The sequence below is a fragment of the Capra hircus genome, chromosome 21, assembly GCF_001704415.2.
Source record: "Capra hircus breed San Clemente chromosome 21, ASM170441v1, whole genome shotgun sequence".
Taxonomy (NCBI): domain Eukaryota; kingdom Metazoa; phylum Chordata; class Mammalia; order Artiodactyla; family Bovidae; genus Capra; species Capra hircus.
The window spans coordinates 56021051-56276138 of NC_030828.1; the positions used below are offsets into that span (position 1 = coordinate 56021051).

At 42.2% G+C, this 255088-nt stretch overlaps 3 protein-coding genes and 1 long non-coding RNA gene across 8 annotated transcripts; 1 reads left to right on the forward strand and 3 right to left on the reverse strand.

The window, feature by feature from the left end:
- Positions 21253-113840, reverse strand: FBLN5 (fibulin 5). 2 transcript variants are annotated; one of them, XM_018066211.1, is made up of 12 exons: positions 113727-113840; positions 113342-113564; positions 109407-109461; positions 107035-107086; positions 102924-103178; positions 56811-56933; positions 52267-52383; positions 48033-48152; positions 42022-42144; positions 40848-40974; positions 36885-37080; positions 21253-26660 (listed from the first exon to the last, which is right to left on the reverse strand). In XM_018066211.1, exons 2-12 carry the CDS (start codon positions 113356-113358, stop codon positions 26499-26501), a joined length of 1347 nt encoding a protein of 448 aa, XP_017921700.1. In that variant the 5' UTR covers positions 113359-113564; positions 113727-113840; the 3' UTR covers positions 21253-26498. The 2 variants fall into 2 exon arrangements, with proteins under 2 accessions (XP_017921700.1, XP_005695376.1); XM_005695319.3 differs by lacking the exons at positions 113342-113564; positions 113727-113840 and adding an exon at positions 112798-113097.
- Positions 39199-47445, forward strand: LOC108638511. Its single transcript, XR_001919871.1, has 2 exons — positions 39199-39839; positions 46253-47445. It is a non-coding gene; the product is annotated as an uncharacterized LOC108638511 (long non-coding RNA).
- Positions 129561-198187, reverse strand: TRIP11 (thyroid hormone receptor interactor 11). 2 transcript variants are annotated; one of them, XM_005695321.3, is made up of 21 exons: positions 197659-198187; positions 193447-193508; positions 187164-187274; positions 183490-183768; positions 181125-181193; positions 179210-179375; positions 177124-177483; positions 173613-173653; positions 172997-173083; positions 168836-169048; positions 165189-168206; positions 162227-162367; positions 161457-161650; positions 157990-158153; positions 155295-155398; positions 150483-150582; positions 138807-138888; positions 137866-137980; positions 137258-137374; positions 136116-136260; positions 129561-132938 (listed from the first exon to the last, which is right to left on the reverse strand). In XM_005695321.3, exons 1-21 carry the CDS (start codon positions 197795-197797, stop codon positions 132718-132720), a joined length of 5928 nt encoding a protein of 1975 aa, XP_005695378.2. In that variant the 5' UTR covers positions 197798-198187; the 3' UTR covers positions 129561-132717. The 2 variants fall into 2 exon arrangements, with proteins under 2 accessions (XP_005695378.2, XP_005695379.2); XM_005695322.3 differs by having other exon boundaries at positions 132718-132938; positions 193447-193505; positions 197659-197797.
- Positions 207938-245618, reverse strand: ATXN3 (ataxin 3). 3 transcript variants are annotated; one of them, XM_018066394.1, is made up of 11 exons: positions 245579-245618; positions 240007-240171; positions 239734-239778; positions 238151-238236; positions 237663-237729; positions 235439-235526; positions 227609-227741; positions 227100-227266; positions 225395-225490; positions 217392-217499; positions 207938-212186 (listed from the first exon to the last, which is right to left on the reverse strand). In XM_018066394.1, the coding sequence occupies exons 1-11, from the start codon at positions 245600-245602 to the stop codon at positions 212092-212094; spliced, it is 1074 nt and encodes a 357-aa protein (XP_017921883.1). In that variant the 5' UTR covers positions 245603-245618; the 3' UTR covers positions 207938-212091. The 3 variants fall into 3 exon arrangements, with proteins under 3 accessions (XP_017921883.1, XP_017921882.1, XP_017921884.1); XM_018066393.1 differs by having other exon boundaries at positions 217392-217507; positions 225394-225490; XM_018066395.1 differs by lacking the exons at positions 207938-212186; positions 217392-217499 and adding an exon at positions 221615-221753 and having other exon boundaries at positions 225394-225490.

Sequence of the window (255088 nt, forward strand, 5' to 3'; positions counted from 1 at the left end):
TGTGTATCACTGGTAAGTTCAGGTTCATTCAGTATCACTTCTTCTGGAAGATGAAACTCCACAAAACCCATCTGAGAGTGCATTAGGTGCCCTTCCTCAACATTTCCCTCATAATCCATTCATATCTGTATCCTGGCACCTACTCAATAACTGTGATTATTGGCTTTCCCCCTTTTTTTCCTATCAAACTCATTCTATGTGAGTTACCAATAAACAGGAATTATAACCCACCTCCTTCTTGAGCATACTCATAGCTCCTCACATAGCAGCACTCAAATATTCATTGAATGAATGAAAAACAAATCTTTAAAAGAATGTGAATCCCTAGAGTACTTGTAAAATAATTTCACAAATATAAACGGTCATAGGAACACAGTGGGGGTGGCATACAGATTTCTGCTTCCCTCCAAATTATTTCCTTCTCATGTTCTGCCTTAGAAAAACATAACAGCAGAAACCTATACATATTCATTCTTTCGTTTATTCACTTGTTCAACAAACTTTCTTGAGTGCTTGAAGTATATCAAGTACAACCCTAAGCATTTGCTTCAGGGAGAAAGTGGCATTTCAACAGAGTCACGGATGGTCATCAAACCTAAATTCCTTCTGTGGCCTCAGAGCTAAACTTCATTGTCCATTCCCCTTGCATCTAGGTAAAGTCGTATGACCAGTCCTCATCAATGGGATTTGGAATTTCACTTCTGGATCTACACAATTAAAAGCCGGGAGTCTCTCTCCTTTCCATCCCTTGACCACCTTGGACCCCTGTTAAACCGTTACTAACCATGGCATCACTGATTCAATGGACATGAGTTTGAGCAAACTCCAAGAGCTAGTGAAGGACAGGGAAGCCTGGCGTGCTGCAGTCCATGTCCACAAAGAGTCAGACATGACGGAACAACTGAATAGCAACAACCATCACTAAAGCTAATAATACAACTAGATGGAAGAGGTCCTGGGTTCTGATTGACTCCATGGAACAAAGCTCCACCCACCTCTCACTGATCTTGATTGGATTGTGATATGAATGAAAAACAAACTTTTTTGTGTAAACTACTATTTAAGGCATTTTTTTTCCAGCTAGCTTTATCTACCCTGATTAACATTGCCATACATGACAATATGAAGATTACATAAAACACTAGAAAATGTCTTATCCTACTCTAGGCCTTGATTGAAAATGAAAGTGTTAGTCGCTCAGTCGTGTCCGACTCTTTGCATCTCCATGGACTATATTCTGACAGGCTCCTCTGTTCATGGAATTCTCCAGGCAAGAATACTGGAGTGGGTAGCCATTCCCTTCTCCAGAGGATCTTCCCAACCCAGGGATTGAACCCAGGTTTCCTGCATTGCAGGCAGATTCTTTACTGTCTGAGCCACCAAAAGGCCTTGTGTAGGAAACATGAAAATTGATCAAAGAAAGCATTGTCCCAAATGGATAGTGAAAAATCCTTATGGATACACAGATCTTTTTTTCTCTCTCTCCGATGGTCACCTAATCCAAATGCTGACATCTTGACCTGAAAAGAAGCATGGCACCACCATTACATCATATTCATCCTCTCTATCAGCCCTTGTCAGTCTCTTTCATGCACTTTGAAGGGTTTCTAGTGAGGCTCAGGAAGTTCAGTGCTGCTCAAAGTAGAGTATGTACTAAAGAGTGATGGAAGATAGGAATAAAAAGATAGGCTCTGAAGGCTCTTGAATATCTTACCAAGGAGATTGTGTATTAATCTATAGGACATATAGTTGAATAAACTATGTCCTGTTTGTGGTGGGATGAGTTTTTTTTTTCCCTCTCCCTTGCCCATCGTCTTCTTTCCCAGGTAACTGGTACTCACTTAAAGCTAAGGTAACGGTGGGAAAATCACAGATGCTCCACCAAGAAGTATAATCATGATGAAGGCCTCTTTTCTCAGTGCCCTCGTCCACAGCCCTTCCCTCCTCCAAACCCATTAGTTAATGAAACTTCATAGCACCAAAAGGCTGAGAGTTTCACGGAGGCCAAAATGAAAAATATTCAGCTCCTAAGATGGAAGGCAATTGTACTGGTAGAATCAGTGGATGATTATAAAGGAGGAAAGAAAAAAAAGAGAGGACCCAGGAAAAATAAAAAGAGGGCTTCCTACCAACCACAAGGCCAACTTGCCCGACCAAGCTGAGATGCTGGTCCAAAGAGGATGAGAGACGCTTGGAGCATGTCATGTGACATTGCCCCAGGATTCCAGAACAAAGGCCCCCAGACTCACTGAATAAAACAAACATTTAAATCCCTACTTCCTATGAATTCTGTATGGAATGGAAAAAGTGATTCACACCCCAAGTTAATGACTGCATTCTTTCAGACTCTCTGCACAAAGGTTTAAACTGTGTCAGTTTGTTTAAGCCAAAGCTACTTTTCCCAAAATCTCTTTCCCTCTATTGTTCTCTGCTAGATTGGCCAAAAAGAAGAAGTGGGGTAGAGTTTGCAAACTCGAAGCAAAATAGCTCTTACTCTCTGAAGATCCTCGTGATAATAGACAGGGGCAGACAAACAGATATGCTGGCAGGTTCTAGCTTGTCCTTGCTCCCCAGGTCTAAGCTTCTCCCCCTAAACACCAGCCCTACTGACCACCAGAGTCCCAGGTCCTCCTCCAGGCCTTGGCTGAAGACCAGCAGAGCTCACAGAAGTCCACAGACTTTCTCATGGCACTCCTTCTGGATACTACTCCTGCAGTTACATGCTCCTGGCTTCCTGGATTCATTGCAAGTTCTGGCCCTTCAGGTCCACCTGCACCGGGGGTTCATGGGGCTGATTAGTGACTTTTCACTGATCCTTCAGTCCCATGCTACAGACCTTTACTTCCCTTGCTTCTCCCACAAATCTGTGAGATCTTATTCATATATCACTAATACCTAGTGGTTCTCTGCCTTGATTGAAGCCCTCTGGTTCACCATGCATGAACTTGGCTGCCCAACAGGAAGATTATGTTAATTGCACTTTCTTCCCTTCCATTATTAAAGGCAGTGTGCTGGGGTTTGTATATAGGAACTACAGAAATCTGGGTAAAAAAATTATACCATGGTAGAGATCTCCCCAAGGGTTAGTTGCCCACTGGTTTCCCAGTGTGAATTTATCATAGTATGGAAACTGACTTTCAGCTTTTCTAGCTCAGAAACTTGTTTCTCTTCCCCTGTAGCTTACTAAGTTAAATTCTGGTAAATTAGAAGACTTGGTCAGGCTCACTAGAGGTTGAACTAGACAATAAGGCCTGTTAATATTAATAGGGCCATCTATTAAAATAAAATAAGAAATATAATAATTGCAGGTCCCAGACATTTGTATCTAAAGGTGAAAACACTACACCCTGCAGAAATAGCCTTATAAGAAGCTAAATGAAAATCAGAAGGTTGTCTGGGGAGGGATGTGAAACTAAAATTAGAAGCGTTGGGAGGAATATTGATTGATGAATAGCATCAACTTATAATTACTATCATCAATACCACAGATAAGCTGTGTGATTCCTTTATGAAGTATACAGAGTCATAGGCCTTCTTCTCCTTAGTAGATTACAGGACTGGCTTGAGCCCTCTTTGAATCCTACCCTTTGTCATGACTTTGAAGTTCCTTCCACTCATTTCCCCACCTCTTGATTTTGGGTTTAGTCATGTGCTTACTTTGGCCAACAGAACGAGAAGGAAGTAACAGTGTTCAAGTTCTGAGGCTAGACCTGAGGAGATTTCATGTGTTACTGTTTGCCCACTTGTATCTTGCCATTCCCATGAGAAAATTTTGCCTGGGCCAGCCAGCTGGTCCAAGAAGGATGAGGGACATAGATCATCCTAGACATGTCCAGATGAGAGGGACTAATCAGAACTGACCAGCAGATTGTCGTTTTACATCATGGTATTTGGGGACTGGTTGTCACACAGCAATAATTACCTGACATACTCTTCAATCATGATGTTCTGTGTTGGGATAGAGAAGGTGCTTTTACCCCATTGTGGCCCCAGAGTTCCAGACCAGTGTGCCCAGGATTCCCCTCCCAAATCACTAGAGGTCACCTTGGACAAATAGTAAGTCAGGGGATTCAGCTTCCCATCTTCAGTAAAATCCTGTTTGATTTTTTTTTTCCTGTCCTTTCAGTTAGATGTAAAATCTAAACATGTGTCAACGCGGAGGAGAGAGATTTTTAAGCTCTTCTGAAGGCTACTGCTGAATATTAATGGTTGTTTACAAATGCAACTCAAAAAAATAATTTGAAATAAAACTGAAATCCGATCACTTGTAATTTGTGCTTTCACCAGAGTTTTAGGAAAACTCATACGCCCAGCAAAAATCCCCAGACAGCTTAGGATGCCAAGACGTTCTTCCCCTCTCTTTTAAATCTGCTCCAAGTCCATAAGGAGAATTCATGAATAAATGTGGTTGGCGGAGGAACTAAAATGCAAAGACATATTTTTTATGACAATTGCATCTTCATTTGTTAGTTTGAAATATGCATTGGTCTTTATATGAATTAGAAGCGTGGCAGGGTGGGGGGTCTCAAAACACTTTCCAATCCCATTTTTATTCAGACATTCCTTCTTTCCCCTCCACTCCCTGCCTGTCACTAGCCTCCCCCACCCTGCTAGTTTATGAAGGGACTGAAAATGTTGGGATATTTTTTGAAGAAATGTGGGAGGTCTGCAATCCATTTCCTACTTGGTGTGGGTTTCATTTACCAGAAGAAGAAACAAAAACAACAACAACAACAACGATGCAAACACACTTCCAGGACAGCTGGATAACAGCTCCACGCACTGGCTTTTAAACAGCTATCCTATCACCCCATGAGGCGACAGCACTCAGGGGACGGGATGGGGTCTGTGAAGGACAGCGAGGCATGCCCTTCCATTCCTAAAAACATCCTCGCAGGAAACAGCTTGGCGTTTCCTGCAAAACATGAACTTGCTTGGCTGTGGGAGCAACTCATCACCCCTGTTCATCTCATACTGCCTGTCTGATTAATAACAATAACTAGTCCAAGAACAGAGTGACTACAACTTCAATAGGAAAGAGGGCCACGGGAGATAAACAATGCCCTCACCAAAGGGAAAAAACAAAATGTGTGTATGCACACAGGCACACACCCTTCCTTTAAAAAATGTTGAGGGACTTCCCTGACAGTCCAGTGGTTAAGTCTCCACACTTTCAATGCAGGGAGTGTGGGTTTGATACCTGGCTGGGGAACTAAGATCCCACATGTTGCATGGCGTGGCCAAGAAAATATATATATTTTTTTAATGTTGAGAAGTACAAACTGCCTCAATCAAAACCACTTTATGTTACTGGAAACAAGGTTGAAAATTACTACCCTTCTCCCATTCAGATATGTTTGGAATGCTAACAGCTGCCATTCTTCATTGACCACCATAAAACAATCATGGTGTTAACGGTTCATATCCATACACTTATTTTAATTCTTGCAAAAACCCTGCAGAGGAGATATCTTAACTTTACAGATAAGTAACCTTTCCAAGATTACAAAAAAGTGATCAAGGAGCCAGGATTTTAAACCAAGGCTATGTGTGACGCCAAAAGCCAGGCTTGTTTTATGAAATCGCAGGCTTGGTTGATAAACTGTGAAACCCAAACATAGGAGTTGTTTTTATTAATACATAAACCTAAGTCATTCCTCAAGGCCCAGGGATATAGCCATCTCATCTGTAAACTTTTGATTTGTTCTAGACAAAGCTTTTGATGGTTACCAGTAACAGAAACCCACCCAGATTTATTCAAGTGAAAGAGAATGGAATCCTAGTCCCAGCCCTGTGCGGGAACAATGGGAACATGGAGGAACTTAGGATCTGAACAAGCGGGACTCAGAAAGGACAAGACCTGAGGCAGCCCAGCTACCCTTAGCCCCTCACCTCAAGGAGACTGCTTGTCTCTCACACCCACACATCCTTTACACTTCTCTGAGTCTCCAGCCCCTTGGAGTTGTAGTCTGCATACAATTCCACAATGATTTCCTGGATGGCTAATCTACTAGGTCTTTGAGCTCAGGGTCTACCACCTCAGACAAGTAACTACTTCTTCTTTTCTGGATTCCTGGGAGAGGAATCTGATGGGCTCAGCTGGTATTTTCCAGCCAGTTTCCACATAAGGCACAATTTGTTGGCTGGTCTCTTGTTCAGCGCCCCTGGGTCAAATGTTCACCCTGGTCCAGTGAGAGGTGGCCGGGGAGAGAGGATGAGTGACCTGGGGCTGCGCCTTCTGGGTAGGGAAGCACCCTGAAGTCCAGAAAATGCTTGGCTCGTTTTCACTCACTATTTCTTTCTAAGGCTGGTTTATGCACCTGGTTTAGCACTTAATTTTAAGTAGCCTGCTGATGCTCTCCAATTGCCTTCTATTGCCCTCTATTAATTGTCTAGGTTTCTAGAGAACCACATCTTATTATCATTATGTCTGCAACACCTAGCAGAATGCTAAGAACACAGTGAACACTTAAAAGTGCTTTGTTTTATTAAAGTTCACTGTGGGGCAGAACAATGCAGATGATCAAGAAGAATTTATTCCCTCTTTGCCCACAAAAAGACCACTGGAACTAAAAAGAGAGTATGAAATGTGATCCTGAGTCTTTATCCTCACTAGCTTAGCTGTTACATATGCAGAGAAGGAAATAAATTTGAACTTTAAGTTCACAAACTCCAAATCTCTTCCAAATCTTCCTAAAAGAGGCATCCAGGCCAATAGATCTCAACCTGGAGTAATACTCCCGTGAACCATTTTCTTGCTCTGATTCCATCCTCTTATCATCCATTCCAAGAAGCCTGTTGTTGCTGTTTGGTCGCTGTCATGTCCGACTCTTTGCGACCTCATGAACTGAAGCATGCCAGGCTTCCTGGTCCTTCACTATCTCCCAGAGTTTGCTCAAACTCATGTCCGTTGAGTCAATGATGCCATCCAACCATCTTAACCTTTGCCTGTCCCTTCTCTTTCCCTCAGTCTTTCCGAGCATCAGGGTCTTTTCCAATGAGATGACCCTTTGCATCAGGTGGCTGAAGTATTAAAGCTTCAGCATCAGTCCTTCCAATGAATATTCAGGGTTGATTTCCTTTAGGATTGACTAGTTTGATCTCCTTGCTATGCAAGGGACTCTCAAGAGTCTTCTCCAGCAGCACAGTTCAAAAGCATCAGTTCTTTTTTTTTTTTTTTTTACTTTATTTTACTTTACAATACTGTATTGGTTTTGCCATACATTGACATGAATCCGCCACGAGTGTACATGAGTTCCCAAACATGAACCCCCCTCCCACCTCCCACCCCATATCATCTCTCTGGATCATCCCCATGCACCAGCCCCAAGCATCCTGTATCCTGCATCGAACATAGACTGGCAAATCATTTCTTACATGATAGTATATATGTTTCAATGCCATTCTCCCAAATCATCCCACCCTCAGCCTCTCCCTCAGAGTCCAAAAGTCTGCTCTACCCATCTGTGTCTCTTTTGCTGTCTCACATACAGGGTCATCATTACCATCTTTCTAAATTCCACATATATGTGTTAGCATACTGTATTGGTGTTTCTCTTTCTGGCTCACTTCACTCTGTATAACTGGCTCCAGTTACATCCATCTCATTAGAACTGATTCAAATGTATTCTTTTTCATGGCTGAGTAATACTCCATTGTGTATATGTACCACAGAAGAGCATCAGTTCTTCAATGCTCAGCCTTCTTTATAGTCCAACTCTCACATCTGTACATGACTACTGGAAAAACCATAACTTTAACTATATGGACCTCTTACACTATTATAGTGGTGAGCTTGATTACTCTTTGACTTGCAAAAAAAAAAAAAAAGTTTCAAAACCCAGGTATTAAATTAGTTAGTTAGTTAGTTCAGTCGCTCAGTCATGTCTGACTCTTTGCAACCCCATGAATCACAGCACGCCAGGCCTCCCTGTCCATCACCAACTCCCAGAGTTCACTCAGACTCACTTCCATCGAGTCGGTGATGCCATCCAGCCATCTCATCCTCTGTTGTCCCCTTCTCCTCCTGCCCCCAATCCCTCCCAGCATCAGAGTCTTTTCCAATGAGTCAACTCTTCACATGAGTTGGCCAAAGTACTGGAGTTTCAGCTTTAGCATCATTCCTTCCAAAGAAATCCCAGGGTTGATCTCCTTTAGAATGGACTGCTTGGATCTCTTTGCAGTCCAAGGGACTCTCAAGAGTCTTCTCCAACACCACAGTTCAAAAGCATCAATTCTTTGGCGCTCAGCCTTCTTCACAGTCCAACTCTCACATCCATACATGACCACAGGAAAAACCATAGCCTTGACTAGACGGACCTTAGTCGGCAAAGTAATGTCTCTGCTTTTGAATATACTATCTAGGTTGGTCATAGCTTTTCTTCCAAGGAGTAAGCATCTTTTAATTTCATGGCTGCAATCACCATCTGCAGTGATTTTGGAGCCCCAAAAAATAAAGTCTGACACGGTTTCCACTGTTTCTCCATCTATTTCCCATGAAGTGATGGGACCAGATGCCATGATCTTCATTCTCTGAATGTTGAGCTTTAAGCCAACTAGTATTAAATTACTAGTAACTAATTACTAGTAAACATTTTACAATTGGTATTGTGATTGAGAGTGATTAATATAAGACATTCTCCTGTCCATAGCTGTGCATGCATGCATGCCAAGTTGCTTTGGTCAAGTCTGACTCTTTGCAACACTATGGACCATAGCCCACCAGGCTCCTCTATCCATAGGATTCTCCAGTCAAGAATACTACTACAATGGGTTGCTATGCCCTCCTCCAGGGAATCTTCCCTACCCAGGGATTGAACCCCCATCTCTTGCATCTCCTTCATTGGCAGGTGGGCTCTTTACCACTAGCACCACGTGGGAACCCCCATGCCCGCCACACACACACAGCTGAGATGACACTAATTCTAAAAATAAGAATGTTTTCTGCTATTAATAACAGAAAACCCAAATTGAACAGTCATAAACTTCAGGAAATGTATTGGCTGATGTCACGGCTTAAATCATGTTTGTAATTCTTTGAAATTCCTCCTATCAAGGTTGGGATCCATGTCCTGTCCCTGTATCAAGGGTAACCATAGTGACTAATTGACCAAGAGAGTACTGTGGAAATGACAGAAAGTGGAAATAACGGAGTGAGTGATTACAAATTAGAGAGTCAATGTCAGGATTAGAAAATGAATTTTTTTAAAGCATTTTTGCATAAATCAACCAAAATGAACTGGAATTGAATCAAGCCTAAAGTGTTCATTCTCCCCCTTATTGAAGTGTCTAATTGGATTTCTTTTAAAAATTACATACACACACACAATCTGTGTTTGAAATGGTTGTTGAATTGTTGCCATTGCCCAGAATCCAGCCTGACCTTGCAGCACTCCTAGATATTAAAAATCCTTTCCATAGTCTTACATTTTTTGGTTTAACAAGCACAAGAGGCCATGAACTCCAATATCTGAAGCAAACGTGTTAAACATCTGGGACCTGGCACAAGTTTCTCCTGTGGGATGCTTTGTTTGTGCAAACTTTTATTGAATTAAAAAAAAGTTAGGACTGAATTTCAAAATATTCGTGTAACCTAGTAAGATTATTTCTCTGAAGCTCAAGTCAAAATACAGAGTTCTTCAAACCAATTAATGAGCTTAATTTAAAATCAGGCTAGAAATCTGGTCTTAAAAACACAGAGCAGTGTCTAAAAGGAATCAAACTGACATATCCAGAGCTCTCATTCCAACAAGAAAATGGCTAGGGCTTCCCTAGTGGCTCAGATGGTAAAGAATCTGCCTACAATGCAGGAGACTTAGGATCGTTCCCTGGGTCAGGAAGATCCCCTGAAAAAGGTCATGGCAACTCACTTCAGCATTCTTGCCTGGAGAATTCCATGGACAGAGGAGCCTGGCAGGCTTCAGCCCATGGAGTTGCAAAGAGTCGGACACGACTGAGTGGCTAACACATACACAGTCTAAATTAGGTGGATTTTTCCAGGCTAAGGCTCCAGTTCACAACCACTTGAAGAAAGGCCATGACATTGGCAGGAAGGGCACTGGTCTGTGGTTTTGGGCAAGTTCTGTCACTTAAACACAGATGATCTTAGGCAATTTACTTTACTTCTAGGCTTGATTTTCCTTATATCCTATAAAAAATGAAGAGAACCACCACCCCACGGGTCTTAGAAATTTACAAGCATTAAAAAAAAATAGAATAATAAGGGCGACAGAACATGTAAAAGCACTATTCCTATAGAAACATGGGAGAAGAGGAAATACATAGAGAGAGGAGGAGGAAATAGAATGCAAGATTATCATTAGAAGATGGGAGAGATCGAACAAGTTGAACAAAGCTTTTAAAGAAGAAAAGCCAAGCTTGGTCTTCCAGATTATTCTTCAGGGTGGGCTTGAATTCTTTTAGCATTTCCCCAAAGTGCCCAGGGCTTCCCTGGTGGCTTAGACAGTAAAGAATCCGCCTGCAATGCAGGAGATCTGGGTTCAATTACTGGGTTGGGAAGATCCCCTGGAGGAGGGTATGGCAACCCACTCTAGTATTCTGGCCTGGAGAATCTCCATGGAAGAGGAGCCTGGTGGGCTATAATCCATGGGGTCGCAAAGAGTCGGACACTACTGAGCAACTTAGCACAAACTGCCAAGGGCAGCAGCCACTGATGATAGATGTAACCATCCCTCTCAACGTTCATAGTCCATGAAGTGAAGTGAAGTGAAGTGAAGTTGCTCAGTCGTGTCCGCCTCTTTGCAACCCCGTGGACTGTCCATGGGATTCTCCAGGCAAGAATACTGGAGTTGGTTACCATTTCCTTCTCCAGGGTATCTTCCCAACCCAGGGATCGAACCTGGGTCTCCCACATCGGAGGCAGACGCTTCCACCTCTGAGCCACCAGGGAAGCCCATTCACAGTCCATACTCTGAGCATACTAAACGGTGGGGTGAGGGTTAAGGCTGACAGGCTTAACCACCGGGTCTAACAGGCTGAAGGACAGGAAGTAAAGAAGAAACATGTCTTCTTAAAGGGGCACAGAAATCATTTTCAAAATCCACCTCTTTCTTCTAAGAGGGGCCAGTAGTCCCTACAAAGTGCTTTGTGCTGCTGAGCATTTGGAGGGGTTTCAGCCTAAATGGTGGGCTGGGAACTGAGCTTGAGAGTAAGCGTTCTATATCTTAGAGCAAGATGAATTTGGAAATTGTGGACTTTTTGGGAAGGAGGGACAAGGAACAAGTTGAACAGAAGAGAAAGAAGGCAGAGCGGGTGGGGTGGGGATGGGGGATGGCAGAGGAGCTTGTGAAACAGCAGAAATGGAGAACTGAAATGTAAATTACTCTCTGTCCTACCCTCTATTCTCAGATCCTCAGTAAAATTGACTACCTACCCAGTCACCACAAACTGGGTGGGTTAAAACAACAGAAATTTGTTCTCTCCCATTCTGGAGGATAGAATTCCCAAGCAAGGTGTCAGCAGGACCGTGAGCCCTCTGTGGCTCTGGGAAAGTAGCCTTCCTTGCCTTCACCCAGCTTCTGGAGGCTCCTGGAGTAGTACGATCTCAGCTTGATCGATTATATGTGCGAAGACCCTATTTCCAAAGAAGGTGAACTCAGATGTTCTGGGCAGATATGAATTTGGAGGGACACTATTCAATCCACTACCATGTTGTTTCATCTTTTTTTGTGTGTGAAAATCAAGTGCAAAGCAGTTTTATGTCAGAATCAACTGGCAAGGGACTGAGGGTTGCGGCGGGGGGAGGGGGGGGCATGTTGGTGGTCAAATGGCCTATGCACCAAGTGAATTAATTCAGAAAAATTCAGAGTTTGAAGTTGGAGGTGACCACCTCCCACAAGAACATTCAGAAATCTAGAAAGACTTTGGAATTTTATAGGACATGAAATGAGGAGTTCCAGCCAATATTACCTAGACCTCATGGGCCAGGAGACCACAGCTAACTTCTCTGCTTTAGTCTTTCAGTCATGTCCGACTCTTTGTGACCCCATGGACTGTAGCCCGCCAGGCTCCTCTGTCCATGGGGTTTCTTCAGGCAACAGTCCTGGAGTGGGTTGCCATGCACTCCTCCAGGGCCCTTCCCAACCCAGAGATTGAACTCAAGTCTTCTGCATTGCAGGCAGATTCTTTACCATCTGAGCCACCAGGGAAGCCCAAGAATTCTGGAGTGCGTAGCCTATCCCTTCTCCAGCAGATCTTCCCAACCCAGGAATCAAACCGAGGTCTTGTGCATTACAGGTGGATTATTTATCAGCTGAGCTACCAGGGAAGCCCTCTGATTATCAATAAAAGAAAAAGGTTTGGAGCAGGGGAAGACAGAGAGGTAAAGAAGAAGAACAAAAGAAAAAAGGTGGGGAGATGAATAAGAAAGACGTATGAGTTTTTAAAGGGAGACCAAGGAAAAAGAAAGCAGGGTTAAGAATCTAAGGCAAGACCTGGCATATTTAAAGTGCCTAAGAGAAGTTTAGAGAAGAAAGAGAGGGAGGGAAGGAGAGGTGTGTGGGTAGCCTATCCTCTTCCTTATGTAATGTCACCAAAAGTTGCCTCCACAGTTACCCAGAGCTGTCCATACCACGGCGATGTGCTCATAACCTTGATCAGTTTCAAAGACCAGAGTGACATGTGGAAACCCTAGTTAGTTGCTTCTCTGTCTGTATCCGTGTTCTGTGGACTAAAGAGGCCAAAGTCCATTTTCCACCCAAGGCCCCTGACATCTTTTCTTTTCTGATGATGTATATTCCATTTCAACTCTAGTTTGAGGTACTGCATACTTCTTGTCTCTTTGTGGTTTTTGCTGTCCCTCACTGTGCCAGAGTTTATCTTACTGAATTCATGAAAGGACATACCACTGCTGCTGCTGCTAAGATGCTTCAGTCATGTCTGACTCTGTGTGACCCCATAGATGGCAGCCCACTAGGTTCCCCTGTCCCTGGGATTCTCCAGGCAAGAATACTGGAGTGGGTTGCCATTTCCTTCTCCAATGTGTGAAAGTGAAGTCACTTAGTCATGTCTGACTCCCAGCGACCCCATGGACTGCAGCCTACCAGGCTCCTCCATCCATGGGATTTTCCAGGCAAGAGTATGACAATGGTCTAAATTAGTGAATGTCTTTCAGCACAGAAGGGCAAGGAGAACCCTTGTGGATTAAGCAAATAGCTTTCAGATCACTTGAAACACAGTTGAAATAGTTCAGGACAACAAAGATTCTGTGATTTGGGGAAAAGAGAACTACTAGACCCGGAATCAGGAGACCTCTATGCCAATATACCACCAGGTTACCTGAAGCAAGTAAATCCCCTATTCCTAGCCTTGGGTTCCTCATTAATGTCATGGCATGATTTCTAGATCCTTTTGGCTGTCATTGTTTGTGTAGAGGCATTATTAATAAATTTCAGTTAAAATGACCTCCCTAGGACATCCATGGTGTATTGGGAGAATGAAAATGTTGCTAGAAACCACATTCCCACTTGTAGAAAGTGAAGATGAAATGGACCTGATTTCAAGTCATGGAGTGAAATGAAATGCAATGGAATGAGGAGGAGACTGCTGAGCATATGCCGAGGGAAGTGAGGGCACTTCTGTCCTTCAAGTTCCGGGAACTGTTTATGAAATGAGTTATCACTTGAGTAAATGACTTGGATATTTGGAATATCTGAGGTGAAGAAAGTCAAGGGGCAGTTGCTTTTCTGCTAGGACAGTAGAGAAGAAAATCAGCAAGAATTTCTGCACACATCATCTTGTTTCTCAAAACAAGGAGGTGTCATTATCTCCATTTCATAGATGAGGAAACTAAGACTCAAAGAACCTAGGCAACTTATTCCAGGTTACAAACTGTAAGTGGCAGAATAGGACCCAAATCCAGGTCCATTCAACTCCAATCCCAGTGTTCCCTCTGCCTCCCCAGATGGATGCTATTATACCCAGTTGTCTGAGTCAAAAAAAAAAAAAATCCTATAAAGAAACTGAGGGGTGCATATTTCCCTTTTTCATCCTGTAGCATAAAGAACTGGAGAAGGCGATGGCACCCCACTCCAGTCCTCTTGCCTGGAAAATTCCATGGATGGAGGAGCCTGGTGGGCTGCAGTCCATGGGTTCACAAAGAGTCAGACACGACTGAGCAACTTCACTTTCACTTTTCACTTTCATGCATTGGAGAAGGAAATGGCAACCCACTCCAGTGTTCTTGCCTGGAGAATCCGAGGGACGAGGAGCCTGGTGGGCTGCAGTCTATGGGGTCTCACAGAGTCGGACACGACTGAAGCAACTTAGCAGCAGCAGCAGCAGCATAAAGAACATAGGCATGCTTTCAAATTGAGAGTGATGGCTAGCAGGTCAAAGCCAAGAACAAAGTAGAAACTTGAAAAATGTTTGTTGAGTTAAGTGAACACTGAGTTCAGAGTTAACCTTTTTTGCAGGTTACAAGAAAAATCTGAGATTCAGAGAGGCCAAGTGTCTTGCCTTAGGTCAAGAGACCTAGAAAAGTTCTCTTTTTCCAGAGAGAGCTGAGAAAGGAACCAAAGATGTCTAGACTTCCAGACTCAAGATATGCCTACCATATCACCATAACTCCTAAGGCCAATAGAATTTTTCTTACACATTTAATTAAATACAGTATACTTTAGGAGGAAATGAATGCTAACCTCCAATCAAGAATATTTACTTGCCTAATGGGTTAATAAGAAAATGACTCTGCTGTTTCAGAAGCTAATAGATGGTATGGTTAGTATAATTTTCAGTTTTGATATGGGCTATGAGTCATCTTTGTTTTATCTTAGCATTTTTTCCTCAGGTGTGGTATGTACTGACCATAATTACTGGAAATAGGAGGCCTGTCACTCACTCAGGAAGCAATTGACAGACTTGCAGTGAGTGGATGACTGTTTTCATGAGTGTGTTTGGTCATTTAAGTCAAAAACTGGGTCCTTGGGGGATTTTGCTAGTCAGGTGGTTGACTGCACTTTCACTGCAGGGGATGCGGGTTCGACCCCTGGTTGGGGAACTAAGATTCCACATGCCACTAGCCAAAAAAGGAGGGGGGCAGTTCTCCAGAGTTTCTCCAATGAGCCACTTCATCTGCATCCCCAAGACCACATTGCAAAGGACCCCCAGAACTCAATCTCTAGGATGAAACTCTGTCCAACACACACTTCTGAGCATCTTCAGAAGACCTGCACCTGGATGTGTCATAGACACCTCAAATTCAGCAGAGTCTACCTGTCCAAGGGTATCTAACTGTGGAATTAAGATATAGGCACTTCCCTGTATGTAAATTGTATGCCACAGAGAAATAAAAATAAAGAAGCAAGTTTAAAATGGAGTTCATCTTCCCCCATTCCCCAAACTCTCCTCCTGAGGTATTCCTTGACTTGGGTCAGGATGTGCCTTAGTTCCATAAGCCTCCACACCCAGTAAGTCACCAAGACCTATTGATTCCATCTACTACAGAGAACAAGCCTTCCCTTGTGGCTCAGCTGGTAAAGAATCTGCCCACAATGCAGGAGACCTGGGTTCGATCCCTGGGTTGGGAAGATCCCCTGGAGAAGGAAAAGGCTACCCACTCCAGTATTCTGGCCTGGAGAATTCCATGGACAGTATAGTCCATGGGTTCGCAAAGAGTTGGGCACAACTGAGCGACTTTCACTTCACTTCACTACAGTTCTCTATACTCTTTCCCCTCCTCTCCATTTTCTCTTGTCAATTCCCATCATCATATTCACCTGAATGACCCTGACCCCCTACTTTGGGCCAGACAGACGCTATGCTAGCCCTTATGTCTATAATGACAAGCAACATGCATATCGTGTCTTGAAGGAGTTTGCATTTTAGAACTCCATGTGGGAATCACAACCACAGAAACACAGATAACACAGAATTCAGATTCCCAAATCTATTAAGCAGGTGATCTCTTCAGTCTTGGAGCTCTATTGGCATCTCCATGGACTGGTGTTCTGTGAAATTCTGGCCTCTACATAAAGTCTAAATTTATTTAGATGAGCAAGGCCATCAATGATGTAAAAAATTTCATAGATGTCTGCCATACTGACACCCCTGAATCCTCTGCCCCAGCCACATTGGTCTTTTCAGTGTCCTTTCCTTCCTATGCTTGGGGATTTCTTGGTCATCCTTTATGCTGTTGTTCAGCCCCTGAGTCACGTCTGGCTCTTTGCAATCCCCTAAACCACAACATGCCAGACTCCTCTGTCCTCCACAATCTGGAGTTTGCTCAAATTCATGTTGATTGAGTCAGTGATGCTAATCTAACCATCTCATCCTCTGCTGCTCCCTTCTCCTTTGGCCTTCAATCTTTCCTAGCATCAAGGTCTTTTCCAGTGAGTCAGATCTTTGCATGAGATGGCCAAAGTATTGAAGCTTCAACTTCAGCATCAATCCTTCCAATGAATATTCAGGGTTGATTTCCTTTAGGACTGACTGGTTTGATCTCCTTGTAGTCCAAGGGATTCTCAAGGGTCTTCTCCAGCAACACAATTTGTAAACATCAATTCTTCAGCGCTCAGTCTTCTTTAGGGTCCAACTCTCACATCCATACATGACTACTGGAAAAACTATAATTTGATTATACAGACCTTTGTCAACAAAGTGATGTCTCTGCTTTTTTAATATATTGTCAAGGTTTGTCAGAGCTTTCCTTGCAAGGAGTAAGTGTCTTTTAATTTCATGGCTGCAGTCACCATCCACAGTGATTTTGGAACCTAAGAAAAGAAAATCTGTCACTGCTTCCACTTTTCCCCCTTCTATTTACCATGAAGTGATGGGACCAGATGCCATGATCTTAGTTTTTTTTAACTTGAATTTCAAGCCAGCTTTTTCGCTCTTGTCATTCACCCTAATCAAGAGGCTCTTTAGTTCCTCTTCATTTTCTGCCATTAGAGTGATATTATCTGCATGTCTGAGGTTGTTGGTATTTCTCCTGGAAATCTTAATTCTAGCTTGTGATTCATCCAGCCCAGCATTTCACACGATGTACTTAGTATAGAAGTTAAATAAGCAGGTGAAAACATTCAGCCTTGATGTTACTTCTTTCCCAATTTTGAACCAGTCTGTTGTTCCATGCCCGGACTAGTTCTGACTGTTGCTTCTTGACCTGCATACAGGTTTCTCAGGAGACAGGTAAAGTAATCTGGTACTTCCATCTCTTAAGAATTTTCCACAGTTTGTTGTGATCCACACAGTCAAAGGCTTTAGCATAGTCAATGAAGCAGATGCTTTTCTGGAACTTCCCTTGCTTTCTCTATGATACAATGAACGTTGGCAATTTGATCTCTGGTTCCTCTGCCTTTTCTAAACCCAGTTTGTACATCTGGAAGTTCTTGGTTTGCATGCTGCTGTAGCCTAGCTTGAAGGATTTTGACCATAACCTTGCTAGCATGTAAAATGAATGCAATCGGATGGCAGTTTGAACATTCTTTGGCATTGCCCTTCTTTAGGATTGCAATGAAAAACTGACCTTTTCCAGTTCTGTGGCCACTGCTGAGTTTTGCAAATTTGCCAACACATTGAGTGCAACACTTAAACAGCATTATCTTTTAGGATTTGAAATAGCTCAGATAGAATTCTGTCACCTCCACTAGCTTTGTTCATAGTAATGCTTCCTAAGGTCAGGCTCTAGGTGAGTGACCATACTATCATAGTTATCCAGGTCATTAAGATACTTTTTGCATAGTTCTTTTATGTATTCCTGCCACCTTATTCTCTTCTGCTTCTGTTAGGTCCTTGACATTTCTGTCCTTTATTGTGCGCATCCTTGCATGAAATGTTCCCTTGATGTCTCCAGTTTTCTTGAAGAGATCTCTAGTCTTTCCCATTCTATTTTCCTCTATTTCTTTGCATTGTTCATTTAACAAGGCCATCTTATCTCTCCTTGCCATTCTCTGGAACTCTGCATTCAGTTGGATATATCTTTCCCTTTCTCCCTTGCTTTTTGCTTCTCTTCTTTACTCAGTTATTTGTAAAGCCTCTTCAGACAACCATTTTTCTTTCTTGCATTTCTTTTTCTTTGGAATGGTTTTGGTTACTGCCTCCTGTACAATGTTACAAACCTCCATCCATAGTTCTTTCAGCACTCTATCAGATCTAATCCCTTGAATCTATTTGTCACTTTCACTGTATAATCATAAGGGATTTGATTTAGGTCATACCTAAATAGTCTAGTGGTTTCCCCTACTTTCTTCAACTTAAGCCTGAATTTTGCAACAAGGAGTTCATGATCTGGGCCACAGTCAGCTCCTGGTCTTGTTTTTGCTGACTGTATAGAGCTTCTCCATCTTCAGCTGCAAAGAACATAATCAATATGATTTTGGTATTGACCATCTGGTGATGTCCACGTGTAGAGTGGTCTCTCGGATTGTTGGGAAAGGGTATTTGCTATGACCAGCATGTTTTCCCAATAAAACTTCCCATTTTGTATGCCAAGGACAAACTTGCTTGTTATTCTGGGTATCTCTTGACTTCCTATTTTTGCATTCCAGTCCTCTATGGTGAAAAGGACATTTTTTGTAAGTGTTAGTTCTAGAAGGTGTTGTGTGTCTTCGTGTGTGTGTGTTAGTCATCCAGTTGTGTCTGACTCTTTGTGACCCCATGGACTGTAGCTCATCAGGCTCCTCTGTCCACAGAATTCTCCAGGCAAGAATACTGGAATGAGTACCCATTCTCTTCTCCAGGAGATCTTCCCAACCCAGGGGTTGAACCCAGGTCTCTCGCATTGCAGGCAGATTCTTCACCATATGAGCCATTAGCGAAGTCCTGTAGGTCTTTGTAGAACCAGTCTTCTTTGGCATCGATGGCTTGGGTGTAGACTTGGATTACTGTGATGCTGAATGGTTTGCCTTGGAAGCAAGCCGAGATCATTTTGTCATTTTTGAGGTTGCACCAAGTACTGCATTTCAGACTCTTTTGTTGACTATGAGGGCTACTCCATTTCTTCCAAGGGATTCTTGCCCACAGTAGTAGATATAATGGTCATCTGAATTAAATTCACCCATTCCCTTCCATTTTAGTTTACTGATTCCTAAGATGTCAGTGTTCACTCTTGTCATCTCCTGGGTGACTGTATCGAACTTACCTCGATTCATGGATCCAGCGTTCTTGGTTCTGATGCAGTATTGTTTTTTATAGCACTGGAGTTTACTTTTACCACCAGACACATCCACAGCTGAGAGTTCTTTCCACTTTGACCCAGATACTTCATTCTTTCTGGAGCTATTAGTAATTGCCCCCTGCTCATACTCAGTGACGTACTGGACACCTTCCATTCTGGGGGACTCATCTTTCAGCTTCATATCTTTTTGCCTTTTCATACTTTTCATGGGGTTCTCACAGCAAGAATACTGGAGTGTGTTGCCATTTCCTCTTCCAGTGGACCAGATTTGTCAGAACTCTTCGCTATGACCCATCCATCTTGGGTGGCCCTGCATGGCATGGCTCATAGCTTCATTGAGTTACACAAGCCCCTTCGCCATGACAAGGCTGTGATCCATGAAGGGGGTCCTCCTTTAAATCGCAGCTAAGTCTCAACTCCACTGTGAAAAGGGGGTGTATGAGAAAAGTTTGCTAAGATATAGGTGGATCTGAGTAAAGGTTAGTGTCCATAAAACCGCAGTATGTTCTTTATGAGAATAGTTTGGACGAATAATTCTATAAATTGTGAATCTATGAAAAGTGCTAAACTACATTTTACAAAGAATGTTGAGTTATTTGTTATGGGCGAAGAAACTCTGGTCTTTAGAGACAGTGCATTGTCCCGTGTTTAAACAGACTCCAGTTTTTCCCAGCCTCTGCTCCTGACTACATGAAGAATATAGGCACCATGACAAGATGGACTAGGGACAAAGAGAGTGCTGGAAAGATTTTTTTAAGTGAATTTCTGGGAATGAGTAGGGGTAGCCTGGCTCCTGACCAAGGGGTGTTGTTGGAATGAAGGAAGTCGAGCCTGGAAGGGAGAAACTGGAGGTCAGAAAAAATCCTGAGAATGACTCCTCATGAAGAACATCCACAGGGAAGACCCAGAATCAAATCACTGGATAAAAATTCTTTCTATTTTGAGCAGGGAAGACAGGAGAAAAGCAAAGGGAAATCGTGGCTTTGCTCAGGAAAGGATGTTCCAGAGACTGGAGAGAGGTTCTGTGTGCTTGGGAGAGAAAAGGAAGGGAGGTGGACAGAGAAGACGTCAAACTATATCCGTCATTTTATACTTTGCCGCTCGGACCCAGCTCTGCTTTCACTGGACAGGACCCTACCACCAACTTCCAACTTTGGTATGGAGATCAAGGGGTGGGAGTTAGGGGACAGTGTGGAAAAAGAAAGAACAGAGGGAAGAGAATAAAGAGAAGAAATGAGAGGAGACGGAGGAGGGGAATGAAGGATTCTCCCAACCCCAAGCCCATAACCTTACTCAGAACTAAAACGAAGAAACGGAGTTCTTATTTGGGAGGAGGAACAAGAGAAGCCCCATCCTTGTCTCCATCCTTGCCCTCTTCTTCCCATCTCCCAGCCTTCAGCAGGTTGTTGAGGAATCAACAAAGGGGTGGAGCAGAGCTGAGTGAAATCTGGTGAAAGTTACAAACCAGAGCAGCCTTGAGGCAATCTCCCAAGATGGAAGCTTGCAGCTGGAGGGAGTGAGTATGACGAGCAGAGTATTTATTAGCTGAGTATTAGCAGTATGCTGGCTCGGGATTAGCTGGAAGAAGGAACTTCCTTCCCTTCCAGAGCCTACCCCATCTCTCCAGCTGCTCCAGAGGAGCAAACCACTGCTTTTCCACGTGCCTATGGTCACAAATTCTTGCAGCACACCTGCAAGCTCTTCACCACTTACTTGAGAAAAGTCCTGGCTTTTTATGATGGAAAATGATGCCATGAATCTTTAAAAGTGGTACTGAGGGCTCTGAGAAGGTTATACATTCCAAATTTCCAACAGGAAAAAAGCAGGAAGCAAGACGGGCTAACTCTCCCCACTCTGGCTAGATTCTGAGCTGAAAGGATCCTCTGGACTAACTGGGGTTTTACTGAAAAATGCCCATTATGATTTCAATAGTGCCTTTGCACATAAAAACGCTGCCTTTGCTGCAGCGTTACTGGCCCACAGCTCTGCTTTTCAGAAAGACTGGGAGGATGCTCTGTGGAAATGCCAAGCTTGGAGACACTTCTGTGGGGTCTCTTTCAATGTGGAACTAGAAGGAAACGAGACAAAGTAAGACAACAGAAAAATGTAAGGCTACAGGATCACTGTAAAGAGCTAATTTATTTGCAAATACCACAGCTTGGTTTAAATGATGGGTACTTTCTTGGTAAAAATTGTTAAGAGCAGAGAATGAAGACTGTAAGAGCGATCTGTGCTCCTCTTTACCACAGGGGGTTCAACCTGGTGTGGCGCTCTGTGACAACCTAGGGGGTGGGGTGGGGTGGGGTCAGGCAGGAGGGAGGCTCGCAGGGGCGGGGATATACGTATAATTATGACTGTTTTGCGTTGTTGTACAGCAGAAACCAACACAACATTATAAAGCACTTATCCTCCAATGAAAAATAAACTTAAAAAAGAAAGGGGCAATCCAAAATAGGGTAAGTTATAAACGGTTTGTACATTAAAGCTCAGAACTCAAGGCACGTGTTTGAAAGTATAGTAGCTATCTTGTGATAGAAGCCAGTTCTGCGACATCAAATGTATTCTCAGTAGAGAGTAGGAGAGCAAGAATTAGAAAAAAGGCTCGGTTGAAACCAAAACAACCCTCCCCAAACAAAAATTACTTTAAAATGACATTCAGCAATCCAGTGACTCTCTGGTGGTCTTAAATCAGATTAATAAATTACCAACTTAAATCTTGATAGATATCATAAGGATCTTAATATTTGCATCTATGCACAATTTACACCTACATTCACCTTACATTATTGCTCAATATTTCAAATTCCTGGAAAAAAAGGACTGCTAGTCACCCCCTGTCAACATGTCTTTCCCTCTTTGAGAGGACACCAACAACAAAATAATAGATCATTCCTGCGTTGACACCTGTTTTCTCACCTCAACGATCAATTTCACTGATGGAAGCTGGCAAAAGCTCCTCACCAGGAATCATTAGCAAATCAAAGATTCTAACTAGATGCTGTCATTCCCCCACCCAGGGCCAAAAAAAAGAACAAAACACTACTAAAGTAATAAATCTTGTCTCAGTGCACTCCCTTTTGTCCTGAAGCTTCTTGGTTATTATTATTATTTTTTTCTTACAAAACTTCTTTTAGTTATTTATGTCAGGGATTGTAATGAAGCTATCAGTGATCTGTTAAGTAAAGGCACTAAGAAATTTGAGAACAAAAACATCAACAAGAAGGAACAATCTGTATATCTGTGACGGGTGATGGGTATTGGCCAATTTCAAAACAATGAAGAGCTTTACTAAAAGTCTGCTTTTTTTCCCCTAGAGATGAAAACATTGCATTTCAAAGTGAACACCCACAGTATGTACCTCATATCCTAGAGAGAGAAAAAATCCAGCCTCAGTATCCTAGAGAGAGAAAAATTTCTGCTAACATTAATTTTGTGTTTCCTTTCAGTGTATTTAGTAACTCCTAAGCAGAGGCTTTTGAACTGTGGTGTTGGAGAAGACCCTTGAGAGTCCCTTGGACTGCAAGGAGATCCAACCAGTCCATCCTAAAGGAGATCAGTCCTGGGTATTCATTGGAAGGACTCATGCTGAGGCTGAAACTCCAATACTTTGGCCACCTCATGCAAAGAGTTGGCTCATTGGAAAAGACCCTGATGCTGGGAGGGATTGGGGGCAGGAAGAGAAGGGGATGACAGAGGATGAGATGGCTGGATGGCATCACCGACTCGATGGACATGAGTTTGGGTAAACTCCGGGAGTTGGTGATGGACAGGGAGGCCTGGTGTGCTGTGATTCATGGGGTCGCAAAGAGTCGGACACAACTGAGTGACTGAACTGAAGCAGAGGCATCTTAGTCTAAATTTTAAACACGTGCCTGAGGATGTTCGTAAGAATTTTTGTTGTATGAAACAGGTATGTCTTAATAATTATGAAAATCTAATCCAAATCATTTTGTTCACACTGCTAAACTGCATCCACCACGATGTATTTCAGTTAGTTTTGTCTTGGAGGCTGCATCAATCCTTAGATATTCATAAATTTCTTATCAGGACCTCTATCTATCTTATTCATCTCTCTGAATCCAGAAACTGGCCCAACTCAAGTGGACTGGGTGGATGCTTAACCAAACTGTGTTCTCCTCTTACAATGAAGACTTCTTACAAACAAGATTTCATGTGTTGAGAGGGGGAAAAAGAATAATTGCTCTTCAGTCATGTCATCTCTTTCTGGGGGACCCTCAGACCACCCTCTTGGGTTACACAGATGAAGAGTTTGTACATATTACAGTAAACAATCAGTACACAAAAATATATTGAAACCACCAAATAAACGAAGTAATCAGACCAGCTGAAAAATTTTCACCATCTGGGAAAATAACACCCCAAGCACCAAGACAGTTACCTAAGAAAATTTCTAAGTACGTTACTCAGGCCTGAGAGGCAACAGGTAGGTGGATTCCATGCCAATTAGAAAGTGTTATGATTGGCAAACCGCTGTAAAACTCTAAAACTGCAGTTTAATGGAAACACTGGCTGTCATCCCCAAAGTACATTTCAAGGAATCACAGAACTTTAGAATTAAAGGCAGCTGAATGGAAGTTTTCATCCATATTGAACCCAGAAGATCAGGTGGTAACACAAGAACTTTTGCAGGTATCCCAATTCTTAATCTGGCATTTCTTCCACCACATAACCCTTCATTCTTCTGACAGAGCAGGGTTCATGTGCCAAGCTACCAGCCCAGCTGAGATGGGGTAGAGCTGATGGGGTGGAGGGTGGGGGGAACAGGCATGGAATGCCCTGATACCTCAAGGTCCAAGGGAACAGCTAGCCCCTGCAAACTCGAGCAGGGGGGGCACAGTGCTGAGATTCGAAGAGCAGACTTAACTCCTGGTCTTGTGAAAACAGTAACACCCAACTATTCTCAAAGGGTGGCCGAAACCAACAGCTTTTTGGGTTCTGGGAGCCTCTGAAACTGCTTCCCAAATGTTTGGGGTTTAGCCCTACAGTACATACACGCTTTGCCCCAAGGCATCTTTCCCTTAATTTTTAGGCCCCAGTGTATTTTAAGGTAAATTGATCCCACATGCTTCTGATTCATTTACACTGAACTCATCAGGCTATGTTTGGAAAGAGCAATCTGAAGGCCAAGAAGCCCTTTGAGACTGCTTTTATGTGCCTTTTTTCTTAGAAACAGGAAGCCACATCTTGACATGAACAAATAGAATGCAAGCCCTTGAGACTCAGATCTGGTTCCAAAGGTGGCCCCTCTGAAACGCAAGGGTCCTCAAATCATCAAGACAAGACTGCCCCTCCTATTTTTCAGAAGTTAAAGGAAACCTTACCCTCGTGGTGTTATGAGCCTGAATCAGTCCATTCGGAGTGGCTTGGCGCAGAGCTCACATAAGTCTTTGGCATTCTAACTCCACACCCATTCCTGACACCTAGGACTCCAACATGCAAGGGGAGCCCCAGACCCAGGGCCACCTCCTCTCTCTGCTCTGCGGAGCTGGGCCTGCAACCTGGCAAGTCGATAGGAAATTGCTCTTTTTATCTGAGCTGCAAAACTGGGCCGTTAGTTGTTGATTGGTTGCTGGCGTTACTGTTAACATCACTTGAACCTGACAGAAGGGGCACAGTAGGAAATGGTTCGGAAAGGGTTCCTTTTAAGGAGGAAGGAATTAACATATCCCCTCCAGCGGCTGACCAGAACCAGGAAATGTTTGACTTTGCTTCCTCTCCTTTTAGTATATAAGAAGCCTGAGGTCTAAGTCAGGCAAGATGGGTTTTGGGATACCTGTCAAAAGTCTCGGCCTGCAGACTTTTGAACAAAGCCGTCGTTCTTTGCCCCAACAATTGGTCTCTCAATTTACTGACCTGTAGTGAGGCCAGCAGTGTGAGCTTGGACTCGGTAACAAGTTTGACCTCTGGGATGGGACACAAAGGCAGCTGTCCCAGTCCGTTCTCCCATCTGTGACCTGCTCTGTTGACTCCCTTTAATCCTGCCTGGGGTTCCAAGACTGAAAGGAATCCAGGTCACTGACTAGGAAAAAGACAACAAACTGTACAAGTAACTGAAAAGATGTTGAAGATAAAGTGGCCAGAGCTTCGTCCCATTTGTCTCCCTCTCTTTATACAATGCACTCTCAACTCCACCTACTCATGAAGTTTTTAAAATTCTTAGGCCCTACCTAAGAACAAGTAAATCAGAATCTCTGGGGGTAAGGCCCAGGAAGTCAAGTTTTTGTCTTGAAAACCCCACTGGTTATCCTACTACGCCATCAGGGGTGAGGGCCACCGATTTAAAGCAACTTGAATACTTTCCTGTTCTGGAAAAGTACCTGGAAATAATCCAGATCACAGAGGGTTTGATCATTGTCTTCTAATGAAATGGACTAGGATTTGGGGTGGATGCTCTCCTCTCCCTCACTCCCATTTTGTTTTTAATGATGATCATGCTCTCTGGAGAGCTTTTCAAGCCAGTACCCAATAAACTAAAGAGAACTAGAACCAACCCCAAAGGCTGAATCATCTCTCATGTCAAAATGAACCAAACACAAGATCTCTTCAAATATTTAATCAGTTTGGAGACCTCTGCCTTCCAACCCAGTTGGGTAAAAATTCAAAAGAAAGCATGATGAAGGGGTCTTCAAAGAAAACACTGGACTAAAATGGAGAGGAAGCTGGGTTTGGGAAGACAGAATATAACATGTGCCTTATGACCTTTTGAAGGCATTCTACCATGGATTAAAAATACTAATCATCATCAAAATGAACAAGAAAGGATTAAACAGTTATACAAATTTAAGGACAACTAAAACTTCTCTTATGGCTGAAAATACCAGACATGGCTTTGAAATAGACTCTTTAAAAACCTTTAGATCATTCTGTGGTTTCTTTCTATAGCCTTCTGTACATGCAAGAAGCAAGCTAGCTACACCTAGCATCCCCGGGAGCTTTGGGGGGCCTTGGCAAAGAAACAATCAGAGAGAGATAGAGAGAAGGCCTGGAGGAAGTGAGAGGAAGTGGTTCACAGTTTTTGAACGTGGACTCAGACCCCGCAAACCTAATCTATTTTCTTTGAAAACTATGGAAATAAACTGAAGGCCTTGAAAAACACCGTCGATCTCAGGTCAGTGTGCCAATGATAATGCTTTTCGATAACTGTGTCGTAGAAACTGGGGAAGTATGTCCTTCAAAGTGATGGGTCTGTAATAATAGAGGCATGGTTGGGACTCATGCTGACTCCTCAGGAGACGTTCAGCCAAAAAGGCCTCCCATCTGTCTCACTCTTGAGCTCTCTCTGGTTTCTCCGCTTCTCTGTCCCTCGGTGCAGTTGGAGGCAGTGTCAGAGGCTGCGGCCCGGTGCTCAGAATGGGTACTGGGACACATATATCCGCAGTCGGATCACAGAGCTGCCTCTGAAGTTGATGACGGTGTTGACCGTGATCATTTCCAAGTCCAGTTGTATGTCCCGGGGCCCTTTGATGGGGCGAGTCATCACCAGGGTGGCACTGATGGGGCCCGTTTGCTGTGGATGGAACCGGGTATACTAGTTAGAGAAGGTCTGACTGGCTGAAGGAGCCAAGGGTAAGCTTGACTCTGGAAGCTATCAAACAGCAGCAAATGGTACAGATAAGCCTGTTTGCAGGAACAGAAATAGAGACGCAGAGGGTGGACACAGAGCGGGGAAGGGAGCTTGGGAGAAGTACTGATATATATATAGTATCATGCGTAGAATAGATAGCGAGAGGCTACTGTATCGCACAGGGAACTCAGCTCGGTGCTCTGTGATGAACACCAAGGGTGCTCATGCGGGTGGTGGGAGGGAGGCTTGAGAGGGAGGGGATATATGTATACATAAAGCTGAATCATGTTGTACAGCAGAAACTAACACATTGTAAAGCAATTATATGCCAATAATAAAATTTTTAGAAAAAGAAAACAAATAATGGTAGAGTGAGGAAAGCCTTCAGGTGACATGGCCTCTGGGACAGTCACCAAAGCCAAAGATCACCTCCTCAGAGGAGCTTCTCTGCTCTTCCCATATTAATTCAGGTCCCTGTGACCCTCTGCCAGTGCACCCCCTACTTTACCAAGGAAGAAGAGTGTTCATTATCACACGTCATCATCCACGCTGTTTACCAGGTCCATGTCTGATGTCTAGGTCCATGCTAGTCTGGGGGTGGGTTTTCCACCGCTGAGCCCTCCAGAACCCAAATAATGCCTGGCACGTGGTAAATGTTCAGTGACTATGTCTTGAATGAAAGAACAAACAGTTGCCCGAACTATGTGACTCCAGGCTGTCATTTCACCTCTCTGGACCTCCTCTCTAAAAGGAGAGTTTGTATCAGATCAGTAGTTGCCAAGTAAACAGCTCCATAGCACCTGGGACACTTTTTAAACTAACAATTCCAGGGGCCCATTCCAAGATTTTGTGCTGTAGTGGATTTTTTTTGATGCTGCCTGGGGAAGTGTGACTTGTTTACCAGCCTCCAGGTGGTTCCGAGTGCAGCCTCTGCTGGAGCTTCTGGCTGTACACACCACAGCCCCTGCCCTGCAGCTTCATCACTCTGTGAATCTATCTCTGTCATCCTGATAACTTCATGTGAGCTTTTTTCCTCCACTGAATCTTTTCCTAAAGTTTTGAAGGTGGTGAGGAGAGAAGACTGACATAAATGAACTTCTGCTATGTGTGAGCACTCTTCTGGCCACTTTTATGTACATATTCTGATTTAATCACTATAAAAGCTCTGAAAGGCCTGGCTACTCAAAGTGTGGTCCTTGGACTAGCAGTATCAGCATCACCAAGGCACTTATGACCTCAGCACCCGCCTAAGGCATACTAAGCCAGAATCTGTATCTTAATACAATCTGCAGGTGATCCATGGGCACATCAACAATTAAGGGGTGATCATCTAAAAGCACAGGACCCAGTCTAGGGACCCTAGCTGTCATACTAAAGGTATGTCTCGTTATCCTCTTGTTTTGTTGTTCCTTGTGAACTGAGTCTCCGTAAGTTAAGTCACTGCTTAGGGTCACTAGACCACTTACGGGCAGGGACATGGGGTTGCATTCCAATGCTTTTGACCACAAACTCGAGGCCTTTTTCACTGTACAACAATCATCAGAAAAGACTGATATGTGTTTTATTTCTCCCTAGCACTGCCCTAAAGGACAAATACTCAGAGGGCCAGTGCAATGGCCAGAGAGTAGGTCCCTGGAAAGGAAATAGCACAAGGGAACAGCACATGCTGGACAATCCCTTCCTACATGTTCCAGAGCCCAGCGCTATGTCCAGAAACAAAGCAACAAGCTCTGCAAAATCAAGAAATTTGGCTTGTTTAAAGCCACACCGGACATTTTATCTGTCTCCATGAAGGGAGAGCTCCCCATAAAGTTCTGGACGTCCCCAAGAGCTGCCACAGGTATGACAAGGGCAGGGCAGGCAGACAGGTGCCACTCAGGTAGTGGGACCTCCCCTGTCCTCTGGGCTATCAGCAGCCTGACACCACACAACTTCCTCTTGGCATCAGCTCCCTCTGTTCCCATCAGCATCCATGCAATTGGCACCCTCTCATACAGAGGATCGTTCCGACTTCCTTGTCAACTCTTGCAAAACCTTGGAGCCCTGGGCTAGGGCTTCAGAGGGTACAGCCATACAGGGAAATGCCCAGGGCATTTACAGATCTAAATATCTCACCAGCTTTCACTGTTTGCACAAACAAAGGCCAGGGGTTGAGGACCCTGAGCTGTGGGCAGGCTTGGGCAAGCTGCAGAGAGTTGCAGAGCCAGGGACAGGGAGTGGGACAGCTGGAAACTTCCCAGTTGTTCCTTTGGACTGTCCTTGTAAATGTCTCCAGAGTGTGAGAGCATCACTGCCTCTTCTATTTGGAAGTAGTCTTAGAGGTCAACCAGGCTGATCCCCAGCAGGGTCAGATCTGCAGTAGCCTGAGAAAGGCCCGCCCATAAGCATACGGAGGACTCAAGTGCCTGCCAAGTTTGCTGAGGACAGATATCACCACTCCTCACTAGGCTTTTAGGGCAGACCCAGGGCATTCATGAAATGGGCCCCCTTGAGAGGCTCTGGTCATTAGTGGACTTGGTGATCACTTGGTACAAAATGATGATGGTGATGGTGGTCATGGTTGATATTCAGCATTTGGCTAAGACTTGGGCTTCCCCGGTGGCTCAGATGGTAAAGACTCTGCCTGCAATGTGGGAGACTCAGGTTTGATCTCTGGGTCAGGAAGATTCCTTGGAGAGGGGAAGGCTACCCATGTCAGCATTCTTGCCTGGAGAATCCCCTGGACAGAGGAGCCTGGTGAGCTACAGTCCGTGGGATCGCAAAGAGTCAGACATGACTGAGTGACTGACACTTTCCCTTTCTTTTGCATACATCTCCTTTTTAATCTTTATAACCCTACAAAGTAAGTAGGTTAAGTACATTAGCACATGGTACTAGAGCATCTGACTCCAAAAATCAAGCTTCTAGCCATTAAACTCAGATAAGTTCTCAGTATCTCTCCATTTCCAGACCATCCCAGGCACTTAGTCTACTTGAGAATCACTCCTTTGAATTGTAAATGTTTGCCTGGTTGTTTTTCCCTCCCCTCATAATGTGGATTCCTTAGGGCAGAAGCCAAGTGTTCCTAAACTCTCAGAGCTGCTTATGTAGTGGAGCTGAATTAACGTCAGTGACAGAAGGTGGAGCGAGTCGCGATGCCAGTGAAGGGACCCGCAGGGGAGTAGCTTGCAAACAGCCCACCTGACCGTGTGTCTTCTTGGGCCTATCCCCACACAGGCTCAGGTTTGTCCTGAGTCAGCCAGCAAGGTGGCATTGTCTGATGCAGGGCAAGCAGCCAGGCCACAGCAAGTCAGCTTCCCCTGGTCCCGTCACCTGATCTCCACGCCCTTTGGCACAGTTTGTGCCCCGTGACCATGCTCCTTCTTCCTGTCCTAACTGTCCCTAAGTCGCCTGGCCAAAGCCAGTCACCAGTTGTCTGTCCAGGTCTCAGTGGGAGACAGAGTGCCAACGGGGGCTCATGAAAGGGATGTGTGTGTACGTGTGTGTGTGTGTGTACGTGTGTGTGTGCATGTGTGGATGTACCTGTGCACATGAGCAACTGTGTGTGTTCATGTGTATGTACAGGCATGTGCACATGTGTGTGTACATTTGTGGGTATGTATGTGTGTGGCTTGCCTGCTGTGTGAAATGAAGCTCTCCTTAGGAGACTGTAACACCATCAGTGACACTCAGGGTGGCAGAGCCTGAACAGCCATCAACACCCACCCCCGACAAGATGCTGCAGTCCCTTGGGCATCTCCAGCATCTCCAACCTCGCCAGGGCCCAGCAGCCCACAACCTCCTAACAATAGTAGCAGCAGCTGCAGAAATGACTCTACCAATACAATCATAATCAGTGCTTATTGGACACTTTCTATTGTGATTAGACATTAAAGGAGAGTTATTTGTTATCTCAATTTTGGCTGAGACCCCAAAGCTAGACAAGTACTCCGCATCCTAAAGAGAAATGTGAGAGTATGTATAGATACTAGTGGCACACTGTCTGGGTTCTAATCCTGCACTGGGATTTCCTAAGCTGTAAGATCTGGGGCAAGCTCCTTCACCTCTCAGTGTCTCAGTGCTCTCTGTAAAGTCAGGGAGAGCAAGCAAGCTCTAGCAGCGGTCCCCAACCTTCTGGGCACCAGGGACCGGTTTTGTGGAAGACCAGAAGGTGGGGGATGGTTTCAGGATGATTCAAGTGCATTACATTTACTGTGCACTTTATTTCTACTCTTAGGACATCAGCTCCACCTCAGATCAGGCAGTAGATCCCGGAGGCTGGGACCCCTGCCCTAGAGAACAGGGCTGTGAAGATGAGAGCAGTGATATATGGAAAATACTTGGCATATGTCCCGCACCATACAGGATCAGCTGCCACTGCTCTTTGTTAGTTGCTCCTGCTGTTGTCATTCAGGACTTGAAGGCCATGGCCCAGCGCCAGATCTGTTTCTCTCTGGCACCTCCAGCCTGTGTAAGTGTATCAGACACACTTACCAGCCCCCAAATCAAGCTTTCAATGTGGCTCCTCTGAAGTTAAGGGTGCAGAGAGTGCACTGGACTTTCCTGGAGAAGAGAGCCCAGAGAGGCTGTGCACCACGCGGGGGGCAGGGGGCTGTGGGGAAGCTGGCTGTTGGTGTCCTGAAGGCCCAGTGCAAGGTCTGCCTGCCAGGGTGAGGCAACACCCACACATGCAAACTTTCTGAGAGAGCGGTTTGGGGTGGCAAGCAGCCAACCAGAGGCCCTTGCCCACACCTGGGAATGGTCAGTGCAAAGTCCTCAGGGAAGTCTTCAAAGAACCGACAAAGCATCCCATGAAAGCAAGAGCATTTGGGTCCCAGAAGAGAGCACCAGGTCCTGCCTACAATGGCAACAAGGGAGTAAGACCCTAGCCCCCCTCACCGCCTCCCTTCCACCATCTGTACCCCCAAAACCCCAGAGGAGGAGCAAGGTCAGCACCATCAGTGAGGAAAGGGGAAGAGGAAGGCAGGAAAGAGGCCAAGCTGGCGGGGAGGGCGGGGGGAGGCGGGGACTTTACACTGAGAGACTCCGTGGTTGGCTTCTACCTAAAGCAGCTGGGACTTCTGATATGGGGGAGAGAGACAATTCAATAGTAACTGAGAGCATCTGTGAATCCGATGGGCTCCGGATGAGAGCTCGCCCAGGTGTGTGCAGGTTCAAGATAGCCAGAGGAGAAATAGAAAGCCATTGAAAGTTTCATCCTGCTTGTTTGATAAAAAAAAAAAAAAAACAGCTGCTCTGTGCTCCAGGCACTGGGTTAAGTAGATGATCTCATCCAATCCCAGAGAAGATACTATCATTATCCCCTCTATACAGAAAACGATGGCTTCCCAGGTGGCACTAGGGGTACAGGACCTGCCTGCCAATGCAGGAGACATAAGACGTGTGTTCAATCCCTGGGTTGGGAAGATCCCCTGGAGAAGGAAATGGCAACCCACTCCAGTATTCTTGCGTGGAGAATCCCACGGTCAGAGGAGCCTGGCAGACTACAGACCATAGGGTTGCAAAGAGTCGGACACGACTGAAGTGACTTAGCATGCACAGATGAGGAAACTGAGGCTCAGAGAGGTTAGAGTGTGTGTCCAAGGCCATAGGGTTGGTGAGTTGTAGAAGGAAATGAGGTGGGTCGGCCTGGCTCCACTGCCCACAACTGCGTGGCCTCCTGAGGCGGGCACTGCTGCTTTGCACAGCGTGGGGAGGGAAACCCTACCTCCTCCTGCAGGGAGGCTGCCTGGCCTCACAGAGCCCCTATACCGGGCCTGTCTTCTCTTCCCAAGAGCAGCCTTTAGGACCTTTCCAACCAGGATCCAGCTTCCCATCCCTAAGTTACTTCAGCCATTCCCAGGGCAGGTCTATGTGCCCTCATCCCCTTTGTGTCATGGCAAAAGGTCAGTTTTCATTCCAATTCCAAAGAAAGGCAATGCCAAAGAATGCTCAAACTACTGCACAATTGCACTCATCTCACATGCTAGTAAAGTAATGCTCAAAATTCTCCAAGCCAGGCTTCAGCAATACGTGAACCGTGAACTCCCTGATGTTCAAGCTGGTTTCAGAAAAGGCAGCAGAACCAGAGATCAAATTGCCAACATCCGCTGGATCATGGAAAAAGCAAAAGAGTTCCAGAAAAACATCTATTTCTGCTTTGTTGACTATGCCAAAGCCTTTGACTGTGTGGATCACAATACACTGTGGAAAATTCTGAGAGAGATGGGAATACCAGACCACCTGGCCTGCCTCTTGAGAAATCTGTATGCAGGTCATGAAGCAACAGTTAGAACTGGACATGGAACAACAGACTGGTTCCAAATAGGAAAAGGAGGACGTCAAGGCTGTATATTGTCACCCTGCTTATTTAACTTCTATGCAGAGTACATCATGAGAAACGCTGGGCTGGAGGAAACACAAGCTGGAATCAAGATTGCCGGGAGAAATATCAATCACCTCAGATATGCAGATGACACCACCCTTATGGCAGAAAGTGAAGAGGAGCTAAAAAGCCTCTTGATGAAAGTGAAAAAGGAGAGTGAAAAAGTTGGCTTAAAGCTCAACATTCAGAAAACGAAGATCATGGCATCTGGTCCCATCACTTCATGGGAAATAGATGGGGAAACAGTGGAAACAGTGTCAGACTTTATTTTTTTGGGCTCCAAGGTCACTGCAGATGGTGACTGCAGCCATGAAATTAAAAGACACTTACTCCTTGGAAGAAAAGTTATGACCAACCTAGATAGCATATTCAAAAGCAGAGACATTACTTTGCCAACTAAGGTCTGTCTAGTCAAGGCTATGGTTTTTCCTGTGGTCATGTATGGATGTGAGAGTTGGACTGTGAGGAAGGCTGAGCACCAAAGAATTGCTGCTTTTGAACTGTGGTGTTGGAGAAGACTCTTGAGAGTCCCTTAGACTGCAAGGAGATCCAACCAGTCCATTCTGAAGGAGATCAACCCTGGGATTTCTTTGGAAGGAATGATGCTAAAGCTGAAACTCCAGTCCTTTGGCCACCTCATGCGAAGAGTTGACTCATTGGAAAAGACTCTGATGCTGGGAGGGATTGGGGGCAGGAGGAGAAGGGGACAACCAAGGATGAGATGTCTGGATGGCATCATGGACTCAATGGACGTGAGTCTGAGTGAACTCCGGGAGTTGGTGATGGACAGGGAGGCCTGGCGTGCTGCGATTCGTGGCGTTGCAAAGAGTTGGACACAACTGAAAGACTGAACTGAACTGATCCTCAGTTGAATAAATGCTAACAAATTAGGGGCCTTCTCCATGTTCTCCAGAGAGAGAGAGCAACCCACATACAGCTCAAAGTTTTGTGAGTTTCAAGGGTCCCCTTGTTGCAGTAACAATCCAGGCACTAGAGGAAGCTCGCAGGAAGGGGCCCCCCTCCTGGTCACTCACCTGCAGAAGACGACTTTCCTCCCCCACCATCACGAGGCAACTCTTACAAGTCAGCTACACAGGGAACATTTGGATCAAGGGGATTTCAGTAGGTGGTGACCTGGCCAAGACAAGGCCACTTCCTACAGAGCTTCTATTCTGCTGGGGTGAAAACTAAAGCAGCTGATATAGGTGATGGTATTTTAAATCCATGAGAGGGGCATCTTTGTACCCTATGATTGGGGCCTGCTGTGTCTGTACAGACGACAGAGGCCAGATTGGAGAGTGATGGCAGGCTGGGCTTATGTTCAAGGGGGCAGCAAGCCCACAGGGGCGGGCAGAGGTGGGTTCTGCTGGATGTTCATGGCTGATGGGAACGCAGGAAGGACTGACAGAGACGCAGCTCCATCTGTTTCATCTTGAGAAGTTCCTCTACCCTCAACTCATTCCGTCTTTTTACAAAGCCCATGACCCCACTAATCTGTTCTACAGATGCTGGGTCCACAGGTGCGTTATCACATGTGACCTGGCCCTGTTAGAGTCTTGCCAAAAACATATTAGTGAGGAAAAAGACATGATACTCGCTCCTGAGGCCTTTGCTAATCTGTTCTAATCCTGCTTCTGAAACCTCTCTGTTTTCAGATGGTCCCAGCCCCAGAGGCAAAGACTGGAAGACAGGGGCTTGGGAGAGGACGAGGAGAGCTCAGACTCTTGGTTCTTTCACCAGCCCACAGGCTGAAGCTGTGAACTTCTGAGTCCCCCACACAGACCCTGGAGGATCACATACTGTGTTCATTAGAAATGCAGATTCCCAAGGTGAATCATGGCCCCCAAGGGTATCAAGTCCTAATCTCTATACCCTATAAATATTACCTTATATGGAAACAGGATCTTTGCAGATGGGATTAAGTTAAGGATCTCAACACAGGGGGATTATCCTGGATTATCTGGGTAGGCCCTAAATACAATGACAAGTGACATTCTAAGAGACAGGGGGAGATTTGATACACACAGAAGAGGAGGAGGGACTGTGACAGCAGATGCAGAGGCTGGAGTGGTGTGGTCACAAATCAAGAAAGACTGGCAGCGCCAGAAGCTGGAAGAGACGAGGAACGGATTCTCCTCTGTAGCCTCTGGAGGGAGCACGGCCCTGCTGACATCTTGATTTCAGCGCGTGCGTGGGTGTGCTAAGTCACTTCAGTTGTGTCTGACTCTTTGACCCCGTGGACTATAGCCTGCCAGGCTGCTCTGTCCAGGGGATTCTCTAGGCAAGAATACTGGAGTGGGTTGCCATGCCCTCCTCCAGGGGATCTTCCCAACCCACGGATGGGACCCGCATCTCTTACATCTCCTGCATTGGCAGGCAGGTTCTTTACCACGAGCGCCACCTCGGAAGCCCAGAGCAGTGGGTGGATTCTAGCACAGTGACAATGATTTCAGACTTCTGGCTTCCAGAAAAAATTCCTGTTGTCCTAAGCCACCAAGCTGGTGACAATTTGTTACAGCAGCCATCAGAAACCGATACGCTAGGTCTTAGCCCCCATCTTCTGAAATAAATTCTCTAGAGAGGAAGTTCTGGGATTCACTTTTTCAACAAGCATCCAAATTCATGCTGAAATGTGAAAAACATAGCTGTAAGACAGTGGGCTTCAAAGACATGTGATCACTCCAGGGAAATGAAGCTCAATAATAGAAATGGTACAGTATCACATGTGTGTAATTTACAAATAGGCAAATACATTTAGGATGTGTGCTCTAAAATCTGTTCCTGATAAATCCACATCAATTTATCTTGATATGGCTAAATCGATGCTAGCCAACCAAACTTTCTACAGTGACAGAAATGTTCTATATCCAAGCTAATACAGCAGCCACACGTTGCTACTGAGCCCCTGAAATATGGTTAGAGCAATGAAAGAACCTAATTTTTCATTTTGCTTATTTTACTTCATTTTCATTAGCTTAAATTTAAAGAACCATATGGCTACTGTATTGGACAACACAGGTGGAGCCCACTTCTTTGAGGAATGCCTTTAAGTTCACAGCTATGTAAGTGCCATGAAGGCAGGGATTCGGGACCGTTTTGTTCATTGCTGTAGTCAGTTTCCAGAAGCAAATAGTAGGGACTTGATGCATGTGTGAGTGTATGCTCAGTTGCTTCAGCCGCATTGGACTCTTTTGTGACCCCATGGGCTGTAGCCTGCCAGGGTCCTCTGTCCATGGAATTTTCCAGACAAGAATACTGGAGTGGGTTTCCTCCTCCAGGGGATCTTCCTGTCCCAGGGATCGAACCTGTCTCCCCTACAGCTCCTGCATTAGTAGACAGATTCTTTACCACTGAGTCACCTGGGAAGCCCAGGGACTTGAAAGAATATACATATATAGATATAGATATAGATATGTCTATATCTGTAAATATAACTGAATCACTTTGCTGTACACCTGAAACTAACACAACATTGTAAATTGTCTATACTTCAATTTTTAAAAAATGGTTAAAAAAATACAAAGAATTGCAGGAAGAAAGAGACCTACCATTGCATCTTGGCCTAATTTCTCATTGCATAGGTAAGGATCCTGAGGCTCACAGAGGGGGAGCAACTTTCTCAAGGCCACGCAGAAAGTGAGAGGAACCAGGACAGTGGAGCCCTGACTCCCATCCACTTTCCCCTCCTGCCTCCACACCCACCCCTCCAAACTGCACTCTGGCCTGTTTCTAGAAGCATACTCCAGGCTAGACAAGAGAACACCTTGCGGAAGATGGTGACCACCACTCAGACCCCCTCTTACCCGCATATAGAATTCTCTGCCCTCATTCCCAGACTTGATCTGGAAAATGTAATAAGCCCCAGGGTAGCGGGTCGTTGCTTGCATTTGGAAGATGTCAGCGGGAACAGAGCGTCCTGACACCACGTCCATATCCCGGTACAAGATGGTGAAGGGCTGGTCTCTGCAGCCAGGATTCTCCGCAGGACACATACAGCGGCTGTCAGGAAGGGAAATCATGTGAGAAGGTGGCAGATCCTTTCCAGATGCTGGTTGTACCTACCTCTGTGCTTGAAACATGGGAAAGGAGGACACCCCATTTCTACCATCCAAATGCTGTGACTGTGGGGGCCCTCTCCTTCTGTCTCTGGTCTAAAAACTCTCCAGCGTGTAGGTGAGCCCTCTGTTTCCTAGTGAACGGCCTGTTCTGGCCAATCAGATAGTCCTGCTACTAAAGCATAAACCTGAGTTGTCTGGTTTTCAGAACACTGGGACATCCTGAAATGTACTTCATGTTGGTCACATACTTAGTTGGCAAAAGTGTGCTGCGTAGCCCTTCACTTCCCAACCATCCATACTCATTAAGAAGCTTTAAAAGTGAGAAATCACAATAGATTGCTGGGTCTTGAGTGGTCTTTTTCACATTTTCTATTGTACTTACCCCAGTCTGTGTGGAATAGAATTGGGTATTTCCTTTCTCTAAACAAAGCATCAGAACTCACTATATACAAGACACATTAGGACAGGACTTTCAGATGTTAGGATACTTATTGCAATGATAAATTTAATGATCTTAAGTTCACTCTTTAATAGGAGAAATAAATCATAGATGCAAATATGTCTGATACAACACATCTCATTTGAAACACTAGTAATAGCATAGTCTAACTATGTATATACTTAACATAGTATAACATAGTACAAAGTTGACTCATTACCAAGGTATGCATTTTACAGACACCCCTGGATTTATCCTGAATCACCGCCCCCCCATCTCTCCCCTCATTCCTGAGATTCCCCCTAGGGGTCCAAGTGCATAACAGGATGAAGATATCTGTTGATCCATGCACTGGAGAAGGAAATGGCAACCCACTCCGGTGTTCTTGCCTGGAGAATCCCAGGGATGGGGGAGCCTGTGGGGCTGCCATCTATGGGGTCGCACAGAGTTGGACACAACTAAAGTGACTTAGCAGCAGCAGTATGCCTTGGTGGCCAAAACTGGGAGTAAGTTTTGCTGTTTCTGTCTCTCTCCCCTGACTTCTAATCCATCTTCAAAATCTATCCATTCTATTTCTAAAATGTAGTCCAAAGCCCGCTACTCCATCTCCGCTGTCCGTGCCCCGCCTCGCTGTCTCACCTGGACCTTGTGACAGCCTCCTTGATGGAACGGAAGGCTCTCCCACTCCAACCCATTACACCGCAGGCAGAGTGCCCTTCATCAAACATAGATCAGATTATGTCTGTATCCTGCTTCAAAGGTTCTACAGTGGCACCCATTGCAACTTGGATAAAAACCAAACACATACTCTAGCCTCTAAATCCTCATGGGGTCTGGTCTCTGTTAGTCTCTCTAACTTCCTCCCAGGTCACTGTCCATGTCATTGATGAGGCTGCCGCTTCTCCCTGTCCCTGAAGCCATCAAGGTCGCTCTTGTCTGATAGTCTTAAACACGCTGTTCCCTCTGCTCTTCTGCTTTGTTAACACCGACTCACCTTTCCATTCCAGCTCAAGGGTCATTTACTCAGAGGGGCTTTTAGACTCCCCAGACTAGACCAAGTCCAGCCTACTCTTTCACTTTGTAAATTTCCATTCTTCCTGCTCACAGCCCCTACTACCATCGAGGATCATGGATTCATTATGTGACCATTTGTTCATTGTCTTTCTCCTCCACCAGCGTAAGAACAAACACCACAGCACCTGGCACTGGGCACAGACCAGGAGTTCGACTAACACTTAATAAGTGAGTGTATAAAAAGAATTTTTAGGGCCTTCCCTGGTGGCTCAGTGGTAAAGAATCTGCCTGCAGGAGAGGTTGGATCCACATACAGGAAGTACAGGTTCTATCCCTCGTCTGGGAAGATCCCATATGCCAAAGAGCAATTAAGCCCATGTGCCAAGAGAAGCCACCACAATGAGAAACCCTCGTACTGCAAAGGAAGAGTAGCCCCTGCTAACCGCAGCTAAAGCAGAGCCCGAGAAGCAATGAAGACCCAGCACAGCCAAAAATAAACAAATACATATAATTACTTTTTAAAAAGGAATTTTTAAAGTTTTGGTTTTTTTTAAGGCTCCATCCAAACAGCCAAGTCAAGATGTTTGGGGTGCCAAAATAGCCGCATTAAAATGTCACGTGTCACACAGAAACTAATCGCTTTCTAAAAGAGATTTGGAGGAGGGAGAGATGGCTCCCAGCTGAAGAGGATCACAAACAGCTGGGAGGTGGCATTGGCAGCCAGATCTGAAAGACGGGGCAGTTCTGTCCCTGTGGCAATGGCAGGAAAGCCTTCCATGTGCAGAAGATGTGTGCACAGAAGCCGGGAGGCGGGACATTCTGGGGTGTGGGTGAAGGTGAGAGCAGGTCACACTCAGGTTGGCAGGAATACAAGACACCTGAACAAGGAAATGAGCTGGATAAGGGCGGCTGGAGTGAAACTGGAATGGGGCCTGGAGGCAGGGTGCAGGAGTCTCCCAGGGCTCTCAGCGGCTCATCAGGGCCCCGCCAGTAACACCGGCTCAGGGCAGGTCCCCACAACAGACAACTGAGACCTGGAGAAACCCAGGGACAACCAGGAATGGGAGTCGGTGAGGGCGGAGCTCTGCTCTGCCACAGAGGGCCTTGGAACCAGAAATCAAAGAACGCTGTTCCACAGGGCTACTGAGAAGCACAGCGCTTAGCAGCCAGCAAAGGCTCCTTTAGGACCTGTCTGTTCCTGCTTTGTCCTCTTCTGCCAGCTTTTGATCAGAGCGGGAAGCACACTGGTAAGGCGTGAATTCCTCTTAGGAGCTGTGTCCTTAGAGGGTATGCACGATGGACGTGTCCATTCATCCCTGTATCCCAGGTGGGAGGGCTGGGAGCTGTGGGGGTGGTAAACAGGTGACTGGAAGGGAGGAGGGCAGAAGATCCGTGTGTGTGTGTGTTTGTGTGTGTGTGTGCACGCGTGCATGTGCACCTGTTACAATGCACGCAGACTACAGTGGAAGTAAGACAGTTAAATAGGAACCGAATAGTAAGAAGAGGAATTCCTAGTACACGGGGGCAGAAAACCACTGTTCTAGTGTGTTCACTCTGTAGAGGTTGTCTTCACTTCAGTTCTCACCTCAACTAAATATTTGCCATCTGGTGATTTCATTCAATCACTATTGTGACATCAAAAACTTGATTAGAGCAAGCTAGGTACCCTAAGTTAACGAGAACTCTCTAGTGACCTGTCCAGCCCCTCGCTACTCCCAACAAGGTCCGGGAAGACTGGATGCATCCATTTCACCTGGCGGCTTGTCTGCAAGGCTGAGTCTCACACCAGAGCAGGCCCACGGAATCAGAACTGGGCCACTAACAAGATCCCTAGGTGGTTTCTATGCACGTGATCGTTGAGAAGCCCAGCTCTAAAGACCCTGTATATCCACCAAAACAGCAACAACATCCAGGACAAAGTCATTAAAGGGAAAAGGAGATTCATGAACCCCACCTCTCCTCTTGATTAGCTGTCTAGAGAATCTCCATATCTGGCATGAGCGGGGGAACGGTAGAGAAGTGTGGCGGGGGAGGGGGGCACGCATGTGTTGTGTTCAGTTCAGTCGCTCAGTGGTGTCCAACTCTTTGCAACCCCGTGGACTGCAGCACGCCAGGCTTCCCTTGTTGTGTAGGAGACAGTGGACCACATCTCCCATGACCCTGGCAGGTACTCTCTCCTTGACTCCACACTGGCTGATTTCTGAAACAGGCTCCTCGTCCACATCCCCATCTCCCCAGGGGAAGCCGTGACTTACTTATCACTGATCCGCAGATAAGGCTCCTCACAGCGGATGGGGTCAATGCACTTGAAGCCCCCTTGCAAATTGTAACAGGTCTGCTGCAGGATGCACGTGTGGTTTCTGTGCTCACACTCGTTAATGTCTGAAATGCATGATAGACAAGAGGCTGAAGCCAGGCAGCACTTCCGAGGTGACGGTCCCGGGGCCAGAAGGGTGGGAGTGGGGGTGGAGGCTGCCTGGGTCTTTCTATAGAGCTACATTAGCCAGTATGGCAGCCTCTGGCCACACATGACCACTGAGCACTTGAAATGTGACTAGTCTAAACTGAGATGTGGAAAATACAGATCAGAGTCCAACAACTTAGTAAAGCCAAAGAATGTAAAACATCTTTAATTTTTATATTGAGTACATGGTAGACTGGTAATATTTTAGATATAGCTCTAAATAAAATATGCTCTAAAATTAATTTTACCTGTTTCTTTCTATTGTTTTAATGTGACTACTAGGACATTTTTAATTACATATGTGGCTCACATTTATAGCTCACAATATATTTCTACTGCTTGGCACTGTTGTGTGGAGAATTCTTGCTTGGTGTTGGGATAAGGCAGGTCCAAGGAGCTGAAAATGAATCTGTTGCCCAGCTACCAGCCTCCTCCATCCGCCCCAGTAGGTGAGCATGGGCAGGAAATCATCTTGAGCAGCCAATCTTGGGGAGACACCACCCCCTTCACAACTGGGGGTCACAACCCTTTGAGGCAGGTGTCCCTCCACCTGTGTCCATTCTCTAGGAAGTCGGTAAAGAAAGGCTGACCAGGCTGCAGTCCAGGGACCATGAGAAAACCAGCTCATGGACCACGACCCGGCCATCAGAGGTCCTGGTGGGGTCTGGAGCCTTCCTCAGAGGGGCTACAGAGACCTGCCTGGGGAGGCAGGACCAGCTGTGTGTATCTGCAGAGGGCATTCCAGCAAGGAGACTGACCTTGTCCTTTCTGAAGCCAAAGGATGGGATTGCAGGGCAGGAAGGTACCAGCCCAGGCATCCTGCCCAGAGCCTGCCGCACTGGGAGTCACCAGCACCCATTCATACCCTCACCCCTGCCACCTTCCCCAGGCAAAGACATCCAGGTGGCCCCCTGAGCCAGCCCCATCTCACACCTCCCCTAGCTGGGTCCCTCTAGCAGCCTCACCCTGGCAGCTCCGGTTGTCATCCAGCAGGATGTAGCCGGCTGGGCAGGAGCAGAAGTACGTGCCTGGCTGGTTCACACACTCATGTTGGCAGAGGAACTCAGAGAAGCTGCATTCATCCATATCTGGGGGAGACAAGTTACACACGCCATTTATAATCATAGCTACCTGGGCATGGGAACTTAGTGCTATTCTAGCTTAATTTATCCCAGCCTGCACACTCTCCTTGGTCAGCAAGAAGATCAAATCAATCAATCCTAAAGGAAATCAATCCTGAATATTTGTTGGAAGGACTAATGCTGAAGCTGAGGCTCCAATACTTTGGCCATCTGAAGCAAAGAGCCGACTCACTGGAAAAGACCCTGATGCTGGGAAATATTGAGGCAGGAGAAGAAGAGGATGAGAGAGGATGAAATGGTTGGATAGCATCACTGACTCAATGGACATGAGTCTGAGCATGACGAAGAGAGACAGGGAAGGACAGGGAAAAGTCTGGCGTGCTGCAGTCCATGGAGTCGCAAAAAGTCAGACATGACTTAGCAACTGAACAAGAGTAACCACACTCTCCTGACACATAGGATAGCTTCTCTGCCAAGAAGTTTTCCAATTCATTTTTGAACAATTCTGGTGATGGGGAGCTCACTACCTACCAAGGAAGCCCACTGATAATTAGGCAGCTCTAATTGGTAGAAAATTCTCTCCTTCATGAAGCTAAACTCTGTCTCCACCAAGCTTCCAACACCATTTTGCCTCTGGCTCAGCTACATCACCTACTCATCACTGTCTCATTTTGCCCTGTAGGTGAATCTACCCTCTACATCTGGAGGTGAGATTTGTCTGCTGGAGTTTTCTGGGTGCAGAGCTCTTCCCCAGACCTAAAAAACATTCAGCGGACCTAGTCTTCTGGAAGGGCAACTTTACCAGTGCCTTGTGGTTATTTAGTCACTGAGGCATGTCTGACTCTTTGCAACCCCACGGACTGCAGCAGGCCAGACTCCTCTGTCCATGGGATTCTCTAGGCAAGAATACCGGAGTGGGTTGCCATGCCCTCCTCCAGGGGATTTTCCTGACCCAGGGATCAAACCCGCATCTCTTCTGTCTCCTGCATTGGCAGACAGGTTCTTTACCACTATTGCTTCCTGGGAAGCCCCAGTTACCAGTGCTAACTCCCCTCTAATCACCCACAAGTTGAGAACCAATATTATTCCTAAAATCACAGCTAAAAGGGACATCTCCAGAAGGCCAGAGGGTGCGAATTTTATTAAAACGTCATTGTGTCCAAAAACCTCCCTGAGGGACTTCCCTGGTGGTCCAGTGGCTAACACTCTGTCCTCCCAATGCAGGAGGCCCAGGTTCCATCACTGGTCCAGGAACTAGATCTCACATGTTGCAACTAAAGATGTCACATGCTGCAATGAAGACAGAAGAGTCTATGCGCTGCAACTAAGCCCTGGCACAGCCAAATAAACACATAAATATTGAAAAAAAAAAAACTTCCTTGAAAGTGAAAACTCTGTGTGGCATGGGGTGGCCTGCCTGCCTCGGGTGGTCTGGGATGTGGGACCTGGCACTGGGCCACTCTCCAGCCACAGAGGTGGGGACCTGAAGAGGGAGCCGTTGAACTCGTAGACTGTGGCCAGGGATACAAAAGCAGGCGCTCCAGAAAAGCCAACTCTTCATCACACACAGCGTTTGGCAAGAGAACCCCCATCTGAGCCTCACGCGATAAGCACGCCAAAGAAAACATGTTTTTCTTTCATTTGTTGTGTTCCCGAAAACTTGCTTTCACTGGCTTCCCCATGTGACATGTCCTCGGATTGCTCTCTGGAATCACCCAGAGAGGGTGTCCGCACATGGGAGGCTGCTCCTCCACTATGCGATAATTTCTGTGTTACATGCCTGCTGTCTCTCACATTCGAGAAGGGAAAACTCCTTTCCTTCTCTCCCAGGGGCCTCCGGGCGATGGGTTATGAGCCAGCAGAACTGAGATGCTGCTTTGAAAAGTTAAAGCACGCTCAGTGAGTCAGATCTGCTCTGTCCTGCCCACTCCCGCTCCCTGGGGAGCCTTGTAGAGTCTGGTCTTGGCCCCAGCCGTCCTAACAGAGTATCCTGTTTATTTCTGTTAAGTGTGTAGATTCCATTCATACCTTTAGTAGAAGGCAGTGGTAAAACCTGTCATTTCCTGAGAGCTCGCTGTGTATCAAGCCCTGGGTTACATGCGCTACACACCTCATCTTATTCAATCCTCACCTCAGCCCTAGAAAGGGGTGCTATTACTAACCATACTTGACAGAGGGGAGATTGAGGCTCACAGAGATTAAGTAACTTTTTTTTTTTTTTTTACTTTTTGGCCACGCCATGCGGTATGTGGGATCTTAATTCCCCAACAAGGGATCAAATCTGCCCCCTGCATTGGAAGCACAGTCTTAATCACTGGACCACCAGGGAAGTCCCAAGGTTAGGGACTTTGACTATATTTACAGATAACAAGTAAGCAGTAGAGCTGGGATTTGAACCTGGCCAGCCAGACTCTGGATTCTATACTCATCAACACAATGCCATAATGTCTCTCTGAGTAAATCCTGCCTGAATCGGACTCCAGATTGGTGGATCTGGGGAGTCCTGGGCTTGGGAAGTTCCCTGGCTGGGGCTCGCCCCACTGCAGATGGAGAGATGGCAACCACCTCCACCTAACAGACCCCTCTGCTTATGTTAGAGTCATAACCCCAGACTTTACTAAGGATTGTGGCTCCATCCTCCACAAGCAGAAATACAGTGGACCTAGAGAAAAAAGTTATGACAAACCTAGACTGCATATTAAAAAGCAGAGATATTACTTTGCCAATAAAGTTCCATCTAGTCAAAGCTATGGTTTTTCCAGTAGTCATATGGATGTGAGAGTTGGATTGTAAAGAAGGCTGAGCGCCAAAGAATTAATGCTTTTGAACTGCAGTGTTGGAGAAGATGCTTGAGAGTCCCTTGGACTGCAAGGAGATCAAACCAATCCATCCTAAAGGAAATCAGTCCTGAATATTCATTGGAAGGACTGATGCTGAAGCTGAAGCTCCAGTACTTTGGCCACCTGATGTGATGTGATATGATGTGAAGAGCCAACTCATTGGAAAAAACCCTGATGCTGGGAAAGACTGAGGGCAGGAGAGGGGGACAGCAGAGAACGAGATGGGTAGATGGCATTCAATCCTTACCTCAGCCCTAGAAAGAGGTGCTATTACTAACCATACTCAACAGAGGGGAGATTGAGGCTCACAGAGGTTACCGATTCAATGGACATGAGTTTGAGCAAACTCAGGGAGATAGTGAAGGACAGGGAAGCCTGGTGTGCTACAGTCCATGGGTTCGCAGAGTCGGACACTACTGAGCAACTGAACAACAACAAATAAATAAGTGAAGTAAGTCAGAAAGAAATATCATATGTTAATGCATCTATGTGGAATCTGGAAAAATGGTATGAATGATCTTATTTGGAGAGCAGAAATGGAGACACAGACATAGAGAACAAATGTATGGATACCAAGGGAGGAAGATAGGGATGGGAAGAATTGGGAGACTGGGATTAATGTATATACACTACTATGTATAAAGTAAATAGCTTACGAGAACAGACTAGATAGCACAGGGAACTCTACCCAGTGCTCTGTGGTGGACCTAAATGGAAGGGAAGTCCAAAAGAGAGGGGATGTGTGTATACATATAGCTGGTTCACTTTGCCATACGGCAGAAATGAACACAACATTGTAAAGCAACTAGACGCCAATAAAAATTACTATGAAAGATTGAAGCAGGAATAAAAAAGAAATACAGGCCAGCTTCTGGCAAGGAGCACAGTTTCAAGCATCCACATGAGAATCCATTGTGGTTTCCTGGGTCAGCTCACTTAGCAAATCTCTGAGGGACATTGGGCTGCACGGAGGGGCCACAGCAGCTGGAACAACACAGCGAAGGTCACAGTTCCCGGCCGGGAAACAAGCACAGAAAGGGAACAAGTAGGAAGGGACAGACAACAAGCTCCCGGCAAACATCCCCGCGAATCCTGTCTGACTCTCTGCGACCCCATGGACTGTAGCCCACCAGGCTCCTCAATAGAGGGGAGATTTGTCCTGTCCATGGGATTTTTCAGGTAAGAATATTGGAGTGGGTTGCCATTTTCCTCCTCCAGGGGATCTTCCTGACCCAGGGATCAAACCTGTGTCTCCTGTGTCTTGTGTTTTGCAGGCAGATTCTTTACCTGCTGAGCCATCAGGGAAGCCCAGGCCCACAGTGAACAAGGGTTACCTAAAGATTTCAGAATCTTGCAGAAGATTGCATCATCACGAATATGGAGAAAACAATGACCATTTTGGTTAAAGTGAGTCAACTGAAAATCTTTGCCAAAACACCAAGGATGGCTTCTTGAAAAACCAAAAGTTTCTTACACTTAGGCTTAGAGAAAGTAAGTTGACACAAATGACACTTAGGTCCCCCAGCTCATCTCATCTTTATGACTGCTGGTGAAGGTGTTTGTTAGTTGGTTTGTTTTTTTAAGAAATGAGGAAACAGGCTCAGGAAGTGACTTGGCCACGGAAAGTACTGAACAGGAGAGCGAGAATTTGCAATTGGCTCCGTCTGACTCTTCAGTCACTCTCTCACACCTTCTCTGCAGGTGGCCACATCTGTGGATGTGCAGACAATTCTCCAAAAATGAAGGACCCCATCCTGTAATGCTAAACTTTTTACCTCTTAGGTCCTTAGCCCAGATTCCCCAAAGTAGTGCCACAGGAGGTGGGGAGAGACAGGGATTGAAATCTAGGAAGAAAGTAGCTTTTTATGCCTGAGTATATTTTACGGCTATTTCTGGGACTGACATTTAATCGGCCTAAGGCTCTCTGTAACTGCCTACTTGTGGCTGTGTCTTTCCTGGCCCTGGGGAGAAGAGCTCCTTTGTTTCAGAGAATTCCGTCCCCAAAACGCTCTATTTCTACCTGAAGCTATCCCACAAGTTCCATTCATGGCCTGGGTCAGTTCCTGTTACAGTGAAATCCAGGATTAGGAAACTTTCTATTCTGGAGGATGAAAAGATTTTCACACTCTAGGATATGGCCCACTTGTTTTGAAAAATACAGTGAAGCATCATTAATTTGGACTGTGCTCCTTCACAATTGCTGATGATGCTAAAACTGAATAGAATGGAGTTTAAGTCAACATTAAGAAAAAAAAAAAACAGGAAAAGAAAAAAGAGAAGGAGAAATGGAGCAAAGAATGAACTATACATGGCCCTCTGCAGAATGCTACAGGAACAGATGGGAGTAAGAAGCTACTCCTATTCTCAAGGAGTTTACTGGAGTTTACAAGTTTCTAAGATAATTATAATAGAGTCCACAAGCTAGCATGAGCAAAGAGTCATAGCTTCCTGGGCTTGGAAAGAATTTACAAAAGGTCAACTGAGCCATCTGTGTTCTCACAATAAATTAAGATTTTATTCATTCAACATCCAATCTTTCATTAGTTGATCTGAAAACTAGTTACTGCATGTTCATGATGGGCCAGGTCTAAAGTTAGGCACTGATTATAGAGATTTTAATAGTTTACATACATAATCTCATTCATTCAACACTCCCCCTCCCAACCCTACCCTGCGAGACTTGCTTTTATTCCTGCTATTATTCTATTAGCACTATCTGCCCTATTCCCATGACTTGACTCAGTGCTGGGTGAAGACAGATAATTCAAACCAGCATGCAAAATTAGGCAATTCCTCTTCCTCTTCAACCCCATGTCAGATCCTAACAGTTAGCTCCGCTGATTTTTGCATTAAGGGTCAAATAACTAGGGACGTGCAGTTGCGTGCCACCTTTGGGAAGTGACTCATCTCTGTTTTGTGTGGTTGTAACCCCGCTGCACTGGAAAATGTCCCAAACTGGAAATCTGTCTGGGAAATAAGTGGAAACACCTGTGAAGAAACCCCTGTCCCAGTGCCCCTAGGACAAGTGGAAGTCTCCAAAGCCAAGCTCATTACCACTGCAATGAACGCCATCATCCTCAAGTTCATATCCTGGGTCACAGCGGCAGATGAAAGAGCCATAGGTGTTGACACAGGTTTGTACACAGGGATTCTCAGTTGCACACTCATTCACATCTGTAAAAAAAAAAAGCATATCACTAACCATTCCCACAAGAGAACTTTGTATTCACTCAGCAGAAGAATGCACCAGCAGCAAAATCCACTACCACCAGGAGACCAGACCCACAGATACCAAGGATCTCCATCTAGGACCTGTCAGATGGAGAGCTCAGACCCCAAAGAGCTCACTGAAGAAGCACGGACTCCATCCATACATCCCCTCTGGGGCTGCAAGTTAGGAAGGGTGGAAACGGCGTGTATACATTTCATATACGTGTGTAGACATGTACACGTTTACACCTCCAAGGAAGTCTACTCTCCAAGGCTCGCCAACGGGAATTTCTAGGCTACATCTGCTCCTTCCCATCCCCAGTTAGCTCTTACCTCACCCCCACTGACTTTGAAGTTTCAGATAAAGAGGTAAATAAGCATGATTATTTACAAAAAAATAACTATTCACTATCGCTGTGGACTGAACTGTGTCCCCTCCAAAATTCATATGTTGAAACCCTCATCCCCACATGTGATGATATCTGGAGATGGGGCCTTTGGGAGGTAATTAAGGTTAAATGAACTCATAAAGGTGGGGCCCTTATGAAAAGAAGCACTAGAGCGCTTGCTCTTGCTCTTTCTGTTGTGTGAGAACAGGGAGAAGGTGGCCACCTACAAGCCAAGAGGCACCCAGGCAGCCAATCATGCTGGCAACTTCACCTTGGACTTTCAGCCTCCACAACTGACAGAAAGTAAATTTATGTTGTCTAAGCCACCACGGTCTATGGTATAACATTTTATCATGGCAGCCTGAGCCAACTACGATAGATGGACATAAATAATGTCACTGATAATTACAGAAGGATCTCGTACTCACCGAATCCTTACAGCCTGGGCTCAGGACCATCACCCCATGTTACAAGTTCAGTAGGTTAAGGAGAGAACCACAAAAGGGCCCAAGGAAACTTTAAGGAGTGATGGGATATTCATTGGGCTTCCCAGGTGGCACTAATGGGAAAGAACTCACCTGCCAATGCAGGAGACATAAGAGATGAGGGTTTGATCCCAGGATCTGGAAGATTCCCTGGAGGAGGGCATGGCAACCCACTCCAGTATTTTCCCCTGGAGAAGCCCATGGACAGAGAAGCCTGACAGGCTACTGTCCATAGGGTTGCAAAAAGTCGGACACAACCGAAGCGACTTAGCACACACGCACGCGATATTCACTATCTTGAGGTGGCGATGGTTTCGTGGGGATATATGTATGTCAAAGTGCATGAAATCGTGTGCCTTTAACAGTGCAGTTCATCTTATGTCACTTATACATCAACAAAGATGTTTATCTTGGTTTTGAAGTTGACAGATGTGCCCAAGTCCCCAAGCTAGCAAGGGCACAGTTGAAAATGGGACGTGAGTCAGGGGTCTTTCCACAATATACAGGGTTCATTCTGCAGAGCTCAGAGAAGGGGAGGCAAGAAGGGAGCCACTGGTACGACAGCACTGGCTGACCCATTTTAAACTCCTCTCCCCCCCCCCCCCCGATGCTCCACATGACAATGGCCAAAGTGCCAGCTGAGAAAATGTCTATCCCTTTCAAAGTCCAGGTAAACCTCTTCAGACTTTTAATTTGAATGCTTTCAGAATTAAAAGGGAAGTGGCTCACTGAAGAAGCACGGACTCCATCCATACATCCCCTCTGGGGTTGCAAGTTAGGAAGGGTGGAAACGGCGTGTAAGAAGTTTTTCTTACAGAAGAGGGCAAGCCCATATCCACATAGCTCCCACTTCCTGGCATCTTTGAAACTTTCAGAGGGGCAAAAAAAAAAAAAAAAATAGATGGCCATGCAGGGCAAGTCCAGGGAGATGCCAGTCTCCACCGGTGCAAAGGAAGTCTAGAGGCTGTCCACCCAGGAGGCCAGGAAAATGTGATGCCAGGCTGTCCAGGCAGGACAGCACCAAGGAGAAGGAGGGCTCGAGTCCTCGGCTTCCAGCCAGAGGCTGGCTGTGCAAGGAGAGCAAGCCCAAGACCCGCCCTCTTACAGTTTCAGCTACTTGCACTTCTGCCCCCAGGACCCTGGCAGCCCTCTCTGGCCAGCCCTGCCCTCCACACCTGCCCAAGGGCCCTTCTGAATGCTGTGGGAGCGGACCCGCTCCCCACTCCAACCTGCTGGACAGGACGACTGGACTCTTGGGCTTTACGCTCCTTTCTGCCACCACCTAGCTGCATGACTCTGGCCAAATTGCTTAACCTCTTTGAAGCCTGATTTCCTCATCTGCCCTGCCTACCTCACAAGGCTATTGTTGGGGCTCAGTGAAACGAACAAACGTGACAATCCTTTGACGAGGGCAAAGCCCTCTACCTTGCTTGAGGTGTTAGGAATACAAAAGCTTGCTGGAGTCAGTCACATCCTGTGTCGCCGTGGACCCTGCTGATGCGATATCCCAGTGGCCGAGTGCCTGCGTCCAGGCCTGGGTGCTGTGTCTGTCGCTTTATCACACTGCTGGACCCAGAGCCAGGTATGTTAACTGCTCCTTGTCAGAGGATGCTCTCCACGGGACACAACGGCCTTTGGGCTTCTCTGTGCGTGGCTGTGCCTTAGGAGGGGCTGGCATCTCGAACCTCCAGCCCTGGCACGGAGAAGCCTGCATCTGCGCTAAGCCACTTATCACAGCAGCAAAGGAGCCAGGCGCCTGCTCCCCTGCCCAATCAGCTCCCTCAACCTCCCAGGCCAGCCTCTGCTCTCAGGAGAAAATGACCTCTCCTGGCATGAGGAACACAGTCGAGACTTCTTGGAACAACAGCAGAACCAGCTTTGGAAGAGAGACTGACAAAGAATCCAGGATCCAGCTCTTTAACGCTGATGCGTTCCTGTTTACTCAATGACTTAGATACGATTAAACTAATGGAGACATAATATCCTCCAACTAGCTGGCCAGGAGCCTGCCAGCCAGACCGCGAGTACTGTGACAAGGAAATGGATCCTGCAAAAGCTGGTGGCAGGCTCCAAACAAAGACCTCATTCTGAGTCTCTGGCGCTGTCTCCACCCTGGATGGGGCAGCTGCCAGGGACTGGCGGCCCCGGGCTGCGGGCTGGGGGTGGAGAGCTGGGGGCCAGGCAGGACTTGCGCTAATTCTTTGGGTCTTAAGTCCCCTGTTCACTTCCTGAGCAGAAGATACCTTCAGCTGGAAAGTGCCATAAGCCTGGAACTTGTTTTTCTTACTTATCAGTATGTGACACGATCATGTCAAAGTCAGAAAATGCCTTTGTTTCATTCTGCTACTGCGGGGAATGTCGGGTTGTAAGGGAAGTTACCACTATCACCATCCTATTACTCTTTAAAATAACAGGCCCTCCTAGCATGGACAAGGGAAAGCTATAATGACAGGCATCAAAGTTGCCTGTGGGGCTTCCCCTGGTGGCTCTGGGGTAAAGAATCTGCCTGCCAATGCAGGAGACAAGGGTTCCATCCCTGATCCAGGAAGATCCCTCTAAGCAACTCAGCCCATGTGCCATAACTACTGAAACCCCCAAGCCCTAGAGCACGCCCTCTGTATCAAGAGAAGCCACCACAGTGAGAAGCCCATGCAGAGAATAGCTCCTGCTTGCTGCAACTAGAGAAAGCCCATGCAGCAATGAAGACCCTGCACAGCCAAAAGTAAAATAAATAAAGAAAATTATTATTTTTTAAAAGTTGCCTGTGAAACCCTTGCATAAAATGTATGTGAATATCTCGCATTTCATCAGGAATCAGGAGCCCTCTCTCTTTATCCCTCTTTGGGCCTTGGGAATTGAACTCAGGCTAAGAGGACATATGAGAAAGCTTCTGACTGATCAAAAATGTTGGCAAGGCTACTTGCGGACAGCGGATACACAGAGAGAAGCAAAATCCATGAAATCGTAAGCTCCCAGCTGGTGGATGATGCGGTTCTAATCTCAGTAAATGCGCAGAGTACATCCTGACATGTTTCACATAAGCTCAGTTAGGATCTCAGGTTTCTGTAAGCAACGGCATGAGCGGGCAGTGAGTGGAAATACACTTTAACAACGGCGTTTCCCACCGACATAAGCTGTCAGACTCTGAAGAAGACAGCATCTAGGGTTTCACACTGTGTTCAAGCTATCATTCACGTCACATACCTTGGCAAGACCTTCCATCCTCGTTGAGGGTAAAACCAGGGTTGCATGTACAGGAATAAGAGCCGGGAACATTCGCGCACAGCTGCTGGCAGTAGCCATAACGACATTCATCAATGTCTGGAAACAGAATCGCAAGCAAGGTAAGATATTTCTTCTCCATCACCGGTGCCACCCCCAGCATCATTACGGCCCGTCTCTTCTGGAACAGCATCACAAAGGGAAGCGAAAGGGGAGCTAATGCAAAGACAGCACCGACTAAGCCTCAGGGAAAGTGACAACCCTCTGGATTCCAGGCTCAATCTCCCCACCATCCTCCCTGACCTGTCTCAGTCTTGTGAACACCTGAACCTATCTTGAAAGCTGCAGAAAAAATTTTTTTGCTTAGAGAGGAACGTTGGTCCAGGTGACCTCTAGGATTTCATCCAAATCTAAGACTTAACACTAAGACGGATCCAACCCTGACAGTCGCTCTAAGATTCTATGGGAGCGTGTCATTGCCCTGGGAATGGACAAGTTAAAGTGTAAAAGGATTCCATAGCGTGGTTCCTGTAGGCTCTTTGCCAGCTCCACTAATAATGAATATGGGGACCTTCCTGGTGATTCAGCGGTTAAGAATCTACCTGGTAATGCAGGGAACATGAGTTCAATCCCTGATCAGGGAACTAAGACCCCAAACATCATGGGGCAATTCAATGCGCGCACCACAACTAGAGAAGTCACCACTTGCCACAACCAGAAGGCCTGCCTGCTTCAACGAAAGGCCCTGCATGATGCAACTAAGACCTGACACAGCCAAATAAATAATAATTTCTTTAAAAATAATAATAAACAATGAATATGTCTGGCTGTTGGGAACAAGACTGAGTACAGGCTAGGCCAAGCTGGGGAGCACCGCAGTCTGGAGACCTGTGAACCCAGGAGCACAAGGATGCTGGAGTTCACCTTGAATCTCCTCTTTGTAGCACAGCAGCCATAAAACTCTGGATAAACACACCTTTTTCAAACTACAACCAGTTTCTTGAGCAAGCAGCTATGTGGGTGAATGGTTCTTTTTAGCAGAGCCAGGCTGACATGTACCAGTCAATGGGGAGTCTGAGGTTATGGGAAAGCACTTCCCAACACCCCAGGCTGATGGGCTGGAGAAATCACTCCTGCAAGATAGGATGTTTTCAATGAAGCCTCCAGGTGGGGACTAAGCTCTCACTTGACTTATAGCTATAACGGGTCCCTATTTCATGCTCAACTCCTCCTAAATGTTCCCCCTCTGGTATCCCAGTTCCTTTGGAACCAGGGTCCATTCAGCATTTTGAAGACCAGCTTAGAACTTTTCTCTGTGCCTGGCTTCTACCACCTACTGCCAGAAAGCAGTAGCCCCTCATTGGAAGAACTGATGCTGAAGCTCCAGTACTTTGATGCTGATGAGAAGAGCTGACTCATCGGAAAAGACTCTGATGCTGGGAAAGATTGAGGGCAGGAAGAGAAGGCGGTGACAGAGGATGAAATGGTTGGATGGCATCACCATCTCAATTGACATAAGTCTGAGCAAACTCCAGGAAAGAGTAAAGGATGGGAAAACCTGGTGAGCTGAAGTCCATAGGGTCACAAAGAATTGGACAAGACTGAATGACTGAACAACTGCCAGAAGGGACCCCACCTCCACATTACTCATTATTCAGCCCCCCTCAGAAGCTGTGCCCTGCCCTTGTGATTCCGTTTTATCTCTGAGTGGCAGCTACTTTTAACCCAGCTCACCCCACTGCTGAGAGGCATGCAGCTCCCACGTGGAAAGCACATTGGCTTGTGCAGTTGCTGGTCCTGACTCTTATGTGGGTGCAGTTGGGTGTGTCCCCAAGCCCAGAGAGACAGCAGGGGAAAAGAGGGCATCTTCTGCCTTAGGGATGGCTTGGAGGAAAGGCAATCCCCTGGCCCTTCTTTTTCTGCAAAGGCAGTGCCTCCAAAGTCATGCAGAAAGGGTGGTGGATGGCTGTGGAATTTGCACCTTGAAAGCAAAAGAAGAGTTTGGCCAGGAGAAGGCACAAGTTTAGCCATATTGGGGAAAGGTCCTCACTTTGGATGTCAATTATAAGCAGACTGTGCGTACAGCACCAATTAGGCCTCCAGAAGCATCCTTCCTAAAGCTTCATGCTCTGTGAATAAGAACAACCCTCCTGGGGGAGGAATGTCCCAGTTACTGTCCCCACTCAGATGGGGAGGGGTTTCCTGGCCCCAAGGTCTCTGCAATCTGGCCTGCATGTCCCGGTCACCTGGTCTTCTCTAGCACCCCCTTGTGGAGGAAAAAACTGGACTGAAAAACAGGCCGCAGATTTTAGACCCAACTAACTGTCCAGCATGTCCCTCCTCTATGAGTCTCAGTTTCCAACTCTATAAAAGGTGGATGACATAATATATAACATCCCTTCCAGCTCTGAAATGCTACACATTGAGTTCCCATACAAATAACTCACACTGATCTGCTTATGTTCAAATCAGTGGCCTCAGATTTTCCATAATAGCTGAGGTTGGTTAAAATGCAAAGCAATCATCATATTCACATATGCCCATGTGCAGCCAGCTCTTCGGTGCCTGGAAAGGAGAACCAAGTGAGGTCCAAGCTGGCTTGTCAGGCCTCTTTGGGCAGGGCTCTACAGGAGACCTCAACACAGTCTCAATCAAGAGAAAATGGGAAAAAAGAATCTTTTTGTCTGTTTGTTTCCATGATGTTGTTTGGATTTATTTCTTAGCACCTCCAGGACTGACTTTCAGGCAACAGAACAGTGTCTTGAGACTTTAAACTAGAAGGGCTTTTCCAAGAAACAGGAAAGAAATCACACCCTAGGAAGAGAAATTGCAATGACAACTAGAGATTGCTATGAATGCATTCACTTGGCTAAACCAAAGACTAGAGGGGAAGAAAGGAAAATAGCCCTCCAGAAAAAATAAACAGAGGGATCATACAGCTGATGCCAACTGCAAGGGAGAAAATTCTCAATAGGTGCTGACTGACTTCTTAAAAAAGACCAGAGCTAGAGGGGTGGGCATAGGGTGGGGGATTTGGTGGGGTATTGGAAGGAGATGATGTTAGATCTGAATCCCCTGATTCACATTTGAGACCTGGGACATTTCTGTGACAAAGCGAGCACTCCCTTCTCTCGGTAGGATTTCTAATTAGGGACAGAAGGCAATGGCACCCCACTCCAGTCCTCTTGCCCGGAAAATCCCATGGGCGGAGGAGCCTGGTAGGCTGCAGTCCATGGGGTCACGAAGAGTTGGACACGACTGAGTGACTTCCCTTTCATTTTTCACTTTCATGCATTGGAGGAGGAAATGGCAACCCACTCCAGTGTTCTTGCCTGGAGAATCCCAGGGACTGGGGAGCCTGGTGGGCTGCCGTCTATGGGGTCACACAGAGTCAGACACAACTGAAGCGACTTAGCAGCAGCAGCAACCCACACCTCTACCACTTCCTGCCTCTGTTATAAATTTCCAAAGGCAGAAAGAAGGTCTAGGTAAGACCAAATATGAACCTTTAAAAATTACATTAAAAAATTCTGATGATGGAGAGGCAGTGGCGAAGGCCTGAAAAGCACCTTCCTATCCTGGCAGAGTCTTTATTAGACTCTATATAAACAGGGCAGCGAAAGGGAGGAAGACCTCAAGGCTCAGGGCCTGAAAAGCAGGGTAAGCAGCTGCAGCCATGATGGATTAATCCCAACTGTCAACAGCAGGGAGCCAGGCTTCTGCAAGCTTGTCTGCATTTGGGACTGGACAAAAACATGTTTTAGTGGTTCAGTGGTAAAGAATCTACCTACAGTGGAGGAGATGCAGATCTGATCTGTGGGTTGGGAAGATCCCCTGGAGAAGGAAATGGCAACCCACTCCAATATTCTTGCCTGGGAAATCCCATGAACCTACAGGAACCTAGAAGGCCACAGTCCATTGGGTTGCAAGAGATACAACTTAGTGAGTAAACCACCACCACTGTCATAATAAAAATAAGAGAATGTGAAAGTGGCTCAGTCATCTCCGACTCTTTGCGACCCCATGGACTGTACAGTCCATAGAATTCTCCAGGCCAGAGTACTGGAGTGAGTAGCCTTTCCCTTCTCTAGGGGATCTTCCCAACCCAGGGATCTAACCCAGGTCTCCCGCATTGCAGGCAGACTTTTTACCAGCTTAGCCATGAGGGAATACTGGATTGGGTAGATCCAAGAATACTGGAGTGGGTAGCCTATCCCTTCTCCAGTGGATCTTCCTGACCCAGGAATCAAACTGGAGTCTCCTGCATTGTAGGCAGATTCTTTACCAACTGAGCAATCAGAGAAAGCCAAAAATAAGAAAGTGGGGGAAAGAAATCCCTGCTGGTGACATGCCGTGATGTGGTGATGGTGACAAGTGATCTTAAAGGGTGGTGCTCCATGTAAGCTCAACAGTCTTCTGCCACCCCCAGCCCCAAAGAAAAGCCCATTGCCCTTAGGCCACCCAGCCATGACCACAATTCACAATACCCCCAGGCAATCATTCACTTTCAAGAGTTTCTCTATTACCTAAGCACTGGCCTTCGAGCAGCCAGTAGCCATCCGTGCAGGAACAGGTGTAGCCTCCTTCGGTGTTGATGCAAATCTGGGTAGGGTTACACTGGTGGGAATCCGTTGCACACTCGTCCACATCTGTAACACAGACATATTCCAAAGAATGTCACCTACATCTGTTTAGAGCCCTTGGAGCCACCAGAGGTGCTAACTGCTTGCTTGTCTGGCTGGGAGGCAGTTGATTATGCCCCTGGATTGCATCACCTCCCTAACAGGTACCACTAGGAGACCCTGGCTTTTCTGGAGGGGGCAGAGCTAATCTGCTCCCTGGAAAATCTACAAGGGAAATGGCCAAAAAGAAAACACATCCTTAAGCACTGTTCCACCATCCTGTCCAACATTCTCTGAAAGCAAGTTCCCCTTGATGACAACCATTACTTGATTTAGAAATGTATTAGGCTTATCCATTCACATATAAACAGGTCTGTTGTGTACCTTCTGGGTGCACAGAGCCATGATAAACAATTCTGAGAACAATAACGGAAGGAAGAGAAACATCCCTCGCTAGAGGAAGACTGCGAGTCACTTGACGGCATCCACATATGAAAATCTTTTAATTTGGGGCCCCTGCATCTTCAGGAAGCTTCTAGGAGCCCTCCAGCCTTCCCTCCTCCACTCCAGAGCTCTGGGGCTCACCTCCTGCTGCCCTCTGCTCAGATTGGGTTTCCCCATGCTGTCGTTACACATGCCCATCTGTTTGCTGCCGGGCAGGTACTTGTGCCAAGTCAGTCCCTTCTCCTTCATTGGGGCCGTCAAAGCGCAGAGACCAAGCTGCATTATGGCCGCGTTTCTCATCTGGTGTACACAGTACTCAAAACTGTTTCAGCTGAAACGAATCCTACTTTCTTTTCTCCCCACCCTGCACCTTAGGGAGTCCTGTAATGGGTGCTCCTGACACCACGCCCTCACTTTGACGAAACTCCACAGGGATTCACCTGGCGCCCTTAATTCATCTGGCCTGGCCCTGCCTCTCCCCTTCACTCCCACTTTCACCTGCCTGCACCCTTAGGGCTCCTGCCTTTTGCCCTCTCATTAGGGTTTGCTCATCTACGCCCTATCCCTCCAGAATGGACCATTGCACCATCAGGAATATCAAGTTGACAGAGAGTTTGTTAGGGTTTTGCCATAACAGCTTCCGAAAAACCCAAACAAACATTTTGGCCAACCCAGAAGCATTGAAAGCTGCACTTCACTGAGACTGAGCGGTGCACCTGGCTCTTCATTTTCCTCTCACAGTCGCCCCATGCAGTGGGCTAGTGATTCCCATTTTACAGATGGGAAAATGGTGCCGAACATGCTGTAGCATCGAGCCCAGAGTGGAGCCCAGGCCTCCCTGCCTCCCAGGCCCCTCTGTCCAGGGATGACAGGGCTCATGCTGCCGGGCCCTGGCAGGTCAAGCAGAGGAGAGGGAGCTGAGCTTTTGCTGCCTTTTCCTGCCCCACCAGGGAAACTGTCTGCCTCTTAACATTGTAGATGGCAGACTGGGGGCAGGGGGCAGCGTTGGGGGCCCCGAGGACTCCAAAGTGTTAGCTCCATAGGTAACTCAGGAAGCGAGCACAACTGATCCAGTGAAACAAACATTCAGCCCGGTAAGTGACGGTCTCCTGGGTCCAAGGACAACACCCACCAAATCCACCACCATGTGCCTCATCAGTCGACACCAAGGACGCTGGTCAGTTCCCACCCCAGCCCCGGTGACCAGAGTCTGGAACCAGGCTCCAGCCTTCTCAACATGGACAACCTCCAAGAACCTACTTCCAGGGTGGCAGCCACCTCTGCTGCACCCCAACGATGTACAGCCTTGATGGCAAAGACCCAGGGCCGTTCTCAGCTGCAAGAGTTCCTGCCTTTGCCCTGGGCATCGCCTCCAGCCCCAGCTCTGCCCACCCAGCAGAGCCTCCCAGGGGAACCCGCAAATAATGCTTGGCCGGCAGCCGCTCCTGCTCAAATCTGTATCGAAGTCTAGGATAATAAATAACGCCACTATCAGCCAGCACATATTTACATCTTCCGGCAGGAAGTGATGGATGACAATTGTACCCTGGGAACAACTCTGCCTTAGGAATGTGTGCCCTTTATCCTGCTTCGAGGGGAACGGAGGGTGAAGGAGCAGCAGAGCAGTCAGAGAGCCCTGGCGACAGCAAGTTCCCAGGGCTCTATGCTGTGTAACCTGCATGGAGACGACATGCCCCCAGTAGCCTGAGAGAGAGCCACCAAACTGGGAGAGGCCCAGACTGGGCTCAGAGGAGCGCAGGAGGCCTCAATGTGTAGGCACGTACGAACAATTCAAATCATCCAGAAACAAAATCTCTAAGGTTTATTTTTTTTAATCCACCATTTTTACTCAGTTAAAGTAACTCAGTTATACTGCATATCTATTGATGGACATTCAAAAAACTACGTGAATTGACTGATTGGATGACTTGCACGGCTTGAATTCATTGTCAATTGATTGACGTTGAACAGATGGTCAATCTAAATATGTTCTGAGAACTCAGTAAGTCTGGGAGTCTCTGGGGGGAAGTATGTCCCATCTTTATATCCTCAAAATATACCTGGTTTAACTTGGGTCTACGCATGTGTTGAATCGTGTCTGATTCTTTGTGACCCCGTGGACTGTAGCCCACCAGGCTCCTCTTGTCCATTGGTTTTCCAGGCAAGAATACTGGAGTGGGTTGCCATTTCCTCCTCCAAGGGATCTTCCCTCCAGGGGATCTTCCTCCTCCAAGGAAATCTTCCCACCAGGGGATCCTCCTCCTCCAAGGGATCATCCCTCCAGGGGATCTTCCTCCTCCAAGGGATCATCCCACAGGATGGAACCCATGTCTCCAGCTTGCATCTCCTGCATTGGCAGGCGGGTTCTTTATCACTTAAGCCACCTGGGAAGTCCCCACCTCGGGTCCATATAAATGTTCAGTGAATGAATGAATGAACACATGGGCAACACACATTAAGGCCTTTGAGTCCCCAGACAAGTTTTTCCAGCTGACAAGTGTGTAGACTTTAAAAACAACCACCCCCACCGAAAACCCCCATCAGCTTGCACACCTGAGGGGCTGCAACTGAGAGTGTTCACGCCTTGGGTTCCGCATGAGATGAAAAGACTCATCACACATTCCAGCTCACAGCTGAATTGCTTACATTAAATACCTTTAACTTAAATAACAGAAGGGAAAAAATATGTCAAACCACTCCCAAGAACATTCTTTGGCAAAGGGGCCTTTTCTGCACCAGTGGAGAAGCACAAGTTAGGGCAACCGACGTAAGTGCCATTATCCTCAGATGTAAATTGTGCTGGATACACCTTTCCTTTTCTGTGTAATGTTTAGGGAACATCCCTTTAGAGAAGAGGGTGCTGGGTTCATTCAATCATTCATGCCCTCACTCATCTACTAATCCTTTCTGTTCTACTGTGGCTGTCTCTGTGTGTGTGTGTGTGTCCTCCCAAATCTCCAGGCTGCTAAGAGAGCCAGTGGGGAGCACAGTCCCTCCAACCATGTGACTCCCACAGTGTCCCTCCTGGGGCTGTAGTCCTGGGAAGCTGCCTGGGCCCTTTGAGGACTCCAGCACAGCAGCTGTGGCTCATCTCTCCTCCACCAGGACAACACCTACCCACTGTCCAGGCGACCAGCACCCCGGTAACTGGAGGACAGAGCTCCCTGACACCTCCAGAACCAGGTCACAGCCCAGCACTGCACCTGCCCAGGGAGAAATCATTCTCCGTGTTGAGCAGCACAACCCTGCTGCCCATTGCAGCTCTGAGCTGTCATCCTTTCCTGCAGACCTCCCCAGGGTGGCCTTTAATTACAACATTCTCGGGACTTCTGTGGTCCCGTGGCTAAGACTGCACTCCCATTACAGGGGGCCCTGGTTCAATCCCTAGCCAGGAAACTAGATCCCACATGCTGTAGCTAAGAATCCACCTGCCAGGACTAAAAGATCTCACATGCGGCAACTAAAAAGAAAATCTTATGCCTCACCAAAGACTGAAGATCCTGTGTGCTGCAACTAAGACCTGGCACCCAATAAATAATAAAATAAATAAATACACGTGCATGCGTGTTAAGTCACTTCAGTCGTGTCTGACTCTTTGTGACCTTATTGTCCATAGCCCCCCTGCCAGGCTCCTCTGTCCCTGGGATTCTAAAGGCAACGAAACTGGAGTGGGTTGCCATGCCCTCCTCTAGGGGATCTTCCAGACCCAGGATTCGAACCCATGTCACTTACACCTCCTGCATTGGCAGACAGGTTCTTTACCACCAGTAGCACCTGCTGCTAAATGCATATTAAAATGATTTCAAAAGTACAGCAATCTCAAACAACAACTGCTCACTTACAAAAGTTCTCAAAGCAGTCAACCTCATCTCCTTGACCTGCTTCCAGGAGGCAGAAGTGAGCTCCCGGCCTTGGTACAGTGGCCCACATGTTAGACATACTCAGTCAGGAGGTCATATCCATAGCTGTGTCCCATGTCCCCAGCTGGTGCACTAAGGCAGCAAGATCTCACAGGGGCACCAGATGGAGAAATTGGCCTCAAGACATCAGAATACATCTGCCCAATAAACCAGGACAATAAAAGAACAGAATCTTCCAGGATGAGACCTTAATAAACATTTTGAACAGAACATACAAGTGGCCATTAGGCACATGAAAAGATGCTCAACATCACAATTATTAGAGAAATGAAAATTAAAACTGCAATGAGGTACCACCTCATACCAATCAGAATGGGCATCATTAAAGTCTACAAATAAATGCTGGAGAGGGTGTGGAGAAAAAGGGACCCTCCTACACTGCTGGTGGGAAGGTAAGTTGGTGAAGCCATTATGGAAAGCAGTGCGGAGTTCCTCAGAAAACTAAAAATAGGATTACCATATAATCCAGCAATCTCACTCTGGAGCATATACCTGGACAAAACTATAATTTGAAAAGATCATGCACCCCTAGTTCATAGCAGCACTATTCACAATAGTCAAGACATGGAAACAACATAAATGTCCACTGACCGACGAACGGATAAAGAAGATGTGATACTTAACATACGATGGAACACTACTTGGCCATAAAAAGAATGGAATAATGCCATTTGCAGTAACATGGATGGACCTAGCGATTATCGTATTTAGTACTAAGCAAAATAAGTTCAGAAAGAGAAAGACAAATGCCATAGGATATCACTTACGTGTGGAATCTAAAGTATGACACAGATGATCTTATCTATGAAATAGAAAGAAGATCAAGGACACATGGAACAGACTGCTGGTTGCCAATGGGGATGGGAAATGGGGGAAGGATGGAGGGGGAGGTTGGGGTTAGCAGGTGTAAACTATTTTATACAGAATGGATGGACAACAAGGTTCTACTCTACAGCACAGGGCACTATGCTGGCAAACCATAGCAGAAAAGAACATGGATAAAGAATGTCTCTATGTGCACAGCTGAGTCACTTGGCTGAACAGCAGAGATTGGCACAGCATTGTAAATCAACTATACTTCAATAAAAAATATAAAATTAGAATCTCCCAGGCAGACTCAAGGGACAGCATGGGAAAAGGGCACAGTCTACAAAGCTGCTGGAAGTTTTAGCCCTTGGAGCTGGAGTCTGTGATAGAAGCAAGTAGCAATAGACAGGTCCCCCCGCCTTGTCAGATGGAGTTCTCACAGGGCGTCTCAACTACCATGCTGTGGCTTTATGCCTCTTATACGTCCTTCCCTGGGAGTGAGTGAGTTCTCAGCATACAACCCACTTTCCCATTCCCTATAAAACTAACGGTTCCAAGTATAATCATCTTAGGGTTAACTCACAGTTTATTATATAAAAATCTCTACAGGTAGGTAAAATGGACAACATACCCCTATAAACATGCATAAACGTGTGTGTGCTTAGTTGCTCAGTCGTGTCCGACTCTTTGCAACTCCATGGACTGTAGCCCAGCAGGCATCTCTGTCCATGGGGTTCTCCAGGCAAGAATACTGGAGTGGGTTGCCATTTCCTCCTCCGGGGATCTTCCCAACCCAGGGATCAAACCTGTGTCTCCTGTATTGTAGGCAGATTCTTTCTATCTGAGGCACCAGGGAAGCCCATGCATAAGCATGTTTGAATACAAATAATATGCATACATAAGCCAGGTATTATTATATTTGAATGTCCATATTATACACCTACACTTCCCTGGTGGTGCAGATGGTAAAGCATCTGCCTACAATGCGGGAGACCTGGGTTCGATCCCTGGGTCGGAAAGATCTCCCGGAGAAGGAAATGGCAACCCACTCCAGTACTTTTGCCTGGAAAATCCCATGGACAGAGGAGCATGGTAGGCTACAGTTCATGGGGTTGCAAAGAGTTGGACACGACTGAGCAACTTCACTATTTACATTTCAGCATTTATTCCTAAAAGTTCAAGAGAAAATAGCTAAACTGTTCTCACAACACAAATTCTCATTGAAATAAGTGTCCCTTGAAAACCATAAAACAAAGCAAACCAAAACAAAAACTAATGGTTCCCCCATGCCCACAGGGAAAAGATTTCCTAAGTCGTGCTGCCCGTACCAAAGCTGAAGAGGAAAAAAAGACCAAAGGTCTGAGACCTCCCCAGAAAGGGCTACTGGGTTAAAAAAAAAAATGTTGAGGGCAGGCAGAGCTGGGTGTGAATCCAGTTCTTGCACTTAAGAACTGAATATTACCGACAAGTTGATTAATCTGAGGGATGCTCAGATGCTCTGCAAAACAGAGCTGCAACAGCCTGCCTCCTCAGCTGCTAGGAGAGTTCACAAATAATTTTGTTTGCAGGTGCTATTGCCGCTACCTGGCACACAGGAGGTACTTGGGAAGTTTTAGTTTCCTTCCTTAGTGAGCTGCTGTTTCTAAGAGTTGTGAAAGATGGAGGAAGCTTGTCTTCTGCCGGCTGCAGGCTCTGTCCTGGGATTCAGAAGGCACGATGATGACAGCACTCGGTGGGCTGTGAGACACAGTTAGCTGATGGTTCAATCAACCACAGCCGCCAACCGTCCACGATTCTGTAACTGAGGATGTCCGAAAGCCTAAGGGCACGTGCATCTTACCGAAGTCCACAGCCAAATACCTTAACACCATGATTCTTCCCTCTTGCTGTGTTTTCTCTTCTCCAGTACTGTGATTAAGGCAGGGCTGACTTTGTGAGGCTGAGTACACACCCTCAGTTGAGTGTCTCGGTTCTTGTGTGAGAATGGCCATCAGCCAAAGGGAAACATTCTCACTGGGTGACACCAGGAGAAAGTGTCCAACGTTTGGAAGACTGCACCTTTCCAGAGGCCTCCACGAGTCCTTTTTTGGACACAGCCAAATCATTTCCTTGGTAGTAAATTTTTACCCAGTGAAACAACATGTTTTCCCAGCCCGTTTTTGTTCCTTCCTTGCTCAAGCTAATGGGGCTTGATAAGAAAGAAGAAAATAAAAATGGCACATTCCAATGCCTCCAATTGAAGCCAGTTTCAGGCCTGCTGCTGGGCTGGATCGGGGCCATTTTTCAGCGAGACAAGCTCAGCCAAGGCTGGAAGCTACACAGGACCGACTTCCCAAACACCTGCTTAATTAAAGATCTCAGCGTTTGAGAACTCTCTTGTTGAATTCCCAGGACATCTGCATTCCATGTGTCTTATGGGTCTGGGGCAGTCATCAGAAGCCAGCTCTTTTTGTGTTTACAGCACTTTTCCCAAAGCTTGATATTAAGCTTAGAACACAAAGCCTGCTCGTTTCGTGCCTCTAATTAAGCAACAAATATGTGGTCCATTTTCCAAACAACAAAAAATCCTCTTGGATGAAACCAGCTGGGCTGAAGCTTCCAACTTGTCCGTGGATTCTATTTTTCTATCCATAAAGCAAGAGCATGGAGGAGAGCTCTAAAAGGCCTTCTAGCCCTGACCTTCTACAGAAACAAACTATGCAACTAATGGGGATCACATTGTTTGGTTCTTGGCTAATTTTTTTCATCCAGAGTGCTTAGTAAACATCAGCTGACTTTAGCTGCTCTCAAACTGGGCAGTGAATTGGCTAAGCTCATTCAAGTTTTGACAACGTGTGAATGATCACTGTAGGTTCAGGCATGGGGGTGGGAGTGAGGAAGGGACACATATGTTCCTTCTTGAGTATCACCCACCAATTGTCCTGAGAGCTCTCTTCACTGTAGAGTTAATTACTTAATGTATTTATTAATAATGACTTTAAAGTATTTTGTAGAAATATACTGTAAGATTCTTTATGATAACATTATCATTAGCATTCTTCAGATTTACGTTCTCTAAGAATCTAGGTATTCCCCAAATCATTAACTACCTGAAGATTTAAAAAAATTATAAACTTACAGCAATGAAAAATATTTCATACTTGGGAGCACATTATACAAAATAATGTGAATAAATTTATTTTACTAGACTTAAAAATTGTCCTGAGAGTAAAGGGACAAGGCTGCTTATTGACAATGTAGACAACGGTATTTTTCAAAAGGGCACAAGACTTTAGCTATTATTGTGATTATAAAGCAAACAAACGTGGAGCTCAAACTAGATTTCCGTTTGCCAAAATTCTTGCCATTTGTCCATCAACAGAGAAGGATTCTTGCAACCGTACAAGTCAGTGGTTCGCAAACCTAGCTGCCCAAGAGAATTACCAGGCTAACACAGAAAGTCTGGGGTGGAGGCTTGAAAAACTTTTTAGAGTGACCTAAATGATTCCAGCGTAAAACCATATCTGGAGCTTGCCGTGCCAGACTAAAACTTCTTAAACTTTAATGTGCACATGAGTCAGTGAGGATCTTGTTGAAACGCAGGCTCCAATTTGCTCGACTCTGCATTTCTAATAAGCTCCCAGGTGATGCCAGCGCTGCTGCTCCAGGACCTCACTCCACGAGGCAAGGTGCTGGATTATTGAGAGTGGTGTTTGGTTCTGTATCCACGCAACCTGCTCAGAGTTTAAGAAGCTGTTCAAAAAGAGTCTGGGAGGGAATTAAGTGTTCAAAAATCAAACTGGCAATCCCTAGCCAGATTCTTCTCTAAGATCAAACCTGTTAGTTATAACAGTATTGTGATTTTTAGAGCCTTATTTTAAAAGTTCTCAACACAGTCAAAACCACAGTCTAAAAATGCTTTCCTGGGGGTACAAACAACAGCTATTACCACATCCACCTGCAGTGGTTGTGAGCACTGTGTACCTACAAAAGGTTCTCCTCCTTTCAATTTGCTGGTGGTGGTTTGATTTCCTAAGAGTTAACTCAGTTCCCTGAATCTTAACTAAGTTCTTAGAAATACTGCCCCCAAAGTGATGACAAAAAGTGCAAAAGATTTCAATTAGGAGAAAAGACAGGATTTTTCCTTCAGTGCAGACCATCCCTTGTTCAGGAACACAGTCTATAAATACTTCAGCTCTTAAACTGTGTCATCTCTACTGCATCTCCCCTAGGCTCCATCTCCCAGTTCCTTCTGAGCTATTCCTCCCCCACACCCTCAGCTCAACGTCATCCACAGTGCCCCAGGCTTCCCAGCCTTATCCCAGCTTCTCCTTATCCCTGATCCCCACACCCTCCTCTCTGTTTTGCAGAACCCCAGGCTAAAAAGCTCATACTTCCTTAAATCCTTTCCCCCACCGAGGACTCTCACACCGTTCTCCTTCTGGAAATCTTCAAATTCTTTCTTACCATCCCTTATACCCTAAAATTCCAAGGCCTCACTGTCTTTTCTCTCAATGACTGGAATAACTCCATACTAGTCTGCAGGCCTCCAGCCTCTCCCCCTGAAAGCAAGCAAAACACAACCTCCAGAACCATCCAAGACCCAGGAATGTGTGGCCCCTACTACGCAACACTGTATATCGCCTCCTTAGAAACCGCACAGCTTTCTTTTTACATCTTGGCAAAGCACACGATGTGATGTGATGTAATTAGGCACATCAGGTTTTACAGCATCTTACACCATATTATATAATTAGCTGTGGAGGGCTCCATCTCCTTCCACTAAACTGTGAGTTTCTTGAAAACAAAAAGTGGGTCTTATTCACATTTGTGTCCTAAGCAGATAGAGGACATCTGGGGACTGTGCTTGCCCAGCAGACCTCAGGCCCCCGCCTGAGATGTGTCCTAACCCTTGTCCAGTCTTCACCGAGGGCTGATTTGAAAGTGTCTACTTTCAAATTGCGGTACTAGAGAAGACTCTTGACAGTCCCTTGAACTTCAAGGAGACCAAACCAGTCAATCCTAAAGAAAATCAGCTCTGAACACTCATTAGAAGGACTGATGCTGAAACTCTGATATTTTGGTCACCTGATGCAAAGAGCTGACTCATTGGAAAAGACCCTGTTGCTGGGAAAGACTGAAGGCAGGAGGAGAAGGGGTTGACAGAGGATGAGATGGTTGAATGGCATCACCAACTCGATGGACATGAGTTTGAGCATACTCTGGAAGATAGTGAAGGACAGGGAAGCCTGGAATGCTGCAGTCCATGGAGTCGCAGAGTCGGACATGACTTAGTGACTGAACAACCAACTTCCAAAGGCTTTGACACACCATGTGCTTGGCTCGATGGAGTGAGTTATATTTCCTCTTTCCTCCTAAAGAGCCAGACAACCTAGACAAGCAAAAAGTTCATGCTCAACATTCACAGGAGGGAGGGACATCAGAGGAGAGAAAAGATACACCTTCCCCTGGCCTAAAAATGGGCACCACCAGGAACTTGTAGGGCACAACCAGGAAACCCAATCCACTTTGCAGACCCTCAGTCTGGTGCCGGCTGTGAGAATACCCAGGTGTGCAAATTCACCCCAAGAAATCAATCATCCTGTTGTCAGGATCAAACACTCCCTGCCAATCCCTCCCAGAGCACAAGAAAGGAATCTGCATAGGCCTCCCCACACAGGGGGTCAGAAACTCTGCTACCACCTCTGACTCCATCACTAACTAACCAGCTTGCCCGTATGTAGGCCATTGGCCTGCCTGTGCTTCCCTGTCTTGGAAATGGGGCCTCAGCGGACCTGTAGGTCAGTGGGGAAGACAGGTGGTGAACGGAAATGAGGAGTGCACTGAGGAAGGCTATGGGAGCACACAACAGTGAGTGTCCCACACCTGGGAGGGGAGGGCAGGCTTTGACCCGGACAGCGACACAGGGGAATGCTTCCTCCATATACACCCATTCCCGGAGCCCTAAGACAAGGGAGGGGAGAGACAGATGGCTCTTTCGACGTAAGTTACAAGCAGCAGGCCAGTAGGTGATTAAGGATATAGATATTCCATCCTGAGACTTCCCTGGTGATTCAGAAGGTAAAGAATCTGCCTGCAATGCGGGAGACCTGGGTTCAATCGCTGGGTCAAGAAGATCCCCTGGAGGAAGGCATGGTAACCCACTCCAGTATTCTTGCCTGGAGAATCCCATGGACAGAGGAGCCTGACGGGCTACAGCTCATGGGGTAACGTAACAGTCAGACATGACTGCGGAGAAGGCGATGGCACCCCACTCCAGTACTCTTGCCTGGAAAATCCCATGGACAGAGGAGCCTGGGTAGGCTGCGGTCCACGGGCTCTCAAAGAGTTGGACATGACTGAGCGACTTCACTTTCACTTTTCACTTTCATGCATTGGAGAAGGAAATGGCAACCCACTCCAGGGTTCTTGCCTGGAGAATCCCAGGGACAGGGGAGCCTGGTGGGCTGCCGTCTATGGTGTCACACAGAGTTGGACACTGCTGAAGTGACTTAGCAGCAGCAGCAGCAGCAGCAGCAGACATGACTGAGGGACTGACACTTTCACTTTTCTTTCATCCTGAGATCACCCCTCTGATGGTCTCCTCTCCTGCCCCCCACCCCCTACTCTGCTGTGGTCCAAAGTCCCCTGTTCCTCACCTCCAGCCGATGACCTCAGCACATCAGAGAGTAACTGTTGAGGCTACAACCCAAGAGGAGGTGAAACCCCATAGCATGGGAGGAAGAGGTCAAAGGCACAGAGGGACTCTGAGGTTAGGGGAGAGGATGCCAGAAAGAGAAAGAGTCTGTCTGGTGACTGAGGGGTTGCTTGTCCTGAGGGTCTCGAAGGGAGAGCCCCACCCCAAACGGCACAGGACTGCAACAGCCACACCTGCTCCACACAACCCTTTGGACTTGGTAAGCCTTGGATTGTATCACTTAAACCCAAAATAAATATTTGAACTGATTAAATACTTCCCAGGATTGTGTGTTTACCTAGCTGATGGAGTAGGGGCTGCTCTCTTCCATTCCCCCTCTGGGGTCACTAGCAGATGTCTGGATTTCTCTTCTTCAGAAGGCAGGGAGGTGAAGGAGCAATATTTGAGGGCAATCAAGTAGGTGACCTGCCAACCAGTCTAGCCCTCCCTCCAACCATCAACAGCACAGCACCAAAGACCCAGGGCCTGTAATACAGCTATTCAGGATTCATTTATGCAACCGACATTCACTGTGAGCCAACAATGCTGTAGGTACTAGGGAGTCAAAGATAAATGACACATGGGCCATGTCTGTTTACAGTCTAGCAGGCAACGGATAAGAGACCAGATAATCCCAATTCAATATGGTAAGCGCCGTGCTGGAGAAGAGAACATGGGCACTTCCGGGAGGAAGAGATGTCTTGGAATAGGGGATGGATTCCTGGAATAGGACATTGGGGTGAATCTAGACGGATGATGTGGAAGAGGCTACCCCAATTGGACATAGTCTTCCGATACCCATTCTACCAACTAAAGACTGCATTTTTCATTTTCCTTCACAGTGATATGTGGCTATGTGATGAAACTCTGGCCACAGGGATATAAGTAAAAATAATATATAACAACTTCTGGGTCATGCTTTAAAAGAACAAATGTGTGGTTCCCTTGTCACCTCTCTCCTCCCTCTGGCTGAGATGAAGGTGTGATGGCAAGAGCTGGAGCAACTATTTTGGATCCAGAGGTGAAAGTCACACATTGAGCTTGGTCTAGCCAGCCTCTAGCCCTGAACTGCATGCCTCTGGACTGTACTATGAGAGAGAATTTTAATTCTCTCCTATCTAAACCAGTTGTGTTGAAAGTCTCTTTGTTATTGTAACTTAACTTGTTTCTCGAGTAAGCCAAAAGAATGGCATGTGCAAAGGCACTGAGGCATAAGAGCCACAGAACATTTAGACAGCCAAGAGCAGTTAACACAAGCAAACACATATGGGTGAGTGCAGGGGAGGGAAGGGAAGATAGGAGCCCATTTGTAAAATGACTGTGTACCAAGCTAAGGATGCTGGAGAAGGGGGAAGAGAAGACAAGCAGAAAGAACAGGAAAGGAGAAAATAAAATGAAAAAATGAAGAAATGATAAGGAGGGCAAAGGAGGAGTGAGAGGAAGGATTAAAAAAAAAGCCATAGTCATCCTTTCTTGCATGTGGGAACTTCCATTGGTTCTCAGTTAACACCACCAAAGTCCTAGCCCTTTGTGGTTCTGCAACAATTAGCATTAAGCTTCATGTTTTAATGAGCTCTCTGAGTCAGCCTCAATCAGAAAATTTTGACATAAATTTTTTAAATAACACAGTAAGATGAACCCTCCAAAATGTAGTTACTGATTCTAAATGGATGGGTTAACAGTATGCTCAGTTGAGTTTGTAATAAATGCTGTTTTGATTAATAGTAGCAGTAGTGAAGGAAATGGTAACAAAAACACACGATCCAATGTAACTCCCCTGTGACCACCGAATTTCTCTGGGTCCCTCTGCCACAGTCTTCCTGGAAGTAACTGTCTACAGTCACTGCTCTGCCTTCCCACCTCCCACTCTCTCTAACCTGATACAATCAGACTTCCATCTTTTTGATTTTACTATAGCCTTTCTCTTCAAGGTCACAAATGACTTCCACAAGATCAAGAATGATTTTCACAAGATCACATCCAAAGACTTAGTCTTTATCCTTCACTACTTCCCTTCAGCATTTGGCACAGTCATCCTTTCCTTTCTTCTCTCAGGACTTTCTCCGTTAGACTTTCATGATCCCACCTTTCTCTGGTTTGGGTTCTCTCCTAAGGGTACTCTGGTAGTCAGTACGGGTGGGTCAGGACATATTATGGGTAGTCAGCATGGGTGGATTGTTACAGCATTAATCACAATAGCCAAGAAATGGAAGCAACCCTACTATCCATCGATGGATGAATGAATAAACAAAATGTGGTCTATACATACAGTGGAATATTATTTGGCATTTAAAAGAAAGGAATTTCTGACATGCAACAGCATGAAAGAACCCAGTGAGACATTATACTAAGTGAAATAAGCCAGTCACAAAAAGACTAATATTATTGATTCCACTTATATGAAGTATCTAAAAGTAGCCAAATCATAGAAAACATAAAGTAGAATGGTGCTTACCAGGGGTTGAGGGGAAGGGTAAAAAGGGAGTGACTCTTCGATGGGTACAGAGTTCTAGATTTGCAAGATGACAAAGTTCTGGAGATCTATTTCACAATAATGTGAATGTCCTTAACAGTATTCAACTCTACTCTTAGAAATGGTCCAGATGGTAAATATCATGTTATGTGTTTTTTCCCCCAATAAAGTTAGTATCTGTAAATCAAAACACATTCATTGACTTTGACTCTACATTTTATCGATTATTCCTACTGGAAGACATAATTGACCTGTGACCTGAAATAAAATCCCAGAGAAGAGGCAGACAGTAGCATCTTGTGCTTCTGATGAGCTTACCTCCCTGCCTATCTCCTTCACAGCTTACCTCCCTGCCTATCTCCTTCACAGCTCCCTTCTCCACAAAGGAATCAAGACTTGAGTATCCTTGGATGGGAGCAGAGAATCAGGAAAACAAGGATGGAGGGGGAGAATGATGAAGACATAGAAGGGAGGGGAATGGAACAGGAGCAGAGAGCTGAGCTAGGGCATGGGCCATCTCACCCTTCTGCACACTAGGTTCAAAGGACAACAGAGGTCACTGGGAATACAGGCTCTGAAGTCAGACCTGTTTCAAATCCTATGGCTATGTGATTTTAAGCACGTCTTTTCTTGTTTTTTGCTGATTTGTTTTAGCCCCTAAAAGCCTTGGTTTTCCTCATTTGCAAAAGGAGTTGGCGACGATACACAACTCCTGGTGTTTTGTGAGGATCCCATATAAGTAAAGCCTGTAAATCAGTGCCCAACACAGAAATGGCCCTCAGCCAAGGTTGATTATTCCAGCTTCATGTCAAAAAGTAGGAGGAAGAAGGGGAGGAAAGGGATGGGAGGGAAGCTCACCTTCTAAAAGAAGAGAAAAAACAAGGGACTGAAAGCCAGATCCTAGTCCAGAACCTTCCACTAGCTCAATGGTGGCCCCAGGCAAGTCTTTCCCAGCCTTTCCTCCTCTGAAAAACGAGATCTGGGGTCTCCTTCATCTGGAAAGTTTGATACATCTGAATCCTCTCTGCTCCAGAGGAGTTTCCTACTCTCATCACACACTTTACACCTCTTACCTAGGCAGGGCTAAGGAGGCCCTCTAGAGGACACAAGCGGAAAAGACATAAACATGGCTGGGGGCTCACAATTTGACTCTGCATACAAAGAAAGGACAGGATCTTGTAGAACAGACTATTACAAGGTTGGGGGAAGACACAGGATAAGAGAGAGACCTAAATGGGGAAGGGCTTCTTACCTGATACTCTTGGGGAGCACAACTAAGTTAACTTCTACTTTCGGTTGGCTCCATGTCAAGTGTCTATTACAATATATAAACATTGTTATCAGGTATGACTCTGCCAAAGCCTCTGACTGTGTGGATCACAATGAACTGTGGAAAATTCTGAAAGAGATGGGAATACCAGACCACCCAACCTGCCTCATGAGAACCTGTATACAGGTCAGGAAGCAACAGTTAGAACTGGACATGGAACAACAGACTGGTTCCAAATTGGAAAAGGAGTACATCAAGGCTGTATATTGTCACCCTGCTTATTTAACTTCTATGCAGAGTACATCATGAGAAACGCTGAGCTGGAAGAAGCACAAGCTGGAATCAAGATTGCTGGGAGAAATATCAATAACCTCAGATATGCAGATGACACCACCCTTATGGCAGAAAATGAAGAGGAACTAAAAAGCCTCTTGATGAAAGTGAAAGAGGAGAGAGTAAAAAAGTTGGCTTAAAGCTCAACATTCAGAAAACGAAGATCATGGCATCCGGTCCCATCACTTCATGGCAAATAGATGGGGAAACAGTGGAAACAGTGGCAGTCTTTATTTTGGGGGCCACCAAAATCACTGCAGATGGTGATTGCAGCCATGAAATTAAAAGACACTCCTTGGAAGAAAAGTTATGACCAACCTAGACAGCAGATTAAAAAGCAGAGACATTACTTTGCCAACAAAAGTCCATCTTGTCAAGGCTATGGTTTTTCCAGTGGTCATGTATGGATGTGAGAGTTGGACTGCAAAGAAAGCTGAGTGCCAAAGAATTGATGCTTTTGAACCGTGGTGTTGGAGAAGACTCCTGAGAGTCCCTTGGACTGCAAGGAGATCCAACCAGTCCATCCTGAAGGAGATCAGTCCTGGGTGTTCATTGGAAGGACTGATGTTGAAGCTGAAACTCCAATACTTTGGCCACCTCATATGAAGAGTTGACTCATTGGAAAAAACCCTGATGCTGGGAGAGGTTGGGGGCGGGAGAAGGGGACGACAGAGGATGAGATGGCTGGATGGCATCACCGACTCGATGGACATGAGTTTGGGTAAACTCCGGGAATTGGTGATGGACAGGGAGGTCTGGCGTGCTGCGATTCATGGGGTCGCAAAGAGTCGGACACGACAGAGCGACTGAACTGAACTGAACTGATGACCATTGTTACAGTATATGGACATTATCATAATATGATGCAAGTATTGTTACAATATATGAGTCCTGTTTTGATGTATAAACATTGCCGTCTTCCCTGAGATACATTCTGAAAGAAGAATGGTCTCATATTTCCCTCTGGAACTCTTTTAAGACCTGTTGAATAGGCATTTTCAGAAGGCCCTTCTCAGGGGCTTAGGAAAAGACAGAGAAGCTTCTAATTAATTAGTTTCTCCTTTATATTCCAGCTTCACACTCGCTAGGTTTATGTCAGTGTTTCTGTTTTTTAAATGGGTGTATCATGCCTAACTACTTTCAGGGATTCAGTGAAATACGAGTTTCCTTTGGAAGAAATGCCAACTCATACATATTTTAGAGACTATTAGCATTATAGAGGGAATATTTTTCTCCAGAAATAAGTGTAAAGCAGTTATCTAATTCTATTACATTGAAGACCGGGTCTGACGGTCTCATACTATCAGTCTTGCAAGCAACCTCTCACCCACCCACTCAGTGTCTATTTCTCAGGCCAAAGGAGGAAGGGTGTGAACAGGAGAGGAGACAGCTTTGGCGGGCCATTATATTCCTAGTGCGCGTTTGCAAGGGTATTTTGGAATAAGATGTAGCTGGCAGGATTGGACAACTTGGCTGAGTAGACAGAGCTAATTCCTCTAAAGCCTGGTCACTAGACATTCATTCATCTGTCATTCATTAGATCAGAAAACATTTACCAAACAACTTCCACATTCTTGGCATTAGGCTAGGCACTGTGGAAACAAAGTGAGTAAATCATGTTCCAAGCAAATCTCACAGTATCACACAAATCAGATTCCCTGATGACAGTGCAATTAAGTGGAAATCAATAACAAAAAAAGATAACCCCCATAAATACATAAAATTTAAAAACTCATCACTAAGTAAATCATAGACCACAAGAAGTAGTCACAATAAATCAGAAAATCCCTAGAACTTAATGGCAATTAAAATACTACATATCCAAATTTGTACAACACAAAGAAAAAATATATAGTCTTAAATATTAGGAAAGAAAGAAGGTTTAAAATTAATGAGCTAAGTATCCAGCAAAAGAAATTAGAAGGAGAACAAAGAAATATTTTAAAAATTAGAAAGAAGATACTAAGGATAAGAGCAGAAAAATAATGAAATAGAAAGCAAAAAGTAAAAAAAAATCCACAAAGCCGAAAACTGTTTCTTCGAAAATGACTAATATAATAGATATGACTTTAGCATATTTTTAAAAGAGCACTAAAATCCTGGGAATGAAAAATAGCAACAGAACTACAGAATAGCAACAGATTCAGCAGAGATTTAAAAGAAAATAGAAAGAATGCTATGCAAAAGCTCATGCAAATTACTTTGAAAACTTAAAATAGACAAATTCTTAGAAAAACGTAACTTTGCAAAACTGACTTAAGAAAGAGTAAAAAGTCCAAAGTTCTATAACTGTTAAAGAAATTATATCAGTAGCTAAAAATCCTCACACACACATAAAATCAGACCTCAATGATCTTATAGAAAAATTCCAATAACTTTCCATGAATCATTCTAGCCTTCCAGAGAAAAGAAAAGAGAGAGTATCACACTATCAAGATATCAAACACAGCAAGAGTAATTTTTGAAAAGAAATACAAGTCATTTTAATACATAGACAGTAATGAAAAAAGTCTAAACCAAATATGAGCCAAACAAATTCAGCAGTTTATTTGAAACAAATTATACTGTATCATGAAAAAGTTGGTTATACTAAGAATGAATGAAAGGTGGATTAATAAGAAAATCTGTCATTGCGATTTCCCACAAAAGCAGATTTCAAAAGCATATAATTATCTCATAGTTGTAGAAAAAGCACTTGATAAAATTCAATAACCATTAATTATTTAAAAGAAAAGAAAACATTCTTTATGAGGAAAAACAATAGACACAGTCCTTTTACCATCAGAAAGGCACAAGAATTCCACTGTCAACACCTATGTCCAATATTATTCTAAAGGTGGTACCGTAAGACATAAAAACAAAGAAAAGGTATTAAAAATTAGAGAAGAAACAAAATTCTCATTTTTCATAGATAGTGCAGTTGTCAAAATCACCCAAAAGATTCTACAAAGTATTGGAAAGAATATGAGAATTTCACAAGCTATCTAGATATAAGATCAATATTTTAAAATAAACTGTTTCTATACACTAACAACAAAAGAAACACGGAATTTTTTAAGATATCATAAATATAACAACAAAAATATGTATTATATATACACAGACACATATATATATGTGTACACTTCCAAGAAATCAATCTAGACAAAAGATGTGCAAAAAGGGAAGAGATTTAACGTATACAGATAAAGAGATACAGTAAAATGAAGACGGCAGTTTCTTCAAATGCATCTAGAAACTCACTGAATTACAACCACAATCTCAAAAAGCTTTTTTTAAGGCACTTGACCTAAGAATATCCCAGACACTCCTGAAAAAGGAGCCTGCCTTATTAGATAGTAAGACTTATTATGAGCTATAATAATTACCACTGAGAGGTACTGGTGCAAAAGCTGACAGCAGAGGAGAGTGACAAGAACAGAGAAAGAACACTAGTGTAGATACTTGACAGGCAAGTGGGGGGCACCCCAGAGCAACGGGGAGGGGAGGCGCTCCTCAGTAACAGGTGATGGGGTAGTCAGTGATCGTCCACGTGGAGAAAAGTGAAGCTGGGTCTATACCGTTCACCATATACACTAGTAGGTTCCAAATGGATTGAAGGTTTACATGTGAAAAGCAAAGCTTTAAAACTTTCAGAAGATAATATAAGAAAACATATTTATGATCTTAGGGTTGGGAAAGATTTTTCAGGCAAGCCTCCACAAAAACATTGGACTACATTAAAATTGGGAATGTCTGTTCTTCAAAATACTCCATGAAGATACTGAAGAGATAAGCCATAAATTGGGAGAAGTCAATTGCAACTCATATAATTTAAAAAGGTAAGTAACTAGATATATAGATTCATACAAATCACAAGTACCAAAAGGAAAAGAAATCCAATAGGAAGACAGGCAAAATATACGATCAGACAATTACACAAAATAAGAAATACAAATGGCCAACAAATATATTAAAATATGATTAAGCACATGAGCAACCTAGGAAATGCAATTTAGAACACAAAAAATACCATTTTACAACTACTAGAGTGGTAAAAAGTTAGGAAGTATATCATACCAAATGTTGGTGAGATTGAAGATCAACAGAAAATCTTTATCACTGCTAATTAGTATGTAAACTGGTCTAACTATCTTAGAAAACAATAAAGCATTGCTTTGTAAAATTGAAATTTCTATACCTTCATGGATATGTGTCTTAAGACACATATTCAAAGTCACACAGCTAGTGAGATCTGGGGTCAGGGCCAAATATCCTGGCCCTGGCTCTAAGGTCTTCCTATAGATGCTTCTCCATTAAATACTTGGAGGGAATATTCTAGTCTACTTCTGACATCTCAGGGCTATGCCCTGAGCATAACTCAGGTCCTTTTCCAGAAAAGCAGTATTCAATTGCTTCAGATTTTCCTTCTCAGTCATGGGGCAGTGGTGTATCCCTGGACCATCATTCCAGTTCAAAAGCTCTTAGAAGCTATCCTTACTCTGTAAGTGATCAATGGGGCTTTTCTTTAGGACAGAAGTTAATTACTCTAATGAAACAAGTCTTAGGGAATATATGGCTACCTAGAGCTATGCTTCTTACTTATTCTAACATCACATACTTTGTATACATTCTTTTATCCTCACAGAAAAACATAAGATAGGCATTATCCTTATTTTATAGTTAAGAAAACCAAGGCCATTCCCAAGATTTACCATGATAAGGGGCCAGGAGATAAAGAAGAATCAAAAACTCTGTCCATGTGAGTAGAGGCAATTAACGTACACAAACAACGTATCAGCGCTAGTGAATGCTAAGTCTCTTCAAACATGTCAGACTCTTTGTGACTCTATGGACTATAGCTCACCAGGCGCCTCTGTCCATGGGATTCTCCAGGCAAGAACACTGGAGTGGGTTGCCATGCCCTTCTCCAGGGGATCTTCCCAAACCAGGGATCAAACCCATGTCTCTTGGGTCTCCTGCATTGGCAGGTGGATTCTTTACCACTAGTGCCACCTGGGAAGCCCAGAATTAATGTATCACCACCATTAAAATAAAAATGGAATCAGAGACACACAGGTTCCTTGATGTGCTATGGTGATGATAACGGTTATACTCAGTACTAATCTGCCATACCTGTTTTTTTATTTTTTGTTTTTCTTAAGCGCAGGATAAGAAAGAGCAGCACAAATGATTTGAGCAAGACAACAGGCATTTCTCCTTGACTCAGAAAATTGTAACAGCCTGGTATTTCTATAAAGAGGACTTGTACTATTATCTCCCTGGCAATTTTTAATGACTAAGAGCATTAATTGTCTTCGAGGGGCAGTGTGGATACCTGGCTACATGAGGCATCTGGACAGTTCCAGGCCCCTTCTTTCTTTCTTTACTGGCGACCACCCCTCCATGTCACAGAAGGTACATGTACAATGGACACTGAATTAGCTGGGGAGCACATTCTCCTTAATCTATCATGTTGACTCAGAACAAACTACGGTCCTTCTGTTTCCTCTGTTTCCATGTGGAAGACAGAATCTGCCCTGAAAATCAAGAAGCCTTTATAGTGGAGACAGGAGATCCTAGGTACAGCTCTTGCCCACTCAACATCCAAACTCCTTTCACAAGGTAACAGCATTCTAAATTTCCTTTGAGAAACCATCTTTCCTCACCTTTAGTGCAGTGTTCCAGACAGCTTTACAACCCAGTACTGGCTCCAGCATTGGGCTGGTGATGTAGGCTCAGTAAATCACAGCCCAAATCATTGCTGGTCACAGTAATAGGCTCAGGACTGGGCATGTGACCCAAACTAGCTAATAAAATCCTACTACATCCTTTTACCAGAGTTCCAAAGATGGAAGCAATCTCTCTCATGTTGGTAACCCGGTAAGAGAAAAGCCTGCAGCTGCTAGGGGCCACCTCTTAGGAGAGCCTGCCCCGAGAATGAAGAAGCCTTTGTATTGGAGACAGGAGACCAGGAGAGAAAAAAAACCAAGTCCATATGATACCACATGAGCCCTTGGATCTAGCCATCTCTGGGGCTAATTCTGCTCATGGACTTCTCAGTTATGAAAAACCATAGCCTTGGTTATACAGACCTGTGTTAGCAAAGTGATCTCTCTGCTTTCTAATATGCTGTCTAGGTTTGCCATAGCTTTCCTTCCAAGGAGCAAGCATCTTTTAATTTCATGGCTGCAGTCACTGTTCACAGTGATTTTGGAGCCCAAGAAAATAATATCTGTGACTGCTTCTACTGTTTCCCCTTCTATTGATGGGACCAGATGCCATGATCTTGGTTTTTCAATACTGAGTTTCAAGCCAACTTTTTCAGTCTCCTCTTTCACACTCATCAAGAGCCTCTTTAGTTCCTCTTAATGTTCTGCCATTGGGGTGGTACCATCTGTATGTCTGAGATTGTTGATATTTCTCCCAGCAATCTTGATTCCAGCTTGTGATTCATCCAACCTGGTATTTCACATGATGTATTCTGCATATAAGTTAAATAAGCATGGTGACAATATATACAGCCTTGTCGTACTCCTTTTCCCAATTTTGAACCAGTCCATTGTTCCATTTCCAGTTTTAACTGTTGCTTCTTGACCTGCATACAGGTTTCTCAGGAGACAGGTAAGGTGGCCTGGTATTCCCATCATTTTAAGAATCTTCCACAATTTGTTGTGATCCATACAGTCAAAAGCTTTAGCATAGTCAATGAAGCAGAAGTAGATGTTTTTCTGGAACTCCCTTGTTTTCTCCATGATTCAACACATGTTGGCAGTTTGATCCTGGTTCCTCTACCACTTCAAAATTCAGTTTGTATAACTGGAAGTTCTCTGTCCATGTACCGCTGAAGCCTAGCTCAAAGGTTTCTGAGCATAACCTTGTTGTTAATAGCATATGAAATAAGCACAATTGTACAAGTTTGAACTTTCTTTGGCATTGCACTTCTTTGGGATTGAATGAAAACTGACCTTTTCCAGTCCTGTGGCCACTGATGAGTTTTCCAAATTTACTGACGTATTGAGTGCAGCACTTTAACAGCATCATCTTTTAGGATTTTCAATAGCTCATCTGGAACTCCATCATCTCCACTAATTTGTTCATAGTAATGCTTCCTAAGACTCAATTGACTTCAAACTCCAGGCTGTCTGGCTCTAGGTGAGTGACCACACCATTGTGGTTATCTGGGTCATTAAGACCTTTCTGTATATTAATACACTGAACGTAATCAAATTGTCCTACAACTTTAATGAACCATAGAGTCCTAATGTTGGCTTTCACTTTGTCCAAAGTCAGAGCACCAAAAGTAATCAGTGAATGTATTTCACTTTAAAAGGTAAATACTGGGAAACCTGCTCAGTGATCCTAGACATCTCTGCAGAAGACATCAGTCTAAAGCAGTCCTCACCAACCTTTTCCATTTGGAGGCATACGTAGAAAATTCTAAAAGTGTATAAGGCACAATGGAGAGAACCAAGGCAACTGGTCCAAGGACTCAAAGCATCCCAAAGCCCTGGAAACCATCCCAGCAGCTGAAGGGATCGATATCCAGGTATACCTACCCTCTGGGAACCAGATAGGAAGCTTTATTAGAAGAAATTAGAGGAAGGAGGGGAGGGGACGTGTTTCAGAGCAAGTCCTCCAAGGAGTCTTCTCTTAACAAGACGGGTGACCTCCCTTATCTAATAGAACATTCCTCATCCTCTGTACACCATTCTGAAATAGTGATTTTAAATTATCAGCATTGTTTTTCAGAATCAGCCTGCCAAAACCCAGCTGTTTTTTGCACAGTCAAGCTTTCTGGGCTATGTGGCTCTGGGTCCGTGGGAAGGACCCTCACTCTCCCGAAACTGCCTCTGCTCTCAACAGCAGACCCAGACGCTCAGCCAAGAAACAAGGGGACAGAAGGTCACAGGACTGGGGGCGGAGGGAGGAGCATCCACAGAGTCAGGCCAAATGAATGCCATTATTCAAGCCATGATTGAAGCGCTTCTTCAAGAACGGCCAGAGGAGTCATTCTCTTTGAACTCTGGGGGTTTAAGAATGCTGAGAACCCAGATGGCAGACTTCTCTGTTGACCCTTGTGGTCAAACAAGGATAGAAGGGTGGAAAGAGCTTCTTTTTTTGATAAACCCAGGAGCTCAACTTTGTCCATGAGTGCAAAGACTCTGAGGAAAGGCATGTTCCTGTAGCTGTTTTATTAATAGCTGCATCTTCCTGTTTATCCAGCACTTATTACCCAACTTCCTTGGACAGCCGGACCATCAACAAGCCAACAAATATTACCAAACCTGCTCCATATGCAAGGAGGTGGTGGGCTATGAGAGAGACACAAAGATGCCGAAGACATGAGGCTTCAGTAAATCAGAAGCACAGACACATTTCTAATGAAGTCTAAGGGAGATGATGATGAATGGCTCAACAGAGGTACCAGCTAAGTGTCTGAGGAACTCAAGGGACGGTGGGGAGGGAATCCAATGGGCTTGGGATGGAGCGGTAAAGATCTAAGAAGGCTTCCTGGGGGAAATCACCTAACAGCTGGGTCATTAAGGATAAGACCAAAAACCGGCTATCCCAGTGGCCTTTGATGTCACAAGGATCCCCAACCGTCCCCCCTCCCCCGCGCCGCCAACCCTGGGAGAAAAAGGACTGTGTCCTGTGTTTCAGGCTGAATTGTGCTCCCCCCAAAATTCATATGTTGAAGTCAAACTGTGTCTCTTGAAATTCATTTGTTGAAGTTCTGAGCCCTGGGACCTCAGAATGTGACTGTATTTGAAGGTAGGGTTTTTAAAGAAGGGATTAATTAAAATGAGGTCATTAGGGTGGATCTTAGTCCAGTGTGACTGGAGTCCTCACAAGATGGGGGAATTTAGACACAGAGATGTACACAGAAGGAAGATGATGTGAAGATGACTTTTTGCAAGCCAAGGAGAGAAGTCTAGAACAGACCCCTCCCTTCAGGCGCTTAGAGGAATCTGGCTCTGCTGGAACCTTGACCTTGGACTTCCAGCCTTCAAAACTGTGAGAAAACAAATGTTGTCCTAGCCCTCTAGTCTGTGGTGCTTGTTACAGCAGCCCAAGTGCCCTCGGACCTTCTGCGTGCTTCCTCGTGGCCCCAAACACCTCCCTCCCTGGAGCCTGTCCCCAGACTCCCAGAGGGACGCGACGGCTCACCCTCCCTTCTCCTCCGCCTGGTCTCAGGGTTCTTACTGTGCGTGTGGCTCACTGGACTCGACTCGAACCCCCCACACACTTCCTCAAGGCCAGTAGGCTGCCCTGGAATGCGATCCTGGCAAGCCTGCCCTCCTCATGAGAGCTAAAAGCCAAGTCACACTATCTCCTGCTGTCTTATAATCGCTCTCTATTTTATTAACTCTTTTGTGACTCGTTTGCTTCTGAAGTACCAGGGTCTCCTGCCACCTTTTATATTTTCTTTCTTTTTTTTCATCTTCAGAGGGAGATCATGCTAACAGTCAAATTTATTCCATTTACAACACTCTTTTCCACATTGGATTTTTTAAAACTGCTTATTTGGTTTTTGTTGTTGCTGTTGTTCTTCACGCTCTTCTGCTTGTGGGACGTTAGTTCCCCAACCGGGGATTGAACCCACGCCCCCTGCATCGGCAGTGCAGAGCCTTGACTACTGGACCTTCAGGGAAGTCCCCCATTTATAACTCTTTATGGAGCTTGAACATGGAAAGAACAGAGCTGTATGACTCACAAAGAAGATTCAGCTCAGCCTGTCCATGCAGCTGGGTTGGGGCAGAATTCCCGTGAAACCAGACTCTAGTGAAAGCAACTGTGGCCAACGCAATGAGTCTGCTTTAGAAAGACAGTTGTGTTTATGCCCTGACTCACCTTATCCTGACAAACACTAGCTTGCCCAAACCGCTTAGAATATAAAAGTTAACACGGGCGCAGAACCAGAGCTCCCTGGTCTGTCCATCTGAGATCGTATGATGTTCATCTCTTATCCCCACAGGGAGTGAGGGCCTAAACTAACCCTACAGATCACTGTCCTCTGTGAGGCCCACAGACAAGAAGGGACTTGTTCAAGGTCACTCAGCTTCAAATCCAGTCTCTTTCCACAGTACCACATGGTTTTCTGGAATCAGGAATCCAGTGAGTTTAGGCTCTCTCCCTCCTCTGCAAATGACAGGTAAGGTGACTTTGGGCAAATTATGTCTCACCCCTGGTCTCCAGGTTCCCATCTAAACTATGCCTGTCCCTTCTCTGGGTAGACTTCTTGAGTCTCTTGGGCAGAGGTAGTTGCCCCTGTAATGTGTATTCCAGAGCAGCCATGTGGTTTGCAAACCCATCCCTACTTGTGCAGGCATAGGTACACACACCCACTCTCTCTCTCTATTTCCCAGGGGTCCTTGAAGGAGTCCTGCCCACAACTGGAGGATGAAGCGTGGGCCATCTTGGCCCCAACCTCCACTCAGCACTCCATAAACATCTCAGACCTCATCTTCCACTCCACTTTGACCAGGAAAATCAAATTTTACCTTTAAAACCCAACTCCAGTCTGGCAAAATCTCAACTTTTTTCTCTTGAAACCACAGGGTAGGAGAGGCCTCAGACACTTGAGGTTCTGAAAGTACCACGCTGGGAATTAGAAGTGTCCCATGCAAGCCAGTCCTAAAATTCGAATTCACTCACCCAGAAAGTTCCCAAGAGGTTTAGAGCTGATATCTGGGCTGGGTCCTAGTTTGTTTGAACAAAATGCTGACAAGCCCAAGGTGAAGGTTTATTCCTGTAATTTCAATCTGCTCATCACAGAGGAAAACCCGGAGCCATGACCTCAGCCTGCACGCCCCCAATCCATCACAACCGCAGCTGGCTTGCCGGTCATTTGTCCCAAGTGGGAAGAGTGAGGATGTGTGCACTCTTCCCTGTGGACAGGTGAGGTGAGGTGAGTATCAAAGTTTAAGTACAGCACAGAGACGTGGCAGACTCAGGGAACCACACTTGACTGGATATCCTGGTTGGACTTTGGACAGCCCTCCTTCAACCCAGATAGCCTCATTCATTCATCTGGAATGTCATTAAAACTGTCCATGAAAACTATATACCAATTTAATAATAACCCTTAGAACAACAAACTAGTGAATTCAACAAAAAAAGAAGCAGACTCACAGATATAGAGAACAAAACAGCAGTTACCAGTGGGGAGAGGAAGCGGGGAGGGGCAAGATAGAGATAGGGGATCAAGAGGTACAAACTATTGTGCGTAAAATAAGCTATAAGGATACAATGCACAGTACAGGGAATATAGCCAATATTTTATAATAGCTATAAATGGAATATAACCTTTCAAATGGTGAGTCACTATGTGGTACACGTAAAAACATATATTTTTGCATATCATCTATAATTCAATTATAGTAATAATAACCCTCAGAAAAAGCTTAAGAGTGAAAAAGTGAAAGAAAAAGGTAACAGGGAGAAGAGATCAGACCAAATAACTCCATGTTTCTGTCAATATTCCACCTTCCTTCTTAGGTGTGGGATGACGCCAAAATAAAAGAGTTCATCTCGGTCTTCAGTCAACACTCATTTGACAAATACTTATCAGGCACCAATGATGGACCAGGCATAAACAAGGATACAGCAAAAACAAGACAAGAGATTGAAGAGACAATAAGCAAACAAGCACTGCCAAGATATGGAAACAACTCACATGTCCATCAGTGGATGAATGGATAAGGAAATCCGCCATAAAAAGGGAAATCTTGCTGCTTGCTACAACATGGAAGGGCCATGAAGGCATTATGCTAAATGAAATAAGCCAGAGAAAGACAAATTCCTTAGATCTCACTTACACATGGAATCAAGGGAAAAAAAAGCTCCCATATACAAGAATAGACTGGTGGTTGCCAGAGTCAGCACTGGGAGGGCGGACAAAATTGTTGAAGGGAGTCAAATAGTACAAATACCCAGTTCTAAAACAAATAAGTCATAGGGATGTAATACAACTCATGGTGACTAGAGTTAATAATACTGTATTGCATGTTTGAAAGTTGTTGAGTGTATATCTTAAAAGTCCTCATCATAAGAAAAAACATTTTTTTAAATTGTGTGTGGTGATGGATGTTAACTAAACTCACTGTGGGGATGCAATAGATTTTGATACTGCGCTTGAAGTCCTCCAGGTGATTTTAAACCTGCTCCATTTCAAGACAAACAGCATGGACCTAACAGAAGCAGAAGATATTAAGAAGAGGTGGCAAGAATATACAAAAGAACTATACAAAAAAGATCTGAATGACCCAGATAACCACAATGCTATGATCACTCACCTAGAACCAGACATCCTGGAGTGTGAAGTCAAGTGGGCCTTAGGAAGCATCACTACAAACAAAGTTAGCGGAGGTGATGGAATTCCAGCTGAGCTATTTCAAATCCTAAAAGATGATGTTGTTAAAGTGTTCCACTTAATATGTCAGCAAATGTGGAAAATTCATCAGTGGCCACAGGACTGGAAAAGGTCAGTTTTCATTCCAGTCACAAAGAAGGTCAATGCCAAAGAATATTCAAACTACTGCACAATTGCACTCATTTCACATGCTAGCAAAGTAATGCTCAAAATTCTCCAAGCCAGGCTTCAACAGTATGTCAACCAAGAACTTCCAGATGTACAAGCTGCATTTAGAAAGTGTAGAGAAACCAGAGGTCAAATTGCCAACATCCACTGGATCAAGGAAAAAGCAAGAGAATTCCAGAAAAACATCTACTTCTGCTTCATTGACTATGCTAAAGCCTTTGATTGTGTGGATCACAACAAAGTGTGGAAAACTCTTAAAAAGATGGGAATACCAGACTACCTTACCTGCCTTCTTAGTAATCTGTATGCAGTTCAAGAAGCAACAGTTAGAACTGGACACAGAACAACTGGTTTCTAAGGAAAGGAGGATGACAAGGCTGCATGTTGTCACCCTGCTTATTTAACTGTTACGCAGAGCACATCATGCAAAATGCCAGGATGGATGAACCACAAGCTGGAATCAAGATTGCCAAGAGAAATATCAATAACCTCAGATATGCAGAAGACACCACCCTTATGGCAGAAAGTGAAGAATAATTAAAGAGCCTCTGAAAGAGGAGAGTGAAAAAGCTGGCTTAAAACTCAAAAAATGAAGATCATGGCATCCAGTCTTATCACTTCATGGCAAGCAGATGGAAAAACAGTGGAAACAGTGAGAAACTTGTTTTCTTGGGCTCAAAAATCATGAGGACAGTGACTGCAGCCATGAAATTAAAAGATGCTTGCTCCTTGGAAGAAAAGCTATGACAAACCTAGACAGCATATTAAAAAAGCAGAGATATTACTTTGCCTACAAAGGTCTGTATAATCAAAGCTCTGGTTTTCCAGCAGTCATGTATGGATGTGAGAGCTGGACAATAACAAAGGCTGAGCACTGAAGAATTGATGCTTTTGAACTGCACTGCTGGAAAAGACTCTTGAGAGTCCCTTGGTCTGCACGGAGACCCCAAAGGAATAAAGGAAATCAACCCTGAATATTCATAGGAAGGACTGATGCTGAAGCTGAAGCTCTAATACTTTGGCTACCTGATGTGAAGAGCTGACTCACTGGAAAAGACCCTGATGCTGGGAAAGATTGAAGACAGGAGGAGAACAGGAAGACAGAGGATGAGATGGTTGGATGGCATCACCAACTCAGTGGACATGAATTTGAGCAAAATCCAGGAAATGGTGAAGGACAGGGAAGCCTGGCATGCTGCAGTCCACAGGGTCACAAAGAGTTGGACACGACTGAGCAACTGAAGAGCAACACAATGGCAAGTTCAGAGCAAATAATGATAAGAATTGTTTCAGAGAATGACAGCAGGGTGACTTCGGAAAGGGTGGAGAGGAACGGGCTCGTTAAGAAGACATCTACTGAGCTGAAGCCTGGAAAGGGGGAATGAGCCAGGGAGCGTTCCAAACAGAAGGATTTGCAAATGTAAAGGCCCTGAGGTAGGAAAGAGCCTGCTCTGTTTGAGAAGACAAAGGAAGCCAATGCAGTGAGCATATGTCTCACGTAGTGAGCATATATCTTACAGGAGGAGCTGGGTCTGAAGATCAGCAAGCCTACACTCTGGTTGGCCTCTCCCACAGACAAACTGTGAGATGTTGCTACAGTCATGCAGCCCTTCAAGTCATCCTTCTGAAATGGGGACGTGATTCTGAGGCTGCCTACTGGTCTGTTTGAAAATTCAGTGAGTTATTGGATGTGAAAGCACTTAGAAAATGGAGAGGCAGTGTTCAAGTGGGAATTATTACAATGAAGGGAGTCACTTAAGGATGTAACCACAGGATTGAGCTTCCCACAGTGAGTGGCCATCAGACCACAGGCCAGCACCACCTGGTCCTTGGCCAACTCCTGCTCTCTGCAGCTGAATGAGATTGAGATGATCCTTTAAAAGGGTCTGTTTAGAAGAACTGAGTGGGGGTGGGGATTTCCCTGAAAGACGGGATTGTAGAACTCTTACATTCTTAGCCCGTTGGTCAATCTCAGAAGAGTCTTGGCTCTGTAAGGAATCTGTGTTTTGCTCTAGCTGCTTGTAGACTCTCCCCAGGTGTTATAAAGGCAATGCCAGATTTATTACAGAACTAGGCCATGTGCTATCATCACAGTCAAAGCCAATTTCATCACCATCCACTGATGGCCTTTTCCTGGAGGTACTCAAAAAGGACTCATCTCTGCCTCAAGCTTAAAAGAAGGCTCCACAATATCACTGATGAACATAGATGCAAAAATCCTCAACAAAATTCTAGCATACAGAATGCAACAACATATTAAAAAGATCATACATCATGACCAAGTGAAATACAGTGAAAGTGAGTATACTACCCAAAGCAATCTATAGATTCAATGCAATCCCTATCAAGCTACCAACGGTATTTTTCACAGAGCTAGAACAAATAATTTCATAATTTGTATGAAAATACAAAAAACCTCGAATAGCCAAAGCAATCTTGAGAAAGAAGAATGGAACTGGAGGAATCAACCTGCCTGACTTCAGACTATATTACAAAGCTACAGTCATCAAGACACAAAGACAGAAATATAGCTCAATGGAACAAAATAGAAAGCCCAAAGATAAATCCACACACCTACGGACACCTCATCTTTGGCAAAGGAGGCAAGAACATACAATGGAGAAAAGATAATCTCTTTAACAAGTGGTGCTAGGAAAACTGGTCAACCACCTGTAAAAGAATGAGACTAGAACACTTTCTAACACCATACACAAAAATAAACTCAAAATGGATTAAAGATCTAAACATAAGACAAGAAACTATAAAACTCCTAGAGGAAAACATATGCAAAACACTCTCCGACATACATCACAGCAGGATCCTTTATAACTCACCTCCCAGAGGAATGGAAATAAAAGCAAAAATAAACAAATGGGACCTAATTAAACTTAAAAGCTTTTGCAGAACAAAGGACAAGGTGAAAAGACAGCCTTCAGAATGGGAGAAAATAATAGCAAACAAAGCAACTGACAAAGAATTAGTCTCAAAAATATACCAGCAGCTCATGCAGCTCAATACCAGAAAAATAAATAACCCAATCAAAAAAATGGGCCAAAGAACTAAACAGACATTTCTCCAAAGAAGACATACAGATGGCTAATAACACATGAAAAGATGCTCAACATCACTCATTATCAGGGAAATGCAAATCAAAACCACAATGAAGTACAATCTCATGCTGGTCAGAATGGCTGCTATCGAAGTCTACAAGCAATAAATGCTGGAGAGGGTGTGGAGAAAAGGGAACCCTCTTACACTGTCAATGGGAATGCAAACTAGTATAGCCACTATGAAAAACAGTGTGAAGAGTCCTTAAAAAACTGGAAATAGAACTGCCATATGACCCAGCAATCCCGCTGCTGGGCATACACACCGAGGAAACCAGAACTGAAATTGTACTCCAGTTGAAGGGTACTCCAATGTTCATCGCAGCACTGTAACAGCTAGGACATGGAAGCAACCTAGATGTCCGTTGGTAGACAAATGGATAAGAAAGCTGTGGTACATATACACAGTGGGTTATTACTCAGCTAGTAAAAAGAAGGCATTTGAATCAGTTCTAATGCGCCTCTAATGAGGTGGATGAAACTGGAGCCTATTATACAGAGTGAACTAAGTCAGAAAGAAAAATATCAATACAGTATATTAACGCATGCATATGGAATTTAGAAAGATGGTAATGATGACCCTATATGTGAGACAGCAAAAGAGACACAGATATAAAGAACAGACTTTTGGACCCTGTGGGAGAAGGTGAGGGTGGGATGATTTGAGAGAATAGCGAAACATGTATATTGCCATATGTGAAAAAAATCACCAGCCCAGGTTCAATGCATGAAACAGCACACTCAAAGCCGGTGCACTGGGACAACCCTGAGGGATGGGATGGGGAGGGAGGTGGGAGGGGGGTTCAGGATGGCATACACATGTACACCCATGGCTGATTCATGTCAATGTATGGCAAAACCACTACAATACTGTAAAGTAATTAGCCTCCCATCAAAATAAATTAATTAATTTTAAAAAAAGAAGGCTCCAACCAGGACTCTGTGGAGCATGGAGGTGATATCATTGGAGGTGGTCCGATAATTAACCCCCAGAGTTTAGAGTCACTGCAAAATCACTGCCTCCAATAAAAAGATACCACCTCTAAGTCTACCTCCCCCCAGAAGCTAGTTTCCACTTAGTTGTCACAATCATGTCCACATCCCGAGCAGTCAGGGCTGGAGGGAGCCTTGGAGACTGTGGTCCAGCCCCATTGTATAGACAGGGAAATGGAGCCTAGAAAGAGAAGGTTTAGGAGCCACGACACCTTCTATCCTGAGCTTGTGCAGTAATGGGATTAAAACAAGACTCCAGTCCACTGGGTTCCTAAGCCAGGAATCTTCAAATGGATATCAAGACACTACTCCTCCACTTAAAAATCAGTGTTCATAGAACAAAGCCCAAGAGATTATCATGGCATACATAATATTTCCTGCCAAATTGCTTAGCCTCGTCTGTCACTCTGTGCCTGTTCCCCTGCCCCAGCTCATTTCCACACAGCAGCCATGTACTGGGTCTCACAAATGGGCAAGTGACCAATGGGCTCATGACCACGGCTGGCCCTCACCAGTATTCTTCAACATGTCAAGAAGTTTCTTGCCTCCATATCTTTGTCCAGGCTGTTCCCTCAACTCAGAAAGCCCTTCCCCGTCTCCACATGAAAATCCTACTCAAGCCTCCAAAGATGGACTCAAATGCCATCGTATTCATTGCCAGGGGCTTCCCAGGTGGCTCAGTAATGAAGAATCCACCTGCCAAGCAGGAGATATGGGTTCACTTCCTTGGTCCAGGAAGATATCCTGGAGAAGGAAATGGCACTCACTCCAGCATTCTTGCCTGGAAACTCCCATGGACAGAGGAGCCTGGCGGGCTACACTCCATGGGATCACAGAAGAGTTGGACACGACTACACAACAACAATCCATTGCCAGAGCAGAATCCCTATTCCTTGTGGGCACTCCTACAGCACTTGGTCATACTGCGCTCGCCGCCTCCCACATGCAAGCTCACAGAAAGACTCTGATGGGTTATATGCATCCACCCCTCCCCAGCTCCCACTCACATCTGCTCAGCTGTGAGATCCTGAGGGCAGGGATGAGTCTTATTCATCTTTAGATCCCCTCTTAGATCCCCTCTCAGAACTTGGCAATATCTAACACAGAGACATACTCAGTGAATATCTGTTTAATCAAATGAATATGCAGATGTGTAACACCTGTCCTTGTGGAAGGATGCTGCAACCACTCCAGCCAGGGCCAACAGAGAATCTCATACCTGCTTTGACTGCTGTCCCATTTCCTTGAGCTGTAATTGTGTATGTGTTGGGTTCCCTACCTCCTACCAACCTACCCCAACTCCTGGCAAGAGAACAGACCTCTCCAGAGCAGCGATGATGCCTGATTCACCTTTCTGTGCACAGCACAGCTCCCAGCACGAAAATGATACATAAATAAAGTCCATTAATGATAATAAGTTAACCCATGTGGTTAATTTTTTATTGAGAAGTAATCAATTTCTCTGGCTCATTTGACTCTATAAATACAATTCACCTCTATACCTATTAGTAAATACAATTCACCTCTATACATAATTCTGCTTATTAAACAAATATCTTGTTGCTGTTGTTTAGTCACTAAGTTGTGTCTGACTCTTTGAGACCCCATGGACTGCAGCATGCCAGGTTCTTCTGTCCTTCACTATATCCTGGAATTTGCTCAAATTAATGTTCATTGAGTTGTGATGCTATCTAACCCTCTCATCCTCTGGTGCCCTCTTCTCCTTCTGCCTTCAATCTTTCCCAGCATCAGGGTCTTTTCCAATGAGTTGGCTCTTTGCATCAGGTGCCCAAGTATTGCAGCTTCAGCTTCAACATCAATCCTCCCAATGAATATTCAGGGTTGATCTCCCTTAGGGATGACTGGTTTGATCTCCTTGCAGTCCAAGAAACTCTCAAGAGTCTTCTCCAGTACCACAATTCAAAAGCACCAGTTCTTCATTGCTCAGCCTTCGTTATGGTCCAGCTCTCACATCTATACATGATTACCAGAAAAACCATAGTTTTGACTACAAGGACCTTTGTAAGTAATGTGATGCTTTTAGTTTTTAAAACGTTATCTAGGTTTGTCACAGCTTTCCTTCCAAGGAGCAAGCGTCATTTAATTTCATGACTGCAGTCACCATTCCACAGTGATTTTGGAGCCTAAGAAAATAAAATCAGTCACTGCTTCTACTTTTTTCCCTTCTATTTGCCGTGAAGTGATGGGACCAGACGCCACAATCTTAGTTTTTTGAATGTTGAGTTTTAAGCAAATATTTATCAAGCACTAAAAATACAAGGTGAACAGGACAGAAAGTTCCTGCTGGACATAGAGATGTTAAATACATAATCACAAATATCTATTTATCACAGTTATGGAGCACGCGCCAGACACAGTGCGGGAGGCTGTGGTCACTGTGGCTGGCACTGAGTTCATCGTCTGCCGTGGTGCTGGCATCCCATCATGCTTCACTTTGCTCACAGTGGCCCCGGCAGAGGTGGCCACCCCTCACCCAGCTCAGATGCAGAAAACAGATGATTGTCTTTCTCCCCAGTGGGAATGAAGCTGAGTCTGGGATTTTTGTGCCTTTGCAATATTAATATAATCTCCCTTAAATTATTATCCCCTGCTTCCCACGGGAACTGTTGAAGATGCCAATTTCATACTGATTCCGGATGCAAAGTCTGTTCTGTCTGACCTCATTGATTCCTGGGGGATGTGTTAAGATCTGTGAAATATGTGGGACTCATAAATCAACTCTGGCTGGGTTTCTGCAAACGTTTTAGTTTGAAGGAAAGTCAGTTCACACTGACAAGTCCCCCACGCCTCACCGTCTCCCAGCCTCGACCCACCCGCCGTCCCCTGGAGCCTGTCGATGCTGGCTGCCTGGGGCAGGGCCCAGCACTGGCTGTCCCCATCTCCCCTCTGGCCCAGCTCCGACAAGCCGAGGGGAATGGGAGGTCAGTCCTTAACATCCAGTCTGATGTCTGAGGCCCTCTGGAGGGAAGGAATCCTGTGAATGTCCTTTCCCTGCCAGCCCCCAAGGAGATGGCCCGGGGACCCTTCCCCAAGCATGCACCTCTGTTTCCAAGACAAATAGGAGCCTCCCGTTGCTTGTTGGGCTCCAGAGGATGCCAATGGCAGGGCCACACAACTGAATGGCGCCCCTTGGAGTTGTGCGAGGAGCTGATTCTGGCTAGAAGTGGATCCCTGAAAGCCAGTCCCTCCCAGGGCAGAGAAACAAAGCCCTGGCTCCAAGGAGAGCACAGCTTATCACAGATTTTTCCTAGCATAGCCCAGGGAAGAAAGGATGGTAGAGGTAAGCTCTCTTGGTAAGTCAATCTGAGCAGATGATTCTTCACAAGATCTTTTCCCATCAGCCCCTCAGCTACAGTGCAAATTCAATTCAGTTCAATGCTTGCCAAGTGCCAGTGGTCCAGTGAAGCATGCTGGGTGGGGGCACACGCCGTGAACACGGTGCTGGCACTCAAGGGACAGAGACGCTTGGTCATCCTGGTCCCCCTTTGGCATCCAGCACAGTGGGAGTCATTTAAGGGGCGTGCTTTGAGGGGGTGATGAGAGACCAAATGTGGAAGTGAGTGAAGGTCCCCCCAGTCACCTGGGTTGAACGGTGCCCACGCTTTCCTTCTATTCATCCCGTCACTCATCCATTCACTAGTTGCCAATAGCTTGCTGAGAGAGGAGGGCATGGCAACCCACTCCAGTGCTCTTGCCTAGAGAATCCCCATGGACAGAAGAGCCTGGCGGGCTACAGTCCATGAGGTCGCAAAGGGTCAGACATGACTGAGTGACTAAGCACAGCACAGCTTGTTGAGAATTCACACTGCCAGATGCTGAGGGTAAACAGTGGATGCTGGTGCAGCGGCTGTATCCAAGGAAGCCCCAACACTGTCTCAACTTCCAACACCCACGTCCTGGTGAGAGCACGTGGACTCCTGCCTGCCCTCTGTCGCATATCTGGAGGCTGCCAGGAAGCCTAGCCTTTCTGCCCTAAAGCAGGAGACCACCCAGCCTGCTCGAAGATCATCTGACTCAGGGGTCTGTAGGTGATGGGTCAGCCCAGCCCACCAGCACTGCCTAGCCACCGCCTCCCGGGGCAGTGTGGTCTGGAGTCTGTCTTTCTGTCAGCGTGTCCACGTGTCCAGAGAGGCTGGCAGCCGAAGAAAGAGAACGAGTATGCCCATCTGGCCCCTCGGCACCCCCAGAGGTAAGAGAGCCCCAGAGAATGACTCAAGGGCAGACTCTTTGGCTGAGCAGGGATCAGAGTGGAGCTGGGAAGAAGCATCAGCACATGGTTACAAATGCAAAGGCGGTTTCCCTCCCTTTCTCTCCTGACAGCTGCCCACCTGGGATAAGCCACCAGTGAGCAGGAGCCACTTGCCTGTCCATGTGCTGGGCAGGGATTGGCTAGAGGTGATGCGACAGACGGGCTGCTCCTCTGTGGAGAGGGTGGTGGGAGTTACAGACAGCAGCAATTGTTTGGGGGGGCGTAGACAGCACATCCTTTGCTAAAACCAACTCCACAGGGTAAGCACTCCCGTCCCATCAGGAGGAGAGGTCTCTCAAAGGGTTTATAGCTCGGAGCCAGGCACCTGCACTGGGGGTGGCATTTGAACCCCAGCATCTCTGAATCGAAAGCCCACACTTTCCCCACACATCACACTGCCCTCCACCACTCCCCAGCCTGTCACCCAGTCCCTCCAGGCCTCTGAGAACACAAAGATCCCCTTTCTTGGCATAACAGCAGATATAACTTGGGCCTATCAGACGGTATTTACATGAGGATGCTGCTGTCGGCAGCATTAAACGTGATTCCTCCCTTATGGCTTGAATCAGTTTCCTTGTACACATGCATACACTCTCTACAACACGAATTCTTTGCTTTCATATGGCATTTTCCCTTCTTTATTTCATCTGATCCGTTCCTAACAGCACAAAGAGTTCCCAGCTCGCTGTTTCTTGCATCACACTGGGTGTCGGAGCCGCACACATGCCCTGTGGACCCCGCCCACACACGCAGATCAGAGCCACACAGAGCTCCGGCAGAAGCTGCGAGGCGAGCAGAGAACCTCTGCGAGCAGCTCTGCTCCCGGGTGTCCAGTGGTGTGCTCACCCCACTTCATCAGAGGCATCTTTGCAAAGAAATCTATAACCTGCCTCGACGACGAAAGAGGAGGTACAATCATCTTTCTACATATCGGGAACCGCTGAACTTCTTTGAGAACCACAGTACCAGGCACCTCCTACTAATTTCAAACACATGTGGCTAAACAGGCTGCAATGGTCCACTCGGCCCTGGCCCCAGAAGGTGACTGCAACCTCGTGCCCTCCTGCCCTGCAGCAGGGCTCGCTGGAGACCTGGCCTTACACTCGCTTTCGCCAGAAACAGCCACAGCGGGGCTGGAGCTGCTGCGGCTCAGAGCTTCTCCATCCTCCTGCAACACCGCCTGCCCTTCACACACAACTGGCTAATCCCAGAATGGAACATGATGAAAAGGAACAGGACCAGACCAAGGAACATAAGGTGAGAGCCAAGAAAAAGTTGTGGTTCATTGAGAAAATGGCCATGCTAGGCAGCAGGGAAGTGCCTACCACACACACAAAGGCCCGGAGAGTTCCCGTCCAGCCCCGAGGCCAGCCGCTGCCCTGACCTCACTGCGGTCAGGGTGAGGTCCCCTAGGCCTCACCTAGGCCAGTCCCTGCAGCCAGCTCCAGCTGTGGGTAGGTCGGGCTTCCTCACAAATGGAGGACTGGCACGGTCCCAGCAGAAGATGTCACTGAGTACGTGGGCTGGTTGAAACATACAAGTAGAGAAGGACCGCGTTACAAGCAATCCAGGTGGGAACGAGTTAACAGAAAACCCAGGCTGTCTGGACATAACCATCATCTTCCCTAAGGACCAGGAATTGAAGAAATCATCTGGTCTAGGACATGTGTTTTGCAGACCAGTGAAGCCATGGACCCGTTTCTCAGAGTAATGCTTTTAATTGCATAAATTATATTCATAGGATTATGAAAGAAACCAATAATACTAAAAGTTATCAAAATATTTTTTAAACAAATGTATAATATATCTTAGAAATGACAAGGTGGGCAGTAGGTCTAGTATCTCCCACAATTTTGCAGTGATGGCAAGTGGGACTATTTCAAAATACATCAAGATCTTCAAAGTGTGTCAGAATAACTGGTACAGCTCTAATGTGATGTATAAATATCTGTGTTTCTCTTGTCAGTACTGCCACAGGTATTGTTAAGTGTTCTGTGGTTTATTGCCTATATAAAGGCAGAAAATGTTAAATTTCATTAGAAGTTAGTAGGGAAAAAAAAAGATAAAACCGATCTGCTAAATTCTATCCACAGATCCCATAGTAAGACCCCTAATCCCTGCTTTTTACAGATAATAAACCTTAGGTCAGAGAAGCCAAGTGACTTTCTTAATATCACACAGCTAATACATAGCTGATCTGGGATCAGAGAACATTTCTTACCGATGTCCTAACTTTACCGCTACAACATGATGCTTCAATTTAGGCTTTAAAAACATTTCTTTGGGGCTTTTTGTTTTTGTTTTTCAACAAAAATAAAACATTCTTCTAACAAATTCGAATATGGGAATTACATTAAAAATAAAGTTTCTACCTTTCTTTAAATGCAGGCCTATCTAAGGGTAGACAGATGGATGGTAGCTTCCCTGGACCAGCAGCATCTCATCATCCAGGAGTTTCTGCAAAATGTGGGGCCTCAGGCCCCACAGTAGACCCTGCCACGTCAGATTTTCCCCATAGGTGACTCTGGGGCACATTTGTATGCGAGAAGAGCTGTTCTGGACACCCTCCTGGAGTCCCATCTCTGCTGAATTCCCCTTGGAAGCACAAGTAATGCCAATTCCTGCCACCGAAAGTGGAAGAATTCAACCCTTCATGCTCTAAAAGACCTGTACTCTTTCCTTGCTGTCGCTGTTTCTGCTGCATAACGAAGTGAACCCGCTCTGCATATACACATGGCCCTTCCCTCTTGAGCCTCCCTTCCACCACCACTCTCCCCATCTCACCCCTCTAGGTCCTCACAGAGCACCAAGCTGACCTCTCTGTGCTATACGACAGCTCCCCACTAGCTATATATTTTCTGCATGGTAGGGTATAAATGTCAACACTACTCTCCCAGTTCATCCCACCCTTTCCTTCCCCTACTGTTCACATGCCCATTTCTCTACACCGGCATCTCTATTCCTGCTTGTAAGTCTAACTCCCAGAGGAAAGAATAAACAATAGCAGAATAACAAGACTAGGAATATGGAGTAGCAGAATTCATCACAGAATGATAAGATCTGACGCACCCAAAACAGTATAACAACTGTTATTAACCTTTACAGAAAGCCAGCCTCCATGCTAGACAAGTTATGTGAACTATCTCAGTGAAATCTCACAAATATCCTCTACTAATAATTGATACTGTCATCCCAGTTTACAGATGGAAAAACAGGTTCAGAGAGGTGACAATGCTTGCTCACTACCCCAGCCAGTGACTAGGAAAGATTTGAAGCAAGACGGGACAACCTGAGTGCAGGGGCTGCACATGAACAGGCTTCCTAAGGCCCAGTTCACAGGGACATCTGAACAAATCTGTGTCCTGCTTCCATCTGGGTCCCCTCCTCCCTGGGCCTGCCTGGTCTGGTCCCAATCCAGCAGCTAAAGAGCCCAGTGGTCTCAGCTTCCTGTGCTCCCCTCCTGGTCTCATCCTGAGGACTTGGTTTCAAACCTGTATTTTTGAAAATATGAAGAAAAGCATGCAGGAGCTGCCCCATCCAAGCACTCCTGCCCTTGTCTTATCAGCTGGGTAGTTTGTTTTGTTTCACAATTAAATAAATTCAGGGTTCACCAGCATCTCAAAGCACAATCTGACTGAAGTCTCATAAAGTGCTAAACTGGGCAAAGCCCAACAAAGTCTGCAAGGTGAGTGAGTACCAAGCTCAGTTTTAAGTCATTTTAAAGGTTTTCAAGAATTAGGACCTTGGGTCTTCCCTGGTGGTCCAGTGGTTAAGACTTCTCCTTTAACCACTGAGTACAGATTCAATCCCTGATCGGGGAACTAAGATCCTGCATGCCACACACAGCCTGGCCTAAGACATTAAATAAATTAAGTTATAAAGATTAAAGCTTCCTTGCAAAAGAAAAAAGAAGACCAGATATCAATTAAAAAAAAAAATTAAGGCACTTAATACATTTTCAGACTTGATGACTCTCTATAAGTTATCATCTCAAGACCTGAGAATCTTTCTTTTCTCAATTAACATTTACCGAGTGATACTCTATGCAGACACTGGGTGAGATATTTTCACATGTTATCTGTGAAATAGGCATTGTTGTACCCATTTTACAGATGAAGAAACTGAGGCCCCAGTCTCATAGCTAGGAAGTAGCCAAACCAAGGTGAGTATCAAGGCCTGAATGGCTTCCAAGTCCCAGCCCTCTCCACTCCAGGAAACAGAGCCTTTTCCTGTCTCTGCCTTATCTTCGAAAAATCTCAGGAACCTATCAGAGGCCGCCAAGTATTTCAGCTGCTTTTTCCGTGACTAATCTCCCTTCCTTCATGCTAAGCTCTGAAGACAGTCCCATGGCTGTGCCCAGACTCCCTGCCCCCCTCAGCGCCTAAGCCAGAGCCTGGCACCGAAGAGGTGTTCTATAAACAGGGATTGACTACATGTTGGCTGACTTTCAGGAAAAATAACTCAAGAGAACGCTTCAGGCCAACGCCATTCATCTTCCCAAAGGATCCATATGTGTTCCTCTCTGCCTGCTCAGGCGCTTTGATCAATGAGAAAACCCTGGGCCAGAAGGAAGAATAAAGATATTGCTTGTAACTCCACAAATGACCAGAGGAATTCCTGTAGTCCCTGGGGCAGTGTGGGTCTAGTAAAAGGCTGCTTTCTCAATTGCGAAATGTCTCATGAGCATTAGTTATTGGTGGAGCCCCTAGTTTGGCCACAGAGCCAAGTTGATTAGCAAAGCCAGAATGAAGAATGTCCACCCAGAGAGGTGACAAGTTAAGCCTCAAAGGAAACAGATACGCCTAAAAGAGTGGCATCAACATGAGGGACCTTAGCCAAAAGTCCTATTCTCAGGGGCAGCGTGATGGTTCCTGAGTAGGGGTTCATATTCTGGGTGCCCCAACCACTCAGCTTAGCTCACCCCTCCCTGAGTCCTCAGCATCAACCCTGTTAGCCCCACAGCATCCTGCCTTTCATGCACCAGTTCCATCCTCCTTGCCGATTAACCAAGTCCGTCTGGTTCTCCAATCTCTGAGATGCTGACCATCATCTCCCCCAAGGGGCCAGGATCCAAGGGACACACTTTAACCAGCCACGGGTCCCACTACCCTCATACAGGCTGCCCTGGTGCTGAGTATCCCGAAGCCAAGATGCCGGTTTTCTGGATGACACAACACTTTCTTGGTTCATGTAATTCTTGTGTCACTGTTCACTCAGCCTGCAAAGGCCCTGAGTGATCCAGGTTTACATCTAGGGGCCTGCTGACTCAAACCTGAGGCCAAACTTTGTTCCAGAAGGAGCAGGGTCTAGGGATCTCCCAAGTAGAACAGAAAACAGAGGGGTCAAGAAGGCAACTCAGAGGCTCAGGGGACCTGGGCTCCGAGCCTGGCCCTGCCCAGCCTGCAGAGACAGAGGACAAGGAGGGAAATCGCTGTCTTGGAAGTGGGTCCAAAACCCAGAAGGAGCAAACCTCAGTGAAAGTGTCCACTTGCTTCTTTAAGCTGGACTCACTTACAGTTTATGTGCAGAAACCTGGACATGGAAAGAAGAGCAAGGACAGTACCTAGAAAACAACTGGCCCAAAATTTAAACTTAAATTGGATCAAGCCTCTAGGTCTAACTATTACCAGTTTACAGAAAAATAGACAGGATGAAGAAATATGCTAAATACCACTCCAAGAACACAACAAGCAAGATCTCAAATGCAGGAAATTCTACAGGACAGACGACTCAGCCTCTTCAACAAATAAGTGCGAAAGAGACAAAAAAGATTAAGAAGCCGTTAAGAGAGTTGTTCATCAAATGTAATTTGTAGACCTTACTTGGATCTGATTCTAAAAAAAAAGAAAAAAAGGACATTTATGAAAGAATCACAAAAATATGAACTCTATCTGGATATTAAATGATAAAAAGGAATTATTGTTAATTTCTGTAGGTTTACAATGGTATTGTGGCTATTATTTTTTAAAGAAGCTTTACCTCTTAGAGATAGATACATTCTGAAGTATTTAAGGATAGAACGATTTGATACCTGATATTTGCTTTAAATTGATCCACTTGGTCAGGGTAAAGAAGAAACAAGAGTGGGTCTATATTGACAATTCCCAAACTGAGTGACAAGTAGGTGAGTGTTCACTATGTTTTCTCTGCTTTTGTCTAGGTTCAAAGTTTTACAGAACAAAAATTTATTTACCAAAAAAAAAAAAAAAAAGGCAAGAAAAAGTCCTAGTTTTTCATCAGGGCTCCAGGACTGACTCCTTTGAGGCTTGAACCTTGACCTTGTTCAGCCTCAGTTTCCTCATCCAGAGCCTGAATGGATTCAAACCCTGGGTCAGCCCCCACCTGCTGTATGACCTTAGACAGATTCTTAACCTCTCTGAGCATCAGGGCCACGAGAATAACAACAGTCCTGCTGTACAGGGTTGTGGTGAGGATTCAACATGTTCATTCTGGTAAGGATCCTAGCACACAGCATCGTGTGCTTGCTATTATTACTACTGCTGCTGCTGTTACTGTTGTTGAGCATTTTCTGCGTTGAGGAGGAGGAGGAGAGGCCCCTTGGAGATGTGGTCCTCCTCTCCCACAACATCCAAGTTTGAAAAGCAATAGATACATACACACCTGAAACTATCACAACACGGCTAATCAACTACAATCCAATATCAAAGCTAAAAAAAAAAAAGAGGGATTCCTTGGTGGTCCAGTGGCTAAGACTCTGCTCCCAATGTAGGGGGACCAAGTTCCATTCCTGGTCAAGGAACTAGATGCCACGCGTCACAGCTAAGAGTTTGCATGCCGCAGCTTAACGTCCGTGCTTGCTGCAATTAAGACCCTGCTAAGCCAAAGAAATAAATACATTAAAAAAAAAAAAAAGAATACCCAAGTTTCAGAAACACTTTCCAATTCTCCACATCACAGGCCACTCACTCTAGCTTCCTCCTCAGGATCAGACCTACATTCACCCCCTCACCTCCTCTTTTCCCAGCAATACCCACTCTGGGTTCCTTCGGTTCCTTCCCACCCACCCCCACCCCGCCCCCGCCCCCGCCCCTCCCCCGCCCCGCCCCGCCCCCGCCCCCGCCCCCGCCCCAGCCAAGCTGCTTCCCTGTGGCCTGTTCCCAGGCCCCGCCTCTCTCATCCCTCCTGGGGCCTCCTCCCTCTGACGTCCCCTCTCACAATGCCCAGAAGAACCAGTGTAAACCAGGAAAGGCGGGGTGGGGTGAAGGGAGGCGGGGAGGAACCTGGGACTTATGAATACATAAGGCTGAACTTCTGGACGTGGACGGCCCTGTGCCAGTCCTCGCTAGGGTTCCTGGATTGTATTCTCCTTACAAAAGGGCCATTATGAGGCTCCGCATCTCCCGTGAGACAGGTTGGAGGCCGTAAAAGTGCCTGACGTCACAGGGACCGGGAGATGAATAGGGTTCCCAGCCGCGTGCTTACTCTCCAGTGCTGGGATCCTGGGAAGAGGGCTGTGAGGGGAGGGGGCGCATTGGAGTTCCCAGCTGTTCCCCTGAAGGGGTCTGCGGGACTGCCACCCGAGACCTGCCCCGCCCTGAAATCCTGGAGTGACTCACAGGGTCCTGACAACCCCTTCCTCACTTCAAGATGTGCACGTGGTCCCGCGGCTTCTCCAGCCCCACAGGACATCCTGAAGAGCAGCTCCCCGCCCCTCAACTCTCTTTCTCTGCCTTTTCTTCCAGATCATTCCTCTTCTACCAAATGAGAGCAGTCACCTAGGCGAGTGAGGAAAATGTAGGCTGGCCGTCAGCAGAGTAGGACCTCCATGCTACCTTTGTAATTACCTCTCTTGGTGGAGTCCACATCCTCATTTTTATAGAATGAAGAGGCTGTGGGTAAAGATTGTTAAAGTCCCTTTCAGTTACAATCGTCTATTGTCCTAGTAGTCATAAGGAAGTACATTACTATCTTCCCCACCAGTGCTTCAGTCTGTGACTTGATTGGGTCCTGTGTTCTTTTTCCTTAACACTCATCTACATTCAGCGTGACCATCAGTCAGCTGCTTGTCCCTCTCTCTCTCTCACACACACATACACATCTTGAGATCAGTAAGAATAGAGAAGTCTGGACAAGGCATATCCAATTTTCCCTTTGGCTCTGAAAGACACTTTGTTTGCATATTATTTCCATGTAGTCAAATGAAAATGCACACTCATTTGCATGGTCATATAGAAGACACGACAAAATCACCAACACAACCTCCCCGGCAGTAGGTTACACCACCACCTTCAGAGCCCTGGAATGGGACCAACATCAATCTCATTAAGTATCCTGATGGTCTCGCAAACTTTCAGGGCACAGGAAGGAAATATTAGAATTTCAATTCATATTTTATTTTGATCACATTCTTTAAAATTTTCTACGTTTCACATATGCTTTACACTCCTCAAACCATATGACACTAACAGGATGTGTATGTAAGTTATAAACATGCATGTAATAAGGGTCCAGGTTCAAAAAGATTTTGCAGATGGAGCATATGATTAAAAAACTTTGGAGCGATCATCACTCTAGACCCACCTTCCAATGCTGGAAACAGTTGCAAAGTTTTGGTCCAACCAAAGCTTAAGCGATGAGTGGGGATACTGGGTAACCCTCCACGAAAGCCACACTGGCCCACAGAGCTCCAGCACTCCCCCAGGCACCATCACAACACTTGCCAACAGCCTGGGGACCTCATGGCATATAGCATCTTCTTCCCCAGGATCCACTCACACTATGAGCTCCCATCTACAAGGTTCCGGTTGGTCAAAAGACTGGTCCCCACCCAAGGAACCCACTTTCTTTCCAGAACAATTGGCCTTGTCCCTCAAGGCTTCTTTTCTTTCAGGAGCAAACATTCCATTCAATGGTGTGTGATGCCGAAGGCTCTAGAAAGCTGGTCCTTTTTAGATCTTTAGATCCTCTCTCTGGGATTCACTCAGTATGTTTGACCGAATATATTTGTTATTGAACAGAGAAAAAACATGAGCTTGGTCTTCAAATAGATGGATGTTAGATACAATTGAAAGACAGATAAATAATAAATATGTAGATGATAGATAAGATAGATAGGTGAATACATAGATGAACATAAAGCAAAGACAAAGTGGCTTTCTGGAGACGACCTTGGGCTGGACTTGCTGGACAGGAACGTGGCTTTGCCAGCGTAGAGGAAGCCTAGGAAGCTCGGCTACTCACCCACACACTGGTTGCTTTCATCCATCTGGTATCCAAAGCGGCATATAAGAGGCCTGGAGATGGTGGGGTAGTTTGGAGCTGACAGCGGGGGTGCAGCTGCTGGGTAAGAAGCTGAGTAGGGGTTTGAGTAGGGGTTGGAGTAGGGCCCTCGGTACACGGGGTTCGTTCGGGGGATGCACAAATACCCGCCGTTTTGGTTGACACACATCATGTCTCCTCGGCAGGCCTCAGGGATGGTCCGGCACTCGTCAACATCTGCAAGGCCACAGAAAGGACAGGCGTTAGCAGCCCCTCAGCCACATGGTGCAAACTGAAGCAGAGCTCTGTACTGACAGCACCAGGAAGGACCCCAACCATGATTTACCAGCATCTGCTCCCAAATACGTAGGGCAGTGCCTGGCTCATCACCATCAGGTACTACCCAAATATTAGCTGAATTGAATCAAATTGACAAGTCATCAAATACCCCCTTCACGATGTCTGGGCTATAGCTACCAGCCTGGACTGTCACATACTTGATCCAGTTAACCAATCCATCATGTGTTCAGTCCTGTCCAACTCTTTGCAACCCCATGGACTATAAACCGCCAGGCTCCTCCGTCCGCGAGATGTTCCAGGCAAGAACACCAGAGTGGGTTACCATTTCCTCCTCCAGGGGATCTTCCTGACTCAGGGATCGAACCCACATCTCCTGCGTCTTCTGCACTGCAGGCAGATTCTTACTGAGTCATCAGGGAAGCCCCACATGCTTAACACTTTTCTCTAAATGAATCCACATTGTAAACCCAAGGGAGCATATTTTTTTCATCTTTACATGATGACAGCAAATGGAAAAAAACACTATCAATTATGAAAAATAGAAGGTAAGAATAAAAATAAAATATAAAACTATTAAAATAAAGAGTGTTTTTCTGTGGATGTATCACCCAAAAGCATCTCAGGTACTCTGGTGTGTCCATACGACACTCAGGAAACACTAGGATGGGCCTCATCATTGTACTCAATTCTCCTCCAAATAACAGCTAGGCAGGGAGAATGAGGCCCTTGCGTCCAGAAAGACAAGGCTTGGCCAAGAGTGAGTTACTTGTTAGGAAAGTGGAGACCTACTTGAGAGTCAGCTCACGCAGTGCCAGCAAACAGGGCCCGTTTCCAGCCAGGCTGGTGCTGTGTTTGTTGTGTCTGGAGTTGGGGGTGGGGTTTGGGGCGGGGGTAGGTTCTCTAGAAAATCAGCCTTGCTGGGCCGGGGACAGAGGAGGCCTGGACTGGGTTCCCAGCAGGAGCAGCTGACCTGACCCCACACACTGGGGCTTCTCACCAACCTTGGGGAGTCTGTTCTCCGTGGGACCAGAGGCTGTGGGGGAGGGCCCTGAATCCTGACAGCTCACCCCTGCCACCTCCTCTGAGAGACTCATGCCAACTACCCCCTCAGGAAAGGGAAACATGGAGCTCCATTTTCTAGCTGTAAGCCTGAAGTCACCATTAAAACCGGGGGGCCAGGGAAGACGGCTGTCATCCTGCTCTGCATCCATTGGTGCATCCTCACGCCCCTTCACTTTAAGTCAAAGTGGGAGCCTGGAGCTTGCAAGTTATGGTTTTGTTCCTCACCACCCATCATTCTTTTCAACCCTAAGCTCAGAGATTACAAATGATTTGGCCTAAAGCAAATATAATTTAAAAGGTAAATATCCCCCCAAGGTGGGAGCCGTGTTCTTTTTCTATACGCTATGCTTCGTCCACAGCATGCTGTTCTATGCTCTGACTGTCTCCCTGGTCTTTGCTGATGCTGTTCCTACCACTTGGGATGCTATTTCTCGGGATCTTGTTCATCCTTCAACACCCGACTCAAATGTGACCTCCATGAAGGCTTTCTTTATTGGCCGCAGACAGAAGGCATCACTCTCTCCCCTACTTCTGCAGAGATCACCTCATCTTGGCAATGACTTTATTCCACTCTGTACAGTTCACTCTGCCTAGGTCGACCACCCCCACTAGATGGCGTGCAAGGAGAAGAGCCCTAAATTGTCCTCCTTGGAACCTGTGTCCCTGCTGTTGGCTCAGCTGGTAAAGAATCCGCCCGCAATGCAGGAGACCTGGGTTTGATCCCTGGGTTGGGAAGATCCCCTGGAGAAGGGAAAGGCTACCCACTCCAGTATTCTGGTCTAGAGAATTCCATGGACTGTATAGTCCATGGGGTTGCAAAGAGTCAGACACAACTGAGCGACTTTCACTCACTCACTTGGAACCTGTGACTACATTAGGTTACAGGACAAAGAGGAATTAGGCATGGATGGAGTGAATTTAAGGGTTTCCAGGTGGCTCAATGGTAAAAGAATCTGCCTGTTAATGCAGGAGACTCAGAAGATGTGGGTTCAATCCCTGGTTCGTAAGGATCTCCTGGAGGAGGAAATGGCAATCCACTCCAGTACTCTTGGCTGGAAAATTCCATGGATAGAGGAGCCTGGAGGGCTATAGTCCACAGAGCTGCAATTCCAAGGAGTCAGACACAACTGAGTGACTGAGCATGCATGCACTCACAGAACGGATTTAAAGCTAATCAGAAGACCTTGAGATGAGAGGATTATCTGGGATTATCTGGGTGGGCCCAGGGAAATCATACAAATCCTTAAAAGTGGAAGAAGAGGAAGAAGGATTGGTCAGTGAGATGAGGCAACAGAAAGAGATGTGATTAGAAACATGTGAGGGACTTAACTTGTTGGCGAAGAGGCCAAGGCAGAAGGTGGCCTCTAGAAACTGAGAGAGGCCTTCAGCTGACAGCCAGCAAGGAAACGGGGCCATCAGTCCTACAGCCGCAAGAAATGGAATTCTGCGGAATGTAAATCAGTGCAGCCACTGTGGAATACAGTGTGGAGGTCCCTCCAAAAATTAGAACTAGAAATACCATACAATCCAGCAATTCCAACTTTGGGTATATATCCAAAGGAAATGAAAATAGAATCTTAAAGAGATATCTGTACTGCTATGTTGATTGAAGCATTTATTCAGGATAGCCAAATTATGGAAACACCCAAAACGTGCACATCAATAGATAAAGTTCATAACAGACAGATGTGTTATTATTATTGTCAATTAATATTATCATCATATGAATAATATAATATTAATAATAATCATATGAATATTATTCAGTCATGAGGAAGAAGGAAAAGCTGCCATTTGCCACAACATGGATGGACTTTGAGGACATTATGCTACATGAATTTAGGCAAACAGAGAAAGACAAATGCTACAAGATATCACTTATATGTAGAATCCAGAAAAGCCAAACTTACAGAAACAGAGAGTAGAATGGTTGTCATCAGGGGCTTGGGGGTGGGAGAGATGAGATGTAAATGGTACAAACTGCCAGCTAGAAGATCAGTTCTAAGGAACTAATGCACAGTATTGTATTATGAACAATACCATATTGTATACTCGAAAAATGCTGAAAATAAATCCTGAATGTTCTCACCACAGAAAAAAAGAGGTAATTATGTGACAGGAGGGAGGTGTGAGCTCTAAGCTAATGATGGTCATCACACTGGAATACATAAGTGGATCGAGTCAACACACCGTACACCTTAAACTTGGACGCTATCGTATGTCAATTATATCGTAATCAAAATAAAAGAAAAAAGAAACTGGATTCTGCCAGCACCATGCATGAGCAGGAAATGGATTCTTCCCTCAAGTCTCCAGAAAGGAACAAGGCCCTGAAAACACTTCAGTGTTAGCCTGGTAGAAGCCCCCATCAGGCTTTTGACCTGCACATCTGTAAGATCATATAGTTGTACTGTGTAAGCCCCTAAGTTTGTGGCAATTTGTAAAGGCAGTCCGGGGAAACTGACACAGATCGAGAGCTCCCTGAGGACAGCAGTCAAGTCTTCCTCATCTTCGCCCTGTCGCACAGGGCTTACCAGTGCTGGGCACAAAGAAGGTGACCAGCGGAAGACGGTCATTGATTTCAACCATCCCGTGGCACTGTTTCTGCCCATTTCTGTGGGCAAGGCTGATACAGACTTGCCAATACTGAACAACAGCTGAGAGAGAAACGGCCCTGCGCTGGAGCTGCGGCTGCACCCCCACCCGGCGAAGGACCTGCAGGGCCTCATACCTAAACACTGTCCTGACGAGCGGTCCAGGTCAAAGCCATTCGTGCATTGTTGCTGCGGGAAGGAAGAGAAAAAGGGCAGGTCATTTCACTTTCTTTTTTTTTTTTTTTAACTATAGAAGTATTCTAACTGTATCACAGAAAGTACAGGAAATGGGTAAAGAAACAAGGCATTTGTAATACCAACATCTGTGTTATAACCGCTTTTTGTCCCTTTTTAGGTATTCTTTTTTAATAATCATTTTACACCTAGCCTCACTTTTTAAGCTCCTGCATCATTGTGTCAAAATGCCCATTTTTAGCAAATGGTTATTGGGGCTTTTTCCTGCTCTAGTTAATGAAGAGCAATACTAATCACATCTGATGTGCCCAGCGAGGCTTGCCCTGTACTCACCCCTTCCTGGGAGAGAATATTATTGCTTTAAGGGCAACTACTCTCTTTCTTTGGGGGCTATTTAACTCCTTTCCAGTGCCCAGCATGAGTTTTTTGGCCCCTCTGGAATCTTGTACCTGATTACAGGGTCTGTGTATAAAATAAATCTATACAGTGATGTAGTCAGTTTTCTAAGAGAAACAGAATTGGGGAAATTCTTCCATTTTAACCTCAGGAAGACAATTACACAAAGAAGCTTCCAGAGATAGCCAGGTCTCAACAGCCCCCGAGGGTTGCAGGCTTCACATACAACTTGAGTTACAACTTCATCCATTTAGAAAAATCTCATGGGCTCAACAATCAGCCTTTAGAGCTGACATGTTACAGGAATAAGTCAAGGAGGTGTGGTTTTGCCTATGAGGGCTTCTTCCCTGGCCTTCCCTATGGTTTGGGGGGAGTTAAACTTCCCTGAGCTATGGGTTGATGTGTGAAGATGACAGATTCAGCTGCATTCCTGGGAGTGGGTTCAGGTGTCTTAGGGCCTTGGGGCAAAAGAAATGCAATGAATGAGCCAGGAGGCTGTGCCATAAAGTTAAGTCTCAACCCTCGTTTGCTAAGTGCAGGTATGGGTTCGAGTCTACTGACTGGCTTCCAAGTTTCACTCCAGCCCCTACTCACTGCATAACTTTTCTATGCCTCAGTTTTCTCATCTGTAAAATGGGGATGATAGTACTTACATCTGAGTGGTTGTAAAGACTAAATTGTTAATGTGCCTAACGTGCCTATAATTCAACAAACACTATATTATAAACACGGCCCTCTCTGGATCTAGATGTCAACTGTCACCACAGAGCTATACTGGAGATTGCCAAGGCCTTTCCAAGGCCTGAAAGTCTTTGGTGGGACTTCCCTGGTGGTCCAGTGGTTGGGGCCTTGCCTTCCAAGACAGGCCGTGTGGGTTTATTTCCTGGTCAGGGAGCCAAGTTCCCATATGCCTTGTGGCCGAAAAAAATGAAACATAAAACAGAAACAATACTGTAACAAATCCAATAAAGACTTTTAAAAAATGGCCCACATCAAAAAATTAAATCTTTGCTACTTTTCTCAAGATTCTTTCCACCACCAATGAAATCTATTTCAAAATTCTTAATTTTGAAAAAACATTTAAAGGATGTGATCAAAACAAATGTGAATTGAAATTCTAAGATCTCCTTTCTAGACCCTGAAAGTCTGGGAGAGCATCCGTCTGCTCAGTGAGAGTTTGGTTGGTCCCGTTTCAGGGCTCTGGTGTACACAGCTGTAACCAACAGTTAGAGGGGCTGTGTTGGTGATTTTGTCCTGTCTTCTATATGTTCGTGCACATGCATGTGCATTTCCACTTGACTACGTGGCCCCTCAGGCCTGCTCAGAGGTAGGGCTTCTCTCATTTCTGAGCTGGAGATGCAGAAAGGCTGCCCTGAGCTCCTTAGGAGGGATCTGCCCACATTTCTCAAGGGCTGACACAAACATCACTTTGTAAAGTCAGGGATGGTGCAGACTTCTCCACATAGCCCCCCCACAAGCTTAAGATCCCCTTCACACTCTTCCCAGGGGTCTGGGCCAGAGCCGGGTCTTCACTGGTTGGGAGCTGAGTCACCCTTCCTCTGCCCACCACGGGCAACACGGGGAGAATAGAGAAGCACCACTGCCCAGAAACACTAGAACATGCTTGAGTTTTTAGCACTTGCAATAACTCAAGACCCCCCAGCGAACACAAATGAGGCAGCATGATCTGATTATAAGAGTCTTGGATGGAAAATCAGGACACCAAGGTCCCAGCCCTGCCACTTATAAACTGCACCAGCTGCCCCAAGTCTCAGCTTCCCTGAGCCCCAGCCTTAACCTCTGTACAATGAAGAGCTTGGTTCAGGTAAACGACAAGATCCTAGGATTCTAAAATGCATGGCTGGACACCCTCAGCCTGCTTTTTAACATACTTCATGACAAGTAATAAAAATCTTACCTGTGCATTCCCAGGACTTGGAAGACAGAGAGCCAGAATGGTCACGGTGAGTATCCTGTGGGAAGTAAGAAGCTGACGTAAATGCCTGAGACACTTTCAGCATCCGGGTCTGGGGTTATATATGCACGTTGTGCTGCCTGTGTGTTTACAATGGCGACTTCACCTTGTGCTTGTATCTGGAGGGTGAGGGGCGTGCTTCAGAGTAGCCAGGGACATGCCAGAGGTCCCAACCATCCCGAAGAGAACCGCGCCCCTTCCACTGGTTTCATATCAACATATCAACACAACATAATGTGTTAGGTGGCATTTTTTAAACAACTGAAAACAATTTTAATGACATGACTGATTTACAACATTGTGTTAATTTCTGCAGTATAGCAAAGTGATTCAATTATACATATTCATATTCTTTTCGATTATAGTTTATCACCAGATATTGAATATAGCTCCCTGTGCTATATTGGGGTTTTTTGTTTGTTTGCCATGGTGTATGACTTCACGTGGCATTAAAAAAAAAAATCAGGGCTTCCCTGATAGCTCAGTTGGTAAAGAATTCACCTGTAATGCAGGAGACCCCGGTTTGATACATGGGTCAGGAAGATCTGCTGGAGAAGGAATAGGCTACCCACTCCAGTATTCTTGGGCTTCCCTTGTGGCTCAGCTGGTAAAGAATCCACCTGCAATGTGGAAGACCTGGGTTCGATCCCTGGGTTGGGAAGACCCCCTGGAGAAGGGAAAGGCTACCCACTCCAGTATTCTGGCCTGGAGAATTCCATGGACTATAGTCCATGGGGTTGCAAAGAGTCAGACACAACTGAGCAACTCTCACTTCACTTTAAAAATAAACAGTTTGACTGCTTCAAAGAACAAATCTAAAACCCACCACTGTGATATTAATAATGTATTCACCACTGCTTGACCTTCACTCCTGACCCAAGGGGACTTGCCTGAGTTTTGAACATCTTCACTCTGAAATGACTGCAGCATGAAGGAGCCGTTGTGCCCCCGGATGATGAAAGTACAAACGTGAAGCATGTGAGTTCCACGGAATGGAGGTGTCACAGGGAACACACATGCTCCCAGAGTGCACCTCACACAGACCCAGATGGAGGACAGGACATGGGGACCCAGGCAGCCCCAAGAAAAAGGAACACAGTGGACACTTAGAAGGAGGTGCCAAGAAACTGTGTATCCACTTTATATCCATCAGGTGGCTATAACCAAAAAAGCTCAAAGCTAGTAAGGCTGTGGAGAAACTAGAGCACTTGGGCACTGTTGCTGGGAAGGTATGCTGATGCAACCACTAGGAAAGCAGTCTAGAGGTTCCTCAAAAAATCAAAAATGGAACACTATATGATCCAGGAATCCCACGTCTGGGTATACATACAAAAGAACTGAAAACAGAATCTCAAAGAGACTTTTGTACACCCCTGTTCACAGCAGCGTTATTCACAATAGCCAAAAGGTGGAAGCAACCCAAGTGTCCATCACCAGATGAATAAACAATGTGTTACACACATAAATGGAATACTATCAGCCTTAAGAAGGAAAGGAATTCTGACAAGTGCAACAATATAGATGAATCTCAAGGATCTTATGCTAGGTGAAGCAAGCCAATCACAGAAAGACAAATACTGTTTGATTCCATTTATATGAGGGACCGAGAGCAATCAAAATCACAGACAGAAAGCAGAATGGTGGGCGTCAGGGGCTGGAGGGAGGAAGGATTAGGGAGTTGTTTGTTGTTTGTGGGTACAGAATTTCAGTTTTGCAAGATGGAAAGAGTTCTGGAGATTGATTGCACAACAGTGTGAATGTACTTAATACTATTGAACTGGACACTTAAAAACTGTTAAGATGGTTTTTAAAATAATCTATGCAAATACAGAGCTTTATTTGGTGCTATTATTACTGAGTTCAATAGAGGGTTTATCTGAGCAACTACTACTTGCAGGCAGAAAAACCACTATGACACAGACGCTGCTCTGGAAAGCGGGTTGAGGGGCCACCTGAAACAATAACGTCTAGACACTTTGGTTAGGGCATGGATAGAAACACCCAATGAGCACCAGGAGAGCCAGGCTGGGGCTAGAGAAGGTCAGGGAAGACTTCCTGGAAGAGGGGACCTCAAAGGCTTCTTCAGTAAAGCAGTGGACCTGGGACCTGCTTGAATTTAGTGACCTGTTACTATCAATATACACCTTCACTTTACAATCCCTCCCTTTAGAAAAAGAGAGTTCAAAAGACTACAAAGTTCACTCAATCCATGACACAAGGTTCATAGGAACCAGCAACGCTGGGCTACTTGGAGAGCCCCAGAATTAAGGTGAGGTTCAGAGGAAACAGGACCCTGATATGGTGCTAGGAGAGGCAAGCCCACTCCCTTCATCTAATCCTCAGTCTGAAGAATAATGACCCTAAGAGTCCACAAGCTTTCGTTTCATCTGAAAGCCTGCACGAGACAGGTTCTAGAACGCTGGAGACAGCTCTGACCTTATAAAGCGCAGAGCCAAATCCCAGGGCTTTTTGATATTTGCAAAGGCCAGATTTATATCTGGAAGGAATGAAAGAACAATAACAAATTTATTTTCCAGGCTGTATATTATGAATTTCAATGTTTTCCTGTTTCTTCACATGAAGTTTCCTTTCGGTTGGCTATAAAACCCTGTCTCATTTTTGTTGGAGACTGAACAGGCTGACTTCACATAGTGGACTTCAAGACCTAGTAGAAAAGGCATGCTAACCCCATGTCTCCCCTACCCCTGACTTCCCTGTTCCCTTTGGCCAGAGGGCAGTCCCAGGACAGGTCTCCCCTGAGAGATCCCGCCCCAAGCCCAGCCTCCTGGAAGAGCCCCAGCTGGGGCCTGGGGGCCAAGTAAGCTCCAGGCTAATTGAGACAGTTTTCCAAAAATGAAATAACATCCAAGCATCCCTGCTCTGACAGTGTCACAAACAGTTATGTTTGTCATGAAAAACTCCAGAAAACTCCAAGATAAATTAACTACAGGAAACCTGGGGATCCTCTGATGCTCATAACGGGTCCTGGGACTTTCAAAAACAGGTGGGTCTGCCTATTTTGTGTTCCATCCTCAACTGGGAGGAAAGCCAAGAGGGACCAACCGAATCTCAAATCTCAGGACTGTCTGTCAGAGAAGTTCTGGTCCCCGATCCAGGATGACAGGATTACAGTTCCATTTTCAGCATGCACACACACACACAGACACAGACACACACACAGACACACACACACACACACTGTCTAAAGCAGGTACGTTCTCAAGAGTTCCCTGGATAAAAACTGCAGATGTAATCCAGATAAAGTTCTTCAAGGTTGAAGGATCACTTGACTAGAACAGCAATTTCCTTAAAGAATATAAAAATGTTTGCTTACATGCGTTTCTGTCTGCAGTCCCCACTTTTCATTGGCTCGAGACTTCTGGGTCGCATGCCCTTTGTGAATCCCACACCGACATAGAGCAAATCCAGCCCTGGGAGGTGCAGCTAGCTTGTTCGCTGGTCCAACAGCCGATGCAGCAAAATAATCGCTAGTGAACTAGTAAGTGATCTCTCAAATTAAGAAAAAAATTTTTTTCTTTTTTAAATTAAAAAAAGAAAAAAAAAAAAAGGCACGCAAATCTGCGGCCCTTTCAGAAAAGAAAGAGGAAAATCAAGCTCTGAGATTTTTGCTGTCCTCTGTCTGATGCTGGCTTCTGAAACTGTCTTATAAAATACCCACTCCCAAAAGAAGACTTCAAGATGGAAATTACAGAGGCGCAGCTTTTTATAATTAACAATATCATTGCATCACTAGCTAATGCCTTTTCCAATATCCTGACACAGCCTGAATCACGGCCATAGCCATTTTCCACCCATCGGGTTTTGAGTAAAGTTTCCAGACCCTGGAGGAAAAAAAAAGTCCGGAGCAGAGAACCTACCTTTTGAATCCTGGCATGTCCAAGATGCGTGGGCAGGAGAAGCAGCTGGTGGGGAAAAAGAGGAAGAGCTCTCAGCGCCCCCGGGACCCCCGGAGGAGCAGTTCCTGAACTTCGGCCTCCTCTGGGCCTGTGGGGCTCGCCGAGACTTTTATTCCAGGGGGGCCGAGCCGAGGCGTGGAGAGGAACAAGGGGAGAGCCTGGGTCCTCCGAGCCACTGGAGAGCCTACAGAGAAAGCACCTGGTTTTGCTTAGCCCTCTTCAGTAATTCAGCATTAAACCAATTGGAGGAGGAATGTTAAAAATGAACACTTCATTTTCTAAGTATGTTAAACAATGCAAATGGGGCCTCAGTCTGGACACAGCTGGTTCAGATTACAGCGCTCACCAACTGGCTAGACTCCTCACAACAATCTTGGGGCGTCTGCCAGGACCAAGTGCTCAGCGCTGGGAGGAGAGCCCTTTCCCGGCGGAGCAGTCGCCCTCGCTTGGGCTCCCAGCATCTCTGTGGAGGCGATTGGCGGGCAAGTGCAGGAGGGTGGGGTGCCGGGGGGTAGGTGGGCGGGTGGCTGGGAGGGCCCGTTGACCCTTTACTTCCCACCGGGGAGGAGGTCCCCGGGGCTAGGCTGTCGTGGGCCGAGGCGAGGGCGGGATCCAGAGCATCAGCACTTCGCCGAGCCTTTGGGACACCCGGGAAAGTGACTCCCTCCCTGGGAGAGGACTAACTCGAACTCGTGACAAACAGCGACAGGGACTAGAGTCTTTCGATTTATTGGGAAACCAGACCCAACGAAGCACAGGCTTGGGGTAAGCGGCTGGAGACTCAACGATTTTCCAGAAGAAGGGGTGGGGAGCTTGAGGGAGTGGGAGAAAGGAGGAGGACGGAAACTGGCTGACACTAACTCCAGACGTCAGCTTGTGCAATGCAGACCTCGGGGAGGACACGCTCAGGCCCGGCCTCATCCTGGGATTCTCAGGGCCATGTTCTTGCTTGAATCAAAATTTGTCCCTGTACCAAATCAATGATTTGTACACCTTAAAGGTACACAGTGTTGTATGTCAATTACATCTCAGTAAATCTGGGAAACCATTTTTAATTGAAAGAAGGTGTCCCTTGGCTTGAAAGTGATTTTAACAAGTAACCAGGTAATTTGAAGAGAAAGTCAGGGTAAAGCAGAATGATGGCTAATAAAAATAATAAAAGCACTACTCTGAGTCCTTTACATTGATTACATTGGTGGTTTCATACTATTTCTTTTTCTTTCTTTTCCTTTGTTTTCTTATGCATTGTCTGTGGATCTGTGCCCTCAGTCATGTCCGACTCTTTTTCTACCCCGTACACGGTGCCCTGCCAGGCTCCTCTCTCCATGAGATCTCCCAGGCAAGGATTCTGGAGTGGGTTGCCGTTTCTTCCTCCAGGGCATCTTCACGACCCAGGGATCGAACTGCATGTCCTACATCTCCTGCACTGGCAGGCGGGTTCTTTACCAACTGTGCCACCTGGGAATTCCTTTTGAAGCATTAGATCCTTTTTTATCAAATGAAATTTTACTCAAGACCGTATTCTTTTCTTTCCTGTCTTTTGGCTGCACCACATGGCATGTGGGATCTTAGTTCCCCAATCAGGGATAGAATTTGAATCCCCTGCCTTGGTAGCATGGAGTCTCAACCACGGGACCACCAGGGAAGTCTCAGTCTCTATTCTTTACAAGATGAAAATGGATTGGTAGTAGTCCAAGCCCTCCCTCCCCACCTGCCTCTTCCCTTGGGCCCCTCAACACAGCCCTACCTCCAGCTGAGAAAGCACTGATGAGGTCCTTTTTTCTCTTTATAAGTCTGTGCATAGGCACTATTATCTCCACTGTATTGGCTGAGTGCCGAAGAATTGATGCTTTTGAACTGTGGTGTTGGAGAAGACTCTTGAGAGTCCCTTGGACTGCAAGGAGATCCAACAAGTCCATTCTGAAGGAGATCAACCCTGGGATTTCTTTGGAAGGAATGATGCTAAAGCTGAAACTCCAGTACTTTGGCCACCTCATGCGAAGAGTTGACTCACTGGAAAAGACTTTGATGCTGGGAGGGATTGGGGGCAGGAGGAGAAGGGGACGACAGAGGATGAGATGGCTGGATGGCATCATGGACTCGATGGACGTGAGTCAGTGGACTCCGGGAGTTGGTGATGGACAGGGAGGCCTGGCGTGCTGCAATTGATGGGGTCGCAAAGAGTCGGATATGACTGAGCGACTGAACTGAACTGAACTGAAGAGAGGTTAGTTTACTTCCCTATAACACAGCTATTGATACCACTGAGACTCCAAAGACTGCATTTTTAATCTTTTTAAAGGGCTTTTTTTTTTGGTTAGTAAATGGAGTCCTCCTCATGAAAATACATTTGACAAGAAAGGCAAAATTATGATGGTTGTTGAAGCTGAGTGTCCATTATACTATTCTATTTACTTTATATGTGTTGGACATTTCCCATAGTAAAGTATTTTTTAAATATATTTACAAGGTTATTCATTGCTCTCATTGCTTGGAATAGCAAAAAGTATAAAGAAACATATCATCAATCAATTAGGTATCAATAGGGTTAAATAATGTGCAACCAATAGAAAAAATAGAAACCAATAGAGAAGAGTGGACATATAAGAGTACATACTGGATGACAACTTTAACATGGAATTCAAAATGAGGTAGTAACTGGGAGCGGGCACAAGGGAACTACTCCACGCTGGTAATATTTTAATTAGTCGTCTAGATGCTGGCTCCACAGGAGTGGGTACACTTAAGATTTGTGAAATCTTTGATTTGTGAAGTTCATTAATATTAAAAAAGAAAAGAAAAAAAGATTTGTGAAGTCTTATGTATGTTGCACTTTATTTTAAAGAAGAAAAAGACTGAAACAGTTCCTTATGGAACTGTTAGTCATTAGTCATTACGGACTAATAATGAAAGGTTTCCAATAAATTTTGTAGATCAAAATGGAAGAATATCAGTAATTTCACATAGATCAAACTAATATATTAATAAGTATATCAATACGTTGTAGAACTGTGTGTAAAGCATGTCACCATTTGATAAAAATGTATATACACAAGTTCTTGCTTGTATATGTATAGAAAAGACTACTTTAAAAGGATATAGGAAGAATTGTTAGCGTTTTTTGTCTCCTAGGAAGGAAATTGTGTAGGCAGCTGGGAAGGAGATGGAAAAATTAGCCCTTTCCTGCTCACCTTTTGCTATAATTTGAATTGTGTACCATGTACCATATTTTGTACCTATTTAAAATAGGCTAATTTAATAGTATATGGTATTTGTGTAGAGCTCTTTGGTGGGGTAGAAAGAGGTTTAAATGACTTAGTCCATTACCTCAGTTATACTGTCAATACTTCTGAAGGATAAGGAGAGAGAGGGAATCAGTATGACTGCTTTCTACATGAGCAAAAGGAGTCTTGAAGGCAAAACCGCACAGAGATCCATCTTGGACCAGAGATCGTTCCCGCCTTAAAACTGTAAGATTGGAAGAAGGGCGAGAATAAGCATTCCAATAAAAGTCTGTCTTGATTTTTGCCGATTATCTGATGGGTGACCTTGGACAAGTCACTTAACATCTCGGTTTCCTCATCTGTAAAACGGAGATACTATTTATGTCTCAGGGTGGCTGTGGGAATGAAAGAAAGTGTTAGTCATTCAATTGTGCCTGACTCTTTGTGACCCCATGGACTGCAGCCCACAAGGTTCCTCTGTCCATGGGATTCTCCAGGCAAGAATACTGGAGTGGGTTGCCATTTCCTTCTCCAGGGGATCCTCCCAACCCAGGGATCGAACCTGGGTCTCCTTCACTGCAGGCAGATTCTTTACGGACTAAGTGAGAAGGGAAGCCCTTTACCCTCATGATGTTCACTGTATCTAAATTCCCACCCATACACACTGCTCTACAGTTATCTTTAATAACTAGTAAGTTATCCACTTCCATGAGGGAAACAGCCCCACTCACTATTGACCAGGTCAAATTGCTAGAAAGTTCTATCTTGCATTGAATCCAAGTCTGGAAAAGACCCTGATGCTGAGAAAGAGCAAGGAGAAAAGGGGGTGACAGAGGGCAAGATGGTTGGATGGCATCACCAACTCAATGGACATGAGTCTGAGCAAACTCCAGGAGACAGTGAAGGACAGGGAAGCCTGGTGTGCTGCAGTTCAGGGTTGCAAAGAGTCAAGAGACTGAACAACAGCAATGAGTTACTATTTTCCATGGATTCTATTAATAATTCTCCCCTCTGCAGCCATGGGCTATTCCCTCTTCTATGTAACCCACTTCCTTTTCCTGAAAACAATTCCCCCCCTTGCCCCTACTGGTATCCTCTTCCCCAGGCTGAACGACACCCTCCCCACCAACCCCTGCCCCGTGTCATGACCCTGCAGCAGCTGAGTCTTTCTCCTCCCTGCTCTGCATCGCCCCTTGGTTTGCACTGAACTTGCACCAGTGAAACAACCTGCGGTCCACAGACTGTTCAACACTGTCTCCTCCATCCCACACTTGCTAATTTTTTTAAGGAAGACAAGCTCTGCACGCATCTCTATTAAGTTTTCATCCATTGTTCAGGATCTTTTTTCAAAATGACTTCTCCTGTCTGAAGTATTAAGTATCACTCTCAGCTTTAACAACTATAGATACGTTGATCTTGACTGTCGTGACTTTATCAGCATTATCAATAAAAAATTGACTGGGACAGGCGCTGGAGTGAAGCCCTCAGTCCAGGTTGGCACAGGTCCACTTATTTTGTCAACATTTTGGGGCCACTGCTGATTGTCTAATTTGGGGTGCCACCAACTCCTCTCACTCAGCTTACATTTCTGCAACCTGTCCACAGACACAGGGTGAGAGACTTTGTCAGATGTCCTGCTAAGATCAAAATTCACTTTTTTTTATCACATTTCCTGATTTAGCAATTTTATTTTAAAAAAGAAAATGAGATTTGTTGAACATGAACTGCCAAGTGATTGTGGTTGGTTTCTCAGAACTTCCTTTCCTGAGAGTTCTATGTTTGTTTTTGGTTTTTCATTACAAAATAAGGATCTGAACCTCTGCCCCACCTCCCATCATCAGAATCAAATACATCACAACTACAGGACAACATACAACATGTAAACTGTAGTATGAATGTAAATGGTTATCACCTGCTGAATGGAACTTTCCTGGCTCCAATGGAGCTCAGTTTGTTCACAAGGCCATGGGTTGGAAGACAGATGGATTTTTTTTCTTTTTTAAGATAATACTTTAGGACTTTCCTGGCAGTCCAGTGGTTAAGGCTTCACCTTCCAATGCAGGGGGTGCAAGTTCGATCCCTGGTCAGGGAGAGAAGATCCCACATGCCTCATGGCCACAAAATGTAAAACAGAAACAACATATTGTAACAAATTCAATATAGACTTTAAAAACAGTCCACATCAAAAAAAGCTTTTTTTTTTTTTTTTTTAAAAAAAGATAATGCTTCAAATTGGTGATGGGGGATTCACAAAATTAGACATTCAATGATAGATTTTGGTGATTAATACTAAATTGTTCATTGTTTCACTGTCAAAAAATAACTACATTGCAATGTCTTTCTAGGAACAAATTCAAAGTGGGGAAGGGAGTAATGTTAAATGCCCACAGTTGTGCTGGGCTCTCCACACACCCTCTCCTTTGACCCCCACAATAACTCTGTCAAATAGGAAAACTCTTCTTTTTGCAGAAGGAAAAACAAACCCAGAGAGATCAGAGCCACACAGGTAATAAAGAGTCCAGATTCAAGCCAAAATCGAGCCAGGTGGTTCTAGAACCAACATTGCCTCCGGCCGACCAAGCCTTGCTTCCCCTGACTTTGCCCTCATACGGCTGGCTCCTACCCTTCGCCCTAGCTCCTCAGGAACACCCCGGAACTCCCTGGGCTCTTCTGTCATTACCATCTGTTTCTATTTTCTTAGCACCAATATAGTCTTTTGCTTTTTATGTTGTCCAAACTTGGTCCCAAACAACACAAAAACTAAAATGACAGCCAGTGTTGCAGAATGGCATCGGGCGGCAGCCCACTCCACAGGTCCTGCTACTCTGGGCGGCGGGAAGGTGTTGCCCTGATGCCCCCGTGGCTTCCGCTCTCCTCCTCCCTCCAGCAGACTTCTCAGCCGGTCACCTCCTCACCAGCTAGTCCCGACTTCACCCTCTGAAACCTCACCATGTCCCACCAGTTCTCCCAAGTGGTGCTCCCTAAGTCTCCTAGAGATCTCACGGCCAAAACAGTGACCTTTACTCCATTCTAATATTCCTTTGTCTCTTTTGTTGCAGGAAAGAGAATGGGGCGTGAGAGAACGGCTGCTTCCCAGGTTGCGTCTGAGTCCCTGGGACTGCCACCAGGTGTGGGTTCTTGGCTTCTTGAAGGAAAGAGTTCAAGAAAGAGCCACAGTGAAGCAGAAGAAGGTCTACTCAGGGAGGAAACACACTCTGTGGGGCATCTCAGAGGGTAAGGGTAGCAGCAGGGTATGGGGTTGTCAGGTTTTATAGGGATGGGTAATTACATAGGCTAATGAGTGGGATGAGTATTCCAGCTGTTTTGGGGGATGGGGTGGGGACTTCCAGGAATTTTATTAGTTCATGGGAGTGAACTTTTTGACCTCTACAGTCTGAGTGCCTGTGGGTGTGTCATTAAGCACGCTGATGTGTTACAGTGAGCAAATAATGAGGCTCAAAGTCTAGTGAAAGACAACTCGCCCGCCATCTTGGACCTAGTTGGCTTTAATCAGTTTATGTCATGTCCTTGGGCTATGCCATTCTTTTAAAGGATGTGCCCCTTTCCTGTCTCACTTTGAAGTGTTTGACGGTTGATGACCCATTTTCTAAGTTACCCTGGTTTTCCTCATGTGACCCTGACTACACGTTCTCCAGACACAGCCCCTTTTATCTCCTCCTCCCTAATAAGCAAAGAGTTCCACAAAGTTAGATCCAGCCTCTGTACTCTTTGGTATTACCGTCTTGTCCTGGGATCACAGTTCCCATAGCTATTATAGGACCTAGGTCTCACAAACTGCCAGCATTTCACACACAACTGTAAATAAATACCTCTCGCATCCCTGACTTGTCTCTTGCTCTGCAGGCCCAAATGTTCAACTACTTGTGGAGTATTTCCCCCAATCCATTTCTACTCCTGACTTGGTGGACACGTCTCCTGTCTTATCAGACACATATTAGTTTACTCCCATGAACTAATAAAAAAATCAAAATGATTCCACCCTACTGGTGGTTTTTGGTTTGGGGGGAATGGCTACCCACTCCAGCACTCTGGCCTGGAAAATTCCATGGGGTCACAAAGAGTCGGACATGACTAAACAACTTTCACTTCACTTTGAAGGGTGGTGGTTTGTGTTTTCTTTTCTTTTCTTAATAGAAATAGCTCAATATTATGTTTGCTGGTAAAATGACACATGTTCTCATATTATGCTCTATAAGTTGTAGTGCAAATATTTTCCTCAGTTTGTCTTTTGCCTTTTAATCTTCTTTATGATATTTTTGCAAACATGGTTTGCATTTTTAAGTATTTAGATGACTTCATCCCATCCTTCATGGTTTCTGTCCTCCTTGTCATGCTTATGTTAAACATACAATGACCTTTAAAAGTATTGCTTCTGTTTCTCTGGAGAGGCTGGACAAATACAGGACTCTAAGCTAAAGTTTTTAACCTTGCTGAGCTTCAGGTTCTCAGCTGTAAATGGGTCCAGTGGTTAAGATCCAACACTTCCAAAGCAGGGTGCATGGGCGATTCCCTGGTTGTGAACTCAGATCCCACCTGCCTCATAGGGCAGTGAAAAAAAGGGGCGGGGAGCAAAAACATATCACGGTATTGTAAAGGAGATAGTGTTCATAAAGCACCTAGCAGATGCCAAGGCACAGTAGGCCCTTGGAAAAGGTTAGTTCTTTCTCTCTCTCCTTCTCTCTCCCTCTTTCTCTTTCCCATGAGGCACTGATTGGTCAACAGTGCAAGTACTGACCCCCACCAGTCTTGAGAATGTTAAAAAAGAACATTGCCTTGAGGAGGCGACCAAGTCCTGAACCTTATAACTCGTTTACTCTAGTCAAGGCTACGGTTTTTCCTGTGGTCATGTATGCATGTGAGAGTTGGACTGTGAAGAAGGCTGAGCACCGAAGAATTGATGCTTTTGAACTGTGGTGTTGGAGAAGACTCTTGAGAGTCCCTTGGACTGCAAGGAGATCCAACCAGTCCATTCTGAAGGAGATCAACCCTGGGATTTCTTTGGAAGGAATGATGCTAAAGCTGAAGCTCCAGTACTTTGGCCACCTCATGAGAAGAGTTGACTCATTGGAAAAGACTCTGATGCTGGGAGAGATTGGGGGCAGGAGGAGAAGGGGACGACCCAGGATGAGATGGCTGGATGGCATCACGGACTCGATGGACGTGAGTCTGAGTGAAGTCCGGGAGATGGTGATGGACAGGGAGGCCTGGCGTGCTGCAATTCATGGGGTCGCAAAGAGTCGGACATGACTGAGTGACTGAACTGAACTGAACTGAACTGTAACCCCCTAATTTTAAAAATGTGAAAACTAAGGCCCAGAGAGACGAATTGATCCAATTTTACCCAAGTTCATATCATTAGAAGCAGAATAGGGACTGGAACACAGGTTTCTGAACTTTTGCTCCAAGATTTCTTCTCCTGATACGTGTGGTCTCATGTGTACTTTAATGTAACCAACTTTTCGAGGATGTCAGGATTTTTTGCACATACTTGGAATTCTCAGGAAATTCAGCAAATCGTGAAAATACTTGGACTTTTCTCATGAATTGTTTTAGCTGATTGTGGTTTTAACATATAACCAAGTATAAAATATGAGATCTTTACAAAAAGATTTTAGGTAAGCACACTCTTTGCCATGGGGCCCCACCAGAGCAACACACAAAAAATATAGCTAATAGCATTCTTTTAAGTTGTTATCTCTGTTTCCTTTTGGCCTGTTTGCTTCCCGACACATAATGGATTGAGGTTTGGGGCAAACTTAATATTTTAAATATAACTTTATAATAGAATGATGTCCAAATTATCTCATTTCCTATTTACGGTCTACACAAAAAAAGTGCCTCTCAGATTCTGGAATTTACCAGACCAGTAAAATCAACCCCTTCCCAGATTAGAATATTATTTTGCTTTCAGCTTTTAACTGCTAAATAAAATAAAAAATGTATACAACTATCATATGTCATGTCACCATGTTACACAAAAGAATGGACTTTTAACACCAAAAGTAGGAGAGACTGTGGAAACTTCTCTATGGATGCAGATGGGATGTCAAATTTTAACAAGACTCCCAGAGAATTCTAGAACAGGAGAGGCATACATTATTTGACCATCTCTATTGTTCTGCTAAAAGAAGCAAGACTGGCTCTGTAGTTATTACAGTTTTAAGACACGGTATGTGAAAATGCTTTCCAACTGAAAAAGGGAAGTAAGTGAAATGAGAGTTGAAAGTCAATCTTGCGTTGATAATCATTGAAGCTGGTAAAGGGTACACAGGTTCATTCTGCTTCTCTCTCTACTTTTGTGTCTACATCCAAAATGTTAATAAAAAGTTTTAAAAATTCTTTAGAAAATATGGCATAATGTTAAGATTTGATAAAGCTGGGTAATAAGTATACAAGTATTTACTCTGTATCCTTTAAACGCTTTCCTTTAATTTTTGCATTTACAATCTCTGCTTTGAAGTTTTTGTGGGCTAAATTCAAAACCTAGACCCATGCAGTTTCTCCTAACTGCCTTTTTCCTATGTATGGGTCACACTTTCTTCTTTGCTTCACTCCTAATTTTGGGCTGAAATCTGGACAATTTAGATTATACTTGTAGCACTAATGATTCTGCTATTTTTCTGATTTTTAAAAACTTGATTGGATTTAAGCTGAGAAATCTGTGTCCCTCAGGAGAGATTGCAACTGCCGATGGCTCTGCTGTTTTTATATTATTTTTATCTTTTGGGGGAGCTTCCCTGGTGATACAGTGGTTAAGACTCTGTGCTCCCAATGTACGGGGCAAGGGTTCAATCCCTGATTGAGGAACTAAGATCCCACGTGCCACAGAGCATGGCGCCCGAAAAAGCACTGCTGTTTTCATCTTTTTTCACTCTGGCTTCCCAGAGGGTGCCCCGCATGGCTTAGTGGTCAGTAGAGGCTGTGCTCGTTAAACTCCTCGAGCCCAAATTCTTTCCGTCCATGGCAGTGGATCTGCGTGTGGACTGAGACATTCACAAAGGCCAGTCTCACGATGCCTTCAGGCTTTCTTCCCACCAGGCTCTCTTGGTTCCCATCAGCCAGGGCCTTCCCATGGCTTCCTCAGTTCCAGGACTCCCCGTTAAATTCATACTGGTGGGCCACTTTGCCCTGTGTAAAGGGAAGCCTCAGGCTAGCAACACCGGCTTTTGGCCATGTTTCCTTCCCCGTTCACCACCGGTGAATGACAGTCATGTGCTTTTGCAGCCTCCACCCGCACCCCTGGCCCCCGTCATTGAGTTCCCCCCCTTGGGTCACCAGTTTCCATAGCTGATTGGTACTAGAGACACTGGGAGGTCTGGTGAGTGGGGAAGCTGCAGGCAGGAAAGCTACAGATGTCAGTGTTCTTAACCTGTAGCTCTAGAGGTTTCTCAAATATCAATATTTTTCAATCTCTTGTCTGCCGTTGGTTGATTACCAGAGCCCCCAGATGGTTGTTTCTGACCATTTCAGTTTTATACTTGTTTTTTGTAGGGAGGATTGGCTGACATCTTCACACTGCCCTGCCCAGACGTCCCTCCTAATATCCTTGTTGTCTCTTCTTAAATGTTTAGAATATTTCACACGTACACAGATACAAATTAAAGGATGACAGCTGGGGTAAAATTACTTTTGACCATGTAAAACTAGTGTCTGAAGAGAAAAAAACAAAAGTGAAAAGACTTCTAAAAATGGAAGTATTAATTTCTTCAAGTAGCAATTCTGTGGAGAATTGATGTTTACCATTATCAATATTTTTCAACACAGGAGCTACAGTTGGCAAATGCGGTCCTAAAGGGAACTACAGTTTGAATGCCTGTATCCAGACTATTCTAGTAGTAAATTTGCATGAGGCCCTGCAAATGCCTTAGAGAAATGACTTTGAAATGCTTCCAACATTTTTCAAAGACTATACATTCCATATGAGTTTTCAAAAATAAAAAATTACCTCATTAGTCTGCAACTTGTAACTTTATCACCACTATCCCCATTTTATTCACAGAGTGCCTGAAAATTCTTTTATAAAGGGATTAATGTGTTAACTCCTAGATGACATGGTGGTTCTTTAAATACAGCTAAACGGAAGGAGCTATGCATAGGAAACCCAAGCAAATTCTTTTACTGTCTTTCCAACTTTTTTCTTTCTTTTTTAATATTTACTTTATGTATTTGGCTGCACCAGTGAGATCCTTTAGTTTGGCATATGGGATCCTTTTTAGTTGGGGCATACAAACTCCTGGTTGTGGCATGTGGGATTTAGTTCCCTGACCAGGGATCAAACCCGGGCCCCTGCGTTGGGAGTGTGGCGTCTTAGCCAGCGGACCCCCTAGGAAGTCCCTCAACTCTTTTCTTTTCTTTAAATGAAATCATATTTCCCTGCAACACCTGGGATGCTCCTTGCTCTGGGACATGAATGCCCTTTAAATATATCCATTTACCCATGGGTCCAGAGGGCTTGAGACTGATTCACCATTGTTAGAGGGAACTTTCTCACAATATAATGTCCTTCAACATCAAAAATGCCTCATAATTTACAAAATAATATAATGTGTCTCACATTTTTAACAGTCCAAGTATATCTAGAAAACAACTTTACCAAACTCTTAAGTTACATTAAGTTCATAAGTATTTTCAATCAGAGATTTAATTCTTGAGGGTCAAAAACAGTTCACTGAAGTCTAAGAAAATCAGAGGTGAAAAGGAGAGTACGTTTGTAAAAAAAAAAAAAAAAGTCACAGCTGAAAATGATCACAGTCAAAATATCATTATAGTGCAAAGTATTAATTTCTCAACCCAAGAAGGGCTAAAAGGCAGATACACAGCAATAGCCAAGGCAGAAAACCATCTAAGGGTTCAAATATTTGCCTTAAGGGGGATGCATTTATGAACATTCTTGAGTTTTTCTCTATCTCCAAAACAAATATCGTTGTAATTATAATGGACTAATAATTTACTGCATGTATTAAATTATAATAACAACATGCCATAAAACTCTCAGATATATGATATATGTTCACATGACCTAAATCCCAAGAATAGGAAAACAAGGTTCAAGTTAGTAATAACTGGTATTCCAATAGAATGGGTTTGGGCAAGAACTGTTTTTTATCTATGTGTCCTTCCCAAAAGCACTGACAGATGTTCAAATCTCCCAGCTAACAACTGCCTCCACCCTACTTTCCTCTCCCATGATCCCCTTTCGTAACCTGATTTCTCAGAAGAGTTGCCTATAAACACCATCATCACTTGCTCAGCACATACTCAACGTGCTTAACATGGCTTTTGTTCCCTCCGTTCCACCATCACTTCTCCAAGTCAAAACCAACAGCTTCCTGAGCCAGTTCCTAAATCTGAGAGCTTCTTCTTACAACGTATCCCATCAGAGCAACAAGCACTTCATGCTTTTTACCTCTCCTTACCTTCTAGAAACAACACTTGGATTCAGTAACACCCCCATCCCTGACATTCTTATCCACTTTTGGGCAGTGATTATCACAACTTCTGACATCTGTGTAGAACTACAGACTTTAGTAGGCATTTCCACTAGTGGTACATTTATTCATTTAATAAATATGATGAATGAACATGCTGGATTGTGAAGTCAAGTGGGCCTTAGGAAGCATTACTATGAACAAAGCTAGTGGAGGTCACGGAATTCCTGTTGAGCTATTTAAAATCTTACAAGATGAAGCTGTTAAAGTACTGTAATTTTGTGAAATATAGCATCTCAGTTTGTTTCCAAGGCAAACCACTCAACATCACAGTAATCCAAGTCTGTGCCCCAACCACTGATGCTGAAGAAGCTTAAGCTGACCAGTTCTATGAAGACCTATAAGACCTTCCAGAACTAACGCCAAAAAAAGACGTCCTTTTCATCACAGGGGATTGGAATACAAAAGTGGGAAATCAAGATACCTGGAGTAACAGGCAAGATTGGCCTTGGGAATATAAAACGAACCAGGGCAAAGGCTAACAGAGTTTTGACAAGAGAACACACTGGTCACAGCACACACCCTCTTCCAACAACACAACTCTACACATACACATCCCCAGATGGTCGATACCAAAATTAGACTGATTGTATTCTTTGTAGCCAAAGGTGAAGAAGTTCTATAGAGTCAGCAAAAACAAGACCTGGCATTGATTGTGGCTCAGATCATGAGCTCCTTATTGCAAAATTCAGACTTAAATTGAAGAAAATAGGGAAAACCACTAGGCCATTCAGGTATGACCTAAATCAAATCCCTTGATTATACAGTAGAAGTGACGAATAGATTCAAGGGATTAGATCTGGTAGACAGAGTGCCTGAAGAACTAGACAGAGATTCATAGCACTTTACAGGAGGCAGTGACCTCACCATCCCAAAGAAAAAGAAATGCCAGAAGGCAAAGTGGTTAAGGAGGCCTTACAAATAGCTAAGTAAAGAGAGGTGAAGGGCAAGGAAGAAAGGGAAAGATACCAAACTGAATGCCAACTTCCAAAGAATAGTGAGGGGAAATAAGAAACCCTTTTTAAATGAACAATGCAAAGAAATAGAGGAAAACAACAGAATGGGAAAGACTAGAGATCACTTCAATGGGAGATATCAAGGGAACATTTCATGCAAGGATGGGCAGGATAAAAGACAGAAACGGTAAGGATGTAACAGAAGCAGAAGAGATTAAAAAGAGGTGGCAGGAATACATAGAAGAACTACACAAAAAATGTCTTAATGACCCAAGCAACCATGATGGTGTGGTCACTCACCTAGAGCCAGACATCCTGGAGTATGAAGTCAAGTGGGCCTTAGGAAGCATCATTACGAAAACTAGTGGAGGTGATGGAATTCCAGCTGAGCTATTTCACATCCTAAAAGGATGATGCTGTGAAAGTGCTGCACTCAATATGCCAGCAAATTTGGAAAACTCAGCAGTGGCCATAGGACTGGAAAAGGTCAGTTTTCATTCCAATCCCAGAGAAGGGCAATACCAAAGAATATTCAAACTACCATAGAATTGGGCTTATTTCACATGCTAGTAAGGTTATGCTCAAAATCCTTCAAACTAGGCTTCAGCAGTAAATGAAGGGAGAACTTCCAGATGTACAAGCTGGGTTTCAAAGAGGCAGGGGAACCAGAAATCAAATTGTGAACATCCGTTGGATCAGAGAAAAAGCAAGGGAATTCCAGAAAAACATCTATGTCTGCTTTATGGACTACAATAAAGCCTTTTAGTGTATGGGTCACAATAAACTGGATAATTTTTAAAGATATGGGAGTCCAGACCACCTTACCTGTCTCCTGAGAAATCTGTACACAGGTCAAGAAGCAACAGATAGAACGACTCGTTCCCAGCTGGGAAAGGAGTACGACAAGGCTGTATATTCCACCCTCCTTAACTTACATGCACAGCACATCATGTGAAATGCCAGGCTGGATGAATCACAAGCTGGAATCAAGATTACTGGGAGAAATATCAACAACTTCAGATATGCAGATGATACCACTCTAATGGCAGAAAGTGAAGAGGAACTAAAGAACCTCTTGATGAAGGTAAAAGAGGGGACTGAGAAAGTTGGCTTGAAACTCAACATTAAAAAAAAAAAAAAAAAAAAAACACTAAGATCATAGCATCTGGTCCTGTCACTTCATGGTAAATAGAAGGGGGAAAAGTGGAAGCAGTGACGTATTTTCTTTTCTTGGGCTCCAAAATCACAGTGGATGGTAACTGAAGCCACGAAATTAAGATGCCTGCTCCTTGGAAGAAAAGCTATGACAAAACCTAGGCATCATATTGAAAAGCACAGACATCACTTTGCCAACAAAGATCTGTATACTCAAAGCTATGGTTTTTTTCAGTAGTTAGGTACAGATGCAAGAGTTGGACCATAAAGATGGCTGAGCTCCAAAGAACTGATGCTTTCAAACTGTGGTGCTGGAGAAGACTCTTGAGAGTTCCTCGGACTGCAAAGAGATCAAACCAGTCAATCCTAAAGGAAATCAACCCAGAATATTCATTGGAAGGACTACTGCTGGACCTCCACTACTTCGGCCACCTGATGCCAAGAGTCGACTCATTGGAAAAGACTCTGATGCTGGGAAAGATTGAAGGCAAAAGGAGGGGGAGGCAGGGGATGAGTTTGTTAGATAACTCAATTATTGTCTGACTGACTCAATGGGCGTGAATTTGAGCAAACTCTGAGAGACAGTGAAGGACACAGGAACCTGGTATGCTGTAGTCTATAGGGTCGCAGAGTCAGACATGACTTGGGGACTGAACAACAAGAAATGAATGAACAGGTCATTTGATCCTTATAACCCCTTAAGCTTAATAGGTGGGCATTATTTTAGAGATAAGAAAAATCAGTTACACAGTGAATGGATTTTGTTAAAGGTCACACAGACAGGTTCAGAATCTGTACTCCAATCCATCTCTCAACTTTAAAACTCATGTTCCTTCCAATCCTACCACAATGAATAGTTAAAAATATACAAGTTCTGGGACTTCCCTGGGAGAAATATCCCTGGTGGTCTAACGGTTAAGACTCCAAAGGGGCAGAAGGGGCAGGGATTCAATCCCTGGTCAAGGAACTAGGATCCCACATGTTACAAAGTGCAGCCAAAAAACCAAATGAACAACAACAAAAAAAAACAAGTTCCACATCTAAGAAAAACTGAGTACATAGCCGATCATTCTGCAGAAAAACCAAGAGCCCACGGATGCATACTATCACCTCTGGGAAAAAAAGGCCTGGCTAAAACCTCTCAGATCCTCTTTGCACACATAACCTTGAACATCTATTAAACTGTTCATAGTTAACATTTCCAAAGCTCAAACACTATCCTAACACCAGACATCCGGTGAACACTTGAAGATATTAGCGTCAGTAGTTCATCAACTGCTGCTATAAACAACATGTGTAAGTCATTTCTCCCCCTTCTAAAGAAAAAGTCAGCAGCTGTTTGCTAAAAAAGTTTTTTTTTTATTGTGGATGAAGACATTGCCAGTTTACATATATCATTTTTATTTGGACTAGTTTTTCTGCTTTGCAGTGCTCCTGAGAAATTCAGAAATGCACTGCTTTAGTTCCATAAAATACAACCCAGTATTAAGGTTGGACTGTAAATATTCCATAAGATATTTCCCTAAAAGTCAAAAGACAACTTATCAGTTTTAACTCAAGAAACCTTAATAAGTTAGACAGTAAAGACTGGCAAATAATCACAAATGTCAGATCATTAAAAGTACCATTATTTTTTCCACAAAAGTGAAAGTTTTTTCCCATAGGAATATATAAATGTTAGACTTGATGTTTACAAAATTAAAGATTAATTTTTATTAACAGAAGATGTTTTAAATACTTTGATATATGAAAAACTTCATTAGTCTTAAAAATAAAATTAATATGCCCTAAGTATGATACATAATAGTGCTTTATTAACAATTCTTATTTCTCTCTTGTTCCTGAAGCATTGTTGTTTTGTTTCCCATCTACTGATTGGAAAAGTATTTTGACTTTTTCCTCCTTTCAACTGTCCATTAAAAGGTTAAAATAAATTAGAGGCTTTATTTGAGGGGGATAGTTAATATTTAATTGGATGGTTTTAAGAAAGTCAATCCTTTTCCCCCAGGTTTTTGTTGTTTAGTTTTTAACTCAATAATGGCAGGAACTAAAAAATAACCATGAAATATAGTATTATACTAAAATCAAATCCAATGGCTGGATGAATTTTCTACTACAATAAAGCAGTTGAAAACCATTAGGAATGTTGTAGAAAACTGTGGCAGCGATGGTAAAATTCAACCACAAATTTTAGTAAGTTTCTAGAGGAATAAACAGTAAAATTACTGTAGTTAAAGTTCTGCAATAAAATTAGCATTAGCAATATCCAACTGCCAACATCAGAATTATATGCTTCATCACTATATGATTACTAAGATTCCTTGAGCAGATGGTTCGTCTCTGACACAACTTAATTCAGAAAAGTAGATGAGTTGTGTCTGGTTTGGATCAACAACACTCAGTATGTATACCAGTGAGCTATAGTTTCGATGATGATACAATTGAAGCATTAGGTACTGCAGCATTAGGACAAGGTCACATACTTTTAAAACAGCAGCCATGTAAGGTCATGTTGGGATGTTTAGATATGCAATCCACCCACAACAGCTTTCCAGCTTCTGTTAAGCTATGGGGTGAGCGGGGATAGGCTGTTTGGAAGCAAGAAAGGAAATACTGAAAATATCATAAAAGGCATTTAAAATATGATGACATGCTACTTATACCCACCATGCATCTCCTTTCCAAATTAAAAGAGGAAATTTTTTTCTGTTATTATATGCCTTCAAAATAAAGGATCACGTTGTCTTTTCATTTTTTTAAACTGAGAAACTTTTATTTCAGATGCTCCACACTGAAATGAAAATTCAATGGCAAGCAGCAAATAATTTAGGATGGTCAGTGAAAGTGTCTTTGAAAGGACCTTATAAAACCTACGAGTAATCATTTCATAGAGAAACAATAGTGGACAAAACGGACAGGAGGCAGTTTGATAGTTCTAATATAGAACTGGTATGACAACTTCCTTTAAAGTATACTCAATAAAGAATGGCAATATAAATAAGTTAGCCAAGGAGACAGGGGACGTTCTGAAGCAGCAATGTCTAAGTTACTAGATTTTCCAGAAAAACAAGCTTTATCTAGCAGCACGTGGCGACTTCCAATCCTCTAAATACAGTACAAAGTATACAGTAATCACAGCAAAGTTTACAAACAGCCAAATCTGGCCCTGGCCAGAGCCAGGCCTATTTACATATTTGGATTAGTATCATTTTCATCTTTCCTTATTATACAGATGTTTCTATTTTAAAGGCATATCGAAATTTACAAAATTTGCAAAGAAATGTCTTTAAATGTACAACTTCAACAACTAATACAAACATGAACATCCTGATATAATTAAATTCCAAGTCAGGATTTTTATGAGGGGTTTATAAAAGAATTAAAGGGATACTCCCTCACCGTTACTTTCCAAACACCCGGTGCTGGTGCTGCCCAAGTGATCTCACTGCCCTTGTGACTGTGAAGATGACAGGCGACCCCTGGGTGGCCGTCCCTCTCACGTCAACACCTCAGACAGAGGCAGGAGATGGTGTATCTAGGGATCTTGCTGATTATAGTTCTGTAAATGCAGCTGTACAATGTAACACTTAGATCAAAGTTGTGAGTAGGGGTGTGGAGACATTTTAAGATGGTATCTTTAAAGAGACACTTTAGCTCTTAAAGCGAAACCATACAGTGACAATATGTACTTAACAGTGAAAAGGAAGCATCTGATAGGTTCAGCAATGTAGAAGGATCTCAGGGAATTATGGTGAGTGAAAAAAGGCCATCTCAAAAGGTTACATTGTACGATTCCAGTGAATGGCACTCTTGAAATGACAAAATTATACAGGAGCATTGCGAGGGGCTGCCAGAAGGTAAGGAGCCGGGAAGGAAGAGGTGGCTATGACTGTGAACGGGGGGCGGGCGGGGGCCCTGGATGAAACCGTGCTGTCTCTCTGCTCAGTCTACAGAGAGCCAAACAGCACGCCTTCTACCTCAGGACACCTGTCGCCTCCCAGGGACAACCTTGCTCTTGGCCTAAAGATAAATAATATGCTTTAGATCAATTTTTACACTATGTGGATAAGCCACTACTATTTTCTGCCCCCCCCCCTCCTTTTTTTTGGTAAATGTACTGATTATCTTTAAAAGTTAACTATACGTCTCTAGTTTAAATGAGCTTGAAAAGGAAAGAACTGATATATAGCTACTAGTATTTTTGTCTTTTTATTTTTCTTACTTTTGTAGATTAAAATTAAAAAGAATGTTTCTAGCTTAAGTTAGGTCAAATGAGACGGGGGGAAAAAAGGAGATAAGATAGCAAACACTTCTCCTTTAACTCTCGCAATTTCTAAAAGCATTAAGAATATTAGTATTAAATTTAGAGAAAGTATAACTGCAAACAAATACATGACTTTTTCCAAAAGGCCACTTTGTGACAAAGTATGTACATAGTGTTCACGGTTTTTTCTTTAAAGTGCTATATGTGTCATCTCTGGCTTGAGAATAATCTATTGCTTTAAAAGGTCTTTCAGCACAACTCCAGCACTGTTGTCAGGCGATACTGGCAAAGGCGTAAATGTGGGCAGAACGTCTGAGATGGGTTTCAAAAGGAGATGCCCAGGTCCGCCGGGTCCAAGTCCAGCTGGGTTAATGAGAGGCACAGCTGCAGAGCGGGGAGCCAAGAATGGATTCACATCTGTTCTTCTACCAGCCCTGGATTCCGCTGTATCTAGATGACAAAACAAGGATGATTTAGTCTCCCACGTATTATCTGGTCACTGGTATACATGTGTTTTAGCTTGAGATTTGGCCCCCAAATAAATGTAACTTATACGCTGCTAGGTTCTGGATCTGATAAGCTGGGTGTCTATCAAACATAGAAGGTGAAAGAAGCAATAAATAAGAGAAAGGAATGGGAGAGAGAAATATTTGCATGCAGAGCTAATATTATTAAGCACATCAGCATCGCTGTCTTATACTTAATACCAGTTATGTGTGTTGCACCGTGTGCTGAAAGGGGTGATTGCTCAGTCGTGTCTGATTCTTTGTGATCCCACAGACTTAGCCCACCAGGCTCCTCTGTCTATGGAATCTTCAGGCAAGAACACTGGAGTGGGTTGCCATTCCTTTCTCCAGGGGATCTTCTCAATCTAAGGATCGAACCCAAGCGTCCTGCACTGCAGGAAGATTCTTTATCATCTGAGCCACCAGGGAATTCCCATCTACATGGAATGAGGTAGGGAAGGAGAGATGCAATCAGGTAGAGAACTGTGCACCCAGAGGGGACAAAGAAGAGGAAGGGGATTACACAGGCAAAGATACTCTCTGGGGAGTGAGCCATTTGAACCATATAGGGAGCTTCCCAGTTCTGGGGATTGTCATTTATTATAACAACAGTTTTCTAAAAAGTGTTTCCTATGTTGCCAGGCAAATTCTATCTAACCATTTGAAAGATGGGAGGACTTGAGAACTTGTTTTGCCCAAATAATTAAAATGGTCCTGAAAAAAATTGGCACCCATATTATAATAACATCAGATTTAACATTAATTTACCAAAACAAAAAGCAATGTATGTATTACATTAAACGGTCATCTTTTAGATAGTCAAAGGTTTAAAAACAATTCTCATTAGATTATTTTTCTGTGAAGTCAGACTGAACAATTAAGTTCTTACTGGAACAGCACTTAGTTTATGCCCTAAAGTCTTAGTGGACAGAATTCTGCTTTATTACCCAAGGCCATTAACAACTTCTTTGTTCAGAGACAAGCAACCCCTCAAAGACACCGGCTTCAGTGATGGGAAACTAAAATAAAAGAGGCCTCTAAAACAAAGGAAGCATTGAGACAAATGTATCAAATCTACTTATCACTGAGCACCCTTGGGTCCGCAAGCTGTACTTTTTCCTGTGAATGACAATTTTCCAAACTCTGAAATAGCTACATGGTAAGCTCTGGCTTTTGTCTCTGAGCAACACAAATCAAGCTGGGCATGTGACTTGATAACTGAAGTGGGGAGGTGTAGGAAAGAAAAGGAGAGGAAAGAAGGGGAAGGGCAGGGGGAGGAGCGGGGGAAGGGAGACCCTGCCAAAATAAATTTTAGAATCTTGAAAGATGCTAAAACTGGGGTTTTCCTGGTGGCTTAGTGGTAAAGAATCCACCTACCAATGCAGGAGACATGGGTTAGATCTGTGGCCCAGGAAGATCCCACATGCCTTGGAGCAACTAAGTCCGCGCGCCGCAACTACTGAGCCTGCGCTCTAGAGCCCAGGAGGTACAGCTACTGAAGCCCGTGTGCCCCGGAGCCTGTGCTCCACAATAACAGGAGCCACCACGATGAGAAGCCCGCGCACGGCAACAAAGAGCAGCCCCTGCTCGCTGCACCTAGAGACAAGCCTGCAGCAGTGAAGATGCAGCACAGCCAGAAACTAACTAAAGGAAGAATAAAATCCAGTATAACAAGAAAAACTGTTTTTAGTATAGTCTACACATTAAAGTTAAGACTTTTCTAAAGCCTAAATTTAGCAGACAAACTTTTAAAATAATTTTACTACTTTCACTTTCTATAAAAGTTCAGGAAAATAGAAATATTCATCTAAGTAAGGACTAAAGAAGGTTTCCCTGGTGGCTCAGACAGTAAAGCGTCTGTCTGCAATGCAGGAGACCCAGGTTCGATGCCCTGGTTGAGAAGATCCCCTGGAGAAGGAAATGGCAGCCCACTTCAGTACTCTTGCTTGGAAAATCCCATGGATGGAGGAGCCTGGTAGGCTACAATCCCTGGGTCACAAAGAGCTGGACACGACTGAACAACTTCTGAGAGCTGAGAGAAGGACTAAAGAAGTTCTTAAAATTTGAGAATATAAATTCAGTATTTTATCCACATTTAAGTACTGAGCAAGTGACATAAACTTGAGAGTATATAATATGTACCTTTACAGTCCAGCTAGCAAACATGTTAGTCTATTAAAATATGAAGATTTCAGATAAAATATATAGCCCTTCCAATAAATAATCTGTACAGAGACTAATGGGCTTTCCTAGCGGCTCCGACTGTAAAGAATCCACCTGCAATGCAGGAGACCCAGGTTTGATTCCTGGGTTGGGAATATTCCCTGGAGATGGGAATGGCAACCCACTCCAGGGGGAAATCCCACGGACAGAGGAGCCTGAAGGGCTACAGTCCACTGGCTCGCAAAGAGTCAGACACAACCGAGCAACTCAACACGCACGTGCACATGAACAGAGAGTCTAATGGATGATACTTCAATTTGAACTCAAGAGACTTGACTGCATGCCAACACAGGGGATGTGAATAGCATAAATAAGATCCTTACAACCTAGCAGGATAGAAAACTACATCCACATATTGTAGAACCACCAAACCCTTTGCTTTCAGGCAGGCCTTTCAACACATAAGAACTCTTCACAATGTTCTTGGATGTCTGAGCTAGTTTACTAAACTGCTCTTGTAAATATTATTAACATACCAACTTTGGTTACTGAGTGTAATACTCAGATTAGCACATGGAAAAAAATCTTTCTCTAACTATATAAACTACAATTCTAACTCTGATTAGCAATAAGCACTATTAGTGAGAAAGGAAAACGCGTGAACAAAGGTTTACCAAGCACTCCCAAGAATAATTTAAGGTGGCTTATGCAGAGAGAGAATTATTCCTATAAAGGGAAAATATTTCATATTGTTTAAATTAACCTAAGCTAATTAAATATCAGATTGCTATAAGAATATATATATATGAAGCCAAAATCTAATGCCTTACTGGAATTTTGGAAGAAGTCATTGCACATTTTCAAAAACATTAAAACTTCAGTTGGTATCACTGTAAAACATAATCATGAATCATCAACTTTTTAAATTGTAGAAAAGAAAATAAGTATCTGATTTTACCTTTAAAACTTTCTGGTGTACTTGTATCTGGTTTTCTCCTTCCTGGTGAATCTAGAGGTTTCATATCATGAACAGAAAGCTTGGGTGGTGGAACAGATGGATGAGATTCTGTTTCTAGAAATTTAACAAAAAGTTCTGAAAAAGACTAAGAAGAAATATTTTGGATATATTAGGCAGATAATAAAATTATATTCACTACAACTAAGAAACTGTACCAGCTATTCTAATTCATATTAAAAACTAGTCATGCTATCTGATCATTTCTTTATAAGCCAGCCTTATGAACAATTAAAAGTGTTGCTACTCTAACTGATACACAGGTATCAACAGAAAACAAGCATCAAATAATCACATTTTCCTATAGTAGCACCCAATCAACGAGTACAGTAAAAGGTCACCAGTAATATTATTATCAGATTAAAATAATGTAGCGTAGGACTTTCCATTTTATGCCACTCAATTTAAGAGTTCTTTCACCAGCTCAGGTAAGTCACCTAGCCTCAGTTTCCTCTTTAGTTAAAAATAAATACATACATACACACATAAAGAAGTAAACTCCACATTCCAACTCACAGTGGTACTCAACTCAATTAATACTCATTTTAAGCCTACTGTATACCAGGGGTCATGTTTCCATGTTAATTAACGGCTACCTCCTACCGGAATGTCAGTTTTTTTGAAGAAAAGCACTTCATTCATCTGGTGTGTAGCTTGCACTCTCCATGCTCAGAACAGTCTGACACACGGCAGGTGCTCGATAAGCATTCAACTGGCCCAGTGACTACATAGATACATACAGGCATAAAACAGAGCCTCTGTCTTTGAGAATCTAATAATTTAGTAGTAAGAGACAAATGATTATGTGCTGATAGCAGTATAATCAAAAACGAAGGGACAGTTAATATTTTGAAAAATAAAAGTATCATGCAAACAAAGTGTTAAAATAAAACCTGTATGCAATAAAACTATTAAAACTGGCTTTCTATCCGTAAGCTAATCACCTCTTTGGATCTCAGTTTCCACAGCTCCAAAATAACAGGGCTGTATAAAATAACCTGAAAAAGAAGTCTAATTCCTTGCAAATGCATGTGGTGCACAGCGATGTCACTATCCTATTCAGCAAGAACGAAGCCGACTCTTACACTATTAAGCAGAGACTGCTGACTTGGTCTCAGAGGTGTGCTGGGAACACTCTTTGATCCTCCTCCAAGCCACCCAGTCATCCACCTGGTAACACCGCCCTGGTCTTCAGTCAACAACTGAAAGATTGTTTTAAAAGAGGAAAATATGATCAATACAAGAAAAGAAAACAGAAGCATTTTTACATGATTTCAGATGGCAGTAACTCATGCTTTGCAAGTCCATTTCCCAGTTTCCTACTGATGGAAGCTATATATACACTGAAATGTCATCCCAAGCACTATCTCAAATAAAACCTGAGGGCTAAAAAAAAAAAAAAAAAACCTGAGGGCTGTCATCTCTCAAACTTTCAGCATTCTGATATGAATGGTGACTTATAAGTTATGAAACATTTAAGCTAATGTTATACAAACTGCACAAATCTTCTCTGTAATATAAAATGATTCCATTTCTACATTATTGTATTCAGCAAAAGTTATATAAAACACAGGGAAAAAAAATGTTTATATGATGCCAAGTATTTTAGTTATAAATATACTGAGATTCTTTTATATGATGCCAAGTATTCTAGTTATAAATATATTCAGAATGGCATTCAATGTTCAGTTACCTGATCCATTTCCTCCTTTTTGATGCCTAGAATGCTTCCCATTAATCGTAACACTTCATGACGCTGATGTTTTGGTGTGTGGAAGTGTCCAGTGAAGAGATTTCTCATCAGGACTCTGAAAATGAAGGCAGAAATAGTGCAAGCTAACTTGCCAATTGTTTCAATATCCAGTGTACCCAAACAATAAATAATGAACATACACATATTTAATTATACTTAAACAGGAGTTAATTACAAAGAACACTAAACAGTAAAATATTTTAAAGCAGCTTTAACAAAATCTTGACAAGTCTAATTAAGGAACACCGCAAACAACTCAAAATGTGCCCCTTTAAAAACATCACTTAACAAGCCACCCACTTTCTTCAATCAAATAATCAACTGAGATTGGAGCTTCATTAGTAATTTTCAGTGCCTGCTTAGGTCGATATTATAAGGAGACATTTCAGATCTCTCTCTCCTCCCTATCCTAAATGGTGATGGACAGTTCTTGTGCTTAATGGTTATGCTTATATTTCCCCATTCATTCACATTTATTAAAAATTTGCTAATAATATCTAAATCTTTAAAATGTTAAAGATACATACTACCTGTATACTTAGGTTTCACACCTAATGCACTTGAGCAAGATACGTCTACTTAAGGGCAGTAAAGAGAACAAAAAAGAATAGTAAGAATAAACTTCCTATTTTCGAAGTACTTCATACTGTGGTGATCTCTTCCATACAGTCTTAAGAAAAAGAATCTTAAGCTGGCAAAATATATTTAAAAACCAAGAGAAGGCAAGTTACTGACCCCTCATTAAAACTACCTGCAACTCATCACTATATAAGAAAAACAAAAGGTTTTTAAAATTTAATCACACACATTTACATGTAGAAATTGTTTTTACCATAAAAGTGATCCCCATAAAATACATAAAAATAAAAGGCAGAGCATACTTGTCCACTTTTCCTTCTGTGCTATTTACTAAATTCATCAATTTCTTTTGTACATCATCCAGCATTTCTTGTTGGAGCTCATCTGTTTTAAAATACATGAATAAGATAGTCATTAACTGATTAAAATAATCTGTATGAATATATAATGAGATTTATGACATCTTTACTGAATTTTGAATATATGTACTTATTCTAATTAGAATATTAAAATTACACCCATCTCTTCCTTAGTTCAGGGAATTAGGCTTTCTGGTATAGAAATTACCTAGAAGCCAGACTATGCATTAATTCACATTGTTTACCCCCAATAAAATAATCAATTCTTCAACAGAAAATTTAGAAACCAAAGGTTTTCATTCTCTTCAAAAGCTTAAGCGCAAACAAGAGATTTTTCACCACTGCTTCCTTGCATGAAACATTTCCAGAGCCACTTTTTAACGGGAAAAAACGGAAAGGACAATTTTAGATTTTCCTTTTTCCATTTTCCTGGCTGGACTCTCTTGGTGAGCTGACGAAGAAAAGTAGCTAACACAATCAAGACCGTGGCTCAGGAGGCAGCTGCCAGGGCAAAGTATCCTGAGGTAAACTGCAAAAAATTCAGATCACTGGTTCTAACAGACTAGGCAAGATACTATATAGCTTCTGACTGATTTAGAAAGATGTCTGGACTATTTTATTTTTAAATTCTTAGTTATTTGAAAAGGAAGCAAAATGTGTAAAGTCTTGGCAGAACACTTGGAATCTAAACAGTATTAAAAGCAAAGTCTAAAGTTACAACAAGGAGAGACCCTGTTCATAATGAACCATACCATGGAGTAATGGATTCCTAGACTAAGGAACTCTCAGCAGACCAATGGAGTCTACAACTGTTTCCTCAGAAATGGATAGTTTGAGCCAAAGATGCTTATTAACATCAAGCTAGATTACAAATTTCATTCTGAAAGAAATGAAAAGGAGAATGCTTTGCGGTAGAGCTCAACTTTTCAAATCAAGAAATATTCACATCCGAACACTAGACTTTGACCTCTTTGCACACACCTACTCTGCGTTATGCAGCATTTTCCTAGTAGCAGCAGTATACAAGCTTCTTTATCCGCTATATGACTTGCAAATATTTCCTTCTACTCTGTGGGCAGTCATTTCACTTTCTTGACAGTATCCTTTGAAGCACAAAAGTTTTAATTTTGATGAGTCTAATTTATTTTTCCTTATGTTTCTTGCCTTGTCTAAGAAGCCACTGCTTAAACTCAGTATCACAAAGATTTACTCCTACATTTTCTTCTAAGGGTTTCACAGCTTTAACTCTAAAATGCAGGTCCATGATCCACTTTGAGTTACTTTTTCTGAATGGTGTGAGGTAAGGGTCCACGTTTCCTATATGTGGGGATACCTAGTTGTTGCAGTAGCAAAGTGTTGAAAAATCTGTTCTCTTGGAATCTTTGTTGAAAATCAATTGACCAGAAATGTATGGTTTATTTCTGAACTCTCAATTCCCACTGCAGACCTCTGCAAATGTTTTTCCTTCTGCCTGGAAAGCTCTTTTCCATTGGCACTGCCTATTAATATTAACTCTTTACCCTTCACATCTCAGTGCCCAAGTTCCTTCCTCAAAGAAGTTTTCTCTGAACCTTACATGTTAAGCCAGATTCATCTGCTTTATGTTTTCATTCTGTCTGTACAATGCCTAAAATTCTGATTTACTACTAAACGTATATACAAAATGTCCAGTTTAACTGTTTGCAATGACCGTGGCTTTTCCAAATTGCCAAAATCTAAACTGCAAAATGTAATAGGCTAACTTTTACCAAAACAGAGATGGTTGTCATAACCATACTATAAAAGCTAGGTTTGTGTTTGGAAAATCAACTACAAATGTTTCCTTTCCTGTGTTTCCAGGGAAGAATTTAAGCTTGGACATTAAGAGACACACAGACACACAGAGACAGAGAGAACAAGACTATTATTTAAGTCTGGGTCAGAAAAAGACACTGTAGATTCTTAATGGACACATATATACTACCAACCAGGGTGCCAAGTGGGCCTTTTCTAGTGAAGGGGCCTTTTCTAGTACTCTGTTTAGAGGAAGAACCGCAAGTAAGTTAATCTCTCATTCATGTTCTAAATTAACCACCCCATTCCTCAACTGAAGTAAGAGCCAGAGGAGCAGAGTCTTCTCTTTCATCCTCCTCCACTTCTCCCCCAGGCTATGGAGAGGTGGCAGAAGAGAAGGTCAAATTTAGCCAACCTCCATCTTCCCTTTCTCTGAGACTTCCCTTCTCCTATCTACTTTCTTCTAAAAACTAATGATTTTTATATTGATTACATTTCAAAATGATAAATACTAGATACAATATAAATTCTAGATAAAATATATTATTAAAATTAATCTCAGTATCTTTTTACTTTTTAAATGTGGCTACTAAAACGTTTTTAATTCTAACTGTGACTTACATTGTATTTTTTTAATGGATAACACTACTTTGGAGTATAACCAGAATATAACCACTATACTATACTATCTCATTAAAAAAGAAAAGATAAAACTGAATGGTTGGATGGCATCACCAACTCAATGGACATGAGTCTATGTAAACTCTGGGAGTTGGTGATGGACAGGAAGGCCTGGCCTACTGCAGTCCATTGGGTCGCAAAGAGTCGTACATGACTGAGTGACTGAACTGAACTGAAAACTGAATAACTAGACATCTTCAGAGTAAAATTCACAACCTTGCTTCTGATAAAAACGACTTTAGTAAAACAAATTAGAAAAATTAAACTTTGCTCTATGAAAAATTGATCAAGAAATCCATCTTAATAAAGTTCAAGCAGTAAATATTTTCTTGATGAAAATTAGTTAATATTGGTAAAATTCTTATTGAAAGCTCTGTGTTCTCAAAGATATAAGCAAAACATCCTCGCGTGCACGTGTGCTAAGTCACTTCAGTCACGTCTGATTCTTTGTGACCTCATGCCCTGCTAGGCTCCTCTGCCATGGGATTCTCCAGGCGACAATACAGGAGGGAGCTGCCATGCCCTCCTCCAGGGGGTCTTCCTGACCAAGCGACTGGATCACATCTCTTCCATCTCCTGCAATGGCAGGTGGGTTCTTTACCACTAGCACCACCTGGGGAGTCCTCAAAACATCCTTAAAGCCAAAATAAGAGGGTACAAATTTCTTAAAAATTTCATTAGCAGAATATAAGCTAGTCCTGAGCTAGTGAGAAAGAGAACTGACAGTGTGACTATCCTCAAAAAAAAAACATACAGAGGGCTATTTTAGCTTCAAGTAGCAGTTTAAGTGTACACTGATACTTGAGTCTAGAAAACAACCTGGGACTTTGGGGGGAAGGGTTGGAATGGTGGTATTAACTAGGAAAGACTTAGAAAAGAAAGTCAAATACTGACTTCAAAGGTCCCTACAGATTTGCTCTTTTCTCCAGGCATACCTATTCTCCTCCCAACAGATTCTCAATACTTCTCCACAAAAACTGCATACTAATTCAAACCACAATTTGAAATCAGAATTGTATTTATATGGGCAGGCAAAATACAGTTATTCAGAAGTGAGTATATAGCCAAATACAATATCCCTGTGAAATAACCTAAAAACATGCCAAAATAATCCTTTGGAAATTAGAAGGCGAAAAAAGGGCAGGGACAGGGTACACGTTAAAGTCGAGCAACAAAGTAACTGGGATTCGTCTGGTTTAGGTTGAAAGTTACTCTGAATATCTGACATCCTAAAACCATATCAGAGCCTCTTCTCTGTAATACTGAGAGATGGTGCCAGGGTCTTCATCACCTGATTTAAAATCAAAAGTAAACATAAAACGCGAGTGACTACAACAAATCAGTACATCACAATTTTCCATTTTATTTGCAGTTAGCAACACTGTACTACAATACTGTCTTTAGAAAGCATTGTAAAATTAGGTCACACTCCTTACAAAGTCACTGGCTATTTTATGACTAAGCTCCCTTGGACAAGACTCAGGTTTATTTAACAGCCACCTGACCAAGAAAGGGTTTCCCCAATGGTTAATACAGTAAAGAATCTGCCTGCAATGTGCAAGACCTGGGTTCGATTCCTGGGTTGGGAAGATCCCCTGGAGAAGGGAATGGCAACCAACTCTTAGTATTCTTGCCTGGAGAATTCCATGGATGGAGGAGCCTGGCACCCTACAGTCCATGAGGTCACAAAGAGACAGACACAACTGCACGACTAATATACACTCACTGAGAAAAGAAAGGTGGCTGGAGCAGGACTTGAGAGTCAGAAGACCTGCATGAAACCGCGCTCCTGTCACAAGACCTGAAATATGAATCACGGTCCTGTCACCAGTGCCAGACTTCACTATCTATTTTGTAAAATGAGCTTGCTTATCTCAAGAAATTTTGAGAGAACCTACTGAGTGATTAAATATGACTTTTCTAAATAGTAAAGTGCTGTATAAAGTACTAGAACTCATTCATACGATTTCTTAAAATACCATCTTTCAACTCTGCCTAACTTTTATCAATAACATGTATCACTTTGGTTAACATTGATAACTTTTCCTCCATTTCGCCTGGTCATCTTTACAAACTAAGGCAAAGAAGTCGACACAAGGAAGAAAAGAACATTAGAAATATGATGTTATTACAGGTATGTCTATCGATATAGATTTGCTGGGATAGAAGGGAGGAGAACATACAAGAGAGCTTTGCTCCAGAAAAAAAGGAACAAGACTGCTCCTTGCCGGTTACGGTTCTCTCAGGAGACAAATGTACGGGCGTGGTGGAGGCCTCGTCCTCATATGGTGCAGTGGTCCCATGGGAAACCCACTCATTAATTAAAATACTTGCTTCTCTGGGGGTTGCACGTAAGGGCTGGCCATTCAGCGACCTGAGCAGCCACAGTAGTCTTTGATTGCCAAAGGCAGAATCGAAGACTCTTAAGACGGGCTGAAACAACTCTGGGGTGACTACTGGAGGAGTTAAGCTCACAAGTAGCACATGGGCCCACTACACAATTTCACTAGCATTTTTTATCCCTGACAAATTCAACTTAAAATGGGAAACAGAATCTCAAAAACTGAAACAAAGGGGCGTCAGAAAGCTAACCTCTGACTAACACTCCAGCAAGATTCATGTATAATATGTACGGAGCTCATACTTACAAGTATTTAGTTATTTGGGGCTTCTCTGGAAGCTCAGCTGGTATAGAACCCGCCTGCAATGCAGGAGACCCTGGTTTGATTCCTTGGGTCAGGAAGATCCCCTGGTGAAGGAATAGACCACCCAGTCCAGTATTCTGGGGCTTCCCTGGTGGCTCAGATGGTAAAGAATCCGCCTGCAATGTGGGAGACCTGGGTTTGATCCCTGGGTTGGGAAGATCCCCTGGAGGAGGGCATGGAAACCCACTTCGGTACTCTTGCCTGGAGAATCCCCATGGACAGAGGAGCTTGGGGGCTACAGTCCATGGGGTTGCAAAGAGTCAGACATGACTGAGCAACTAAGCACAGCACACAGATATGTCAGTAAATAAGCTGGGTCTGGTGTCTTACTTGCACTGGCTGCCTAAAAAATAAATTTAAATCTGATACATTAAATCTAATATAAGGAGATTTAGCCTCTTTGGTCAATTAAATATAATCAAAGCAAAAGCTAAAAATTTGATGGTCTTATTAACAGAATGTCAACTTAGACAAGATCACTTTCACTATAACAGCAAATTATATTTTTTAACTATAAAGGCACCTTGTATTTCTTTACATTTGAAGACATATTACCAATTGTTTTGCCTTATAACTCAATTCTTTTCAACCATTTCAACAGAATTTTAAGGTCTAGAGTATATGGTGAATGCTTTCTTGTTCCATAATTATTAGTTGCAGAATGGAAAGTAATTTTTGAAACTCCATTTCCTAGCAAAGAACTCACAAAAAAATTTTATGAATACAGTATATCCTCATTAACTTGAGTTTTAATAGACTGGACTCTGATTAAGCTCAATTATCAATGTTGAAGTCTACTGGATTATTTGTAGAGTTAAGTTAGCATTACTATGTACAAGAAAGAGACTTTATGTAAATATTTTTAATATAACCAGATCAAATTTATTTTCCCTCTCAACCATTTAAATTAAAATTCAGATAATTTGTACTGCATTCTTCCATAGCAAAACAAACTAACAATTTTTTAAAAAGACTGAATATTGTGAATCAAGTTATAGATTTAATTTTTAAATTTAAAAATTAAAAATTTTAAATATGACACAGACCTGTCATATTGCAAAAGAAAGGGCCTCAATTGGGTCAATAACCAGTAAAGTCATAATTATAATTTTGCCACTTACTGAATATCATCATCACTGTATATTAATATGTACTGATTTATATTAATGACAAATGGCTTTCTAAGCTATAGACTAAACTGTGACCCATTTCTGAAAGCTGTTGGAAATCAGCATGGACTAAATCTGATACAAAGAAATGTTTGCTCAGCCCACAGGGTTTTTCTTTTTTAACTTAAATTACATGTCACATCAAAGTCTACATTTCTGGTGTCTTCCGAAAGATCTGAAGATTTAGCAACCCTGGACCCACTCTCCTGCATGGGAGCGGCTGGATGAAGAGAATCTGTTGCCCCCTATAAGAAGCTCTCCAATTCCCCTGTCTCTGCTTAGTCCTATTTGCTATACTATATTCAATTATAGTATAATTTAGCCCCAGTTTAAAACTTGTGTTCATGATCCAACAGCTTACTCCCACCTCCGCCTTCTCCACACTCCACACCAGCGCAGCACACACACAATGAGTCCACTAGATCCTCAGCCAGCTTCCAGATCTGATGCTGTTTCATATGAATTCCCCCCTCTGTCTAGAATGTTCCTTCCCAGCTCTCTGCCTGCTTCACTGGACGTATTTGCCGTTCAAGAGAGGGCAAGTATACCTTTCACTAGCCTTTTCTACCCTTCCACAGTACCATCATGAGGCAGAATAGACTGTCTTCCTTTTTCAATAGCCTGTTGCAAGTATGTGACAATCCTCCTGAAGGTGGAACTCTTGTCCCCCGTCTTTGTATCTTGAGCACTTATTTCAGTGCTTGGTACACAGCAGAAAACCATGACTCTGACAAATGAACGAATGACTGCTTTTTCTCTAGGAAGGGAGACTATCTGAGAATGTAACATAGGACAAAAAGAATAAATGATTTATCTTATGAATTACTCATCTATGTGAAGAAAAAGACACAAAACACATTAAGTCAAAAATTCTCAAAGTTACATAATTTGCTTTTCCCTTTATACTTAGAACTAATAAAACATACATTTAAAAAATATAACCATTAAAAAATTAAAAAGAAATAAAACCATTATGTTGAAAAGGGCCTGATTATTTACTGAACTGACATAAGCTTTTTTCTTAATTAAAAATTCTGGCATTTTCTAGTACACCCAGATGTTTATATCATCACAATTTTTTAACTATTTATGGCAACTCAGAAAACTGCATCTGGTATTTCTTATATGTTTCCTCTAAAATCACAACTTCTGCCAAAAACATCTATAAAGAAATCCCTCAAAAGGTTTGGGTAACAAAGCGTCTGGGAATGTATCTGGCCTATGTTCAACAGGACATTATATGTTTTCTTGTATAAATCATGTCCTGGAAAACGGAATGTCTTTATTTAAAATAAAAAATCCACCTTCCAGCACCATAAAGGTGGCTCCATGAAAAACAGTTTAAACGTTTTATATTTGTAGTTTTAAAATGTTTGTATGCTTCATATTACAGTTGGTTTACTGGGGCTCATTTTATACATTCTTCTAGATTTTCTTTAAAAAAACACTCTAAGGAAATTTTCCATTCTCAACTCATTGAAGACTTTTTTAAAAAGCAGTAACAAAACCTTAAAAAAAAAAAATCAGTGATGGGGCCCTTTAAGATATGGCTATAAAACTGGCACACAGACTGAAAGACTTCCCTGGCGCTGGAATCTAAACTTGCATTGCTTATGAAAACTTATTTTTCTTGGTGTACCATAAAATTTACCAGCCTTTTGAATAATAGTTATCAAAACAGTAATTCTTTTGTGCTTCCTCTTTCCATTTTATCCAACCATTTTCACTTTAAGCAGGAATTTATCTCCAGGATGACGACAGAGAATAAGCAAAAGGAAAAAAACGTTAAATTTGTCCATGAACATAGCAGTATAACACATCTTTCAGTGGTTCAGCTGTAGTCTAGATTTCCATAGGTGTACATTCTCCCATGAATGACAATCCCATAGAAATTCTGAACTCTGATCAACTCAGAATAGTCCATGAAAGACACTGTCCTACCTACTTCACAGAGGACTAATGCCTTAAGTTTGAAAAAAATAAAAAAAATCTAGGATGACATGTGAAATAAGTCTTTGGACCTACACTGAAAAAGAACACTTACAGAAAAAATGCTGAAAGAATAATTTCTAAAAGGAAAGAAAGGAGCAATTCTTCTACCAGCCAACATCACCTATTAAATTATAGCACCTACAGGATCTGAGGGTTTTTCTTTGTTACTTTCCCATAGTGTGTGGGGCTGGGGGGTGAGGGGGAGAAGACAAAGAACTTATATTTTGGGAGTAAAATCTTACTACTAGTTTAGAGCTCTGCCTACTCAGGTTTCTTTTCTCCATGGAATGTCCCTAACCCTTAATGGGATTCCTAGAGAACTAAATGTGCACTCTCTGACCAGAGCTGAGCACCACTGTCTTAAACTATGAACCTATGGTGTGTATCTAGGCCAGGTGTTACTTCCTTAACTAAGTTCCTATAAAAAAGAGAAAAGGGCGGGGGCGGGGGGCGCTCCTAGCTAGTATCTCACACAGCATCTAACATGAAGCCAAGTAGTTGGTTCACATTAAGTATTTCACACCTGATTAAGGCATCTTCATACTTTTCACACAAAGCCTGTAAATACTCGGGACTCATAACCACAATTGCACATACACAGCACTAACAATTATCTACTCTAAGAATGACTGAAATCAACAACAGTCTACTGTTTTAATACTGGTGTTATAAGCAATAGCTCCCTTTTCATACGTTTGACCAGACTGAATCATCTCATCTCTGGTAGCAATGACATAAACATTTCAAATAAAATACTGCTTTTTAAAATGAGTTTCCTAACATTGTTTAAATGTTGAAACCGCATATCAACTAATCATCGACAGTCCACAGATGCTTAGAAGTAAAACAATACTTTGCCTCTACGATTCAAGTCTCTATGTACTTTCTTGCAACAAAAGCCAATCTGTCTTTTTCAAAACTGTTTCTCCTGGCAAATATTTTTGCTGTCTGGCCAAGTTTTGCGTTAAAAATAACGTACAGTATTACAACATCAATCAACATTTAAAGTACTTAATGATCTATGAAAGAAAATATACAATGATTCTTTTGCAACAACCAAGCCAATCAAAGTTTTATTTATATTATCAAATCAAAAATGCAGCTTTGAGAAAATAAAATCACATTTGTGTTTAGACATCTGAAAGTAATATTAAGCACTTAGGTAATAAAAGAAAACAGACTGTTAAGAAGAGCTTAAATGACAAGAATGACTTAAAGACATAACAGAACTAACCGTCCCTTTAACCACCCCCTCCCCTGCCTGTCTGTGCAACATTGGCCTCTTGCCTTCCTTTCAAATACCAGTTGTATAAGCATAATTAGAGCTTTTTCTGTGGTTAATATTAACTTCACAAAATGAGTCCAGAGTTCTATATATTTACAGTGAATATTACTTGTAACTTTTTACATGAATAGGGACCTAGGCCACCTAAGCCTTGTCACTTACAATCAAAATCTAAAAATATTCTACTACTGAGGATTTAAATGGGTGCCTGAACAAATTACTAAGTAGTGTAGGGACTGTGAAAATATTTAGTAACTACAATAAGTCACAGTGTTTATTTTTTTATCTTATCATCTACTGGGAAAAACACGCATAGTTGTCTAAAAGGGGAGGTGAACTTAAATATTCCAGTAGCATGACATACAAGTGAGTTGTCACTGACCAAGAAGTTGGTTCAGAATACTGCCTTTTTACCTATATTAGTCTAGCCCTACCTGAAGATACCAATTCTTTGGCTAATCCCTTGACTGCTCAGTGTCTCCTCCAGGTTGCCATATGTCTTCCAGGTAAAGCTGTAGTTACACTGGCCTTCAACCTAACTAGACTGTTTTCCAAATAAACACTGCCTCTGGGTAAGGGCAACCATTTCAATATTTAGGGTACAACTCAGAAGATACTATCCTGTCTTCAAAGGAGATATATATAGAACAAAATACAAGCTAGCCTATAAACAACTGTTTTCCTGACAAGAAATAGAGCAACATGGAAAGATCATGAACTTTGGTCAAGGATAAAAGATCAGAGTTTAAATCTCAGTGTCTTTAACTTATAAACTGTAACTAATACCGCCTACTTTATTTTCTTGTGAAGGGTAAATAAAATATGAGAAGACTAAAGAATACAGTACATTTACATAAAATGCCCATGTAGACCCAATATATAACTGTTTCCTTATCCGTTTCCAGCCCCTCAATTACATTGAGAGTTCCATGGCTAGCCAAATCTTACAAAGTAAACAGAGGACTTTTAGTTGGGTACTCATCTGCCTCAGATTAGTGACCTTAAGGATATGACTTCACATTCTCCATCTTAGTATTTTTTTTTACTTCTAACCATCTCTCATCTCCTGTCTCCTGCCTGTTTTTGGCCAACCTATCTGGCCTGTCCTTTGGTATCCACAGTTCAGTGATTTGTCTGCTTGCCTCCTTAATGTCCAAGTCACCATTTTCTGTTGTCTGACAGTGTTTCTGCTGTGCCATCTCCTATTTTGCCTATTTCTATCTCATGTTAAGAGGTGCTTCTTAATCTTAATTACATGCCTTGGTACTACTGCTCCTAACCCATCCCCTAAAGCTGATACATTTCTAGGTTCTCATCACCCTTCTGATAATCTTTAATCATTACCTACTAAATGCAGCCATAGAGTAGCTTCAACTTCCTGGGGACCATTAGATCAGAGATTAAATGAGGACATGCCATCTCTGTCAGCAGTTAGAGTTAACAAAGCACTATCAATCACCTGGTTATCTGAGGCCCAACTGATAATCCTAAACACAGGACTCACCCTAGGAAATCGACAGGGCCTATGAGATAATTTACAAGCATCAAAAAATACATGAGTGCCTACATGTAAAGCATCATCTATAATCATAACACGCTAGTTATAGGCAGACATTCATTCCACAAAAAGTTACTCTTTTACTTAAGAACACTGCCTCCTTTAACATATCAGACAGCTTTAGGCAGGATGAACATGGACTGAACAGGGAAACGTCACACTGTGACAAGCTGACTCAGTCAAATCTATCCCTTGGATGGTCAACAAGGTGGCAGAAAGCACAAATGAACAGCCTCAATATTCAGAAGAACTAACTAGTAGATAGCCAGGGCCAACTTACGACTCTGGTTTCACTAGGAGCCATATTCAAATCAAAGTAAACTGGTCATGGGGGACAGGAATGGAAGTCACATTCTAACAGAAGTTGTTCTCACTCGACTGTACCAATGCGTGGCAGGAAACCACACCTGATTCAACACTGGTATTGTAGGAAAAAAGAACAAGGAAAAAACCTACTTTGTTTCTTAAGTTCTTCAATTTGTTCTTCCTTTAAATCTAACTGTTCTGTAAGTCTTGATGCTGAATCTAATGCAGCATTTGCTTCATCCAAACGTTCCTGAGGAAGAAAAGTTCATTAAAAAGCAGCATGCAAAAACTACTTCACAAACTATAGAGCTGGAAGACAGCTTAAAGTCAATCAATCCCTTTCAGCTGATGAAGTTGTATTTCTCTGACCTTGGGCAAGTTCATTTGATATTGCTAAGTATGAAAGATAAAACCTACATTTCACAACATCATAATGTCTCTTTCAGAGGAATTATATATATATAAAGGAGAGAGAATGCTATTAAAAGACTTGGTGACAAAAATTTTTAAGGTGACAATAATAAGAGAAAAAAACTATGAAAAAGGTTAAAAAGTCAAGAAATATAGCAACAAATGTTTTTAATTTTGCAAGTCTGATGGGTATAAAAGTAATGTTTCTTTATTACTTTTTTATTTCTCTAACTACAAACCAGTGGATTTGAGCATTTTTTCATGCTTATAGACAGCTGGAACTACCCTCATGCAAAAGTCCTCACACACCTTGCCCATTTTTCCATTGAGAAGTCCTTCTCTTATAAGCTAGTTTGTAGGAGCACCTTGTATAGCAGATATGAACACTCGGTCATCAGCGTTACAAACATGGTCAAACGTGTCCTACTTTGCTTCTTGAGTTTTAGTTGAGTTTAGGCTCCTCCCTGCCTCTGGACTACACATGCGGTCTTCTAGTTTTTCTTGCAAAATATTCTTCTTTTTTAACATTTATATTTTTAAAATATAAAAGTTAAAGATATAAATGACAGAGGATGAGATGGTTGGATGGCATTGCTAACTCAATGGACATGAGTGTGAGCAAACTGGGAGATAGTGAAGGACAGGGAAGCCTGGTGTGCTGCCTGTCCATGGGGTGGCAAACAGTCAGACACAAATTTGCGACTGAACAGCAACCTTTTTAAAATAGTATTTCTCAGTGGAAGTGCTTTTGATATTCCTGGCCCCTACCCACTTGCCGGAGGATCCACCCAGTCACTGTAACAGCCAAGGACAGCTCCAGACTTCAGCACCCCTCACAGTTAAGAAATCCCTGCTTGAATGCAATTGGAATTTACTTTTGTATATAGTGTAAGATAGGGTCCAATTTTATTTTCTTCAGTACAAATAGCCAGTTGTGCCAACACTGTTTATTAGTTAATCTACTCTTTTCCCCATTAAATTAAAAGTAGTTTAGGATTTAGTTTTAAATTCTCAAATGTAACTTGGGCTCCATTTCTGGATTCTCCTTCTGTTCTACTAATCTAGTCAATATGGTATTGATTTATGGCTCTATTTTGACATTTAGTAGGGAAGTCCCTCCTCCCTATTGTTCTTTTACACAATTTTCTTGGTTATTCTAAAGGATTCAACCACAAAAATGTGAGATCACAGTTTCATCATCTTGAATCAGGGTGTGATAGCTTTTTCGCTTGTGGTATCATCTTGGATAGGCTAGTCCCCAGTTATCCAAATGTAATGTAGATGTTGCTATGAAGATATTCCATAAAAGTAATAAATGCTCCTAATCAGCTGAATTTAAGAAAGGCATATTATCGTGAATAATCAGGGTGGGCCTGACTGAACCAGTTGAAATGTCTTGAAACTAGAACTGGGTTTTCTCTATAAAAAGAGAAGCAAATTCTATCTGCAGACAGCAGCTTCAGCCCATGCCCACTTCAGTTCATCCTGTTTGTGATTTACATTCTTGACCACCTGGGGACAACAGCTTTGGCCCATACCTGTGAGTTCCAGCCTCCCTATGATGTGATCTTTCCATACTATCAAACCTGCGAATTTCCAACTTATTTAGCCAGACCCCACAATCATATCACCAATTTCATGTAATGAATCTTATACGTGTTAATCCGTATATAGTATATACATCAATGTATATGTGTATGTATATGCATGTATGTATGTGTGCATATGTGTACACACATACACATCCTCCTGGTTCTGCTTCTCAGGCTGAACCTTGACTGATACACAGAGAGGCTGAAACAAAAAATTTTAAATTAAAAAACCTAACATTTGAAATCTACAAGATTAAATTTAGCATAAATTTAAACTTTCAAATGAATTTGTTAACCTCACAGCATTTATAGTTAAGAAAATATAATTTTTTAAGAAATTATTACAGCCTAAAACTATACTGAAAGTTTTTTGAAAATTAATGTTTAGAGTCCACTACTCATTTTACCATTTTGGGGGGCTTTTATTTCATTAATTTCAAATTTTATCTTTACCAATTCCCTCTCGGTTTCTTCTGATTTGTTGTTTTTCTAAATATATATTACATTTTAAATTTTTAAAAGTAAAGTCAGTTTAAAAAGAAGATCTGGACTTATAACAGTAGCAGACTAGATGTTTTGGACCCACTGAAAACAATTAAAAGCATCAGATGAAATAAATTTTTAATGTGTTAATGAGCTGATCAGAAAGTAAACACCGATGGTAAATAAACACCGATGGTAAATAAACATTTTAAAAGATGCTAGACCTCACTACTAGAAATGCAAATTAAAACCCTAAGATAGACAGCCCTTCTCAACAACCACACTGCTTTTTCATACTGCTCATGGGGTTCTCCAGGCAAGAATACTGGAGTAGTTTGCCATTCCCTTCTCTAAGGAAGAAGCTGGGAAAGATTGAGGGCAGGAGGATGAGATGGTTAGATGATATCACCAACTCAACGGACATGAGTTTGAGCAAGTCCAGGAGACAGTGAAGGACAGGGAAGCCTGGAAAGCTGCAGTCCGTGGGGTCACCAAGAGTCAGATACGACTTAGCAAACAACAACCAACCACGCTGGCGAAAACTTTAAAAATTCTGGTAATGGTAGTGTTGCCAGAGATGTATTAATAGAACAAGAACACACAGTACTACTGGCAGGAGAAAATCACCACAAATGCTTTAGAAAACAACTGCCACCAAACCTAGTAAAGTTGAAATTGCCCATATATATCCCATGACCCAGCAGTTCCAATCAAGATACACAGCTGAAACTCTTATATATGTGCACCAGACAATATTGCTGTTCAGTCACTAAGTTGTGTTCGACTCTTTTCATTTTTTTTGCATGTGTGTGTCCAACTCTTTGTGACCCCATGAACTGCAGCATGCCACGCTTTCCTGCCCTTCACTATCTCCTGGATTTGCTCAAGCTCACGTCCACTGAGTCAGTGACATCATCCAACCATCTCATCCTCTGTCGTCCCTTCTCTTCCTGCCCTCAATCTTTCCCAGCATCAGGGTCTTATCCAATGAGTTGAGATATAAACAAGGAAATTCATAACCACATTGTTTGTATAGCAGATAATGTAAATGTCCTTTATCAATAAAATAGGTAAATAAATTATATATTCACGCAATGAATACAGCAGTGAAAATAATGAACCTTCTAAAAATATGACTGAAATTTATGAAAATAACACTAAGCAAAAAAAAAGTCTCAGAAGAATTCAATTTATATATGGTTTAGAATTCCATTTATACAGTTTAAAAATATTTTATAATATATCCAAACAATGTATTATAAAAAGACAGATATATTCAATAAAACGATAAAGGAAAACAAGGGGATAAAAAGCATAAAAGGTGCTAAGGAGAGGAGATGTGGAGGGATGCTTACAGAACTTCAGTGGGTGACATTCTATTTCTTGTTCAAGATGGTGAGTATGTGAGTATTCGCTGTATTGCTATTCCTATATTATCTAAATATTGTTTTGCACAGTCCTCTAAATTAATGTTATCCCCAATCTCAAAGACATGATCATAAAACATGACTCAAATAGAAGTTATTTAATACTAGAACACCATTTTAATGAAAATAAGATGCTAGAGTAAGTATAAAAAAAAAACCTAGTGTGTGGGCTAAGTCACTACAGTCATGTCCCACTCTTTGCAACGCTATGGATTGTAGCCCACCAGGGTCCTCTGTCCATGGGATTTTCCAAGCAAGAACACTGGAGTAGGCATTTTCCTCCTTCATCAGGGGATCTTCCCAACCCAGGGAAGGAACCCAGGTCTCCTGCACTGCAGGCAGATTCTCTACCATCTGAGCCACCAGAAAAGCCCTAACACTAGAACATTTTAATGAAGATGAGATGCTGGATATTATATGAGTACGTTTGTAGTAAGAAAACCTAGACTACAACACTATCTATGTGAAAATTTCAGATGAATTTGCAACTCTCTATGCTGATCACCTTCTGGAAGATAACACGGCATTTGGGTAATAAAACTCAAGTTGAAAAAAGTGATGAGTAAAGACTGTTTTGCAGTCACTCAACATTTAGTGAAAATTTCAAACCATTAAAGGAAATATCTTTTCAATATAAGGGTTCATTTTACTTCTTATATATAATTTTTTATGTATAGCAATAATAATAAAGAGAAAAATATTTTAAAGAATTAGTCTGCAAAAGAAAAAAATCTAATGGGATAATATACATTATTTTAATCCATGTGAAATAAAGTACCCAATATCTTTTGTTGAAAAGGGAAAATTATAAAGTCAAAATTATACATTATTTTTTTAAATGATCTCTAAGACGCCCACCTGTGCTAAAAATGGAAGTCTCATATTTGCTATGTCTATTCTAAACTATAAGTCACACGAGGGAAATTCTCACTGCTATGTCCCAGCAACACTAACTAAATTAATTGTTCAGATTATTTCCAAGAGAAAAACTGTACAAGTAATTATTTTGTGAATAATAAAATTCACAAGAGTAAATTATTCCAACCGACCTGTAATGACACAAGTTTTCCTTCCAGATTTTCTGCCTTTCTCTTCCATTCAGCAACAAGCTGTTTGTGCTTTTCTAGCTCAGCAGAATACATAGCTTTTTCCTCTAAGGAGGAGAAAAAAGTTACATTAGCATTTTATAATTGTGTGATAAAATTATAATTTTAAACCACTTGAAACTTCAATAATACAACAAAAACATTAATAGCGCAAATGTCTCAACAAGAAAATTATATATGCCTTAGTAGTGATGTTCAGTTCAGTTCAGTTGCTCAGTTGTGTCCGACTCTTTGTGACCCCATGAATTGCAGCATGCCAGGCCTCCCTGTCCATCACCAACTCCAGGAGTTCACTCAGACTCACATCCATCAAGTCAGTGATGCCATCCAGCATCACTGGATGATTTCATCCTCTGTCTAACGAGATCAGTTTCCTCTGCTTAAATCTTTCTCCAGATCTTGCAAACTTCCCTTCCCTTCAGAACTCTATTCAAGTATCAGTATTTCCTCTTTAGCAAACTTTCTCTATGGCCTCAGCCACTATCACACTATCTTGTACATTTAAAATTCAAAACTCTTACATTTAATTCTTACATTTAAAATTCAAAATTTCAACCACAGGAGTAACCCTGATATGTACATATGTTCAAATGTAAAGGTTTGCTCAGTCATAAAACTATGACTTTCGTTACTTCAGTAGCATCACATCCTCTAACCACCTCCTCCCTACTAGCAGTTCATTCATTCTCAGTAATTACTGAATGTATGAACTAACAAATGGATGGGTGAATGATCTCAAGGGGGTAAATCTAAGGATGGGAAGTAGATGTGAAAAAGTGTATTTGGTTATCAGGATACCATTCACAGTACCAGGTCCTATTACTACTATGTGTCTAGAAAGGTACTTTCCACCCAAATGAGAAAATGCAGTTAAAGTATAGATGAACAGCTAAGAACAAATTAACCAATATTTCAAAGGACAGTAATTATTGATGATTAACTCTTCAAAGTGGATTCAACCTCCAACTGACAAAGGACCGTACAGTCAAAGTTACGGTTTTTCCAGTAGTCACGTACGGATGTGCGAGCAGGACCATAAAGAAGGTTGAACGCTAAAGAATTGATGCTTTAGAACTGTGGTGCTGGAGAAGACTCCTGAGAGTCCCTTGGACAGCAAGGAAATCAAAGCAGTCAATCCTAAAAGAAATGAACCCTGAATATTCATTGGACGGACTGATGCTGAAGCTGAAGCTCCAATATTTTGGCCATTGATGCAAATAGCTGACTCACTGGAAAAGACCCTGAGGCTGGGAAAGACTGAAGGTAGGGGAAGGGGGTGACAGAGGATGAGATGGTTGGATGGCATCACCAACTCAATGGACATGAATTTGAATCAACTCCAGGACATAGTAAAGGACAGGGAAGCCTCGTGTGCTGCAGTCTATGGGGTCACAAAGAGTCAGACATGACTTAGCAACTGAACAACAGTCTATCATAACATAGGCAGAAGGTGAGTGATAGTCAATATAAATCTAATGTGTTAGTGTTCTTAGTGTTCTATAACTTTGCTTCCAAAGAATCGCAACACCATAAGGTATCCCTCTTTTGTAACTGGAAAAACTGCATATTAGGCTATCATCACAAGTGTTTTTTTTAATGTAACACTGTTTCCAGAACTATATTATGAATATGACCATATTATTGTATACCATAAAAACTTTATAACCATTCATTAGTGTAAAAGCTAGGCTATCATAAAGCAATAACACTGCTTCTTCATTATCAATCATGAATCACTATACCTATAAATATGAATTTTTTCACACATTTCATTTTTGATGTCTACTGTTAGTAGTATATATAACATCTACAGTGTTTTTATCATACAAGAGAATACTGATGTAGGCACTAACAGGCCAACAATTTATCTTGTAAACAGGTAACATAAACTTATTGTATCAATAAATACAGTACAGTAAATGTATTCTCTCTTCCTTATGATTTTTTTGATAACATTTTCTTTTCTCTAGCTTCCTTTATTGTAAGAATACAGTATATAGTATGCTGCTGCTGCTGCTAAGTCACTTCAGTTGTGTCCGACTCTGTGCGACCCCATAGATGGCAGCCCACCAGGCTCCGCCGTCCCTGGGATCCTCCAGGCAAGAACACTGGAGTGGGTTGCCATTTCCTTCTCCAGTGCATAAAAGTGAAAAGTGAAAGTGAAGTCGCTCAGTCATGTCTGACTCCTAGCGACCCCACAGACTGCAGTCTACCAGGCTCCTCCGTCCATGGGATTTGCCAGGCAAGAGTACTGGAGTGGGGTGCCATTGACTTCTCCGAGCATATAGCATACACAACATATAAAAATGTGTTAATTGACTATTTACGATATCAGTAACGCTTTTGACCAACAGCAGGCTATTAGGAGTTAAGTGTGGGGGCTAGGTAATTCCCTGGCAGTCCAGTGTTAGGACCCCACTCTTCCACTGCAGGGGGCACAGGTTTAATCCCTGGTTGGGGAACTAAGATCCCTGAATGCCACCCAGCAGCCAAAAAAAAAAAAAGTGGAGTTAAGTTTGGGGGGGCTCAAGTTATACGTGGATTTTCAATTGCGGGGGAGGGGGTCAGCATCCATGCATTGTTCAAGAGTCAACCGTACAATGACTTTTCTTCACTGAAAGAAGGCCATACAACTGACCTTGCTGGAAGTGCTCCAGGACCATCTGGAGGTTGGAGAGCGACAGCGCATACTGCTTCACTTGTTCCTGAGACAGGGAAAGCTGTAGCACAGTTTCATCCCTTTGCTTGGATACCACATTCAACTGTTCCTGCAATGACTCTACCTGTAGACTGGCTTGATGGCTTTGAACAGAAAGAATTAAAGTAAAACTGTTTCTATCTGTTTGGACACTTTAACAAGATGAAATATCCTCCCTACATATTATTGCACTAAGTGCAAGTTATATTCAAAGTATTCAGATACTTTAACGTGATGAAACCTCTTCCCTCTGTTTTTTTGGTGTGGTAAAATATATATAACATTTACTATTTTGATCACTTATTAGTGTACAGTTCAGTAGTCCTAAGTACATTCACATGGCTGTATAACAATCACCACCAACCATCTTTAGAATGCTTTCCCTCTTCCTAAGCAGAAACCCCATGCCCATTAAAAAATAACTTTCCCTCCCCGCCGGGCACTACCAATCTACTTTCTGTCTCTATGAATCTGACCTTCCCTTCATTTCATTGCATTAAATTCAAGTTAAATTTCAAACAAACTTGAAGAGTTCCTCTGATCTTTGTTCTCTCTGCTTTTGTTAAACCAGTCATTCTTCCTGTGAAGGTGACTTTGAACAAACAGCAGTCATTTTAAACAGAATTGTGCTGATCAAGAAATGTCAGCATAAGAAAAATTCACAAATAGCCTGCAACTTTTGTTTCCGGGCTAAAACTCTTAAGGTGTAACTTATCATAAACTTATACCGGTAAGTTATAAGGGATTTTGGAAGTCATTTTGTCCAGCTCCCAACCTAACAAGCAATGGATTCTATGATACCCCCTTGTTTTTAGCACTCGCAATCCTAGTGAACTAACAAATTTCCAAAGGCTATCACATTGATTAACTGCCCTAATTATGAGTTAATTAACTTTCACTATCATCTTTTTGTTTATATTAAATAATCCCTACACTTGTTCCAAATAATCAAGAGAGATTTACAGAACACCTATAGGCTTATGTCACTGAGCTACTTCTTTAATGTATAATTATTACATACAAAATACTGTAATAGCCTTTCCTAGGTTTTCAATACCCAGCCAGTTAAATTCTTATTCAGAGCAGCCCAATAAAGCCAATTAAGAGCAGTTCACTTTGAAGAAACTTTACCCAACAGCACCCTCTTGTGGAAAGAGCAGTAAACTGATAACCAGAAGACTTACATCCCCTCTTCGGTCCCTGGACTTTATTCAACTTTGTCTGTTAGCAAATCACTCAATAGTAAGGATGAAATGAAGTGTGATATCATTCAAAATGTTAACAAATACAAGATATTACTATTGTTAAGGGCTCAAAACACCACAACCTTATTTTATAGATCTGAGTTACTTATACACCAAATGTTTACTGGACAGCTATGAAGCTATGTATAAGCATGTACACTGTGAAAAGGGTGTAAAATAGATGGCATCATTTCTACCCCCCCAGTAACTTTACACTTCACTGGGTGGGAGAAAGCGTAAAGCAGGCCAACAATTACCGATACTCCTAAGTAAAATACAAGTGCTCTATCAAAGACTCAAACATCACACTAGGGTTTGATTTTCGATTTGAGGAGTGGGGTCCTAACCAAAGAATTCTTTATGAAGGAAGTGCCATTTGAAGAACAAGTGAGATTAACAAAAAGCGGTTAGGGATCAGGCCCGCTCTTTTTTATAAAGAAAGAGTAGCAGACAAAAAGTAGGAAAATAGCTCTATCTGAAGAAGTGAGTAATACAGTTTGGTTGGATGAAGATCACAGTGAGAAATAAGGCTAAGGAGGTAGACAGCCTGTGCCCAAATCATGAAGAAACTACCGTGGTTTTGAAAAAGGAGCAACAGGATCACAGGCCTACCTAAGGAAGACTATTCTGACAGTTATTATGAATGGTAAATGAAAACAGGCAGAAACTAGCAACTTTTAATTAGAGAAAATAATGGCCTGAAATTGAAAGATGATCAATTTTACAGATTGAGGATTTTTTTTCTGCCAATGTGAAAAACATACACAAATGTTCACTCACTGCTTTAATTCTTATCTTAAACAAGTTCTTCTGAGTCTGAAGGTACAATAATATATCCAACAAAAGGGGTAAGGAGTTTGCCCTCAGAAGTATTATCCTATATTGTCTCTGCAGACAGAGATAATATCTACTATATCCTTGTATTTCCCTCCATATCATATACAGTAAAAAGATAAAAAGATGCACGTACAACTAACAGAAATACAGATATGATTTTTCTGGAAGATTATTTGGCAGTATATTTTAAATGTTTTAAAAACGCCCTTCAAACCAGAATTTCCATTTTTCAAAATTTACACTAAAGAAATAATCTATCATCAACACAAAAATGCCTATTTTGGGTTATCAAAACAGCACTCTTAGTAATTCTGAGAAGTTGAAACATTCTAAATGATCAATAATAAATGAATGCCTTAAAGAAATTATGACAAATACAATAATGGTATACTATGCAGCCATAAATGATATTGCAGAAACACACAGCTTAATGTGTACTGATATTCATATTATTAATTGACAGAAGCAGGTTACAAAACAGTATAAACAGTATGATCTCAACCATTTTGCTTTAAGAAAATAACATACAATATATATACACATATACAGAAGCATTCAAAGGCACAAAAAAACACTGTTTCTGGATAAGTGAGACTGTGGCTGTACGTGCTTTTGGGTTATGTGATTTTCTTGAAGTGGAAAACATGTTTTTGTAAAAAGGGGAAAAAAAAACACTTTTATTGAGAGAAATAAAACTGAAAAATATGTAAGCAGGGACCTGGTCACTCAAAAGTTCTAGTAAGCCTGGAGTTAATTCACACTGACCTAGGCCTTCACAGGTTACATCTTTTATTCTAACATCCAAACTTTGTCCAACTTTAGATCACTTGATTAAAAATTAAATCACGGAGTTCCCTAGTGGTAAAGATTTTACACTTTCACTTCCCGCGCCAGGTTCAATCCCAGGAACTGAGATCCTGCAAGCTGCAGTGCATGGCCTGGGGCGAAGGATGGCATTAAATCACATAAATTAGTTATTGGAAAAGTTGGGAAAGCTAATTAATTGGTCAGAATTTAGGCCTAACCTCCTAAAATGATGAGAAGGACTTACCTAGGATAACAAGATTCAGAGAAGCTTTAATTGAATACCAAATCTGGATAAGCGTTACAAACCCAAGTGAGAGAACTACACATGTACTTTGTGTTCCTGATATTGGAAAGGTTACTAAATCTCTTTACCCTTACTTTTTTAGTTTGTAAAATGGAGCTAATGAATTCTGTAAGAATAAAATGAGGTAACATATGAAAAACTCTTATTGAGTCTGACACTCAGGACGTGTTCAGTTAATGTTAACATGAAAAAAAAAAAGAAAAAGAAAAAGTTACCTTGCATTTTCCATTGCACTGGAAGATGAAACTAGCTTTTCCTCTAACACTGTGACTTTCTTTCTTAGTTTCGCCTCTCTGTCTTCTGCAGCCAAAGCTTCACGGGTATAAGAATCTTCTGATTCTAAAAGATGGTTACGCAATCTCTCTAGCTCCTGGTTTAAGCGTAATTCTTTGTCACGTAAATGTTGAACCTAGGTAGAGGACATTTCATTTATCTTTCCTCCATTAAAATCTCTCCCCTTTCCCTCCTACATGCCACTTTATTAAATCTTTTCTCCATTACTGAAATGCATTAATTGTATACTAATTTCTCATATTGCAAGACACATTTGTGCTAGGAAAAATGTTCTCCTGGAATCATCTTGAATATGGAAGGTTTATTTTGTAAGATCTCATTCCCTATGTTGGCTATACTAAAAAATAAAACTACGAAGTACTAAGCTTTTTGTGACAGGCCACTTTTTTCAGTAAATCTTTTTTTTTTTTAAATACTTTACAGGTAGGAAATTTTTTTATATCCAAGATATGCCATCTTGTTCTTTTCTTGAGGTATAATTAATTTTAGGTATACGCCATAATGATTAGATCATGGTTTTTGCTTGCAAACTGAAACAATGCACTTTGGGAGATCAAAATCCCACTAAAGCACATCAGAGTAAGACTGAGATAAAAATCAGCGAATGGAGAAACTCAGTTTACTTGATAATCTTCACAGTTTTCTTACTCAGCAGTTTTTAAGATCTTGCTTCTTTACAGTGAAAGCATACCTCATTCTGTACAGCAGTGTTTTCCATTTGTTTCTGTTTCAGGGCCAACATGACTTGATCTCTCTCCTGTTGAAACATAACTGTCTTTTCCTGCATTGACTTAACTGCATTTAAAAGCTGATTTAACTCCCCAGTCTTGCCCTTTTGGAAAGAAATAATTTTAGCTTTAAAGAAAAATACATTTTAAAAAGACATTTCTTCATTAAATAATTTAAAAATTCAGTTAACTATGTCAAAGTCATCAAAAACAAGGAAAGTCTGAGAAACCATTACAGTCCAAAGGAGCCTATGGAAACATGATAACTCAGTACAATGTATTCTGGATGGGACCCTGGAATAAGAAAAGGGTATCTGCTAAAAAACTGAGAAACTTCAAATAAAGTATTAATTTATCTAAATAGGTTCATTATTTGTAGTAAAGGTACCACAGTAACATAAGATGTTAAAAACAAGGGAACCTGAGTGTGAGGTATATGGGAAGGCTCTGTCTCCCCAACTTTTTAATAATCTAAAACTATTCTTAAAGAAAAAGTTTGGTTTTAAATGCTTTAAAAAAGGACTCAAAGGACACAATCTCCTCAAATTTATCCTACACAAAAAGTGTACATAAACCCCCAAATTGCCCAAAAGTGTGTGTGAGTGCGCACGTGTGCACACGCACACGTACTTGCCAGCATTTATCAAGCATACACAACTGTTGTTAGGGAAGTAACAGCGCCAAGTCGCTGGCAGAGGAGAAAAAGGGAAGTCATTTTACATGCACAGTCTATTTTAAAAGAACATTTTGGCAACAGTTTAATGAAAGCAACGCAGGAATGATATCTTGCTAGACTGCTGTGAAAATTTATTCCTGAATGCATTCCTTACAAGCACAATCTATTAAAGACTTTCATTGCAAAAGCAGGGCCGTGAATTTAAGCTGATAGCTGGAATCTAAAAAGCACAAAAAAGTGTCAGCCTGTTTACAGCCAATTCTTTTCTCTGTATGAAATATGCATATTGTCTGAATCTATTAATAGATTGGTATTATTTTTACATTTTCATGTAAACTTTCCATTTCTTTAAGAATAAATTACACGCCCCTCAAGGCAAATCATCAAAACCAAAACATAAAACCATCTGTTCCTTTTATCTCAACACCCCCTCATGGAAAAGGCAGCCAGTATTTTTCAAATAGTTTTTCAGTTAAATTCTTTTTCATAATAGAGAAAGTAAAAATGCTTGAAAATTAAAGACCTGAAGATCTCCTGTTGAGAACACAACTTTCTCCCTAAAGAAAAATGCTATTTATTACATTAAAAATATAATAAAGGCACTCTTCAATTATATAGGGTATTATAAGAAATTAGTTTATGCTAATTAACTTCAATACAATACATACTTAAGTACAACTTAACTGACTTAGGAAAGCTTCCTGAAAGATAGGTGAACCGTAATTAAATCTGCATACTTTGGATCTATAAAGTCAATAAAATAGATTATGAGATGTTAAAACTATCATACAATAGGAAAAACACATGAAAAATGAATACCTACTGACCTCCATTCCCCTATTATACTCCTACAAGCTCTTAATCGTTACACACAAATTTGGCTCGTGAGCAATAGAAAGCTTCTACACTCTGACAGTCTTTTTAATATGGATTACAGACCAGTACCATAAAAGCTAAGAAGCTACTCCTGAGGAGGAACACACCTCATCACATCAGCGAACTTACTTAATTACATGGCAAAGAAGGGGAAGATGACGTTAAGACTTTTCTTATTAAGTGAAAACTACATCAAAGCATTCCCAAGCTTTAATCTGAGATTCTTAAAAGAGAATTTAATTGGCAAAAGATGTTAAATTATTTTGTTGTGCCTGGTAGCATGTAAACACTCAAGAAGCACTGTTTGAATATTCCATCGTTCTGCCTCATTTCTTATCCAAATTTCTACTACTAAGTATAGAAATCAGAGTAAAAAGACCTTACACCAAAAGAGCCCATAGCTTTGATCATAAGATGTACTAGGTCTTCAACACATTCTTATCAAAATCTAACATCAACTGCCATGTAAAAATTTAAATGTATCAAAAACTACTGACACCTTAACCGATGTACAACCTTTCATTTTATGGCTGAATAAACAAACCAATAAAGTCAAAACACACCCGAAGTCACATCAGTGGTACAGCTAGGATTAGAATCATTACTGAGTTCACTACGTGAAAAGTACTATTCATGGCTAATGCTTTTCAAATACCAGGCTGTGAATAATTCATAAAAGTCAATTTAATGGGTCATACAGAACTTGTTTTTAACAGAGCATCACATGTAATGAGGGTAATTTCTGATTCCTGAAACTTGCTTCAGTGTTCCACACACACAAGCTTACTGTGTCACAATGTAAAATGTTATTTCTTACTTCAGATCACTGTCAAAGATGTAGTATGTATTTCATGTAACTTCCTTTAATATACAAGAAGCTCTAAAGCCAGTAGTTACTGAAATATGCCTAAAATGTGCTTAAAATGCAGTAACGTCCAAGTTCTCTCTTGTAACATATTTCTATTTTCTAATGAAAAACTGCTTCTAAACTCTTTTTTTCTACTTAGACCATAAAGAAATTAATCTAGCGCTACACATCATTGGAACTATCTAGTAATCTTGGGAAAAACTTTTCCTCGGATGCCTCTGCGGAAGATTTATTTAGAATGAAGCACAAGGCAATGGCAACCCACTCCAGTGCTCTTGCCTGGAAAATCCCATGGATGGAGGAGCCTGGTAGGCTGCAGTCCATGGGGTCGCTAAGGATCGGGCACGGCTGAGCGACTTCACTTTCACTTTCCAATGCTTTGAAGTACATATTTCTAAATGAACAAATTCATGTTCCCCTTTAAAGATAACATCGATAAAGCAGCACACTAAAATTTCTCCTCCACCCCCAAACTTCCTTCCACAACACACCATCCAGAACATACCTGCTCTTTTTCTTTCAGTAGTTGCTCAAAAGCTACAGCCTTCTCCTTCAATGAATGGCACTCAAATTCTTTTTCTCTCAGCATCATAGAAAACTTCATATTAGTCTCCTGTAATGCTTGATACTCTGTTTCCTTTCCCCTGGATGTTTCTATTATTTTTTCATTTTCCCCCTTTAGTTTACAAATGTCCATTTCTAAAATTAATGTTCTCTCCTTCAGGTTTGTTACTGCTTGCCTCAAAAGTTCATTTTCATTCACTTTGTTGGTGAGATTTTCATTCAAAGCAAGTAACTGATCACTTTTGGCTTTGATCAAGAGGTCTTTTTCCTTCAGTGACTTTTGTAAGCTCTCCTGTTTCTCCTTCAGCAGCCTCATTTCTGAATCAGTCTGTTCGTGCTCTTTTCGCTCTACCTCTGAGGAAGCAGCAATCGAATCAGACAATCTGTGATTATTTTCCTGGAGAGTTCTAATCGTCGCGTCTTTTTCCTCCAGGGACCTTCTTAGCGCTTCTATTTCTTGTTTAGAAGACTCACTCGACACATCAGACTTAACTGTTCTAAGAGACTCTGCTGTCTGAGAAGCAGTCGATGGTTCAGGGGAAAGCTGCGGTGAAATAATATCAAGTTTTCCTAAAAGAAGATCTTTGGTATTGCAAAGCTGCCCTATGCTGTGCTGAACCTGTGCTAATTCCTGACCAAAATTCTTGAGCTTGGTTTCGTTCTGCTCGTAGCTTTGGATCAGGCCCGTGTAGTCCACTTGTAACTTAGAGCTGTTGCTGCTGTCCACCAACACCTGGGCCTGCAGCTGGTGAAGCTCCTCCTGCAGCTGCGCAGACTCGTGCTGCATGTTCTGCACTGTGGTCATCACCTGCTGCTTCCACTCTTCCATTTTCTTGACCTGCTGTTTTAGCTTATCTCGTTCCCGTAGGAGCTCCTCAAACTGATTACTATTAACACCTCCAACCTCATTTCCACTGTTGGATGCTTGTAAAACTGTCAATAAGGTCTGACATTTTTGACTTAATGCATCGATTTCAATGTCCTTTTCTCGAATGATACGGGATAAATTCTGAATGGTTTCTCTAAACATATCTTGGCCACTACTTTCAAATCTTGTAAACAGTTTTTTATTTTCATCTTGCAGCTTATTGAGGGCTGCCTCCTTGGCAGCCACTATATCCATCATCTTGTGGTATTCTGTTTTGAGATGGCTATTCTCCCTCGTCTTCTCACTCAAAACAGCCAGCACCTGCTCTCGCTCCATAGCATAGGCCTGCAGCTGCTGTTGAAGGTAAACGACATCCTGGGGGTAGGAAGTGGAAGAAATCCGAGCATGAAGAGCTTGTATCTCCAAATCTTTCTGCTGGATAATCTGAGTTAGTTTACCAACCTCATCTTTGGACAGCTGATCAATCTGTTTAGTGAGAGATATATTCTTTTCATTTAGAAGTTTAATCTCCAGCTCTCGCTCTTTTATTCCTTTCACTAACCTTTCAGTTTCAGCTTTAGATAAATCGTGCTTCTCACTTCCATTTTCTATATGAAGGCCTTGAACTTTCGTTTCTTGAAAAATATCAGAATTCTCTGTTTGAACGTCCGGTCTTTCTTCATGCAACTGGGTTTTGATTTGTTCAATGGTCTTTTGCAAATTCTTAATTTGCTCATCTTTCTCTAAAAAGAGCTGGGTGTGTGTGGTGTTCATTTGCTCATGCTGGTATCTAAACTCATCCATTTCTTTCTTCTGCTCCTGTAAAGACTGAAGCAGCTGTATTTTACTCTGGTTTTGATCTTCAATGATCTTCTGATGATGCTTTATTTCCTCTTCAAGATTATCCTTTATTATATTCAGCTGATTCACCTCGGATTCTAGCTCTGTAATACTGTCAAGGGTCTTAGGTCCCGCCGCCGGTGCCGCTCGGCTCTGCTGTTCCCTCAGTCGTTCCAGCTCCTCTTTCAGATGACTGTTTTCTTCTTTCATGGAGCCAAGGCTTCTGTCTTTCTCCTCTATGGTTTGCCTTAAAATTTCATTTTTTCTTAGGGCCTGAGTATATTTATTTAATTCCTCCTGAAGCTCTGAACTTCTTTCTTTAAGCTTTTCAATAAAAATTTCTTTCTCATTTACAAGTTGGGTCAATTGCTTCTGCTCTTCTAAACTAGATGACAACATTTTCTTAGTTTCCTTATGATCAGTTGCCATCTGCTCAATATTCTTTTTGAGTTCTGTTATTTCAAAGTCCTTCTCTTGATTGAGTTTAATTAAATGTTCATGGTCTAACTGTAATGCAGAGGTGCTCAAATGACGTGCATGGGACAGTTCTTCAATGGTTTGCTCATATTTGCTTGCTTCTTCCAACCTCTTTTTAGCCTGACACAATTCTGCTTCTAACTGTTCTTTCTCCAGCTTTAGAGCCTCCACAACAGCACTTTTTTCCACAGCAATCAGACTGTTACTTGAAAGAGACTCTTCCAACTGATGTCTAACATCTTCACATGCTAAATTCAACTTTTCATTTTCCACTTTGAGATCAAAAGCAACTTTCTTTAAATTTTCATTGAGGCGTTCTATTTCTGAAAGATTTTGCTTTAAGTTTCTGACTTCAGCTTCCCTTTCTTTAAGTAAGTTGTCCTTAAAATTACTGTCAGAGTCTTGATTAAGAGACTGCGTTAACTCATCCCTGACTCTAGAAAGCTCCTCCTCCTTTCGTTTAATATGTTCCTGAAGTTCAAAGTTCTCCTTCTGGATACTTAGATTTTGTGTGTGTGATTTATTTAGCTGGTCTACTAAATCATCTACTTTATCCTCAAGCTTCTGCTTGCTTAAATGTAAATCGTTTAGTACCAGTTCACTTTGAATTAACTTTTCTTTTTGCACATCTAACTCTCTAGTAATGTTCATTTTATCATCTTCAAGCTGATGAACTCTGGTTTTTTCATCATTTAGATCTTTTTTCAGTTTACTGATGGTATTATCTCCCTCGTTTTGTTGTTTTGATAGCTGATCTTTGATCAAAATCATGTGCTGAAAGAAAAAGTAATTTGCACAGTAACTTTAAATATTCTCTCATTTTAATACCTAAAGAAAACTTTAAAAAATGTCATACATAATAGGAGAATAATTCTTAGACATTCTAATCCTTAAAGCAACTTTTAAAAAATTCCTAACAAAGTTATTTACTAATTATCTTACAGCAAATCTATTTTTGGAGAGGTTAGAACTTAAAAGCAAAGAAGATAGATGATATACGTTGGTGATTTTCAACTCAAACACGGAAGCAGGGAGACAACAAACTATAGCCCACAGGCCAAATCACACCTGCCTGTTTTTGTAAATAAACCTTTAATGGAACAAAGCCAGGCTCATTCGTTTGCATATGACGACAGCAGAGTTGAGTAGCTGCAAGTGAGACTACGTGGCATACAAAGTCGGGTATTTACTATCTAAACTTTACAATAAAAGTCTGACAACCTCTATAACTAGAGCATCACTAAAATACTGATTAAATCACAGAAATTAAATCACATCAGTATTGCTTATTAATGTTCAGTCTACTGAGTAGAATTTACTCCTTCACTGTCAATAAAATATAAATAATATAAAATATAAAATATAAAATATAATATAATATAAAATATATTTAATATAGTTACCTTTGTAGCCTCTTGGTTCTGTTTATCCAATTCTTCTAACTCAGCTATTAGTATTTCCTTTTCATTAATGCTCTGATTGAGTTCTTGTTCCTTTGCCTCCAAATTTTGTCTTAAATTACATAATTCTGAATCCAAATCCACGTCCCTTGCAGCTGTACTTTTAACTACTTCATACTCACTGTTCAGTTTTGAAAGTGACATGTGAAGTTCTTCCTTAAATGATAAAAGAAGAAAAAACACCACATACTGTCAAATGGAAAAACAGACACCAAAAGATTAAAAATATACATATATAAGCTTGGGAATCTATTTTTAGATGTTCTGTTAGAAACATTACTGAATAGTATCTCAGTAGTAATACATGAAATTCAACAAGCCACAGCCTTCATTCATTTATATTTTATTTGCAGCTTCAACCAAACCATTTCTATAATCCCAGACAAGATACAATAACTGTAAGTTTGTCCTCTAGCTCCAACTCCTTTACACAAAACTCTTCCTTTTTGAGAGGATTGCCAATCCCACTCCACAGCTACTTCCCTTCTGTCTCCTTTCTTCCCACAACACACATACTTTTCAAAATGTCCCAAGCCTTCCAGCTCTCTTCAATTCCACTCCCTAACATTGCCACCAACAGCCACAGACAAAAATGGGAAATATCAAACTCAATCACTAAAGTTTGTCCTCTCTAATTAGAAAATAAAAGGTTTCTTTTCCCTCATAAAAGTAGTTTCCCTTATTCTTGGTTTCTGTCAGAACATAAAACCTTTTCTTGACCCAAGAAAGAACCCTCTTTTCCTTCCTTTACCATCTCACCTAAGCACAGACTAGGTTCCCTCTCTCAAGCCTAACACTCCTAAAGATAAACCTGTGTGTGATTTTTTAAAGTATATTTTATGTTCTGTCCTATTTGTATTTAATGCTTCTCCTCAAAAATCCCCAACATGGGACAGTTCCCTACGCTTCAACATTATTTCAATCACTGAATATGATGTTAGTGACAAGCTCTCTATCATTGTAAAGACATCTTTCATGGACAGAAATTCTTTTTTCATAATTTTATTTTTGGCTGTAGTGGTATTCGTTGCTGCCCAGGCTCTTCTTTAGTTATGCCAAGTGGGGGCAACTCTGCAGTGCAGGTGGAGGATTCTCATTGTGGTGGCTTCTCTTGTTGGGCAGGAAGGGTTCTTGGGCACAGGGGCTTCAGTAGCTGCAGCTCCCAGGCTCTAGAGCACAAGCTTAATAGTGGTGCCTGGCCTCAGCTGCTCTGAGGCATGTGGGATATTCCTTTATCAGGGATCGAACCCATGTCTCTTGCATTGGCAGGCAGATTCTTTACCACTAAGCCACCAGAGAAGCCCTGACAGAGATTTCTAAAAGCAAACTTCCATGGAATCCTTTTTAAAGTAAATAAGGATCTCAAATTCCTATAGTTTAATATATATCTTACAAAAGAGATCAATGAAAACTATATTAGAACATTTGCCTTACAATTTCATTCTCCTCTAATTCAAAAAGTTTCTCCTGAACTACAACTGAAAGATGGAAACAGCATTCTTATGCCTTTCTAAAGTTATCTGTTCAATTAGAAGAACCACGAAAAGAACTTCCCTAGCAGTCCAGTGGTTAAGACTCAGCACACCCATGGAAGAGGGCATGGGTTTGATCCTTGGTTGGGGAACTAAGATCATATACGCCACGCAGTGTAGCCAAGGAAAAAAAAAATTCCAAGATGAGAACCATAAAACGTTTTGTCATGTGCATCTTAAAAACATACATGACTTTGCAGGCGTTTTGGCATTCTTAACCGGTGAGCAGGCCCACTGTAGTTGTTGCTCAGTCGCTCAGACGTCTCTCTTTGCCACTCCATGGACTGCAGCACTTCAGGCTTCTCTATCTTTCATCTTCTTCCAGAGCTTGCTCCAACTCATGTCCATTGAGTCGGTGATGCCATCCATCTTGTCCTGTAGTCCCCTTCTCCTGCCTTCAATCTTTCACAGCATCTGGGTCTTTTCCAATGTGTCAGCTCTTTGTATCAGGTGGCCAAAGTCCTGGAGCTGGAGCTTCAGTCCTTCCAATGAACATTCAGGGTTGATTTCCTTTAGGATGGACTGGTTTGATCTCCTTGCAGTCCAAGGGACTCTCAACAGTTTTTTCCAACACCACAGTTCAAAAACATCAGTTCTTTGGTGCTCAGCCTTCTTTATGGTCCAACTCTCACATCCATACATGACTAATGGAAAACCCAGAGCTCTGACTAGATGGGCTTGTGTTGGGAAAGTAATAATCTCTGCTTTTTAATATGCTGTCTAGGTTTGTCACAGCTTTTCTTCAAAGGAGCAAGCATCTTTTCATTTCATGACTGCAGTCACCATCTGTAGTGATTTTGGAGTCCAAGAAAAGAAAGTCTGTTATTGTTTCCACATCTATTTGCCACGAAGTGACCGGATGCCACAATCTTAGTTTTTGAATATTGAGTTTTAAGGCAGCTTTTTCACTCTTCTCTTTCACCTGCATGAAGAGGCTCCTTAGTTCCTCTTTGCTTTCTGTCCTAAGTGTGGTACCACCCGCATATCTGAGGTCATTGATATTTCTCCTGGCAACCTTGATTCCAGCTTGTGCTTCATCCAGCCTGGCATTTGGCATGATGTACTGTGCATATAGGTTAAATAAGCAGTGTGACAATATACAGCCTTGACCCATAGCAGACACAATTCAATCAAAACTTGCAATGGATTATGTTGCATTAAAAGAAAGGAGAAACAGCTATCAGGAATAGTTATAGAACCCAAAATTAACACAAGAAGGTTACAGGCCCTGTCAAATACATGTAAGAGATTTGAAAACTACAAGATACACCTAGGCCAGCAGTTATAGAAAGGAATAACTGAATGAGTAGAATGCAGTGGAAGAAGAGCAGAACAGAGGAAACATATACAATGATTTAAAATGACTGGAAGACACTACAGGCATTTAGTGGGTAGAAAAGTGGGGGCAAGGAAGCTACGATTCAGAGGACAGTGCACACAACTAATTCTCCCACCTGAATGGCAACAGTGTCCTTTTGAAAAACACTATCTATATATTATACTAAATGTGCAAGGATAGTGAAAATATAATATTAAGGTATGTGCGAACAGCATATAATATGCTAATCTTTGGGCTTTAAAAAAACGATGTGTGTCTTCAGCTGTGTCTGTTTGCAACTGCATGGACTGTAGTTCACCAAGCTCCTCTGTCCACGGAATTTTCCAAGCAAGAATACTGGAGTGTGGTGCCATTTCTCCAGGGGAGCTTCCTGACTCAGGGATCAAATTCTAATCTCTTGAATCTCCTGCTCTGGCAGGTGGATTCTTTACCACCAGCACCACCTGGGAGGCCCATCCATATTTATATATATAAACCATATATGCAAAGACACAGTCTGGAGGGAAATACAAGGAACTGATAGAAAAAGAACAGCTCAGAGGAAGAGGCCAGTCAACAGAAATGTGAAGAATACTCAAGTTTTACTGTCTGCAGTTTTTTAGGGTGTATTATGCTGAATACATAGAAAATAAGTGTTACTATTTTAAGAATTAACATTTTAAATCCAGCTGAGACACCGGCCTGACTGTTCTGTATTTAAGAAGCTACCTTAACCAAAGACTTACCACCCAAGTGGTACAAGCATTAAAATGTTACCTTTCCCCATTCCCAACACTGCATTACAGAATCTTATTCCATCCTTGCCACCAGTATACTTATTTCTACCAGTGAGAATGTCTCCCTTTGCCCCTCACCATGAAGAAATTACTGTCTACCACAACAGACACATTCTGGGACATACAAGTAGTATACAGACAATATAGTATGTCACTCTAGACTCTAAACCCACCTGTGTATACTGCTGTTGTCAAGACTGATGTAAAACCAATACAGAGCCTTTACCTATCTTCTCTGCCTACTGCATCTGCCTACTGGCTGATCTCTAAACGTAAATTCTGAAAAGCCTCTCATATTCTGAACCTTGCCCAAGTATTTCATCTTGGTTTGACAAGCATCAATGAGATCAGCTTTATCCTCAGGACTCCTGAGAACTGAATACGCCATTCTGATTAAAAACTGGACCTTGGTTATGACCTACAATTTTAATTCTGCCCCCATTTTTATTGTACCCACCTTTTCTTTATTTAGTAATGAATTCTCTTTTTCTAAAACCTGGACATGCATTTTAAGTTTCAGATTGTCTTCAGCAAGATTATTATCCTAGAAAAACGTTAAAACAGTATGTTTTCAAATAAGAAATGTCAAGTGTACAAAAAAGCAGGCAAGTGATACAATTGTGCATTTCTACTCTTTGGCAATATATAAAAATCATAAGCATACATGGGGCCATCTAAATCCAATCATTTTATAGACATTTTTAAAGAGGATTTATTACATTTGAAAAAATATGTCAATACATGTACAAAATAACTTGCAATCATTAAAAATAATTTTTTTGAATTCTCCTTGAATTCTTTAGGGGAAATCAAAATCTATACATACATAACATCTGTCAAATTAATCTTCTAGAGATATACTTGTATTTTTCAATTATGTAACTTTTAAAGTAATGTCAATTTATGATGTAAAAAGTTTCTATTACTAATCAGCAAACATAAAATTACAACATGAAAGTTCCAAAGATAAGTTCACATGAATTTGTAAAAAATACAAAATAAGTAACTGTAATCAAAATACTTTCTCTTGGTAAACCAGAGACAAAAGCTTTCTCTCTTAAAAATGAGTTTACCTGGTTTAAATTACTCAGTCTCTTTATTTCATTTTCAGCATCTGTAAAAAACAATGAATCTGACATTAAAATTCTTGGAAATAACTTAATAATTATATCCTATATTAAACTCCAAATGAAATCCAATTAAAATGTTATTTTTAAGCATAATGACCAAGCCCAACAGTGAAATGTAGTTTTGTTATTTTGTATTTTTGTTTTGACTGTACCAAAGAAGTCATAAAATAAATGCCAGTCAGAAATTATGTTAAAAGACAATTCTACAGAATAGTATAAGAAAGAATTATAATTGTATTCTGGATAAATCATAAGTTACTACCTTGATTGAAAACATTAACAACTACATTCACAATGAATTGATTAGCCCGTGCAGCAGGAATATAAGAACTAAGATTAGAATTTTCCTGGGCTCCAAAATCACTGTGAACAGTAACTGCAGCCAGAATATTAAAAGACCCTTCCTTTTTGGAAGAAAAGTTGTGACAAACCTAGACAGCATATTAAAAAGTAGAGACATCACTTTGCTGACAAAGGTCTGTATAGTAAAAGCTATGGTTTTTTCAAGTCATGTATGGATGTGAGAGTTGGCCCATAAGGAAGGCTGAGCACCGAAAAATTGATGCTTTTGAAATGCGGTGCTGGAGAAGACTCTTGAGAGTTCCTTGGACTGCAAGGAGATCCAACCAGTCAGTCCTAAAGGAAATCAGTCCTGATTATTCATTGGAAGGACTGATGCTAAAGCTGAAGCTCCAATACTTTGGCCACCTGATGCAAAGAACTGACTCACTGGCTAAGACCCTTGATGCTGGGAAAGACTGAAGGCAGGAGGAGAAGAGGGAAACAGAGGATGAGATGGTTGGATGGCATCACCGACTCAATGGACATGAGTTTGTGCAAACGCTGGGAGATAGCGAAAGACAGGGAAGCCTGGCGTGCTGCAGTACTGGGTGCCACAAAGAGTAGGACATGACTGAGGGGCTGAACCACAACAAAGAGTTATTGAAAAGAAATGGAGACACTCCACACAGAAAAAGCAAGAGGCAAAGGCAACAGAGTTCAAACCTAAGACTGCTGGCTTAGGAGCAACACACAGAGCTCAACACAGCTGAGCTTTAGAATGCTAGAATGGAAACAGCTGACACTGCAGAGGCAGACAGACCAGATCACGAAAGACATCGCGTGCTCAACTAAGACCTTTAGACTGTGCACTCAAGTTCACAGGGAGCCACAAAATAACCAAATCAGGGGAGTGACCTACTTTACATTTCTCAAAAATCATTCTGGGAGCAGAAAGCATGTTGACTGAAGAAGGATCATGGAGACCACAGAATAACAGATAACATGTTTATAATGCTTATTATGGGCTAGACACTGCTCTAGAGAGAACTTTTCACCAACTCATAAAATCCTACTACCACCACCATGAACGCAATCGGATTATCCCAACCATATAGATGAAAAAACCAAAGTATTGGGATGTAAATTAACTTGCCCAAGGTCAGTTAGTGATGGAGCTGGATTCCAACCTAGTCATGTTCTTGACCACTATGCTATCCTGCTCTACCGAGACTGCTTCCCAGGCGGTGCAGTCATAAAGACCCCACCTGCCAATGCAGTAGACACAGGAGATGCGGGTTCAATCCCTGGATGGGAAGATCCCCTGGAGCAGGAAATGGCAACCTGCTCCATTATTCTTGCCTGAAAAATTCCACGGACAGGGGAGTCTGGTGGGCTACAGTCCATGGGGTCACAAAGAATGGGATGTGACTAAGCGACTGAGCACCAGAGACTGCTATAGTTAAAAAGGCAAAAAGAAACTGTGATTTGCTGAAGTCATTCACTGACAGGGGAAATGGAAAAAAGGGGAAAGACTAGAGCAGTACGTTTTTAAAGCAAAAAAAGTCATATACATCACCCAATATATTAAAAAATAAATTTATTTTGAGAAGAACAGAGCTACTTTGACGTCAAAGGCAAAAGAAGTCCAGAATCCCACCGCACAGCCTTCCCTTTGCCTCCACGGCTTCCCGAGACTGAGGCACCTAGGAGAAAGCCTGGAGCTCCTCTGGGACACAACCCTGAAAGAGCACTGAGCAGAGAAGTCAAGTCAATAGACCCTTCAGGGCTTGCACGGTGACATCAAGTCTTCTCTTTTGGGAGAATGGTAACTGCTACCTATCAAAGTAGGGAAAGGAAGACGGGAGGAGGGCCACTCCACTTTAAGCGTAACCTTGCATTTACTTCAGGTCAGGAGCTCATGATAAACAACTAAATAAGGAATACAGAAGGGGCACGGTGGGTGGGAGGTGGGAGGGAGGGTTGCAAGCAAACAAGGGCTAGAAACCACCAGAGCTGGAACGAATGAGTTTATAAACTGACAGCTCATATTGTGGAGGAGAGTGAAAACCAAAACGCATCTTTTCAGTGGAAGACCTCCCATTATGTTTTCTGGCATAAACAAATACAAGTGTTCGGCCTATTTCATTCATATTTACTTTCTGTATCCTAGAACATTGCAGGTGTGTGTGTGTGTGTGTGTGAACATTGCAGGTGTGTGTGTGTGTGTGTGTGTGTTAGTCACTCAGTCACGTCCAACTCTTTGAAACCCCATGGACTGTAGCCTGTCCGCTCCTCTGTCCATGGAATTCTCCAGGCAAGAATACCGGAGTGGGTTGCCATTCCTTTCTCCGGGTAGTCTTCCTGATCCAGGGATCGAGCCTGAGTCTCCTGCATTCCAGGCAGATTCTTTACCATCTGTGCACCAGGGAAATCAGAACAACGGTATGTAACTAAGTATAATCATGAGCATAGTAAGTGGTGCGAGACCTATGGCTCCTAGCATTCTAAGGTCTGCTTAGACACAAATCATTTTGAAAGGTAATACAGACTTTTGAAGAAGGTAGGCTGCATTCTGTAAATGGAGGGTCTGGGCCCTGATGAGTTATACGAAGTGTTTAGTAACCTCCTCCCAATAAATGTCTATATAAACATTTCTCAGAAATCTACATGGGCTCCAACATCAATAGTGTGTGTGCGCTCAGTCCTGTCCAACTCTTTGTGATCCCAAGGACAGTAGCCCACCAGGCTCCTCTGCATGGAATTTTCCAGAAAAGAATACTGGAGTGGGTTGCCATTTACTACTCCAGGGAAACATCCCAACCCAAGGATCGAACCTGCACTTCTAGCATCTCCCGCAGTGGCAGGCAGATTCTTTATCACTGTATCACCACCTAGGAAGCCCCCTAAGTCAGTGAGTTCCACACAAAAACTTAAAAGATGAGGAAGGCAAGACACCTACCTAATTCTTAACCCTTTTAGGTAGAAATATCCTATTTGTGATCTATTAATTACAGTACTGAATCCAAAGCAAACAACTCTATTCAAATTCCACACAATTATTTCCATTAACACTTAATTTCCATAAAGTGTTTGCTCATTCACGTGTTTGCCTATAAAAACAACTAGTATGAAATGAAACGCCAATGAGAAGTAAGTTGCAAACATTTTATACCAGACAGTGCTTGCTGCAGTCTGAACACTTCTTCTACTGATAAACTCTGTGGAATTCTTTCCTTTTCTGTCATCGTGTCACTCTGCTTCTCAGAATAAGGCTGTAATTTACTACATTCCAGTTTCAAACTTTCACATTCTTCAAGTATTTGTCTGTTTTCCACATTTAGTCTTTCTTGTTCCCTCCTCAAAACATCTCTGTCATTTTCTGCAGAAGATAGTTTTCTACTTATGTCTTTTATTTTATTCTCAAGTTCTTCAATTTTTTTTGTAGACTCTACTTTTTCAGCCTGTAGAACTTGAATAGATTTTTGCATCTCTTGGGTTTTAGAGTGATCAGTTACCGCAATTCCTGGGCCACCTAGGACATAAACATAAAATCAGGGACATATCAAATGCCAAGTACCAAGAGACAAATAGCCTGCTATATACAACTTAAGATTCAACAGACTTCAGAACTTGAAAATCTTAAAAAGAAAAGTTAAAATAACAGTGAGGTAATACTACTCCTATTAGAATGGCCAAAATCAGAACAATAACACCAGCATATGCTCTTAAGCCACAGGGACTCTCATTTATGGCTTGTGTGCAAATGCAAAATAGCCAGTCCAGAAGAGCTTAATGATTTCTTATAAAACTAAGAAATACAATATTCTTATCATATGATCCAGCCATCATACTCCTTCATATTCACCCAAAGAGGTTGAAAACTTACATTCACACAAAAACCTGAACTGCAATGTTTATAGCAGCTTTACTCATGACTGCCAAGACTTGAAAACCACCAAGATACCGTTCATGCATGCAAGCTAAGTCGATTCAGTTGTTCAGTAGGTGGATGATTAAAATCTGTGGCATAGCCAACCAACAGAATATTATTCAGTGCTAAAAAGAAATGAACTATCAAGCCAGAAAAACATGAAGGAGCGTACACCTGAAATTTACAATACAGTACATCAACTATGCCTCAATAAAAAATTATTTTAAAAAACACAGAAGTTTAAACATACATTCCTAAGTGAAAGAAGTCCATCTGAAAAGGCTACCTATTATACGGTTCCAACTTTGTGACAATTCTGGAAAAGGGAAACAATGAAGAAAATAATAAGAATAGCTGCAAGGCTGGGATAGGGGAATGAACAGGCAGGGCACAGAGGATTTTTAGAGCAGTGAAAATAATCTGTATGATACAATGATATACATTTGTCCAAATCCATAGAATGTATACCACCAAATGTAAATCCTAAGATAAATATGGACTGTGGGTGACTATGATGTGTCTTGGTAAAAAATGTAATATTCTGATGAGTAACGTAGACAGTGGGGGAGGCCATGCGTGTGGAAGGATGGGGTATAACCAAGATCTCTGTACCTCCTCAATTTTGTTATAAATTTAAAACTGCTCTAAAAAAAATAGAGTCCTTTAAAAAAAAAGTTAAATTACTATAGTAAATAAAGCATTTTTAAATAGAGGAAAGATATTGGGCTGTGCTGTGCTTAGTAGCTCAGTAGTATCCAACTCTTTGAAACTCCATGGACTTCAGGCTCCTCTGTCCATGGGGATTCTCAGGTAAGAACACTGGAGCAGGCTGCCATGACCTGCTCCGGGAGATCTTCCCAACCCAGGGATCGAACCCAGGTCTCTGGCATTGCAGGCAGATTCTTTACCAGCTGAGCCACCAGGGAAGCCCAAGAATACTGGAGTAGGTAGCCTATCCCTTCTCCAGGGGAACTTACCAACCCAGGAATCAAACTGGGGTCTCCGACACTGCAGGCAGATTCTTTACCAGCTGAGCTACCAGGGAAGCCCCAGGAAAAATATTATTTGAAATCAAATACTAAAAGCCTTTGTATCGGAGTCTGAAAAAAAGTGAAAACACACCAAACAATGCAAAGAAATCTCTGTTATAACTGTTTACCACAAAGGCAAAAGGACTTTTTCATTTTTGCAGAATCTTAACAACAGTGGTACCACTGCAAATTTCCAGCAGATGAGAAGAACTAGTCATTTATTCATTCCTTAGAACTTAGACCAAGTTTATATCAGCTAGGTTTGTCATTTAATACATCAAAATAAAATTAATAACCTTGTTGTAACAGATTTTCCAGTTCTTCAATCCGATCTTCATAGTAACTTAATTCTTCTCGATGCCGACGAGTTATTTCTGTCAATTTCTGCTGATGTGCGTTCTGTAATACTGACATTTCATGTTGATGGTTATCGATTTCCTGACTTCGAGTCTGTTTAAGTTCCTTAAAAAATTTGAACAAAGTTAACCACATTTATTTATAATAAATAAGTTTAAGCTATTTCATTGTTGTTCAAAAGTCCACATTATTAAAAATAATTCTCTGAACATGCTAAGGCTGAAAAAAGTTTAAACACAGGCTTCAAATTTGCATAATTCTAAAAGACTCCACCCTTTCCTTTCTTGGGCCTTAAAAAGTTTTTCTACTTTTAATGAGGAAGCACCAGGAAGAAACAACTGAAATAAAAAGCAAGCAACATCTTTTTTTCATTAGTATCTGTGACCATGAATTTCTCCTGCTAATGACACAGTCCACCAAGATCAGGGTCCACCTCTGGCCGATCTGTCCCTGTTGTTGCCCTATTACAGCTGTTTTTTTGCTCAGCCTTTCCTTCTCTCAGTCTTGATGGGACCCCTAAACTGTCAACCAAGATGTCTCACTACCCTAGTTGATACCACTTTCTCTCTCCTAGGAACCTGAATCTTGAGATGCATCTTTCAAAGGAGGAAACCGATGAGACCAGAAGCATTATAATAGCCGCACCCTGGAGAGCCTGTCCACTGTGTCCCACTGCCTACATTTCTCATGCTGGTCCAATTTCTATCCTTCCTGAGACTAAAATGGTCCATTTTTCCTTCAATCCTATGGAGAGACTATTCCTGACTTCTTCCAATAAATTCTCTTATGCTTTACTTAGCTAGAGACAGGGTTTTTTTGCTTGTAGCCAAGAATCTTAACCTGTAAATTAACCTCGATTTCCTGAGAAGACAAGTGAAGCTATTCTTTAGTCTTTCGCACTTACTTATGTGCCAGTACTTGACAAGGAACTTTACACTTAAGCTTCAAAAACAATCCTTCAAGGGAGGTATTATGATAATATCTACTTTACTGATGATAAATCAGAAGCTTGTAAAGGTTAAGTAATTTGACCAAAGCAGGACAGCTGGTAACTAGTACAGCCAGGATTCAAACTCAGGTCTAAATGAGGAACTCATCCACAGAGAAATTAAATTCTATACATGACAATAATTTACATATTAAAAACAATTCATTGCTTAAGGAAATGACTGATACAAACTAGTAAAGTTCCACCATGAAGGGAAAACAACTATTTACAGTAAATAACATTAACATTATATTCTGTCAGTGTTCTTTAACCTTAATCCTTGAAATTTCAGTAACCCTGAAACTGTTTCAATAAACAGTTTTACGAGATACACAATAGCAAATAGACTTACGAAACATAAACTACCTAATAAATAAATGTTCAAAAACAAATCGGAGAAGGCAATGGCACCCCACTCCAGTACTCTTGCCTGGAAAATCCCATGGACGGAGGAGCCTGGTAAGCTGCAGTCCATGGGGTCACTAAGAGTCGGATACAACTGACCAACTTCACTTTCACTTTTCATTTTCATGCATTGGAGAAGGAAATGGCAACCCACTCCAGTGTTCTTGCTTTGAGAATCCCAGGGACGGGGGAGCCTGGCGGGCTGCAGTCTATGGGGGTTGCATAGCGTTGGACACGACTGAAGCGACTTAGCAGCAAAACCAAATGACTTTGGAAAGAGATATTTTTATAGTCTTAAAAGTGTCATAAAGAATAGAGAAGATATAAAAATGGCAAAAAAAAAGAGACTATCATAATCTATAAAGTACTTTTATAAATTAGTCTTTTATTAATTTAGGCTTATACTTTTAATAAGCAAATTTTAGATGTATAACAGCCATTGTTTCAACAATCCACCTTACCTTAATGATATTTTGCAGTTTGCAGATTTCACTTTGATCAGAGCTATCTGATCCTTGTGCTTTAGAAGTCTAGATCAGAAAAACAGAATTAGAAAGTAACTGTACTGATTTTCTTATAAAAGAGAATGTCAAAAACTAACTTTAATAAAAGATACTTTTTTTAAAAAAAGGGGGCATTTACACAGGGAATACAGCCAATATTTTATAGTAATTTTAAAAGGAGTATAATTCATAAAAATACTGAATCACTATGTTGTACACCTGAAACTAACATACTGTAAACCAACTACACTTCAGTAAAAGTAGAAAAAGAAACATAAGTAAGAAAGAATGGGGGTCGTTTCTCAGACAAATTCTTATTAAAGACTGCCAAGCACCTTTTAAAGAACCTAGTTGGACAGTAAGTAATAATACACAATAAATAAATGATACTACTCAAGAGTCTGTTAACTAATTAAGGAAGACAATACCTTTACAAAATAAGAAAGAAAATATCACAGAATGTTTTCCTTTGCTTAACAAAATTTAAATTTGATGATAATCAAGCAGCTTCCTAAAAGGTAATTTCTAAAATGGAATGTTACCCAATATTAATGCTAATATTAATACTACTAATAATGCTAATATTAATTTATTGGCTTTTGGATGATTTTCTTTTCATTCAAAGCTGTGTATTGCTCATTTATCTTTATTAACATTCACCACAGCATGCTAAGGAACCAAAAATTGCTCTCTGATTAAAAGAAGGAACACAATACATTAAAAAGAATACGGGGCTTGGAGTTGAAAGATGTGTGTTTAAAGCACAATTTAAATCACTGTGACAATGAGTGTATTACTTAAACCTTTACTTTGCTTATCTGCAAAACAAAGGTAATAAATACCTCACATAGTTATTAAAGACAATGTATTAGATTAGTATACAGGGAAACATAAAAATTAAAGTATGATATAAATATTAATTTTTATTATGCCTTTCTAGAAAATTAAGCCCCCTGAAATGGACCCAATTATACCTTTTTCACCATAATACCCCAGTACAGGTCTGTCTTACAGAAGGCATTCAAGATACGCTGAAGTAAATATACCCAAAATTCATCTTTTCCACAGGAGTTCTTACCTTGGCAATGTTTCTTAGAATGTGTTCCTCAGATCATCAGTATCACCTGAGTACTTATTTAACTATATTTTCCATCACCCTAAAACAGCCTACAAAATACTAACCTTGAATCTCTGGTTAGTAACAGTGGAGCTACAGTATCACCAAATTTCTCAGGTTATTCTTTAACCTGAGAAAAGAGGAACTATCATCTTTTAGGAATAAGATGGACTAACAGATCATCCTCTCTAAGGTTTATCTTGGGTACTGGGAACATCCAGCAACTCGGGAAGCAAGGAGATCATTTTAATTGGGAGGCTTTCTTCTTTACGTAACAAGATTACACTCACAAAAAGATAGAAAATAATCTCTTATACTTTATTTTTCTCCACAATGATAAAATAAAAGTCCGTATAAGCAATATTTCAGTTTATTTCAGGTCTTGAATACACTGGCTACCTCAATAATACATAAAATCTGATACACAAGAAAAAAAGGGATTCTTGGAAGAAAGTTTACAGTCCTAAATAGAAAGGACTTAATATCTATTCTAATATTTGAGAAAAAAACACAAAATAGTTTGTGTCTTGTAATACCAATCTATTATCAGATTTTTTTCATTTAACATATAACTAATGGTGGCTGAAATGGTAAAGAATCTGCCTGCAGTGGAGGAGATCCAAGTTTGATCCCTGGGTCAGGAAGATCCTCTGGAGGAGGGAATGACTACCCACTCCAATATTGTTGCCTGGGCAATCCCGTGGACAGAGGAGCCTGGTGGGCTACAGTCCACTGGGTCACAAACAAAGCAACCAAACAGTCTGACCTCAGTCAGACACGACTGAGCGACCAACAGCAATGCAAACAAGAACCTCACACCACCATCTACACGAACAGCTTCAAATGGGGTGCCATGGAGGCCTGGGGTCCACCAGGTAAGTCTCAGGGACTCCAGGGAAAAGTGCAAGTTCAACCACAGGAACTTTGTTTTTATCTCTTTTAAGGGCTGACTTGTAACTTTTATCGTAAAAGTTCTCTTGCTTTAAATTAAAAAAAAATTTTCTTTCAAATATTGTACAGAAGAGGAAACTGAGGCTCAGAGAAAGATGACCTGACTAAACCAATTTACAAAGTCACTGGCAGAATCAGAATTAGAATACAGGTTTTCTGATTTCCTAGTCCAGGGTTCTTTCTGATACCAAAACGTCTATATAGAGCATGAACATTTTTACTCAGTTTTCAGAAACTCATGAAAATTCTACCTACCTGAGCAATATGCCTCCAATGGCCAACTTCAGACTCAAGTCTTGAAACTTCATTTGACAATCTATTTATTTCTCGTTGTGATGAAATGATGTCACCAAAATCCATGTCATCGTCATGGAAACCTGAAGCATGATGACTTAAACCATACCCAAATGGCGAAGACGCGGTAGCTGCTGGTCCTCCACCAGCTCCTGAATCCACTGGCTGCGCAGCAGACTGTAGCTTCAGCAGCTGATCCTGCAGCGCAATCTGTCTTGCTTTAAGATGGCTGATTTCCACCTATATTTATAATCCGTACTTTAGAGAAAGCACTGTGAAATCATCATACTGACCCTTTAATATATTCATGTTAAAAGTTATAATATTTAAAAAGTACCAATGATTGTACTCTACCAACTGAATCCAAGTTGTCTATAACATCCCAATGTAACACTTTTATTTCAAAAACAAACATGATTGATTACCACAGTTAAAGCAGAGATAATGTTTTGATTAGTATAAGGAAAAGAATTCCACTCATACATCAACTAAAGCAACAAAATCCTCAGGTAAACATCAGTTTACCATTAGGAGATACTACATTATCAGGTAGTTTGGCATAGGCAGTTTCTTCGGGTTCTGTTTGTGATTATCAAGCCTCAAGAGATGAGAAAATAAAAGCTTCAGCAGTCTATGCACTGTTGAGTTTCCTTAGAACACCTGGTGGAAGAATCTTTTGAACCTGACTGTGAATGGCTGGATTTGGGCTAATGCACCGTGAGTCATGTATGGATGTGAGAGTTGGACTGTGAAGAAGGCTGAGCACCAAAGAATTGATGCTTTTGAACTGTGGTGTTGGAGAAGACTCTTGAGAGTCCCTTGGACTGCAAGGAGATCCAACCAGTCCATCCTAAAGGAGATCAGCCCTGGGATTTCTTTGGAAGGAATGATGCTAAAGCTAAAACTCCAGTACTTTGGCCACCTCATGCGAAGAGTTGACTCACTGGAAAAGACTCTGATGCTGGGAGGGATTGGGGGCAGGAAGAGAAGGGGATGACAGAGGATGACATGGCTGGATAGTATCACCAACTCGATGGACATGAGTTTGAGTAAACTCTGGGAGTTGGTGATGGACAGGGAGGCCTGGTGTGCTGCGATTCACGGGGTTGCAAAGAGTCGGACACAACTGAGTGACTGAACTGAACTGAACTGAACCGTGAGTCAGGTAACTTGGACTGGTCTACACAACACAGCTGAAAGCAAGCTTTGATTTATTAATCTGATCTTCACAGTAAGCCTTGTAGATTATTAATTAGCCCATTAGTCTCAGAAGGAAATCATGTATTCAAAGAGGCCTTGGTTTTGGCCTTGGCAAAGAGAGGCCAGTGAAAATCTAACTCTACTCAGGAAGAGAACTGTATAAAACTTGTGATATGCCAAATGGAGTTGTAACTGAAGACTGGCAATACTAAGTCAACATCCAAAAGAAGTTACAAACACAGGACTTAGCATGATGCCATAACCATTCCAAATGAGAGATTACACAAAACATGAAAGTGAGTGAGCTAGAGAAAGCTAAAAAAAGCTTTCTGTAAAATACTCAAGCTAGTCCAAAAGATATCCTGCCACAACTAAGGAAAATCTGACCTTGAGGAGACAGCCAATGAGTAACAGTATTTCTACAGGTATAATGTCAAGGAATTAGACAAAGAAAAACCAAATACAAATATGTCAGAGGTCATAGCAAACAGATACTTTTTCGTATCAAAGCCCCTTCTCTAGTTGAGGTTTATAGAAATGTGCAAATCTTATTTTCCCATAAATGATATGAAGCAATCTGTGTCTTTGGGCAATCTGAACATCACAATGAAGGCAACAAACAGATTCAGAAAACAGCAGATCCAAAGTATACCTCATCTTTGATTCTGATAAGAAGTGATGAAGTCAACAGTTCTTTCCAAATGTAGCTATAATGCAAAGGAAGTTCTCATCATACAATAGACAGTTACATCAAGCTGCAGAGGTAACTCTACTTAAAAAGATGTACTCCTGAACTTGAATTTTTCATTTGCCCTCTGATACCAATAGCCAAGTAAAAAATAAAATATCAAAATTTTCCATAGTTTTCTCAACTAGGATATAAGTATCAGAATAAGCTAAGGGATTTTTGAAAAATACCAGTACCAGGTCCCTTCCCAGTACGCCAAATCAGAATCTCCAAGAAGATCTAACAATATGTATTTTTCATGATTCAGCTGTAAACCTGTAGGTGGGAGCTACCGCTCTACCGGAGTATAAGTCAGTGCTGCTCAAAGTATGTCTCTGGACCAGTGTAATGAACGTTTGCTCCAGTCCATGACAAGTATAGAAAACTAAAAGAAAAAGGTTTAAAAACTTTTAAAGCAGTTTGACAGAGCAATTTTATATCTGCTGCTAAGTCACTTCAGTCGTGTCCTGCACTCTGTGCGACCCCATAGATGGCAGCCCACCAGGCTTCCCAGTCCCTGGGATTCTCCAGGCAAGAACACTGGAGTAGGTTGCCATTTCCCTCTCCAATGCATGAAAGTGAAAAGTGAAAGTGAAGTCGCTCAGTCGTGTCTGACTCTTAGTGACCCCATGGATGGCAGCCCACCAGGCTCCTCCGTCCATGGGATTCCTTAGGCAAGAGTATTGGAGTGGGGTGCCATTGCCTTCCCTGCTGAATCTTAAAAAAAAAAAAAAAATGGACTTTTCACTTTAACTTGAACTTATAAATTTGCTTTTTACACTCATTTTATCTTGTAGTAATAGTGTATTTTACTGTATTGTATTGTTGTTTTTATTGTATTTTATGAAATCAATTCCAAACAGATTGGAAATTTAAGTTCTTTAAATATTAATCTTTAATGTGGTTTACTTTTTCATCTTAGAAATCAATGCATCTAAATTTTTAAAACCCAAATATAAAGTGATTGTAGAAATGAACATTTAATCAACAAACTGAAGAACATCCCAATGATCTGAATAATTACACGAGAAAAGGCTCAATTCTATAGAAGCATTTACTGAATTCCACTTATGTACTAAAACTTAAGAGAATTCAGTGACCTAGGTACATAGGTAGAAAACCTAGGTACACAGTCTATATTTTAAGGATTCATAGTAACATTGGTTAAATTATATACTATTGGCACTGCAAAGGCAAGATAAGCTACCTCCAAAATAACCATTTCTATCAAACTGAAGAGAAGAGGGTTAAGTCAACTATAAAATACCTAATCTTCTGTTTTTCCATGGAAAAGCAAGTAAACACAAATAAGCATATGTTAACATTTGTAGTTAAAATCATCTTCTTTAAAAAAAGAAATGTTATTAGCAATCACACTGATTTAAAACAATTTACATAAATAGGTGAGAAGTAAGTTTCATAAAATCAGAAATTATAAACAACATAGCCCTGAAGATATTTTATACAAAGACTGTTATTCTTCTGGAAAACAGAAATTAAACTCCACAAAGGTTAGTTTATGTAATATAAATATAAAAGCTTACAGAGTCCTTGTTAAATTAGTGATATCACACTGAGTTGGGAATTATTAACTTCAACACCCTTTTTGATATTTTCACAAATCTAAATAGAGCTTGATTTATAACTCTTAGAAACCATCCTAAACACACTGTAGTGAAGTAAATATGAAATCTGTTATAACCTTTACCTCTTTCTGTTGTAGTTGATGTCGGTAATTCATGGATTGCTGCTTTATTTGAAGCTCTGATGCCTCATGCTTCTCTTCCAGATCAGCACAAAGTTTTTTGAGTCTCTCATTCTAGAAGCAAAGAAAAAAGTGTTTTCAACAAAAAGACACATGTTACTAACAGTTATGTGCAGGACGTTATAAAAAAACATATTGTTTCATGCACAAAAAAGATGAACTATATAGTAGGTCTCAGAATTTTGATTTTTAAAACACAATTCCAATTAAAGTTACATGTACAATAAGCATGTTAATAGATTATGCATAATTGTTTTTTAAAAACCCTGCTCAGCTTGATTTTCTGCTAAGAGAAAGTCACTCATCAGTGGTTCCCCCATCTTTGTACACCCAGTGTCTAACACACTGTAGGCAATAAATGTCAGGAAAATGAGTGACCTAGATTACATGTTTCAACTTTTGTGTTCTCCCTGAACGGTACAAGTTTTTGTTTTTTTTCATCAGTACAAGTTTTTTAAAGAAACCCTTTATAAAAAGACTTATGGTTGAAGTATAGGTAGGAGGCCAAAGCCTCACATTACTTGTCTGACTGAACCCCAGCCTCCTGAGCAAGACATCTCTGAAAAAATCATTTTGAAAACCACTACTAGAACTGTTTGAAAAACTACACTTAAAAGTACAGAAAATATTCTAAATATAATTCAATAAATTTAGATATCACAATCTTTCAAGATATTGGAAAATATGGAAAAAATTACTTAAATTTTGAGTTCAGTTCAATTCAGTTGCTCAGTCGTGTTTGACTCTTTGCGACCCCATGGACTGCAGCACGCCAGGCTTCCCTGTCCTTCACCAACTCCTGGAGCTTGCTCCAACTCATGTCCATTGAATTGGTGATGTTATCCAACTATCTCATCCTCTGTCACCACCCCCTCCTCCCGCCTTCAATCTTTCCCAGCATCAGGGAAATCTTTCCAATGAGTCAGTTATTCACATCAAGTGGCCAAGTGTTGGAGTTTCAGCTTTTAGCATCAGTGCTTCCAATGAATATTCAGGACTGATTTCCTTTAGGATGAACTGGTTGGATATCCTTGCAGTCCAAGGGACTTCCGAGAGTCTTCTCCAACACCACAGTTCAAAAGTTATCAGTTCTTCAGCACTCAGCTTTCTTTATAGTCCAGCTCTCATATCCATACATGACTACTGGAAAAACTATAACTTTGACTAGATGGACCTCTGTTAGCAAAATATGCTGTCTCGGTTGGTCATAGCTTTTCTTCCAAGGAGCAAGGGTCTTTTATGGCTGCAGTCAACATCTGCAGTGATTTTGGAGCCCCCAAAATTAAGTCTTTCACTGTTTCCACTGTTTCCCCATCTATTTGCCATGAAGTGATGGGACCGGATGCCATGATCTTAGTTTTCGAAATTTGAGTTTTAAGCCAACTTTTTCACTCTTTCACTTTCATCAAGAGGCTCTTCAGTTCCTCTTCGCTTTCTGCCCTAAGGGTGGCATCACCTGTGTATCTGAGGTTATTGATATTTCTCCCGACAATCTTGATTCCAGCTTGTGCTTCATCCAGCCCAGCTTTTTGCATGATGTACTCTGCACTTAAGTTAAATAAGGAGGGTAACAACATACAGCTTTGATGTACTCCTTTCCTAATTTGGAAACCGTCTATTATTCCACGTCCAATTCTAACTGTTGCTTCTTAAGCTGCATACAGATTTCTCAGGAGGCAGGAAAGGTGGTCTGGTAGTCCCATCTCTTGAAGAATTTTCCAGTTTGTTGTGATCCACATAGTCAAAGGCTTTGGCATTGTCAATAAAGCAGAAGTAGATGTTTTTCTGGAGCTCTCTTGCTTTTTTGATGATCCAACGGATGTTGGCAATTTGATTTCTAGTTCCTTTGCCTTTTCTAAATCCATCTTGAACATCTGGAAGTTCTTGGTTCATGAACTGTTGAAGCCTGGCTTGGAGAATTTTTAGCATTACTTTGCTGGCATGTGAGATGAGTGCAATTGTGCGGTAGTTTGAGCATTCTTTGGCATTATCTTTCTTTGGAATTGGAATGAAAACTGACTTTTCCAGTCCTGTGGCCACTGCTGAGTCTTCCAAATTTGCTGGCATATTGAGTGCACCACTTCAACAGCATTTGATTTAGGATGTGAAATAGCTTAGCTGGAATTCCATCATCTCCACTAGCTCCGTTTGTAGTGATCCTTCCTAAGGCCCACTTGACTTCACACTCCAGGATGTCTGGCTCTAGGTGAGTGATCACACAATCATGGTTATCTGGGTTATTGAGATCTTTTATATAGAGTTCCTTTATGTATTCTTCCCACCTCTTCTTAGTATCTTCTCCTTCTGTTAGGTCCATACTGTTTCCGTCCTGTATTATGCCCATCTTTCCATGAAATGTTCCCTTGGTATCTCTAATTTTCTTGAAGCAATCTCTACTCTTTCCCATTCTACTGTTTTCCTCTCTTTCTCTGCATTGTTCACTTAGGAAGAGAGAGGAATAAAAATGAGAAAGATTCTTGATGGTGTTCAGTTCTGGTTGAAGCCATTTCCTAAAAGACTGGCTAAAATTTCTGCCCTTGGGATCCATAAGATTCATATTTCTATCCTTAACTATCCCATTGTGCTTAACCCTTCTTATATTATCAAGGTCTACTGAAACCAATTCTAGTTTTTGAGTTTCATTTTTTGAGCAGTCCTAAGGACTGATATTTATAACATTCTTTCTTAGTAGCTTCCAAAAGAAAAACTATATATATACTTAGGAAACAAACAAACAAAAATATTTTATTTTGTAATTACCATGGGGTACACTGGGTACTTTTATAAATCTAAGAATAATCATGAGGTCATAATGATCTTGTTTTTTCTGTACCTTGAAACATTTGTTGCTATTTTATCATCCTAAGAATTAATCAGGGCTCCCAGGTAGCTCAGTGGTAAAGAATCCACCTACAATGCAGGAGACGTGAGTTCAGTCCCTGAATCGGAAAGATCTGGAGAAGGAAATGGCAACCCACTCCAGTCTTCTTGCCTGGGAAATCCCATGGACAGAGGAGCCTGGTAGGCTACAGTCCATGGGGTTGCAAAAGAGTTAGACACAACTCACTGTAGTGGGTTGTCATTTCCTCCTCCAAGGGATATCTCCCACCCAGGGATCAAACCTGCATCTCTTGAAGCTCCTGCATTGGCAAGAGGATTCTTTACCACTGAGCCACCTGGGAAACCATATGTATGTATATGTGTGTATACATACACACATACATACACACACACACACAAGTATAAATGTTTTTAAAGGCAGAAACTTAGAGAATAAAAATTTTAATTGTTGTAAGTGCTCACTGAAATTTCTGAGGAAGTTTTTCACTACTGCTTTATTCTTACTTCTGTAAATTATTTATAAAATAATTTAACAGGAAAATTAGAGTCCACTGGGTTCAGATGGTAAATGGGAAGACTATTTCCCTTGGCACAGATGGTTAAATTAGCTTAGGTTGGTTGCTATTACTTGCAACTCAGGAAGCCTAACTAATTTAATTAATCTCAAATATTAACACCTAATTTCCTCTGGGATTTCTTTGGAAGGAATGATGCTAAAGCTGAAGTTCCAGTACTTTGGCTACCTCACGCGAAGAGTTGACTCATTGGAAAAGACTCTGATGCTGGGAGGGATTTGGGGCAGGAGGAGAAGGGGACAGAGGATGAGACGGCTGGATGGCATCACGGACTCGATGGACATGAGTCTGAGTGAACTCCGGGAGATGGTGATGGACAGGGAGGCCTGGCGTGCTGCGATTCATGGGGTCGCAAAGAGTCGGACACGACTGAGTGACTGAACTGAACTGAACTGAACTGTCTATACTGAAGCTTCCTAAATAAACAGAATTTTCTATTGTAATTTCCTACTGGTTTTAATCATATGTTCACCTTCTTTTTACCATCACATAAGGTGTTACCTTTACAAAGTGTTTATGTGCTGAGGGAAGGCAGGAATCATGTATAGTCAAAATCACCTTGGAAAATAAAACTGTTGAGAAATTCAATAGTATGTTATCCTCTAGTATTCGAGTAGCTCAGAGTACTCTGAATAAGTATCAAACAAGGAAGCTGTCTATCACTTAGGGATATGTTATACCAAAAATAAATACCTGTGAACACTAGAATCATATCTGCTATTGTCCAAGGACAATACTAGGAGAGAGACTAGAGTTGAAATCAACAGAGGGACAGAACATTTCTATCTTCCTCCTTAAGTTCAATACAGAACAGTCATTCACTAAGCAGGTTAATCCCATTTACTACACCCATCTCCCGCTCCAAACATATACAGGAAAATTTAGCTTAATTAATGCCACTACATACATCTCTGCCATCTAATTTTTCTGGGTATACCCACAGTGAGTACTCTCTCAAGGATTTCTTTAGAGACTGTAGGAACTATTTTCTATCTTGGTCTTACAAAGAAGCTATTAAGTTTATCTGTCACAAAAACACCTGCTGCTGCTGCTGCTAAATTGCTTCAGTCGTGTGCGACCCCATAGACGGAAGCCCACCAGGCTCCTCTGTCCCTGGGATTCTCCAGGCAAGAACACTGGAGTGGGTTGCCATTTCCTTCTCCAATGCATGAAAGTGAAAAGTGAAAGTGAAGTCGCTCAGTCGTGTCCGACTCTTAGCGACCTCATGGACTGCAGCCTATGAGGCTCCTCTGTCCACGGGATTTCCCAGGCAAGAGTACTGGAGTGAGGTGCCACTGCCTTTTCCGACAAAAACACCTACTAATAGGTAATTACAGCTAAGGTCTCTTAAGTGCCACCAAACTGCCATCTTCTACTGAGGCAGAATGGGGCTTCCCAAGTGGTGCAGTGGTAAAGAATCCGCCTGCCAATGCAGGAGACACAAGAGATGTAGGTTCAATCCCTGGGTCAGGAAGATCCCCCAGAGCAGGAAATGCCAATCTGCTCCAGCATTCTTGCCTGAAAAACTCCATGGACAGAGGAGCCTAGCAGACTACAGCCCATGGGTTCACACAGTTGGACATGACTGAGCACTCACACACACACACACACACCTTGAGGCAGAAAACTTCAGTAATCCCTCTTGAGAGATCCCTCCACTTTCAAATTTACAATCTTACGCTGGTAATCTAACGTGTGCACACTCAGTTGCTAAGTAGTGTCCAACTCTTTGTGACCCACTGGACTGTAGGGAACCAGGCTCCTCTGTCCATGGGGTTTTTCAGGCAAGAATACTAGCATGGTTGCCATTTCCTCCTCCAGGGGATACTGGAGGATCCAATATCCTCCCTGGGTATCCCTGATACCAGGGATCGAATCCGCATTTCCTGTGTCTCCTGCATTTAATAGGGGTGGATTAAGGTGGATGAAGGTGGATGCTTTATCTGCTGGGTCATTGGGAAACCCTTGGTAATATAGACCAGAGTTCAATGATGCTTGTTGTCAGAAAGTATTTTCTTATATTTAAATTCCATTTTCTTTTTTATGGGCTTAGCAAGGGGAACATGCTTACCACAGTCCTCTAAGAATGTTGTTTGCTGAAATACTATTACGCACTCCCTCATCTTTCTTATCCAAAGGCTAAACATTGTCTTGGCCAAAAAGTTCATTCAGGGCTTTCCATAACATCTAAAAAACTTTCTGGCCAACCCAATGGTTAGATGTCTTTAGTACTTTAAAATAGATGCCATTTTAAAACCTTTCATTTTTTTTATGGCTTACCTTTGAACTCTTTTCAAGTTTTCGTCATCCCTATTAAGTACAATGACCAGAGCTAGTTATCACAAGGCACTGACTAATAATGAAAAAAAAAATGGTAAAATTAATTTGCTATTCTTACATTCCACATTCTCTGCATACAAATATCACACCTTTTTAATATCAGGGAATGAAAAACTCTATATTAAACAGAAGTGCGTTCTTCACATTACACTTAAATGTACAACTACAGTTTTAGCACACTATTAAAACATTGTAAATCCTTGAAATGATAAATTGTTGCCACTATTGTTTCTATATTTGGCAGATTTCCTTTTTCCACTATTCAGAAGCAGAGGTGGGAATATTTAACAGAAAAGTGGAGTAACATGTAATTATATCTTCATCAAAGGAAGATGATAGAGCTTCAAAAAAGACAAGAAAACTAAGATAAAGGGGAAGAGAAAAAGCGCATTAAAAAGACAGGACTGAAATAAAGTGTAAATAACTCATGGTTTCAAAAAAGAAAAATCTAAATCTTTAAGTTTCCTTACCTCTGATCTTAAGATTGTATGAATGGCTTCAACTTCCTTTCTCCTAGCATTAGGTAAATCTGCTACAAAAGAAACGGCATATACTGAGTATGTGGTCAACATCATGTGAAGTAAACAGGCGTCTTTAGGAAAATATACTTCACTGAGCTTTAAACAGAATGGTATGCTGATCTAGGACAAATTCAGAAGACAAACATCACTTGACTGTTATCACTATCCTCCACTGTTACAGATGTTTACTGTCATATGAGTCATTCTGCTTGTCTTCCATATTCAACAGCATTTACCTTTACCCCTTGGAAGTGTTCATTAAAATTTTGTAATGGAAAATTAAGCTCTGTTTGCTTAGTATAATTTTTGATGAAAGGTATGCAAATAGGATGCAAAAAAAATTTTTCTTTTTCTTTTGCCCCCACAGTGGGGTCTTAGTTCCCCAACCAAGGATTTAATTTGGGCCCTCAGCAATTAAAGCACCAAGTCCTAACGACTGGACTGCCAGGGAATCCCCAATGACATATTTCTAACTTCTTATGCAACTGGGGTTTAAGGTCTTACTTTTTCTGCTTCCAATACTACCAAAAAAAATTTGTGACTTCTTAAACAAACAATAAAAATGCAGTAAAAGAACCCTTATTTTGAGTAACATGGACACAAGTTATTGAAAATGAGAATGAACTCAGTCTTGTTTTGTACATTTTCATTTAAAAGGAAAGTCAGAGGACCAAAATGGCAGTTGATGCTGCCAGATAATCAACCTCCATCCAGTTAGTTTTCTAAATATTAATATTTTTCATTACTTTCAGCCCTTTAATACTATAAAAATAACTTCTCTGAATCATAGTTTAAATCAAAGGAAAATACAAGTGGCATCCAATAAATAATAATGACAAACCTGCTCTTCTTGTTTTGAAAAATCACTAGGTGGGGATACTTGTATGGTTGTTTATACAAATTGCTTGAAACTCTGACAAGACTGTCTAATTGCTACTCAGAAGAGAACAAATTATAATCTAATCTGTTTAGGAAGGTCACTGTTAGAAGCTGCAACTGTTTCAAAGAGAGATTAAAGAAAAACAAGGTCATGAAGACCTCCCTCCATATCCTTCTCCCCAGAATATGGCCTTTTTAATATAAATGGGAGATGTTACGCAGACGGAAAAAGTTTTCCTCAATGAGGGAAAACAAAAATAACAACCATCATTTATTAATGCTTACTATTTGCTAGGCACAGTGTTAGGTTAGGTATGTTACATTCATGATTTCATTTAATCCTCCCAACTTCATGATAGGTATAATTATCTCTTTTTAACAGATAAGAAAACTTTGCTTTTTAAAGTATTTAATAATTTGCTGAAGACCCCACAATCTGTAACCCATGGATGTGGAATTTCAATCCATGTCTGATTTAAAAGCCCAAGCTCCTAAATCAGTATAGTGCTTGGTAGAATAGCAACTTTCTGATATTGTAACTATAGATAATTTTCAAGTTGTATCAATAGTGCTATTCTGAACTGTTATCTTGTTCATTGCTGGCACAAGGTAGACAATAAACATTTGTTGAAAGAATAAATGAAATGCATTCTGACCCTATTTTTAAATGATTTATAAAATCAATAAACTAGATGTTAAGCAAGTCTTATTTTAATACAAAGACAAAACAATAAAAGCAGATTTTTAATCACTTAGCAAAATTTTTACTAAACATGTACTATGCACCAAGGAAGGTACCACACATCCCAGTAATACAAGGATAAATAAAACAGAGCTGTCAGAGAGAGATCCACAAAGTTCTGTTAGACACAAGCAACTCAACCTGCCATGGAGTGAGAATGGTTTCACCGGCTACCTGACATGTCAGCAGGGTCATGCAGGAAAAATTGTTTTCCAGGCAAAGGAGGGTAGCGCGCTATGCTAAGTCGCTTCAGTCGTGTCTGACTCTGTGCGACCCCATGGACAGCAGCCCACCAGGCTCCTCTGTCCAGAGGATTCTCCAGGCAAGAATCCTGGAGTGGGATGCCACTTCCTTCTCCAAGATATAGACAGCAGCCCACCAGGCTCCCCTATCCCTGGGATTCTCCAGGCAAGAACACTGGAGTGGGTTGCCATTTCCTTCTCCAATGCATGAAAGTGAAAAGTGAAAGTGAAGTCGCTCAATCCTGTCCAACTCTTAGCGACCCCATGGACTGCAGCGTACCAGGCTCCTCCATCCATGGGATTTTCCAGGCAAGAGGACTGGAGTGGGTTGCCACTGCCTTCTCCAAGGAGGGTAGAGGAGGAGGTAAAAAGGAACGGCTTTCCGTGCATAGGCTTGGAGCTGTGTAGGTACCTCACGAAGTTCCCTGTACAGAAGTCCTGGGTGCAAGCATGCTTGTGTATATGAATATACATCTATGTGGCTATTGAGAGAGAGGGGGAGGGAACAAGAGATAAGACTGAGATAGGTTGAACCCAGATAGGATAGGGTTTTTGTCTCCCCAAGTTAAGAAGTTTGAGTTTTATCCGGTAAGTACAGAGTCAAGAGATTTTTAAAGCACATTTGTTTTTAGAAAAGTAACTGGTAACACAACAGAATATGGAGTAAAGGAGAAAGAAACAAGTGACAAGACATGAAAGAGAAATAGTGTGTGGGATAGATAACAGGGATGGGAACTAAAGAAGGAGGAATAATAAAGGAAAGGACAAATATAAGAAATACTTCAGGCACCAGATGAATAAGATTTGGTGACCAATTGAAAGTAGGAGAAAAAAGAGGCAAAACAATTGACAAAGATTTGTCAATTGACAAAGAGACAAAGATTTCTAAGTTTAGGAGAACGGGTAGATGGTGAAACCATTAAAAGAAAGAATACGGGAGCACATTTGGTGGGAAAAACAAAATGAATTCCACCTTAAGCCCCTAAGACATCCAAGTTGGAGGAGGAAGTGCGCAGTTTCTGGCTTAGGGTCAAAGAAATAGTCAACTGTTTTCCCCTATCTAGGAAACAAGGAGAGACTAGGCATTCCCCAGGTTAGCTAGCTAGCCCTTTTCTGCTTCTGACAGCCCTCAATGTCACATGATCATTTCCTGAACACAGGAAGAATCCCTTTAACTCCCACCTCAACCCGTCCCACCTGATGTACCTCCCACCCCAGGGGTACCCCAAGCAGTTAAATGGTACCAGCTACCATTTAACAGCAGCTACCCAATCTTCTTCCCTTCTAAATAGACCCCACAGAAATCCTAAGTATAGATACTCTTTCTAAATTAAACTATCTTTCTCTATTTCAACCAAATAAACAGGCATACTCAATTAAATCAGTATTAAAAAATTAAACCAGAATGCTAATTTATTTACAACAAACAAAACTAGCAAACGAACTGCTCTCATCCAAAAGACCACCCTCTCTGGAGGCAGACCTAGACTGAAATTAAAGAATTCTTTTGATCTAAATACTACTTGATGAACGAAGTATCAAGAAATCAAAACAGCAATTAACTTAATCATTGATTACCATGTAACTCCTGGTCACTATTCATTAGTAAAACAAAATGAGGACTTCAAAAATGAGTGCAGGTTGCTAAAGGGACCCGAAGAACAGGGTTACCTTCCTTGCCCTCCTGAGCAATACGGGAGGCATTGGTCGATTAGGCATGAAAATACACTCTCAGCTGAAACGCTGTAATATGCCATCAGAATTAGCAAAAATATACAATAACAGGAAAACCACACTCATGTTTCACTAACATATATTCAAGTAAGAAAGGGTAAGAGCCACTAAATATTTAATTAAGTTACGAAAATCGAAGAAACCCCCTCTCGCCAAAAAAAGTGACTACGTGTCATTATACAAATGATTATTTAAACTATGTCGGTATAAAGGAAGAGGACCAAAATCAGTTCCGCCTCCAAGTTAAGGCCAAAGTAAGCGGTGGGTGTGGATGAACCAAAGAAAAATAAACTCTACGCGATGTGAGGGCAGTTTCACTCTGCTCTGAGCTATCCCGGGTACTCAAAGGAGAACCACCAGAACTCTTTACACACACCCCCCCCCCCCCACAATGGTCTCTCATTAGAGAAGATCACTTAAGAGGCAAAAGGAGAAATGTAAAGAAAAAAGGGCGGAGTGACGCTTCTCTAGACCTGTCTGCGTCTCATGACAGATGGACTTGGGGACCAAACGGACGCTCCCAGGGTCCCAATAAACCCCTCCCTCCATCGCCCCAGCTGTTACCTTCCACTTCCTCCGTGCCCTCCATCAGCATATCCTTCGTAAAGTTTGAAATCTGGCCAGTGAGGGAAGCCAGGCTGCCCCCGACCTGACCCAGGGACTGGCCCAAGCCGGAGCCGAGGCCCCCAAGCCAGGACGACATCGCTGCGGGTTAGAGAAGGTCCGCTCTGCTCCGAGAAAAGCAGCCAGCGTCGTCGGACTACTCTGCCAAATGTCCTCGAACCGCTGCCTCCACAGGACTGTCCAAATCACAACACTCAGGAATCGATAACACGACTGGGGAATGGTTCCCAGTCCACGCCGGTTTCGGGGGATCCCACCAACAGCCGGGCTCTGATTAGAAACGCAAAGGCCTGGCCTGAGACTTTACCAGGGTCCTGCCTCCAGTGATACAGTCAGCCCCGTGGGCCTCCGCGCATTCTCACGACTTCCCACCATCCGGATTAGGCCACTTCTTCTTCTGCTTCAGTGACTTTCCCTAGTTCCGTGGGCAACTCCTGCCAACTCGACGCCGGCCGCCATGACACCCACTAGGAGCGCGTCTATGGATCATAGAGAGACGCCGTGATAGCGTAGAAAGGCCCTGAAGAACCGCCGGACGTGTCCTGGGCGCAGGGGAACATGGGATCGCGGAGGACTGCGTGCGGCCGCCGTGGCCGCAGCCTCCAGCCCCAGGGCAAGGTCAACGTCCACGTAGCCCGCCGGCTTTGGCAGCAGGTGGAATACCAACCGGAACCCGCGGCGACGCGGCGCTCTCTCCAAGTGCAGCTGGGTTTTAGGCAGAGGGGACCCTCAGTGGGTGCCCCCCGAAGCCGGCGTAGCCTGGGAACCCCACGGACTCTTATTCTTGGGGAAACCTGAATGTGTTAATTCCTATTACCCTCGCGAAAGCAGCGGTGCGAGGAGACTGGGCGGGGATCCTCCACCGGATCAGAAGTGGATTTTACATAACTTATCACATGTGTACTGTGACAATTATTCTACACCCTGTCAAGGGCCGCTGTGTACTGGGGACTACGGTAGGAACCAAAGCTACACAAAAAGGATGGGTTGCAAATTCAAATGTCCAGGCGGCAAACATACTTGTGTTGATTACCTTCACAGTGGAAATTTTCTCTGCTGCCTTTCCAGCAGAGAAAGGCAGCAGAGAAACCAATGCCTTCTTTAGTATAAGAAGAGCTATTTTTTTTTTTTTTTCGTGAAACCAACCTAACCTGTAAAGTTAAATATACAGACTACTTGTTTCAAAGTAACTCTGAAGAGGACAGCGGGGCAACTTTATGCAGAAGAAATGCTCTTCTAATGTGAACTCTCTCGTAGGGTATTGTGACAGTAGACCTGCAAGGGCCCACCCCTCCCAGGGTACTCAGTTACACAGTTGGTGCACACACCTTCCCTAGAGGAAAAAAGGTCACGTGACTCAGGCATTTGCTGCAGGGCTATGTGGACCTACACTACTTGGCCAGAGAGACAGCCACATTTTTGACTTTGAAAATAGGATAGGTCTGCAGTTCTTTTAAACATAGAACCTAATATACTCGCACCTTTCTCCTTGATTTTATTCACAGCAGGGGTCATTACAGATTTCATTATTTGTGAATGGAACATTAGGAATGCCTCCAGTGTTTGAAATATGATGGCACCAAGGAAGAGTGTTGTTATTCAGTCACTGAGTCACATCTGACTTTTTGCAGCCCCGTGGACTGCAGTGTGCCAGGCTTCCCTATCCCTCACCACCTCCCAGCATTTGCCAAGTTCATGTCCAAAGACTAGTAGCCCTCCCTGAAATCTGAATGCTTTTAGAATAAAATTTGTATCTTGTACTGGAAGTGTTTATTAAATTTTTTCTATATATATATTTTTAAAAGGCATCTTTGCCCAGGGATTAGATGTGCAGACACTGGGGTCTGACTGCCTAGATCTTTATTAGCTGTGTGACCTTGGGTAGGTTACTTAACTTCTATGTGTACCAGTTTCCCATTTGTAAGTTGGGGAATGATAAATAATATTGCCTACAGGCTGGGGTTTTTTGGAGGATTAAATGAAGTAGTATTTTTAAGAGCTTGGAACAGTGCCTGTACATGGTGAGTTCTATTTTAAGTGTAAAGTTTTAAAATTATGACATAAAGGTGACCTGTAAGTTATTCATGGGCAGACAATGAGTTGGTTAATAGCATCACTGACTCCATGGACATGAATTTCAGCAAACTCCAGATGATAGTGGAAGACAGAGGAGCCTGGCTTGCTACACTCCATGGGGTCGCAAAGAGTTGGACACGACTGAGTGACTGAACAACAACAATAAATTATTCTGGGCACTGCGGATATAGCAGGAGAAACAACATACACAAAGTCCCTGATCTCATGGAGCTTGCATTCTCCTGGGAAGGAACTGATGAGAAAATGTATTAAGTATTACATGATGATGACTGCTGTGGGGGAAATAACACTATTAAACCGGGGATGTAGGGGAGAGAGCACGCTAGTAAATGTTGTCAAAAGTGGTCAGGACTCCTGGGTAAGGTGATATTCGAACAGAGACTTGAAGGAAATAAGACAGTGAGACGGGTATCTGGGAAAGAGCAGTCCAGCTGATGCAAAGGTCCTGAGGCAGGAGAATTCTTGCCAGGTTCAAGGATTAGCAAAAAGGCAAGGATGGCTGGAGCAGAGTGGGCTGGAGAAAGGCAATAACCAGTGAGGACCAAGAAGTTCAAATAGGGGAGGACAGGTCATGTAGGACCTGATAATTGGGTATAAGAACTCTAGATTTTACTCAAAGTAGAATGAAGAATTGTTTAGAGAAAAGGAGTCACATGAACTTAGAACCTCAATGGGTTCCTGTATAACGGAGAAACTTTTCACTTTCAGTTTTCACTTTTTCCAGTGAAAAGTTTGGTGTAAATCAAGCTCTTATTTCCTAGAGGTGTAAATTCTCTGCAGTGTCATTTATATAAATTCATGTCATGCCATAAGTATATTGCAGTTAATGCAGAAAACAAAATGCATGCCTTTATATAATGTATTAAGGTATTAACATAAAAGCTATGTCTAAAATCCTCTTTATTGAGGATTGTTTTCAGTACGATGGACTATGGTCTAAGAAACTTAAAATATGATTCTGATACATATAGCATGATGGACTTCCCTGGTGGCTCAGATGCTAAAGAATCTGCCTGCAATGCAGGAGACCCGACTTCGATCCCTGGGTCAGGAAGATCCTCTGGAGAAGAGAATGGTTACCCATTCCAGTATTCTTGCCTGGAGAATTCCATAGACAGAGGAGCCTGGCAGGCTACAGCCCACAGGCTCGCAAAGAGTCAGACTGGACTGAGGGACTAATACACACACACATATAGCATGATGTGATGTTTGGGATGTGCTTCCAAAAATGGGGACAGGGTGGATGAATCAAGAATTGTCAGGACTTGGTCATTATTGATGCTGGGTGATAGGTACATGTTGTTGTTCTTGTTGCTGTTCAGTTGCCCAGTCGTGTCCAACTCTTTGCAAGCCCATGGACTGTAGCACACCAGGCCTCCCTGTCCCTCACCATTTCCTAAAGTTTCCCCAACTTCATGCCCATTGCATCAGTGATGCCATCCAGCCATCTTATCCTCTGATGGGTACATAGGGGAGTCATTTATTTTTGCATACGTTTGACATTTTTTACTGTACAAAAGTCATACAAAGTTGACTAAGCTTGGGCTGATGACCCTCTCGTTTTCCTACCAAAATCCCCGGTAGCGAATAAGGCTGTTCATCATCACTTAATGAGGAACAAAACAAGCCCAGCTACAGCAGACACACCAGACACAGCCCAGGAATCTGAATGGCTCCCTGTGGTGGGGCTAGGCTGCCCAGTTGAAATTCTGAACCTAGGATTTTGTAACCTCAACAGATAGAAGATTTTTTTTTAAAAAACTAAGGTCCGTCTAGTCAAGGCTATGGTTTTTCCTGTGGTCATGTATGTATGGATGTGAGAGTTGGACTGTGAAGAAGGCTGAGCGCCGAAGAATTGATACTTTTGAACTGTGGTGTTGGAGAAGACTCTTGAGAGTCCCTTGGACTGCAAGGAGATCCAACCAGTCCATTCTGAAGGAGATCAACCCTGGGATTTCTTTGGAAGGAATGATGCTAAAGCTGAAGCTCCAGTACTTTGGCCACCTCATAAGAAGAGTTGACTCATTGGAAAAGACTCGGATGCTGGGAGAGATTGCGGGCAGGAGGAGAAGGGGACGACCGAGGATGACGTGGCTGGATGGCATCACCGACTCGATGGACGTGAGTCTCAGTGAACTCTGGGAGTTGGTGATGGACAGGGAGGCCTGGCGTGCTGCAATTCATGGGGTCGTGAAGAGTCGGACACGACTGAGCGACTGAACTGAACTGAACCAAAAACTGCTATCAACTGCAAACTGATTTCCATTTCTCAAGAGGCAGCATCATCAACACTTCTCTTAGGGAGAGCAGTCTCTTTGTTCTGAAGAAACCATCCAAGCGGGTTTATTTATACAAAAAGAAAAGAACCCATTTTTTTATGTTTATGAAGAAAAAAATGATTTTTTAGAGTAGAATTTAAAAATATAGTCTGATCTTTCCCTCTCAATTTCTAAACATGATACTTATATTGCCATATTCTCATTATTTTCTCATGATTTCTGACATTATCTACCTACTCTCAATTACAGAAAATAAAAGATTAGAACTTTTATATTACCACCTGTCTCTATTTCCCTTCCTTTTGAGCTCCCAGTTGAATGACATCATAATTATTGGTAAAATTAAATTTTTAATTTACCAATTAAAAATTCAAATTGAAGTTTACCTTATATGCCTACATAAATGTTGTTCATTGGTTGAGCCACATGGTGTACTAAGATTACATTTCCTTTGTTTTTCAACCTGTTCTTCCTGAAGTTAACAAATTCCATCTTTTAAATTTGCATAATTTTCTGTTACCCCATGTGTTCTAAGTCGCTTCAGTCATGTCTGACTCTTTGTGACCCCATGGACTGTAGCCCACCAGGCTCCTCTGTCCATGGGATTCTCCAGGCAAGAGTACTGGAGTTGGGTAGCCATGCCCTCCTTCAGGGGATCTTCCCCACCCAGGGATGCAACCCATATCTCTTATGTCTCCTGCATTGGCAGGCGGGTTCTTTACCACTAGCACCACCTGGGAAGCCCTTTTCTGTTTATTACAGAATCACTAATCCTTCTAAAAGTTAGCAACAGAATTGTAAAACATGCTCCTAATTCTGTTTTCAAGAAGGTATCAAGAATTCTGTCATTTGCTTGGACTCATTTCTTCTACCCAGAGTCCTCTGTTTCCCTGTTCCACTCTCCTCTGACCTGTTCTCTGGGCCTTGTTTTTCCTTCTGGAAGCTGTAGCCTCTTATTGTCTATAATGCTCTGAAGTTAATAAGGATGTGCCTGGGTGAGTTTGTTTGTCGTTTCACTCATTGTGCTGGGCACTTAGCAAACCCTTTTTAAAACCATGTCTTTCAGCTCTGCAAATTATTTTAAATTTTTTTTATTGATGAATGTCCCCTCTCTAGGGAAACAGCTGTTTTCAAGTATTTTTAACCAGCCCTCCTGATTTCAGTCCACATCTCACCCCTACCTTCCAAGACAGTTGCTCCCTGTCCTGTGTGCTGTTCGACACCCTTGTGTTTAATACTTACTATGCAGCTCCCTCAGTTCTGCTCATTCCTGTATCAACTTTCCATCTTCAGAAAAAACAGTTCACATCTCCTAGCACCTCAAATGGTGAAAGAAAGTGAAAGCGTTAGTCGTGTCTGACTCTTTGCGACCGCATGGGCTGGGTCCCCCCAGGCTCCTCTGTCCATGGGGTTCTTCAGGCAAAAATACTGGAGTGGGTAGCCATTCCTTTCTTCAGGAGATCTTCCTGACCCAGGGATCAAACCCACATCTCCTGCATTGCAGGCAGATTCTTTGCTGTCTGAGCCACCAGGGAAGCCCCCACCTCAAATGGCAGTGACTGTTCATTGTTCCCCAAAGTCTGTTCACCCCTTTGCACACAGTGCTTGAATCCTCACTTTTTACCTGGACCTGTGGCACAACAGAAGATGCCAGTGTTCCTCCTGATCCCACCATCCCTTTACCAGTTTCGTGCACGACCTGTTCTTGGGGGTACTTTTACTCCCTAAATTCAGCAGCTATTTCTCTTTGGCAGAGGGTTGCCTTTGGACTGCCAGAGCCCACGTTGCTTGTACCCAAGAGTGCTAAAACACAATCTTGTTCAGTAGCATGTTAAAATGGCCCAACTCCCATGCCCACCGTGGAGCATCTCGAAGATGGAACTACAGTGCCTCTGGACCTGTCTGCAGGATTGAGGTTCTGTTTACTCTTACAAGCTTGCTTGACCTCCTTTTCTTATCTCACTTTCCCACTCCCCTACACCTGTTCCATTCCTTCCTGACAGCTTTTTTTTTTTTTTACTGAGAGCACTTTTTGAAAAATAGTTTTCCCTTATCTCAAGGTCTGTCTCAAGGGTGCCCAAGCTAAGACTCATGACTACCCAGAATGAAAACCACCTTGTAGCTAGGAGTGGTCTTGTGATTCACTTCTGGCCCATGTCGAAGAAGTGGAAGTGATGTGTGCAGCTTCCAGGAGGTAACCTTAAAGACAGGGCATGTGGCCTTTTTCCACCCTTCTTTTGCTTCTTGATTGCTGAGATGCAGAAGTAATCATGGGCATCACAGCAGCTCTCTTGGATCCATGAGTTGACATTAGCAAAGGAAGCCATGAGAATACAGAAAACACGTGACCCTATCACCCCTGGATTGGCAATCTCTACACTTCCTGAAGACTTGTAGCATGTAAAGTGGTTGTTACATTAGGTTTTTCTATGATGGTCAAATCTAATTCAATGAATTCACCTCTTCTACTGGTCTCTGTGTACCTGAGGTTGGGTTTTTTTTCTTCTTTAGTTTAGGTGGGATTTTGGAAGGAAGTAAATGCAGTAATCAATCCCATGTAATTTTTGTTTTTGGCTGCACTGGATCTTCATTTGCAGGAGCTTTGCCTAGTTGTGGGAGTGGGGGCCACTCGTCATTGTGACACGTGGGCTTCGCATTGCCCTGGCTTCTTTTGTTGCCGAGCACAGGCTCCCGGTGCACGGGCTTTGGTGGCTGCAGCGTGTGCGTGCGGTGGCTGTGGTGTGTGGACTTCGTTGCTCTGCTGCGTGTGGGATCTTCCCAGACCAGGGATTGAGCCTGTGTCCCCTGCACTGGCAGGCAGGCTCTTACCCACTGCACCACCAGGGAGGTCCATCCTATGTAGTTTTTGTGATAAAATTTACATGAAATTTACCATCTTACAGTATTAAGTTCATGCACGTTGTTGGGCAGACATCACCATCCATCTCCAGGACTTTTTTCATCTTCCTAAATTGAAACTCTGTACCCATTAAACAGTAAGTCCTTATTCCTTATTGCTCCACCCAGCCCCTAGCAACCACCATCCTATTTCCTGTCTCTATGGATTTGATCAGCCTAAGTACTTCATATATGTGGAATCACTTAACTGTACTTCACTGGAAGCCCCTGGAAGACGTTTAAGATGATTGGTCAAAAAAAAGCTAAATCTGCCTTGGCCCTCAGAAGGTTTCCCTGTTGGAGACAGAGCTCTCCCTGGGCAGAATAGAAATACAGCTTTGGGAGAGACTGTATCTTATTTTGAGAGGGCAGGAATGCAACGGAGACAGTGACAACATGGGATCAGATCCCTCTGATCTATTTTCTGAGAGACTCAGCAGGACTCTGGTCACCAGCAGAGCTGTCCGGAGCCTGTATGACGATATGTGCTGAGGGCTGAGAAAAGGGCCATTCCACTTAACTCTGCTTGGAACCTATGACTCATCTGGTGTTCCAAGGATTAGACATTGTCAGGCTTGGTACTTCTGCATCTTGTTTTCTAACATGCTATTGCTGGTATACAAACAAGCTATTGGTTTTTGTTGACTTATTGACCTCCTTCATCAGTTCCAGTAGCTTTTCAATTAATTTGGGATGGGATGCTCTTTAGTCAAAGATGTAGTTAATGGTGTTTAAAACAAAAAAAATTTTTAAAGAGGCTTGGGATATTTTAGAGAAGTCTAGAAAGCAAAGCCAGACTGTTTGGTGTAATAAAATGTAAATACAATCCAAACTTACTTTGTAAAGCTGTACATAAGAATTTTTGTTATGTACAAAAGCTGGAGTACATTCCTATTCTCTCTGGGTCAGAATGCCCCCCACCCCCACCAAAAATAAAGCCTTTGTCTCATCAACTATGAGAGAAAAACAATTCAGTATCATTCATTCACTCACTCAAGAAGACCTGTGCGCATTCCTGGCATGATTCTGGGTTCTCAGCACAGAGCCATGAATCAGACACTCTGCTCCGCTGCTGCTTGCATTCTGATTGGCCACGAGGCAGAGGAGACATTTAAATGACTGAGCGTGACTTCATAACATGTTAAGGGCTATGCCTGCTCTGTGAGATATGAAGACAAAACAGGATAATATGATAATGTGTGACTGGGAGGGAGGGCTGGCTTTTGTACATAACAAAAATCTTACATACAGCTTTACAAAGATAAGTTTGGATTGTATTTACATTTTATTACACCGAACAATCTGGCTACGCTTTCTAGACTTCTCTTAACATGTTGCAAACTCCAGCTTTTGTGCACTACCCTCCTGTCTCTCCAGCCTTCTGTGTTCTTCAGAGACAAGCAGCCACCCCCGCCTCAGTTGCTGTGCTTGCTGTTTCCTCAGGCGGGTAGGGTGGCACCACACCCTTGCATGGCTGCCTCATTCTCCTGGTGTCTGAAAGGCACCTCCAGAGGCCTTCCTCGAACCCAGTCTGAAAAGGCCCTCCATCCCAGTCACACGCTATCACATCATCCTGTTTCGTCTTCCTATCTCACAGAGCAAGCACAGCCCTTAACATGTTATGAAGTCACGCTCATTTAAATGTCTCCTCTGCCTCGTGGCCAATCAGAATGCAATCAGCAGCGGAGCAGAGTGTCTGATTCATGGCTCTGTGCCAAGAACCCAGAATCATGCCAGGAATGCGCACAGGTCTTCTTGAGTGAGTGAATGAAGGATACAGAATTGTTTTTCTCTCATAGTTCATGAGACAAAGGTTTTTTTTTTGGGGGGGGGAGCGGGGGGAGGTTCGGATCCAGGGAGAACGGGAACAATCTTGAGAGAACAAGGTCCAGCGAAGAGTGGTGGTCAATTGAAAGAGAAAGTCCTCATAGCAGAGGTGGCCATTGATCTTGAGGGACAAGGATGTCAGAAGGGCAAAGGTGAAAGAGCAAGGGGAGTGTTAGGATGCCTGGCGGTGAGAAAGAACTTGGTTTCTTTGAAGACCTAAAATGAGGCCCTGCTAGCTTCACTGTGCCTTAAGGGGAACTGTCAAGAGTACAGGCCAAAAAGGTCAGCTGGGCTCAAATTACCTAAAAATGATGAGCATGAACGTGGCAGGCACAAAATGGTCAAAAGGATCCCCAAACATGCAAATCTTCATAATAAGGACAACCCCAAATTTCCCTAATCTTCGAAAAGCTTTTAGCTGACATAAAATGTGCCTTCAAATCAACTAGTACATTTCATAGGGCCCATAGGTGTTGAGATCAGAGCCATTTGGCTATCAAGTTACACTAAAAAGGTGTTGAGATCAGAGCCATTTGGCTATCAAGTTACACTAAAAAGGTCGCCCGTCATCAAATGGAAATTTTTGTTTCAAGATTTCTGCCCAGCCCTAATTAAAGCTAAAATGGATAGCCGTCATTATAAAACCTGAGGATCCTATAACCCTGAGCCAAGAGAGTCCGATGTCTGGAGTTCAGTGAGGAAAAATAGCACTCTTAAAAACTGTTACTAGTATGCTTTGTTTGGCTCTCAGGGTGGAAAAAAAAAAAAATCAAGCCAACATTTAAAAATCAGATTTCAAATAAAAATATGGAATTCTTAGCCTCTCAGAAAAGATCAGAGGATCCAGGAACAATGGTCCCTCTGGTACCCGTTAGTTGGAACAGAGTTATCAGTGGGCCCTAGCCAGCTTCATTTATCACCACGTCCATAAAACAATGCTTCTCACATTCACTCTGTGTGGGAATCTTCCAGGGATCTTGTTAAAAATGCAGGTTCTGTTTCTGTAGGTGGGAGTGTGGCCTGAAACTTAGCATTTCTGAAAAGCTCTCAGTGGTGTAAATGCTCCAACCACACTTTGAAGGCAAAGCTACGAACTTAACAATAAATACAAACGGAAGTAAAAAAAAGCAAACATTATCTTTATTTAATAATTTTTGATATTTAAAATACAACTCATCAAACATCCACATTAACAACAGTATCCTCAGTGTTCAACAGTGCTTTGGAAGCCCGGCTTTTCTAAGGACCAGACAGGAAGGCCTGTGTGTGTATTAACGGCAAGACAACTCAGAGAGGAGAGCACACACACCAGGGCTGCAGAGTTGGGTCCTGAGCAAATGGCACTGCCACAGTGCACCTGTGTCGTGGCCAAAAGGATGCCTTTAATTCTTTACTTGAATTTCAAAGGTTACTTATACAGAACAGTAATTTTTAAAAATGCATTCCTACTAGTCCAGTGTTGTAGAAATTAGGTAATCACATTCAAATGTATGTTTTCCTCCTTTAAAAAATTCCTGAAAATATTCACTTTTGAACTATGCAAGAGACAAGTGAAGTGCTTCCTAAATGAATCAGGAATTTCCAAATATGTTTCACAAATGCTTTCTACTCCCTGTCTTATGAATCCATGGTCTTAAACATTTATTGACATACTATGATAACTAAACATGCCAATTGCAATAATTTAGATGTGGTTAGTAGCATTAATTTTTGAAAATGCCAGACTATTTTGCAAAAAAAAAATTAAAATAGCAGACATTTTCTTGAAAAAAAAATCAAAATTCAAGAATTAAACAACCATGTCAATAATATTTTCATTCATGAAAGCAAAATGAAACAAAAATATTTTGTGTATTTAAAAAACAACACAAGTTCATTCATTTCTTTAACAAAAGATGCTGGTTACAAAGGGACCAGAAATGAAGCAAAGTTTTTATTTTGAAAATATGAAAAATTACTTATACTGCTGAAATAATTAATCCAATCTGATTTTTCTTAATTAAGATCACATCTGTAATATCTCCATACTTGTCAGGGCCCAGCTGCAACAATTAACTTTGAAAGTAGTGGCCATAGGTCCCTCCAATTGCAGACAAAGTTTCTAATAGGAAGTCATCAATATTAATGATTGAATCCTCTTAAGAATTTAAAACATTAAGATTTATTTTTCAATCTAAGGAATTTCAAGTATTATCATTACATTTTTGCTTGTGCACTGAGAACCAATCTTTTTTGCATTTGCACACCTCCAAATGGGCCAACTTTAAGACATTTAGTAAATCTTGGCACTAGTGTGAGACTATTTAAAACCAGTATCAAACATGCAGACATTGGAAATGTCTTAGGCTCTTACTGGCATAAAACTTACTTTATTTGACTTAACATCAAATGAAACAATGTAGAGTATGGGTAGTTTTGCTCCTCAACTAGTTTGGAGTTTTTCTTCATTAACTATGGCATGAATAAAGCCTCAATTAAGAAAAATTAAGTTTTAAAGAAAGAAAGCACCTTAAATATTCTGTGAATTGTAAATTATTTGGCCAAGATCTTAGAGGTGAAATACAGTTTACCTGCAGCAGCCTTTCAAACTACTTGCATTACTGAAATATTTGTATGTTAATTACGGTAAAAATGTTTAATGATGGTTTAGATTAGATGTTAACTACTCTGAATTTCTGAAACATAAATAACTACTTATTAAATCCATGACATCTATCAGTGTGAAAGTGTTATTTCCAAAGCTTGTTTAAACTTCACTTATAACACTAGCATTGCCATGGTACTTATTTTATCCCAGTAATACAAATTATACATTAGAAAAATGATACCAATAGTTTAAATATTAAACATTAAGGTGTTCCCAATTGGTAAAACAAAATGGAAATCTTTCTATAAATAAAAGTTGTTAGCAGGACAGTTACAGTGAATTTCATTGTTTCTGACTTGCAGGTGGTTTAAAGTAAACCATACGACGTGTGTAAACTATAACTTTGTGTAACTTAAAAATTTTCTTACTGTGGTTATGAGCATTGGCATCTTTACATACTAGCCAATCAATTAAGAAATGGAATCTAAATGTTCAATAATATTTATGCCAACCCACACAAGATGGCAGTTTACTAGTGATTCTGAGTCTGCCTGCCAAATGTAACAATTTCACAACAAACTAAACACATTCAAATATATCCAGTGTGTGCTCAGCCCTGCTTTAAAAAAATACCCTAACAAAAGAAGGTCAACATCCTATATTCCTTTAAGTGCTTTAGCAAGGGTGTGTAATATAAGAACTTTATAAACTTTCAAGGTTAAAACTTTTTAAAGTATATTCGCTTTTTCACTTTTGTATCAAGTAGTTCATCAATTCAAATATAAGAATTAATGTATTTTTTTTTCACTGAGAAAAGATATAGGTCAAATATCCATGGAAAATATGACTAGCATACTTGGGTTAACTACAGAAATGTCCAGTCTTAAAATATTTTGGTTTGTAAATCTCAGGGAGTAGTACCAAACTCCAACATCCCTTGCACTTCTAAAAGTTTATAATTCTTCTGAAACATTTTCAATTGTCAAAAGAAAACTTTAGATTTTAAAATAAAACTGTCTAATTTTATGTAAGGGGAACTTCATAAAACTTAACTTGGCACAAAATAATGACTTAAAAAAAGTCTGTCTCTATCCAAGTAAAAGCTATTTCATAATCATAAATAAAAGGTATTTTCTCATCTCTTTTCAGTTAGCAATAAATCCTACATCAAAAAATTCCCTGATAAAATGTGTGTAGCCATACACCAGGGTATGGCAACATATCATACTTTAATTTTCTAAGTTGTCAGATGAAATTTCTCCTTAAATTTTAGCTAATGAACAATTCAACATTCAAAAGGGCTTCAAAGGGGGATGGAGAATGAGGGAAGGGGAGAATCTAAAAGGCCCATTTCAGAGAGACATGGTTAATTTTCACGAAAATCATCCCACTGCAATGACCCAGCAAGACTCTCTGCATCCCAATTAAAGACTGTTTATCAAAACTAAAGACTTTCTTATTTACAAATCCATTCAGTACTGTGCCTTCTGTAATTCGAAGCTATTTAAACATGATGCAAGCGTCAAGTCACAGTACAAATTTCAATGCAGTTTTGTTGGTAAATTTTCATGTTCTCAACGGTTATCTCTGGCAAGCTCTCTCTACCTACAAAAAGATGTACAGCAGAAGCAGACATCCACACTTCCTAACTCAACTGTAAACAGCTCCAGTCACAAGAGGAAAAATAAAATGAAACTGCTACTAAAACTGAAGGCCAAATTTCATCCATCACACATGCACAGTGGGCACTGCATGCTGTGTTCCATACACTGTATGCAACAGAAGGAAACTTGCACACCGTGCTCCTCCTATTTTTCTCAATTTCAAAAGAAAAGGAAATAACAGGGTGCAGGAAAGAGGGTTACAACACAGCCTTCAAGTTCTGACATAACTGAGGAGAGAGCCACAAAGCATCTGACAACGGATGTGCTCACACGTGACAGTTCTCTTTTACTCTCAAATACTTGTGTAGAGCTGATTTCAGAGTACAGGAATGCACTGGAGTCATGAAATAATGATCCCTTCTCAGAGGGCTTAAAAACCTCAAGAAACATTACCGTCTTTCAACAGAGTAGTAGAAAATAATGAAAACCAGGTAACAGGGAAACTGTGATCAGAGAAAATAAAGATGAGAAACCACCCAAGTGCACGATACAGTCAGAAGGAAAACAGCTTATCCTGGAACTGCTGCTATTATCAAAACGGAGAATACACTGTCCTACAAGGTTAATTTGGTTAGAGAGAAATAAGAGCAACTATTAGATGATAAAAGTGAGCCAGATTCACTATGCAGAAGGGAGGAAAAGAAGACAAAGTGTGTGGGGAAAGTTCTGTGGCCAGAGCTAGTTATAATTAGTTGGTCTGCAAAAAGATCCAAGAAAAATGCCCTAATTTTAGATATGTTAGATATTGCACACTCAAGAAAGAAAAAAGAACATTTAGAAAACTCTTTTAAATTTCTTTAATTGCTGAATGCCTCTTTGGCTAGTGTTTGGAGGATCATTTTTTTAGGCCTAAAACTGATGTATTTTTCCACCTTATTATTGTTTTGTTTGCAAACCACCTAAGTCTTTTTTCCTCTGTTGAAAATTGTTCTCTTTGACACATTACCAAAATGGACCCTATGCTGTAATCACACAGGACAATATTGGAAAGACTGAATATCTAAATGATTTGTGAAAGGTATTACTTTTTTCCTTCTGTTTTGAGATTACTTCTAACAGTTTCTAAAGACATGGTCACAGCTGCCTGAAGCATGTCTTCTTCACTCATAGAATCACCTGTTGGGGATAAAACACATATTCCTTAGAAAGTTCTGGAAAATTTCCAAAGTCATCAAAAGGTAAGCGCTCAGAAACTATTTACTTGACTACTATAGTTTCTTTCCTTTTTTTTGATTCTGAAAGTTTACAGACAGTAAAATCCACTCTTTGACAGTTCCTCAAGTTTTGACAAATACCAAGTGGTATAACCATCACCACCACCCAGATACAGACAGAACCATTCCATGCACCCAAATATTCCCCTCATGCTGTCTTTGCAGTCAGTCCCAATCCCTAGGTCTAGGCAACCACTGACATGTTTTTTGCCCTACAGTTCTGCCTTTTCCTGCATGTCAACACAAATGGAATCATGCATTGTGTATGCAACCTTTGAATATGGCATCTTAAACAAAAGCATTATGCTAAGGGAAAGAAAATTTAACTTTGTGTCTGTCAATGATACATACATTACTGAAAAGTTTGTTTTGATAATTATTTATGCATAGGAAGGTGCAAAGATAGTTCAAAGAGGTCCTGTGTATACTGGCTAAATTTCACCTAATAATTAAATCTTACGTAACTACAGCTCAAACCTAAATCTGAATACTGACATTGGTATTTACAATGTTGTGCGTAGTTCTATGGTATTTTGTTGTATGTGAAGATCTGTGTAACCACCACCATCAACACCACCACAGTCCAGACTGAGAACCACCAAAATCTCCCTCCTGCCATCCCTTTTTGTCCACACTCACTTCTCTTCCCTGTCCCCCCGACATTCCTTAACTGCAGGCAACTGCTAATTTGCTTTCCATCTCTATCAATTTGTCATTTTTAGAATGCTACACACTTAGAATCCTACAGTGTGAGATCTTTTGAGATTTATTTTTTTGTACTCAGCATAATGCCCTTGAAATATATCTTAAGCTGCTGCATGTATCCCCAACTAGTTTTTTAAAAAAGTTAAAAAAAAATTTTAATTCTTTTCGCCACACCACATGCCATGCAGGATCTCAGTTCCCTGACCAATGATCTCACCTGTGCCCCTAGGAGTGGAAGCACAGAAGTCTTAACCACTGAGCCAGCAGGGAAGTTCCTGGTTTCTTTTTAATACTGAGATGTATCCGTGGGATGGATGTACCGCAGATGGTTTAACCATTCACCTACTGTAGCACACTTGTTTTTTCCAGTTTTTATCATGACAAAGATGCTATGAACATTCAAGTACAGGTTTTTGCATGGATAGAAGTTTTAATTTCTCTAGGATTAAATGGGAATATAACTGATGGCTGTATTGTCACTGTATATTCAGGTTTTATAGAAATTACCAAATTATTTTCCAGAGTGGCTGCACCAGTTCAAATGAAAGTTAAAAATCTTACCTCCCTTTACTTTCCTCTGATTATAATTGCCTTAAGTATTTCCTATAATTTACAGTAAAAACCAAATCAGTTATAATTCTTCCTGCATTCGTAAAATATAATTTAGAAAACTGAAAAGGAGAGGCAAGTCTATTGTGTTTACACATATTTTTTTTCCTCCTACTGTTCTTTTTAAGTATTTATTTATTTGGCTATGCTATGTTTTAGTTGCAGCATGCAGGATCTTTTTTGTGTGTGTGTGTGCGCGTTGTGTGCGGCACAGGGGGTATCTTTTACTTGCAGCATGGAAACTCTGAGTTGTGGCAGGTGGGATACAGTTCCCCATTGTTGTTCAGTCACTCAGTTGTGTCCGACTCTGCCATGCCATGGATTGCACCACCCCAGGCTTCCCTGTCCTTCACTATCTCCTGGAGTCCAGTCAAACTCATGCCCAGTGAGTCAGTGAGGCCATCCAACCATCTCATTCTCTGTCATCCTCTATTCTTTCTGCCTTCAAACTTTCTCAGCACCAGGGTCTTCTCCAGTCAGTCAGCTCTTCACATCAAGTGGCCAAAGTACTGGAGCTTCAGCTTCAACATCCGTCCTTCCAATGAATATTCAGGGTTGATTTCCTTTAGCATTGACTGGTTGGATCTCTTTGTTGTACAAGGGACTCGCAAGAGTCTTCTTCAACACCACAGTTCGAAGGCATCAATTCTTCAGTGCTCAGCCTTTTTTATTGTCCAGTTATCACATCTATACATGACTACTGGAAAAATCATAGCTTTGATTATACAGACCTTTGTAAGCAAAGTAATATCTCTACTTTTTAATACACTGTCTAGGTTTTTTTTTAGTTGGAGGATAATTACAATATTGTGGTGGTGTTTGCCACACATCGACATGAACAGGGATGGGTGCACACGTGTCCCCTCGTCCTGAAAGCCCCTCTGACCTCCCTCCCCATCCCATCCCTCTGGGTTGTCCCAGAGCACCAGTTTTGAGTCCCCTGCTTCCTGCATCGAACTTGCACTGGTCATCTATTTTTACCTATGGTAATATACATACTTCAATGCTGTTCTCTCAAAATCACCCCACTCTCACCTTCTCCCACATAGTCCAAAAGTCTGTTCTTTACATGCGTCTCTTTCACTGCCTTGTATATAGGATTGTCATTACTGTCTTTCTAAATTCCATATATATGCATTAATATACTGTACTGGTGTTTCTCTTCCTGACTTACTTCACTCTGTATAATAGGCTCCAGTTTCACCCAACTCATTAGAACTGACTCAAATGCACTTTTTTTATAGCTGAGTAACATCCCATTGTGTATATGTACCTCAACTTCCTTATCCGTTCGTCTGCCGATGGACATCTAGGTTGCTTTCATGTTCTAGCTATTGTAAACAGTGCTGCAATGAACACTGGGGTATATGTGTCTCTTTCAATTCTGGTTTCCTCATTGTGTATGCCTAGCACCGGGATTGCTGGGTCATATGGCAGTTCTATTTCCAGGTTTTTAAGGGAATATTCATATTGTTCTCCTGGAGAAGGCAATGGCACCCCACTCCAGTATTCTTGCCTGGAAAATCCCATGGGCGGAGGAGCCTGGTAGGCTGCAGTCCATGGGGTCGCGAAGAGTCGGACACAGCAGTGACTTCACTTTCACTTTTCAGTTTCATGCATTAGAGAAGGAAATGGCGAACCACTCCAGTGTTCTTGCCTGGAGAATCCCAGGGATGGGGAGCCTGGTGGGCTGCCGTCTATGGGGTTGCACAGAGTCAGACACGACTGAAGTGACTTAGCATACTGTTCTCCATAGTAGGTGTACCAGTTTGCATTCCCACCAAGAGTGTAAGAGGGTTCCCTTTTCTCCACAACCTCCCCAGCATTTATCATTTGTCGACTTTTTAATGGCAGCCATTCTGACTGGCATGAGATGGTACACTGTGGTTTTGATTTGCATTTCTCTGATAATGAGTGACATCTTTTCATGTTTTTTTTAGCCCTCTGTATGTCTTCTTTGGAGAAATGCCTGCTTAGTTCTTTGGCCCACTTTTTGATTGGGTCGTTCATTTTTCTAGTATTGAGCTGCATGAGCTGCTTGTACATTTTTGAGATTAATTCTTTGTCAGTTGTTTTGTTTGCTAATATTTTCTCCCATTCTGAAGGCCCCCTTTTCACCTTGCTTATAGTTTCCTTAGTTGTGCAAAAGCTTTCAGTTTAATTAGGTCCCATTTGTTTGTTTTTATTTCCATTCCTCTGGAAGGTGGGTAATAGAGTATCTCGCTGTGATTTATGTCAGATAGTGTTCTGCCTATGTTTTCCTCTAAGAGTTTTATAGTTTCCAGTCTTACATTTAGATCTTTAATTCATTTTGAGTCATCTTTGTGTATGGTGTTAGAAAGTGTTCTAGTTTCATTCTTTCACAGGTGGTTGACCAGTTTTCCCAGCACCGCTTGTTAAAGAGACTGTCTTTTCTCCGTTGTATATTTTTGCCTCCTTATAGGTTTCTCAGGAGACAGGTAATGTGATCTGGTATCCCCATCTTTTTAATACTTTTCCACAATTTGCTGTGATCCCCACAGTCAAAGACTTTAGCATAGTCAATCAAGCAGATGTTTTTCTGGAATTTCCTTGCTTTGTCTATGATCAATGACTCCACAGAGTAGGCTTTTCTTGGGGCAAAAAGAAAATCGAGGCTACTAACCACTCTGTCTTTCTCTGGTCCTGAGCTTCCCAACCAGTTTGTCTTCTCTCTGCCTTTGAGATTCTGCTTATATTTGCTTTACACAAAAGCCCAGGGTTGTTAGCTGTACTTAGCAGAATGTGTAAGAAAAAGTACCAGTTCATTCCTTTTTATTGCTAATAGTAGTCCTTTGTTTGGATCTAACAGTTTCTGTGTCTATTCATCTGAAGAACAACCTTTAAGCAGCTTCCTGTTTGGGGCTATTATGAACAAATCAGCTAGAGCATTCACAGTAAGTTTTTGTGTGAATCTAATTTTCTTTTCTCTTGGTTAGAAACTAGGAGTTGGACTACTGGATTCCATGGTTAAGTGTACATTTAAGTTTGTAAGAAAATACTAAACTGTTTTCCAGAGTTGTTGTACCATTTTACACTCCTACTAACAATGTATGAGAGTCCCAGTTGCTCTGATTCTTGCCTGCATTTGGTATTGTCAATTTAATTATTTTCTTAAGTCTTTCTTGTAAGTGTGTAATGGCATCTCTTTGTGGGTTTAGTTTGCATTTCCCTAATGACTAGTGATGTTGAGTATATGCCCAATTTTCATCCATATACCTGGTAAAGTGTTTAAATCCTTTGCCCATCTTTTTGAGTTATTTTCTTAGTTTTGAGAGTTCTTTTCATGTCCTACTTACAAGTTCTTTGTTGGATTGTTTCTTTTGCACTCAGTTTCTACTACCAATAACTGGCCAACATTCAAGACCTATTTATTAAACCAAGGTCTAATAAGTAATTCTAGACTTCTATGTTGTAATGCAGACTACACTCAAGTGTTTTTAGTTTTCCAAGTAGTAAAATGAACTTATTTTCCACCTACTATTATTCATTATCTTTGAGAAACTTTTGGAAAATGTACCAATTACTGTGACATTGCAAGTACTATTTATAATTTTAAAGCAAAACATTCATTGAGTGTTTTAAGGACACAAGTACATTAAGGCGTTAGCCTGCTCCTTAATCCAAGAAAGTTTAGTAGGTCACAAATTCATTCAAGAATTTCAGTATAATGAAAGAGAGGAGAAAAAGGCCTACAAAGCCAAAAATCACATGGAGGCTGTGTGTCAAAGAGAGCATGCAGGTAAGAAACGTGATGTATGGTCAGGAGGCGTACCTAGATCCCTGTCAGGTGCTTCAGAACTTGTGCTCGACTTTTCACACAGATGTGTAAGCTGTCCTGGCAGAGCTTGTTGCTGCTGCTGCTGCTGCTGCTGCTGCTGCTGCTGCTGCCTGAAACATTCAAGAGCGAATGTACATTTAAAAAACAAAACCCAAGAATAAACATGCCATGAGAAAAACCATTCCCATGGAAAATAAATGGTTCCACAAAACAAAAGTGTCACTGGCTTGAACGCCCCAGAAGAAGGCAAGAGCAATCATTCTGACAGAAAACAAACTTATGATTACCAAAGGGTAAAGGAGGGGGAGAATAAATGAGGAGTTTGGGATTAATAGATATATACTGCTATATATAAAATATATAACAAGGTCCTACTGTATAGCATAGGGAACTATATTCAATACCTTACAATAACCTATAATGGAAAAGAATCTGAAAGAGTATACATATATACATATATCTCAGCAATTTTGCTGTACACCTGAAATTAACACATTGTAAATCAACTATACTTCAATTTTTTAAAGAAAGAGCAATCAGTCTGACATAAATTACTGACAAGCATCACAGTGCTGATCCTAGGAAACCTAGACAGAAAATTCACATTTATCAGACAAATTAACAGGTAGGTATTTTCACCATAAAAATAACACATTGTACCAATGGAGTCACTGTTTGTATGCAAATGTGTTGGTTTATAGGTCCTTAATATTGTTGGAAGTCACTGAAAATAAGCACCTTTGAAAAGATAAAGCATCTCAAATTACGGGCAGATTAAAATGATCCTTCCATGGCTGGCTCCTTCCTGTCAATCGTATCTAGGCTTCAGTATCTCCTCAGAGGCTTCCCTGGTGGCTCTGATGGTGAAGAGTCTGCCTTGCCAATGCAGGAGACCCAGATTTGATACCCAAGTCAGGAAGAGCCCTTGAAGGAGGAAATGGCAACCCACTCCAGTATTCTTGCCTGGTGAGTCCCATGGACACAGAATATTTCCTGACTGTTCGAGCTAAAGCAGCCACCTGCCATTCGCACACTCTCATTTAATTTTCAGTATAAACTAGCGTCATCTGACATTCTTTTGCCTGTCTCCCTTTGTAGAATCATAAACTAACGAGAGCACAAAGCTTATCCTGCTTGTTTCTCCAGTACCTAAACCTGTGCTTGTCACCAAATACTTTATGAATGAAAGAAATGAAAACAACTATTTAAACTGCATTATCAAGTTTCAATAATACCTGCTGCATTAAAGTAAATTCTCCCTGTATTTTTTTTCAAAAGGAAAATCCATGTCATAACAATTCACACATTAAAACGTTTAAACATGATGGTTATGATGTAAATAGGTAGGACAGTATCCTTATACTCAGAAAATATACTTACGCTTTGAGAAATATAATGGGAAATTGTGTTTGTAAGTTATTGTAAAGTGGTTCAGAAAGATCAAAAATTGGGAAATCTAGGTGAAGGGTATAAGGAATTCTGAACTACTTCTGCTTTTACATCAATTTAAAATTACTTCATATATATACATATGTATATGCTAAAAATTTTAAAAAAAACAACTTATAAACAGCTGACAATCTAAGCAAGAAGTTATAGCTTTCAAAAAAATGCATAAAAGGATTTTTAAAGGAAGCAGAATTTTTTTATGAATACAAAATTATTTAATGGGGTAATGAATGATACTTTTTTTTTTAATCAACCTCACCCTCTAAGGTATTTCTTTTTTTTTTTTACTTTATTTTTATTTTTTATTGAAAGTTAATTGCTTTACAGAATTTTGTTGTTTTCTGTCAAACCTCAACATGAATCAGCCATAGGTATATATATATATCCCCTCCCTTTTGAACCTCCCTCCCATCTCCTTCCCCATTCCATCCCTCTAGGTTGATACACAGCCCCTATTTGAGTTTCCTGAGCCATAAAGCAAATTCCCACTGGCTATCTATTTTACATATGGTAATGTAAGTTTCCATGTTACTCTTTCCATACATCTCACCCTCTTCTCCCCTCTCCCCATGTCCATAAGTCTATTCTCTGTCTGTTTCTCCACTGCTGTCCTGTAAATAAATTCTTCAGAACCATTTTTCTAGATTCCATATATGTGCGTTAGAATACGATATTTATCTTTCTTTCTGACTCACTTCACTCTGTATAATAGGTTCTAGGTTCATCTACCTCATCAGAACTGACTCAAATGCTTTTCTTTTTGTGGCTGAGTAACATTCCATTGTGTATATGTACCACAGCTTCTTTATCCATTCATCTGTCGATGGGCATCTAGGTTGCTTCCATGTTCCAGCTATTCTAAACAGCGCTGCAATGAACAATGAGATACATGTGTCTTTTTCAACTCTGGTTTCCTCAGGGTATATGCCTAGGAGTGGGATTGCTGGCTCATATGGTGGTTTTATTCCTATTTTTTAAGGAATCTCCATACTGTCTTCCATCATGGCTGTATCAATTTACATTCCCACCAATAGTGCAAGAGCATTCCCTTTTCTCCACACCCTCTCCAGAATTTATTGTTTGTAGACTTTTTGATGAGGGCCATTCTGACTGACGTAAGGTGATATCTCATGGTTATGATTTGCATTTCTCTAATAATAGTGATGTTGAGCATCTTTTCTTGTGTTTGTTAGCCATCTGTATGTCTTCTTTGGAGAAATGTCTGTTTAGGTCTCTTTCCCACTTTTTGATTGGGTTGTTTTTCTGCTATGAAGTTGTATGAGCTGCTTGTATATTTTGGAAATTAATCCTTTGTCAGTTGTTTCATTTGCTATTATTTTCTCTCATTCTGAGGGTTGTCTTTTCACCTTGCTTACAGTTTCCTTTGCTGTGCAAAAGCTTTTAAGTTTAATCAGGTCCCACTTGTTTACTTTTGTTTTTATTTCCATTACTCTAGGAGGTGGGTCATAGAGGATCTTGCTTTGATTTATGTCATACAGTGTTCTGCCTATGTTTTCCTGTAAGAGTTTTATAGTTTCTGGTCTTACATTTAGGTCTTTAATCCATTTTGACTTTATCTTTGTGTATGGTGTTAGGAAGTACTCTAATTTCATTCTTTTACATGTAGCTGTCCAGTTTTCCCAGCGCCATTTATTGAAGAGGCTGTCTTTGACCCATTGTATATTCTTGCCTCCTTTGTCAAAAATAAGGTACCCATAGGTGCATGGGTTTATTTCTGGGCTTTCTATCTTGTTCCATTGGTCTACATTTCTATTTTTGCACCAGTACCATACTGTCTTGATGACTGTAGCTTTGTAGTATAATCTGAAGTCAGGAAGAAGCAGAATTTTTAAATGCCCAGTAACACAATAGGGCTTCCCTTGTAGCTCAGATGGTAAAGCATCCGCCTGCAATGCAGGAGACCTGGGTTCAATCCCTAGGTTGGGAAAACCCCCTGGAGAGGAAATGGCTACCCACTCCAGTATTCTTACTTGGAAAATCCCATGGACAGGGGAGCCTGGTGGGCTACAGTCCATTGGGTCACAAAGAGTCAGACATGACTGCGCAACTAACACATACAACACTATAAAATAGAATAGAATAGCAGACTTTTTTCTAGGGCCCCTCTTAACCTGTGTTTTAAATATAAGCAACGAGGCAAATTCAGCCAGTGGGACTTGCAGTTTTTCCCTGCTGGCCTCTGAGCCAGACACTGATGTATGCACAGGTTCTGGGGATCATGGCTAACAAAGGACACATAGGCAGTGGGCTCCCACAAGCATACTCTGATTCTGGAATGTGACATGAAAAAGACAGGCTGTGAGGTACAAGGAATTCCTGGCGCATCCTCTGCATGCCCTCCTCCCCCTCCATTCAAGAAAGTATTTCAGAATGCAAGGGAGTGACAGGTGAGAGAGTGCCTTTAGAGAGATAACCTTCATTCTACTTCCAAGTGAGAAGTAAATCAACTGCCAGCCTTGAGAGTATTTTGACACCTTTCCTACGTGGGGACACTGTAAGATGGACCATGTTCAAACAGTAAATCAGCATCCTTTCCCCCTGTGCCTTTTAACATGCCTTCAGCATGAGAAAGACTGGAAAACTGAAAACAACATGTCTTTTGACTGTTTTCGAGCTAGAAGTCTGGCTACCAGTTAAACACATGCCTGAGACTTACACGGCAGAGGAGGTACCGTCATCTTCCTGCAGCTGTGGTGGGTCTCTGCTGGCAAGTAACGCCACGGAGACGCCAGTTCCACAATCCTGCTTCCTGGCAGCTGCAGCGGGGGCCAGACTGCAGGTTCCCATGTCTAGGCAACTGTGGTGGCAGCTTCCTGGTCTTAGGGTCACAGCTAAAGCAGTGTGTTCTTAAACTCGATATCCTGATTCCACTTTGTCCAAAGGAGGCTTGAGAGGGAGGGGATATATGTATATTTATGGCTGATTCACATTGTTGTACAGCAGAAACCAACACAACACTGGAAAGCAATTATCCTCCAGTTAAACATTTTAAAAATCTCTGTTTTTTAAGCTGGACTCTGATAAACTACATCACACCACTGAAGTGGTAGTTCAAGTATTAGGTAATCAAAAAATCACAGTAACCCATGACTATGAAAACATTGGGTTTTCCTGGTGGCTCAGATGGTAAAGAATCTGCCTGCAATGCAGGAGATCCAAGTTCAATTCCTGGGTCAGGAAGATTCCCCTGGAGAAGGCAATGGCTCCCTTGTTTCTCTCCTGGTTAAGAACCACTTTTTTAGTGACAGAAAGAAAGAATCAGCATCATTTCAGAGTTATATCTGGAGAAGGCATTAATAATGCTAAGTGTATCTGTAGGCTACTTCACAGTTTACAAAACAGTTTTATATACGTTGCCTCATTTGATGTTCATAACATGGGAGTTAAGGTTTTACAATGATATAGCTGATAAAGTAGAGTTTTGCTCAGGGTTCTATACGTACCATGGATTTGGAGATTACCACTGGGGAAAAATATCACAGCTATGAAAGTATCAGCTAAGAACGCCTACTCATAAACTATAAATTTGTAACAGGTAGACTTTCAACAGTATTTTCACGCTTAATCCATGAACACTGTGGCTAAACTGTGGCTACTACATTAAGTATGAAGCTTCAAATACTCTACAGGAAAAAAAAACAAACACCTATAAATTTCAATGAGTAACAAATTAGCACCAGGGCATCTGGAAAAGATCAGAAGGAAGAAATGGCTCCACAGGCTTACAGCCAAGTTCTCCACAATACAAACTATTGTGACAAGGACCCATCTAGGTTTAATAATCAGGAATTCTAGTGAAAGGCAAAAATCAGTTTCTCAGCTCCTTCAATCATGAGTCCTACAAGATTCTGAACGCTAACTAAAGTTAGACAGCAACCCCAAGAAGTTAGGTCTTAACTCTTCTCAGCAACAACTAACTGTGTAAAACATTCTCTAGGTCTACTCAAGTTACCACCAGTATTTTCAAAGTCAAATTAGGAGGTAGGGGATAGGAAGCTGAAGCTGGAACCATCACTATACTTTCTTACCCAATCAACTAACCGCAATCAGAAAGGAGACTCAGACATTTTAAAAGGGCACAACATTGAATAAAACATCTGTATTACTTATAGCTAGCGTTCTGCCTCTTACAACTTACTTAGTCATTACGAAATGTTAGTTACTACATTATCCTTTGTGCTATAAAAATTTTAATTTACTGGAAGTTCTACATTTTTAATCCAAAAAATCTTAAAAACTTCCTTTAATAAAAGAGGGATTTGTTTTTATACTTTAAAGATGGTTTCCTTTTCTTGGATGTACTTGTGAATTGAACAGTTTCTCTAGAAAGTATGTTTATATTTATTCTGGAAAAAACTAAAGGCTCAAAAAAGCATGGCACAGGTATCACTTGGAAACTGTTTTGGAGAGCAGTTTAGAAATCTTTACCAAGGCTTTAAAAATGTTCTTGCGCTTTAACTTAGTAATCTGAAATTTTCAGGATAATTAGAAGAAATGATGAGAGATATGAGGCATAAAGTTAATACAAGGATTGCTCTTTGCATTATTAATTATAATAGCAAAAATCAATAGGTTCATAAATTGTGATACATACATTTTATAAACTACAATACAGCCTCTTGCAAAAAATATCCACAATCATGGGAACATGTGATATACAATATACGTGCATTTCTGTGAGTAGAAGTGTGACTGTCAAAACAATAATCATTAACGGTAGGATATTAACGGTAGGATTGTGTTTTTTTAGATTTAGGTATCTTACGATAAATTTATCATAAGATAAATTTTCCAAAATATTATTTTTTATCTAGTTAAACACTGAAAGCTGTGTTTATCACTGACTAGTTAGTTGATGATATTACAGAACTACAATTAATAATTATCATCTGATCTTTATTTCATTACTGTGTGAAAAAATCACTTGGTGATATTAAGAAAAAAACATGTATTTTAGCAGAGAAGGCAGTGGCAACCCACTCCAGTACTCTTGCTTGGAAAATCCCATGGATGGAGGAGCCTGGTGGGCTGTAGTCCATGGGGTCGCTAAGAGTCGGACTCGACTGAGCGACATCACTTTCACTTTTCACTTTCATGCATTGGAGAAGGAAATGGCAACCCACTCCAGCGTTCTTGCCTGGAGAATCCCAGGGACGGGGGAGCCTGGTGGGCTGCCATCTATGGGGTCGCACAGAGTTGGACATGACTGAAGCGACTTAGCAGCAGCATGTACTTTAGAGACAGACATGAAAATCAATAAAGATGAAATATTATGATTTAGATTTATTACAAAATAACCCCACCCTGCGGGGGGTGGGGGTGGGAATAAGAGTAAATAGCATGGGAGACAGGGGCATAAAAACCAAAATGGCCAATGTGCTGATATTTGTTATATGTGGGCAACAGATAAATCAGGGTTCTTTATGCTAGTTTCTCTACTTGCACATAAATTTGAAGTTTATCATATTTTAAAAATAAAAAAGTTAATTTTAAAATTGTAAAGGGAGTGACAAGCACTAATAAGCACTATTTTGAGATTTTTATACAGAATTAAATCCATTAATCTATCACTGAATAAAGACTAGAAACATCTCACATTAAGAGGATGTCAGTTGATCAGAACTTTCCTTCATATACTTCTTGAGTTGTGACTTAAAAAAAACCAGAAAACAAGGTAACTATTATCTTCATTACACCATCCAATGTAGAATGCGCCAACATTTTAGATACGGCTGAAGTACTACCAATTATGATGCGTAAGAGTCTTCTGAACTGCAGAGATGTTGAAATGTGAAAATATGTGCATCTTAGAATTGATAAAATATAGTAAATAACAGGCCAGACTCAGCCACTGCCTTAGTTCTCTGAGCGGGGATCAGAGGATCTGAATATCTATTAGAGATCTTGTGATGGTAAGATGGAGTTTTATCTTTAAAAAAGAGACAAGAGGATGAAGACCTGTGAATGACGGTTACTGGCAAGGATAACGATATGGGTGAAATTTCTATTTTGAGAGCACTTATACAGCTGGGACAAAGTTAGGTCCTAGGAGCTGATGGTTGAGATTTACGGTTACTCTCATGCCCCCCGATGCTGACGGGCCTGCGGCAGCCAACCCCCTCCATCCCCAGGTGTGGTAACGAGCAGAGTGGTTAAGCACCAGCTCTATTTGAGAGTGTGTTCTCCTATGATAAATGGTGTTTTTCCTATTAACTGACAGAACTTTGTAGGGTTAGTCAGGTAACCAGGAAGTATATTCAAAGGACCACAGGGCTTTGTTCTTGCCTTGATCCAATTCCATTTTTCTTTTGATGACTGAAATTTTACAAGGCTTCCTTCACCCTATTTCATGAAAATTTAATTAGTACTGAGGCAAAATTTTCTCCAAAAACCATATTTGATTTCAGTATTAGAGAGAATTCTAAATAAAATGAATGGTTAGGTCAAAGCTATATGGCTACAAATAGACAAAACGGCCAAGGTAAAGATAAAATCTGCAGTTTTAATATGGTACCAACTACTTTACTTTTCAAAGTAGGCTTCTCTTCTCTTCCGCAGCTCTTCTGAAGTAGGATGTGAACCCGATGTCTGTGGGATATCTTGACATCTATTTCTGGAAGTACCTGAAAACCGAATAAAACACAACAAAGACCAGTTTTATTTACCACGTCATGACGTGTTTATACTTAGGTGAAGGAGCTTTCAAAAAGTTTTCTTCTCAAAACTACTCTGCACCATTCTGTAAATGTAAGAAAGGCTCTGAAAGGTTCAGGGAAAATCAGAATAAGGTAGTTCAACCGCACCTGTGTCCACTGCGGCCACGCCTACTATCAATCCGTGACACAGTGGACGTGAGGTAAGTTCACTGACCATCTGGCAGGAGAAATAACTAGCACCACACGTGCTTGCTCTCTACTTATTAGAAATGAATCTACACTTTTTAAAAATAAATAAATTTATTTATTTGGCTGCACTGAGTCAGCTACGGCACGTGGGATCTTCCTTGCACCATGGCGGATCTTTGCTTGAGGCATACAGACCCTCTAGTTGTAGCGCTTGCGGGCTTAGTTGCTCTGAGACATGTGGGATTTCAGTTCCTTGACCAAGGATCAAACCCATGTCCCCTGCTTTGCAAGAAGGATTCTTAACCAATGTACCACCAGGGAAGTGCCAGAAATCAATCTATACTTTTGAAGGCACAGAATTCCTAGAAGTAACTTAAAGTGGATGATTGTAAAATAAACCCGCTCTGTATATTCCTTTATCTTCAAACATCTGGGTACTGACATAACTTAAGTATGTTTCTGTGTTCTTACTAAATTATTGCTCCAATCAGATTCTGCACAAATTGTGAAATAACGTGGGAAGAAGAGTAAAGGACACAAAAATGTCTAGGACTAATAAGGCTGTGTCTGTCCACCACTGGGCTAACCTAGCAGGACTCTGCTAATCCAAAATGGGCCTTTGCACCATACAGAGTACTCAGATGTGGCCAGGAGGCATGAGTAGTTCAGAATAAAATATAGCATAAAAAGGATAATTTTCATATTAACAGAAACTCAATTTTATTTAGATACTTAAGGAATTCAATTGATGTGTAATTTCATTAGAAAGTAGAAAGCAAATTCACATTAGACGAAAACAAAACAACCCCCAAAAAAGAAAACCCGTTACACTTTTAAAGTAAGCCCCTTTGAGCAACGTCCTAGACATTTCCCTCTACTTGGATTCCCTGGGGTGGGAGTGGGTGGGGGAAGAGGTGTGGTGGGCTAAAAGAGTGAGCCCACCAAAGTGAGCTTAAGCCAAAAGTTCCACAGCCAGTAAGTTTTAGAGTTTTGTAAAATCAATTTATAGTCTCTGTCTAGACCTTCCTTCACAGCCACTAGAATGCATTTAAATAGCTGGTCTTGGCAAGGGTCCACTGACCTCACAATGATTAGCTCCGTTTAGTACTGTGTTTGCACAGTATTATAACCAAACTGAATGACCAGAAATGAAAATATAACTAGTCCTAATATAACACAAGTCATAAAGTTATACGTATGTTATATGTATTAAACATTATATGTATTAAATCATATCTTAAAAAACCAATAACTGATTATACATAGCTACTGCTTCTGTGACTGTCAAAGAACTTCTACCAATAGTATATTAATTTCCAGAAGAACTAAAAATGATCTAAATCAATTGCTTCAACAACAAATAAAGTAAGTGTTGGAATATCCATACCTTGCATACTGAGCTGAATGGCCCTGCGGAGATCAGCCTCTTCATCTTCCATGTCAATTTCTTGGCGACTTAGTGCCAGAGCCCTCTGAAAGTCCTCCTCATCCTCGTCTAACATTCCTGTCCCATCATTTACTTCTAAGACTCGTTCTAGATCTGTTTTCTGGACTCTAAATAATAAAAGCACAAATAATAACTGCAGACCATTCTTTCATCGTAATTATAACATAGAGACATTTATAAACCAAAGATTTTTATGTAAGTTGAAAACTTACACATTTTTTTTTGCAGATAACATCTAATAATACAAAGGTCCTATTGTGACATGAATTTGTGTTGTAAGTATACTTAAATAATTCAGAGAGTTGATCCAAGGTTAAACCAATAAGCTACACTTAAAAAGAAAGGTCTAAAAAAAAACCCACCAACAATAAAAGGACCACATCTTCATGTAAATTTAATTCTTGTAATGAAATACTATCATATACCCCACACTGCAGGCTCAGCTTTACCTCTGTTCTTTAAGTTGTGCTAATTCTTCTCCAATAAGTTTTGGTCGATGCATCTGTTGGACCCTGATCATCTGTAGAAGTTGGTCAGCTTCACAATCTGGCAGATCACCCTTAACAACAAATATAGAGTAACCTAAAAAAAAAGGCAAAAATTATCTGCAACAGCTAGCAAGTGATTCAAAATGGACTGAAAATGATAGCAGACAGACAGGCAGCATAGCAGCGGGAAGACCACAAACCAGGGAGTGAGGAAGACCTGGGTCCAAAACATGGTTCTTACACTTACCAGTGGGGTGGTCTAGGACAAATTACTTAAGGTCTTTAAGCCTCACTTCCATATATATAAATTTCTTCAATTGGTCTTAGTTGGATCTTTCATTGTGGCACGTGGGCTTAGCTGCTCGGTGGCATGTGGGATCTTATTAATAGTTTCCCAACCAGGAATCAAACTCATGTCCCCTTCATTGCAAGGCAAATTCTTAACCACTGGACAACCAGGGAAGTCCCTCTAAACCTCTTCACCTGTAAAATGGGAATAGCCATCTCATAGAGTGACTATGAGAAGTATCTGAATCTGAAAAGGGCTCTAATTAAGTAAGAACAAGGAAACATACCTAATTTGTGCTTAATAATTTGTGCAGAATCTGACTGGGGCAATAATTAAGTACGAGGCTTCCCTGGTGGCTCAGTTGGTAAAGAATCTGCCTGCAATGTGGGAAACCTGGGTTCGATCCCTGGGTTGGGAAGATCCCCTGGAGAAGGGAACGACTACCCACTCCAGTATTCTGGCCTGGAGAATTCCACGGACTGTATAGTCCATGGGGTTGCAAAGAGTCGGACACGACTGAGCAACTTTCCTTTCACTTTTCATGGAAATATACTTAAAACATACTAAAACAGTGCTTGACCAAGTAGCTTACTCCCTAAGTGACAACAGAAAGGCAAGGAAAGGACTGAGGAAGAGCAAGGAGTGTGCACTCAGACAGCCCGGGTTTTAGTGCCCTGGCTCTTGTGTTTCCTAACTGCCTCTGTTGATCACTTTACCCCTCTATGTCTTGATTTCTTCAACTGCTGAACAGATTATGCTGTACCTTCCGCAGAGTGCTGTTTGAGGACATGATCAGAGGATGTGTGTAAAAATCTGCAATATGGGTAAAATGAGTTATCTATGGAAATAGCTGACCCTGACACACAGCCTTCCTAACTGAAAACAGGACCTGGAAAGCCAATACCCTAAATTCTAGTCAAGGTGCTGAAGATGTGGTTCATGTTTTGAAAAAATTACATTTGTCCAATGTAATTTTTTAATTACTATAACTCTGGAAAGCCAAGGTTTTCCCAGCTGGATACTCCATACAATAGCCGAATAAGGGTGGGCTATACCTAAGCCATTTTGATCAATTTTCATTTTTCTACCATAAATCTTCTTCAACCTTGGTGCTTATTTGGCTTCCCTGGTGGCTCAGATGGTAAAGCATCTGCCTGCAATGCAGGAGATCTGGGTTCGATCCCTGGGTCGGGAAGATCCCCTGGAGAAGGAAATGGCAACCCACTCCAGTATTCTTGCCTGGAAGATTCCATAGACTGAGGAGACTGGTAGGCTACCATCCGTGGGGTTGCAAAGAGTTGGACATGACTGAGCGATTTCACTTTCACTTGGTGCTTATTATAGATATTCTTTATGATCATTAACAGAAAATGAAATTTAAAAACAAGATTAAAAGGCCTATTAATGGAAAAACTCAAGAGTAAATCATAATACACTTAACACTTTTTTTCACAAGGACAAGTATACTCAGAGTTCAGACGGTTGAACAGGTTTTAGGCCAGTAAAACTGTTTTCTAGGTTGTGAATACACTCTGTTAGCTCCCCATGCTATTCCATGAAGAGCATCATGAAGAGCAGAAACTGCTTTACAGAGGTGACACTGTGAGGAGCTTGGGTTTTATTCAAGATTAGATTTCATTCTAAGTGTGCTAGGAAGCCACTGAAGGGTCGAAGAGTGAAAGTATGCCACGATGTGCATTATATTTTAAGAAGAGCACTCTAGGCTGCCTTCTCAGTGTAATATACAGCAACCAATGTGCAAGAAGAGCGGGGCTTATGAAGACGGAAAGAGGGACCGCAAGTATGGGGAGAAAAAAAATGCGTCTTTTGTAAACATTCAGATTGAAATGCTTTCTGGACTTCTGAGTGGAGATGAGAAAGTTAGGGGTTTGGTGTTCGGGGTAGATGTTGATAAAAGTCTAAGGAATTATGGCAGATAGACTTTATTTAGAGATGATATCTAAAATAATGGGACAGCACACAGTCAAGAAGTTGTCCAGGACTGACTCTGGGTCACTTCATTAGTTAGAGATTAAAGAGTAGGATCCACAAAAGGCATCTGAAAGAAGCAGCCAATACGACATTAAGCAAACTAGAGCATAGTGGCTTGGAAGAGGAGCAGAGACAGGATTTCAAAAAGGGAAGATGTAGTTAGGAACAAAGGTTTTAGGCATAAAAGAAAAGAGATAAAGTATATAAAATCGAAGACATTACAACATAATGATCCTACATGAAAACTGGAGAGACCTACATGACAACCAACCTAGTAGCAATAAGCACACCAGTGCACAGCCTGCGATCTCGAATCACCATTACTAAAGGGGAAGGAAACACACAAGACTGAAAATTCTTATTATATGACCTAAAAAGGGCTTCAAAAGGTGAGAGCGGTCATTTCAAAAGCTTGAGAGTCAAGTTGAAAAGGTTCCCACTCATCTAAGACGTGACAATATTGAGTATCAACAGTAATTACAAGAGACTAGAGCATATGAACTATGGTTTATTTTATTACAGCTGTGCTGGGTCTTTGTCACTGCTTGGCCTTTTCTCTAGTTTCGGGGAGCAGAGGCTACCCTCTAGTTGTGATATGCACACTTCTCACTGCAGTGGCCTCTTTTGCTGTGGAGAACCGGCTCCAGAGCATGGGCTATACAGCAGTGGCAGCTCCTGGGCTCAGCAGTTGTGGTTCCAAGTCCAGACCGCAGACTCCATAGCTGTGGTACACAGGCTTAGTTATCCCGTGGCACGTGGGGCCTCCCTGGGCCAGGGGTGGAGCCTGTGTCTCCTGCACTGGCAGGCAGATTCTTTACCCCTGAGCCGCCAGGGAAGCCCTGAGCTATGATTTTAATAGATTGGTTTACAGTGACGCCACAGAAACAAACCAACCGGTTACCTTTGGAGACAAGATACTACGACCAAATATTTAAAACTGATGGAAGGCAACAAATATTTACCCTGCTCTTTCTATATGAACTATACACTTTAAGATAACCAAACAGTTGACGAAGGAAAGTCTATTTGTATAAAAGTCCTCCAGCGAATAAATGAAGAAATGATGGAAATCTAATTAATGAAATAGCAGACTAGGCATTTATCATTAGCAGCTACTCAAACCACAACAAGAGAGACAACTGGACATTAAGTGCCACACCATCCATGAAGAGTCTTCTGTCCTCCCAAAATGAACTTAAATCTGATCAAGTCTCTAGATCTAAGGACCAGTTTATTGCTCATCAAGGGCTCAGAGGAAAAAAAAAGATGCAACAGGCAAAATCCAGAATGTGAGAAACAGAACAAATGACCCATTTTTTTTTTCAAAAGAAAAAGGAAAAAATTAAAGAGAAGAAACCAATTGATAGGTTTTAGAGACATAGCAATCCAAAGCAATCAAAGACCCTTATTTCAACCTGGTTTAACTATATTAAAAAAAAAGGAAGAAGAATCATAAAGGAGATTGGAGGACTTCCCTGGCAGCCCTGTGCTAAAGCAGGAGAATAGGTTCACTGTCTGGTCCAGGAAGACTCCGCATGCCATGGGGCAACTGAGCCCAGGTGCCACAACTCCTGTGCCCACATGCCCTAGGGCCTGAGCTCTGCAGCAAGGGCAGCCACTGCAATGAGAAAGGTGTGCACTGTAACGAGAGGGCAGCCCCCGCTCGCCACAAAGCAAAAGCCTATAAGTAGCAGTGAACCCAGCACATCCAAAAGCAAATAAGTGGATACATTTTAAAAGACTAGTGAGAAATTTAATTCTTAGGTAGGATGACAAGGAGTCTCCTCCCAAGAAGGAGAAAGGGGTCTGGGGCACTCGAGGAGGAGAAAGGGACAAACATTTTTTCCTATATTCCTTTGTCTTAGTCACATAAGACTTTTGTTTCCCCCTTAAACACTGAGTTGTTATGACAACAATCTATTTTGCCTAAGACTAACTTTCTTTAGTCTCATTTACACTCATCTCACACGCTAGCAAAGTAATGTTCAAAATTCTCCAAGCCAGGTTTCAACAGTATGTGAACCATGAACTTCCAGAAGTTCAAGCTGGATTTAGAAAAGGTAGAGGAACCAGAGATCAAATTGCCAACATCTACTGGATCATGGAAAAAGCAAGAGAATTCCAGAGAAACATCGACTTCTGCTTTATTGACTATGCCCTTTGACTGTGTGGATCACAACAAACTGTGGAAAATTCTGAAAGAGATGGGAATACCAGACCACCTGACCTGCCTCTTGAGAAATCTGTATGCAGGTCAGGAAGCAATAGTTAGAGCTGGACATGGAACAATGGACTGGTTCCAAACAGGAAAAGGAGTATGTCAAGGCTGTATATTGTCACCCTACTTATGTAACTTATATGCAGAGTACATCATGGGAAAAGCTGGGATGGATGAAGCACAAGCTGGAATCAAGATTCCTGGCAGAAATATCAATAACCTTAGACATGCAGATGACACCACTCTTATGGCAGGAAGTGAAGAGGAACTAAAGAGCCTCTTGATGAAAGTGAAAGAGCAGAATGAAAAAGCTGACTCAAAACAGCACTCAAAAAACCAAGATCGTGGCATCCAGTCCCATCATTTCATGGCAAATGGAGAAACAGTGGGAACAGTAACAGTCTTTATTTTGGGGGGCTCCAAAATCACTGCAGATGGTGACTGCAGCCATGAAATTAAAAGATGCTTGCTCCTTGGAAGAAAAGCTACAACCAACCTAGACAGCATATTAAAAGGCAGAGACATTACTTTGCCAACAAAGGTCCATGTAGTCAAAGCTATGGTGTTTCCAGGAGTCATGAATGTTTGTGAGAGTTGGACTATAGAGAAAGGCGAGTGCCAAAGAATTGATGCTTTTGAACTGTGGTGTTGGAGAAGACTCTTGAGAGTCCCTTGGACTGCAAGGAGATCCAACCAGTCAGTCCTAAAGGAAATCAGTCCTGAATATTCATTGAAAGGACTGATGTTGAAGCTGAAACTCTAATACTTTGGCCACCTGACGTGAAGAACTGACTCACTGGAAAAGACCCTGATACTGGGAAAGATTGAAGGCAGGAGGAGAAGGGGACAACAGAGGATGAGATGGTTGGATGGCATCATTGACTCGATGGACATGAGTTTGAGCAAGCTCCAAGAGTTGGTGATGGATAGGGAAGCCTGGTATGCTGCAGTCCATGGGGTTGCAAAGAGTCAGACACCACTGAGCCACTGAACCGAGTAAAGACTAACGAATGGGGCCCTCGCTGCCCTCTTCTGCTGTCTGTGTCAGAAGCTTCCCCTATCCCTTTTCCACAGTCATAAAGCTTCCACCACAGGAAGCTCTGAGTGCCTAAAGCCTCGTCTGTGGTCCTGATGCTAAATTATCTTCTTTGGAGGTAACAAATAGCACATACTATTCACCTAAGCTATCACTGCTTTAAAAAAAAAACCCACAGGCAATGAGAGATTTGAGTTGGCTAGTTGGTGCTATTAAAGAATTGTAATTAAATGTTTGTATGTCATTAGAGTATTGTGGTTATATGTATATTTTTGAAGAGTCTTTGCTTTTAAAGATTTTAATTTAAAAAATCTACAAAGATGATGAGTACTTTCTTAGAATAAACTGGAAACAGAAGTGGGTAGGGTATAGGTAAAACAAGACTGGCCATGAGATATTTGTTGAGGTTGTGCGAAGGGTACATCACATTGTTTTCTATACTTTTATACTTGTTTGAAACTTTCGATAAGAAAATTTTGTTTCATTCTCTTTAAAGGAGGGTATACTAACCTATACTCTCAAAAAAGATGATGTCAAGGAAGATTGAGAACTGAATACTGCCATTGGCAAATTGGAGGTCACTGGAGAGACTAGGAGGGTTTTCAGGGACATGTTGGTTATCACAGTGTTACTGCAACATGTTCACGCACAGGAGACCATACACTAGAGATGATTCTAGGAGAAAGAAAAAATGGGAGACTGCGGGAGTTTCCTGGCATTGAAAGAAGTTTTTTCTTTTTAATCAATGGAGAGAAAGAGCTTACTTCTCTACAGTAGGAATAATAAGATAAAAGAGGGAACCCACATAGGAGAGTAGAGCAACAAAAGCAGAAGCGAAGGTCCTGACTACGTGGGAGGAGCTGAGATCTAGCCCCAGAGTGGAGACACTGCGCCTGGTTAAGAGCAGGGAACAGCTCACCTACTCTCACAGCCTGAAAGCACAGGAAGAGAGAGAATCAGGGTGATGATCTGCTGATAGAAGAACAAGGATGTTCTCTTTTAATTGCTCCTGTTTTCACAGTAGAATATAACGGACAGCCATAAGCTAGGAGTCAGGAACGGGGAGGGGATGCTGAGAGGTCTGAAGAAGCTGTGCAATCATCATCCTGGGAAGTGGTAGGTGAGCTTACTGCAAGAATGTGGTAGGGATATCAAGTAGCACTGAAGGCTCATTTGAAATTTTCGATCCTAAATTTAAAGCAAAATTGATCATATTTTATACTGCATCTTTAACCATGCTCAACTGCTCTGATGGAGGAGGACTGGACAAGTCCAAGATTGGATTTTAACCAGGGTTGGGATTTTTGTCATAAAAGTATGATGGAGGGAGAAAGAGAAAGGAGCTGAGAAGCGCAACCATGTGTTATAGCGATAATCACTGAATGATAATGAATTATAATGATGATTACAGAAAACAGGTGGAATAACATAGGAAGTAAGGACCCTAGGGGAATGTTTAGGCTTGTAATAGGGTTTAAAGAATTGTTACAAAGGAAAAAAACCCAGAGAGAATATGGTATAAAGATAGGAGACAAAAGTCTAAGAATAGGACGCTTATAATTAGAATTTGAAGGTGGTACAGTTATTAGTAATGGCAGGCAAGAGTGAAAAAAAAATGATCTTTGAAAGAAGCAAGAGATTGGATTGGACTGATTTTTGATGTAGAAATCACCAAGAATGGTGAAAAGAGTTGAAGGAAAGCCATTATAGTGAGTGAGATCCTAAATCTTCAATGGAAAAAGAAGAAGATCAGACTTTCAAAGACTGCAAAAGAGAAAGGGGTAGACTTTACTCTAGTGATATATACTTCAAAGGAGCTGCAGTTTCTAGGAAAGAAGAGTGACCTAGAAGGGGTAAGGATGAACAAGAAGAATACCTAAGCTCTCCTTGGCTCTGTGGTATGTGGGGTCTGGAAGACAAAAAAGCCATAACATAGAAGGTCTGCAAAGGAATCGGCCTCATCAGGGGAGGGCCAGGTGTCAGCAAGAATGCCCAAAGAGCAGGATGATTCAAATCGCAGCCTAAAGCTTACCATATAAAACAAAGATTTCCCTGCTTCTGCCACAAAAGCACTATTGTTACACTTACTTCTAAAGAGATGGTTTTATTTAGCTACACTTACTTCTAAAGAGGTTTTATTTAGCCACACTCACTTCTATTGAGACAGTTCCTACAAAGTTGGTATACTCACTTCTAGTGAGACAGTTTCATTTAGCTACTTCAAAAGATAACATAAAATGTTCAGTCTTTACTTACCTTCCTGTTGTAACTGAGCCAAGAAAAGTGCAAGGTATGTGTCTGATATTAATTCTGGACCCGTCAAAAGAGAATTCAAGTTGAACCACTGGAAAACAAATTGTCAATATTTAAGTTAGTACACACTGTAATTAACAAGTTTCACATGCTATGAATTGATATACCCCCATCTAAACTTAGTAAGACTGTTTAAACACTGAAAACATGTCAAATTAAGATTTTTAAAAAGTAATTAAATCATACAATTTTTAAAAACTGAAATAAAATGTTGCAATTTTATCACTATTAAATGTTTTAAAAGTTTGCTTTAAGCCATAAATTTTAAATTCCGCCTTCAAAAGAGAAAAGAAACTGATAGTATTTTAAAGCACCCTTATTATAGCCATAATTAAATCTTTTTCAAAGGAACAGTCCAACAAAACCCTAATCATATTATATTGATGTGGAAGAAAAATAACAACTGCCAAGTTTTCCTACTGCCGATAATTTTAGTCAAAATATTTTAATTGTGAGAAAGCTAGACATTCCAGGAAGAGAATTTTTAATCGCCAACTCATTTTTAAAAGATCACTAAACCACTACTGCATGTAATTAACATCGTTTGTTCACTATTTCATGGGCATCCTAATTTACCCCACAAGATACAGTAGTTTCAGAAGTTACTGTCAGCATCATCACCAAATGCTTTTTGTGAATTTTATCAGAGATGGTAATATTTTTCTCATTTTTTTCTTTATACAGGGGCCTCAGACAAGAGTCTATAGTGAAAAATACAATTTTAATCAAAAATATAAATTAGAACCAAAGAAATATTTAAATAAAACTCCTAGGTTAAACACACTTGGGAGAGTTCTGCCTTGGTTTTTCCCAGAGTTGATTCCTACCTGCATGGGTCTCTCCTGCACCAAACCACACTAACTTACTTGCTCTTTGCCACCCAAAAGGGACCATTTAAGATGAAGCTGCTTCTAAGCAGCAAACTTAAAATAGTAGGGCTTTCATTTTAGAATTATCTTATATTGATTTAACTCAATGTACTCTTTCCTGATTTCCTTTTGTTTCATATTAGCTTATTTTAAAAAAAGATTTATTTAAGTGTACTTGAAATGTAGTAGACTGTAATATATTAAACGTACAATTTGAAGTTTTAACATATGTATATACCCATGAAACCATCACCACCACCAAGGGAGTGAACATTTTTGTCACTGCCAATTTTCCTGTGCCCCTTGTAATCATCATCCATTGTTCCTTGCCTCCCTCATCCAGGCAATCACTGTCATTAAAGATTAGTTTACATTTTCTATGCTTTTATAAAAATGGAACACTATAGTGAGCCCCTGGTGGCTCAGACGTTAGAGTCTGCCTGAAGTATGGGAAACCCAGGTTCGATCCCTGTGTTGCGAGATCCCCTGGAGAAGGAAATGGCAACCCACTCCAGTATTCTTGCCTGGAGAATCTCATGGACGGAGGAGCCTGGCAGGCCACAGTCCATGGGGTCGCAGAGAGTCAGACACAACTGAGCAACTTCACTTTCTTCTTTTCTATGGAATATAGTATTTTGTGTCTAGTTTCTTTCACTCAGCATAATTAATTTGAGGTTCATCCACATTGTTGCATGTATCAATAATTCATTCTTTTTCATTACATTAATCTGTTTTCAGTAACCCTCTTTCAAAGTCAAAATTCTGAGAAAAAAGGCATTAAAAGTTGTCAAAAATGATATTGGGTATACAAAGATCACTGATAATTATTTTTAAAAATAACACTTTTGGTACTTTTCTTGATCTTATAAAAGCCTTGCTCAATGCTCAAGACCCATTCCATTTTTTTTTAATAGAAATGATTTATGTAGACACATGTATTACATGGCATTTTGGAATGTGAATAACCTTGTTAAGCTAAAGCAAACATGGTTGAAAATTTTTATTCATACCAGACACTATTTCAGGCTTTGTGACACTGCTATGCTTAACACAAACCTATGAAAAATAGAAGTTAGCTGACAGAACATCTTGGTCACATAAAAACTTACTTATGTTTAAATATGGCTGTCTTGTCTTAAATAGAGAATTTTACTTATGTCCTATCTATCTAGATTGTAACCAGGCCACAGGTACACATTACTGGTGTGTTTCTTCATCTTTAAGGCACCAATTCCTTACATTAGTTGCAAATGAGGTACAGAATTAGAAAAAAGACAGGCAAGGAGGAGAAGCGTTACCTGTTTTCCTAATTTTCTAACTGTAAACCAGTGTTCTTTATAGTTGCATATAAATGATCTTTCATTTCTAGAAACAGGAAAAAGCACATATGCAATATTAAGTTGAAATATTAGAATCATATTCATTTAGTTTGTCAATTAGAAAACACTATACAAAACCTATGATGACTTAGGATTATATTTACAGTTTTAAGAATCACTGATTTTAAAAAAATTACAAAACAGCATAAATCTCTGTGGAGATCGGTGCTGCCATACAGAAACAACAGCACCCCACCCCATTCAAGGATCAGCTCTGCACTGCCACACATGGGGGGGTCAGGGAGGCTCGGGGGACAGATGTTCACAGACAGCCCCAAAAGGCAAACCAGGAAAACCTGAGGGGATAAAATGGGGAATATCACAACAAAAGCAGGCCAGGCTTATGTTTCCCCTTTAAGAAAGTATAAATTTAAAAATCAAATATAGGAAAAGCAAAACAATCTTACATGGGATCAATCCTGAGCCTCTGGTACTCTGGACTGTTAAACAGGATTAGTTCTAAACCCCAAACTTTCAAGGCATTGCTTATAACCTGTTAAAAAAAATTTTTTTTTTAATTCCAAATAAGTAGTGTTAAGCCACATTAGTTGTAGAAACAATTTTAGTTCATAGATAAATTTCCCCAGTAGGCTATGGGTTTTAGAGTGCATGTGCGTGTGTGTGTGTGCACATGGATATATCACTATATGCACCAAATATCCATAACTAACAATACAGACATAACATTTAAAAGAGTACCTTTTACACTAAGTTTCTGGAATTGTATGAGAACCATACAATTCCTAGATAGAACTGCCTCCAAAATCTAGATGTATATTCTATCCAGGAAGTGCTACTCTTAACACAAGTCCATTGCATTCATTTGGCTGCTATGAGTTCTGCTTTAGAAAACTGACAGTCAACTTACTATACGGAATAATGATAATTTTATGTCTATCAAAATGAATTATTTCTGAGGATTTAAACTGAAGTTTTCATCAATTCTAAACTTCTTTTATCGTGGGTTTGTGATTTGCAGGAAATCAAAAGATAAACCTGATTATTTCAAACTAAGAAAAAAAAACAAAGGAAAAATTTTGAAAATTCACCACCTACCCTCCAAGGTACCCAACAAAGCAGCACGTGAGCCAGGCATGAGTATAGACAAACAGTGAATAATCTCCACTGGGCAAGTGTGGACTGGTGCCCAGAGCAGCACCGCAGAAACAGGAAACGGCGCACGCTGAGCCCATTCAGGCCCCTGCTCTGGGCCCGGCAACAGCTGTTACCTGTAACCACCCACAGTGAAGCCCTGGCTGCAAATGCTGGTGACTGAGGAGTCCAGGAGGACTGAACAGGGGAACACATACAGAGATATCTGCAGGTCCCCCAAGAGAGCTTCTGAAGAACTCTGGATCCACCTCACAGGTGTTAGGAATGGAATCAAAGAGCCACAGATGAAAGAATCAGTCTCACAAGTATCATATATATATTCACCCACAGAATTCAAGGGGAGCGATAAGTTCACAAAAGGGAAAAGATGAAAGCTGCAGACCATAATGAAGGAATCCAATCCTGGTAGGCTGATTTAAATGCAAGGTTAGCAAGGGTTCCCCTCTGTCCATGGGATTTCCCAGGCAAGAATACTGGAGTGGGTTGTCATTTCCTTCTCCAGGAGATCTTCCTGACCCAGGGAGCAAAACTGCGTCTCCTTCATTGGCAGGCGGATTCTCTACTGCTGATCCATGAGGGAAGCCTTTGAAATACTGTGACTTACTGGAATTACACTTCTTAGCACACAGATTCAAATTAACAACCTCCTTTGAAAAAGGCCTTCTCTAAAATGAAGAATCTACTGTCCTAATTTTCATGTGTTATCTATATAGAAAACTAGTATTCTAAAGGATAATCTTATACTCTTATACTCAACCTACTGGAGGAACTTCTGAAGGCCACATCAATAGGTGACTTTGAAACGCTGTGAAAAGCATATCCTGAGTTTACTGCCTGGGATATAAACAACACTTAGCACATGCTTGTGACTACTTACTTGAATAGAGAAAAAGCCACTGTCATCCATATTTCCAGAAGGCTGCTGTTGAATTTGGAGAGGTGGTTGGGGCAGAGATTGAGGGTGGGGAGAGAAGGGCAAAGTGTCATTAGTGTGTGCATTTAAAATAACATCTTGTGCATTCCCGTCTACAAAGCCGAGAGCTGGGTTATAATTAACAAGTCAGATCCCCACTGGAAGAGCAGCTCATCCCTTTCTAAACAGTACCCACATTGTTTAAGAAGCGTGATTTAGTGAGTTTAAAATTGGTACCTGCAAAAATGTGCGATAGTCTTCACTAGTAACTCCTCCTTCCGCCATTCTCATCCTCTCTTCCTCATCTAGCTGATGTGCAATTGAAGACAATTCCACAGGGCTGAAGTATTCTCCTTGTAGTAGGTTATTCAAGCAGTGTTGAGCACAAAGTGAGCCTTCTTGCTAATATTTCCAAAAGAAAAAATTCAAATGTGATTTGTAAAACAGATTTGTACAGTATCTTCTCCAAAGATATGTAATCATTAACTTCCTAACACAGCCAAACCAAACATTTTTAGCTTTAGAAAGGATGAATAACCCAGGTATGGGCATTTTCATTTGCTAACATTTATTTTATAATGAAACTATAATTATACGATCAGTTATATGGTCAAAACTTAATGATTTATATGAAACAAAAATCATCCATATAAAATCTCATATTTTACTAAAAATTACTCTACAATAAACATTTAGCCTCCCTCATTTTCAGTAGCTAAAATAACTTCACTTTTGGAGATTCCATGGTAAATTACTAATGCTGAAAAGAACATTTACTCCCTAGAACATTTGTTCTTTCAACAAGATTTAAATGGTCGTTCATGGGATGTTTATGTACTCCATTTAATGAGTACATTTAAATGTTCATTCATGGAATTTCAAATCCATGAACAGATGAATCTCAAGAACTGACACAGTAAGACAAATTCTGTTCCATGTTTATGGAGACTTGTAGCTAAAAAAATGAGGTTCTCTTAAAGAAAGATAAGGCACACACTGTGGTGTAATGAGCAATACTGTCCAGAAAATCATGCTTGGAGCTCACTTCTAGACAAGGCAGTAAGGAGACCGCATGCATCCCAGCTTGGGTCTCCAAGGGATCGCTGGCTTCCTGTTATGAGGGTGGGAAGAATACAACTTTCTACAAGCCCCAGGGTCTTCAGGCACTGGGCAACTGGCTTTCTCACGCTGCTGGCACCCAAACCTAAACCCAGGCTACCTTCAACTAAGTAGCCTGAGTATCACCCGTCTCCCCTCAACAATGCTGCTCTTCTGTTTCCCTATGAGAAGGGAGACTCATGGGTGGATGAGGTCCCTCCCTGTGCACCCAGCACCAGGCTGACTCCAAGGGATGATGACAGTTGGGAGAATACCTTCTCCTGCTAATAACCTTGATGCTCTAAGTTATCCATTTCCCTAGAAAAGTCTTTTCTTTAACCCAGCCTGTCTGACATCCTGCAATTTGTTCTGAGCTATGTCTCACAACAGATCCCCAAAGACCAACACCATGCAAGACACATCTTTTTCCTGATTTCATTTTCTGGGAACAAAATTCAGGAATGCAGCATCGAGACAATCTGGGTGTGAGCTAGGGGGCTGAGACAAGTTTATCTTCTTATTTTGGTGCTGAATACACAGCTTGAACTTAACGAAGGCACTAGCTACCCCTCAAATCATGGCTACAATGGCGAGAAGAGTACTTGTCTGCACCTTTTTCCTTCAGCTGTATTTCTACTATCAGAAGGCACCTCCCACCGAATAATATGTGAGTTGGAGGGAAAGACCCTGATGCTGGGAAAGATTGAAGGTGGGAGGAGAAGGGGATGACAGAGGATGAGATGGCTGGATGGCATCACCGACTCATGGACATGAGTATAACTACACTCCAGGAGTTGGTGATGGACAGGGAGGTCTGGCGTGCTGCAGTCCATGGGGTCGCAAAGAGTCAGACACGACTGAGCAACTGAACTGAACAGATGTCCTACTTATACTCTAATCAAAAATGGGCAAGACAAGCAAGTACTCACAAGAGGATAGCCAATGGATTAAAAAACACAAAAGGGGGCTCACCTTCATTTACCTATGAGAGGAATGCATATTAATGTTAACAGTATGTCATTACTACACACTCCAGAATGACTAAAATGTTGGAGAGGATTAAAGACATCAAAACTGTTTCACACTACTGACGAAAGTGTAAATTAGTATAACCACTTTGGAAAACTATCTGGAGTATCTACTACAGCTTGCTGCTGCTGCTGCTGCTAAGTCGCTTCAGTAGTGTCCAACTCTGTGCGACCCCATAGACAGCAGCCCACCAGGCTCCACCGTCCCTGGGATTCTCCAGGCAAGAACACTGGAGTGGGTTGCCATTTCCTTCTCCAATGCATGAAAGTGAAAAGTGAAAGTGAAGTCGCTCAGTCATGTCCGACTCTTAGCAACCCCATGGACTGCAGCCCACCAGGCTCCTCCATCCATGGGATTTGCCAGGCAAGAGTACTGGAGTTAACATATACCAACCCTATAATCTAGTAATTCCACCATTAGGTACATAGCATAAGCAAACTGGAAACTACTCAAAGGGTCCTCCCAGAAGTATGGCTAAATTGTGTTACATTCACAAAGAAATACTATATAACAACATACTATGCAACAGAAAATTGACTATATAACATAACAATACTAGTGAGTTAACTACAACTACCTGCAACAAAATGGGTAACTCAATCAGTGTTAAACACAGTTCAGTTCAGTCTAGTGTTCGACTCTTTGCAACCCCATGAATCGCGGCACACACAAGACAGACTCAAAAGAGTATACTCTATATGATTCCATTTACAAAATCTCAAAACAGACAAAACTGATTAATTGATGATGTTAGAAATCAGGATAGAGGTTATCCTCGCAGGGGTGGAGGGAGCCTTGTATCCTGGAAGAGGACACAGGGGGCTTACAGGATGCAGGTAAATGGTCTATTACTTGATGTAAGTATTATTTACACAACGTGTCCATTTCATGAGAATTCACTGAGCTGTATTCTTATGATCTGGGTGCCCCTACACGTGTTATCCTTAATAAAAAATTCAAATAACAACAAAAAGTCTCTATTAAGATAGGCTATTTCACTTCAAGAGCTACCTAATACAGTGACCAAATACTGCAAACAGCAGAGGTAGGATTAAAACCCAGGCAGAGTTTGCACTATTAACACTTCCTTAAGCCACTTATTTGGAACTTGGTGAATCTTAAACCTCAAATAGCCTGAAGATGGATAGGAAAGAGCAGTCTCTTTCACACACACACAACAAAAACATCATGAATGCCATAAAGTCAACACTCAGCATCTTTCCAGTATTTTCACTAATCTTAAATATAATCTCAACAAGTTTGGTTATCATTCTCAGTTGTAAATGGATAAAAGTATCAATTCATGTGGCAAAATAATAACCTCACCAAGAGCAGTCAGCAATAGAAGTGATAATGACAGAAAGCAGGTACCAGAACCAAAAAAAAAAAAAAAATTGAAACAACAACAACAAAAAACCAGTACTAGGTGGCCATGTAGTGTTAGGGTTTAAGTTAGAGACTGGCAAACTCTAGCCCGTGGGCGATATTCACTCTGCCCCAGTAGCTAAGAATGATTTTCACATTTTTAGATGCTTGGGAAAGCATACAGATACACACACACACACACACACACACACACACACACACACACACACACGAATATGTGAGAATATAAATGACTTGCAAAGTCTAAAATATTTACAGAAAACCTGTTTATATAAACAGCACCATATCATCTTAGATGCTCAAGGAACACTCTTGATTCATTCAGATATTTATTGAACACCTACTATGTGCCAGATACTGGGGATATATCAATAAACAACTCTTCAGTTTACATTTCAACTTATTAAAGGGCACTTCAACTTATTAAAGGGTCACTTATTAAAGTGACAACTCTGAAAATGGGGAAATCAGAACTCCAAGAGGAAGTGGCTGCAAAATTCTCTGCAGGCAGACATCCCTACATGCACAGATTCCTATCAGCCACAGTTGGTTCTCTGGCTCTCCAAATCCAGGACCTGGAGTTAAATACATGAGGAGCAGGGGAAGGGAGTGCTCTGGAAAATGTCATATTGATTCAAACATCCCCAAAATGGCCTCTGTAGAAGATGGGCAACAGGTCCGTGGTTCTAGGTGCTTTCCTTACCTCTGAAACATCCCTGTAGAACTTGGGTCTTCATTTGCTAAGTACATGTAAGATGATGAGGATAATCATGTGTTCTTGAAAAATCTTTAAATCTATATTCAGGCTGATAATTCAGAGTGACTGCTCTAAGTTAAGTGGATTTTCATTAGGCTAGTGTCCAACTTCTTCTGATCCCATGATTAAGTGGTTACCCCCACTGCAATCTATCTAAACTAGGTCCAGATGAATATTGTTTTTTTTTTTTAAAAAAAAACATTGCATGGTCCTCAAAAAGTGATGTGGAAAAATTTAAAGTTTTCAATGTGAAACATCTGGTCCTACACCAAATCTTTGAAATTAGTCATAAAAATATGTCCACTCAATGTTCTTTTCATCCAATCTCCTTAGCCAAGCAACTAAATTTCTCTTGTCCAGGATTCATATATGTCAGCCAACTGAAAAGATTTGGGATAACCAAACACTGAGTCCTTCCTCATCCACCAAAAAAAAATAAAAAAAATCTTAAATGTTTTCTATAAAGAAAAGCATTCCATAACAATTTGTTTGAATTTATACTGCACTTCCTTTGTCTCTGATTGCTTTGATTGCTGTGTGTGTGCATTTTAAAATGGATATATAAGTATTTAACAAAACACAACCCCTTTGCTCCTACTAAATAACAGCCTCAGCAGCAACTCATTCCAAACATGAAACTATTATGAAATAAGATATGTGTTTAAGCCGACCTGAGGAAGGTTTCATTCACACTCAAATGAAATGGTAATTGTATGCGAAAAAAGACGAGTTTATCCACATGCCACAAACATTAATCTTCAAGTGCATAGTCATGGAAGAATCAAAGCACAATGGGCTAGGCAGACAACAACAACAACATTATTCCTGCCCATCCTTAATACCTAACAAGAAAGCTGGCCTCCTGATCCGGAAAGATGCCACTACCGAAAGAAACGAAACCCAAACTCCTCGTAACAGAAACTCTTGTGACGACTTCCCAGTGCAGAGGCGCACCGGGTTCCCTACTTCACTTCGCTGAAGTGTCACGCCCTCCATGGGACGAGCCAAGGTCCCTGCCTCGAGAGGCAGACGGACCCAGTACAGGACAAGGATCTAAGGGTATGGGAGATTCCAATATAGAACGGAGAAGCCCAGAGAAGGAAAAGTTAATTCTTCCAAGGACTAGGACTGGCAGAGTGGGGTGGAATTGGGAAGGATAGAGGAAGATGTCCGAGAGGTGACTAGCTAGGATGTGGGGAGACGGAGAGAGGGGGACAGGAGAAGAAATTTCACGGAAAGTGGAGGGGAAGCGCAGAAGCCATCTCCTCTCTCGTGCCCGGAGGCGCCTCCGGCCCGGCCCTTATCCCGTCCCGGCTTCCTAAACATCCCCGGACCGGGTCTCCTCCGGATCCTCCGGCACGGGCCTTGGGGTGCAATGGGGACAGCGGTGAAGCTCCCCTCGCGGGGAAGCTCCTCCCGCCCGGCGAAATCTGGATGGGAGCCTCTCGGGCCCCACCCAGCTCCCCGGGAGGCGGCGTTTCCGCGCCGCACGCCCGCCACCGCGCCGTGGACAGCTCCCCACCGAACGTGGACACTCACTTTTTCGTGGAAGATGGACTCCATGTTTATTTGTCTGGAGCCAACGGCCCCCGCGCAGAACCACCCCCCTCCAGCTCCGCCCCCGGCCCCACCCCTCCGCCCCGCCCCGCCCCCCCGCGGTCTGCCCTGCCCACGTGCCTCACGTAGACCAATAATCCCCGAGAATGAGAGTCACGTGGAGAGACGAGGCGTGAACGCTGGGGCGGTAAATGAGGGGCACGTGACCTTCGTAGCGCATCCTAGCATCCCTGGGTTAGCCCCTCAAGCTGAGGAGTGCTGCAGCGCCTCCTGCCGTATGGAGGATCATCTCCCCTTCCCACTCATTGTGATGGATTCTTAAGCTTCTAGGGATTTGTTTTGAATAAGGATCACTGAGGTTCTATGTTCTTTTTGTTTTCTAGTTTTACTTTGCATTTGTATTGTCTTTTTTTTATCATATTTGCTTACGGTAATTTAGTATCTTTCTCCTCCCCCACAGAAATTTTCATTGCATCCCTCAACACTGACCACGTGTCTGAAAATGAGTTATTATTTATATAGGACTTACTGGCAGGTGGGCATTCTTGGAAGTGCTTTGCATATGTTAAGAAATTTAATACAGCAAACTTTGATGTAGGCATTATTATCCCTATTTTACACACGGGCAAAGTGAGTCATGAAGATAGAACAGCACAACTAGAAAGTCCATACACCTTGTTACTAGATGCAAGTGTTCTGGTCCGAAGTGGGAGCATAAATTGAGGGAGGTGAAAAGCCCGGTACAGTGGTGGAGGAAGCTGAAGGAGCAGGATAAGCGCAGGTCTTGTATCCTGAAACCAGGTTAAGGAGAGTGTGCTTTTTTTTTTTTTTAGTCTTCTTGGCACACTGGCATGGAGGACCTTAGTTCCCAGGTGAAGGATTGAACCCAAGTCGCCTACATTGGAAGCATGGAGTCTTAACCAATAGACTGCCAAGGAAGCCCTAGGAAGGTGTTCTTTTTACAGGCAATGGGGAGCTATGGAAAGATTTTACAAGGAGGTGAGACAGACGCAGATGTGTGTTTTAGAGTGATCAGTTTGGCAGAAGCAGAGATCCATTACTGTCAGAGGAATCCTGGGAGAGATGACAGTGTTTGGACTAGCATCATAACTTAGTGATGGAAGGAGACCATTTTGAGAGATAATTAGCAAGTGAGACTGAAAATATGAAAGTGTCCCACCCTTTGAGACCCATACACCGTAGCCTGTCAGCCTCCTCTGTCCATGGAATCCTCCAGGCAGGAATATTGGCGTGGGTAGCCATTCCCTTCTCCAGGAGATCTTCTAGACCCAGGACTTGAACCCCATGTCTCCAGTATTGTAGGCAGATTCTTTACCATCTAAGCCACCAAGTAGAGAGACTCAACCAAACTTGGTGAGAGAGTGGGGAATGAGAGGGAGAGAAGTGTTAGGGTCAGACTTCTGGGTTTCTGCACTAGGTAGTCACTGTAGCAGGAAGGTTAGTCACTGAGGTGGGGAATAATTGGGAGGAGAAGCTTTGGGGAGGAGAAAAAGACAAAGAATTTATGCTTTGTAGATATGGGTTGAATGTGAAATATCTATGAGATATTCAATGTGGAGGTGGATGGGTGGATAGATAAGTTGTTTGGCTGTAGAATGGGGAGTTGTTGGCATAACAAAAGGGAACTGAAACCACAGAAGTGAATATAAACATCTTGGGGAAAGGAAGAAACTGGGAAGAGGATCTAGCAGAGCCCTGAGGGTAGAGAAGGAATAGCTAGGGAGGGAGGAGAACAGGAGGGTGTAGTGTTATGGAAGACCTGCAAAGGAAATGTTTCAAAGAGCAGTTAGTGTCTTTTGCTGTCCAGAAGTCCAGCAGCACAGGGACTTAGAAGAGCCCACTAAATCGTGTTGCTACAGAGACCATTGGTGACCTTGATGAGTCCATGTCCAAGGGGCAGTGGGAGGCAAGGAAATGAAACTGCCTGTGAGGACCAGGTGCTCAAGTGAAGAATCTGGTTATCATTTGTCAAGTGTCTCTGCATGTACAGTCCACAGTCTTGTACTGGAAATAGTATTCTTAAGAAATTGTAGCCTACCTGGGGAAACAGATCATGGTCTCAGGAAGTGAAAAAGAATAGGCAAACGAGTTTTTCTGTTTTTTTTTTTTTTTTTAAGAAACTGTGTGTCTGTGTAGAGAAACATGTTTTGTTTTTAATTTTTCATGTACATGCATTACAGAACTCTGGAAGAATATACAGAAAACTCAGAGGTTACATGTTTGAGTGGGAAGAGGTCTAGGCAAATGGTGCCAAGAGTGGGATGGAGACTTTTTACTGTATACCATTTGGGTCTTGATTTTTTGTAAATATTTGTTTACTTGACTGTACCTCGTCTTGGTTGTGGCCTGTGGGATCTAATTCCCACACCAGGGATCAAACCTGGGCCCCCTGAATTAGGAGCACAGAGTCTCAGCCACTGGACCACTAAGGAAGTTCCTAGTCTTGATTTTTGAGTTAATAATGTATTACTAATTCAGAAAAATATGTGGTTGTGTTCATTTCCTATTTTGTAGCAAATTACCACAAACTTGGTGACTTAAAACAAAACTTTATTCTCATTGCCCTTGTGGCCAGAAATCTGAACCCAAGGTGTCAGCAGGGCCCTGCTCTTTCTGAAGCCTCTAGTGGCAAGTTCTTTCTTGCTTCCTTCAGTGTCTGGTAGCTCCTGGTGTTCCTTAGCTTGTGGCAACCTAACTCCAATTTCTGCCTCTGCCTTTACATGGCCTTCTTCTTTCTGTGTCTCTTTGTGTCCTCTCCTCTTATAAAACACCAATCATTGAATTTAGGTTCCACTCTAGTCCAAGATAATTCATTCCAATTCCAAAGAAAGGAAATGCAAAAGAATGCTCAAACTACCACACAATTGCACTCATCTCACATGCTAGTAAAGTAATGCTCAAAATTCTCCAAGCCAGGCTTCAGCAATATGTGAAACATGAACTCCCTGATGTTCAAGCTGGTTTTAGAAAAGGCAGAGGAACCAGAGATCAAATTGGCAACATCCGCTGGATCATTGGAAAAGCAAGAGAGTTCCAGAAAAACATCTATTTCTGCTTTATTGACTATGCCAAAGCCTTTGACTGTGTGGATCACAATAAACTGTGGAAAATTCTGAAAGAGATGAGAATACCAGACCACCTGACCTGCCTCTTGAGAAAGCTGTATGCAGGTCAGGAAGCAGCAGTTAGAACTGGACATGGAACAACAGACTGGTTCCAAATAGAAAAAGGAGTATGCCAAGGCTGTCTATTGTCACCCTGCTTATTTAACTTCTATGCAGAGTACGTCATGAGAAACGCTGGACTGGAAGAAACACAAGCTGGAATCAAGATTGCCGGGAGAAGTATCAATAACCTCAGATATGCAGATGACACCACCTTTATGGCAGAAAGTGAAGAGGAGCTAAAAAGCCTTTTGATGAAAGTAAAAGAGGAGAGCGAAAAAGTTGGCTTAAAGCTCAACATTCAGAAAACGAAGATCATGGCACCTGGTCCCATCACTTCATGGGAAATAGATGGGGAAACAAGTGTCAGACTTTATTTTTCTGGGCTCCAAAATCACTGCAGATGGTGACTGTAGCCATGAAATTAAAAGACGCTTACTCCTTGGAAGAAAAGTTATGACCAACCTAGATAGTATATTCAAAAGCAGAGACATTACTTTGCCGACTAAGGTCCGTCTAGTCAAGGCTATGGTTTTTCCTGTGGTCATGTATGGATGTGAGAGTTGGACTGTGAAGAAGGCTGAGCACCAAAGAATTGATGCTTTTGAACTGTGGTGTTGGAGAAGACTCTTGGGAGTCCCTTGGACTACAAGGAGATCCAACCAGTCCATTCTGAAGGAGATCAACCCTGGGATTTCTTTGGAAGGAATGATGCTGAGGCTGAAACTCCAGTACTTTGGCCACCTCATGCGAAGAGTTGACTCACTGGAAAAGACTCTGATGTTGGGAGGGATTGGGGGCAGGAGAAGAAGGGGACGACCAAGGATGAGATGGCTGGATGGCATCACGGACTCGATGGACGTGAATCTGAGTGAAGTCCGGGAGTTGGTGATGGACAGGGAGGCCTGGTGTGCTGCAATTCATGGGGTCGCAAAGAGTCAGACACGACTGAGCAACTGAACTGAACTGAACTGAACTAAATATATTGGCAAAGACTCTATTTCCAAATAATGTCTTTGATTCTGGACGAATTTGAATTTTGAAGGATCATGATTCAACTCTGCTGCTGCTGCTAAGTCACTTCAGTCATGTCCGACTGTGTGCAACCCCATAGACAGCAGCCCACCAGGCTCCCTCGTCCCTGGGATTCTCCAGGCAAGAACACTGGAGTGGGTTGCCATTTCCTTCTCCAATGCATGAAAGTGAAAAGTGAAAAGTGAAGTTGCTCAGTCGTGTCTGACCCTTAGCGACCCCATGGACTGCAGCCTACCAGGCTCCTCCGTCCATGGGATTTTCCAGGCAAGAGTACTGGAGTGGGGTGCCATTGCCTTCTCTACTGTAATTAATTGCTTGTGTGTGTGCTCAGTTCTTTCAGTCATGTCTGACTCTGAGACCCTATGGACTGTAGCCTGCCAGGCTGCTCTGTCCATGGGATTCTCCAGGCAAGATTACTGGAGTGGGTTGCCATGCCCTCCTCCAGGCGATCTTCCCAACCCAGGGATCAACCCACGTCTCTTATGTCTCCTGCACTGGGAGGAGGTTTCTTTACCACTAGCACCTCCTGGGAAACCAGATTAATTCCTTACTGGGATGTATTAATAAACTTTCCCAAATGACTGTATGCTGCTGCTACTGCTGCTAAGTCACTTCAGTTGTGTCTGACTTTGTGCGACCCCGTAGACGGCAGCCCACCAGGCTCCCCCGTCCCTGGGATTCTCCAGGCAAGAACACTGGAGTGGGTTGCCATTTCCTTCTCCAACGCATGAAAGTGGAAAGTGAAAAGTGAAAGTGAAGTCACTCAGTCGTGTCCGACCCTTAGCGACCCCATGGACTGCAGCCTACCAGGCTCCTCCATCCATGTGATTTTCCAGGCAAGAGTACTGGAGTGGGGTGCCATTGCCTTCTCCGAATGACTGTATAGATTTGTTCAAATCCTTAGCATGTAGAACAGTACCTGGCAATATTTAGTAATGTTGAATTACTGATTACTTCATTAGGCTTCACTACATATTGAGCATGTAATTAATAGCAAGCAGCATAAAATGAAAAGATCACTGCCTGGAAGTCAGAATCCAAGTTGTGGGTTTGGCTTTGCCACTGAAGCCATGTGTGATTTGGGTATTAGATTTGTTGCATTTCCTATCTGATAACTCCCCTCGATATTTGGCACATCCCAAATTTGACCTTCATAACGTAACTCATATTGTTCACCAAAACTGAGAGACCACACTCTCCAGGAAGTGTTCCCTCCTCTTCAACTAATGAAGAAGTCCCCGTCCCTGTTCTGAGCTCTTGTGTGTGTCTGTATCGTATGTGGTACCTTTTATACAGTATCATAATAGTTGGTTTGACCATATGTTTTCACTAATACCCTGTAAATGGCAGGTGCATTGCATGCTCAGTTGCTTAGTTATGTCTGACTCTTTGCAACCCTATGTAGCCTACCAGGATCCTCTGTCCATGGGATTCTCCTGGCAAGAATACTGGAGTGGGTTGCCATTTCTTTCTCCAGGGGATCTTCCTCACCTAGGGATTGAACCCGCATCTCCTGCATCTCCTTGCATTGGCAGGAAGATTCTTTACCATCGAACCACCTGAGAAGCCCATAAATGGCAAGGATCCATGTCTTATGTGACTTTATGTTTCTCCTAGTCAGTGTCTTTCAGATGAACTAATTAAGCTAGTATCTGAAAATCATTCCTGATTCTTTCCCCTCCCCATTTTCCCATGTCACCTTTTGTTCCAATCAGTCCTCAAATGCTGTGTGTTCATGTCCCTTTCCTGTCTGCATTGCTACTGCTTTGCCCTCTTAGTCTCTTCTGTAGTCCAGTCCCAGGATCTCTGAATCGGTCTTCTAATTCCAGTTGTAATATGTTCAACTCATAGCGCTGTCAGTGATCTTTCAAGAATGTAAACCTCACCAGTACTTCTCTGAACAAATGGAATGTGACTGTGTATCAGGCACTGGAACTATAATCATGAAAGAGACAGTTTCACTTTCACAGAGCTTATATTGGGAGGAATCTTTACATACATAATTACACAATATTACTCTCTTTGAAATCTTTCAATGGCTTCCTGTTGCTGGTTTAAAAAGTTCTTTGTGATCCAGACCAAATACGTATCTGGTTTTATCTCCCAGAATTCCCTCTGCTCCAGTCACACCAGCTTCCCTTGACTTCTGGAAATGCTCTGAGGAAAAGTCCTTTGTGCCATCACTATACCTGGCACCTGCCTGTGGGGCCCTAAATGGGAAACCTTAAAAAGATGGGTTAGCTTTGCGGTGGGAAACTAAGATGGCGCCTGGTGGAAGAGATAGGGGCGTCGTCTCTGTTAGTTTTTGGTTGGCTCTCTTGATTTCTGTGCACGTGGACAGCACGTGATCACCAGACTCCTGTTATAATGAAGGCACATGACTATTTGACCTTTACCGAGATTGGTGCAACTATGGCATATTACGATTTGACCTTTAACGTGATTGGTGCAACTATGGCACATGACGATTTGACCTTTAACGTGATTGGTGCAACTATAGAAAGTGCCTCGCAAAACCCCCCTGCTTGCCTATATAAACCAAGAGTTTGTGGCAATAAAGCGCAACTGCTTAGATGGAACCGCTGTCACATCTGATTGTCTCTCACTCGCCGAGGGGCTGGGTTGGCGGATGGCAGGCTCACCTCTCCTCGGGACCCCTAGGCTTTGCTGAGGGAAGTTCCACTGCCTCTCTCTTTCTGTGGAGCACCCCCTGCACCTGCCTACTTTAAACTCTCATTACAACATACTGGACTAATTTATATGCTACTGAACTATCATCTTTTGAAGGTCAGAGGAGTCTTACTCTTTATATCAGGGTTGGTGCAAGTAGTGAATAAATGCAAGGATTTTGGGGGGGCACAAAGTATTACAAGAGTTCAGTAGGAAGATGAGAGGTTACTGAGTTAAATCAAGAAAGAGTTCCTGGAGACAAAGGAGATGGAACAGACATACTTCCAGGAAACATCTGTCACCTTGGATAGCTCAACTTTTCTCTAAATCTACTTCATTGAAATCAAGTGAACAAGTGAGATTGCACAAGGATAGATCTTCTTGAGCAGACTCTTTTAAACTGGCCTATATTTTGTTCCCCCAACCAAATAGTTTAACGGAATTTTTAATGTGTGACATTTTAATATGTATGTATCAGCATAAATGTCCTTAGTTCTGAAAAGAATGTGACGAGACTATCATTTCATTGTTATTTCACTTCCCCTAAATCCAATCTTACCAAAAACAAAATTTGCTTTCCAAAAAGAGGTAGTTGGATATAACAGATGACGTGTATGTATACAGAGAAGCCATAAGCACAATCATGACTACGAACATACTGTACCCATTTCCTCATGCCCATACATAATCCTTTTCTCCAGCTCCTTCCTGGAGCCCACTCACTCCCTGGCAGCCACTGACCTGCTTTGTTATTCTAGATTAGTCTGCAGTTTCTAACATTATGTATAAATGTGTATATCAATAGACCATTGCTTTTTATTGCAGAGTAGTATTCCATTAATACAATTTGCTCCTTTGTTGATGGGCATTTGGGTTCTCTGTAATTTTTGGCTTTTACAAATAGAGCTGCTATGAACATTTGTGTAGACATCTCTGTGTGGATATATGCTTTCTTTTGGCATGTATGCATTTCTTCTGGGTAAATACCTCAGAGAAGAATGGCTGGATTAGATGTTAGGTGTATGTTTATCTTGAAACTGCTCCACTGTTTTCTAAAGTGGTACAACTCCTAGCAGTTTTACATTTTCCATTCCTGCCAGCAGTGTGAGTTCCAGTTGCTCCACACCCTTGCAAATACTTGATAAGATCAGTCTTGTTAATTTTAACCATTCTTGGAGAAGGAAATGGCAATCCACTCCAGTACTGTTGCCTGGAAAATCCCATGGACAGAGGAGCCTGGTACGCTACAGTCTATGGGGTCGCAAAGAGTCGGACACGATTGAGTGACTTCACTTCACTTCAGCAGATGTGCAGTGATTTCTTGCTGTGGTTTTCATTTGCATTTCCCTAATGACTACTGAGTTTGAGCATCTTTTCACATGCATATCTGCCATTCTCATATCCCTTTTTCAGTGAAGTACCTGTTAAAAATCTTTTGCTTTTTAAAAATTTGGTTATCTTATTATTGAGTTCTTTATATATTCTCGGAGAATGGCACCCTACTCCAGTACTCTTGCCTGGAAAATCCCATGGATGGAGGAGCCTGGTGGGCTGCAGTCCATGGGGTCGCTAAGAGTTGGACACGACTGAGCGACTTCGCTTTCACTTTTCACTTTCACGCACTGGAGAAGGAAATGGCAACCCTCTCCAGTGTTCTTGCCTGGAGAATCCCAGGAACGGTGGAGCCTAGTGGGCTGCCGTTTATGGGGTCGCACAGAGTCCGACATGACTGAAGTGACTTAGCAGCTTACATATTCTAGATATAACTTCTTGTGTGTGTTTTGCAAATAGTTTCTCCTCATCCGTGGCTGCATTTCCACTATCTTGTGTTTTCTTTTAAATTGAAGGGTACTTTGCAGTATTGCATTGGTTTCTACTAAACATCATGAATCAGCCATAGGTTTACCCATGTCCCCTCCCACCTGAACATCACTTCCACCTCTCTAGGTTGTTATTGAGCCCTGGTTTGAGTTCCCTGAGTCATACAGCAAATTCCATTGGCTATTTTACATAAGGTAATGTATGTTTCCATGTTACTACCTCCATACCTCCCACTCTTTCCTTCTCCCTTTAAGTGCCTTTTAAAAAAATTTTTGCCACACTGCATGGCATGTGGGGGTCCTAGTTCACTGACTAGGGATTGAACCCATGTCTCCTGCATTGGAATCACAGAATCTTGTCAGGCAAGTGTATGCTCCTCAGTTCTGTCTGGTCACAACAAAGATTTGGAGTGATGGACATTTAAGCCCTTGGTGTGTCTCAGGTCTTGGACAGACCATGTTATAGCTCTTAGACAAATCAGTGTTACATACAGCTCCATGCTACAGCCTGCTACAGCTCTATTTTATTTAGAAGATAGCAAGAGAATCCATCCTCAGGTGCAAGGGCATGCCGACCCAAAGACGTGAAGAGAAGAGAGTGGGGGAGTGCAGCAGCGCGTGGGGCGGGGAGTGGGGGAGAGAGCAGGCTTTGGCTCCTCCTTTATGTTTCTTCCTCCCCCTGGGCCTGCCTTACGTAAACTGGGCCAGCCAGGAGCGCTGTTTGTTCTACCTGAGGTCCTCACTCAGGTCCTTGGACCTTCCTTTGTTCTATTTTTGCGGGT

What these genes read in the sequence shown, in the direction of transcription:
- ATXN3 (XM_018066393.1), bottom strand. Translation starts at nt 245,602, where the DNA reads ATGGAGTCCATCTTCCACGAAAAA. An exon ending in GGCTCAGTTACAACAGGAAG is followed by an intron (nt 227,742 to 235,438) that starts GTAAGTAAAGAC and finishes CTTTTTTTTTAG; the next exon opens with GTTACTCTATATTTGTTGTT. An exon ending in AGCACCTGACAGGGATCTAG is followed by an intron (nt 212,187 to 217,391) that starts GTACGCCTCCTG and finishes TATCCCCAACAG; the next exon opens with GTGATTCTATGAGTGAAGAA.
- TRIP11 (XM_005695321.3), bottom strand. Translation starts at nt 197,797, where the DNA reads ATGTCGTCCTGGCTTGGGGGCCTCGGCTCCGGCTTGGGCCAGTCCCTG. An exon ending in ACTGCAGCAAGCACTGTCTG is followed by an intron (nt 173,654 to 177,123) that starts GTATAAAATGTT and finishes TGTTTTTTACAG; the next exon opens with ATGCTGAAAATGAAATAAAG. An exon ending in AGAACCAAGAGGCTACAAAG is followed by an intron (nt 168,207 to 168,835) that starts GTAACTATATTA and finishes TTTTTCTTTCAG; the next exon opens with CACATGATTTTGATCAAAGA.
- FBLN5 (XM_005695319.3), bottom strand. Translation starts at nt 112,853, where the DNA reads ATGCGACCCAGAAGTCTCGAGCCAATGAAAAGTGGGGACTGCAGACAG. An exon ending in CTCGTCAGGACAGTGTTTAG is followed by an intron (nt 103,179 to 107,034) that starts GTATGAGGCCCT and finishes GTGGCCTTGCAG; the next exon opens with ATGTTGACGAGTGCCGGACC. An exon ending in TGAAAGCAACCAGTGTGTGG is followed by an intron (nt 56,934 to 102,923) that starts GTGAGTAGCCGA and finishes TCTGTGTTACAG; the next exon opens with ATGTGGACGAGTGTGCAACG.